General features: G+C 39.5%; 12 protein-coding genes, 2 long non-coding RNA genes and 1 other non-coding gene across 31 annotated transcripts; 8 read left to right on the top strand and 7 right to left on the bottom strand.

The window, feature by feature from the left end:
* The first annotated feature begins 19,221 nt into the window (after positions 1-19,221).
* Positions 19,222-29,846, top strand: lrpap1 (low density lipoprotein receptor-related protein associated protein 1). The gene is made up of 8 exons (XM_077571547.1): positions 19,222-19,526; positions 19,821-19,965; positions 22,165-22,295; positions 23,903-24,023; positions 27,360-27,515; positions 27,704-27,786; positions 28,428-28,604; positions 29,542-29,846. The coding sequence occupies exons 1-8, from the start codon at positions 19,371-19,373 to the stop codon at positions 29,602-29,604; spliced, it is 1,032 nt and encodes a 343-aa protein (XP_077427673.1). The 5' UTR covers positions 19,222-19,370; the 3' UTR covers positions 29,605-29,846.
* An 82-nt stretch (positions 29,847-29,928) lies between these two features.
* dok7b (docking protein 7b) lies at positions 29,929-47,958 on the bottom strand. Of its 3 annotated transcripts, none has more exons than XM_077571544.1 (12): positions 47,526-47,958; positions 47,372-47,417; positions 46,707-46,774; positions 46,279-46,429; positions 44,345-44,545; positions 39,910-40,029; positions 38,494-38,607; positions 36,602-37,392; positions 34,120-34,194; positions 33,913-33,958; positions 33,711-33,842; positions 29,929-31,207 (listed from the first exon to the last, which is right to left on the bottom strand). In XM_077571544.1, exons 1-12 carry the CDS (start codon positions 47,664-47,666, stop codon positions 31,068-31,070), a joined length of 2,025 nt encoding a protein of 674 aa, XP_077427670.1. In that variant the 5' UTR covers positions 47,667-47,958; the 3' UTR covers positions 29,929-31,067. The 3 variants fall into 3 exon arrangements, with proteins under 3 accessions (XP_077427670.1, XP_077427672.1, XP_077427671.1); XM_077571546.1 differs by having other exon boundaries at positions 29,929-31,204; XM_077571545.1 differs by having other exon boundaries at positions 38,494-38,604.
* Positions 47,959-53,127: 5,169 nt separating this feature from the next.
* On the bottom strand, positions 53,128-108,682 carry rgs12b (regulator of G protein signaling 12b). 2 transcript variants are annotated; one of them, XM_077571417.1, is made up of 19 exons: positions 108,559-108,682; positions 103,578-104,820; positions 103,219-103,452; positions 100,496-101,437; positions 94,521-94,640; positions 70,383-70,404; positions 64,084-64,253; positions 63,654-63,746; positions 63,418-63,561; positions 61,865-62,047; positions 61,619-61,769; positions 61,265-61,359; positions 60,925-61,128; positions 59,179-59,252; positions 58,966-59,092; positions 58,788-58,884; positions 58,640-58,692; positions 56,126-56,279; positions 53,128-55,895 (listed from the first exon to the last, which is right to left on the bottom strand). In XM_077571417.1, exons 2-19 carry the CDS (start codon positions 104,607-104,609, stop codon positions 55,330-55,332), a joined length of 4,461 nt encoding a protein of 1,486 aa, XP_077427543.1. In that variant the 5' UTR covers positions 104,610-104,820; positions 108,559-108,682; the 3' UTR covers positions 53,128-55,329. The 2 variants fall into 2 exon arrangements, with proteins under 2 accessions (XP_077427543.1, XP_077427544.1); XM_077571418.1 differs by lacking the exon at positions 56,126-56,279 and having other exon boundaries at positions 55,678-55,895.
* Positions 108,683-110,521: 1,839 nt separating this feature from the next.
* htt (huntingtin) lies at positions 110,522-142,968 on the bottom strand. 7 transcript variants are annotated; one of them, XM_077570643.1, is made up of 67 exons: positions 142,593-142,968; positions 140,824-140,907; positions 140,567-140,687; positions 140,024-140,083; positions 139,819-139,898; positions 139,539-139,677; positions 139,214-139,355; positions 138,954-139,132; positions 138,684-138,888; positions 138,382-138,426; positions 137,030-137,107; positions 136,412-136,815; positions 134,937-135,057; positions 134,736-134,851; positions 134,538-134,649; positions 134,135-134,272; positions 133,715-133,873; positions 132,681-132,778; positions 132,468-132,607; positions 131,777-131,840; positions 131,564-131,661; positions 131,246-131,392; positions 131,014-131,134; positions 130,784-130,929; positions 130,537-130,706; positions 130,140-130,363; positions 129,942-130,068; positions 129,026-129,150; positions 128,846-128,956; positions 128,681-128,758; positions 128,218-128,441; positions 128,019-128,097; positions 127,760-127,921; positions 127,631-127,686; positions 127,366-127,514; positions 127,144-127,280; positions 126,943-127,059; positions 126,660-126,782; positions 126,334-126,593; positions 125,371-125,513; positions 125,061-125,289; positions 124,764-124,905; positions 124,479-124,658; positions 124,156-124,332; positions 123,950-124,026; positions 122,936-123,071; positions 122,700-122,822; positions 122,377-122,584; positions 122,116-122,261; positions 121,863-122,040; positions 121,668-121,766; positions 121,369-121,553; positions 121,172-121,298; positions 120,975-121,078; positions 119,835-119,989; positions 119,634-119,773; positions 119,476-119,561; positions 119,259-119,389; positions 118,149-118,281; positions 117,879-118,034; positions 117,613-117,803; positions 117,416-117,530; positions 117,018-117,231; positions 114,878-115,097; positions 114,314-114,476; positions 114,045-114,205; positions 110,522-112,185 (listed from the first exon to the last, which is right to left on the bottom strand). In XM_077570643.1, exons 1-67 carry the CDS (start codon positions 142,688-142,690, stop codon positions 111,972-111,974), a joined length of 9,570 nt encoding a protein of 3,189 aa, XP_077426769.1. In that variant the 5' UTR covers positions 142,691-142,968; the 3' UTR covers positions 110,522-111,971. The 7 variants fall into 7 exon arrangements, with proteins under 7 accessions (XP_077426769.1, XP_077426775.1, XP_077426772.1 ...); XM_077570649.1 differs by having other exon boundaries at positions 114,878-114,986; XM_077570646.1 differs by having other exon boundaries at positions 119,476-119,558.
* LOC144055843 (small Cajal body-specific RNA 14) lies at positions 128,518-128,647 on the bottom strand. The gene has a single exon (XR_013294945.1).
* Positions 142,969-145,163: 2,195 nt separating the features above from the next.
* Positions 145,164-199,049, bottom strand: grk4 (G protein-coupled receptor kinase 4). Of its 2 annotated transcripts, none has more exons than XM_077570567.1 (16): positions 198,679-199,049; positions 175,611-175,706; positions 167,262-167,374; positions 163,885-163,962; positions 163,673-163,773; positions 160,659-160,751; positions 159,716-159,779; positions 159,369-159,509; positions 155,354-155,544; positions 152,971-153,008; positions 152,573-152,662; positions 152,280-152,488; positions 149,242-149,379; positions 148,611-148,748; positions 146,881-147,058; positions 145,164-146,522 (listed from the first exon to the last, which is right to left on the bottom strand). In XM_077570567.1, the coding sequence occupies exons 1-15, from the start codon at positions 198,728-198,730 to the stop codon at positions 146,897-146,899; spliced, it is 1,704 nt and encodes a 567-aa protein (XP_077426693.1). In that variant the 5' UTR covers positions 198,731-199,049; the 3' UTR covers positions 145,164-146,522; positions 146,881-146,896. The 2 variants fall into 2 exon arrangements, with proteins under 2 accessions (XP_077426693.1, XP_077426692.1); XM_077570566.1 differs by having other exon boundaries at positions 146,927-147,058.
* LOC144054593 (uncharacterized) lies at positions 181,265-181,904 on the top strand. Its single transcript, XR_013294677.1, has 3 exons — positions 181,265-181,493; positions 181,568-181,598; positions 181,718-181,904. It is a non-coding gene; the product is annotated as an uncharacterized LOC144054593 (long non-coding RNA).
* Positions 199,050-202,191: 3,142 nt separating the features above from the next.
* Positions 202,192-211,788, top strand: LOC144055659 (target of Myb1 membrane trafficking protein). Of its 2 annotated transcripts, none has more exons than XM_077571837.1 (15): positions 202,192-202,595; positions 205,076-205,160; positions 206,618-206,696; positions 206,881-207,030; positions 207,260-207,394; positions 207,545-207,688; positions 208,977-209,093; positions 209,239-209,372; positions 209,447-209,489; positions 209,574-209,706; positions 209,962-210,025; positions 210,430-210,505; positions 211,237-211,296; positions 211,393-211,432; positions 211,547-211,788. In XM_077571837.1, exons 1-15 carry the CDS (start codon positions 202,523-202,525, stop codon positions 211,690-211,692), a joined length of 1,479 nt encoding a protein of 492 aa, XP_077427963.1. In that variant the 5' UTR covers positions 202,192-202,522; the 3' UTR covers positions 211,693-211,788. The 2 variants fall into 2 exon arrangements, with proteins under 2 accessions (XP_077427963.1, XP_077427962.1); XM_077571836.1 differs by having other exon boundaries at positions 202,193-202,595; positions 209,959-210,025.
* Positions 211,789-211,948: 160 nt separating this feature from the next.
* LOC144055660 (noggin-3-like) lies at positions 211,949-214,150 on the top strand. Its single transcript, XM_077571838.1, has one exon. The coding sequence runs from the start codon at positions 212,884-212,886 to the stop codon at positions 213,940-213,942; it is 1,059 nt and encodes a 352-aa protein (XP_077427964.1). The 5' UTR covers positions 211,949-212,883; the 3' UTR covers positions 213,943-214,150.
* Positions 214,151-215,268: 1,118 nt separating this feature from the next.
* get3 (guided entry of tail-anchored proteins factor 3, ATPase) lies at positions 215,269-219,700 on the top strand. Its single transcript, XM_077569855.1, has 7 exons — positions 215,269-215,439; positions 216,351-216,498; positions 216,729-216,877; positions 217,102-217,252; positions 217,333-217,440; positions 218,319-218,516; positions 218,650-219,700. The coding sequence occupies exons 1-7, from the start codon at positions 215,300-215,302 to the stop codon at positions 218,776-218,778; spliced, it is 1,023 nt and encodes a 340-aa protein (XP_077425981.1). The 5' UTR covers positions 215,269-215,299; the 3' UTR covers positions 218,779-219,700.
* Positions 219,701-219,853: 153 nt separating this feature from the next.
* On the top strand, positions 219,854-229,162 carry best2 (bestrophin 2). Of its 2 annotated transcripts, XM_077569853.1 has the most exons (10): positions 219,854-220,313; positions 221,464-221,680; positions 221,746-221,840; positions 222,902-223,135; positions 223,251-223,405; positions 223,502-223,579; positions 224,451-224,603; positions 224,688-224,768; positions 225,344-225,498; positions 227,797-229,162. In XM_077569853.1, the coding sequence occupies exons 2-10, from the start codon at positions 221,517-221,519 to the stop codon at positions 228,539-228,541; spliced, it is 1,860 nt and encodes a 619-aa protein (XP_077425979.1). In that variant the 5' UTR covers positions 219,854-220,313; positions 221,464-221,516; the 3' UTR covers positions 228,542-229,162. The 2 variants fall into 2 exon arrangements, with proteins under 2 accessions (XP_077425979.1, XP_077425980.1); XM_077569854.1 differs by lacking the exons at positions 219,854-220,313; positions 221,464-221,680; positions 221,746-221,840 and adding an exon at positions 222,671-222,810.
* Positions 229,163-229,281: 119 nt separating this feature from the next.
* On the bottom strand, positions 229,282-265,564 carry LOC144054668 (uncharacterized). 3 transcript variants are annotated; one of them, XR_013294692.1, is made up of 8 exons: positions 265,375-265,564; positions 246,894-247,042; positions 246,646-246,786; positions 238,208-238,824; positions 237,120-237,270; positions 230,730-230,992; positions 230,586-230,660; positions 229,282-229,615 (listed from the first exon to the last, which is right to left on the bottom strand). It is a non-coding gene; the product is annotated as an uncharacterized LOC144054668 (long non-coding RNA). The 3 variants fall into 3 exon arrangements; XR_013294694.1 differs by lacking the exons at positions 246,646-246,786; positions 246,894-247,042; positions 265,375-265,564 and adding an exon at positions 245,116-245,545 and having other exon boundaries at positions 238,208-238,562; positions 238,765-238,824; XR_013294693.1 differs by lacking the exons at positions 238,208-238,824; positions 246,646-246,786; positions 246,894-247,042; positions 265,375-265,564 and having other exon boundaries at positions 237,120-237,629.
* A 42-nt stretch (positions 265,565-265,606) lies between these two features.
* junba (JunB proto-oncogene, AP-1 transcription factor subunit a) lies at positions 265,607-267,442 on the top strand. 2 transcript variants are annotated; one of them, XM_077569857.1, is made up of 2 exons: positions 265,608-266,001; positions 266,219-267,442. In XM_077569857.1, the coding sequence occupies exon 2, from the start codon at positions 266,257-266,259 to the stop codon at positions 267,175-267,177; it is 921 nt and encodes a 306-aa protein (XP_077425983.1). In that variant the 5' UTR covers positions 265,608-266,001; positions 266,219-266,256; the 3' UTR covers positions 267,178-267,442. The 2 variants fall into 2 exon arrangements, with proteins under 2 accessions (XP_077425982.1, XP_077425983.1); XM_077569856.1 differs by having other exon boundaries at positions 265,607-267,442.
* Positions 267,443-268,555: 1,113 nt separating this feature from the next.
* On the bottom strand, positions 268,556-272,695 carry prdx2 (peroxiredoxin 2). The gene is made up of 6 exons (XM_077569858.1): positions 272,558-272,695; positions 271,599-271,717; positions 271,371-271,524; positions 269,417-269,539; positions 269,078-269,208; positions 268,556-268,909 (listed from the first exon to the last, which is right to left on the bottom strand). The coding sequence occupies exons 2-6, from the start codon at positions 271,699-271,701 to the stop codon at positions 268,827-268,829; spliced, it is 594 nt and encodes a 197-aa protein (XP_077425984.1). The 5' UTR covers positions 271,702-271,717; positions 272,558-272,695; the 3' UTR covers positions 268,556-268,826.
* Positions 272,696-273,179: 484 nt separating this feature from the next.
* LOC144054663 (protein Wiz-like) lies at positions 273,180-277,938 on the top strand. 2 transcript variants are annotated; one of them, XM_077569851.1, is made up of 8 exons: positions 273,180-273,264; positions 273,703-273,963; positions 274,046-274,843; positions 274,927-275,265; positions 276,341-276,555; positions 276,662-276,842; positions 276,914-277,067; positions 277,342-277,938. In XM_077569851.1, exons 2-8 carry the CDS (start codon positions 273,780-273,782, stop codon positions 277,496-277,498), a joined length of 2,028 nt encoding a protein of 675 aa, XP_077425977.1. In that variant the 5' UTR covers positions 273,180-273,264; positions 273,703-273,779; the 3' UTR covers positions 277,499-277,938. The 2 variants fall into 2 exon arrangements, with proteins under 2 accessions (XP_077425977.1, XP_077425978.1); XM_077569852.1 differs by having other exon boundaries at positions 273,205-273,264; positions 273,869-273,963.
* Positions 277,939-288,358: the final 10,420 nt, after the last annotated feature.

Below are 288,358 nucleotides of genomic sequence, written 5' to 3'. Positions count from 1 at the left end.
ATTTTATGTGTGTGTGTGTCCTTGTTCACATGACATTACTTATTAATTGTGACCTCAGTCTGTCATGTGCAGAAGAAGAGACAACGTCACCACATTGTGTTGATGGAAGTAAATATGTATGATCTAACTTGTCAGGATCAGTGATGGTCTTTTATAGGTCCGTCATCGGTGCTCATCTTTTTATCATCTCATAGCCATATTTCTGCATGGCTAAATGACTAATATCACCACAAATGTCAACTTTATGCTTCATGTTTCAAGTAAGGTTAAATTAAAGTTAAATATAAAGTCACAATTGTTACTCAAAACAGCTTTGCAAATTCATATATTCGACCTGGCCATTCAGACTCAGGTCGTTTTGCAAAATGTATCCAGTCTAGAACCACATATAAAAGTGACCCAGGTCGGATCTGAAAAAAATTTAATTGAGTAGTTCAGATTGACATGAAAAAAGTCAGATACAGGTCGCATTAAGGCAAAAAAAAAAAAAAATCTGATTTGGATCACATTTGCCTGCAGTGTGAACGTAGCCTAAGTGCAACTTGTTTATTGTGCTCCCAACTGTGATGAGCGATCTTTTCAACACAGTGGAGGACTAATGAACAATCTGCATGTTGATAACAGTAAAGCAGAGCGAGAATTCCCTTCACTTAATGCACTAATAATTTAATGAGCAGCGGCAGTGACCCACCAATGACCCTCCTTTTTATAATCTCCTTCATTTGCCTCCCAGCTTCCTTTTCCTCTTCCTCCCTCTTTTGCGAACACATTCAAAGCACAAGTGGCCTTGGCTATCAATTGTCAGGAGATGTTTGTTTGAGGGTGAATATTTAAAAGTGTGCAGTTAGCCTGCCTTTCCTTTTTCCTTACCTTTTAAGACTTGCGGGCTTTATGGCTTCTGATGAAATTGGTTCATGGGAAACAAAAGCATTGTGACAGGCAAAGGCAATACACTTAAGTATTGCCTCACACTCATCTAAACATTTAGCGCTAACGGCCTAAAAAGGGGATTACGTTGGACAAGAGGCAAATAACTTCTCAAACTGAATCTAGACTTATGTGGTACGTTTTCAAATTGACAATGATTTGATAGATTCTTTTCTTAATGATGTCTTTATTGCGGTCCATTATTCACCCATGCGATGTAACTCCCTGAAGATCCTTCCTCTGCAAGTCTCTGATGCATATAATTGCTTCATCTTTTTGGAGAGTGCACGCCTAATAGAATATACAATTGAGCTGTGCAGTTTGCTGCGCTCGCACATTCACTTTCCGAGTCACGCTCTCACACAGAAGCAAATAAGATTGCAGGATTTCAATGAGGTAACAAAGGACAGCAGGTAATAAAGGGGAGAGGCATGAATATGTGATCTCACTTGGGATATACACATGCAGGAGCGCATAGCAAATGAATTAGTGGCGAATTCAGCAGAGAGTTCACTAAGCAAGAGAGGGTTGATTGCAGTAAATGAAATGAGAATGAAACACAGTTAATTAGTTTGCGCCACACCTACCTAGCTATAATTGAATGTTGAATTAGGGCTCAGAAATCTATCTAACAATTCTCGACTGCTTTTTTATTCTTTGCTTTTTGAGTCAACATTTCAGATTTGATCCCTTAACTCATTCACTGCCATTGATGGCTAATGACGTCAAAAAGTCATTTGATCTATTTCTATTAGTTTAACATTTTTTCCACTTTTGCTAACAAGAGTATGAAAACCTAGGAAAAAAATTATTCCACATTTAGAACAGAAATATAAAATTTATGATTAATCGTGAGTTAACTATTGAAGTCATGTGATTAATTACAATAAAAAAATGTGATTTTAAAAAAGAAAAGATTATTAAAAATTAGGAGCGTCAGGCGATAATTTTTTTTAATCATAATTAATTGCATAACTTCACAAGTTAACTCAGGATTAATCAAAAATGTCATATCTGTTCTAAATGCACAATAAAAAAATCTAGGTTTTCATACTCTTGTTAACAAAAGGGGAAAAAAATGTTAAACAGAAATAGTTCAAATTAATATTTGACGTCAATAACCGTCAATGGCAGTGAATGAGTTAATTTCTATCGCTCCATTCTTTCACATCAAAAATCGTTCCATGGTTTTTACTTAGTGTTAATTTTGTCAACAAAGACAAAAATAATTTCGTCAACACACATTTTTCAACCGGATTTAAAACTAGACTAGACTAGACTAAAACCCACATTAATAAACAATAACTACGCATCAGTACGCATTTTCGCCAACTAATGAAGACAAGACAAAAATGTACTTCACTCAATAAAAAAACGGACTAAAATCTATGGACATTTTTGTTCATGTACAAAAACGAGACCAAAATTATATAATTTTGTTAAATCTTGCCTCTTCTAATCTGTCACTGTGACACTGTCATGTGACACACCCTTTCAAATCTGCAGCTAGCAAGTGCTAAATGCACAAATACATGGGACAGAAAGGAGGTGGATTTACTGTGAAAGGTAGAAAAAAAAAAGGAAATTATAGTTAGAAAGTAACATTAATCCAACTGCTATAACGTTCCAATAAAGATGTTAATCCGACTGCTAACTAATGTTGGCTAATTTACTCGCTCACAGCATGGAGCCATATTAGCCACTTATTGATATACTGTAATTGTGTGTCAATTTGTTTTTCATCAAAAAGATGAGAGAAAATTTTATGTGAAATAGTTTTAGATCCGAAATGTTCAACATTACCTGCTGACAAAAAATATACACGGATAAAATGATTGTCCTGACTAAAACTAGACCAAAAGGTTGACCGTTTTTGTTGACTAAAACTAGACGGATATAATTATGTTTTCTTGGACTAAAATAAAGACTGAAATGCTAGATTTATAATCAACTAAAAATTGACTAAATAAAAAACGGTTGATAAAATAAACACTAGTTTTCACATGAAACTAATTTAGACCCAATTAAATTAAAAATAATTGTAGTGAAGTGCCAATTCAGCACAAGAAGTTCAATATTGTTTGGTATAGAAAAGTGAAGGCCCGTGTCAAGCATCACTTGTGACAGGAGGTTTATGCATTTGGTGATGTGTGACTAATTGAGTCTCACTTACCTTTAGATATGCTCATATATGATGGTTACACATGTGCAGTTATATATCTATTTTATGGAAGAGGGAAACAGCAAAAAATACAAATAAATCTTTCATAATTCCATGAGAGGACACTCAAGGAAGCCAACAGTCAGCTGGCTGCTCCACAACCTGTTTGACTGCAAGGCAAACCCTGGCTGGCATCAGCAAATCCCAACTGAGCCTCTTGACAAGTCAATGAGGGGTGCAAATCAGACCATCAGACCATTACACGGTGCATCTTAAGTATTTACACAATTCCTTTTTAGATCAATACTACAATTCCCTGAGAAAAAGGTGGTTGATATCATGCGCACATGCCCAAGGAGCAGCATCGCTCTTACCAGACTTGGGGAGCAATGGAATACATGTACCGCCGTTACGTAATCAGATTGCAAAAAAAATGTAACTGTATTCCATTACAGTTACAGGAAAAAACATGTAATCAGATAATAGGTACATTTATTAAAAATGGGGATATCTTTGAGGGATTACAATTTCTACGATGAGAGAGAGTGCGAAAGAGGGTGAAAGAAAGAGAGACAGAGCGAGAGCGAGCCCGTGCACGCCTGCGCGAGTGGGACCGTTGCTACATGTCGGGGAGGTGGGAACGAACGAACGAACTGACTAGTCGTATCCTCCACACGCGGGAAGTTTGGAAAAACTTCACGGACGGGAGGAGGAAATGGCGACCGGTATTTACTGGAACTTACTCAGAGCGAAAGTTTGAGCTGAGAGTCCAGCGGCATGCTACGCGCTGTAGCTTCTTGCTAGCTAGCCCGCTAGCCTACAACCATAATGGGAGTTACACCTTCCAAATAAATCTTCCTCCCTCCAATTCACTATTTAAACATCATACACAACATATACACTGCTAAACTCGTGACTGGGATAAAAGTTCATTTTGCAGTTGATGTCACATATCATCATCTGTCATCCGTCCATCTATCTATCTATCTATCTATCTATCTATCTATCTATCTATCTATCTATCTATCTATCTATCTATCTATCTATCTATCTATCTATCTATCTAACTCTGAGGTGTGGTTGCTTTCAGTGACAGTTTGAAAACGTTGTATGGCCTTCAATCAATCAATCAATCAATCAATAGCCTACATGCTTTTTATTTACACTAGGATTTTTGATATTTGTAGGCTGCCGGGGTCCGTATCACCCGCAAATAGCAGGGGCAAATTGGATAGAATATATGTTGTGGTGATATTTATTTTTATTTTGTCTTCATGAGCATTCTCAATAATGGAGTAATCCCAAAGTAATCCAAATACATTACTTTAATATTATAGTACTTGGATTACGTTATTAACTACATGTAACTTGTAACTGTAATGGATTACATTTTAAAAGTAACCTTCCCAACCCTGGCTCTGACATTCAATATATAACGGCAATCCAGTTGGACTCGGTATATTGGTAATTCCTTGACATCATTGTCACATGACTTTCTTTCGGTTTGGACTGAAACAAGTAAAAGCTTCATCCTTCTAAACAAGCAGTCAATTCTTTTTGATTCTTCTTTCTTTCTGATTTTGCAGCAGAAGTAATCATGTTAGGTAGGTTGGGTGACGGACTAATCTTTATGGCTGCTAGATATGTTCGACCTGTATGGGGGCTGGGAACAACAAGTACAGATGGCCAGTGGGAGTATAGATGGCTCCATGCTGCAAAGCAAAACACACACGCACAAGCAATGAAGGGCCTCGGTGCCACATGGTCATTTATTCCCACTAATGCTCAAATCACAGCACCAAATGAGCATAGCGATGCGTGGAACTGAAAGTAATAAATGTACTCAATCAATAACCAACAACATTTGGCACACCTGCACTCTATGTTCTAAACCGGTTCTCAAATGAGACGTGTTTAATTAACTATTTAAAAAGTAGCATCCATGCAAAAATCCTTTAAACATAATTATTCAATCATGTACATATTTCAGGAAAATATATTGGTAATATAAAATAATATAAAAAAAAAATATATATATATATATATATATATGAATTTAAAAAATTATAATGAATTAATTAATTAATTTTATTGTGATTTTGGTTAATTAATTATTTTGTTTAATTTTTATTATGTTTTTGGTTATATACTTTCATTTCCAAATAGTTCAAGAGAGACCACAATACAAATGAAGTTGCATTTATGCTGCATTCAAGGAAAGTGGGAAGTCTGACTTTTCCGACTTCATACCAAGAATTGTGTACGGGAACACCCCCTTGAAGTCGGAAATCCCACTTGCGTAGTCGGGGGGGAAACAGTACCCCAACTTAACCGACGGACTTTGATGAGACGTCACTACAATGGCGACCAGCCGACCACACTGGAAACACATACCGTGAATAATAAAACACGATTTACTCAAGTATAAAATTAGATAGCTTTCTTCATTCATAAATATTCGACATGACTTCACGTAACACAACGTACGTGACAGTATGCCGCTATCTCCTTGCATGAAATTATACGGTGAACTACTGAAGTGTGTTATAAAACATTTGCAAGTCTATTGTGTCCATTACCATCTTAATCCCTTAATTACTACTTTTCCCCCGCGACCATTTGGTCGTGTAATTAAAGAGTGAGCTGTGAATTCACTCTATAAATTAACTCAATTAATGACTCTATGGTGATATTCGATGAATTCATTTGACTCAGCTGTTTGCGACGAAAGAACCCATTGGATTTTTTTCATTGAAGTTTGCCTTGTTAAGAAATGAGTCGTGTCCTCAAGTGTCAGACTGCCGTATGTTTGGAGCTCATTCGCATCCAAAGCTCATCTGGAAATAATCATCATCATCATCATCATCATCATTTAATGTGGGTATTTTTCACTTTGTTGTAGTGAATAGAATACACCATTATATATGTTATTGCTGTATATACAAAGAAAATGAAGACATTTAATGTCTTTCCTACCTCCTTTTTCATCAGCTCATTTGTTGCCATTTCCAAATAAAGCAAAAAATAATAATAATAATTACATTTTGGCCATAGTCTAACAAGAAACGAAAATGTTTCACTAGTCATGCGACAAACACACTAATTTATTTAATTTGTTCACTTAGCTTTATTTCTTCTTGTTCCTTTGTTCAATGTTTCTGGTGCAATTCAAATCTTTTGCGTTTCGATTTGCTTTTTTGGATGATGACCAAGAATGTATTTGCAAATAAATGAAACTCATAAATCATTGGCAGTGCTGCGTCATAGCAATCTACTTGATGTTATATTTATTGGCATGGAATCGTTTCTGGTACTAGTCGAGAACAATGAGGATCTTGGGGTGGCACAAATGCAGTAATTGCAGCTGTTTTATAGCCCCTGTCTTACTGTCTGAAACAACACAAAATATTCCTATCCTGAGTGTGCATTTTAAACATCACATAAAAAAAAAAGACTCATGGAGGTGTAACGGTGTTATTTTGGTACTGGAGTGATTCCACTTGTTCAGATGTCATGGATCAACAGCCCCCCCCCCCCCTTTTTTTTTCATGGGTATACAGTACTCCAATTAATCTAACGGGTTTCGATGTGGTCTGTGCACACCTACACACGAAACACTCTTAGTCTGAACTCTTTTCCACCAAAACTTTCTAACACCAAAATCCTTTCAATCAGGTTAATGGAGACTTAGGTTTGGTACTACAGCTGGGACTCTTTGACTGTCTCACGATTCGATTCCGATTTTTGGGTCTGCGATTCGGAATCAATTATCGATTCAGAACAATTTTATATTAAAAATTATTTGATTGACAATGATTTCTGCTTGAATTTATAGATATGCAAAAAATTGTCATGATCTACTCCAGTCTGACTCGCTAAGCGCGCTACTCGTGGCACTTTTATCACTCAAAAGAACGACTATTCATACAAAAAGCTTCAGGAATGTATACAGAGAAGCATCTTAACATCCTACACTGCAAAAAAAAAAAACTTTTATTGGAATAACTTGATCATGATTTTTTGCTTCCATGTGGCTACAACTTAACAGTGTATCAGAATGAGTGGAACCACACTGCCCCTAAGTGGCCAAATCGTGTACAATGTGAACAGTGCTCCCAATAAAGGCACACAAGGGCAAGACAGTATAAAATAATTGAAATAAAATTGATTTGGGGACATTTAAAATTGATTCTGAATCATACTAAATGAGAATCGCGATTCTTATGAGAATAGATTTTTTGGCACACCCCTATTTGGTACCCATGCCAAAATAATTGGGATGTTTTTGTTCCGATTTTGTGTTTTCCCCATCCAATTGTCCGATTATTTTTGTTTTATCCTGTAAAATTTGAACAATTTGCCAGAAGAGACATAAAAGGTAACACAATTGGCGTCCTACCTTTACCCTAATAAGGTCATTTAAATAAGTTGTCATGTGTCATGTGCCTCAGACTACGTAAATCTCATGACAGTGCGTTGTTTAAAGGTAATATGAGAGACTGTGATGGAGGAGCATCATTGTTTTAGGTCTTGAGCCAAATTAGATAGGGATGGTACTGTCCAAGTAATAAGGTCAGATGAAAGGCCAAGTGCCTGTGCCAATTAGGCAAGATGACAACGATGGGGTGAAGCTCACAGTCAATTCTGATCCGAAGGTGAGGTTCAGATTGCCTCAGGAGTCCGTTTTTATCTGAAGGAGCAAAGGGCCATCTAAACTTCAGGTGGACACCGGCGTCAACCGGCTGCATCAGGGCTTTTAGTTGGCTACGAGAGCTTCATTTTGGAGGCTTTATTTTGAGACATGAAAGGCAGAATATGTGTAAAGGCAAGTCATTTGAATATCGGCACAGATGGATTAATAGCCTTTAAGGCTCACACCATCACACCGTCCTTTTGTGACTAACGTAAGACAGTTAGAAGGGGATAGAGAAGTCACACATTATAAGTGGACTTCACATGAAATAAGTCAATGTTAATGGTAACTTTGAAAACTTTTTTGCCTCAGTGAAGGGCAGAAATTGTGCGCTGGCTCCGTTTGATTGGTTAAGTAGACGCCTCTAGTAGTTATGTTGGATCAGTGAAAGAGAGCCACGTGGTAAGTTCTCTGATTATTTAAACAAATCGCACAAGTGATGATAAATAGCCTTAAATGTTTATCGACGGTTATTTCTAAGTTAATTATCCTCTCATTGATCTTGATGAGTCTAATTTCAGTTGAGTCACTGGCGATAGAACAGTACAAGATTTTATTACTTTTCTCATTAGTGCAGCTTTTGCTTTCAACAATTTCATTTACTTGAACTGAATTGTTAGTATAGTTAACTAAGTACATGAAAAATGGTAAAGGGCAACCAGTTTGATACACAATTATGAAATGACAAAATTGCTCAATTGTGAAGACACAAAGATCATGTACATTTTTCACAATCAACAAGGATTTAATAAGGTATAAAAAGCGATAAATATCAATATTCAACATCAGTACATAGTATATTCTACAACAGTATCTTTCACTCACTTATTTTGATCAAATAATTATATTTTAAAAGGTTTATTTTATCATATTTTATGTATGAAAGTTAAATTACCCATCAGTACTTATATGAACTTTCTTTTGAACCAACACAATACTTTTTTTTTTCCTTTGGGACTATGTATAACAAAGGCACAAGGACAATATTGCAGAATATTCCCCACTGCTCCACAAAGTGAAAGGCTACGTCTGCTGCTCAGCATGCAGCTGATCAATATTTGGCGGAAGCTGTGGCACAACGCTGAGCAGATTAGCTGGATTTTCATCAGCTCAGAAACGTCGCCTCCTGGTCCGAGACACACAGCAGACTGACTGATGGATCTGTTTGCTGCAGTAAGCCATACAAAAGTTAATCAAGTCATTTCACAACTGCATTCAGATAAATGCTTTCAGTGCGGCTCTTTTATTTGTATCGTATCATGCATAGCATGCAGTTTTCCTTTCCTGTATCGGAATGCTAATAGCTGAATGCTAATATTTTAATTTGTGTGGAATGCTTGTGAATAAATTGAAAGATAAATTACGTGACAATTACAAATTATTAATTGTAGTTGAATGATAAATGAAAACAATAAAACTGGTGTCTAGTCGGTGCTGGATTTCACTTTCCTTTCTTTTCTTTGGTCCTTCCTCGGGTCTCCTGACGGCCTCACGGCTCTGGCTGGGTTCTGAAGTGTTCGGTTTAGGTGAACGGTATGGGATTTTTTAATAGGTTTTAGGTGAACTAATGAATACACACTCACACGCACATGCACATACACATACACATACACATACACATACACATACACATACTCATACTCACCCACACACAAAATAAAAAATAATTAAAAATATATATATATTAAAAAAAGAGAGAGAGAGAGAGCAATGATGATGCCATGTCAAATCGGTAAAATTACCGAATGAACAATACTGAGCTCTCCAGAAAAAAAAAATTAAAATTGAGAAAAAAGATAAATGCTTTCAGCGCGGCTCATTAATTTTTATCGTATCATGCATAGCATGCAGTTTTCCTTTCCTGTATCGGAATGCTAATAGCTAAATGCTAATATTTGAATTTGTGTGGAATGCTTGTGAATAAATTGAAAGATAAATTACGTGAAAATTACTAATTACTAATTGTAGTTAAATGATAAATGAAAACAATAAAACTGGTGTCTGGTCGGTGCTGGATTTCACTTTCCTTTCTTTTCTTTGGTCATTCCTCGGGTCTCCTGACGGCCTCACGGCTCTGGCTGGGTTCTGAAGTGTTCGGTTTAGGTGAACGGTATGGGATTTTTTAATAGGTTTTAGGTGAACTAATGAATACACACTCACACGCACATGCACATACACATACACATACACATACACATACTCACCCACATACAAAATAAAAATTAATTAAAAATATATATATTAAAAAAAAAAGAGAGAGAGAGAGAGCAATGATGATGTCATGTCAAATCGGTAAAATTACCGAATGAACAATACTGAGCTCTCCAAAAAAAAAAATTAAAAATTGAGAAAAAAAGATAAATGCTTTCAGCGCGGCTCATTAATTTTTATCGTATCATGCATAGCATGCAGTTTTCCTTTCCTGTATCGGAATGCTAATAGCTAAATGCTAATATTTGAATTTGTGTGGAATGCTTGTGAATAAATTGAAAGATAAATTACGTGAAAATTACTAATTATTAATTGTAGTTGAATGATAAATGAAAACAATAAAACTTCAACCCTAACCAGTCCAATGTGGAATTCAAACCCTTGCCTCCTGTTTACTGCTCCATTATCCACTGCAATAGCAACTGAGCCACAGCGGACTTTGTGACAGTTATCATTGAAGTGTTGTGAAATGGTACTGAAGGATGTCAGCATTCCCACAATTATGTGTTGAATATTTTCCACCATTATCCTGGCTGATAATCTGTACAAGTCAACTGAAAAAGAAGTTGGAATCTTTTTAAGAGAAGAGGTAAAAAATAAACAACTGAGACATGGTTGCACAAGTGTGTACACCCTGTCATAATTGGGGATGTTCAGAATTGACCAATCACATTCAAATTCATGTCAAGGGAATCAGCCAACACCTGCCAAATACAGTTCAGATGTTCTAGTAGGCTTTTCCTGACATGTGTTGCTTTCTAGCAGACGGCTGAGGGTTTTGTCCTACTACTGACTCGCATTTGGAACTACCCCCCCCCCCCCCCCCAGCTGAATAGAAACAACCTCAAAAGTATGATTTTGCCACAAATATGCAACCCTGTATGCATGATGATTTTGATGATGTGTGGTGTTGCGTTTGCACAAAACTTAGCTTTTAATGTCCAAAAAGTTCAGTCATAGTTTCATTGGACTATAATAACATATTTTCCCTCATGTGTTTGGGAGATTTAAAGTTTGGCTTGGATATTTTTTTGAAAGATAAGCGCACGTCTTGCTACCAGACGCTTGCCTACCTACATGCCTGTTGGCTAGCATTCAACACAAGCAGATGGCTACGCCAGTTAACAAGCAAAAACACCTTTTTACTGTTGAGTTCAGACAGTCAGCCAGCGGGCAACAGCTGGCCTTTTTAAAATTTGAGCTTTTGTTAAAAAAGATGATCTTTAGAAAGGACCCTGCTGTGATGTCTCTCTCTCTGGTTTTGCTTTTCGGCAGCTCTAAATTGATCTCGCTCCTGGCTGCACTGCCGAAGATTTTGATCTGTGTTAATTTCGAGATGACCAAAACGAACAAAAAATTGTGCACACGACTCACAGATCTTAATTTCTCTTCCTTTAATAGAAGTTTAAAAAAACATGACATTAACATGTGACATGAATATTTCATTGAGTTGCATTTGAGTAATGCATTCCTATGTGTATCATTTTACCTATCCTATCTTAACATGATTATGACCAGTCAAAAAAAACGAGGCCAATCTTCTTTTCCCTCTCTCCCAACCATTATTACTATTAATGTTTAACAGAATATAATTCATTAACAATTGTTAATTGTTGTTCTTATAGTCACAGATAAAATTAAACTTGTCCTGTAACTCTTTTTATATGCTTTGCCAATTGCCAACTTGCAGCCTATAAAATTTAATGTGGTCCTAAATGAATGAAAACGACAAACCATTTAAGCCCACCATATACACAACCGAGCTATTCGGTGATGTCATGCGGTGTTGTGTGGCTCAGCAACTAGTTTTCATTAGTTAGTATATTCCATATCAGTCTGTGCTACAGCGTTGTTCATGGGCAGTGAAAGTGTGAGATTATTTATAGATGGTCTAAACACAAATTGTGATGGAAATATCACTATGGAGTCTGGTTGTCCACATTTTCTTTGACAATCGCAGTATTTTGCTTGTAGATCGATGAAATAATAATTGGCAATCTCAAAACGTTTCAAGATAGAGCAAGGGGGAGTGTTTATTTATTTTGCAATTCTTCATTTGAAGGATGTGTTAATCTCCTTCCAACTTGATCACATGGTATCGTCAAACCATCGGCTGTGTCAGATAGAAGTTTCCCATGGATAGTTGTGCTTCTAATTCAATTTCAGGATCATCCAATGGTTCGGAGTCTCATATTTGCCTTTGTCATACATAACCTGGAAGAATATGACTCTTAATAAAAAACTGGTATAGCTTTTTTTTTTTCCTTTGTTTGTCTTATAAGTGAAAAGCATAACCCAAACTGTAATATGATGGTCCTCCTCTGACCTCTTCCACTTTCTGGATCTTAACTTTAGAACAATTACTAACATAATTACACACATGTTCCCAAGTAAGGATGTTGCCATTTCACTGTTAGAATGATTTGAGGAATAGGATATGATCCCCTGTGAGAAAATGACTGGTGAACCTAATTTATTTTTTATGTTTTGCACACACACAAAAAAACACACACACACACACACATTTTCCATATTGGTCTCATCTTTACGATTGATCTTCATGGTCTCCTGGCTCCTTTCTTTTCTCCCAACAATAACCTCAAGGAATACATTTGCAAATAAAAGTTTGTTTTGTGAATTAGTATCCCTTATTGAATCAAATTAGTTATGGGCTCATGGAGGGAGAAAGGAAAAGGTCAGCAGACTGTGAGCATTTAATAAATATTGAATCCGCTGCTACTTTCACATAAACTCACAAACGGCAATGAAACAAAACACAAATGTCCCACAAGACAGTATAATCTAAGTGTTTTTATTTCTTTCCATGGAGAGAGTGTAGCAATTGTAATGAAACATTTTGCAGTGCATTCGGGTGAACTTTTGAATATTTACGTTTTGTTTTTTGTTTTGTTTTTAACATTATTTCTAAGTGTTCTAGCTGTGATGGATGTGAGCAGTTTTTGCTCAACAAGCCTGTGCTGTGATATATTTGTAATTTACAGTATAAGGCTATATCCGTCAGATTTTTGTTAACCATGAGGAGGGTACATTTACATCCACGCATCAGTGAACGCTCAACAGGGTGCTGTTTTCCACCTTTTGAAAACTGTTTGAAAACTTTGTCATAAAAATATTGTTCACACAACCAGCAGAAATAAATATTCCGTATCAAGTTGCCTCATTCCTTAGATACGTGTGGTCACCATTTTATATGTCATGCCAAATCTCCCCTGTAAATGTATGGATAAATTGATTGATGGTTGCCCGTATTTAAATTTCCAATGCCTATCTGTTTCCAAAATATACTGGTGTTATATAAATATATTAGCTTGGGTGTGAGTATATTTGGGATGCAGCTAAGCACCAAAGCTAACATTTCAAGAGTACTTGCGGCTACCAGAATATTTCAAGGTTTTAAAAATGGTTCACAACTGCTTGCCATCATAATATGTAATTATGTGAAGTAGTGAAAGTAAAATTACTTCTTCTTTTTTTTACCAAAAATGTTTTAAACATTGTACTAATGCATATGTTCTTTGTACATAAATGTAAGATACAATATGTCATTATTTTTCCCATATTTTTGTTAGACTTGAGAGCTTAAGCATTATGACCTGAAATTCATATCTTGGTGTTTATTGACTGCATTCACGGCAATGGTGAGTGTAAATGTGCAAAACAATAAATACATTTGGAAGTATTTTTGAATGTGTTATTTAAATCTGAAATGTAAATATTTCTGGTTAAAATGGTCAAAAAGTATCATATTTATTCTCCTCACTGCTTCTTTACACTGAATTTTTTTTTGTTTATTAATATGCTGTGAGCTAGGGTGTGGTTTAAATAAGACAATTAGTGAGCAAACTCAGTTTTTCCAAGCCACTAGGAACCATCATTAAGCACTGACATTTAAAATGCACAATAGCAAGGCAGCCTGACAGCGGAAGCCTGCATAGGAGCTTTGAGGGCTTGGAAGGCAATTGTATTGACCACAATGAATAAGATGGTGACGGCTGCAACTCAAGTAGGGGAGACAAGGGCTAGTTGAATCACGGGTAAGTTGTCACATTGCAATTTTCTTCTCCACCAGAAGGCGCAACGAAAAAGTGGAATACCAGGTTTCTTCGCATAAAAGGTCAGGGGTAGTGTACTGTCTGAGAAGAGAATAGCTTATTGTGAGCTGACATGAGTGTCGGTTATCTGTTTTGCACAACCCAAAGTAACATTTTTCAACCTCATATACCGGTATTTTGAAACAGGCATCGTACATAGACAAATTCTAGCAGCAAATCATGTGCACTTGTTAGAGGAGAGATTAAGGCATCTTGTCATGCCTCAGTCACTGCTCTGTTTTTAGCTAACTTTAAACTAGAGCAAGTATTAGCCAACGTGGTCGTTTGGGGCAAATTGTCTCAGTCATTTGGGGGTTTGTTGTCACATATGCAAAGAATGGGCCAATGAAAAATGCACCTCTGGCAAATTGGTTTACGTATGCCAGAATTGCCCTTCAGATGTTGAGTCTGAAGAGTGAGGAAATTAATTTTCCAGGTTTTGTTTCATTGTTTAAAAATGGATGTTCCAGTTGTTGGAACTACAGTATGCTCACATCAGCACTGGTTTAAGTTTCATGATGAACCATCTATCCATTAACTGAAATGCTTAATTTTTTTAAATTCAATACATTCTCAAATTTTTCAGTTAAGGGAAGCAAAACAGGCATTTGAGGCTGAGAGCTATGACCTACATGCCACCCTAAGGACTTTAATCTGTTTCATAATGTTTTATGTTAAAGTTTGCTCAATGACTGTGATAATTTTTCAAGATCAATGATAAACAATTGTCTTTGCTGTAAAAACAAAAACAAAATAAAACAGGAGAAAAAAATAATAATTTTGTCCTTGTATATTAGTTGCAAAATCCAGTGTGACATCTTACCCGATATAGTGTGACAACCTACTCAATGGTGGGGCAACATGTCACATGTTCACTCCCTCTATTTGATGGCTTATAACTCTGCACTGACACGAGGTATGAAAATGACATGAATACAAAAAATATTCCTTAGACTTTGATCTTTCATCTAGTATTCATTTTGTTTATATATGATGTATTGACTCCAAGAAATATACAAGAATATAAAAAGTGAAACAACTAGCCCCGGTCTCCCCTAACTCAGAAGTGCAAAGCTACAACACTGAAGCCTTGGCAGAGGAATACAACAGCATCAACAAGCCACAGGCGAGTAATTAGTTCAGCCAGAAACAAAGAATTTCAAAAATCTTCATTTTGGCAGGAAGTGGAGCGAGGAGGACTGCAAGCTGAATGAATGCAACGATGAAATTCTTGGTTCCAGCTCAATCGTTGTGCTTCTACTGCTGTGCTCTTTCTTACATGTCGCTGGCTATGTCATTTTTTTCCACAAATCTATACTGTTAATCACTATGGGTGTTATTTTTACAAATTACTGACCAATCTTTGAAAATGGCTTGTTGTCTTTGACGATGGAATGTTATTGGTTGAACAATCATGCTGTTTTGGGGTTTCCTGAAAAGTGATGTTTTTGGAGGTACAAGAATTCCACCCTAGGCCAGGTATGTTCACAATTTAGTAGAAAAGTAGGCTACTATAGAGTTATGCAGCTTACATTTACACCGTGGCAGAAGTAGCTTGAGCTGTTGCCCGTCGTGGGGGAAGAACAGGGATTACAAAAAAATACATACACTTGTACTCGAAAACGCAACTGAAATTGTACAAAAACTAAACATTGCTTAATCTCTGCTCATGTCAACTTCAACCTCTGGTATAAAATATCAAAACAATTGGCACAGTATTTTGGATTTTATGGGCATTAAAGCGTTTTTCTCATCATAAAATGTGCTCATTCAAGCACAACTTTATAAGGCTTGAAATATTTTTGGGGGTTATGGTATTAATTTGTTAACTGGCCATTAATAAATAAAAAAAGGAATGATAATATCAGTACTTTGATTTGACTTTGAAAAATTATGGTTTCTAAATGACAAACAGGAACATTTAAAAAATATTTTATATTGTGTGGTAAGATCGACAGAGAAACGCAGTTAAAATTCAACATGTCAAGTTAAAGGCTTTTAGGATTGGAGAACTCTTCTATTAAATCATGTTTCCCTGGTCACATTTCACCTGGAGTGGCAAAGGTGAAACATCTTTCCTCTCGGAAACAAAAGAGGAAACTGTGCTTCTGTTTATATATTGTTCAGTTCTTGTTTTTGAGCATTTACACTGTTAACCCGAATAATTTAGCAGAACTAAAAATAAAAAATAAAAGTGAGGTAATCGGTTGGCTCACTTTTATTGAGTTGTTGCCTTAATTTTTTGGAGTTGATCAACTCTAAATTTAAAGTTTTACTGAACTTGAATGGTTTGATTACACCAAATATTTTTTGGGATACATAGTTAATTAGAAGCTTTCTGTTACAGCAACTCAATTATTCTCAGTTACTAATTTACAAATGTTATAAAATCACTGGATTAAGTTTACATAAATCCAAACCATAAATACACGGTGTTCTCACGATAATCCCGCAAATGCTGGAGCCTATCCCAGTGGTCTTCAGGAAGTAGGCGGGGTACACCCTGAACTGGTTGCCAGCCAATCACAGGGTACACACAGACAATCATGTGTCCAATTAACATACCATGCATATTTTTTGGAATGCGGGAGGAAACTGGAGTACCCGGAAAAACCCCACACAGGAACGTAGAGAACATGCAACCTGCAGCCAGGAAGGCCAGAGGGCCGGATTCGATCTCACAACCTCTGGACTAAGAGGCAGACATGTTAACCACCATGTTGGCCACCATCCCGCTTGCTATCAGCATATGTTTATAATCGAACATAAATTATTATTAATGTATTTAAACCAGATAGGAAACTGAGAACAAATTATCATTTACAATGTCAACTATAGGGCCCAAAAAAATTACAAATTAATAAATAAATTAAATTATGACACATCAGCTAATTTTGTTTTTAAATTACCCAAAAACGAGTATAGTTCAATTTAATCACATTTGTTTAGTACAAATGACTAATAAAAGCATACAAAGTTACACCAGCTTAAAAAAGTTAAGTTAGTAGTCGTTTTCATAAAACTTTGAGTATTGTGTACTTAATCTATTTGATTATTTTGAACGTTCGGGTTTACAGTGTGCCTACGTAATACAGCTTATGTTTGTTGATTTTTATTGTGTTGAAGATTTTGACCAAAAAAAGGAAACAAACATTGCTTTTTCTTCCAAAGAACACATCAAGTGACAAGTAAAGCAGATGATATCATTAAACATCGCGAGCAAAAGAAAGTTAAAGCTATATAAAGTCATTCAATGTACATTACACATTCAAAATGTATGCAATGTGCTCTAGCAACAAGTGAGTGAAGAAGGCTATTGGTACCTTGTGGAAAAGTATCATGAATAAACTATTAAAAGTTTTGGAAAGTTAAAAAGCTCATTTGAGACGAGCTAAACTCAAAGTAAATGTGACGTCTGCCTCTGTTGTTCCCTGCAGTAGAATTAGCACAGATGATCAAAGCTAATTTATTGCAATCACTTGGTCTTAATGACTGTGTTTGTTCAAGGCTTGTGATTGAATATGTCCTTTATTGTATTATGGCTGTCTCTCGCGTAACACAGCTTGCTAATAAAACACAAGCTGGTTGGGTGTCTGCCTTGCATTGTTTGTTTTCCCATGTTCTTGTCCTCTTTTTAGTCCGTCTTTGCCTTCAGTCTCAGTGCTCCCATCGACCACCTAAGTTGAATTCTTGCCAGCAAAATGTTTCTCTCTGCACAGTTTTTCTGGCATGCTATACAATAATTGTGTAAGCACCCAAGCAGTCAGTTGCAAAATACCAACCAAATCACTCTGTCGATGTTTCCTTTGTGAGAAGTGACATGATTAATGAGTCCTGTCGACTTAGTCGACAAAGATTTGATAGAGAGTAGAACAACAATTATGCCGACATCAAAACTAACAGTATTTTGGTGCGTGGTCTTGTGGAGTCCTGTGGGGATGAACGTCAACGTTCCTTTATTACTTTCCTGTACATGACAATCTAATCATGGCTTTGTTTAAATCACATTGCCTGGAAATATATGCTCACTGGTCACATTACGCACAATCTAAGAAGATCAAAGACAGGAGCCACTGTAACAAACATTTTGCCTTTGCAGGGATGGTAAACTCATTTTTGATATATGAATTTGACACTATGTCTATTATTATTGTAGTTTGATGCAAAGAAATGTGGTCATGTTTTCATATTCTAATATATACAATAATCAAAACTGTTAGTAAGAATTGTGGGTAAATGAAGATCAATGTTTGGTTATAACCTGTGTTCTCCGACATGCTTACATGGATTTTGTAGACATGTCAGAAAGCAAGAGATTGCATTTCAAAGGCAGCATTTGACCTTTCAATTCCAGGTAGCAGTCCTTAAAGGCAGACTTCTTCAAACTGTATTTTGAGCTTGATTAAAACATATATTTCAATTCAAGTCAAAATAGAAATACAGGCTAATCTTCTATTTTGGTTTCATATATTTCTATCAGACTCCACAAGAATAGTGTCATGAACTTCACCACACATCACTGAATACATATGGGATAGTCTTAGACTTACAATAATAATAATAATAATAATTTAAAAAAAAAAAGGAAAAAAGTCACACTTAATATTTAACAAGGCTGCAAGGTACAGTGTGATGTATGTTGTCATGTTGAAGTGCTTTCATTTTTATAGTTTGATTATTGGCACTAATTATTAAGTATTTAAGTATCAATAAGTAACGATTTGCCTATTTTTTTTATAGTTGTTTGATCTGGATTTTTTTTGTCAAAGCACCTTGTAAACACTTGTTTTTAATTAAAAGCGCTATACAAATCAAGTTTATTATTATTATTATTATTATTATTATTATTATTATTATTATTATTATTATTATTATTATTATTATTATTATTATTATTATGAGGATAAACAGTTCAGAAGGATGGATGGATGGATGTAAGCTGCCTCCAGACGCGAGAATGCGTGGAGGCTTTCGATTTGCTCTCAGTTTGGCAGTCTCCGCTGCCTAGCAACGAAACCTTGATGCATTTTAGGACTTGTAGTTTAAAAAGGCCGTGTTCGCAGTTCTGTCAATAGCTGTTTCCTAGTAAATAAACTACCAAACCCACAATGCAACTAACGCGGAACTGACTGTCCTTTTGATCACGTGTCCTACGGTACTCGGGCACAATATCAATAATAGTCTACTTGACTGTTTTGACTAGTTAGTGCGTTTTTTTTCGTGTGTTTAGTTGTGTTTTCCACACCCGTGGTGCTTCATATTTAGAATGAAAGAATTGTATTCATTAGTTATTGTTTCTCTCGGTGTATGTGTACTGGCCGGGAAATACTCTCGAGAGTTGAACGAGCCGAGCAAAGCTGACGGCGGTGATGTCGAATTTAGGATATCGAAGTTGAACCAAGTGTGGAACAAGGCCTTGCGGGTATGTATGATCAATTCAATAAAATACATGGGATGTGTTCTGGATCAGAAGGAGATGCATTGCGACATCTGACCAATGTGGGGGAGCGCTCCAAAATTCCGTCTGTCGAATGCAGATTTAGCAAGTCAGCAGCTTTTAATGAACGCACGAGCAGGCTGAATAAACAGCAAGAAAATCAACCCATTTCAATGAGTATATATGTTGTTGTTGTTGTTTTTTTTTGAAAATAATGAAAGTGAGTATATGAGTGAGATATTCAGTATTCAAGTACTCAAGTCGAATATGTTTCGACAGATGCAGTTGTCCCCTGTCAAGCAAGCCGAGTTACACAGTGACCTGAAAATCCAGGAGAAGGCTGAGCTGCAATGGAAAAAATGGAAGGTTGAGGGTCTGGATGAAAATGGAGAGAAAGAAGCTCAGATCCGCCGTAACTTCAATGGTGAGGCTTTCTCTGTGTCCATTTTGTATCATGCGGATCCTCACCAGACGTCCTGGTTAGCTGGAGTCTTCCTCTGTATTCAGTACTTTGGGGAGTGACTGTTGCCATCTAAACAAGGGACATTTACTATTAACACTAAAATTCACACCTCCGGACAATTTAGAGTCTTCAATTAACCCATGTATGAACATCAGCAGAAACCCACCTAATAACATGCCAACTAACGGACAAAATGGCCTGAGCCATTGAAATACTCATCTTGGTGTGTTATTTAAAAAGTCCTTTCCCTCATGCTGTTCACATTTTTGACATTATGAGACAAAGATGACTCCACTAACAATTGATCAACAGTACCTGGCAATTGTGAGGCATCAAACAGGATGTTCTCAGAAGGAAAAGACCACCGAGCTTCGAGTGTCATCAGCAGATTTGCAACAGCGCTAAAGAGACGACTAGGGAGTCATAGAAAGGCATAAAACGGACGTCTTTGGACATTTATTAAGTCATTTTATGGATCAAACACCTGTTGCGCATTTTGCCATTCAGTGCCTTGTTAGAGAACAGCAAGCTGTGCAAAAAGAACACTTGGGCATCTGCATTTAAAAGACTAGAGAAGATCAAATTAAGTTGACTTGAAAAGGTCATCATAAAGTTTCACCTGGATGGCAAACATTAATGTTCATTTTAAAAACTGTTATTTTGAGCTTTTTCCTCCCTCACTCTGTTGTTCATTATTATGTGAGAGAAGTGTCAGAAGTTTATGATATGACATGTGACGTGAATAATTCATGAACAGCTGCATCAGTGGACCACAGAGGCCATCTGGACTTTCCTTCATTCTCACTTTTGGACCGCATTGTGGCTGTTGGAAAAAGAAAGAGTCAGTGCAACCTGTGTTAGCTAAATTAGCAATGTTGAAGGCGCAAGACCACAAGTGACCTTCATCACATTTATGTAGTGGGTGGGGGGGGGGGGGGTATGCATATGTATCCATAAAAGGTTACAACATAAATGAGTGGATCATTGTGAGTTTTTGGATCACGATTATGACAGGTGCAGGCATCGTGCGTGTGCAACTTAACCAGTTAATGATAAGTGAAGTGGTGCTGAATCAGCTGCCGCAGTAACAGTTTACTGGAGCAGCACAATGAGGACAGAGCCAAGTCCAAGATTGTCGTTCTTTCTAAATACTCCATAGTAAGATGACTTGACACTTGTTTTTTTTTGTTTTTTTTGCCAACTATGAGCCATGTCATTTTTTTTAAGCCCTCCTACAAAGAGTCACCCATTGAGTCATCTTGAATTAGCTTCAAAGCTCAATTTTAATCTTTATTTGACATCCTGACAATATAGAGATTGAAAGAGAACTTCATTCGGACCTTTACCATCAGTATGTGTTTGTATTTCTTAACAAATCTTCAAACAATTTTTAATAGAGGTGGGAGTCTTTCCGATTTTAGGGTGCGCGATTCGATTCAGAATCGATTTTCGATTAAGAACAGTTTTGATTGACAATGATTTTTGCTTTAATTTATAGATGTTCAAGGAATCGGAATGATCCACATCAGTCTGACTCACTAATGCTAATTAGTGCTCTACTCGCGGCACTTTTATCACTCAAAAGAACGGCTCCACGCTGCAAAAAAACATTTATTGGAATAACTTATAATAATATAATAATCGTGACTTTTTCCTTCTACTCTCTAATGTGGCTACAACTTAACAGTGTATCAGACTGCGTGGAACCACACTGCACCTAAGTGGCCAAATCCGGTACAACATGAAGCACTCCCAATAAAGGCACACACAAACAAAGGGAAGACAGTATAAAATAATTTAAATAAAATTGATTTTGGGACATTTAACATCGATTCTGAATCGTACTAAATGAGAATCGCGATTCTTATGAGAATAAAAAAAAATTTGGGAGGGGGAGGGGGCACACCCATAGTTTTTAAGCAGCAATATGATAATCACACGATTGTTATATGCCTAATTGAGGAAAATCTGGCAATACATCGCTCTAATCCGCTTGGGTCTTCCTGACAAGACCAACGCCATACACCATTTTTTTTATACTTTTCCTTGCTCTATGATTAATGGCCCCGTGGCCATACTTTTTTTCGGCACAGGAGTGTAGATCTGTTTGTCCTCCCATTTAGCGTCTGATGTGTTTTTCTTTTCCTAAATGTTTGGTAGTGATCCTGGCCAAGCTCGGGATGGATGGCAAAAGAGACACAAGACCTTTGGAGAACAACTCTCTGAAGGATCACGACATTAAAGATGGCGACATATTTGAAGACCCCAAGTTGGATAAACTGTGGAACAAGGTGTGTGTCCTTGTGTGCGTTTGTGTGCGTGCACGCTCTCGTTAGCAATCTGCAGGCAGTGTGAACACCATCTGGATTTGCTATTCTTTGTGTCACGGCTGGTATCAGTTAGTCTGATATTCTCACACGTCGTGACAGTAGATGCAGTCGCACCATAACATTATATGTGTCAGACTTTGCATCCACTTACTATTTTTATATTGTTGCTACCAAGTTTCAAATGTTTGTTCTCATCAAACCCAGCAGCCGCTGTGCTTATGAAATGAAACTTCTATAGTGCACAGATATTGTCTTTGTATTGCTGCCCCAAACGCAGTGTCTTCCAGTTATCCAATCATTTAAATACGTTAAATTGTTTTATAATCCGTTTAATCTGTTGAATATTTTCTCTTTATAAAAAACAACAACAAAACAAAAACAGGCCATTATTTCATTGCAGATATTTCTCACGCATATAGTAATTTGGTTATGATTCAGTTACTGGTTCGGCTCACAACATGTCAGAAAGTAGAAAAAAAATGTTGATTGTTTTCCAAAGTGAAGGCAGATTTTTCAAGTGTCTTATTTTGATTGTCTGCTTTAATGAAGGACTACAGAAATCTGAGAATATTTACTGTTGAGTGGATTAGGACCAATGTCTCTAAACAATTAATTAATAGTGGTCAATTAATGATTAATTAGTTGTCATTAGGGGTGTGAATTGCCTAGTACCTGGCGATTCGATTCGTATCACGATTCATAGGTCTCGATTCGATACCGATTAATCCTGATACGAATCTATAAATTGATTATTGCGATTTTTTTTTTTAGCTGAAATTTTTAAAATACTCATCAGTAAACTTGTACATGTACACTGTAAGATTTGTATGAAAATGTATTTATCTGAAAATTCAGGTTGCAGTCTGTTTCATGTTTGAACAGCACTGAAATCAAATATTAAGGCTTAACGTTCCATTAATATAACATTCTTCCATGCTTAACGTGTGAATCCTAACCCTAAGTAAGACGTTTGTTGAACATTCCCATATGTATGTTTAAAAATTGATTCGGCCGCATATTGAATTGATTCAAGAATTGTAATATCGCGATATATTGCCGAATCGATTTTTTCTAACACCCCTAGTTGTCATCGAGTAATCTATTAATTGTTGAGCCGTTAGGTAAAACACACAAATATATTACAACCATAAGTGCTCTTTGACTATGTTAATTTATTGCAATACTGGAGTGTCATTCATTTCATCACAGGCCACATCTGAGTCGCGGTTGCCTTCAGAAGCCTAATTTTGAAACCAAAGAAATGTAATATATTATCACAAAATTGTCCTGTGGTCTGTTATTGCCAATTTTCCCAGCAAAGTGATGGAAATTTGAATTTGATTTATTAATCATATTTTTCTACAGTGTAGCGCCAATTCACAACAAGTTACGTCAAATCACTTTCCATTTTGAGCAGTCCTGGGCCGCACTCGTCACTCGCTAAATTAAAACAAGCAATGAAAAACTCCTTGAACAGGCAGAAATCTAGTGATGGGAAAAATGAAGCTTCATGAAAAACTCATGATCTATTTTTTGACTGTTGGTTCCATTTGTGTTTCCTTGGGCAGGCAAAAAGCTCCGGGAAGTTCACCGAAGACGAGCTGCTGAACCTGAAGAGAGAGTTCCAGCACCACAAAGACAAGATCCACGAGTACAACATCCTCATGGATACCGTGAGCAGGACCGAGGGTGAGCGTTGAACCTTTATCGTCTGGATGTCAGCATCCACTAAGCATTCGTTTTTCCCACAGAATGTTTTTATTCTAAACTACTGCCCTATACTACAACATGAGTAGGCCGAATATTTTTTGGGTGGAAAAACATGGAACTTCATTAATATCAACATTTTAAGGGAGTTGATTTTTTTGTGAGGATGGGGGGGTTTAATTAATATAACATTAATATATTGCTGTGCTGTTTGGCAGTTTTGTGCCATCCTTAAATGGTCAATTTTATGCACAAGAGCATTTGCACTGGAGTTAAAAAAATCCAAAAATCACAGTCAATGTTTTTTTTTTTGTTCAAACCCTTTGTTGTTGAAGGTTGGATCTCTTAAACACGCATTGAGAAATGTTTTATGAAAAATGAATTATATTAAGAGCTCATATTTAACACACATGCACATATATTTTGTCCATATTTAAAATGCATTTACATTAAGTACATTTGGTTAGGAAGTAGGGGTGTGAATTTCCTCGTACCTGGCGATTCGATCCGTATCACGATTCATAGGTCACGATTCAATCCGATATGATTAATCCCGATATGGATCTATAAGTTGATTAATGCAATGTTTTTTTTAACTCAAATGTAGAAAATACTAATCAGTAAACTTGTACATGTACACAGTAAGATTTTTATGAAAATGTATTTATTCATCGGAAACTTCAGGCTTATAACTGTGAGCCACTGCATTTAACAAACAGGTCTGTTTCATGTTTGAACAGCACTGAAATCAAATATTAAGGCTTAACGTTCCATTAATATAACATTCTTCCATGCTTAACGTGTGAACCCTAACCCTAAAAGACGTTTTGTTGAATATTTCCATTAAAAAAAATTATGTTTAAACATCGATTCGACTGCATATCGAATCGATTTGACCGCATATCGAATCGATTCGAGAATTGCGCGCTGTAATATCGCAAAACATTGCCAAATTGATTTTTTTTTAACACCCCTATTGAAGTGTGTGGTCCTTTGTGACCCCCCCCCCCCAGTAGCACTAATGTGGGCCCCTCATTCAAGTTGCCAACCCCAGTAGCAGTAGCATAAATTGAAAATGTAAAGAAATGTCACCAAAAAAGACATCTTGTATAAGAGTTAGTTTTAGTGTGGATCGATTGGTTATGCCTTCACCCGACTGCAGACATAAAAGTAATCCAATCCACCCATGCTTAATCCAACTGGGATTTAAAACGTCGCTGAAATGTGCATGTGCAAAACATAATATGGCTCGAGCATTTTCATCAAGTGACCAAATTGCATCTATCATTTCATTTTGGCAACTTTTGATTGGTGGTGTTTCTCAAATTGCCTTTGTCACTAAGACGTGCACAGCAGAGGGTGCAGCGGCACACGCGACTGAAGGGAAGGAAGAATTGTGGCAATCTTGACACATAGAGTCAAACGATGTGTAGGGCCGGAGCTGGCCCGCAGGCCTTGCGTTTGACACTTGTGACTAAAGACGGTATCAGGCGCCGCACGTGGCCACCCACCAGCTCGCACTCCATTGCCTTGACATCACATCAGGCTGCCAGCCAGAAGCCAGTTGACGCATGGCATTGTGTTTAGCGCCCGTCTCCTCCGGCGGAGACCAGACGGGCACTTCCCACCTGTTTTGTGACACATGCTTTGTGTCGGCGCTCGCCACCGCAACAAGCCTCTTGAACTTGCCGCCGGTACTTTTGTGCTTGTCGGATGCACTTAAATGCTCAGCCAATCACAGGCTGCCTAGGAGGGAGTCTCCATCAGCCGACGTGCCGCCGACGTGCCGCCGACGTGCCGCCGACGTGCCGCCGACGTGCCGCCGACGTGCCGCCGACGTGCCGCCTCCACCTCTGGCTCCAGCTCCATCACTGTCTGTCTTGCTTCATTTCCGCTCTGCTTTCACTTGCCTTCATACTTATTGGATTTCAAGATGGATTGATCAGAAATGTTGCGAGGCATACTGAAGGCATGGTGAGGCATTTGTTCAAAGAGGCATGCCCATTTAAGGATTTTTTTTTATGAGCATTTATTTGAGATAAAACTGATGCAAATTGTCATAAGATGGTGTAATGTGTGAAGTCTCAGAGAGGGAGTGGCAGGGGGAAAAAAACAACATGCACTCTAAGGAAGACACTAAAGAACTTTCAGTTTGTTGATTATGGCGGCACCATATGGACAAAAGCGGTAATGTTATGTCTGAAGGAAGACCACATTTCCCATGAGGACAAGCGCACTGCGTCGTTTTTGTGCCCACGCCCTCGACTGTCCTTTTATCCAGGTAGTTTAAATTTTTCTTTTTGTCTCCTCAAAAAAAAAAAAAACGGTTTCAGTTGTTTTGCAGCTTCTGCCACGAAAGCAGTAATCATGCGTCGACATTCAAATTGACTTCCGTCTTTGTAAGGAATGGATAAAGTGACGCCATAAAGCAGGCAGTACATGTGTAGTTTTTTGTGGCATGGCAAAGCTACCATTCAACAATTTTTTTAGTCATGAAAATATTTTATTTAAGTTAAAAAGTTCCTTAGTGTTACTTTAAAACCCTTGACGTATATGATCTGACACATGCATTGCACGGATCATCCATTAGAGGGCAGTATCACCCAACTGATGGCTTTTCCGGCGACCTTGCAAGATCGCGCCAGTTGAGAAAAGAAAGACTTATTAATAGTGGGAAATGTTCTTTCTGATTTTTGTAAATACTAATATGTTTGATATGTCTGATTGTTGTTATCTTTTTGACACTTATACAGTAAATGTACTAATTTAAAGCATTGTGACCGGATGTATCAAAAAATGGGACCCATTGCCGCTCAGCTTGACACTCAGCAGTAAGGGTTGGAATTGGGAGGTTAGATCACCATATGATTCCCGAGCGCGGCTGCTGCTGCTGCTCACCGCTTCCTCAGGGGATGGGTCAAATGCAGAGAACGAATTTCGCTCCACTTACAGTAGGTGGGTGTGACAATCAGTGGATCTTATCTTATAGGGTTAGTTGGTCTTAAGAATAATGATCAACAACACTAACAATATGTTTATTATTGTGGTGCTAGATTGACGTGGTGCAAAAAAAATCACATCAGCATAATCCCAGAATAAATTTACCAGTACCCATAATGCAATGTAATGATGGTGGCTCCTTTGTGCCCTTTAGTCCGAAAAAATGCTACATAAAGAGAAAGCCAAGTTGTTAAATGTTAATAACATCTCTGAGACCCTCGTCATTGCTTTCATCACCCTTCTTCCTCTTCACATCATCATTTAAGACAAATCATCCTCCCACGCGCGCTCCCCTGACTCCCGACCTCTGATTCCCAGAGATCCACAAGAATGTCATCTCCCCCCTGGAGGGCGACGGCAAAGAGCAGCAGGTGCAGCAGAAGCACACGGAACTGAAACGGAAGATGAGAGACCTCAACCAAGGCTTTGCGCGCCTCCGTCAGCTCAGCCACGAGGGCTTCGTCGAGGACAGCGGTGAGGGGGGGGGTGGGGGGGCGGAGGGTGGGTGAACCACCCACGTGCACTCTGCATATCAATAGAAGAAATCCCATTTCATTATGTTCACATCTCAAATTTCTTCCCGCCGTTGCATCTCCGCAAGCTTTTGTATTCAGCGCGGCAGCTCAGAGCGGTTTTCATATGTCCCATTTTTTGCTGTGCAGAATTCCGGGAGCCTCGTGTGATCGAACTGTGGGAGGCTGCCAAGAGAGCCAACCTCAGCAACGATGAGCTGGACTCTCTCAAGGTCGGCTTTACATCTCCTCTGACATCTAACAGTGCAACCTCCCAATATTTTTCATGTGGGCCAACTGAAGGCATTTTTAATCCTTTTCGTCAAACTGTCACTGTCATAAAATCTTTGCTCACAAACTTTACAGGTAAGGTTAAAATCACATTTGAACTCTTAATTATGTAGGACAGCCTTGTGGCTGATTTGCATGCAAGCACCAGCAGGGCAGGCCGTTATGTAAAAATGGCCGCTTGTCATACCAGATTAAATGTAGCTCAGTCTGGTGTTATTATCAGCAATACAGTATCATACTTAGTGGCCGGATCAGCCAAGGCTTTTCCAAGTCACATCCATTTACTGCTCTATAGTCTGCATCGTATTTTTCCCTCTTTGCTATTTCTGGTGCACTTCTGTGCGGGCATCACAAAAAAAGTCAAATGTGGCCTTAATCGTTTGGATGCTCGCTGAAGTCTCCGTGGATTAGTCAAAGTCGTCAACTTAAATTTGGCGCAAGCGATTGTGTGAATGATATGTTTTAGGGTGACTTCAGAGCGATCTATTTTTGAAAACCATAACCATGATGTGGCCTATGACAAAAATGATTTGGCATGTCGGCTTCAGGGGACGAAGTAAAAGCGGCAACTTTGTCCATTTAGGAGGAGCTGCATCATTTTGAGACCAAGGTCGAGAAGCACAGCCACTATCAGGAGCAGCTGGAGCTTTCCCACCAGAAGCTGCAACACGTGGAGGCTTTGGGAGACAAACAGCACATCGAGAGGAACCAGGAGAAGTACCAGACCTTGGCTGAGAAGACCAGGGAGATGGGCTACAAGGTATTCAAGTGCATTCACGCTTAACATCATCAACCTTATAAAGCCAAACGTAGAATTTTTTAACCTAATTCTGGTTACTTAATTCTGTCTGTTAGCGAGAGCCACTACATCGTGATAACTTACATTGATGTTTCTGCATTTGGCAATTTATTATTATATTATATTATTAGTATGGGATTTTTTTTTAATGGGCTTTAGGTGAACTGATGAATACACACACGCACGCACACGCACGCACATGCACATGCTCACCCACATACAAAAAAAATATATATATATGTGTGTATATATATGTATATATATTTTTAAAAAAAAAGAGAGAAAGAAAAAAATATATATATTTTTTTAAAAAAGGAGAGCAATGATGATGTCAAATCGAATGAACAATACTGAGCTCTCCTGGAAAAAATAATAATAATAAAAATAAAAATAAAGCCAAACGTATTTTATTCAATACAAGACAGTTTGAGCCGTTTATTTCTTGAGTAGAATATTTTTTTTCCCATTAAAACCCTGACGTATATGATCTGACACATGCATTGCAAGGATAATCCATTAGAGGGCAGTATCACCCATCTGATGGCTTTTCCAGCAACCTTGCAAGATTGAGAACGAGAGATTTATTAATAGTGGGAAATATTCTTTCTGATTTTTGGAAATACTAATATGTTTGATATGTCTGTTTATTATTATATTTTTGACAGTTATAAATGTACTAATTTAAAGCATTGGGACCAGATGTACCAAACATGACACAAATCAAAAGTCATATGTGGAAGTTGATTTTCAAAAACAAATGTGTTTGTTTGTTCAAAAGAACCGATAAATACTCTATTTACAAAGAATCTGAATTTTCTCTCATATATTTCATGGTTCAGGCTTTATAGGGTAAAGTAAGACTTCAAAACCAACAAAGTTTGTTTTTTTTGTCTTGCAGATGAAGAAACACATGCAGGACTTGCACAACAAGATCTCTGGTCAGGCTCACAATGAGCTGTGAGACCCTCGCTTGTGACAACGCCGGTGAAGGATCAATCAGTTGGACTAAAAGTCCTGCTTCCTATCTCACATGAACTCAGTTGAGCCACTGTCAAATAATCTGTTCCCCCCCCCTACCTTAGCTTTTGTTGTCTTTTTTTTGTACATAATATGAAAAAAAATTGTTTACAAATCAGCACGTTTTTTGTAATAAATAATCAGATTTGTTGTTGTACGAAATCAATAAAGTTGAAACAAGTATCACGTGCTTAGCAGCAGCATGTAAGAAACAAATTACATCGACTAAAAAAAGATGTGAAAACAACTGGTGTGAGGAGGCAAAACATTTCACCAATCTATCATTTTTAATAAAACGTGGCAACAACATACAAAGAATATATTTGAAAAATATAGTTTCATAATTGTGTTAACTTGGCATAAATAAAACCATTGGCTATTTACAAGCATTGTCAGGGAAATCCGTCCCTGCGGTGAAACGAGCGGACGACCGCTGAGAAAATAGCAACTTCTTGTGACTCAGCATCAATAAGCTTTCCTCTTCAGACACACAAGTCTCATAAAAGTAAATTGCCGTCAAATATTAGCCTATTTGTCATGATGACATCAAGCGGGGGGTGGCAAATTGGATCACACACGCACAGCTTTACCATTCATCAGTTTGTGCCCTCGCCCGGACCACCAGCATAAGCATTGATTACTGTGATGAATAATGGCACGGGCTAACTGATCACTCTCTCCATTCTCTCGGGATTCTTCAACTGCACAGCTGAGAAATAAACTGAAGCTGCTTTTTCAATCGAACGCACTTAAGCTCTGATGTGGAATGATGGCCAAGTGCGCTGGGCCTCCAAACAGTCAAATATATGATAGGAGGTCCCGAGTTTGTCATATGATCATATATAGTGTGCCCGCTTGTGATAAGATGCAATTTTATATCACGTCAGCTGGGGATGAGGCTTTAAGCATCAGCACTTGCCCTCCAAGTTGGAAAAATAACCAATTTATTAAAAGGTGACATTTCAGATTTAAGTACCATGCAGGTGGAAAAAAAAAACACCTTTGTATAAATCAAATATAAATCAATCTTCTGCATGAAAAAGCATCACACCACAAATTAATGAACTCTCAACAAATAGCATAACCCCCCACTATTCAGACTTTGATAGAGATAATAGCAAGAAAATGCAAGTCATCGCTTACATTAAAAGGTCAACCATAAATAATCTTAAAATGTTTTAAAGGTCATGAAAATTGAAAACAGATCCACAAATATGCAGGGGATTACTGTCCATCAATATACATCCAACACAACAGACTTCCCAGGCATTTACTATACTGGATATTCATTTTCTAAGTGGAATGGATTAATGAGCAGCAAACGTGGACGTTGTACGGAGATGTTGAGTTTATAGGCAGACTCCAGCGGACAAGCGCAGAACGTCATCCACTCGGGTGGTAACAAAGTCAGCGCGGGGGCCCTCGCCGCCTGTTGTCCATCTGAGTCAGTCGACCCTCCCTGGCCAGTGCGCGCTCCGCACCCACTCGCTCAGCTGTTTCCATGGCGCCGTTGTTTCGGTGGCTGTGCCTGACAACGGAGCCCTCTTCTGGATAGGAACGCGGTGACAGTGGGAGAGCAAACAGAAGAATGACATGTTCTTTTATTACATTCTCTTAATGAAAGTTTTATTATGATGATGGTTTTATTATGTAGCTTTTGTACTTGTTCTGTACTGTAATTAAAAATGTAGCTTGACATTGAATATTTACTAACTATAGTGTTGTCTTTCTAAATAAAGCAGGCACTTTTGCTGTGCCCGAATTGGACAATATTTCACATTGTCGAAAATTTACTCGTGAGTCATAAGAATGAAAAGACCTAAAAATGACGGCCCTCTAACGAGTATACAACAACAGAAGCAATGTTAACTTTCTTTTCATTTTTTAAATATTTAATACTTGTATCGATATTACGACGGTGTATTAGCGCCACATAGAAATATATGTATTTTTTGTGAGAACTTGCGAGTTTATAAAGTGACAGATTTCCGAGAAAAGAACTTACGATAAATAAACGTAGCGTACTACTCGGATGCTTGTGCCAATACTTTTCAGTCGGGTTTTCGAATAAGGAAAACAGGACGTCCCAATCAAATTCGTCTATTTACGTCACGTCGTCTTTGTGAGCAGCGTCACTCTTCAGTCATCAAGTTTTTCCCTCAACAACGACATCATTCACTACTGTCTCTCTTCGGCTAGTAACCATGTTGGATTTTTACTCCGTCTCCACAAAAAGAAAAGAAAAGAAAGAAAGACTTCAACGAGTCGCTTTTCTGACATCACGTCCGCTCTTCGCTCATTGGTTCAGTCTACTGTCTGTTAGCTCAGGTTTGCCCCGCCTCAGAAATGCGACTGATAAGGTGGTCGCTGGATTTCCAGGCTAGCAAAAAACGCCTCGCTTGGCGAAGGTTCACACCCAGAGGATCAAGCATTTAAGTTGATTTGTTAAAATAAATATTTACTTGTACAGAATTTTTATTTACACATTCCTACATTTTTATTTTTATTTTTTTGTACAAGTAGTTAAGTTAAAGTGTCAAATCTGCTTGCAATTACCTAAAGTATGCTAGCTTCTGATTGGTTAGTGTTAGTCAGCTGATAGGGGGTCAGGAAGTGTTGTTGCTCTAGTTGCTGTGTATGAAGAGTAAAGTTTAAATTAAGAATGAATCAGTCCATCCTGCCTTTTCATTTTATAAACAGTGTCCCATTAACCACCAACGAATCCTCACATTAGACTATCGCTACGCTCCGTATTTTTCTAGTACGTTTGAGGGTTTTTTTTCTCACAAATTTGCCACTTTATAAACTCACAAATTTACGAGTGTTTTCTTGCAAAGTTAGTTTATAAAGTGGCAAATTTGCAAGTTTTTTTCTCAGAATATTGTCACTAAAAACAATATATACGTGGCCCTACTAGCCGTTGTACAATTTAACTAAACAGCGGCTCATAAAGAAGATATGCATATTTGAAATTGAAAGTTATCATTTGTTTATACCGTACTACATAAACAGATTTGCATTTTCAAGCTGGAAATACAGTTTCTATTTTGAGTTTGTGTCCGCTTAAAATAAAAATGAACATTTGTTGCACACTCTTTGCTGTCGACAGTGTTATCTAGCGTCAATTACAGCAAACAAAAAACAAAAAAACTAATCACAGTGCAGTATGCATTCAACAGTTTGTGAGACTGCAGGAGGTCCACAAATGAAATCAACATTTACAAGCAATGTACTTTGTGCATTAAATAATGTTGAATTTTGGCATTACAACATGAATAGTTAAATATAAAAGACTGTTTTTTTAATAAATGTATTTGTGAAGCAAAGTCTAGAAAGTATAGATGCATTTTTTTAAATTATATATAAACAAGCAAAATCAATGGTTTTTTTTAAATAAAAATAATTATGGTAAGTCAAAAAGGTTATCTATATTATTTTTAATAAAAGCTTAAGCAAACTTTATTCTCAAATGTCACTGTTAAAAAACTTGGTGTCATTTTTATCTGCTAACTTGTAATCTAACTTAATATCCATCCATCCATCCATCCATTTTCTTGGCCGCTTTTTCCTCACAAGGGTCGCGGGGGTGCTGGAGCCTATCCCAGCTGGCTTCGGGCAGTAGGCGGGGTACACCCTGAACTGGTTGCCAGCCAATCGCAGGGCACACAGAGACGAACAACCACACTCACATTCACACCTAGGGACAATTTGGAGTGTTCAATTAACCTGCCATGCATGTTTTTGGAATGTGGGAGGAAACCGGAGTACCCGGTGAAAACCCACGCAAGCACGGGGAGAACATGCAAACTCCACCCAGGAAGGCCGAAGCCCGGACTCGATCTCACGTCCTCTGCACTGGGAGGCGGACGTGCTAACCAGTCAGCCACCGTGCTGCCCCTCTAACTTAATAGTTACTTTTAAAATTAAGCAATCAGTAGTGACAAATCTACTTTTTCACGGTAACTATGGCAACACTGCCTGTAAGGTAATGACTTTTGACGCCATGGTAACATACTTTGACCTTTTTTTGGGGGGCAATTTAAAACTTACCAGAGGCGGACTGTGGCCTGGCTGTGCCCAGTGTGATCGGCTGCAGCGGGTTGGAGGGCGGCGCAGGGGACAGCATCCTAATCAGATCATCATCCTGATGATCATGGTGATCCTCTCTCACACACAGCTGGTCTGCATGTGGACACATCCAAGTTTATGACACCGTTTGACAACGCCGAGAATACTGTTGAACGTAACACACCTGGTGAATCCGCAGAAGGCTTTGGAACCCATGAGGAGTTGCCAACCTAGAGCAGAAGTGCATGAATCATTCAGTTGGAAAATCTGGGCCTTTAAGTTAAATGGTACTTGGAAAATATGAAATAATTACTCCTTAAATATTAGCGATTTTTTCCCTCTACAATATTTTTAAAACTATCCTTACGTCCACTAATCAATCAAATCTTACCTGCATCAGGAAACTTCTGCTCTTTGCAGCGCGCCACTGCTCTGGTGTGATGTAGTTATCAAAACCGTAACAGCACTGTGCAAAGAGGGACATGTTTGTTTGTTTAACACAATATATAGAAACCAAAACAAAGCGTTTTCATTTTCAGCACACTGAGCTGATGATGCTTGAAGACATTTGTCATTCAGTCAACCGTCTCACAGTCTTTCTGCTAGTTTCATCACTACTCAGAAAGTCGACGGGCCCAATTTTGCTGGAAATGTAGTGTACGCACGCACACACGCACACACAAACGAGCTATTAGATATCACAAGCCGCTCTGATGTTGACGTGCTCCTGACAAGAGAGATGAACTCAGAAGCCATCAGAGGATTAATTAAACACAAGGTCATAGGTCCTTTCTAAGAGCCTTTGAGTTATCAGACAAATATATCAGAAGGAAAACAAGCTCCCGGCAAGATTTGACAGAAACCCACGCAGTATTTCTTTTCTACAGAAAAGTGTCCAGTATAGTGGACCCTGCTAATAAATGTCCCCGAGGCCATACGATTTGTAGCCAGGGTTAAATGTTTTGGGGACAACGTTAAAAAGAGCAGACTTAAGCCTTGACGGTCACTTTTCCATTACACCTTTTCGGGGCAGCGTGGTTACAATGGAACCACTTTTCAGAACCGCCGAGTCCTCAAAATGCAGGCCAAGCAGGGCTGTGTCATCGCTGGCTGACAGATGGAGGACTTAAAGGGGAAGTCAAGCCCAATTATTTTTGGGGGGGGGACAATAATATGTTCTATGCAGCCCCACAAGTCTAAGTATAGTATTCTGGTCAGAATTGTGTTAGTGTGAATATGAGTTAAGCAGCAAAATCCAGCAGTTTTGATCCATCTCATAGGGCGGCCATTTTACCACTTACTGTCGACTGAAGATGACATCAATGTTGCTCTGGTAACAACCAATCCCAGCGCAGCTTAAAAAAAACAGGTGAGCTCTGAGTGGTTGCTGCCTGAACCCTGAGCAACTGTGACAAAATGGCTGACCCCTGAGATGGGTAAAAACGGCTGGATTTTGCTTCATTACTCATATTCCACAAATTGAATATTAATCAGAATGTCATCTTCAGACTAGTTTGGTCACATTTAAAAGGAACCCCAACTGTCATGACAAATTTGCTCTTTAGTATGTATTTGGTTGTTACTAACTATGAGCTTCATTTTTCAAAAATCATTTCCAGTTTAACACATTTTGTAGCAACTTTATTTGGACATACATGGCCGCCATTGTTATTTACGTTGCGACGCATTGAGTGCGTAATGACATAGAATGGCGGCGATTCTCTGCCGAGCAATGTGAAATGCCTTTTAAGAAACCAAGGTAAGCCTCCGTAGCATTCCTAAAGAAACAACATGCGATCGGTAGAGTCACCCTCCCTCACGCCGTGCTCTCGTTCATTAACCGGACGCATTCAAGAGTTTTGATCGTCCCTTTAAGAACGCTACAGAGACTTACCTTGCTTTCTTTAAAGGTGTTTCACATTGCTCGGCAGAGAGTCGCCGCCATTCTACGTTACTGCGCACTCAATGCGTTGCGACGTAAATAACAATGGCGGCGTCCGTCCAAATAAAGTTTCTACAAAATGTATTAAACTGGAAATGATTTTTGAAAAATTAATCCCATAGATATGTTGGTAACAACCAAATAAATAATATAGAGCAAACTTGTCATTACAGTCGGGGTTCCTTTTAAGATATGAAATGTTTAAGTTTGACTTGCACTTTAAGCGATGCAACAAAGAACTCCACTGAACACGCCAACAGAACAAGCCTTCTGTATGCTCTAGCATAAAAAACAACATTTAAAACATTTAAAATAGAACGTATTTATACGTTTTTTTGGGGGGGGGGGTGAGTTAACAATTTCATATGTATCAATATATGAATTGTGGTTTAGATTTTAGCAAACCTCTCTCCACGCCACAAGCGTCATTATTTCATCCATTGGTACAAATTATATTGTAAATATGGTTAAGTTTTGTTGTCAAACTAAATATGTCAACTGTATGTACTGTATTATTATGTCTTGTCTCGCTTGCTTGAACCCGGAATTTTATTTATTTTTTCTTGTGTGTGAATTGTGAAAGCTTCTGTGCATTTGATGGGCTGTGATTTTTGACGTCGCCACGTCAGGCAACAGCTGAATGGCGGCGAGTGTACACTGTAGACTCTTGCTCAGTTCAGTTGATCCCGCCTCAATCCTGCCAATTGATTGGCGCCTTTTGTAATAGCAAAGCAACGTATATACAGAAATCATGGCTTCCGGTGAGTATATCAGCATTTTGGCCCAGATTTCATACTTGACAAGTACAGTACAGTTAATTTGCGAGGGATCATTATGATTTCAGTATATTTTTGTGACATTTATGTTTAATGGTGGAATTTCTCTCATTTAAAATATATGCCTTGGTTCAAAAAGGTTGCGAATCACTGACCTTGTCTACTGAATAGTACTGTTGCTGGGGGATGGACTTGTCCTCCATGTCCATAGGGGGCGACCTCTCACTTGCCCAGGAGAGCGAGCACGGCATCAAAGCTTGCCGCCGAGGTTCGGATCCCGGAAGGCCGTCTGTAAGTCCTTGGTCCTGACTTGCAAGCCGACCCCTGCACATAGTGCCGTCCCTGTCTGTTTCAGACTGGACTGCTGAGGGGTCCCTCAGGGCTCTGTTGGGAATCAGACTTCTGGGCGTATCATAGTGAGGTGTGAGCAGGCACTCATCACCAAGCGGCTGAGAGATGCACCGCTCCTGCTGAGGTGTGGATTGGGAAGGTGAAGGCGGAGGATTGGGAGGAGGAGGAGGAGGAGGAGGAGGAGGAGGTGCAGGTAGACTGACCAAGGAGCCAAATTCCTCCCCTGCACCCTGAGTGACCATGTCCACACTCCCCGTACAGGAGGAGAAGCTGCCCGAGCTCCCGGTCGCGATCCCAATGCCGCTGTCCAAGGAGCTCTGGCGCCCGCTGTCATGGAGACCACGAGGATGGGGCTGTGCGGAAGATGGAGCGCAGCCGGCCATCACGGCAGCGTAGAGGAGGTCATCCGAAGAGGTCAAGGCCTTCAGCGTGGACGAGCTGGACGCCGTTTCGCTGGGGATGTGCAACTTGGCTAGCGGCTCAGCCCAGAAAGGACGTCGGCTCCCGTAGCTGGTGTCTGATTGGCTGGAGGAGGAGCTGGAGATGCTGCTGCGGTCGTCCCCGGCAACAGATGTGCTGCAGCTGTAAGTGGAGGCTGAGAAGAAAGTCAAGTTAATTGACTCTTTTAACACTTCGTCATTAACTTGTGCAGAAAGCAGGAAAGCGTTCATCCAGAACAGAACAATCAGCATGGATGACTTGCGGCCTGCAGTCAATATACTGTACACATTATTACTATTATTATTATGACTGTAATTAAGACTTACAACAATTTGATTCCCCATCATAGAGGACATCTAAATGGTCTTCAAACCGGGGCCTGGGGCCCTACGGAGGTCTGCAAGCGGTGGTTTGGAGGCCCACAAAATAATGAATGAAAAATGATGTTCTATCTTTGTTGTTCTAAAATTATGTTCTATCCTATCCCAGAAAAAAAGAATAGACACTTTTGGGCCGATGTAATATAAAAAAAGACTCCTTCCTACCTTAGATTTAGGCCACTTAAAAGTGGATATAATGGTGACATAGCATCACATGAATCTGAGATCTATGCATTAAGTATTTTTTTTAAATCCAGGATTAAAGATCTAAGGGTTTTTTTGGACAACAAAAGTAATGTTTTTTATTCTTCAAAAATAGAGTACAGTATTGTGTGTAAAATGTTGACTTATTTTCTAGAAAAAAGGTTAAACTTTGATAATAATAATAATAAATACCATTTAGTTCCTGTTTGATTTGTTTTGACCTCTAACCACTAGGGGGCAATGTGTTTTTGTTTGTTTACCTGAGCCATGGGCAGGTGGCCACTAGCGGACAGGTGTTACTGATTAGGGAAGCAAACAATTTCCAAGGGGTGTTATCTTGTATTTTTAGCGTTTATATTACTTTGAGAGTTGTGATTTTGCGTATTACAAATTAAATGTCAACGATCAATCCAATAAAGAGAGAATTCTGTGAGTTTCTTTTTTTCTTTGCCTTTTTTACAAGAAGTCAAAATTAAACCAGTTAGTGTCCACAAGTGTAGCGGACAAGCGATGGTGGACAATCCCCTACAGCTCCCATGGCATTTAGAAGTACATACTATTATTACTGTATGATGCCATGTCTAATTTGTGTTAGGTCTATGAGAGAGCCTTTGGAACCATTTCTCCAACCTTAGTGGTTCCCTAGCTAGACCCTAAAAGTTTGACTTTACCTGTGCTGCTCGCAAGACTGCAAGTGGACAGCATGCTGAGTCTTTTCTCCAGCTCTGAGGCTTCCTGGTTGATCCGTTCTTCAACTGATACCGGATCAGCATTGAGGTTCTCTGCTTTAGCATTAATAGCAGAAAAAATATATTGCGGTAAAACTCTATGCAGAGGAATGTATCAATATTTGTACCAATGGGGAGGATGCATACAAAGCCAAAAACAGCAGCCATGAGCTACAGTCAACCATGTGATCTGAAAGCCAAAGGTCAACCATACTAAATTAACTCATTCACTGCCATTGACGGCTATAGACGTCAAAAATTCTTTTAACTATTTCTATTAGTTTAACATCTTTTTCCACTTTTGTTAAGAGTATGTAAACCTAGATTTTTTTTTATTGTACATTTAGAACAGATATAAAATTTGTGAACTTGTGAAGTCATGCGATTCATTACGATTAAAAATTGTAATTACCTGACACCCCTAATTTTTAATAATTTTTTTTATCGCATCAGTTAACTCACAATTAATCACAAATTTGATATCTGTCCTAACTGTACAATAAAAAAAATCCTAGGTTTTCATACTCTTGTTAACAAAAGTGGAAACAATTTAACTAATAGAAATAGTTCAAATGAATTTTTGACGTCTATAGCCGTCAATGGCAGTGAATGAGTTAAAATGTGTGTGCTGGATATAAAAAGAGCAATTTATTGTAACTCCCTGCAAAAACAAAAACGAAAAAAACAACAACTCCTGTTTCATTTCTCTCCATAATGGCAGAGAAGGATGTGAGCGTGAGCATGTGTTAGTGTGTGCACATTGCAGTGTGCGATGTTGTGCACGTACTGTAGGTGACAACAACCCAACCCCTGTGTGTGCGCCTCGGGTCTTTAACAACTAATCCTTTAACGTGCCCATGCCAAGTTTCTTCACAACAATTTGTGAGGCGTCAACTGACATCCCTCCAGCATGGCTAGGCTAGGCTAATTTTAACAGCAGTGAATGTCGCCCGGCCCCACAGCAGGCGGCCTTTACATTTTTTACTAAAGCTGCGGTATGGGCAACAAAAAGGGAGAAACATCACAATGTTTAACTCCTGTTCTGACTTGGCATTGTGTGAATATAATTTGAAATAGTTTTGTGGAAAATAAGGAGGTCTCTTCCGGTGGCGTGCTTGTTTCTATAAAAAGATATCGTCAGATCTTTGGTTCACATCCCGTGTCTCTCCTCAGATGTCACTACAATGCCTTGTCTTAGAAATGCATGTGAACTTAGCAACACATTTCGCACAAGTCATGTGCAAAGGCTTGACCCACTAATCGTAAGCTGACCTTTAGGGCTGCGAGTATGTGGCATTTCCGTCCTGAAACAAATGCTGGAGTCTTGACGGGCAGCAAAGCACGCATGTGTGTGTTCACCTGGCAGGGAAGGTCGCAGCCCATGTGGCACCCTGCTGGGGTTGATGCCCCTCACAATGCAGTCAAACAGAAAACTGATCTGCTCCCCATCTGAGCAGGACAAGAAGAAAACTCCGGCCCCTGCAGCAGACATGAAAAATAGGAAACAAAAATTAGAAAGAGAAATGGATGAAATATATATTACATATCATTACATTTTATATTATATCTAACAAAGAATTTTTTTTTTAATGACCTTAGTTCTTCTTCTTTTTAACTCATTCACTGCCATTGACGGCTATAGACGTCAAAAATTAATTTGAAAACTATTTCTATTAGTTTAACATCTTTCCCACTTTTGTTGACAAGAGTATGAAAACCGAGAAAAAAATTCATTCACTGCCATTGACAGCTATAGATGTCAAAAATTCATTAGAACTATTTCTATTAGTTTAACTTTTTTTTCTCACTTTTGTTAATTTTTTTTGTTGTTGAGTATGAAAACCTTAGAAGAAAAATTGTACATTTAGAACAGATATAAAATGTGTGATTAATTGTCAGTTAACTAGTGAAGTCATGCAATTAATTATGATTTTTTTTAATTAATCGCTTGATGCCCCTAATTTTTTAATAATGTTTTCTTTACCTAAAGAAAAGATTATTAAAAAATAAAAATAAAATAATTAAAATTACTTAAAAAAAGAAGAAGAAATGATTATTAAAAAATTAGGGGCGTCAGGCGATTAAAATCTTTCGTAATTAATGGCATGACATCACTAGTTAACTCACGATTAATCATAAATTTTATATCTGTTCTAAATGTACAATTTTTCTTCTTCTAGGTTTTCAATTTCAACAAAAAAAAACTTGTTTAACATTTTTAAAAATGTTAAACTAATAGAAATAGTTCTAATGAATTGTTGACATCTATAGCCATCAATGGCAGTGAATGAGTTAATATAAACTATTTACTTGAACAAGTTAAAAAAAATAATAATAATTGTGTACTTTGAACTAGTTCATGTAGGGCTACTTTTTCTCCCCAGTCCACCCCTGGCTGTAAGCTATAATTGTCCAAATTGTAATTAAATATGTAAATATAGTGTTCCCTGCATACTCCCAGTTAGGCACCTGCAGATTTGCATATACATTGATTTTTTTCTCCAATATATACTGTCTATATTTGTTTCTTTTGGGTGTGAATTTTCCCCCAATTTCCCTCCAGATTTGCATGAAAAACGCATATTGAATCTTTATCAGCGTTTTATTTCAAGACTTTTTTGGGGGTTAAACTCTCCTCCAATGCATTCTTATGGGCATCAATTATACGGGGATGTTTTGCTCTTCGGTGTGTGTGTGTGTGTGTGTGTGTGTGTGTGTGTGCGTGCGTGCGTGCGTGCGTGCGTGCGTGCGTGCGTGCGTGCGTGCGTGCGTGCGTGCGTGCGTGTGTGTGTGTGTGTGTATGTGTGTGTGTGTGCACTGAAGGACATGGAAAAATTGCTGCCATAGCACGCTGGGCTTTGAATTACTTTCACCTATCACACATTTGACAGCTTTCCAAACTCTGCAGCAGATCATTTATTGCTGCCTGTGGATGTATTTGTGTGTCTGTCTGCGTGTGTGTGTGTGTTCATTACAGAGGCAACATGAACACATGTGAACTGATAGGCCAGACACGGGCTCCGCTCCAAACATCGATTAGAGGGTCCTGCCCGCACGTTACAACAGCTCGCCTAGCAACGTTGGCGTGTTGGCTTTCACAGGGAGGAAGTCTGCAACAACTTGGTCGTCACATTTATGAAGTCCCCAAATCATTATTTCCTTTACTATCCGTTAAAAGCGCTTTGCACAGCAAGACTGTGCACAGCTGTGTGTGAATGCGTGTCACAAAGTTTGCCATGCCACTTTTGGTTGTCAACTGTACAGCCAGGGGTATTAGTTAGCATCTGAGTGCTGACTGTGAAAGTGCACCAGAGTGTGCACGGTGCCATTCTAGGACAAATTATCGCTCCACAGCAGCATTAGATGACCAAGAGACACGCACAATGATCCTCACACACACACAAGTTGAAGCGTAAAGGCTCCTGGGAAATGAGGGTTATTTGCTCAATGATTAGTTCCGAGTGCACTTCTCCAATCATAACTATTTGTAATTAATGCAACTCATTATTCTGCACCATTTGTCACTGATGAGGATTTAACAGTCAGCAAAAGTAATTGTAACTTGCCAAAAGCTAGATGACATAAACAAATGATACAATGAAACGGCAAATGTCTCTCATGCAAGAACTCCTCAGAAAGTTATTTAACTTTGAGTGTGTTTGCTTTTAAGTCAGGTCACACTCAAAGCTGTAAGACTTTTGTCCAGCATAACCATGCGCACCTTTATGCACTTTTTACACTCCGGTGATGAAAAAAAAAATCCTTTTTACTTAAAACATCAAGAACATAAGTCTAAAGAACTCACAGGCTGACCCTGCAAAAACCATTTCTTTGGGTATTATTTATGTGTTGATGAAGTTTTTACTAAGCCTCAGAACTTCTGATCCATTTGGACCTGCAGGAGAGCTAAACTGATTCCTGCCTTGAGATGATTTACTGAACTGGGTGTTCAAATGTTGACATTTCTTAGCTCAGTGAAAAGTAATAAAACTAATGGCTGCCTGGAGGGAACAAATAAACCTGAGTGAACGTGTTTGCAGAAATGCTCAATATTTCAGTGTTTGCCAAACTTTCAATTCAGGTGAATTTGGAAACATTCCATCATAATACACTTTATGACAGGCCTAAATAAACTATTAAATAAAACATGACTTACTATTACTTTTCAATATTTCATTTGTCAACAAAGCTCAAAATAAAATGAGCACAAGCACATACCTGGGCTTTTACATAATTAATAGTTAATATTTTTGTGGTTTGTGCGTTATTAGAAACACCTCTCAGTAGCTATAATGCAGTGCAGTGCCACATCACTGCAAACTAAAACCACAATAATATCAAATCAAACTTTATTTATATAGCACTTTTCATAAATAAAAATGGACATGGTGGGACACAGAGAAACCATGTGAGGAAAATAACAAACTTGTATTATATTTGAGTATTGCAAAACTAACATTTCTCTGTCAAACAAAATTTTTGCAATATTGCATTTGTAAATATTAATTTTTGATGCAGCTTTTAATTTCCATACATTTGATGAGTGGATGTAGCTGAAAAAATTCCGCTCGCCCTTTTTTCTTAATTATGTACATATAATTAACACTGAGGTTATGTAGTAAAAAACAAAAACAAAAAAGCTTTTGGGTGCTTTTATTTTGTCGCACTTCCGGCAGTCCACTATTCATTAGAGTATTTTACACCCAACAAAAAGACGCTAAAAAAAAAAAAAAAAAAGGTCCGTGATTCAACATGTTGCTGACTGGAACGCCGATTTATGTTGTTGCTGTCTAAGCACCTAGCTGGAATGGGGACAAGGTATTTGTGTTGATTTATTTGTTTTATTGTGATTTTTTTTATGACGTGAAAAAAAGGACTTTTTGTATTTTCCGTAGAAGTGAAGCTAATGATAGCTTCTTATAAGTGGTTACTTAATGCTACTTACTAGCTTCCTGCTTTAGCAAATTTTTCATATGTACAATTGTCTTGAAGGTGTATTTGACAATTTGAAGGACTGTTATTTATGTTTATTATGTGTTTGTTTACGGTATAGCTCTTACGTACGCACTCAACAAATGGAACAAAGAATAAAAAACTTCATGGAACACCAGTACGCCTCACCATTGTCTGGCTGGGTTTGCTACAGCAAAATGTGTTTGTTTTTTCTGTGATTCACTTACTCGATGGCTTATCTCGACTATCGCTGAGATTGCTGGGTAATATATCTCTGAGGCCAATAAGAAGACAAGAAAAGTCTGTCGGGACACCAGGAAGAATGTAATTGGCTGACAAGGCCAACAAGGATGCCTAGTATTAATAGCAGTTGGTCATCGGAGCACGGAAACAAGAGCCTGTGGACCTCATGGCTAGTCGGGTAGGAGCCACGAGTCGACGCGTACATACTGTACACACAAAGCAATTTCTGGTGGGAAGTAATGCAGTCTGACATGGATTAGTTACTTTACATTGTAGAAAGTGGGTCTATTCATTACAGCTATTTGATTTAGTCCCCAGTGGGCAGTCCCCCCCCCAAAAAAAAGTCCGCCTTAAATATACTCAACAGTCACAATATAAGGAACACCTGCAGAATATAATAAAATACCATACAAGAGTTGACTCCCATATTCTGCCACTACAAAAAGAACCAACTGTGTTGTTCCCATAGAAAAAAAAATGGAAGTTGTATAATCATTCTTTCCATTCCAGGCTCATACTGTCACCATCATATGGGGGGGGGGGGACTTCCTCCCGGAGAGGATTGTGTTCCACTGTACGTATATCAAGTCTTACTCACAGAATCCACAGCGAGTCCCGCCCTCAAACACGAAGCCATTGGGCACGGCGCCATATCGGCGTAAATTGGACAGCTTCCAGTGGCCAATGATGACGGGAGGGAGGCCCCTGGTGAGGGCCAAGAGGTTGTTGCACAGGTGGAGAGAGGCGGGGCCAATCTCCAGTTTGGTACCAGGCTCCACGTTGACACCAAATCTGTGGACTGCAGGGCCAAAACAGAGAGCGATAAAAGTGAGTCAGACAGAATTGTGCCTGTGAATATTCTCGTTCAGCCAATTTAATCTAACGCAACTGGATTACCAGAACAGTCCAGATGCGATTCATTCAATGGCGTCCTGAATAATACATAATAATTTGAATGAAAGTAGCTTTTGTGAAATCACGCTGTCATTTTAGAATGTCAATTCATCCCTGGCGTTCATGTAAGTAATGTGTTCCAGGCCTCATGTTGATAAAACCGAAATAACTTATTTTATGATTTAAACTAAGGGAATGGGTTTGAAACCTTATCTCACTGCAAACGCAGTTTCTAAAAGATGACAAAGCCTTTCATTCAAATTCACAATGCTTATTTTCAAAATGTGATACATCATCTTGGTGAAAGTCAAAATCAATAGCCCAGGAAAACAAAGCAACAGATGACTTACATCTGTCAAATTCAGGTTATATTCTTACCACATTAAACAGTTGTACTGGCTTCAGCATGACTATAAATCTGAATATAATTACAGAATACAAACTAATCAAATATCCTTGAAATATATATATTTTTTTAAATAGGTAGGACTCTGACACGTCGTCCCTACAACTGGCCGGTCACACAAGAACAAAGTTATGGTCACCTCAAGTCATTTTCAGAAAGGCGTTCAATACATTTGAAGATTTACACCATTCACAGATTGTTTGCGTGGAGTAAACATTTTTGGCTGGCAAATACATTCGAACGCATTTGTCAATACGTTCATCAAACTTATTTGCAAGTACATTCGAACATGCTTGTAGTCTAAATGCTAAAACTTCACATTTTCCACATAATACCACGAGGTATTGAGGTGCACATGCGCATGTAAAAACAAAACAAACAAAATTTAGCATTTGACCTACATTACCAATACGGTCGAAAATTAAGTAATTCAATATGTTTATTAGTCGTTTTTATGATTTATTATTATGCCTGGAGTGCACGATTTCCGTTCGGCATTTCTCCCATAATGTCACATGTGCAACTCAATACCCCATGGCATTATGGAATTTTTTTTAAAATTAAACATATTTGCAAGTACGTACTTGCAAACACGTTTAAATGTACTTAAATACATTCGAATGTACTTGAAAATACTTTTTACTGTATTGGCTAGACAAAAATGTACTCCACATTGACAGTTCTCCGCCTTTGTAATTTGGACTTCAGGCGAAATTTGAATTTGAAAATGCACTATAAAGTTGTATTATTTTTTTTACGTATTTGATCTTGGACCAGTACAACTCCTGGTTCAATTTGAATTTGTATTAAGCAGCCCTCTTCCTTCTTCCGTTCACATTTTGACATCATGGGACCAAGACAAACTGATCAACAGTCACCTCGCCAATGCGAGGCTTGAAACAGATGTTCTCAGAGGGACGTGGCCACTGGCTGAGCTGAGTGTCACAGAATGTCATCAGCCAGTTGCAACAAAAAGACTGAAAAAGTCGTAGGAAAGCATGCCGGCGTAAAAGTTGACTAGCTTGGAAATGTACAACCTGCTGAAAAGTTTGCCATAAAGCTTCTTGTTCGACAACAGCAAGATCTGCAAAAAGTAATGAATCTTTCGAGTAGGTCAACAACAAAAAAAAAATTCACCTGAAATCTAAATATTACCATGAAACTAATCTCCTAAAAAACGCATTTATGCTTTCAAGGCTATCGTCTTATCAGCAGAAGACTCTGCGACCGACCTTCTCCCAGGCTGTAGCGTACACGGGCGTCCCAGGCCAGGAGAGCTTCTCGACTGTGGAAGCCCAGCACCAGCGTGTGCGTCAGGCAGAGGATGGAGAGGGTGTAGCTGACGCCATCATAACCTGACCCTGGCTCCACACCATAGATGCCCTGAGAAAAGCATCCAAATATGGTATTTTTTGAATAGAGCAAAGTATAAGTCATAACATGGATGTAGTCCAGCTTTCCATATCTGATGTGTTATCGTTGTTCTGTTCTTCTTTAGAACATAACTGTTGCATTATAGCAGAATCTACAGTACATCTCCAGGTTGTATGGAATTGAGAAAAAAAACTAAATTTTACTTTAGCTAATATTGTGGGTGATTGTAGCGGCATTCCACTTGAGTTGTACAAAAAAAAAATCTGCATAAAAACAAGCTGTGTACCTCAAGTGTCACACCGAGACGCTCCTTGGTTTTCTTCTTGTCTTTGTAGGCCAGCACAGACAGGCAGTCTGCAGGACACACACACACACACACACACACACAGCGTGACACGAGCTTTACACATTGGCAGTCGCTTTGTGCTTAATAACATCACACAGAGTAGCTTTGTGTCATTTGTGGCGTGTGTCTGTCTATGCAACAGCTGCCATAGCAAACCCTAAAACAATGAGCTGATCCACTGGCACAGCTGAGAATGACAATCACTGAACACCCGCAAACACACACGTGCACACACACTTACTCACACGCACACACATCATTCCAACCATGTTTGCCTATTTCCATATATTTTACCTTATAAATAATGATGTTCTAAACACAAGGATTTCTTCCAAACTCACAGCCTATGAACTGTTTTACTATATGCTTATCTCTCAGTTGATGTTCAGATTGTAGACTTTCCAAGTTTAAAACGACATGAAATTGACCCAAGTGGTGATTTTTGCGCAACGTCCACGTGTTGACGAGCAAAATAGAGCTTCTGGGAAGCACACTGCGCATGCCCAAATGACGGTTTATGGTTATATGAGAATATGCAAATAAGACCACTGAAAGTATCAAATTAAGTGAATAACTGCAAGTTTAAAAGAAGAAAATGAAAATACCTGCGACCGGAGAAGGCTTCCGAACGACGACCCAGCGAGTTTTCCACTGTGATTGAGGAGACAAATAAAAACAATTTAAGAAAAAAAAAACATCCTCATAGGCTCTAGAAACATTGTTAAAGTTGACAGCCAAATAAAAAGTTGAGAAATTCACCTTTTTCCCATCTCTAAACTTGACTTGTCCCTCCGCGACAACTGTATCCGTCATCTTCTGACATGGTTCCGAGCAGCTGAGCTGTGTGTGCGCGTGTGCAAGAGCGTACGCGCGCGCTTGTGCGTTGGGAGGGGGTAACATCAAAATAGCATCAGCCCGGCAAACTGCACTTTCTCCCCGTCAGTCGGACCACCACTGCGTGGGCGTTAAGGCCCCCGATCGCCGGGCCCCAGCCAAGTTAGTACAGTTGTCGTCTGAACTTCACATTGTTTCGATAAGAGATAATTAGATTAAAACGGCATTACTCGCATAAATTTCAATTATCTCCTAAATCTGACCTCCAGTAGTGTTAGGCCAGGATTTAAAGAGGGTGGGCCTCATTTAAATAACGAAATCTGTTCTCAGTAGAACTTCCACAAAGGCTACGGACTGGGGGGGGGGGGGGGTGGGGGGGGGGGGGGGGGGTTTAGTTCCTGTTTATTAGCTATGCTACTTCCGGGTCTATGGATGATGATGGCGTAGTAGACTACAGATGGTGCCAGTTTGTAAGTGGGGGTTGTATATTTTATTTAAAAAAATAAAATAAATAATAATATATATGTTTATATATATATATAACCATACTATATATATATATATAAATAACTTACCTGAGATATTGTGATTCGCACATGGCAGATGTTAATACAGTAATATTATTCTCCAGTAAAATACTTTATGCATATTTATTGGATTTGTTAGGGTAATGAAATAGTTTCGACCAAACTAGTTTCAATAATCAGCCCCAACTGGACAGTCTTAAAACACTTAATGTAAAAAAAAACTTGCAATGTCGGAAAACCGTGATCAATCATCACCAAAATGTATGCGCACATCTCTTATTATAGACCTCTATGTTATTAGAATGATTGCCTCACTTAGTTGGATGTTATGGACACCGATACATCTTAATGAGAAAAATTCATTAAATAAAAAATAAATAAATGAGGCAATCGTTCTAATAATTGTGATGTCCACATACATTTCTGTAATCATTGAGTGCAGTTTTCTGACATTAAGTAACATTAAGCTTTTTAACACGTACGTAAAGTTTTACACTGGCATCCACAAAAGGGACTGAGACCATCCATCAGTGGTCTTTACAAGGGTACTAGATTCAGAATCAATTAATTAGAGCTGATGGTTTATAAAATGAGCTCCTGAGTCCTTAGTCTAGATGTCATTTTCAGTCAATAGCAAGGAGCAATACAAGGCAAAATGGCCACCCCTGAGATGGATCAATACAAGTGGATTTTTTTTTTTAAATTCATGTTCATTCAAACGCAATATTAATTGGAATACTGTTAAGACTAGTCGGGGCACATTATTGTCAAAAAATGTTTGACTTACTCTAAGTCTAAAAATGTAATTGTTGGTTGAAGACCCATGACATCTAGTTTCACAACATGAGTGGAAATCATGCTGATTAAATAGCTTAGTCTTAATTATGTTCCCATTTAGATTTTTTTTTCTCCCTGCACACCAACTTGCTGAGTTTTATTTGTATGGTCAAACATTGTGCATGCAGTGTACAGAGTGGAAGTGGGACAGATCACATGATTAATCTGCTCCTCAGTTGTTGACCGTAGACTCTTCACCTCCACTTTAGCAAGCCGCTTCAGAGGCAAAGCTTCAGTCAGGTCAGACATTGAGTAGGTGGGCTCTTCATACAAATGTTGCTTTCAGTTTATTACGCTCTATTGGACCTTTGCCCTCATTCTGCGCCAACTGTCTGTTGGCTTTCACCATAGAGGGAAGGTCCGAGGTCTGATACACGGCTGACCTCATCCTGCTACCACGACAACGCAGCTCCGAGGCCACATCCTCCCACTTCATGTCCAGTTCACGACCTCGAGGGCCCCGCCGGTCTCGCGAGCTCGCGCGGGCTTTCCCGGCATTGACAGAATCGTGACTCACGGCGACATTGTCCACATCCAAGGCTTGTTTGCTAACTTTGCGGATGGAGCGGGACGAAGGCGATTTGGATTTGCGGCGCGAGCGGGGAGGAGGCCGATGGGGGGCGGGAGGAGGAGATGGAGAGGGAGGTGCATGATTGGATGTTGTTCTGCTCACAATTTTGAGACTCTCTCTTCTTTCCCTCCCTCTCCATCTGTCTCTGTTGTTACCTGAGGACAAAGAGGCTGCAGTAAAAAAACAAAATACATTAAAAAGGTGAATAGGGAAAATATGCAAAACACAGCAAACATGCTTGGAAAACTTATTTGAACTCACCTGTCACAATGACAACACGACAGGTGCACATGAACATTATCCAATACAAGAGCTGTATCCAGATAACAATTTTTTCACCAGGATGATAATGCATGTTTTTTTTTAAATATATATTAATGCTTACAATATTTGTTGCCTCTGCCAAAGGTATCATTTTACGTTTATGTATACTAGCAGCATAATGTAAAAATTCAAAAATAAAATCACGGAGTTGCACATTTATCACTCCAATCTAATACTTTCCCATGCTCTGCCCCTAACAGAGCCGTTTGTAATATCAACTTATTTACCTACATGAGAGGAGCAAAACCATTTGTTATGATGTAGTGCATTTGTACAGCTTTTATTAAGTACCCCACAAAGACACCGCAGTGTGTGTGTATAGTATATGTGCTGGTTTGAGTGGCTATAAAACAACATGGAGCGTGAAGTAGGCCTACTCGACATACAGTGTATGTACCTGATGACTTAGTGTAAATGAAATAAAGAATTTAAGATGGCCAGCCTGATCCATTGGCTTGGGTCCATGAATCCTCAGCTCCGCTCACCCAAGATAACCCAGAGAGAGAGAGAGAGAGAAACACGCACACACACAGGAATGTAGTGGGTATGACAAGTTATGACAGTTTAAGAAAGAGCTTCCTGCTCTACTGATGCCATCCAGTGGCTGACAGGAAAAATGGCTGCCTCTCTTTCTTTATATAGCGTTCTATTTAAAACCCAACAGAATTGACTTACAAAAAGTCAAAATGTCTTTCAGTTTCAAAGTATTAAGTATGGTTATTCTAAGAAACAGTCGGCAACTAAGCCAGGGAACCAGTATTTCTGTCTGTCTATCAGTCTGTCCATCCATCCATCTTACCGTTGACTACAAATTTCCGTGTGTTTCCGATCGCCAGCAGATGGCGCCCTTTGAGATAAACAAGCTAAACTCACAGTTTAAATGTAGGAATTTCACAGCTAACTGTAGTCTCCAGATATCCATGTCTTTGTATATTTCCCCTGACAAAGTCATCAGAAGAAGAAAAAACATTTGATTGAACTTGACACTTGCAAGTTACAGCCTAATATGACAAAGCTTGGCTAACAAGGCACTGGGCTGAAGGGAACCCATGCATATCTGTAGCCCAGTTCCCCCGAAAAAGCCTCTGTACCCGGAAAACAAAAGCTGTACCCCCCTTTTTCCCTCCCTCAATTATCTCTACCTCACACGTAATGAGAACTAAACAGAATAGGCACAAGCAAGAGGAGACGAATATCAAGGGAAACAACGAGGGAAGTTTGTAAGGATTCAGGACCTGAATTAAAAGAAGTTGGGAAAAAACACTGATAGTATACTAGATTGACTATGGGCTAATTTTAGAGCAATGTACATTCAGCGGACACAACTTTGGGACATTCATGGGTTTACCAGACACTATCAGAGATGTATTCATTTATATATATATATATATATATATATATATGTGTGTGTGTGTGTATTACGTTGTGCTTTTACTTTGATGTGGGGCAGGCGGATCTGCACTGCGTAAAACAGAGCTATTTATTTATTTTACTTAATGTTTGATGTATGCCAGCAAATGGGAAATACTTATGACAAGATTCAGTCAATTAATTTATCAATTAAAAATGCACCTAAATTAAATATTCACCTATTAGTGGATTATTATTATTATATAAACATTCTTTGTTTTTTATTTTATTTCTGTTTGTTTTGGGAGAGTCAACCCCTGCTTTTTAGGATAAATGCATATTGGAAGTTTTTTAGTGTTTTTTTTTATTTTGTGATGATCTTTGTTTTGTTGATTAGGTTGTGTCGAGATTTTTAAAAGACGTGTTCCTTGTGTTATTGTCTCGTCAAGTTTGATCATGTCCACTCGTCATCCAATCATCTCCGTCAGCCTCGTGTGTCTTGTTTAAGGTGTCTCTCATTGCCTGCGTCCAAATTCACAAGGCTGGGTCCTCCGAAGGCCGAATTTGTCGGCTGCATGACGTCACTCCTGGCGCGACTTGACAACACGCGCAGATCTACCGTCAAGCAGCACTGATAATCCATTTATATGCAAGTCCCTGACACCGTGCGTGCTGTCTAGTTGCGCCGGAAATGACGTCATGCAGCCGACAAATTCTGCCTTCGGAGGACATAGCCTTGTGAATTTGGACACAAGAAATCTTCAAGACAGTCTGTTGTTGCTGTCTTGAGTTTAGTTCTCATTTCCCCGTATTTGTTTACAACTTTAAACCTTGTTTTGGACTTTAATGTGTTTTTGGGTAACTAGTAGCCTACCTTTTTTTGCCTTTTTATTTGTAATTAAATTACCTTTTCAAGCATACCTGCCTCACCTCCGTGCTTCCCTGCGTTTGGGTCGTCAACCTCCATACAAAAACATTTTGGGGATTTAAAAAAAAAATCATCCAATGGATTTCACTGGGTGTAAATTATACATGCATTTTTGCTATTTGTGGGCAGGGCAGCTGTTGCCCGCTATTTGCGGGGTTCCACTATAAAAAATGTATGAAACCCAGTGTTTTTCCATAGTTTGAAGCCTACGAGCCCCTTATGGTGACATTCAAAGAGAAAAAAAAAACTGTGTTCCCTCACTAAGTATTTTTGCGAGGGTACTTTCTTCCATAGGAACCTGGAAGCAACCTGAGGAAAAATAAAAACCTAAACCAGCATCATTGGTTCAATACATTAAAATATCACAGAAAAGTTATTTCAGTAGTTCAATTTAAAATTCAATACTAAAATGGATTAATCAAAGGAACTGTACTTACTACTATTGTATCACAATACCTTAGTTTAAAAAAAAAAAAAAAACTATACGAGCACACCAAGTTCCATGTTTAACACTCCAAACATGCGTGAAATGAATGCTGTTTTTTTTTTAAACTATATTACTTTTGAAACCTGTTTTTAATGTCAGGTTGCTAATTTAATGGCAAAAACGCTGCTCTGTTTGGATCATAAATCTGTAAAATCTCACGGCACAACACAGCTGTTTCACTTTTTCAATTGAAATGCTGAAAGTTACAATGTTCAAATTAATGTGATGCACCTGTATATTATGTTGATGTTAATAACGGTTTGCTGACATCATCCCAATCATCTTTGCAACGGGATCACCCTGCCATGCATTCATTCAGTCACGACTCACGACCACCTTTAGAATGTCAACATCTGCATGAAAGTAGCCATATTCTCATCTTTGCACTAAAGATGAAATTCTATGAAATAGTGCAGCATTGTCATGGGTTAGCTGCTTTGACATGTGGCATGTCACAGGACTTGGATAAAAGTTGAAGGACAGAGAAAAGAACTAGAGGCTGCTTTAGTAAGACAAAGAGAGACTTGAAGCTCTTAACATTTATTGTATCTATTTACAGACACTTGGAAAGAGAGCAGATAAAGATGGATGTTGACTGCAACGTAGCTGCAGTTGCAGTTGAACAATAGCAACATTCTGTTTGGGGATTTCACTAGTGTGTCTATATACAAAATAATTAACACTTTTTGTTTTACTGACAAGGTAGACAATATATCATAGGTGGAATGTGAACCATTTAGCCATAATAATGTAAGTCAAGAAGTATTGAGCTTTTGTGACTTGCCTTTTTTAATTATCTAAAGAGGAAGTCAACCCAAAATATTTTTTCGACATCAATATGTTCTATGCAGCCCCACTAGTCTAAATATGGCATTCTGATTAATATTTGCATTCCATCCAATCCAGCTATTTGTATCCATCTCAGGGGGCGGCCATTTTGCCACTTGCTGTCAACTGAAGATGACATCAATCACCTGTTTTTTTGAAGCGGTGCTGTGATTGGTTGTTACCTGAGACCTGAGCAACTGTGATGTCATCTTCAGTCGACAGCAAGTGGCAAAATGGCCGCCCCCAAAGATGGATAAAAACAGCTGGATTTTGCTTCATAACTCATGTTACACAAATGTAATATTAATCAGAATGTCATGTTTAGACTAGTGAGGTCACATATAACATATTGTCAAGAAATGGTTAAGGTTGACTTCCACTTTAAAATCAAATGTGGCGAAATATAAAGGCAAAATGACAAACTCTGTCCCATTCCAAATACTCGTGCAACAACCTGCACAATTAGAGTCACTTCAGGAATCTGCTCTGTGAAAACCTTCTGAGAATAACATAACATAACTTTGTGATGTTGTGCAAAGAAGAATTGAAAAATTTAAAGGTTGGTGCAAAACTTTCGGTGTCTTTTCTGGTCTGCAAGCAGTGCTGGCGTGCACAATAGTCAGGTTTCCATCCAATTGTTTCGATTTTTTTAAGCGAATTTGCTGAAAATGTGCAAAACGGACATGCGACTTATGCCCCTTTACATCTGTTCTTTTGCAAATATTGAGGGGGGACGTGATCCACCAGTAATTTAAAAGAAGAAGACCAGAAAGCGAGTTTGCTTTTGTAATTCTTGATAAACCGTAGCATTTCTTTGCTGTTTTCCATCTAAAATAGCATTAATATTCACTTCTTTAATTTATTCCAAAAATATTTCAGTTTCATTGTCTCCCCCAAACATAACTTACTTTACCATCCGACATTTCTTTGTGACTACAAACGTACGTGTGACGTAATATCCGGTCAAAACGTGTCTTGCCAGCGGTTATTCGCTAATCCTGTTTCCATAGCCAAAATTCACAATTTCCTTTTTTTTGATAGGCTTCAAAATCCACCACCTTTAAGCGTAAAAAATAAATAAATCGTGGGCCCTTTTTTCGAATTCAGTTTTATTTTCGCATTTCTTGACAATTAATAAACTAATAATAAATTAATAAAAATGGGTGGATGGAAACCTAACTAAAGACTGTGGTCTGCGTTTGAGGTGAGAATGGTGAAAACACACGATATACTGTACTCGAGTTGGAACAAAGACCAGCTGAGCAAATGTGTTCGGTCATGCTACTATAGCATGGAATCTGCATTTGGATGGTCAAATGTAAATAATACCCTCACACCAACCATATCATATAACTTAAATTCCATTCTTTTAGCGTGAATATACTTGAACTGTCAAGGTAAACGAGCAATTGTGTACGAATGTGTAATCTTGTTCGTAAAGGGCTAAAGTGCATCATTATGTTCTTTTGGTGAAGGGAGCTGGCACTCACCCTCACTCTTACATCTGTGGGAAAGAAAAATGAAAATCCACAGCAAGCCTGCTGAAAACGTCACACAGATACACACCACGCAGGAAAATTCCAGGGACAACTTGTGACCTTTCATAATGCATCCATTTATCCTCGCTTCAGCTTCCTGTCCTATGTCCGACCAACTTAGGTCACAGTGCATACATGACTATTAGAATACAAAGCACATTTGTAGTGTAAGCTGTTGTACAGTTACACCGGAACTGAATGCTACTGTACCAGGGGGAGTGTTTTTATTGTCCCACACGTTAGGACTAAGCTGACTAAAGGAAGGGAGGAGACGTGGATGCATTCAGTCTCAGCTGAAGAGGGGGCGAGAGGGCACGTCAAACACTCGAAGTTGAAAGGTCAAGCGGGCGATGTACCTGAGCGAACGTCCTGCTGTTGGGTTTGGGGGTGGGGTTTAGACGACAGGTTGGAGGGGGTGACGTAGTTGAGGCTGGTGCTATTGATGTCCCCCTCGCCCACTAGCGTCAGATCCGACAAGGCGTCCTCTTCCAGCATCTGGACCGACGCCCCCCTGCCAGTGTCCTTGAATGCACCACGCTGGGCCTCCTGGGTCGGGTGGATGGGAGAGAATGTGGCGGGAAATGGCGAGGAAGGCGGTCTGGCGTTCCCCCACCCGCCAATGTCAGAGCCCAACGCAGAGTCCAAACTTTGAGACTGATGGTGAGCGTTGAGAAAATGGCTGCCGCTTGCCCTGTCGTGGCTGGCCTTGTTTCCCAGGCGAGCGCCGCCGTTGCCAGGGTTACGGGAGTGAGGGGTGGAGCAACCGGGGTCGTAGGGCAAAGGCCCGGCGCGGCCGGTTGGGGACAGGCGCAGGAAGTCTGGGAGCTGCAGGTCGCTTTTGTTCAGCAGGCCTCGCTGGTCGTCAGCTCTGTTGCTCTGAGCTTTGGATATGAGGTCGAAGAACTCTGTACACACACACACGTGAATAAACCTCCCGAATGGCGGGTGAAAACAGCGCTCGTTGTTGGAGTTGAGGTGGCATGCAAGCGGAGGGAGTCAGTTTGGCAAGTCAAAGCTACATTTAGTGTGCTACATATAGCTAGCTAGTTACATGCTAGCGAGTTAGTGTCATTACAGCAACACAGCTTCAAGAACAAGAATTGAAGAAAGAAGAAGGAGGTCTTTGTATCTTTACCTTCAGCTTCGTCTATATTAATCTTTTTCTGCTTTCGTTTCTCCGGAGCCTTATGAAGAGAGACAGAGTGGTTGGGTAAGGGCTGGCTCCCGGCCTTGCCGTTTTCCCCATGGGGGTGGGTGGAAGCGGCTTTCCTTGACTGCCTGTCCTCCCCCTGGGAGCCACAAGGAGAGCGAGCGCAGAGGTGTCAACGTACAGCAGGACGAGAGCTACTGATGGAGACGGACGGGCGTGATGGCATTTTCATGGCGCGTGGGGGCGACTTTTGTGAAGAAGGGGCTATTAAAATTAATCTTAATGGTGCAGTTGTGGGCTTGATGGGATTAATAGACAATGGCGTTCATGGACTCTTAATAATAACGAGTTAGGTTGGACCTTCATTATGAAGCAATAAAAGTGCTTGATTTCGCCCAGTCGGTCAGCTAAAAAAAAAAAAAACGTTGGAAAGAAAACGTACCATATTTTTCAGACCATAAGGCACAGTCGGCATTTTAGTTCGTCGTCTTCAATTCAAATTTATTTAGATTATGTTTGCGTTCTCATTTGTATCTAATCGCTAGCAGGTGTCTAATGTCTTCGTCATATCTGAACCAGAACTACTTCCTGTTTCCGTGTCGTGGGAAACGTAGTCCCCTTAGTCTAATGCTATACCTCTTAGAGTAGACCCTGAACTTTTCTAGCGACATATTTCAAGTAATACAATGCAGGACCAGACCGGTTCAAGGTAAATGACAACTTCCAATAGCTGCCGGGAACAAGCAAAAAAGGTTAAATAATAGTGAGTGCATTGTGTGGTTTACAGCTGTTGAACTGTCAACCAAGATAGCATTTAGCATTAGCCAAAGTAATAACACAACCACCAGTCACCTGATTGATTAGAGATGTTCAAGCATTCTTTTCATCTGCCGGAGGATCCTGTCCTCCGCTCAAAGCAATTCACGTGGGACATGCGGCGCTACCCGATATAACTTAGTATAATAGTTAATAGCGTATAGGTAAAGCACCTTATGTAATAAAATATTATATTATAAAAATAATAGACCTGTTCATTAACATTGCGTCAAATAGTACGGTGCACCCAATGGTCCGAAAAATACGGTTTATCATACGATATTATAACTAACTGTTGAGTATATAAAAATAAAAAAAACATAAAATATAATTAATACAAATCATCATTGCAATGCAGGCTACTTAAATAACCATTGTGGGCTGAAATATTGGATTTGCAAGTATTTCAAAATGTGCCAAATACTTTGTAAATCAGCGGCCTCCAACCATTTGTTTTCATGGACCAGACCAGAAAATGACTGAGAGATACAAGTCTCATATTGCAAAATCAGTGAAAGTCAATTGTACTGAGCTAAGCTGACATAGAAGAAAAAAAGAAAAAAAATGTGAAGGTCTTTATTCTCTTCCAAGTCACCTTAGGGCTCAGTGCAATTGATATACATACAGTGCTAAACAAAATCATTTAGACCATTTTTTTTCCTGTTTCTGTAATGGCAAATTTTGTATTAGTTATAATGAAAAATATATATAATTGCATTGGTGACAAGTGAAAATCATTTTAGTGGTTGAATGCTATACTGTACTTGAATAATGAGTTAAGACTAGTGAGAGAAAAAAACTCATTCCTATTCAAAATGGTAATGTTGAGAGCACATTGAAAATGAAGGCATCCAATCCATATCAAAACACTTTGTGCTGCTTGATAGTCTCGTGTTCTAATAGATCTGTTCAACACTGTGAATTTAGTCTTTTACTTTAATTGTAGGCTTCTTTTTGTTGGTAGTACTAAAGTCTTCAGAATATTTTGTCAAAGAACCTCTGCATTGTTATTGAATAAAAAAATATATATATATATATATATATATATACAAAACGAGTCAAATTAAGGTCTGGTATTAAATGATCCATGGCCCAATGGTTGGGGAAGGCTGCTATTTGTTTTCAATATATACAATGGACACCACAGATACGAACTCTGTGTACAATGCACCACCAACACTGTGACACACACCACAACATCTACCAACTACAGAAGCAAATCAACCAAAACTAGCCAAACAAATAACCACTGCACATTGACATCAACTCGATAAAAGCATCTACAATCGAGCGCTATAGTGCTCCCACCACCAACTAATTCTCTTTGTGAAGCTGTAAAAAGCCAACAGTGGATTGATTGGTCAGAGAAAGAAATAACAAAGCAGATGGAAAAGTTGCCGATGCATTGGACCACAGACAGACAACAAAAATAGAGCAAGACAGAATCTTGCCCAACATAAAAAACAAACACACACACACACGCGCGAGTCGGATGCTGCCATAGACACGCGTCATACACCTGTGCACAATTATAATACATTGCAAACAAACAGACATGGGTCACTGAAGACAGCGGGGGAGACACTTAGTAGCGTGATATCATCATCAGGAAGAGGAGACATTCAGTGGGTTATGAAACATTCCAGAGTCAGGAGATTATATAAAAGCTGGAAGGCATCTTACGCTTGTTGATTGGTTTCTGCTCGTAGAAGGCCCGATGTGACTTTTCGACGGCGCTGGAGGACAGAAAGTGAAGGGGAAGTGCAGTAAACTTGATTTAAAATGTACTGTTTTCTGTCAATACAAACTGAACGTGCAACTTTTTCATTACCTTTTCCTGGCATGTGATCTGCTGAATCCAACACCACTCTCAGTCCATCCAGATTGGATATGGGAAGACCGAGATCTAATGGCTCAGATTCACCACTCTTGAAACACACAAATGGAATTCAGACGGACCGATGATACGACATCATGCAAACGTTGCCGCCTTCAAGAGCTGGACTTACAATGCGTGCCACCAAATTTGACAGGTGCAGACCATATTTGGCCACCACCGGCCTGAGAACCTCCGTCACTGGCTTGGTGGGCTTCGCTTTCAGGCCCACTGAGCGGTTAATAGGGACCAAATCTAGCCTGGAACAAGAGGAAACACAATTCCCAGCTTGAAAAGTTACATCAATATGCTACAAGTTATAATCAAAGGATTGAACGTTTCTGACCTAAAGAGAGTGCGCTTTTCAAGTCTGAGGTCCCGAGAACACAATGTCATACAGTCTTGATCCAAAACAAGTGGCTGGGAAAAAAAATTAAAATCATAAAGTTATAAAATGCTTTGGTCACGTCATGAAAACAGATACAAAATAAAGACTATTTCCAATCTTTTTAATTATCATACAATAAGAGGAGCAGGGAGCAACTTCAACTTCACCCTGACATCAAACAAGCGAGAATTTGAACAACAAGCAGATAATTATATTCAAGCTGTGATGTCCACAATACAATATGTTACAATATGCAACACTTGTTGTCATTAAGCTATTTGTGTGTTTACAATCAATCATTTGTAAAAGAAAAAAGACAATATAAGGCAATATTCAAATTCAAAGTAAAGTAAAAGAAATGAAAGGGGACAGAAAGAAGTCAAACTTGTTTTGTGTTCCCCTGATCAACACAAAAAAAAAAACACAAAATCAATGACAGCGAGCGGTCAAGACGCTTTCAGTTAACAATGATACAAAATAATTCAAATTAGTTCAACTGCGTGTCTTTGTGCTATATATATTTTTGCAGTAATTGTGCATTTACACATTAAAAAAAAACACACAAATAGACTGAGAAGATTTAGTTTTACAATCCAGATTGTTCAACAGACTGACACCTTGAGTTGAAAGACATCTTTCTTTTTGTTTTGTTCTATATTTAGGTTTGGAAAAAATTCATGATGGGCTTTATACAATATTTTAAGGCGGTTAAACTCCATCAATTCATTACATTTTTACAAGTTTTTAGTTGTATAAATAATGGATTAGTGTGGTCTCTGTATCCACAACCGCAAACAACACTAATAGCACATTTCTGTAAAAGAAAGATGGATTCAGTGTAGGTTTTGGCTGCACACCCCCACACTAGGTCAGCTATGGAACAATCAATGAATTATATGACAATAATAAATCGTTCTTGTTCAATGATTCTTTAACCTTGTGTAACACGCCTACGGTTTGTGACACATTAGATTTGACATATTCTATATGCCTTTTCCATGTTAATTGTTCATCAATAATGATACCGAGAAACTTAATTTCAGTGTTGCTTCAAGGTTAACTTCTTTTTAGACTTATATTATGCGTTCATCATTAAAGTTACCAGGGTGTTTTTGTTTCTTATATTTAATAGCCATGAATTACTTTTTGCACTGGAAAAAAAAATAAAAATACATTCAAATAGGCTGAGCAGTTCATGAAGCTTGGTTCTGTTTCTAGTACGGCATTTCCAATGGGAATAACTAGAGGCTGACCAGCACCGGCAAGGTTCTAAAAACGGTCACGTAAACTGATTAAAAAGCATCTTTGTCATCAGTTCACCCACAGCAAAATCGAAAGAAAAGTGTAAATTTAACACTACAATGTGTTTATAATGCTCCACACTAAATGTAGTTAAAACAATATATTTGAAAGTATTACATTTTTCACACTGAGATGGAGTTAAAACAACTCTCACTAATCACTAATCAACACTGGCCAGTGTTGATTTTACACCATATCGTGTTGTATTGTTTAACATTCAAAACAAGTTGCTTTCATTAACACTACAAGTGTTAATATTAACTAATGAATGTGTTAAATTAACATTGTCAGAGTTAAAACTACCAAACTTTAACACTCCCATTTTGGCTTTTCTATAGACAACCACACATGACTACTTTGGACAAAAACATTTACTTGACTTGAAATACTTTTGCGTTGTACCTTCTCCCCTCCGACCAGGAAGAGGTCGATAGCAGCCAGGTTGATGCAGAGCTTCTCACAAAGCCCCAGCAACAAATCCCTGATGGAAACGCCAGCCCTCAGCGGCACGGAGCAACAAGACCCATCTGGCAAGTTTATGTTACACTGCCTCAGGGGGGCGCTGCCTCCTCCACGCTCTGATACCGCCACACGGGAAACATCTCCCTGAAGAACAGAAGCAGACAAGAGAGGAGGCGTGGGAATCAAAAGTGAAGAACAATGAGGGGGTAAAGTTACATTTTCTCATGAAAGTAACTGTTATTAAATATAACATAACGTTTTTCAGTCTTTCCAGACTCACCTCATTCTTCCCAGAAGCAGATGTCCCAAGCTCCAGACTGGCGCCGGACGACAGCGAACCTTGGGACTCACGCCGACCATTGCTACCAGAGAAATCTGAAAAATAATTCATTCAGCAAATTCAAGAAAGACACAGATGGTTTTTGGTGGTCCAACAAAAAAAGCATTCCAGTCATGTTTGCACAATGAAATATATTCTAATAGAACTGCCACAAAGTTTGGAAATGTGTTGTTATTGTGGCAGAAATAAATACGTTCCATTGCATGTGACCGGGTCAGTCATCTTGCTAATTTTGCACATGAGTAACAATATGATGGAATATTGTAGAAAATATTAGTATGAAGATGAACTGACTGTAATTAAAGTCGGTCAGTTCTCGCTTCTTTGGACCTTTGCCAAAGCTCCTGTTGCGGGACCAAGAGAAGAACATTCCCTTCTTCCTGTCTCCTGAATCATCCCGGCTGTCGTCATTCAACGAGCGGCCTGACTTGCTCCTTTTGTCCTCCTGTAGGATCCAAACAGGAAGAAAGGAAATGGGCAGACAGCACTTGTTTTGACACGCTGCAGAGTGGAGGCCAGCGCACATGTGTTTTTGCTTACCTTCTTGGGCGTGGACAGGTTGGAGCGGTCCGAGCCCGTGGTGCTGTGTTTGGAGGTGGGGCTGCTGGGGATGTGGTAAGGGTCAGGCAGGGGTCGGCCCTCCACCTCGGCTAACATGCATGCTTGGTAGAGCAGAGACTTGAGGAAACGTGTGTAACTATCAAACTTCATCAGGTTGAAAATCTAAAAATGGAAGAAGCAAATAGAGAGAGAATTAAGTAATCAAAACTGAAAACACAAATGGAGATTAAGAAATTTTCACAGGATTAGAGAGGGGAATAGATTAAAACTATATATAGCATCTAGAGCTGTGCATTAATCGGTGGTGATTTAAATTAGTAGTGGATTGGTTGTTGTAAATGAACGCCGATTCAGAATGTTCCCACTCGAGTCATAATGTGCCAATGCATACCGTCATAGAGGAACATATGAATGGAATCTCCCGTCTCCCTTTATGTGGGGCTTGCACACACGCGGAAACGACGAACGACGCGTAACCCGGAAATAGTTTTTGTGTGACACTGTTATACGGAATAATTGGCTGCTTTAATGTCTACACACAACAAATGAAAGGGACTTTGCAAACGTGGCTGCTGGCCGCTAATCACACCTTCTTAGCTTAGATGAAATAGCTTAGCATTAGCGAGGACAAAGATACTAGTATAGCATTAGCGAGCATTGCATTAGGAAGGACAAGGGAACTAGCGTAGCATTAGCGAGCTTAGCATTAGCGAGGTCGATGATACTAGCGTAGCATTAGCAAGCTTAGCATTAGCGAGGACGAAGCTACAAGCGTAGCATTAGTGATCTTAACATTAACGAGGACAAAGCTATTAGCATAGCATTAGCGAGCTTAGCATTAACGAGGACGAAGCTACAAAAAACTAGTACACATGACGCAGATGGATTTAAAATGGGACAAAACAACATCCTTAGTTCTCCCGTCAGCCAGGGAAAACAGCACGGGATCCTTAAAGTAAGTTTATTTAAGTTATTTCCATTGGGGTTGGTACACTGCGTCAACGGCTAATGTAGGCTTCGGCAACTTAATGTTTAAATGAGATAGTGAATATGGCTTAGTAAACGTATGAAGACAAAGCGCTATTCAAGTGCACTCCATGTACCATTTAATATTTGGATTTCATATGTTGAACGTTGACGCGAAGGTAAACCAGAAACCAGTGGTACTTGTACACAGTTGTTTGCGGTTCCATGACCGACTTCTTTATGTGGCCGTCAAAATTGCAATAGGAGCATCACAAGATAACAGGCTTAGGGGTGTTTTGGAAAAACGCATTTGAGGTTCAGTATCAAGAGTTAATGTTAAATGAGTTAAAAGATGATGTTAAGGATAACCTTCTCGACTTGTGACTCTTGATATTAGTAACATTTCCGATGAAATCAATCGAGCTAATGTTTCCTTTTACACAACAAGCCTTGCTAATGTGTTATTTAATCAGCCACCACTCAACAATTAATACACTGTCAAGAAAGTATTTTCATATTTTTTTTCCTAAACATTCCTTTAAGTGCCATCTTGTTGTCCAGCCAACCTGTAACTGTTGCTCCTTGAACATGTCAGGTCGGGGCGCATTGAGGATGTCGTCAGCGAGCTGAGCTTGACTGTCAATGTTGACCGGCGTGGTGGCTTTGCTGGACAAGAAACTGTTGTAGATTTCTCTGGCTCGCTGAGACAACTGGGAGCAAGACGGGAGGAGCAAGTTATAGCATCTAAAATATATTGCACCAAAAGGATGGAAATAAGAAGCACGCATAGTGTATGCTGTACCTGCTTTTTGTCATTTTCAGAGACGTGGCTGAAGAACTCGCATGCCTGCCAGAACAAAATATTCTCCTCACTGAACTCTTTCTTCAGGAATTCCTGCAGTGACAAAAATGTGGATTACAAATAAAACAACACTTTGACAAGCAAGGTCATGATTGCTTTAATAACATGACATAACACTGTTTTGTACACGTTTGTGAAATAACAGCCAAGTAGGTCTAAAGTCCATTTCTGCCACTCACGGTACAATCAATAATATTGATCCCTCCCTAATTATTTAAGAATCTCTCCCAGGATGGAAATGGTGAAATTAGTAGATAAAAGTCACCAGTGCGATTAGTAACAGTTTCTTTCCGAGGAACACTTATCAGGAAAAGTCAATAGGTTCAAGTCAACATGTCTCTGCTGCAGAAGAGCAGCTACAGTTGGTTACCGAGAAGTATCGGACTCCCACGGGGTCCTGCAGCAGCCTCTCGAAGCACACGGCCCAGCTGGCCACTCGTCTCTCGGTGTGGCGCCGGTGACTCTGCACGCTGGGGAGGCTGGCATTACTGTTCAGACTGTTGTCACTGCTGCAGCCCTGCAGCTCCACGCTGTTCAGTTCTAGACAACACACGCAGATAGGACGTAAGGATAACGGCAATATCGTGATTATTATATAAATGCCACAATATCGCCCTCGTCATGTCACGATATTAACTCTTTCACTGCCACTGACGTTTAAAGACGTCAAGTAAAAACCTACGGAGCACTGCCAATGACGTCAAAAGACGTCATCCAATTTTTTATTTTTATTTTTAAACGGGTGGGGGGAAGCCCTCCGCATCTCTGGTGAAAGTTTCAATTAGGTCTCTTGTGCCTAAGGACTATTTTTGGCCCCTAGAGGGCAGCGATGACTGTCTTTTGACAAGATCGGGTGGGCGTCAGTAGAGGCGGAGCTAGAGCGTCGAGCAGGAGATCAGAATGGAAAACAAAGGAAAAATGGCGACCGTTTGCGAGGAGTTCACGCCCGACCCGTTTTATTGCAAAGACAAAAGCATCGACCAAAGCTAAAAGAGCACATTGATGACAACGATGATCATCATCGATGATGATGATGAAGGTGATGACCGTGGATGGAAAGCATTGACGCGGCAGTAGAAGACGTGGGGGGGGAAGCTAGATGGCTGAGGAGGAGGTGGTGCCCGTTTGGAAAGCAGCTCTCTACACTTACAAGACGAAAGGGATCGACCAACGCTAAAAGAGCACTTTGATGACGACGATGATCATCATCGATGATGATGAAGGTGAATCCGAGCTTGACGGCGAAATTGGAACCGCTGACGCGGCGGCTATGACAGCATCATAAACGCGGAGCACAATCGAGCACGCACAGGCGGACGTTCGATCGGACGACGGAGAGTGCCCCGAGTCCAATGCATATTCATCGGAGGAGTGTACAGTCTGCTACTTGCTATTTATTCCCCGAAAAAAAGGAAAGTGTAACGTGTAACGTTTGCACGCGAAACGGACAAAGTGAAAGTAAACTGTTGTGCGAGTCCAGCGGCGTCTCCTTGCACGCAGGAGAGCATTATAAAAAGAAAAACTGTATTTAAAACATCCACTTAATTGTAAGTAGTACCACAGTTGCACACATTTGTAAATAGTTTGCGAAATTGTTTTGTCAAATTGTTACACTGTTGAATGGAAATAAACGTATTTTGCAATCAAAAAACACTTTTTCATTGTTGGTGAAAGCGTTTTACAGAAGTAAAACACTATTTAGGTGTTTGCGGCATCATTCATGGACAAAAAGAAGTGTACAATTCACTAGAGTGCATGAAATAACATAGTTTCACAAAAAGCCCTTTTTCTCCGTTTTTTGTTTCAAAACAGAGAATTTCGGTGAAAGTAACCATTTTCTATTGTTGATTACTGAAGAACGGAATAAGGTAGAAACAAACTTTTTTTTTCTGATGAAAGATGAGAGTCCAATCTTTCATTTGGTAGTATGTGTGTTTCCATAGTCCAAACACAACATTTTCTGTGGACCTTGAAAGATCAGTCAAAATGCTTAAATCGGCTGGCACTGGCGACATCCCGTTTCTAAAAACGTCTGGCAGTGAAAGAGTTAAATAGCAGCACATCTAATACACAGGTGAGGTTGAATTCCATTTGGGCAGTTCTAGCACCCTCTGGTGGTGATATGTTTTGGCCACTGCGGCGGTTATCTCTCCTATAAATGAATCGTACCAGCAGATATTTCAACATCTCCATAAAAAAAAAAAAAAACGACTTTTTTTTTTTTTTTTTTACAACGCTACTTTGCGGAAATTGGGTGTTACGTTCCACTCCCACCCGCGAAAGATGAGGGAACCCTGTGTAAAAAAAAGAAATCATGCAATCACTGCATGGATTTTTTGGATTGTTATGTAATTGTCCTATATTGCTGTGTATCCCCAGTGTTAAAATAGACTTATACAACAAGATCAGGAGATCAGAAAAAAATAATAAAAATAAATGAGAGAAGGCTGCATGAAGTGAACATGGCCTGTGCAGTAAAAAAAAAAGCAGTGCTTTGGGGAATCACTAGTCAAGTGGCCAAGATGATGCAAAGCTGCTGAATGAACAAGAAGATTTAAATCCGGCCCCCCCAAAAAAGACCGCGTGATTGCTGTGTGATTTCTACAATTGCGTACGTCAACCTTTTCGTTCACACTACTCGGTTGTGATTCTTTTCGTTCATGAAGAATTCCTGGGATGATTTGCATTTTGTGTAAATGTTCTCCGTCAATTTAATGCGATTAGCGATATGTAGTCAAACAATTGAATATGGAAGTCCCACACAGAAAATACACGTTTAAATACATAAAATTGATCATTTTAGTACTTATCCATCCATATAAGTTAATTCACAAGACCACTGAATATTATTTAACAGTTAACAAAGACACATTATATCCTAAAAATGTTATGGAATCATCTTCCAAACTCCATTACATTAACTATTGCCTCATTAATGGCTAAAAACAGGCCACAATACAAAAATGCTGCCTTTACAAAAGGTAATAATGATTTGCTTTGATTGAAAGTGACACTGTCATGGAGATATTAATATTAATCTCTACCTGAATAATTCGATAAATAATGCAATTTAGTGAAAAATAGCCGATGACTTCATATACATCAGATGACAATAAAAAGCAAGCAGTAAAAATTGACTGCAGGTTCCAAACCAAACTGAATTTGGATAATAGCTTGATAAATGTTGCTATGGTTTTAGCATTCAATAAACAAACCAATTCAAAAACAATACAATGTTGAAATCATCATATCGAGCAAGCATCGTCAGACAACGATTCATCAAAGGAACAATTCTTTCACTACTGACTCACTCGCGACAATGTACACTTTTTAAACTAATTAGCCACTCTTTTGTGTTGCACAATTAGTCGAGTGGAAAATGTTTGATCACCATGCCATTGACATTAGCAAGAGATTTTTTTTTTATCAATACGCCCAAACACACTTGATCCAATAAACCGGTTCCACCTCATTTCATTCCGATCCACAAGCTATCTGTAACAATCATCAGAACTTTTTTGCCATGTCCCAACCTTGGAATACAGAAGTGGTTTTGTTTTTGGCTTGCATTTACGTAGATGTCTGTTGGTGCGTTAGTACCTAACCCTAACCCAACGCCAGCTGTCTCCTCACCTGGGTAGAGCTGGTAGGAACCAGTGTGGTGCCAGCAGTCGCGAATCCTAAGTGGCAGCCAAGCACCTCCATCCATACTCACGCTAACAGGGCCCCTCACAGGGTTACGCACACGCATTGTGACGCCATCACAAGGAGGACGCGATAGAAAGGAAGAGGAAGAATGGAAGGAGGCAAAGAGGTAGTGAATCGGCCCGACAACCCGAGAGACTCGGGTCACGACGCGCACGCGGCCACATGCGTGTATAATTGTGTGCGTCCACCAACCCACTGCTCGGTGGGTAAGTGATACATGCCCACACGGGTCTTTGACATGATCAATAATTCAGAGCTGAGGGAGGAGGGAAGGAAAAAGGACAGGTCGTGCACGCGCATGCACTGCAGTATTCATTAGGTGCTAGTTAAGAGACGGACAGTGGACACTGCTGTGACTTAAGATGGCCGTACATATGTCAGCCTAATCTTATATTGACCATTCTGACATAGTATTAAATAAATAATCCAACAATACTAATAAAACAACATAATTGAGCTAAATGTCCTACTACGCTATAGTATATTAAGCTAGTTTAGCGTGTATGTTAGGGGTGTGAATTGCCTAGTACCTGGCGATTCAATTTGTATCACGATTCGATATCGATTAATCCCGATACCAATCTATAAATTGTTTATTGCGATTTTTTTTTGTACTCACATTTAGAAAATACTAATCAGTAAACTTGTACATGTTCACTGTAAGATTTGTATGTAAATGTAATTATTTATCTAAAAATTCAGGCTTATAACTGAGCCACTGCATTTAACAAACATGTTTCATGTTTGAACAGCACTGAAATAAAATATTAAGGCTTAATGTTCCATAAATATAACATTCTTCCATGCTTAATGTGTGAATCCTAACCCAAAGTAAGACGTTCTGTTGAATAATCCCATAAAAATAATTGATGTTTAAAAATCGATTCGGCCGCATATCGAATCGATTCGAGAATTGCGCGCTGTAATATCGCAATATAATGTTGAATCGATTATTTCTAACAGCCCTAATGTTTAGCATATCTCCTGCCAGTAGATTACAGCTTCTTGACAGACAGGATGTCGATGGGGGACAACGTGATCAACGCGCACCATCAGCACCGGGGCTCCGCAAGGATGTGTCGTCTGTCCACTGCTTTTCTGCCGCTACACAAACGACTGCACCTCAACGCACCCGGCTGTCAAACGACGACAACATAGACTACGTTTACATGCAGGCAATAACACTTTTAAAACCCGAATATTGGCAATATTTGGGATTATTATTGAATATGCTCTTATTTTTTTTTGGGGGGGGGGGGGGGTTAACTCTGTCAACTTGCGCATGTAAACGTGTTACTCCGATCAATGGCATCGGATTCCCGTGCGTAAACACGACATTTGTCCATTTTGGACTCGTTTCAAGCTATTGTGCTATAAAAATAATAATTTAGATGTCACTTGTAACCATCTCGGGTTTCATATTCTTTCAAAAAAGAAAAAAAAGAAGACATTAATCGCGGAAGTGACAAATGCTGTGGAAATAGTTAACGACCAACCACGGCTCACCTGTTTTCTGCGTTTGGTCAGCAAACTGCACCATGATTGGTCGTTACCTGTTTCCTCAGCACACGTGATGAGTTGTCAACAAGAAGCAAAATGAGCTTTTAAAGGTATTAATTGTTCGTGAAAAAGTAATGAAGTTGTCATATTAATTGCAGACAAAATATTATCTTCTTACTGCTGAAAATGGATCAATGAGTTAAATATCCCTAGTGTCACACAAACATTGACATCAGCAAGGATGATATATTTTCGTAATTCTAATTCAATAATTGTAAACATACATTTAAAAGATTCTGAATTGTCTTAAAGTGCAATAAGTCAGGTATTTCCTGAATGTAAGAAAATACAATCAATTTCAAGAAAACGGTGAGAAACAAAAAGTGGCCTTTAAAATTGTATTTTCTTCTAAATTTATGGTAAAAAGATATTCAAATAATTCATCAGGCTCGAAAAGGAATATCATTTTTTTTAAACACAGCCCTACCTATAAAGAAATACTTGTAAACATAGTTTACTCTTCACAAGCATAAAACATTTTTTTTAATGTAGAAAATGTATCAAATAAACACAAAAAGAGACTCTTTATTGTACTGCTAAGCATTTGAATGTTTGTCGACTTAAAACCTCAGCGTTTCACTATCCTGCTACATTTACATTATGACTGAGCGAGTGCGATGTGGACACCAAAAGCTATCGGGATATTGATCCTAAAACTTTTGTTGAGGTGTGCCTAATGAAGTGACTAATTGGTGCATCCTGACCTGTGCTGCACATCCTCCTTTCTGTGTGAGTGACAAGTGAGCAGTCGCCCTCCCTTTTGTCTCTTTTCTCACCTCCAGCTCCTCCTTTTATCTCCCATCTGCCGTGGCAGCAAGGTGCCAAAGCATTAGCATCATCCACAATCAATGCCTTTTGTTTATCTAGCCACATAGCGAGCAACGACAGTGTGGCAGACACAGAAAATCCATTTAACACATGTTGACGAACCACACCACGTGTGTGTGTGTGTGTGTGGGGGGGGGGGGGGGGGGGGGTTAGTAGAGAAGGCTAATTTTACCGCAAATGAACATGTCCTCGTGTTGACAAAAAAGAAGATTTGGCCTCGTGCTATGTCATTTGCTAACACATATCCTCAGTGTGTGTGTGTGTGTTGTGGCAAGCTTGTTTTTAAACTAACTCAAGACAAAACATTCAAACCACTTTTGGCGTTTATATAATTCATGTGTGAAAGTATTCAGATTTCTGTGGCGCTCAAATTCAAACCTCAATACTCCTGTCATGCCGCTTTTCATTTAGAGGAACAAAAATAGACCGAGAGAAGGCAGCCAATTTGACACTGTGCCCAGTGTCAAATTAGCAAAAGTGTGCCAATTACCATTACCTGGTAGAGCACAAGCAGATTATGAGAATGCAACAATAGTGACAATCATTGTTAAGAGGAAAAAAATAGCAACTCACCTCCGTCGGAGACTGCGGTAGACTGTAAAAAAACACAAAGAGACATGGATTACAATCTCTCCTCATCACAGATAAGATGCTACGCGCTCAAAACACATGCTCGTACAAGTGATGTGAAGGCCAACAGGCATCTGGCCTGAGCACACACACACACTCGTGACGGCATGAAGGAACACTTTCCACGGGATATGACACACACACACACATCATGATAGACTCAAGTCCTCAGTGGGTGGAATCGTCGGTGAACTGGATGTGCCTGCTCTGCAAGAACACCTCCCGTCTAGGGAGGTGCTTACTGGCTATGAGCGATGATCAGACGACAGCACTTCACACTCAAGTGTGATTTCGTGTATGCATCACCAAGATAAGAACACCAAAATCCACTTGAATCCGAATTCTAACCCAGAAAAAGACAGACATCCACACAAAACTAATTTAAAAACATTTTTTTTTAAAACCTCACTAGGCAGCCATAACATTACTGTTGCGCAATCTAATGAGATCCAGAGCTATGACGTTACACCTTTACCCAAAGAAATAACATTGAGTTGACTTAAGATAGCAATAATAAAATGAAATTTTCAAAATATGCTCTCTTTCAGAAATATCAGGCAAACTGCTATAAAAGGTACTGCATTTTTCCCACTACTCTGCCCTGCAATCGCAATAAAATGTGGCTTGTCCCCAATTGGGTTCGCCGGTAAGATGCAAGGTTACTTCAGTTAACGAAAGCTAAAGAAATAACTAAACTAAAACAAAAAAAAAGAAAAGAAAAGTTTGTTTTCATCAAATAGACTAAAAGACAAAAATTAACAAATTATACGTTTACAGAAACTCAAACTATAATTATAGTGACATTTTCCTTGTCAATTAATTTAACACATGAGCCTTTGGTGTTGAATTTAAATGGGATATAAGCAAGTAAATAACTAGTTCCCTAAAGTTTTCTACTGTAAGTAGTTTTCCAAAGTTTCAACATAATTTCTTAATTTTATTTATTTATTGTAATTAAAAAGTGAGTTCCCAGTGTCAGCATCATGTTTTATACGGTAGAAGATTTAAACAAATCCATAAATGAAAAGTTCCCTGTCTTTCACTGAGTGAAAAATGCATGCTAATTAGGGGTGTGCCCAAAAAATCGATTCTCATAAGAATCGCGATTCTCATTTAGTACGATTCAGAATCGATTTAAAATTTCCCAAAATCGATTTTATTTAAATTATTTTAAACTGTCTTGCTTTTGTCTGTGTGTGCCTTTATTTGGAGCGCTGTTCATGTTGTACCCGGTTTGGCCACTTAGGGGCAGTGTGGTTCCACACGGTCTAGTACAAGTTGTAGCCACATTAGAGAGTAGAAGGAAAAAGTCACGATCAAGTTATTCCAATAAAAGTTGGGGGGGGGGGGGGGTTCAGCGTGGAGCCGTTCTTTTGAGTGACAAAAGTGCCGCGAGTAGCGTGCTAATTGGCATTAGCGAGTCAGACTGGAGTAGATCATTACAATTCCTTGCACATCTATTGATTGAAGCAAAAATCATTGTCAATCACATCATTTTGAATAAAAAAATTGTTCTTAATCGAAAATCGATAAATCGATTCTGCATCGAAACGCAGGCCCAAAAATCTGAATCGAATCGTGAGACATTCAAAAAGTCCCACCCCTAATGCTAATGTAGCTAATTTGGGGATTTCGTCAGGGTTCGTAAAAGGTTTCAAAATATCTTCGCAGATGGTGAAAAATGGTCTGAATATGTTAGAAATGTCTTTAGGACAAGTAAAAACTGTGTGAACATCTTACAAATCCTGATGAAAAGTCAAAATTCGCAACATTGGCAAGCGTTTCCCGCTCAGTGAGATAACAGCTTTATCGACCTTTAGATTTGTAAAAAGGCAGATGCCGGAAAAAGAAGGTCAAACAGTTGCCTGGAAGTTGAAGTCCTAATTTACTACGCGTCACGTGGACTGACGTCATTGAGCGGCAGCCAATTAAAAAAGTGCCACCAGATGACGCCGCTCATAGGCGACAATCGTGCTTCTAAAGCGAAGAAGAAGATGAAGGAGACAAAGAAGGAGAGAGGCAGACAGAGAGACATCACTTACCAAAGTGACATTTTAAGAATGAACTGAAATATAAGTGAGAACCCCTCATTCATTTTTATTAAATGGAGGGCATCCTGCAGGGCATCCTGCTAAATCCCATAAATGTTGCTATGAGGTACAGTATTTTCGACCTCAATCTGCCATCTCGAAGCAGCCCATCACATGTTATTGCACTCTGGATAAATGTTCAGCTCGTAAAGCCTCCAAATTGACTGCAGGCTCATCTTGAATTCATTGCTCAACCTCTGAAATGTAAGACCTCCCACCTACTATCATGTGCTAATGTTTTCATTGTGAGTCGGCTCTGTGTGGTGTAACATTTACAATACAAACTCTCCACAAAGGAAAGTAGCACATAAAGCCAGAAACTGATGTGATGGTAAAAGTCAGTTTTTTGTTTGTTTGTTTAGAATAGTGGAAAATATATATTTTTTAATGATCACAAGGTAGATGCTGAGAAGGGAAAACTACTGTGTGGAGAATATTTTCTGCATGAGGATGAAACCCATTTTTTTCTTTCTTCCAGAAAGTCATATGATGTGTAATGGATGCTTACAGTAAGCTTACGTAGCTCCACAGGGGAGTGGCTACTTTCTACGTCATCCTAGTGATTGTGGCTGGACAAAATTAAACTAAATCTTCCTTGTGACCTTAATTAGTCACTAGCCTTTTCATCAAAATATTCAAGAAAGACCTCATTGTCTGCCGTGGTCATCTTGTGAGAGATTCAAAATCCGTTTGGCTGCAAAGAAAAAATGGCCCTTGTCATTGACCTTTTTTTGACAGGCCTCCTGACAAATTTTGCCTCATCAGTTCTGACATTAAGCAACCAACGCCAACAACAAGAAAAACAGGCTCAAATCATAACCTTGACTCCTCATGTAAAGATTAGTGGTGGTTACTTCCCTCATATGATTTACATGAACTAAGTTTGCCATCCGTTGATTTATACGCTAACCTGAGTATATGGGAAAGGCCTTGAGGAAAATCCCTCCATTCCACCCGAAGAAGACAATAACACCTAACACTGAACACTGACACTCGGATCCATACCAGTCTAGGGTATTCTCTCTTTTTTTTTTCTCTCTCTTGGAGAGCTCAGTATTGTTCATTCGATTTGACATGTCATCATTGCTCTCCTTTTTTATTTTTTATTTAAATGTTGTTGTTTTTTATATATATATATATATATATATATATATATATATATATATATATATATATATATTTTTTTTTTTTTGGGATGTGGGTGAGTATGTGTATGTGCGGGTGTGTGTGCGTGCGTGCGAGCGTGTGTGTATTCATCAGTTCACCTAAAACCTATTAAAAAAAATCCCATACTAATAATATAATATAATAATAAATTGCCAAATGCAGAAACATCAATGTAAGTTTTCACAATGTGGTGGCTCTCGCTAACAGGCAGAATTAAGTAACCAGAATTAGGTTAAAAAATTCTATATACGTAGACCATGTTTCTATAAATTTAGATATTTGTTTTTTATTTGAGGCAGATATTTTTTCCATTAAAATGTGATTTATGAGGAGGTTAGACCATTGGTCGATATTCAGAGTTTGTTTATTTTTCCAGTTAACAAGAATTGTTTTTTTAGCGATAGTAAGGGCTACAAGTGTAGATTGAAATTGTTTATGTGGTAAGTCAGTTGCTGTTAGGTCACCTAGCAAACACAAGTTTGGAGATAAAGGTATCCTACAGTCCAAAATAGCGGAAAGTTTTTCTAAGACTTTAGTCCAGAAATACATAACCGGAGTACATAACCATAAAGCATGAACATAGTCTACGGTATTCTAGACAAATCAATGATTTCAACTCTGGAACTCTGTGTTCCAGCCTACCATCGACGACTATAGCCGTCAATGGCAGCGAATGAGCTAACTGTGCACTAAGTGAGGCCGATAGACGCATGCTTGGTCGAGTTTGGCATGGACCAATCAATAACAACAACAAATCCCGCTGGGCTTGCTCACCCTGAACAAATCTCATAAGCTACAACGGCGTAGCATACGATATATGCCGGTGACTTCCTGTTGCAACTTGTCCGTGGACTTCCCTGGCCACACTCCATGAAATGTCTGAATTTCAAATATCGTCTGGAAGAGCAAAAGTAATTTCCCTGAAGTCAAAAGATATTTGATATGACTTGTTGGTAGTTTACTGTGGTCAAAAAAGCACGGAGGGCAACAAAGGGCAGAGGGCCAAACCCTGTCACGGATACTTGCCATAGATACTACGTACTCCCTTTGCTGATCTGAACTTCTTGTAAACATTTCAGTGGCATGTGCTTTGTTTCTGGTGTGTGTGTGTGTGCGTTTAATATATAGGGTGCGTTCGTCTTCACTCCCACCCTCTTAATGTGATCACTTCCAGACGTTCCCTGCGGTGGGGTGGTTTGGCCCCTAGTAAAGGCCCCAAATCTCTTCCTCTTTTCCTTACCTCACTCTCCCACAAACTTTTTTTTGTGCTCCCCTTTCACTCGATCCAGACTTACTTACTAACACTAATTAGAAACCTTCAAGTCATTCTAGTCAGTACTTTATTACTTCTTCTATCTTTTCACGGGCTCCAGTTTTGCTGCCTTGTGCCAGCCATTCCTGATAGCAGGAGTGAGAAATACAGAGTTTTTTTTTAACTTTCCCACACATTGAAGAGGTTTATGTCGCTGGAAAATTTACCTTTGAGAATATACTAATTTGTTGGAATTTAGATGTTTCTGGGGTTGGTGTCTGGTCGGTGCTGGATTTCACTTTCCTTTCTTTGATCCTTCCTCGGGTCTCCTCACAACCTCACGACTCTAGCTGGATTCTGAAGTATTCGGTTTAGGTGAACGGTATGGAATTTTTAATAGGTTTTAGGTGAATTAATGAGTACACGCTCACACACACACACACATGCACAGTAAAAAAATAAAAATAAAAAAGAGAATATAGAATGACATAATCCCGACAAAGGTTTTCAGGTTTTGTTTATGCTTACTTTCAATGAATGACATAAAGGAATAAAAATGAAGGTGAATCTATTGTAAAATCAAAGGGAAAGACTTTACCACAATAGAAAACTGAATTATCGCAGTTGTTCTTGGACCTACAACTCAGTTTGCAGGTACTGCCTCCCTCATCGCGAGAATGCTCTGACGTCACTACGCACTCTTAGTCAGAGAGACGCTATGGAACTGCCCTGGATCTGATTTCTCTGCATTACATCGCAATTCAAATGAGTACGTTCACATTAAAGCAACATGTTAAGGTGTGTTGGTTTAGTAAGAATGCAGTTATGACAAACCAGCTTGGCCAATAAGTAACCACGGTGGTTTACATCAGCCACATTGTATCACACGTCAACAATTATGTAACTTTACATGCAGTCATAACCCTTTCAAAACCCACGTTGGAAATATTCTGGGTTTTGAAGAGGAATAAATTTATTTGTCCTCTTTGCGTGTTCCAAAAATATGAAGACAGATTTAATGTAAGAAAAAACACCTTTGCAAAAATGATTTAATAAAAAAAACAGAGATCTCTGGACATCGTGACAGACTCCAAACATCACGTAACAGGTGGAATTTCAGAGTCCCGAATGTGTCTTCCGCGGGGAAAAATGGCTTCTTATAGTTAAACCGACCGCCTCTCTTTCATTTGTAGACAAAACATACTCTCTGGGTACTTTTCCCTGAGCGATGGCGCTAACAGAGTCAGGGGTGTGTGTGTTCGAAGCAGATTCTGTTCTCAAGGACCAAACGTGTGTTTTCGCACAGAACACTGAGAAGGAATTTTTTAGACCAAACAATATGTTCCAGCTTAGTTCATTTCGACGTGGTTAATATAAAGAATTAAAATGTTAACAATGTATAACAATGGTTAATATATGAAATAAAGTATTAAAATGTTAATAATATCTAACAGTTTGAAAGGCCATGTAAACAACACGCAAAAACCTTAACGTGAAAAACCGAATAAGACACCCGGGTTACCCGTTTTCTAACCCAAATTGTTGGTCATATAAACACACATCGGGGTGCCTCCTTCGAACAGAACTTTGGTTTGTGTCCTGTGCGGCGGCCATCTTACGTTGCCACTCGCTTAACTAACCTACCTTGAAAACATTGATTTCTCTGTGCCGTTTTCACGTTCTTTTCTGTCTCGACAGCGAAAATCCCAAAGTGTGTATAGATATACACACATACCTGTATATGCGTGTATATAAGTCTGTAGCAGAGGGAAACAAAAATGGCGAAGCATGGCAGAACCCGACTACTGGAGCGAGGAGGAAACCAACTCTTTTATTAGTGTGGTGAGTTATATGAATATAATATCTTTTATTGAGTGTTGATATTTAATATTATTTTGTGTAATGATGTTAGATGTTAGTATGTGGGAGTAACTTTGTCCGCTCACGCATGTAAGCGGATTACAGTATCCCGAAATGTTTCAGAAGCCGAACCTTCACCCGAATATTGACTGCATGTAAACGTAGTCGATGCTGTGATCATCCACAGGACTTTCAAAAGCCTACCGGGACCAAATCCTATGCATGTGGCTGTCCTCCATCTTCACAGACGATTCTGTTCATTGTCTCGAACGTGTCCTTGCCAATTTTGCGGTTTCTCCACAACATCATGCAAGGGAAAAAGGGACGCCCAAAAAACGACATTGTTGTAATGGCGCACACATTACAGTAGCAAAAGACACATGAGAGATGTCAGGATGGTCCATTTAAATCAGTCGAGTGGATCTATTGGGCTACGATCAGTCATCTGGCGTTTACCTGCTTATTCCGCCATGTAGCCATGCCCGTTGCTGTTTCTGTTGGGCTTCTGTGTATTTGTGGATGCAGGGAGTGGCGAAGTCACCTTACGTGTTACTCTCAAGTGATTTATTAGCTGTGAGTCAGGTAAAAGAGAGGCTTACATCATCTGCTACGAACCCAGGACGTTGGGTTAAACAGCACAATTTATAGCCATCCGCTCCAACTGTTTTTACAATAGTTTTACTTGAACCGCTATAAAACTTCCTTTAAACAAACATTCCCTGTGTGCACATGGGCTTCAAGATAGGACAAGGGGGGAAAAAAATGGATCTGTTTTAGAGGACAAGACACAACGCAGGTTGTGACACTTCACTTGGCGAATAAAACATGACAACGTGTGAGAGAAACTATGACGGATCACATATGCACTGAACCAAACACAAAGACAACACTGTTTGCAACACAGCAAACTATTCCTGGCTCCGTCCCTTTGCAAGAAATGAGATCCACGCGCATGTGTGAGAGCACATCAATGATTTTAGAGAAGACTTAAAAACGCTATAAACACTGATTTGTTGCGGTGGCAGAGAGAGCACTAAATATAAAAATCAGCAACTGACATTCTGATTTTGGAAAACACTCCATCCCAGACACACACTCAAACTCACTTCCAGCTTAAGAGGAAGCTGTTACAGCAACAGTCTGAACGTGTGCGTGCCGGAGTGTTTACTTTTGAATATGAGGTGAATAGTGGCGGCCATTGAGAGGACCCGAGACACCCTGCCAGGTCTTACAACGGCTTGGTCTGAATGGAGGAGAGGCGATATGGAAACAGGCCTTTTGGCTTTTAATGACCCAAAAGGAACTCACTGGTGGCTGCTCACATGTGAGCATGAACGGGGAAACCGGCGTGATCCTTGCATGTGGTTTCACAAATCACAGAGCTAAGTTCAATTCTGGGGGAAAAAAAGACTAACTAAGTCTGAATCACTAGATCTGCTGAAATTCCGGAGAATCACTTTGTAATCAATATCCGCAATCTATCTAAAGGAAGGAATGCAGCTGATGTTTGTTTCCCAACAAGTGAGTCACACAGGGTGATAAAAAGTCTATTTGACTTGGCTGGTTGCCTTGAACGCACCACTGGCACGTAATACGCAGGGGGGGAAACAATAACAGTCCAAATACAATTGAATCAAATACATCTGTTTGAACTAAATACAAATACTGTAGCAACCAGTCACAACATTAAATTCAAAATTTGGAGAAGAACTGAAGGAGTAGAACCAGTTGGCACATCTTTCTGCAGACGTACGTCTTGGGTGTGTATAAATGATGCATCATGACTAATAGTGACCAGATTTTTTTTTTTTTGGTCTTAGTGTCCATTTGTCCTAATTTCTGTCTTGGACTGTTTCTCCTGCTCAGAATACACATCTACAGACTACAGCTTGTTAGTCTTCAGTGTCACTTTACCTCACCTTCTGCTTCCATTTATCTTTTTCTTATTTTTTACTTTCTCACAGGCTCAAACAAGGGGTGTTGGAAAAAATCGATTCGGCAATATATCGCGATATTACAGCACGCAATTCTCGAATCAATTCAATATGCGTCCGAATCGATTTTTAAACATCAATTTTTTTATGGGAATATTCAACAAAACGTCTTACTTAGGGTTAGGATCCACACATTAAGCATGGAAGAATGTTATATTAATGGAACAGTAAGCCTTAATATTTGATTTCAGTGCTGTTCAAACATGAAACAGACTGCAACCTGAATTTTCAGATAAATAAATACATTTTCATACAAATCTTACAGTGTACATGTACAAGTTTACTGATTAGTATTTTCTAAATTTGAGTTTAAAAAAAATAGCAATAATCAATTTATAGATTCGTATCGGGATTAATCGAATCGAATCGTGATCTATGAATCGTGATACGAATCGAATCGCTAGGTACTAGACAATTCACACCCCTACCACAAACCCTCTTCTTTCACTATTTGTTATATACAGCTCATATCATTATGGTTTTCTATTTCATGTGTCGTCATGGACAGTACTTGTTATGAAAGTAAGGAGTTAATCCAACAACAGCACAAAAACACTATGGGCCGAATTTACCCAGATCCCAAACAGGCAACAGGTGTAAAAGTGGTGGGGAGTCGGGACAGGAATATTTAAAAAGTAAGTAGGGCTGGGGGAAAATGTTTTTGTGGGAGGGTCAATATTGCAATCCACAGACATTTCCAGTCCACATGAACATCCATTCTACTATATCTAAACTACACCTGACCTTTTCACAGTCTCTTAGTACCCTTGGCAGGGGTCACCACAGCGGCACAGTTTTTACATCAGATGCCCTGGGACGATGGCGGTGAGGGGGACAACAGGATAATCGATTCTAAAAAGATTTGATACTGACAGCCCTAAAAGAGGTTTTCACAAAAGTACTGCTTATGGTTTCCACCATGGAACATTTGGGAAATAACTGCAAGCGCAAGGTGATGGAATTGGAAGTGTTAGTGGAAGACAGTTATATTACGCAGTTGAAGTTAAAAGGAGTTTTGTCACAGTTGACTAGCTGCAAGTTAGCCTTTCAGAAGTCAACAATTGCGATAGATGATATGCTACAGTGAGTTTTGTAGACATCTCAAAAATGTTTAAAGTGGGAAATTTCCCCTCGCCGCAATTCAATTTGCATGCGCTAAGCCAGGATGAGTTTGCGTGCTGGTTTGCACCTGCCTTTCTGACAGCCGCAAAATCAGCCACCGCAATTCATCTCAGATTTGATAAATTTATTTATTTGCATATACTCCTCCCAAAATGTCTAAAATGAACTGGCGACAATTTAGCGCTGTTTGGCAGACGCAATGCTGGCTGCACCTCGTTAGTAGATCAACACATACAATATGTTTTTGTTGTTGATAGGCCCCGCCCATTTAAGGCACACATGTAACACTACAGATGTTGTGACTTTCTGCTTGTCCCAATGTACAGTAATCGAAAACAGTGTAATTCTTTACAATTATATTTTTTTATTCCGTTTTTATACAATATGCAGCAGTGCTAATTTTGTCTTCATTTAAATAAAAATAAAATAAATAAAAATGGTGCTGGTTTATATAGATAATGGCATTTAATTTAATTATAATTGACCCAAAAAAATTAATAAATTGTTTTGATAGAGAAATAAATGAAGTTACCGGTATGCTGTGCTAGTCTGTGCCTTTTGTCCTGCAACTTAACCTTAAGCTAGTTTTTAACACATTTTTTTTAAGGAAAATAATAAATACATTGGAAGATGAGTAATATGTGTAATCTAGTATGTGAAAGGGAGTGAGAGAGTATGCACTACTCACTGTATTGAAGTTCCAGACCCGCTTAAAGGAGAGCCTCTTCCTCAGGCTCATCCTGCTGACTACTGACAACTTCATCTACATGTTGCTTACAAAAACACACTCACGCACATGCACTGGGACACCCACTGAGCTTCTTCTAGAGGTATTTAGAACAGGAAACCCATGTAGACGTCTAACATGGACGAAACCGGGGCTTTGCGCATCTGTCACACACATGGACACGCACACAACAAACACACGGTGAATTACAAGCAAAATCCGCAAGTAAGCCAACACATGCTAACACACAAGTTTCCTCTTATTGCGTCCCAAGGCTGACACGCTCTCACAGTCACACACGTTTAACCGACACACTCACAAGGAAGTTCCATTCTCTTGCAGTCTCTCTCGAACACGCGCGCGCACACACAAATGTCTTGTTTCCATAGAGACACGCCCCCATCAGGCAGTGTGAGCTGAGGAGGGGGAGGGAACAAAGATCAGTCTGCCAATCATGTTACAGCACAGCCCTCATCATTCCAGCCTCTTCCTCTGACCTCCCTTTTCAGTTGATTTTTTGTTCATTTATTTAGATTATTATTTTTCCTTTAACGGCACAAATTTTTTGAACGCACAATTCATGACCGCCCTTCACTTGGAAAGCCTGTACTGGGGAAATTCCAGTCACAACGTAGCAGACACATCCACGTCAAAATGTAGCAGTAGTAAATTTAATAATAATGCATATATTTGTGAAGACTGGGGTGAAGTTGTATTTCCCAATTTAAAAAAATTGCAGAATTCCACAAGTTACTCCATGTTAAAGATTAGATAGCTCTTAATATGAAAATAAAACTGAGCTGTCACTAATGTCTTACAAATGCAATCATGCCTAATTAAATCAATATCACACTCGGTTTTTTTTACAGTACAGTGCATCATTTTAATTTGAACATTTTATGAATTCTTCTGAAATTACTGTATCAATGACTAAAAGCTACAGCCATATTTTAATTTTTTTTATTTTTATTTTTTATGCTAAAAATATGAAAACTGAGGAAAAAAACTTTTAATGTACTTTTAGAACAGTTACTTTAAAAAAAAAATCACCTCACACACACACACACACACACACATATATATATATATATATATATATATATATATATATATACCTTTTAAAATGGCAATTGCTAATGAGCTAGACTGCTGCACAATTGCAAAGCGTCCATATATTTTTGGGAGGGTTCAAAATATTCAGATGCTCATCATTAAATGTGTATTTCTGAAATAAATGAAATGTCTGAGACACACGCAGAAGGTCAATCCAAGACACCCGCCACTAACTTTCACTCATACAGAAACAGACTGCAATTCAATATGTGCATGTGGCCTTTAAGCCTACATCTCACTCCCCTAATTTCCTGTTATGGCTTACTGGGTGTTGAGTGGGGGTATAAAATGAATGCATAGTTATGCCAGACATTAAAATGACAACTCAATATTTACATTCATATATCACTCGCTTCATTTTCTTTTGCTGGCAGGGAATCCCAAAAGCATCTAAAAGATGATTCTCTATGTTCTTTTTTTCCATCGCTGGCCTTTCACTTCTTAGTCCACAATGCTGTGGTATGCTGTCGATGAAGTTAACGTTCCACATCCCTGTCTCATAGCAACATCAGGAATGGTTCCAGCACGCGGCGCCCACCACAACCACCACATATGTTACAGCACATTGCCACAGCCTTAATGACACGGGCTTCAAGCGATACACACAATGCCACCCGCAACCCTCCTCCCAGCCACAGTAATTGCATGCCCAGACATACAGTATGGAGCATGGCACAGTTCAAACTGGTTAAAATGATGCTCTGCAGAGAAAAGGAGGGGAAAAGAAGAGGTAGTGTTTTGCAGTACAACTATATTGGTGAGCATACGGAGACGAACCACAATGTATGACTTTTGTTGGGCAATCATCAGGTTGTATAGGAGAGATTGTCAGAGGATGAAACAATTGGTTACTCATAAGTCATGATAATGTTAAATCGGTAAAATTACCGAATGAACAATACTGAGCTCTCCAGAAAAATAAAATAAAATAAGTCATGATAATGTCATAGAAAAATACAAATCAAGTGGACAATCATCTGTCCAAAGGAAGAAAAAAAACGTCAAGTGTTGCCTGAGTGGGCATGAGGATTTATGTTACAGCATTCACAGGCTGCAAAAGTTGCTTTATTTGTGAAAATTAAAGAGTCATCAATCTTGCTTATCTTTTCTAGCAACAGCCTCAATTATACCTCTTAATATTTTTTCCCCATTAACTTGCGCACAAGTTCACCAGGAAAAAAAAACTTCAACATTGCCCTCTGCTGTTATAATTAAAGTATTGCAGGGTACAGCGGGACAGCAAGCAAACTGAGATCACTGAGAGCTGTGAGATCATTTTTTAAATGTAAAAAAATTTGTTTTTACCTCATTAGATATTCAGCTTTGTCAATAATCCTACAGAAAGCATCAATGGTCTTGCAGGAGTGGCGAGTAGCAGAACTTATCAATCATGTCAATCTTTACAGAGCTAATTTAGAGATTGGACTATAATGGGGAAGTCAAGCAAAAAAAATTCTTTACAATAATATGCTGCATTGTATGTCCCACTAGTCTAAACACAGCATTCTGATATTATTATTATGATATTGTGTTTGTGAAATATGAATTAAGCAGCTAAATCCACCTGTTCTAGCCATCTCAGGGGCCGGCCATTTTGCTACTTGTAGTTGACAGCATCAAAAATGACATCACGGTTGCCAAGGGCTCAGGTAACTACCAACCGTGGCTCACCTGTTTTCTGAGTTTGGTCATGTGACATTCGCAAGCTAAGCCGTGATTGGTCGTTGCCTGAGCAACTGTGACGTCATTTTCAGTCAAAAGCAAATGACAAAATGGCCGCCACCTGCGATGGATAAAAACAGGTGGATTTTGCAGTTTTATTCATATTTGACAAACTGTGTTTTAAACTAGTAGGGCTGCCTAGAACATATTATTGTAAAAAAAAAAAAAGGTTGTCTTGACTGAGATTTTTTGGGTCAAAATATGACTTGATTATGATTATGCAACTGTCTATCAACTGCATTTCATTTCTATTAAAGCTTACAAAATTCTACTTGGTATATATTACATTCGAATAGACGCGTGTGTGGCTATGCATGCATGTCATTGTAATTAAATGCGGCTGCTGGCTAAAGGCTGCTTCGTCAGTCACAAGCGCAGCAAAATGAACACACACGGCAGCGAGTGACTTATCACATGGCGACGTTTGATTGTGCTCTTGAGGTGAACTGCGGCCATCTGGCACTTGGTGAAGGGGGGGCACTTGAAAAGTGGAGCTTCCATCTGACGTTGCGCCCGCCATCCTGAGGTGTTTCATGTACAGGAGCAGTGTTGACTCATCATCTGATTTGCCTTCCCTACAAACATTTGTGGTCCCAGGGGAAATCACGAGGAACACACACAGAAGTAATGTGTGTGCGGGTCACTTATCTTTGGGCATCGTATTGTGTGATTGTTCATTTTTGGTAGGCTATGAAGTGGGTGTTTTATGTCTGGTGTATTGATGGTTGGGGGGGGGGGGGGGGGGGGTTCTGGCCTGTTGCATAAGCCCGCTGGGTCAGATGAACTGCAAATGACTGTTTGGTGAAATTAAAATAGGTTCTGCGCTGGTTTCTACCCTCGGGCAGAGAATGACTAACTGGCATCTTTGTACTTGATGTGAACACATCCAGTGCATAACTGAGCGTGTTCTCTCTTGTTGCTTTTATAGACTAAAGCAAGAAATCAACAGGTTTCCCTTTGATGAAATGTTGTCAAAAACTGGCCTGTGATTGGCTTGCGCTGGTCACATGACCTGTCATTCCAGAGCTGGGCAGTGCAAGTAAAGTTTCAGGACGTTGAAATGCATTTAAATAAACATGCAGTTGACCTAAAATAAAAAATAAAAATAAAAAGATAAAATTGACAGATTTAAGAAGACCATAAAGACAAGGTTGCGTATCACTGGCAAGATCACACACACACACACACACACACACACACACACACACACACACACGCACACAATTACTCACTGGTTGCGAGGTCGTTTCCGAGTCCCCACTCAAAGTTTGCTGCTCCATGAAGAAAGACGCGAGTAATTCCCAACACTACATGTGACAGCTCCTCAAGGTGCTCGTTGCAATCAGCCAAATAGGCGTGCGTGCGTGCGCGCTACAGCTTGACGCCGTCTACGAGTCCAACCCGCTCCAGAACGCGGCTGTTGCTGCTCGATCCCCCTTCCAACTTGCTCGCTCTTTCTCATCTCCCCTCCTCCTCTTCCTCCAAGCTCGATCGTCTCCGCCGGCCTGCCTCTCCGCTCTCACCCTCCTCTTTCTCTGCATTGCCACCCACCCTTGTGTCATTCCTATTCCACCCACACTGTTGTGCTGTGAGAGGCATGCACATACACACTAATCAGATGCAGAATGCGAGGTACGGCTGAAGAGGGAGACCCCCGCCTTGACGGACCCACCACCACCGTATCCTCCTACATATTTATGCTAGGCTCTGAGTGAATGCGTTACCCTCATTGCCCTCGTCTGTCATCTCATTAGTATGCCTCATGCCCGAGTGATATTCGTGACAGAGGGAGGAAATGGAGGGAGAATTTGATGGACTGGGTTTGATCCGAGTTGGAGGACCAAGAGATGACAGGGCAACCAGTGGAGTGGATGGCACGGGTCAGAATGATCATAGTGTACAAAAGAGTTGAGAAGTGGGTGCATTCCACAACATGCCTTGACACACAGTGGTGATACACACTCTCACACCCCCACTTACAACCCTGCCCTTCCCCTACATGGCCTAGCAAGAGCCCTGAGGTCGGGAAAGTGGGTGCAGCAACACTTCACTAAGTGAAAGCTTTTTTTTTTTAAATAGAAAGAAAGAAAACCACCAACAATCAATCAAATCCCCAACATTAGAGTTATTCAATTAACAGTTACACTAACAGTTAAATTAAAGTAAAACACACACAATACTTGGTTGAAATAGTTCAGTTTAAATGTTACATGAGACTTTCAAAAGATCATGAATTATTATTATTGTGATGCAAATTTGAAACAGAATAATATTATTTTGGGAAAAATGTATATTTTTTGCAGTGACTGCATTAGGTACAATGGTACAGTGATCATCATTGGTTGGTGAGTAGGATTATGCAATAGAAATGCATTTAGATTACAACAAATGAATGAAATAAGGGACCACTCAGTCCAGGGGTCAGCAGCCTTTACTGTCAAAAGAGGCATTTTAGTCCAAATAAATAACAAACAAAAAATCTGTCTGGAGCCACAAAATATTTGACCGAAACACAGTTGAAAAACAGAGTTGTCATTTTTCATACTTTATTTTTCATACATTATTAGACTTTTCTGCCTTTCTGTAAAATTTTGGGCAATTCTTTGGACATAATATTACGGTAATTTTCTGCCACCTTTTTTTGTTGTTGACTTTTGTTGTTGATTTTTTCTGCCTTTTGTGATATCAATTTTCTGACATTTTTGGCCAATTTGTGGACATTTTATGGTCATTTTCAAAATGTCTTCTTTTGTTTTTTTCATTTTATAATTACTTTGTGAATGTTGTCTTTTTTGCCATTAAAAAACCCCAAAACAAAATAATTTTCTGCCTTTGTTTTTTGGGCAGTTCCAAAGATATTTTAAGGTAATTTTCTGCCTTTCTTCCTTTGTTTTTGGACATTTTATGGTTATTTATTTGTTTATTTTAACATTTTCTTTTCAGACTTTTTTATTTAATTCTATGACATTTTTGGCAATTACATGGACATTTTAGCCATTTTCTGCCTTTCCTCTTCCTTTTTGGACATTATGTGGTCACTTTTTGGAAATTTTAAGGACATTTTTAATACGTGCATACCTTTCATCTCTCTTTTCCGACAACTTAAAATGTGGACTTTTTTTTGAATATCTAATTTTTCTCTCTTTTTTTTTAAATCATTAATTAATTTAAATAATAGTTTACCTAAAAAAAAACAATCATTTTCACTTTTTTCTTTTCTTTTTCTTTTTTTCTTTTTTTTAGGGATCCACAAGGAGCGCCAGGAGAGGTACTAAAAAGCCGGAGCCGCAGGTTGCAGACCCCTGACTTAGTCAAATCAGTTCCTACAAAATGGTTGTACAATGGCCATTAAACTGGGATATACTGGTCTTGTTTGGGGGAGTTTTCAGCAATGAGTGCGACAAGAGTGCACAAAAGTTGCACACATTTAAATGAGCAATTTTACAATTAATATTTAAACATAAAATTATAACATAAAATTAGTTTTTAATTATTATTAAAACATTTTGTTAGTTTACCAACATATCAATTAACAGGTGAACATCATGAAAGCAATGACATCAAAATAAAAATAACATTGTGCTTGAAACGCTTCTTGCTTTTACTACTCAAGAGTGTGCTGAGGCCACATAACCGTAAACTGCAGGAGAAACTTTAGTCAAAGTTCGAACAGATCTGAAAAGAGAGTCCAAGAGACATCCTGCATTTGTCTCCAAAATAGTGACGCTTTAGGCAAAAGCCATGTCTACAATCACATAAAAAGCACAAAAAACATCACGTACATAAATATTTTCGGATACAGATTTAAGATAATGAAGAAGAATCGGTCGCCATGCACACGTAAGGAGTTCTCAAAGCCAGTCAACATGTGATTCGCTCCTTCTCTTTTGCTTGTGTGCAACACAAACGACAACCGCACAAGCCAGCCCAGAAGAGTCACACGCTACTGTTTCCACTTTCCACTTTGGAGTAGAGTGGAAGCTCGACTCACGAACGAATCATCTTCACAATGTCATCCAATGCATTATAATGAATCTATCAGAATGACTTAACACTACGTTCAGGTTAAACCAGAGAATCATAATGACTCATGTCAATGAATGACATTAATGTCAAATATTTTCAAAGTTAAAGCACAGAATATAGAGGCTAGATTAATTTTAATTTGAAAAATTGTAATTGTAAAAATATCCCAACAACCACAGCGACCACATCGGATTTGTCTTCATTTCTACGTTTGTCCATTACCGAGCGCTCGTCCACGTTGTTTATCCCCACCAACTCAATAATAGAACAACATTGCAGAGTGTGAATGAAATATTAGCAATCAGCCTTGCAATCAGCCAATTGTCTGTATTGCAGGGCACTTAAATTTGTGCATTCAACCCTTAAATTTTTTTTTTTTTTTTTGCCCTGCTTTCATTGGTGAGTCTTTCTGGTAAACAGCTTATAGAGAAGTGAACAATTGTAGCCACAATCACCTTGCCATTTCGTGTTCAGCCATCAAGGACTACTCGAGAATTGTTTGTGTTGGTCGGTGGCCTTTCAAGTGATTAATTCCATTTGATGCACAAAAATAGCAACTCTGAAGCACTTCTTGGAATAATATCCAGGTTCATTAATTGCGAGTGAGTGAAATACACTCACCCAAGTGTTTCATTGGGTACATCTGCACATACACAAACATGAGATTCAATACAAGAACTGTATCAAAAATTCTGCCTTAGCAAAGAAAATCAAGCTTAACTCACTACAATTCACTACCATTACGGACGTCAAAAATCCATTTGAACTGGGCTGGCGGTGAATGAGTTCATTTTGAGTGATACTGCTGGAGACGTACTCATCACATTTTTGTGGTTACAGATTGCAACGGTGTACAATTGGATGCAATTGTAATGACAACATAGTGAGAAAGGTGTTTCTAAAAGTGTGTCCATCTATTCCAGCAACATAAGCTAACTCAAATATAAGAAACGGCTGTCAGTATGATGTAGTGCAGTTTTACACCACAATCATCAAGCACAATAATGAATATATCTGACAGTTTCAATCAAATAATAATTTGTAGTTAAACTCTGTGCATAGTGCAGGTGTACCTAATGATGTGGCCGCTGAGTGCAGGTACTGTGTGTCATAAATGTGGAGTTGGTCTTTTAAAAATTTATTTCTCCCTATATTAGAGTGGGATTAAAATTAGTTCCATTAGGTATGACTGCAAGAAGCTGATTGCGCTATATTTACCTTAAGATAGAATACCTGTGACAATCCATTAAACACAAGGGCCATATAGAGGTATTTCCCCCATCCCCCAAAAAGTTTGTTTTTTTCCCCCTCAATAACCGCTAATACTGTCTGTCACCTTAATGAGCTTGTTGAAGTTAAATGCCGTCAGTTAAGCTTTGTAGGTGCCAGCGTGTACGAGTAACAACTGTGGTCTGTTCTAAAATTAGCTCACCAGTGATGGGACACTGACTTGTTAAGAATTAAAAGAATATATATTTTTTCAACTTATTATGGTACACGTTTCTTAATTTAAGAGATTACATCACGGGAATTTTAAGCCCTTCCACAATTAACTATAGGCATATCATGATTCAATCTTACCTTTGACACCATATTTTTAATCAAATATTAGGTATTTTGCTGGCTCTTTTTCTAGTGCGGAACTAAAACGCCCGGTTCAGTAAAACCCCGCCTCTCCCCGTGTGGTTGCCACACCCCTCTCGTCCGAGCCGGCTGCTGCCAAAAAGCGCTGTGTGGCCACGCAAGACCGGCCGTTGTGGTACAAACGCGTCTTCTTTACATTTTTCTTATTTTTTTTAAATTGAACGGATGTTCAATTTTTCAGTAAACATTAGAAACAAAATGGCTCCTTGCCGCAAGAAATCATAGTGGAGGAGGTGAGAAGAGGAAAGGAAGAAAGAAAAGAAGGGGGAAAAAAAGACAACCCTGTGGGTCGCGAACCGTAGACCTACCTGTTGCTTACAGGGAGAGCGTGCTAACCACTCCACCATCCGTGTATTAGATTTAATTGTCTTTGCACTTTGGCATTACAAATGTGAAGAAAAATGTATTGCTTTGAATTCCTTTGGACAGAATGTTTACTAATAAAGGCTACTTTTGTCACTATCCCATGGAGGTCTCAGAGAAAGTGGGTGTGTGTTTAGTCCGCAGAGGCGGTACAGGGGTGGGGCCGCATCTAATGACGTCAAAAAGTTCCAACAGCTTGTTTTCTCAGGTTGGGAGGGGCTGTTGCTTGGAGAGCAGAATGACCTAGAATTTCTCATAGAGGAGCGAATGGAGGACAACACCACTTCGGTGATGTTTTTGGTGAGGAATTAGCATTTTAACATAGCTAAAAGCTCCAAAAAGTTGATTTTTCACATTGCTGTTCCTTTAATTGACCAAATATTCAATATTTTATCAAAAAAAAAAATAGATTGTGTTGAATGAAAGGAGCTGTTTTTTATTACAAAAAAAGGACAAAAACAGCAACATAAATGGAGCCAAATAAATAAAAGTACTACAGATTGTCACACCTACCTAAGTGGGGCAAAATTTGTTCTCAGTATTTGACTCATCCTCTGAGGTAGCGGTGAGCAGCAGCAGGGGCCGCACTCGGGAATTATTTTGGTGATCTAAACCCCCAATTCCAACCCATAATGTTGAGTGTTGTTAGATATTTTTAACATTTAAATTCTTTATTTTCATATATTAACCATTGTTATATATTATTAACATCTTAATTCTTTATATTAACCATGTTGAAAGGTTTTATAGACGTGTAAAGCAAGTAGTGTTGAACTCGGTATAATTTGACCTTAAGCTGGGACATATTATTTAGTCTAAAAAATTCCTTCTCAGCGTTTTGTGCGAAAACACATTTAGTCCTTGAACAGAATCTGTCTCGAACATACGCCCACACCTGACTCTGTTTTCGCCATCGCTCATGGAAAAGTACCCAGAGAGTATGTTTTGTCTACAAATGAAAGAGAGGCGGTTGGTTTTAACTATAAGAAGCCATTTTACACGCGGAAGAGACACATTCGGCACTCTGAATTCCACCTGTTAAGTGATGAATTGGAGACTGTCACGATGTCCAGAGATCTCTGTTAGATAAAATCATTTTTGCAAAGGTGTTTTTTCTTACATTAAATCTGTCTTCAAGTTTTGGAACACGCAAAGAGGACAAATAATTTTATTCCTCTTTCAGTGTCAAGCAGGGAGGCAAATGCGTCCCATTTTTATAGTCTTTGGTATGACCCGGCCAGGGATTGAACCCACAACCTCCCAGTCCCAGGATAGACACTACCACTAGGCCACTGAGCTGGTACAGTGGTGCTTCTATTAAAAACAGACAGACAGTTTTAATTTTAATGGGTGTAAGGAGGAAGTCCGATAAATGTACCCTAACCATAACCCTATATCTAACCCTAAGCTTGACACGATCAAATGGTGAGAAAGAATTTGCAGGAAACTAAAAGGAAGGTTTTTCACTGGCATATACAGCACAGTACTGATCATACTGTGATGATGTAATACTCACTCACACACATTTCCAACTACATCACAAACTGAACTTTCAAAGAGGAATGGGTTCGTGTGTATGTACAGTATGTAAACAACGTATGTAGCTTGCTTATTTGCAATGACGTGTTTCAGACAGGAATTCATTATCTTTTGTACATGCATTGTGTGTGTATGCGTGTGTGTGTATTTGCACAGTGCCCAAGGGGTTTTGTGTTGAAACCATTCTAAGGACCAGCTAGTTGCTCATCAGAGCTCATTACGAGTGCCAAAAATGTTTGAGCTAACCCCGCTACAAAACACAAGCGCGAACACACGCACACACACACACACACAACCCCCATGGTCAACACAAACACAAAGCCGTCTCTGTTTGTGACGAGCACAAAGAGAAAAAGGCCTAATGACCGGAAGAAAAAGGTAAGATAACGAGGGAGGCGGGAACAGAGGGCAGAGGAAAGAATACTGAATGTAATGATAACATAATCATAATATTGTATGCAAATAGTGGGAATAACACAGTGGTGACTTCAAGACAAACAAATGTCACGTCATGGGGAAAATATTTTAATTGGAAGGTCATTTATTACTGATGGCATCCCACTGCCTTGCCTACACTTCATTTAAAATTCTACAATGAAGACCAACCATGGAAAAGGGAAGAATTCCACAGTGCCCAAAACAGCCAGCAAACAGCGGAAATGTTTAACTTTCCTCTGATCTTTATCTTCGGAGGACAGACAAGCAAAACTGTTGTGAATTATGCTCACCAGCACAAACCAGTCGAGGTAAACAGTGTTCATGATGTTTACCTCGGTTGGACTACAATGCGCAGCATTAGCCTGGAAATTAAGATACAAATAACAGCTAATGCCTGAATTCTTGTCAACAGATGCGTATTAGGTCCACAATGAGATGCAATACACGATCCATCCATCCATCCATCCATTTTCTTGACCGCTTTTCCTCACAAGGGTCGCGGGGGTGCTGGAGCCTATCCCAGCTGGCTTCGGGCAGTAGGCAGGGTACACCCTGAACTGGTTGCCAGCCAATCGCAGGGCACACAGAGACAAACAACCATACTCACAATCACACCTATGGACAATTTGGAGTGTTCGATTAACCTGCCATGCATGTCTTTGGAATGTGGGAGGAAACCGGAGTACCCGGTGAAAACCCACGCAAGCACGGGGAGAACATGCAAACTCCACCCAGGAAGGCCGAAGCCTGGACTCGATCTCACGTCCTCAGCACTGGGAGGCGGACGTGCTAACCAGTCAGCCACCGTGCTGCCCGCAATACACGATCAATATCATAAATGATGTCTGTACAGCTCCTCAGGGGTGGCTTGAATGCAGAAAGCTATTCTTGCTGATCATAAAATAATGTGTTGATTTTCAGTGAGGTATTGATTTAAAAAGATGTTTAATATTGTAGTTGTAGTTGGCAGGTTTGAGGTGCATCATAATAAGGGTCACAAAAAAAACATAATGAAGTCATCAAATCTTGGCTGATGGCAACCTACCTCACTGGAGCTTGTGTTTTGCTTTTGTAAAATTGATTGGTGTCTCTTTTTATATTTGCTTGACATTAAAAATGTTGAAAACCTATGCAGCTTTTAACATACCATAAAACTTAGCATTGATCATTTCCAAATTATTACGGGGAATTTTTGTTTTGAAATATGAACAAATTACTTTGCTCGGCTTTTACACGAAGCTAGGATTCCACTGTCAGCCATGTTATTTTATGCTTTGAGGTCAGACCTCATAGGCCCCAGGTGCGATTGTTTCTGTGTGCCGAAAAAATAATTATGTATATCATTTAAAAACAAAAACAAATACAAACTCTAATTGCAATGAAGTTGGAATGTTGTGTAAATTAAAATGATAAATAAAAACAAAAAATGATTGGCAAATCATTTTCAACATATATTCAATTGAGTAAACTACAAAGTCAAGATATTTAACTCATTTACTGCCAATGACAGCTATAAACGTCAAAAAAACAAAAACTTTTTTTTTTTCATATTCCATTTATTTTAATGATTTCTATTAGTTTAACATTTTTGTCCCCACTTTTGTTAATATGAAAACCTAGAATTGTTTTATTGTACATTTAGAACAGATATGAAATTTGTGATTAATCGCGAGTTAACTAGTGAAGTCATGAGATAAATTACAATTAAAAACTTAATCGCCTGACGCCCCGAATTTTGAATAACATTTTCTTGCTTTTTTTTTTTTAATTAATTCACTGCCGTTGACTGCTATAAACGTCAACAATTAATTTGAACTATTTCTTTTAATTTAACTTTTTTTTCCACTTTTGTTAACAAGAGTATGAAAACCTAGAATTTTTTTATTGTACATTTAGAACAGATATAAAATGTGTGATTAATCGTGAGTTAACTAGTGAAGTCGTGCGATTAATTATAATTTGAAAAATGAACCGCCTCTTGCCCCTAATTTTTAGTAATCTTTTTTTTAAATGAATTTATAGCAGTGAATTAGTTAATCTTCAAACTGATGAATTTATTTATTCATTGATTGATTTTTCTTCCAAAAAAGCGATGATAGAGGAAAATACTGTAGTTTGTGGCAGCCCTAGTGGTTTCATAGTAAAAGAGTGTGAGTACTAGACTGGCATGCCAGCAGTCCAGACATGTCTCCCATTGAAAAGGGAGATCCCAGACTGTTGAGCAACTGAAGTTAAAGTTAAGGTTAAAGTTAAAGTACCACTGATTGTCACACCCATCTAAGTGGGGCAAAATTCTTTCTGCGCATTTGACGTCATCAAGCAGCAATGGGAAAGAATTCCACCTACACAGCTTCAATGATGACTAAATACGTACTTATTAGTGTTAAAAGGAAAGGTGACCTAACATAGTGGCAAACATGCCCCTGACCCAGCTTTTTTGGAATATGTTTAGATGCATGAAATTCAAATTGAGAAAATATTTGGAGAAATAAAAAGAAAAACAAATAATAATCAGTTTGAACAATCAAATATCTTGTTTTTGTGGTGCACTCAACTGATTTCTTTACACTTTACACAAAGTCCCAACTTCATTGGAATTGGGGTTTGCTATCAAAAATGATCAGCAGAAGTTTCTTCCACAAAGCTACACAGATAAAAGTACGATTATGACGTCAGTAACTTTAACTTTAAACAGTAAAAACAGTCAGCCATTGTATGATCTAAATGCCAGTATATAGTATATAGAAAGTGTACAGTACATGGTGTCTCGTTATAGGCTGGCTTGTGCGCTACTGTGTGTATGTTGCTATGGTGATATGAGGAGAGGGCTTGAGGTGTCATGTGATGATGCGCATGAGCTGCTATTATTAGAAAGAGCTGGCGCACGTGTGGCTCAAATGTGACGATAACACTCAGACGAGGCTCGAGTGTTGCAATAACACGCGCCACTTGTCTGCAGATGGAGCGGGCGAGAGGGCGAGAGAGAGAGAGAGAGAGAGAAAGAGAGAGATCATGTGCTCCTACCTCCAGGTCATCCAGTGAGCGGGCCAGGCTGAGACGTTTGGAACGTCCGAAGGAGCGTCTGGCTGAGGAGCGCTGGGGAAGAGGCGGGAAGCCCATTGTCAGACCTCGGAATCGACCGCCCTGAGGAGCAAAAAGACACGGGTTTCACATGCAGGTGGGGACAGCAGTGAACATCTGGGAAGCAAGATGAAGTCGCTGAGCTTGACATCTGTCTGTTATGGAGGAAGGATTTTCAAAAAGCATCCCAAAAACAAACTGAGGAGTGAACATGTGAACAAACTTGCCCTGGTCAGAAGATGAACGTTACATACTTTTTGTGCTCATTTCCACATGTTGTCTTGTAATGTCAAAATGTAAATGTCTTGAAATTTAGGTTCTATTAAAACCATTAATCCCAATTATTTGATCACTTTGAACCCTGACCTCTGTCTCTACAAAAGAGACAGACATGGGGAAAACAGTCATTTCGGTCCCATTTCTAAAAATACACATAGGATTCACATCCAATCCATTCATATGCAACCTTTTAAATTGTATGCACACACAGCCAACATCACGCAGACATTTTACTAGCCATCTGGAAATGTACGCGGTGAGGTCTGCTTCTACATACCTCCATCGTTTTTAGAAATGCATATACCTCCCCTTCAATCTGGTCAAAAACTCAACAGGCATAACATCAGGACCAACTGCCTTTCCTAAACATTGCTACTTCCTGGTCCATGTCAATCCCCTCTTCTACACTTCCTTCTCTGTCATTTTCCTCATTCATCAACATTCATCAACTCCTCAAAGATTTCCCATTTATTCGCCACACTTTTGGCATCAGTCATAAAATTCCCATCACCCTAACTAACCTGCTGCGTAAATTCACATTCTCTATAATTGTGACTAGTCAACCTGTATAAATGTTTCTTTTCCTCTTTACAATTTGGCATACAAGTCATCATATGCCTCTACCCTGACTGTACTGAGAAAATTATTCAAAGGTTTGCACTCAAAATTGGATCTGTCGATTGTTTGTACTGAGAGTGGGTTCTTGCACCGGTAAATGTCAATTCACCTGCTGCAGAATAGTCAAGTGTCATCTGTTGTTTGGAATTTGTAGGACTTTGCTCTGGTGCGGAGGCAAGTTCAGTTACGTAAGCAGTTTCCCCTTTTTTCTCCCAATAAAATGTTAAATTTCACATTAGACACAGGCATGTGCAGTCCTGTGTTATTGCATGTGCAACCAGTTGGATTCAAGTCAAATGGTAACACGCATTCACGTATTCTGGATGGACTATACCAGGGGTCAGCAACCTTTCCTGTCAAAAGAGCCATATTAGGCCAAATAAATAAATAAAAAATCTGTGTGGAGCCGCAAAAGATTTGAACTTTTGAAGATTGTGATGAAGGAAGCAGTGTGTTAGTGTTAGTTTATTGTACGGAGGGCCTAAGAGCTAATTAGAGCTGCACCACAACACAAATATAGGACAGCAGCATCCAATACGTTGACATTCATTTTTTTGTCTTCCATTTTTGGATTGTTTTGGATTGTTTTGGTCATTTTTGGTCATTTTTGGTATTTCATTTTTATTTAAAAAATTGTTGCTTCTTTTCTTCCTTTTTTGGACATTTTATGTCTATTTTTTTTAAACGTTTTTTCTGGGGGGGTTTGCTATCAATTCTTTGACATTTTTTGCAATTTTGTGTCATTTTCTGTATTTTTTATTTTGATTTTGGAAATGTTATGGTTATTCTTTGAACCTTTTCGTCTCTGCGTTTTTTTATTCAATTATCTGAAATTTTTTGCAATTTCATGTACATTTTATGGTAATTTTCTGCTTTGCCTCTTCCCTTTTGGACATTTACGGTAGGTATTTTTCAAAAACTTTGTCATCATCCTTTCATCTCTTTTTATCTAACACCCTAAAAATTTGACATTTTTTTAATATTTAATTATTCTTTTTTTTATCATGCATTCATATAAAGAATATTTTATCTAAAAATTAAGATAAATATGTAAAAATATATATATTAACCCTGGAAAACCCAAGAACCCTTTTCTTCTTTGGAAAATTATGAATTATACATTAAATGACTGCTATTAGTTCACTGAACACCAAAATCTGTTTTTTCAATTTGAACCCTTTTTTTTTAAAACTAGCTCAGAGTTGCTAATTTATCAAAATATAAATATAAAACATACTCCTAGGCATTCTGCAACATGATATGAAATAGGTTAACAAAAAAAAAACACAATTTTACCATCTGATGGTTTGCTGAGAAGATGGTTTTGTTTGGATTGATTTCCAGCTGAACAAAACAGCACGTTGCCAGCCATCTTGTCACCACCACTCTGGCTCATGTAAATGCAATATTCATCCACTAGATGGCCCCATGCAGGGGTCAGAAGTGGCACTCTGGACTTTTGAAGTTAAATTTGTAAATAAAATAAAAAAGGTCTTTGTTTTTTGAGTAGCAGAATTTATAGGGGCCAAATTTGACCCAGTGGGTTCTAAAGGGCCACATGTGGCTCCAGAGCCAAAGGTTGCAGACCCCTGGACTATACCATGCGCTTAATTAGTAATTTGGTTGAATTACTTTGGATCTTCTATTTGTAATAATTATACTCTTGACCCTATGGATTTTGTCCAGGGTGTAGACTCAATATCAACTGAACAGAGATGATCCATCACAATGGTATACATACACTACAGTAGATGATGGATGGATGGATATATTGATGGATTTACTACCGCTGTAGCAAACCATTAACTCGCAACCAAAACCTGGCCAGCTGGGCCATTTAGTCATAAACTGCAGCCTAAAATGTGCATGAGATTAGTCACCGGGTCATCAAGATTTACTGTTCAAAGCCATCAAACGATGATGTAACCCATAAACCAAACAGAAGTCTTTCGTTGCCCTCACATTTCCAAATGACACTCTTAATATTGTATGTCCTTTTGTGTTTGGGGAATTGAACTTTCTTCTCATAAATGTTATCAAGCTGATTTGCCCATTCTGCAGCAGAGAGTGTGTAATGATAGACTCATGCTTAATTAATTCCCCCTGTTAAATAAATCAATGAACACCAAGATTTAACTGACACTAATTAGTAGCAGGATTACAGAACGTGTCAGTGATTACAACAAACACTTTGGATCCATATTTGTGTAAATGGATCTGTTAATCTCAGTTAAAGCTATCACATTTTTTGTGGGGTGTGGTTCAGTCTGATTCTTTGCTAAGAAGCATCTAAAAACATGTGGCTTGTATCCATGCAACTGCTCTCGTCCGCTCAAACACACACACACACACACACACACACACAACAAACACGCACACACAACAAAAGGGATGCGAAAAGAAGCATTCCCTCAAGTCAAAACAAAGATTCAGTCAGCAGTTCAGTCATCACTGCAAACTGAAAGCACAATGATGACTATTTTGGTCACTGTATTTTTATTACAATTGTTCTTCTTATTATTACTATTATTATTATGGGGCTGTGGTGGATGACTGGTTAGCAAATCCACCTCACAGTTCAGAGGTCCTGGGTTCATATCCGGGCTCCGGCCTTCCTGTCTGGACTTTGCATGTTCTCCCCGTGTCTGAGTGGGTTTCCCCCGGGTACTCTGCTCTCCTCCCACATTCCACAAACACGCATGGTAGGTTAATTGAAGACTTTAAATCGTGTGTAGGTGTGAATGATCAACAGGTACTAACGATAACTAATGATGCAGCATGAAATGAAGTGTAAATTGAAGTGCAAAATAATATTTAAAATGTTTGAATATGAGAGATAAGGAAGCAGTGCCACCATGTGGTATTGTCATGTAAATTGCAGCCATTTGCATTATGTTGGGTTCAAATGAAAACCCACATAAGATTAAAAAGATTTTTTTTTAAGGAAAAAAAGGGCTACAGTACAACAATAGCACACAGGAAAACCATCTTGACCACAGCAATCATGACAACAGCAGCCTCAATAGCTGTGCGTCTCCACCTTCCTGTAACTGTTAGGACTTCTCATGTCCCCCCCTGCTCTTGAAACACTTCCTCTGATTGTGGCCAGGGGACCCTGGGACCAGGAAGAAGCAACATTGTGGTTCAATATGGAGGAAGTATCCATCTACAGCGGGGATGGGCAACTTAAATGCTGGAGGAGGCCACAATTTTTCATCAGTTCTGCTGCCAGATTTTAAATATGGACAAAACATGCATATGTGCAAAATACTTGCTCTTAATACATTTTATTTTTCATAATATATTCCTCAGTGCTTGTATAAAAATATCCGCTATCCAGGGGTAGGCAACCCTGGTCATAGAACGTCGCAGTCCTGTGTGTTTTAGATGTCTGCCTCCTCCAACACAGGTGATTCAAATGATCAGCTCATTAGCAAACTCTGGAGAAGCCTGATAATAATCCTCACCTGTGTTGGAGGTGGGACCCATCTAAAACACGCAGGAATCCGTCCCCTGCACTATCCTAACCCAACAACAAAGGGTTTAAAGCAAACAACACAATAATCCCATACTGTATTTTTTTTTTTTTAAGACACAGGGCTCTCGCATAAAAATTATCGGCACAAAACTGCTGGACAAGAAACAAGAGAGCAAGAACTTTTTTTGTGCAATCAACTCACCCAAAATTTTAAATGTTTGACCTGCATATCGTTCAAAATTTGCCCCAAAAAATCAGCCTACTCGCACTGTAGAATAGGGCAGTAAACGACCCAGTGTAAGCTCAACTAATTTGCCGTCTAGTGGTGAATGGTGATATTACATCTTAAAACTACAGTTGAGCCCTGCATACTCGCAGTTTGGCACCCATGGATTTACATATTCATAAGCTGTGCTTTTTGGGGGTATTTTTTCAAATGTCTTATTTTTCACATTTACTTCTGGAATTGTATTCCTCATTTCTTCCTGTTTTTCACAGAAAAGGTATATTGTATGTTTATTACCGTCTTTTGAAGAATTTTCTGGGATGTAAAAAAAACACTACAATTTTCAGATTTTTTTTTTTTCCGAATGTTGTTTTCTTTCTTTTTTTTTTATTAATTAATGGGTCACTCAGTGTGATTGGCCCGCGGGCTGCCAGTTGCCCATCCCTGATCAACAACTGCAGTAGGTCTTAATAATTACTATGAAAAAATTTAAATGTCTTGATTACAGAACAATATGTACTTGCGTGCCACCAAATTAGGTATACTTTAAGATCCAATACAAGATCAACTCAACTTTATTTATATCGAAAAGTTACTGCCTTTTACAAAGACAATGCTCCATATTGATCAGCAATGTCAGAGGTATTGCTTTTACTCTTACTATATATTATGTGTTTAGCATACATACATCTAAAGTACATATATACACAGTATATACACATCCTGGACTTTTTATGTGACACTAGTCTGAAACCCACTCAAGTCTAACTCATTGGTGTGTGAAACAGGTGGTTTTCAGGTCAAGACATATGTCTGGCTGGTGCATAATGTATGATTTGATACTGGAGGAGTGGGATAAATAACTTATCAATCTAGTTGATGGGTAGAAGGCCGAGTTGTGTGCTCGCATTACTCAATAGTGGTACAGGGGTGTTTGGTGGGGGTTCGCAGAAGGTCAGGAAACTTTCACACGGATGAAAAGTTTCACATGTCAGTGAGAGAAGCATTTCAGTCAGAGCGCACTGGAGTTAAATAGGAGGCTTTCAGACAGAAGGAGCGACGGGGAGCATTGGCATGAACACAGACAGATTTATAACTTCAATAAAGTGCACTTGGACAGACTCAAGTCGAGTAAATTTCCACATCAGCGCCATGTGACGGAGGAAGCTACCTGCTGTCCAGGCTTCTCATTGCGTGGTTAGTTTTAACGTAAGTCTTCCAAAATCCTTCAACAGCACGGTGACACATCACGTTGTGGAAAGACACAGAATGCATTCGGATGAGATATAAAAACAAACGGCAAAGTAACCATCATACCTTTTTCTCCGCATCTTTGGCAGGCGCGCGCTTCTTGTCGCTTTCGCTCCTCTCTCGGTCCCCGGCGCCAAACAACTTCCTGGCCCACTCATCTTTCAGCCGCTGGGTGTTGGCTTGTAAAGCAGGTGGAGGCTGGCTTCCTCCAGGTGGCGGCAGGTGGTCTGCAGGGACCAGCGGGGCCCGGTAACGGTCAGCGGGGATCTTATTCATGGGTGGCGGCAGTGTGCTGCAATTGGCCGACGACCACCCGTCCGTGGATTCGGCGTACGACTCTTGATCGCTGCTCAAGCCGTGGAGGTGGTGGTGCTGCTGATGCCAGTCTCTCAGCACGTGGACTGGTAGCCAACGCTGAGGCTCCGCCCCTCCTCCAGTTCCTCTTTTGTCCCCGCCTCCGACAGCTCCTCCCCACTTTCCCTGCGAGTAGTGGTGCGGGTGGATCCCTCGAGCGTGTCTAGCTGCTACGTCGGTGTGCGCCAGCGGGAGGGGATGAGGGAGGTCGGCCAGGTATGCTTCATGGCGGTAGTGGCTATTCCTTATAGCGGGCGGGGGCGGAGGTGGGTGAGAGGCGGCGACTCCGAGGGTGGGGCTCCAAGCCTGCTGGGAGGAAGGCGGGCTGTCCCAGTGGCGCGGCCCCGAGACGTGATTGTGGTTAACAGGCCCTCCCAGGTCAACCAACAGCACCCTGTTGCTCTTCTCCTCGGGTAAAAAATTACCAATCCCGCTATCACTATTACTGCTGGTGCTGTGGTTCTGCTGGGCGTCGTTATCGGGATCGTGAAAGGCTCTGGCCCGGACGCCCTCGATGTTGTCTCCCATGTCCCGGTAAAGTACCGACACAAAGTGGAGGAGAGACTGAGACGTGGGTGGGAATTCCAGGCAGCCTCCCGTGTCTGGGTCTGGGGTACATTCGAAGCCAAACCTCCTGGCCACTCCCAAATGCACCTGAGGAAGACAAAGAATCACGTGAAAGACACTTCTCGACTGTAGAGTGTACATTAACCCTATAAAGCCTGAGCCCTGAACCATGAAATATATGAGAGAACATTTGGATTCTTTGTAGATAAATACAGTATTTATTGGTCCTTTTGAACAACTAATTAAAAAAAAAAAAATGAAAATCAACTTCCACATCTGACTTTTGATTTGTGTCATATTTGATACATCCGGTCACAACTGTCAAAAATACAATAATAAACAGACATATCAAACATATTAGTATTTCCAAAAAATCACAAAGAACATTTCCCACTATTAATAAGTATAGGCGTCTCTTCTTTCTCAATTGGGGCAATCTTGTAACGTCAATGGAAAAGTCATTGGCTGGGTGATACTGCCCTCTAATGGATTATCTGTGCAATGCATGTGTCAGATCATATTCGTCAGGGTTTTAATGGGCAAAAAATATTATACTCGTGAAATAGAGGACTCAAAATGTCTTATAATTAATATGTTACTTTTGGTGTTATAGGGCTAATTAATGGGGCTTTATTTATGGATATGCAAAATACAGAATTCTACTTTATATTTAACGATAATATCACTTACATCACAACATTCAGTTATAAGTAATAAGTTGCCATCAGAAGTGAAGTCAGCCCCAAGTATAAATGATTTTAAATCCAGGTTAAAACCTTGCCTTTTTTTCCCCTTACCTTTGATTAAGGTTTTTTTTAAATCACTTATGTATGGCCTTTTAATATATTTATTTCCTTTGCTTATAAATCTGTTTGTAAAGGTATTTAAATGTTGCCAATGCACGTTATTAATAGTTGTTAGTAATTTTAATGAGCTAATTTTGTTCCTTTTGCTTTGCGAATGTGTTCAGCTCTTCTGTTGAAAATGTTTTTAGGTGCTGTGCTTTTGGGGGGGTTTTTAAGCGCATTGAGTTTCCTTGTGTATGTAATGTGCGATATTAAGTATTTATAGTTGCCTTGCCTTCTCCCCACAATCATGCATCCGTGTGTGATGACCCCACTCCCACCCATAGTTGACCTGCGGTCAGGGGAGGTGCTTTTAAAAATATATTTAAAGTGACAGTGTGTAATCTTTAGCGCCATCTAGGGGTGAACTAATAATTCATTCAATTTAAAAAACACTATTGATTTCAATAATAAGCACCAAAAAAAAAGTTATATCACATCAGCGTACATTTTTTTTTAAATATAATTGTACTTTTTTTTTTTTATATATAATCGTAGGTTAATCATTACTAATTATATTACATACATGGGTGTAGTCTCTCCCCCCATCTTCCTGCTAAGGACGCCCAAAAGACACATTTCGCAGTTAATTTTAACTAGCTACTCCCGCTAGCCACTCCAGTCTATGGTGCAGACTAACTCCTGCGAGCCGCTCTTGTTAGCTGCTCCGGCTAAATCCGGCTGCTTTGTCTTTTGGCGTGAGTCGCCGGGCTTCACGGCGGCTGCTAAGTCGTCGCCATTTGCCGAGATTTTCGTTTGCTCACGCGAAATAAGGATTGGTGGTAGGCTTGTGAAGTGTGGTCTCTCTCAGCCACCGTAGTGTGGCTACATTCGATGATATAGCGACATCTAGTGGTCAACCCCTGTCACTTTAAGATGATCATAATAATATAATTTGATTTTAATAATTTGATTTCTACAATGATATGGTACTAGTCATAGAAAAAGTAATTACAGCCATCTAACTGAATATAGCAAGCCTCCCAATTCATCAAATTCCACGTGGATACCGTTGGTAAATACCTGGTGGTGACACAAGTCCGGGTCCACAATGAACACGTGGCAAGAAGTCCTCAAACCTCCTTCTTCGTATCGTCCTCTGCTCAGATGACAGTCTTCGTCTGTGGCCTGCATCGTGACCAGTCCAAAGAACCGCCGGTCGTCGGGACAGCAGGCGCTGAACGCTAGCTTTTCTGCCGGATACGTGGCAAGGATCTGGCCTTTGTCGCTGCACAGGCGCACACTGTCATGCATGACCTGCCAGGAATTGGAAGAACATGAATTACAAATTGACACAAGAGAAACTAGTCAACTACCATGAGCAGTTGCAATATAATAATTCTAGCTGCTGACAATATATTATTGGAAATATTGAAGCTAACCTTCATGAGGACCAGGGAATGGATCTTTTGCTCTGCCCTGAGGCGCCTCATGCATCCTCTGATGGCTTGCAGGCTGTCACTCTCCAGGCTGGTGCCGGCGGACGCCAGCTCAATCGAGCCCAGGTAGCCCACAATCATGCCCACGTTGACAATGTCCTGATTTGGATCCAGCACCAAGTCCCGCCCTTCGCCAACATCCAGTTCCTCATGGAGGTGGAGATGTCGAAAACCAGAGTCCAAGAAAACCGAGTCGTCATTTAGAACTTGGGCCATCTCCTCCTCAGAGAGCAGGACCGGGTTGCTCTGCGAGCGGGAGGAGTTTCGACAAGGAGGGAACTCTGGATCAGACGTCGGGCGCGGTTTGGATGACGAGCTGTGTCCGGGTCGGTCCTTGTCGGAGCTGCTGGACGAGTGGCTGGAATTCTCAAAGATCATGTTGAAAATCCCTCCGGACTGCAACTCGGCCACGACCCGCTCAGCTCGGTTGATGCCGAGCTGCTTCGAATCCGCTTTGGGTCTCAACCAGCCCCCGCGAGCTCCGCCGCAGGTCCTGCTGTTATTGTTGTTGTTGACGCTGTTGTCGTACAGGCCGTCCAACTCGTCGTCGCTGGAGCACGAGTCCAGATAAGATGCGGACGTAGCGTTGCTGCTATGGTGACGGGCGCCGCGTTGCTGGTGTCGCCTGTGACGCTCCACTTCGCCGATGACCAGCTTTAAGACACCGGTGCAGCGTCCGATCAGCTTGACGACATCTTCATGGGATGCTTTGGAGACGTTGATGTCGTTGACTGAGAGGATGTGGTCTCCTGAACGCAAACCCACATAATCGGCGGGGCTGCTTTTCAGGATGCAGCTGAGGACACAGGGGTTTTGTCCCGAGAGCGTAAAACCGTACCCCGTCCTCCCTCTGGCCACCTCGACAGCCCGCATTCGCCTCTGTTGGAGGGAGGGCGGTGGAGGAGACTGGGGCCGGGTGGCCTCATTGCCACCATGAGGACGTCTTCTTGATGACGCATCCGCTTGCTTGTACATCGTGCCCGAGGATTTTCTCTCATCTATTTGTTTAGAACATTCCGGTCGCTGCCAAGCTGGAGCGGACAGCCTCCGTCTTCTAGTCAGAAAGCTCTGCCATCGAGTGACAAATACAGCAAAGGGGTGAAAGTTTGGACTCAGCTCGGGCACAGCCTTCCCAAAGTACAGCCAACCATCTTGATGTCATTTTCCAATTGACAGGTTTAGTTACCTGCAGAAAAGACCAGATGATAAGATGACATAGGCTGACACTCTTATCTCAACTAAGAACTTGAAAACTCAATATCGTTAACTAGACATGGGCCCATATTAGATTCTAGGGGTGTTAAAGACAAATCGATTCGGCAATATATCGCAATATTACAGCGCACAATTCTTGAATCGATTCGATATGCGGCCAAATCGATATTTAAACATACATTTTTTATGGAAATATTCGACAAAACGTCTTACTCAGGGTTAGGATTCACACATTAAGCATGGAAGAATGTTATAATAATGAAACAATAAGCCTTAATATTTTATTCCAATGCTGTTCAAGCATGAAACAGATTGCAACAGATTGTTTGTTAGATACAGTGACACAGTTATAAGCCTGAAGTTTCAGATAAATAAATACATTTTCATACAAATCTTACAATGTACATGTGCAAGTTTACTGATTAGTATTTTCTAAATTTGAGCAATTTTTGGGGGCAATAATCAACTTATAGATTCGTATCAGGATTAATCGTATTGAATCGAATCGTGACCTTTGAATCGTGATACGAATCGAATCGCCAGGTACGAGGCAATTCACACCCCTATTAGATTCTGACTGTTACTTGAAAAAAACTAGTCAATTTTCTCACTCAGAAATTTAAAGTACATTTTGGAATACGTTGTACCAGTTTATTAAAAATTAAAAAAAAAAGGAAAAGAAAAAGCTACCCACAACCTTCAGGTTGAGAGACAGCCACTCTACCACCTGAGCCATGCCGCTTCCTCTGTGTGTTAGTATATTGATGGTGTCAGGCGGAATGCTTGTACCTCCAAGAGACCTGGTTTTGGTCTCATTTTGGACACACCAACAATGCAGTATAGTGGTAAACAGCAAGAGTGGCATGGATGGTGGTAGAGTCTCTCAAGGTCATTAGTTAATTCCTCAATTCTTGAGTAACTTTTTTTTTAATTAACTGGTAAAAAAATGTACTCCAAACTCTCCTTGTAAAATTTACTTAGAATTTCTGAGTGAAAAAAACTTGACTCTATGCAAAAATTTGAAATCACCCTCCAGACTGGAAAATGAAATACACTCCGCCGTTGCATTCTCATGTAGACAGCCAAAATCTCAAAACTCCACTCAGATCTGCTCATGTTGTGTATGTGTTTACATGGAACCGTGGGTTGCAGACCCCTGTTCTAAAGTCACACAAAAACCCAGAATTTGAACTGATGTGCATGAGGCCATGACAAGACAAAATCGGGCCCGCAGTCCACAGACAGCCTTTGTTCTCTGTTTTTAATCAGGCAGTCAATGCATTTGCTCTGCCTTACCAAATCCTGTAACATTACTTGCAATCATTTAGCCGTTTTTCCACTTAAGTCAGTTAATTAAAATATTTTTATTCCTTTATCTCGTGGTCCATATGTCCATTCTGAATATCAAATGTGGCCCTTGAGCCCAATAGTTTCCCAACCCCATACCCTTTTTTTTTTTTTTGCTTTGTCAGTCTTGTCATGTTTCTTTTTTTCTTTTCTATTTTGTGACACCACCCACAGAAGTGATTGGAAACGGGAATTGAACTTTTTGTGATTTAGATGCAACTATCCTAGCTACTCAGTACAACACGACTAAAACCATATTAATAACAAAAGAGAAACGGGATGTGTACCACAAAGTCAGCTGCGTTTTGTCAACATGAAGCGACCAACATTGGGCGCGCAAGCAGTTGTGGCATAAAGCAAATTGTTTTATGTACTAGTAACAACAGATAACTTATGTTTATACTTGGATGACAGTTGCCGTTAAAATGTTGGCTATACAAGATTTACGATGGCGACAGCTGGATTGTTTTAGTAACCGAACCAACTAGAAGTCTGTTGGCTTTTAGGAATGGATTTTGTAACAACAGTTACTGAACATTATAATCTATATAAGGAAGGAAAAGTGGTGGCACATTCTTCATCTGGGAAATTAATGTGTTCATAATTTAGGATTGTGTACAAACTAATCACAACCATCATTTAATGAGCCTGACAGATATATAGGCCGAAGAGTGAACAATTTGCAAGCGCATTGGTCCGTGTAATATTCAAACTGCTGTCAATGGCACAATCATGCAACACACAGATTTTGACAATTCAACTTCTGATTCAGAATAATTCTCTAATAAAACATCACAAACAAAAGAGACAATTTTAAATTTGACTTCTCCTGATGTTAACGGTGAGTGGATTTACGCCAAAATGTCACAGCTCAGCTTCCAAGCGTCACATGACCAAACTCAGATAACAGTTGAGTTCTGATTGGCCGTTACCTAAGCCCTGGGTAACTGTGATGTCATTTTCAATCGACAGAAAATGGCAAAATGCCCGCCACCTGAGATATTAAAATTTAGAATTACTTGACTCCCCTTTAAGTAAATGAGTAAAATCAATATTTCTACTTTAACCAGTGTTTTTTTTGTTTATTTGTTTGTTTGTTTTTTTACACATGTAGCCTATCTACTGTTTATTTCTACTTAATTAAGCACAGGGTGTGAGTACTTTTGCTACATCTTTTGACTTATCATTACAACGGTAATACTATTACTGGTTATATCCGATGCATTTATTCCTTATCCACTTTACAGTGATATTGTTTGTGAGAGTGATATTGTAGAGAGGTATTGTGAGTTTTCCAATTGTTGTAATGCTGTTTGAATGCGTCGTGAGTACAGTTTATCCCCTTAACCGTGCCCTCAATGTATCCAAAATTCATCTTGAAAAGTGGTGACTAACCACTGGTCGCTTCCATCATACAGTATAATAGTTGCATAATAGCAAAGTCATAAAGTGTTGTTTTGTATGATTTAAAAAAAAAAAAGAAGGTATTTTACTGATGAGTAAATTATATAGTTCACTCTATATAGCCTCACCTCACCTCACCTGGATGGGATGACGTCACATCACGTTTGTCCAATGGAAATCATGTTTTTAGACAGGTTTCTTTGCATGTGAACTACACCCACTACTACTACATCCATACAGATTCGTAAACGCTACTACAACTTTACCTTGTAGACTGGACTAGTTACAGTTCTATTATTTTCAACACGGCGTCCCTTCATTCCCTGTCACATTAATTACATTAGTTTAGGCGTTGTCAAGTTATCATAATAATAACAAATGGTAAAACTTGTGCTTGTTCAGCGATATTAACTATCGCATAGTCATATGTAGTGATCTTGTGCTGAAAATAATGCGTTTTTTCTTGTATTTACAACAGTTTTAAAGTTTTCTACAGTCGATTACGCTCCAAAAGTGCAACCACCCTTGCTTACATTTGAGCTCCGCCCTTCTCATCCACAACTTTCCCTAATGGCTGTAACGTTGACAACGGCAGCGTACACATACTTTTCTTGAATACCATTGGTTTACACGGATGTCAATCTAGCAGCCAACAGTTATGTGGAGAACTTGACTCAGGTTCGAGTGAGAAGTCACAAATAAAAGTATCATCGTTCTGTGTCAAACTTTTGCAGGAAGGGTGTGAAAACAGTTGCTCTTTAATTATATGTACGCAGAGAACATCGTGCATGTCACAAGATAACTTTAGGCAGGAAGGCTAAGCGGGGGCGAACAAGTCAAATTTATGAAGCTAAGTCAGCTAAGTCAAAGGTAGATTACTTTTTCTTTTTTTTCTTTTTTTTTTAAATGACGCAAAAGCAACAAACGGCCTGCGGGTGGCCAAGAGCGAATGACTTACTTGACGAATGACGGCTCCCAGATAGCATCCATAGTTTCGTAGCTAGGGACAGTTGGGTCAACTCATGGCCGATGGGTAAACAAAAGAAAAGGCTGCACCATCTGGCCAAGTCGCCTTACGAGGAGGAGGACTGGAGGAGGGGGGCAAGTTTAGAGTGGGCTGCTATGAGGAGGGACTGCATGTGGAAGGAAACATCCAAGTGGTCCAATAACGCTTAAAGTTGCTTCCCTTGTTGGCCCTATTAATGTACAGCGGATAGAAAAAGTCTACACACCACTGTCCAAATATGCCACGTTTTTGTGATTAAAAAATAATTATATAAATTAGACAAAGATAAATAATTTTATATATTTTTCAACCGTTGTCATTTATACTATTTATTGTGATCTGTCCAACACAATAGAAAAAAATATTTTTTTTCAAGAAGGGGAGTAAATAAATTGAAAATGTGGTTACAATAGTGTACACACCTTCTTATTCAGATACATTCAAACTTATGTTAAATGGGAGTCGGCAGCACACACCTGTCACCATTTAAAGGGCTTCTGACTAACCCCAACTAAACTTCAGCTGTTCTAGTAGGCTTTTTCAAACTTTTTTTTTTCTTGCTTGGAACTGTTCATAATCACCTCCACCTTGACTTGGGCCTAGGTTATATCTCAAGAAAAAAAGCCCCAAAACGTGATGCTGCCACTACCATGTTACACTGCATGTGTGATGTTCTTTAGTTAAAGGTAATTGCCATGGATTGTTGCTCAGTATCTGGATTGTCCCGTCATGATCTTGGCTCGGTGCCCAATAAAGCATATGGAAGCTGCCTGGTAATCCCCTCCACTTAATGCCTTTTAATCATCAGCACATTAATTAATAGGTGCTGCAAACTGTAGTCACACTTGCCAACGACATTAGGTACACCTGTACATTATAATAAGGGCGATTTTTAAACATAATATTCTTTGATTGGCACTTTTAGAGGCGTTTATTATAGTAGTTGTCATCATACTAGTTATCAGTTTGAATACACTCCACCCTACTGAGAAGTGTGTCTAATATTTTGGTTTACCAATGGCTTCTTGACCGGGGCCAAATTGTGCCCACTGCCCAGTGAGTGACTGTACGTCATAATGTATGCAGCATCATGCATATTAATGCTCCATAAATGTTTGTTTTATTGTTTGCCCAGCTTAACAATTAATTTCCTGTTTACCAAAAGCTCGTCCTTCTAATAGAACGGATGATGGTGTCACTTTACAATGGTTCAGTTTGAAACCAACACCCTGGAATGGAGTTATGACATCACAAATGTCATGCTTTCAAACATCTGTAAATAATTCGTCATTGACAGACTTAATGTGATCAAAATTGTAATTTGTTGAAAATAACTAGAAATCTTCCTGGATTTTTTTTGTAAGGGATTCCCAGCAGTGTGAAAGGAATCACAACTTTTGATTCATAATCAATAACGTCAATGTTTTTCTAAACTTTATGCATAGTCTTCACGGAAATATGATTTCAATGTGGTAGCGTGTTAGTCATAAAGACAATGATGTCATGTGGTTTAGGAGGATGTGAATAATTATTTTTTCGGGTAGGAAAAAATACCATAAGGATTGCGCATTGTGGAATTGGAAGGCGTTTAAAACTCAAGTAAATGCACCAAATCAAGCCAGTTTAACATCTTATTTTTTGTTGCTAACTTGTTCCCCAAATCACCACGTTTCTAGGTAATCGCATTACCTCCTGCAGGGTTCCCCAGTCACTCAGGCTTTTGCTCCTCTTACACCAAAGCAGACGCAATCACATAAAACATTTAAATCCTGTTTGGGAATAATTTCCTTTGACATTTTAAGCAGTACACGGTCACCTGAATGAGAATAAGATGACCTTTCAAGTGAAGAAAAGGAGGCTTATTTAATCTGCTTTAGGGGAGCGGTGGCACCTAAAACGTGAATTTCAATAACGGTCACATGACTTATTCATTTATTGTGTTAATACACGAGTTGACATTGGTCACACTTGAATTTGGAACATAACAATTAAGCATACAGTTTTCTTACTGTAGATGTTTATTACTTTTATGCTGCAGAATTCGCCCAACATCAAGAACAGGAGCTAGATAAATTTATATTCTGCAAGAATAATAATTAAAAAAAAAACCTCAACACAAGAAGAAGGAAACCACCTGCTGCGCTGTAACATTACCGACAATTCTTTTGATTTGTCAACGCTGCCGTTTGTTACCATGGTTACATGGCTGCCTTTGGATTGTGTTGCGTCCGATGCCACGCAACAGTGGTGGCAACCGTCGCCATAGAAATGGACGAAGGGCAATAATGCAAGAAGGTAGCAGTTAAGCATGCTTTCAAGCGTTCAGTGTACAGGACAGAATCCTTATCTAAGGCAAGTGTATGTACACAGTATGAAAGCCCAGCACAATGCCAGGCAACTCTTCATTGGACATTGTGCATTCTGTGGTCACATATCTTTCATATTCTGATCATATACATTTAAAAAATGAAAAGGAAAAAAAAAACACAACAACATACTGGTACTTTAAAACTCTTATCTTTGTACAATTCTATCATGCACAATGGCTTTCATATTAACTTTTTACAAGGTACAAGGGCAACATTTAAAGATGACCACATCATTTCCAGTCTTATTTAAACAATCACATTTTACATCCTGAGTGTTATAAAGAACAAGAGAAGGACACATGGAATCATGTCGGTGTACAGTTGGGGACCATCAGATTCTTTGATACAACTTAAAAAACAAAATGCAGTGTCATCAAAATGATAAAGAAAAACAATTTGGTATTTTTTTTGTCATTTAGTCTCTAATGTCTCAAAGATAACATAATTGTAGAAGCACTACAATTCTGTAATTCTATGTCACAAAACGTGTTTGTTTTTAACAGTGACAAGGTTTTTTTATTTTATTTTTTTTTTAATCTGTGTGCTTAGTAAAGTGACCACACAAGTTCATAGTTTTTTTGTTTTGTTTTTTAAATCTTTTAAAGAGAAGAAGTAGAGTTCTGCTATTACCACTTCCATGAAACAGGTGTGTGTGTGTGGGGGGGATACTGAAAAATAGATACGATACTTAAAATATAGTAAATACTTTGTTGTTTCCATGACTTCAACAACACTATTAAAGAAAGTGTAAGAGGGAAAATTTTGATAAATCATCTTATCTCATTATGCTTTAATCAAGGTGCTATTTTGGTAGGCCTGTCAAGGAAAGGCTTGTGGGCGCGTCTCATTCTTACACTTAAAATATTTTCTCTAACTTAAGAGGTTTGCGCCACCAGTAGATTATTTCCTTCCATCACACCCTCCCAGTGCCCTGACCACGTTTCTCCAAGAAACCCACTGGTCACCACTCGTGGGAGCCTCCGAGCCAAATCGGACTCAAAGTGTCGTATCCTGATGGATTGATTGCAGTGATCCCAGCAGCTGGTAGTAAGGACTTCCAGGTGAGGCCACGGTCTCAAAGACAGACTGGAAGGCCCTGCGGTCCAACTCCTCGTCAATTTGGTGCCGGTAGAAGTCCATGGCCACCAAGCAGAACAGGTTGACGTCAACCACTTCACTGGAACCCATTCTGCTGATGACGTGAGGAAGTCTGGTGTAGAAGGGGGTTAAAGACAACTAGACAAAATATCCATAGACTTTGAAGTGGCCTGCAGCAAACAGCACAAGTTCACTAGTAATTGAAACCCATCAACATATTTCCTTTGCGCCAAGATGCCTCAAGATTGCGCCAAGATGCCTCAAGATTACGCCAAACTAACTGTTTGGCCTGAGCACAAAAAAAAGCCACAACGTAAGTTTTTCTGAAAAACAAAACTTCAAAGATGACTCCCAAACCGCAGGGGTTCACTGCACACCAATATATTTGCTTGAAGACCTTGAGTTGCCGTTGGAACCAAAAACGTCAATTGACGTTAAGGACACACCCACTGTATACCGCCAATAACGTCAATTGACGTCAACTACGTTTTTTTTCCCCCCTCAATTGGCAGTGCAACGTCTTGTGCAGCGCTGCTTTGTGAATGGGGTTGGAAAATCCAAAAACACGCACTAACTATGGCCAGGATATGGCATCATTGTATCTCTTTCCAATGGGCTCCCGGGTATCAAATTACATGAAAACATGGTGGATTTTAGAAACTAGAATGTTACAAGGATGACGTGAATGATCAAAGCATTTGTCACATTAAATCTCATTCACAGAGCGTCACTAAACAAAAAATATTAGTGTCAAAGTCAATTGTTACGCAGAAAATGTATCTTTTCACAAAAAGTTAGTTTTCTCCTTATTTTTTCCATTTTCTTTTGGTGTCACTCAAATTACCTATTTTCAAATAGTGATTACTAAAGCACGGAATAAGGTAGAAACATACTTTTTTTTTTTTTTTTTTAAATGTTACTATGTTTATGTAGTCATAGCACACAATATTCTGTTTGCCTTGTAAGATGAGTGAAAATGCTCAAAATCGGCTGGCACTGTAGGGGTTGTTTTTGGGATAACAGAATGAGCTAATGACTGCAGTGAGAGAGCACTAATAATCATACATTTTATATTGCAAAAATGTAAATACCGAAGTCTAGTAAATATTTCCTTTTGTTGGAGAAAAAAAAACATCTTAGGTGGCGGCCATTTGCTGTCAACTGAAAATTAAATCCCAGTTGTTCAGAGCTCAGGTAACAACCAAAGACGACTAACCTGTTTCTAAAGCTGAGCCATGATCGGTCGTCAACTGAGAAACTGTGAAATCATTTTCAGTCGACAGCATGTGGCAAAACGGCCGCCCACTGAGATGGATAAAAACGGGTGGATTTTGTTCCTCAACTCATATTCCAAAAATGCAATAATGATCAGAAGTATTTAGACTAGTGGGGCTGCATAGAACATATTATTGTAAATAGATTTCGGGTTGACTTCTCCTTTAAAAGCAATGGTTAAAAGGCTTTAAATTTAAAAGCTGGTTAATGGTGAACCCCTGCATATTTATGGGCGAACATTCCCAAATTCAGATTTTTGAACCTATCCTCCATTATTTGCTGAAAAACTCACCTGTTCACTGAGTTTGTGCTCAGGCCAAAGCAATACAAGTATTACTTTGGCGCCTTCATGTGGCAGCTTCATGAATGAATGAACAATGTTAAGCTGAGTTGGAAACGAGACGCCATTCTGTGTTGAAAACTGCTTAATATTTGCGAAATGTAGTTGTTAACAATTACATGCACAATGGTACTTTTTATCTTTGAATGACAACGAATGAACAACTTCACACAAATAAGGGTTCAAAAACGTACTCAACATTTTATGTACAGTACCATCAATCCAACGGTTACTTTTAACTTTCCATCGTTGTTTTATAGAAGTGTTTTTCCCCTTTGTACCCTAATAATGGAATGCCTTCAAGATTGGGTGTTACTTCCAAAACCTACAATTTGCTCGGCCGTTAACAAGGATACAAGGCTGAGATCCACTGCGAGGTGGAAGCGGAGACAAAGAAGCAGGAGAGGCTCCACATAGCCATGGCCACCGGCGTTCTCTGCGTGAAGTTGGACAAGGACAGCAGCACCCAGTCTCTCACCATCGATGACTGGCCTGTAGCATGAAGTGTCTGGAAAACCTGCAAGAGAAGGATTTCATTTAAAGTAATTACAGCTATTCTCGCTCCCATTTGGCTCAAATGCATTGAATATTGATGAGATAAACGTTTGCCGATGATTCTACCAACCTTGTAAACAACTGTGGCCATGAACTGCGGATAGGGTTGCTGGTTGGACAGGAACTCTCCGATGACCTTGTTCATGACGTCTTGAGGCGGAAAGAAATCATCGAGGAACTGTGGAAGAATCCTTGACACTACCCGAGCCTCACTTGGCAAACCTTTTCGGATCCTGCAAACACGGCAATCCACATGAAGCGACGACAGACGGCAACCAATTAAATGTGTTGTTAAGCAAGCAGCACCCACTGAAAGACAAAACCAAGGACATCGAATGGTTCTAGTATACGGGTGTCAAACTTGTGGGCCAGGGCCCAGATCTGGCCCATCACATCATTACCTGGCCCAAATATTCTGTTCATGATTCTTGCCAAAAGCTGGTCCAAAATTGCAAACTGTCTTCACCTTTTAATAATAATAATAACTAACACACTTAGATTGTTTCATAGTCAAAACAGTCATTGCTAAAAGTGAGCTTGACACGCCTCCCTGTTCAGGTGGAATTTGAGATTCATCACATAAATGTGGTGTGTGTGTGTGTGTGTGTGTGTGTGAGAGAGAGAGCGTGTTTACCTGTCAAAGAGCACAGAGACCCTCTCCATGGCAACAATGATGGACTCGCTGTCCGGGGCCTGAGGGTCCGTCTGTGCGGGGCGACCGGCGGGGCTGGCTTTCTCCTTGCCTGAGGAGAAACCAACATGACCCGCCGTGACCCCCACCACATCCGCTACAGCAGAGCCAGAGTCAACCTGACCTCTAACCCCTGTGACTCCTGAACCGGACGCAAGCACCGCTGAGAGGACGACAGGGGAGGGTGGCACCAGTTAAACCAGTATGGCAAAAGGTTAGAGTAGGGACAGGGGGGGTTTCAGTGTAAATTTACTTGATATCAAAAAGACAAAAAAAATGGTGAAATTGTGGGAGGTGCTTTCATGGATTGAGAGATATTCAATTTCCTGAGAATTCTAGATTAGCACATTGTGAGCTGTATACACTTCAGCTTACTTTAACTGTAAAGCATAGTTAGATTGCACCTCCTAGGCAACTATTTGCGACAATGTGTTACTTGGCCAGTCAGTGCAAGGAGAACAAATGTAAGTATTGAGAGTTAGTAGGTGACGAAGTAGGGGTTAGAGGTAGGCTACAATAAAAGCTACCTTTTTTGGACACAAATCACATGCAGGAAGCAAACAGGAGTTTTCATTTTATAAACCATTGAAGCTATCCCGCCTGTCATGCAACAACTAATGCGACGGTGACAACAGGGGAGAAGTCATAAAAGTCATAAGTCATAAAAATGAAATGATCTCACAGCACAAGTACACAACCTGCATGCAATCAAAAAAGGCTAAGATCTTTAAGTTTAGATATGCATGCTTTAAAGTACCACTCTATGCAGACTGGACTATTAAACCAAAATTACTGAATGTAGGAGAGTGAATTTATAATGGCTTTTGAAGGTGAGAGTAGCCACAGTACCAAGTATCGAGTTTGTATTTTGTGCAAGAGATGTACATTTGGCTGGATTTACACTACAGGTTCAATTTAGTGACAATTCAGATATTTTGGCTGCCAAGTGTTTGGAAATGCGTGAAGTAGCGTATAAAATTATTTTCTAAATACAAAGTGGATTAGAAGTCAAGGAGACTGATATTTGAAGCGGACATTCATTTTCAGTAAAAAAAAAGGGGGGGGGGGTTTAATATTGGCGTAAATAAAAAAAATACAAATGCTAGTCTTGATTTTGTTAAATTTTTTCACTTTTCAAAATGTAGTTTAGACTATAGACTTCATTTTAAATTTCTAAAAAATAAAATGTTCAGGGAGCTCCAAGGTTATCAGTACGTCTTAAAAAATTAAATGGAAACTTCAACAAGGAAATTACTCTATAGCTGTATAGTTTTCAATAATAAATATTTTTTTGTCGAATTTTTAAAATACCTGAAATCTTAAAACTTCCACATTCCTTTGTTTTAATGTCAAACAAAAACAAAAGGTTCCAAATGTTCCCAGGGTCAGCAGCATCTCTTATAGAAATTTTAAATAAATAATTCCTTGAGATTAAAATGGTTTGAGATTTACCTATTGTCGGCCGTCGTTTTTAAAAAAAAAGAAAAGAAAAACTATACCGATATTTGTCAAAATGCCCAATATCAGCAATATTAGGTCTATCCCTGATACCTGCCAATACAGCCTACACAGACAAATCATATCTACGCTGCCAATGCCAGCCTGACATCAACAAAACACGTCTGTCGCTGACATATTCACACCTGTGTCTGCCCAATCGCAAACACACGCGCTGTAAATCCAAAAGATAAAATAGTACGTCATATGTAATGGTCTAAATAAGGTACATTAGATTTGCATATTCTAAAATAATAGCAGATGACGGGTGTCGGAGTCTTGCCAGGGGTAACTTCATTTAAATCATTTAGGGGGAGCGTCAGTCCAGGCCAACTAAATGGTATGTAAAGGTTCATATTTTTCATCATCTACATCTATGTTGTTGCTGACCAGTGCTGACACTTGTGTAGTTATTGGCATCCAATTTGGATGTCTCCATATGCAGTGAATATAAACAGTCATATTGAATGAGTCACTTGAAAAGTACAGTACATTCAAATATGGCTTACGAAGAATAAAAAAAACACTATATCGAAATTGGGCACTGAATCTGTAGTTAAAAATCCAGCCCTCAAGTCATGCTTACCGGTGTACATGCAGGTGAGCATGAGGCCCAGGGCAGCCATGGCTCGGTGAGGTGACGGCATGTTGACTCTGTCGACACTCAGTTTGACAAGTGCCTCTCCATCCACACGAGACAGCTGCTCAGACAGCAAGAGACGCTCCAGACCCCGCAGCACACAGTGATAGATCACTGAGGGGGTGGAGTCCTCGCTGGCTGACACCATCACACCGCACACCTTGAAACACACAAATGCAGGAAAAGCACAGGATTAAAGCTTGAGGCACAATATCAGACACAGGAAAGCATTCATCGGCAAATCCAATCTGTGGGGAATGTCTCAGTTAAATCACAACTCATGTTATGTCAATGCAATCATATGGAACAGTCTTCGGGACCATAATACAACGGCTTACATCTACCTGTATAATTGCAGCAATGAACTCAGATCCTACATCTAGAGGGTAGTTCTCCATCATGTAGAAGGCCACGGCACACATCACCAGGACATGCTGCTGGTTATGCAGGTTCACACAGCTGCAAAACGCAGAGGAGTTCTCTTGCTGTAAATAATGGATTCACATGGAACATGCCACCAACTGATAAACGTAACACTAACTGCGCAATAGCCCTTAGGTTGGACAGCAGGTACTCAGAGATGGTCGGGATCAGCTGCTTTGCCGTGTCATCGAGAAGGTCACACTCCAGGACGTACAGCACCCCGTGAAGAGCACCCATGCGGCTGGGCAGGTGTGTGCTGCGCAGGGTTGTCTCTAACAAGCGACAAACTGGTTCTGCGATCACTTTGTCCTGAAGGAACATGATTTTTATTTTTTGAGTTCCTTCTACTCGGTATTTATAACTAATCGGAGTGACGATGCTCACCATGCCCAGCACGGCAGCTGCCTTGCAGATAGCAGGCACCAAGTACTGATTAAGGATCTCATCCTCTGGTGGGTGAAGCTTCTGCAGCTCCATGAGGGTGGAGAACATCATGTCAAACTGGTTCCTCTCTGTGAAGAGGTCTGACACCGCCAGCAGCTGCCAAGAACAGAACGATAGGAGTAGATGGCAGTAGTCATTAGGCCTATAATTTGAGTTATTGGATTGACAATAAGATTGTAGTCATATCCGTGTGTGTGCATTATGGCTTACCGATCGGACCACTTCGCTGACGAGTATGGTTGGTGTTTTCCGGTTACTTGGAGAGCTTGGGATAAGCCACTGGCTGTAGAGCTCCAGAAGAAACTGGGAACAAGAGTGAATGTCCACCCCTGCGCGATGTTTTCTGAAAGCGCATGCAGATGGAGGTCAGGGCTGTTTTCATCAACGATGACAAAAGGATTTTGTTGACGCCAATGCGGTGGTGAGGAACTAAACATGACACTTGGATGACAAAATCATGATAATGCGAAATGCAAATGGTCATAGATGTTCTGTTAGATCTCATCTCATTGTTTTGTGTCAAGTTAAATGTATTGAGTAACAGGTGAGGGCTACCATAGCCAACTAATGTTCTTTCCTCTTAACATATTTTACACACATTAGCTGATAATCAGTTTGTGATCAATTTCATGGTATTCAATATTCTGCATAACACCTGGTGCAAATGGGTTGTTAGCTAGCTTCAGGCTGATTTTAGTTTTGTTGTTCTAATATCAATACATGAGTTTATGTGTGTTAGCTACTGTTAAGTGTAGAACATGCAAGGATTTTGACTCGGCAGCAAGTGTAAGGCGTCAAAATTGTCAGACTGACCCTAGTTTGAGTGACTGTCTAAATCGCGAAGTAGCAATTTAGACGTATTAAGGCATTTTAGACCTTTTGTTGACCCCACACAAAAAACAAGCAAACCCAAGTACAAGTACAGATATTTTAAGTTTTTGGTCATTTGTTGAGACAAAGATAAAAAAATCTTAAGTGAAGGGTGGATGCTAGTCATGTGATTATAAGACGTCATATTTTTTGTTTTGCTTATTAAGGCCATTTTATTTTTCTAATGTACTATTATTAAAATTCTGAAATGATAAACTCATTAATTATTTAAAAATATTAAAAAAAAGTGGCTAAAACTTAACTCAGACCTTGAAGTTTATTGACTAAAACCTCTGAGTTTTTGTTGACTTATCTCATAAAGATGACTAAAACGTGACTAATAACCATTTTCGTGCAAACTAAAATGGCTGCCAAAAACAAAACGTTTGATAGATGCATGTTTTCAGTGTAAATAGATCAACTGCGTGCATCTAAAATGATTCATAATACCGAGAGTTAACTGGCGATAAAGGTGGGGAGGTGGGTGCTGGCGTATCTGCTTCATCTTCCTCGTCTTCGCCCCATTCTTCCTCCCGCAATGGGGTGATATTATTTCCTAACCACACTGAATGAATGGACACCTGTAGAGAAGTGACCAACAAAATAAAATACCTCAAATCTATTTAAAAAATTCATAAGAAGAAGATTGAATAAAGAGGCCTGTAACCTGTCCCAGTTTGTAGTCCATGTTTCCCATCTCACGCTCTGTGTTGATCTGAAGCAGCAACTTTTCATGACTGATCAACATCCCTGCTGAAAGAGAATACAGTCAATTATTTTTAATGTAACGAAAAAAAGTAACCTGCATGCAGTATTGTTGTCTACCTGCTGAGGCGGCAGACAAAGAGGGGACAGGGTCCCAAGCATGGTAAGGGTGATGTGTGTGAATGTTGTCCCTCTTGGAAACAAGCGCTTGTATTTCTCTCTCAACCTCACCCCGGATCACTGCCAGCTTCCTTCCAAACCTGGCCACAAAGTCAAACAATTAAACCGAATGACGCTGGAAAAAGAAAAAAACTAATGTACCGTGTCTCCAGGGCCTTGAGGCTCTTATTGCGAGGCTGCTGTTCCAGACAGCTGACAGCAGGGTTGCCTGCAGTGGGCAGCATCATGGCACCCAGCACCAGGCTGGTGATGGCCTGCACTGCCAACACATTCAACTGTGTACGCTCTAAATCCTCCTACAATGCCAATCAGATGCAGAAAAGCTGATGATCATCAAGCATATAAAGCTACATGTACAAGGGAGTGCTAAGACTTTAAAGAATGAACATCTTTCTGTACTACATTGAATTCTAATATCAATTAACATTAGCACTAGTGTTAATTTTGTGAACAAAAACTAAGCAAAAATAATTTCGGCAACACATTTTTCTGACTAAAAGACAAGACAAAAATGTACTTCACTTAATCAAAGTTGGAAAAACGAGACAAAAATTATATGATTTTGTAAAATCTTGTCTCTGCCAATCTGTCATGTGACACACAGTGACACACCCCCTTTCAAATCTGCAGTTAGCGAGTGCAACATGCACACGGGACAGACAGGGGGTGGATACATGGTGAAAGGTTAAAAATAAATTAATAAATTATAGTTATAATGTAACATTAATCCAACGGCTATAATGTTCCAACAATAATGTTAATCCGACCGCTAACTAATGCTGGCTAACTTACTAGCTCATAGCATGGAGCCATAGTAGCCACTTGTTGATATACTTTAATTGTGTGTGAAAAAGATGAGCGTAAATTTTATGTGAAATAGTTTTAGATCTGAAATGTTCAACATTATCTGCTGATAGTTTTTTGTTGACTAAAACTAGATTAATAAAATAGTTTTCTTGGACTAAAATAAAGACTAAAATGCTAGGTTTTTAGGTGATTAAAAATGTACTAAATAAAAACGGGATGAGGTAGACCAACTGGAAATATTCAACAAAACGTCTTACTTACGGTTAGGATTTGCACATAAAGCATGGAAAAATGTTATATTAATGAAACATTAAGCCTTAATATTTTATTTCAGTGCTGTTCAAACATGAAAACGACTGCAACCTGGTACTAGGCAATTCACACCCCTACCAATTATGATACAAACTAACAAGTATGATTGAAACTGGACTAAAACTGAGACTAATGGCTGATAAAATGAACACTAATTAGCACCTCTTGCTGTGTGTCCTCCTCCTGATCCATTGTGATTGGTTGGGTGACCAGCACGCCCAGCAAAGTGGCCCAGGTCTCCTCAAACTGAGTCCTGCTACTCCAGCCTAAGACAGTCACAAAATGTTCATTAAAAAAAAAAAATAGACATGAGGGCTAATGTAATAAGATGCAGAAGCCAATTGTCAATTTTTAGATACCAAGTATGTTTATGCGGTACAGGAACTCTCTGAAGACATCCTTTTCTTGTAGAAAGTCTACAGGAATCTCAGGCAATGCTGTACCAAACTCCCCCTCAGGCTGTGGGGACCATCCTAGTTTCCAAACCTGTGGAGTTTTGACAAAGGATTGTAACACACTTCTCCACTGCACAAACACAAATGTATAAAACACTGACCAGTGGAGGAACCCGAGTGAAGCTGTTCACCAGTGGCAGTCGGGCAATGCTGATCACAATGTTGCGCAAGGTTGGCGTCAGAAAAGCAGGGATTGCACTGTTTTTGTGATGCCCTAAGGAAAGAACGCTCTGTAGGCCTTCCACCAGCTCTGCCATGATCTCACATGCTTGCCATTCACAATTATCTGCAAACAAAAAAGATGATCATATTTCCTCACAGCTTTGTTCAGTAAAGCAAAGCCATTGTTTCAATTAATATGGATTTGCTTGACAACTTAATTAGAACAGTAAATCCTCACATTTTGTGTGTACGGAATCCATTTCATCTCCTTCAGCATCTTTGGCTAACTTTTTCTTCTTCTCTGGGAGCAGAAGTTGGTCTCCAGGGCTCACAGCCACTTAAATGCAAAAACATAAGGAACCATTAAAAAGAGATGTACCAGCAATAAGTCAAGAGAAATCCACACACACAAAAATACCGCCGCTTTCCTTACCGGCGACAAGAATGAGACGCAAGCAGTAGATGAGGGAACACGTGCGTGTCGTGTATTCCGGGGTGGACAGTTTGTTCCAAATGCAAGTTTGCTGCAGAGCCAGGCACAGACAAGCCAGAGCCCACTGCAGGTCCACACTCAGAGGTAACTGATCCTGGAGCAGGCGCCAAACTAGCACCTGGATCACGGAAAAGAAATCAGTGCTGGCCCCAAGTGAAAACCAAACAAATAGGATGCAGATTTGAATTTTTACCTCAGTGGCAGTGCAAGTGAAAGTAGTTATGAGGTCTTCTTTGTCACAAAGAATGCGGAATGAGGATGGTAGCTGGTTGACACAGAGGAGGTACTGGGAGAGAGCTCTACAGAGGGCTAAAACCTTGGGGTAAAAACCTGGCTCATCTGAAAGCATAGCAAGACATGACAATCTGAAAAAGCATATATTAGAAATACTTTATCAAACATTTGAAAGGTAATCAAGCGCTACAAAACATGCTCACGTCACTCAGTTTCTTACCATAGACATCAGCCAGTTGGGTCCAGTAAGACTGTGGCTCGGAAGTTGGTAAAAAGGAGCGGTGTGGGGCGGGAAGTGACTGTATAACTCCAGCAAGTTGCTCTAAGGTCACCTGCAACGCCGTCTCCAACAAGAGTGGGCCCTGACCTCGTGTTAGCCGCTGAACACCCATGCTCAGGCATGGACACAGCAGACTCCGGTTGAATGTCTGTCATTGTAAAGGGAATACGTGTTTTTTTAAATATTGGCAGGAAAAAATAGCCAACAATGGAAATTATGAAAAATATAAAATAGAATATCTGCTTAATGCACATGCTACTTACTTCACATCTCATAATGCTGAAAAGATCAGGGGCAGGCAGCTTGGTAAGGAGTTCAGTTGTCTCCAACAGAGACATATCTCCACGAAGACAACACTGAGACTTCACCAGGGTCACATACCACTCCTAGCAAAAATGCATTTAAAAAAAAACACATATTTTCCATTTACAGTATTTTTTTTTTTTTTATGTGAAGTTAATGTATTTAAAAAAATATATTCGGATTCCACAATCCACACCTTATCTGCATTGACCAGTTCAGGGGCAGGGGGTGGATGTCCATCTAAGGGGTGTGATGTCACTGGAGGTGCTGGGCTACTAGTTTTAGCAACAGTGGCTCGAAACCTGTCCAGCAGGGAGTAAAACCTCTGGTGCCTGTGATGAGAAAAAAAAAAAAAAAAGAGCATTGTGAAATTGTGTGTAGATGCTTATGACTCACAACCTAGAGAGAAAATCAGTCAATGATTGTAATTAAATGTAATGCATTCTTCTATCAAGTAAATACTGTGTGTGCACTGTGCAGTGAACCCTACATATTCGCTTTGCTATTCACGAATTATTATTTTTTTAAATATGCATGGCATTTATTTTTTGTAGAACCTATCCAAAGCTATTTGCTGAACTCAGTCATGTTTTTTGGGGCTCTGAAGATTGATCTTAAGATGCCACCAAAACCTTGTCTTAAGGCCTCTCTATACCAATCCGACGTCGGAAGTCCGGAAGTGACTGGGTGTCTGTATATATACGTATCTGATCATCATGTCAGAGCCGGAACATCTAGGTGGTGTTTTCGGCCAATTCAACATATTGAATCAGCATCGGGCGGTCGTGATATTTGCTCACTCTGATTGGCTGTTAGCTAGCGATTCAGCGCACTTGACAAGAACAGGAAATTACAAATGCGGATAAATGGTGACCTTTACAATTTCATTCATTTTCACATATCACCTTTTGCTTTTGGGTGTACACTACAGTGTCTGGAAATTACACAATACTCTGAAAAGATGAGAGCGCATCGTAAAAAAGAAAAAAGAAAAAAAGAAGTATGCTTTGTTTAGGTTTTTACAATATATCCTGCCCCGTAGAGTTTTTCAGTTGCATTTTTCCAACAATGAGGAACAGTCTTTCTTCTTTAAATTATTACCTTCACATGTAATGTTGAAAGATGAGTTCATTATCAATTATTTGCACTTTTCCCACTAGTTGCAGCAGAGTTCCTATCCAAGACTTACTGTACTGCAAAAGCGCATTACCTCTGAGCCAGGCTACTGATTTGGAGGTATTCCTGGATTCTGTCTAGTTCCTCCACAGGCAGCTGGGCTATACTGTTCTGAAGAGCAGAAAATTGGATTATTTGAAACTACATCATCAAAATAACTTGTAGGTAATACAATCTGTGTGCCACAAAAAAAACCTTCAGTTTTTATTTCTAACAATAACAAAAAAACTTTGTAACAACCTGTAACGTTTCTGCCAACAGCATCTCCACCCTACGACAAGCCAACGTGTCCACCATTCGGGCCAAAACCCTGAAGGGCGTGCTCAGCATCTTGTCCACATAGAGCATCAGCAGGGAACCAGACTGGCTCAGGTGGATGCCTTCTAAACATTGCAGTGTCTTCTTCAACATGGTAGGCTGCAAAGAAAGATGTAGGGGAAAGATTTTTAATAAGACAAAAAATAGATAACAATTGAGGGGTAAATGTTTACAGTGCTGATTAAATATGCATATTTTTGTACCATTGTCAGAGTAAGACTGAAACGATGACTATTACTCCTTACATTAGTCAGGTTGTAGCAGCGGGACTGAATAGCTTGGATGAAGAGACCGCTGGCAGCTGAATTTCGGTGCACGGCGCTGATGAAATCCTGCACGGGGGGCTCGTGGGAAAGGCTGATGAGGTCACTCACATGGTTAACTACCAGCCAAGTTAGATGCTCTGAGTCATGGAGGTTCTGACACTGCAAAAAAAAGTTGTAAATGTTATTATGCAGGAGTAAATCATTTCTATTGTGAATTGAGACAAATTGCCATGTAAGCATTCTGTTGTAATCAAACAGGCTCACCACATAATCACAGAAAAGGATGAGGGCTCCTCTGCGGACAATCTCTCTGTTGATCATGGCAAACAGGGACACAGGATTCTCATCATCACCTTCACCTGAAGAGTGAGGGCTGAGCAGTTTCGTGCATGATCTGCTGTTTCTCCTGATGGAAAAAAATCAGCAGGGGTGGGAGCGTTAAGTTCATGTCAATTTCAAAATAAAATTATTGATTTGTCTACCTCCCTGATTATAACTTAGCCAACATACTGCATGTGACATTTATTATGTGCTTGGGCACATAATTAAGACTGTTCTTACCTTGGTGTCTGGTGAACCGCAGCCCACCAGGAGTAGTTTGTGTAGTTGATGAGGAGGAGAACTTGGCACCAGAGCAGCACCAGGGAGGGGTGGGTGGTGATCAGGCCCTGCACCATGCTATTAAGGGTCTCTAAATGGTAGTAAAGGCCAGCCTCCGAATCATTCTGGCCACTGGCACCCTCATCTTTTAGGAGGAGGCTGGCTGCAGCTGTGATCCTACGAAACATTCCTGTATAGAAGGAAAAAAACGGACAAGGCTAAAAGACGCGGTTCATAGTCATAAATAGATTCAAATTTGATAAACACGTACCACTTTTGAAGATGTGTATTAAACACATGAGCAGTGTACCCAGCTGCTGGCAATAGAAAGTGTGTTGCTGCTCCGTAATGTCCACTTTAATTTGTTTGCAGGAAATTTCATCCAGCAGCACTCCAACCATTTGGAGCAAGAATCTAAGGCAAAGACAACACCAAAATATAGCTAAAAGTCAACAGGTAAAAACACAAAAAACAACTACGTCCAGAAGGCTGTATACTCTAAGGTCAATAATTAGAGTTGGGTTAAAAAAAAAAATTGAATAATCTATATCGAATCGATTTTCTTTTTTGAGCTTGATATTGATTTATAAAACCCCTGAATCAATTATTTTAATATCTCGTTTTCTCTTACATTCGTAAGACAATAACATTTTAAAGGCCTTTTTTTTGGTATCTTACCGTTTTGTTCACATGAATTTAAAAGTATTTTCTTACATTTATGAAAGACCTGACTTATTGCACTTTATGACAATTCAGAATCTTCAGAAACAATTATAAAATTTGAATTGTAAAAATATTTCCTTCTCATTCTTGCTGATGTCAATATTTGTGTAGCACTTAAGTGATTATAACAGGTTACTTTGCTTAATAAACTAAATCATTTAATCAGTTACTGCCTCTACAAAATTGTATTTGTAATTTAATGTTTGTGGAGTTTTTATCATGTCATTGATATTCAAGAAGAATTGATGTTTCATAATCAATCAATATTGAATTGAATCAAATCGGGAAAAAATCTAATCAAATTGAACTCTTGTGAATCGAATGAGGAAATTAGAATTGATACCCAGCCAGATCAATAATCACATATTACCTAAATTAAAAAATGTAATTGCAGCTCTCAACACAAACTATGCATACGTTACCAAGTCACAGTCAATAACTTTATCCCCCAAAAAGTTGTTCATATTTCAAGGAGCCCAAAACATTGGCATGCATCTATTTTCACACAAACCTGGCAAATGTTTCCTCGGGTAGAACTTTCTCTGAATCACCATTAGGTTCTTGACTAGCAAAGGAATCCAAAGAGGGTGGGCCAGTTGGAGAGGGGCTCTGTTGATAAAGGCGACGGACAGTGTTGCAGGAAAGAAGATGTGGGGAAAGGGAGAGCTCGTGGACTCGTGATAAAACAATGTCCTCAGTTGACTGAGAGACAAGAACCCTGAGCACTGCCAGGATACCAGAAACCCAAAGTTGGACTGTAGTCACTGACGCCTGAAGGAAAGGTGCATGGATTAAAGTTAATAACTGGAAAGTACTGATCAAATTGTGATTTCTCACCATGGTACCCGGAACAACGAACATGCTTTTGAGTAGCATATCCACAGGCCTGAGAGAAGAAGGTGCTACACTCTCAAAAAGAGTGTTCAAAACACCCAAAGCTTCAGGAGAATCCAAATGCATCTATTGGAATTAAACACGCAATTTGTGAAAATGGCAACAGATGGGACCAAAATATATCGTCAGTTCCATAAATATTGGGACAGCTACACGTGTTGTAAGCCAAAAAAGATTTTGTATTAATGTCCCAATATTTATTTAATTTGTGCCGCCCATGTGTTACCTGCTGCTTGGCAATCATGGGAAGTATGACATCTGCAATCTGCCTAGACAACCTCTTCCACTTGTCCTCATTTTCTTTGTGACACTGCTGCAGAACAAGGATGAACATCTCCAAAACCTACATTACAAATGACAAAAATACATGTAGTCAAGCCTGGATAGCTTGAGATGACATTGCCGAGCCTTCTTGAAAACCGAATACCTGGTGGTACTGAACAAGTCTGAGCAGCATCGAGACCACCACTTCTTTCTGCGTATCCAACTCTTTGCCTGCATCTGCCTTGTTGGAGCCCCTCAAGACAAACAGGTCATGAACTATCGGCTGCAGGGCAGGGATAGCTTCACAGGAAACGGGAAATCATGTATCGGAATTATTTATCAGAGATCAATTTTCATTGTACTTGCAAACGTGTGTAACTCTTACCGTGTGTAACAGCTTTCCTACCACTGGCCATTATGCCATCACACAGCTGGATGATTTTGGGGATACTGATTATTTGCTTGGAATGGTAACGTTCGTAAGACAGCAGCACCAGGAAGAAAAAGATGTTTGGTATGACTGCCTCTGAATCTCTTTAAAAGAAAAAAATCATAAAACAAACAGGTAAATAGCTTTGTCATATATTATAAAGTTTTGTACATCAAAATACAAATGGATATATTTGTTTGTGATACTTTGGCAAACTTACCTAAATTGTCCCACTTCAATATATTCAAACTGCTTCAGGACAAACCCTATGAACACCTACATCAGAAAAAAAAAAAGGTTGTTGAGAGAGAATAACCCACGGCGCTAAATTGAGATTTGTCTGTTGAACCTGATCAGAGTCCAGCAGGCAGTAGTTGACTCTGAGCTGCACAAGTTGTGCCAAAAGGTCCAGAACTTGTCTCTGCAGAGCCACAGAGGTGCTGGTTGTGTACTGCTTTAAAGCTTTAATCACAAGCGGCTCAAAGAGACGGATGTGGTTGTGGATGGCATTCTGCGAAGACAATTTCAGAACAGCAGGATATTAAAAAAAAAAAATACAACTAGACAGTGTCTCAGGGTAATTTTAACGATATATGATCAAGTACTACCTTGTCACCTCTGTGGCGTGTTGCATTTGCAATGTTCGACCGTAGTTGATTTGATGCTTTCTGCATCACATCAAACCATCTGGAAGTGGACAAAGAAGCCACAAATTCATGAGGCATCCTTGATGCTACAGATTTGAGCCCACAGACACAAAAAAATACAATTCATTTTCCTGCATCAGGTCTGTATGTTTCAACCCACCCCGAGGCATCCTGCTCTTGCTCAGCCTGCACCATGTTACGGAGACTGGCATCAGCCAGAGCCTGCGTGAAGTGTGTGTATGGTGCCATGAAACAGTAGTGGTACAGGCCTGGCCTCAGGCTAGACGAGCCAAGCCGGAGCACCTTGCCTTGGGCACGGCTGGGTCCGCTCAGGACGCCTTCATATTGGGATGCCAAGTTGGTTCCAAACAGTGTCTTTAACAACTGAAGGAGAACAGATTACATGAAGTAAGCAATGGAATGCTTTTGTCCAATTATGTCATTTTAAAGTAGATTATAGAATGTATGGAACCATCGCACAGGGAAGCCAACGTCTTTACAGGCCCTGTCGGCAGGATCCAGCCTTACTCTATGTGGAGTCTCTGGTGGCAACACACTGCTCAGTGGTGCAACCATATGACGACATCCACACACAATCGAGTATAGCTACACCGCAAACTGACCTGCTGAACACAAACTGTAGCCATGGTAGGTTCTCGCGAGAAGCAGGACTTGAGATAGCCTAAAATTTCCTCCACACACTACATATGGGGGGAGAAAAAGTAAATCTGAAATGGATTCCAAAGAGTTCAGTAATGTAAAAATCAGGTCAGCTTCAAGAAAAATACTTTGCTGATGTCATGAAGTGTGGCCAGTTCAAGCAGTTGAGAAAGAACATCCAAGGCAGCACGAAGGAAGCCGCCAAACTTCTCGTGGCTACTGTGAAGGTCCAACGTCACCTAAGAGAAACGGTGCAAATAACAATCACGTTTCTGTTATGTCAGTGAGTAATTTTAAAAGTTATATACCTTATAGTTGGCATGAGTTGCTTTGAGGACATCGTAGAGCTTGAGGTAGGGTGGCAAGTTGTAGAAGTTGCCAAGAGTATTAGACTTGTTGACTGTTGTTCCACTTGTGCTGTCAGCAGTTCTGCCTGCTCCCCCAAACACACACCAAAAAACCCACAACTTTAGTGTTTGCGAGAGATAGACCGATTATCAGCCGGGCCGATTATCAGCCTTTTTTATGAATCTGAAAGCCGATAAAGCTGGCATCTCACTGAGCGGTGAATGCTTGCGAACGTAGCAAATTTGGGGTTTTCATCAGGATTTGTAAGATGTTCACTGACAGTTTACTTGTTGCAAAGAAATTTTGAACATGTTCAGACACATTTTCACTGTCCGCGAATATCTTTTGAAATCTTTTACAAACCCTGACTAAACCCCCAAATTAGCTACATTCGCATGCATTTGTCGCTTAGTGAGATTAATTCAGATTTATGTATTATTTAAATTTCCACTTTACTTTATAAAAGATGATACTGACACTGGAAACCCCCAAACACTTTTTTTTTATTTTTAAAAATGAAAGATTTTTGTTAAAATGAAGAAATTATGTTCAAATTTTGGAAAACTTTATTTACAGTAGAACATTTTAGGGAACTATTTACTTGCTTAGTTTTTAATTGAGTTTAACACATGGTGATGACCTGGGAAGCTCCCTGCAATTTTTTAAAATATTTTTTAAACAAAGCTGTCTATTCTTTATATATTTAAAATTAAAAGAAAAACCTTAAAATAATTTAAAATTAGAAAAGCTGTTTTAACAAACATACTTAATGGCATTTCAACAAAGTTATTTTTTTTTAATTTAAAAAAACATATCGGTCTATCTACTAGTGTTTACAGTGCATGAAGGAGGATTGTTTTCTTATGTGTTGCGTACCTGCGTTGATTTCATTGCTTTTCTTTGGGCTCAAAGGCACAGCACTGGGATCAGCAGCCTCCTTCTCTTTGCCCTTCCTGCGAATGGGACTGAGTGAGGGTGTGTTGGTCAGGGAAGGCAGTGTGGCCTGCAGGAAGAGGAAGTATAAAACAATTCAGTCACTTGAAAGGAAGTTATCTCCAGAGACGAAATTCGAACCTTAACTGCTGGTCCTGGGGGAGTGTCATCCAGCACATGGGCACAGATGTTGAGAACTTTCAGAAGGTGGAAAAAAAGCTGGTCCACCATTGTCACCATGGAGCGCTCTGACAATGCTGCCCAGGGTTCTTCCATCTTATTTGGACCTCCACTAGGATAAGAACTGCCACTGCTTCCTTCTTCCTCTCCAGCCCAGGGGTTGCGCATGCATTTAGGAGCCACCGCTTAAATTAAGAAGGTGATGTGTAAATGATTTAATACTACCCATTAATGTACACTAGCTGCGACGCACATGCACAAATACAGGTGACATTTGTGTTTGCACAACGAATATGCATTTTTGGAAGAAATTTGAAGTCATATAATATAATCTTTGTGATTTGAATGCATTACTGACCAGCAAGCAGGTTGCCAGCTAGCAACAAGGCATCCTGGTGTGCAGAGAGGTCAAGTGGGAACCAGGCAGATGACAACAAGGAAAGCACCATGTTGGCCATACCCACTGTTAGGGTTCTTTGCTCCACATCAGGTGCGGAGGAGTTTGGAGTATTGCTGGCCTGGGACAGACTAAATCAGAAAAATAAAATAAAATCATCAGAAACATATAAGAGGAAAATGCTTTGTGGACATGCATGTTCACAAACCTTAAGGCCCGGCCCCTGCTGCGGTTCAGAGTGGCTCGAGATGAAGCCGAACTGATGGAGTTAACGTAGCCACAGTGCCAGCCTGTGCTCCACGTGCACACTGGAAAATTGGACGCCAGGAGACACAGTGCCTCACAGCAGCCAAACTTAAAAGAAAAATATATATGACAAATGACATTTTGAGTTGTTAAAATATTTAAGAGTATCTATCTACGCATGTGAAAGCTTACAGTCAGGGCCTTCGAGGTAGAGGAGGTGAAAGCATGGGAGATAGCGGTCACTACTCGAGACAAGTTGTTTTCCACTGTGACGTCAGACACCGTGTTTGATAGATTAAAACCCCGATAAGTCCTGTTAGACAGAAAATAGCTGGATTTTGTAATAAGCTACAGGTTACAATGGATACAAATTAATACGATGGACTTCAGCAAAACATCGCTTGCATCTATGTGGCAGATCTACCTTGTAATGGTGCTCACTGTGAATTGTGAGGGGGGTTGTGCCTCGTGCATCAGCAGCTGCAGGTAAACTGTACTCTGGTCTCGGGCAATAGCGACAACAGGGTCCGTTTGGCCCTGGTCACAGTCATAAAACAATCTCGATACGAGCCTGATGGATGAAGCGGGGACATGATGAAGGGAAACATTTAATCAAATCCTCTATCTTGCGTATACAGCCAGCAACAAGGATTGTGGAACATTCAAATAGCATTGAATTAAGGCAAGTGACACCATTTAGAGAGAAAATATTAATGAGTCAATAGTACAAGTAAAAGCATACCTGCTGACAGCAGAAGCTGCCACATGGCGGACTCTCGGGTCATCATCACCCAACAGACGAATGACTACATTTAGAACCCGCTCCTGCAGTCGAAGACGCTAACATGAAGACAAAAATAAAGACGCATTAGAGGACTACTTGCAACTTATAAATCTACGAAGAAAAACAACTTTTCTAACAACTAAAGCAGAAAAAGGAATGTCTCAAAAATACCCCAGTATAGTGATGATCGCCTTTGTGCAAAGTTTCAGTCTTCCTCTCTAGGAAATTGACTAACCTAGAAGGACAGTGGGGAAAAGAATATTTCAGGTTATTTTCCTCTTTAACTCTTTTACTGCCAAAAACGTTAAATGACGTTTAGTAAAAACCTACGGAGGGCCGCCAAGGACGTTCTCCAATTATTATTTTTTTTGGGGGGGGGAAACGGGTGGAGGAAAGCCTTGCCCAGCTGTGGTGAAAGTTTCAAGCAGATCTAGTTAGCCTAATGACTATTTTTGGCCCCTAGATGGCAGCGATGACTCTCTTTTGACAAGATTGGGTAGGCGTCAGTAAAAGACGTGAGGCGGAGCTAGAGGGGACAATGGCTGGGGAAGGGAAGCGAAAATGGCGACCGGTTGCAAGCAGCTCACGCTTGAGCATTTGTTGATTACTGAAAAACGGAATAAGGTAGAAACAAAAAAAAAATTCCTGATGAAAGATGAGAGAGTTCAATCTTTCATTTGGTAGTATGTGTGTTTCTATAGTCCAAACACAACATTTTCTGTGGACCTTGAAAGATCAGTCAAAATGCTTAAATCGGCTGGCACTGGCGGCCTCCCTTTTCTGAAAACGTCTGGCAGTCAAAGAGTTAAAATACTTATTTTAATTGAGACCACACAAAAAAAAAAAAATCGAAAACACTTGCCGAAAATCCATCTCCGCCAGGGTCTCCAACAGTTCAGTGCGGACAAGCCAGTAGGATGAGTCTGTCAGGGCCAGCAGGTCGATCACCAACTGCAGGCCCAGATCGCTTAGCGTACTACTGCATACGGTCATGAGGCAGTGCTGAAAAACACATGTGTTTAAAAAATAAATAAATAAGGTTCAGCACTACACACATGGACACACAAAAACTTACCCTGACTGCAAAGCAAGCCATCTTGCAGGTTACTGAAGATTCATCTTTTAGAGAGTTTCTCAGCAACGGCACTAAGTCCACCAGGGACAAAGGGTTACCTGAAAAGGATTAGCTGACTAGTGATGACAAATTCTAAACGGTTCTCTGGGTGCCATCTTACATCAGCACCAAGGAATAACACCGGAATCTGACTTTTGGATTCAAGTTTGTGAAAACGCATTTAAAATGACAAAACACACAAATTTACAACTTATCCAATATAAAATTATTCATAGAACATACATTACTCAATATATGATGAAGAAAATGGGACTCTCAGACTCCGACATTTGTCTCCAATGTTTACAAAACACTACAGACACTTATGTTCATGCGTTATGGTTATGTACTCCGGTTATGTATTTCTGGACTAAAGTCTTAGAAAAACTTTCCGCTATCTTGGACTGTAGGATACCTTTATCTCCAAACTTGTGTTTGCTAGGTGACCTAACAACAACTGACTTACCACATAAACAATTTCAATCTACACTTGTAGCCCTTACTATCGCTAAAAAAACAATTCTTGTTAACTGGAAAAATAAACAAACTCTGAATATCGACCAATGGTCTAACCTCCTCATAAATCACATTTTAATGGAAAAAATATCTGCCTCAAATAAAAACCAAATATCTAAATTTATAGAAACATGCTCTACGTATATAGAATTTTTTAACCTAATTCTGGTTACTTAATTCTGCCTGTTAGCGAGCGCCACCACATCGTGATAACTTACATTGATGTTTCTGCATTTGGCAATTTATTATTATATTATATTATTAGTATGGGATTTTTTTAAATAGGTTTTAGGTGAACTAATGAATACAAACACACTCGCACGCACGCACATGCACATGCAAAAAAAAAAAAAAATATATATATATAAATATATATAAAAAAAAAAAAGGGAGAGCAATGATGACATGTCAAATCGAATGAACAATACTGAGCTCTCCAGTAAAAAAAAAAAGGAATAACAATGCAAAAACACACTGACCTGTTGCGCTCTGCACACTGGCCAGCCAGGTGTGTATGTTGTAACGAGTTTTCGTGAGTGCAGCCTGAATAATGGCTGCACAGACGATGGCTGTGGCACCTCGAATCTGTGGGTCTCCGTGATGAATTAGGCCCAGCACGTCACTGACATACTGCTGCTCTGGAAAGACATCGTAAGGGAGGAGGCTCAAAGGCTAATCTTGGCAACAACTTGGTGCTTGTGGATATTCTCATTCGTTCAGGTCTTTGTCTGCAATTGACTGCTCTGTCTTAGATGACATTTCATTCTCATCCAATAAGGCTTCATCAATTCATGCAACAAGGTTTGGTTAGGACAGACCAAGCTGAGTTGGTGTGGAAAACGCAACTATTTATGGGATTCAAACTCTGTGAAAAATACTTATTCAATATACTTCTTTACCTTCCACTGGAATGCCGTCCAGCGGCTCCAGGTAGAGGGAATTAAAGAAGGCTTCAGGAAGCAGTGCCCCAGCTGCTCCAATGCAACTCACCGCCAGAGCCTTTACACTCACTCGTACCTCCTTGTCAGGGATCACACCTAGCGATACAAACGCAAACAAAATCTATTGAGGAGAGGAGGAGTGTTAGGTGGGTTCTTCTTCTTCCTTAACCATAGGTCTGCCGAGAGCTCTTTTGAGCACGGTATGGACATAATCAGGCAATGTGCCTTAATTGGCCAAGACACACGGAGCACTGTGCTTGCATTGAACATTTGCATTTCGGGTCCACGTGACGCAGATTTTGTATCCCGGACCTTTCCAGAGTGCATCGATTATTTTTTTTTAACTTCACTTCATACTCACCATTCTTTTGTCCTGTCAATAGGAAAGAAGCTGCAAGAAGCCTGACACAGTGCATGAGGGGCTCCGCACCCTGGTCTGTATAATGTCCAATCGGACCATTTATACTTGATGGCTGATGAGGCATAAAGTACATGTAATATTATTTTACTTTCACTTACATTGTGAAAGACAAACGTGACATGAACAGTGTCAAGTTACCTTGATGTCAGCTTCGATTTCTGTGGGTTCCTCCTTTGGGATGAAGCGGTCCACACTGCTGTCAGAACTCTGCCGATTGTGACCTTTTTGGCCGAAGAGGTGTGGTTTGCTCAAAGCTGCGCACAAACACCCACAGTGACAAATATCCTTGAATCATTTCTTTAGGTATCTATGTGTGTGCGCGCTTATAATATAACATACCCAGTGCCGATGGGAGAAAAGAGATTTCCTCTTGGGATGAAGGTGCTGGTGCTTCATCATCTTCATCCTGCAGAGTTCCGATCTGCATCCCAGAGTACTGGCTCTCGCTGCCGTCCAGCACCTTTTGAAGTAAAACCTTTTCAGTAAATGACACTATGAAATGCAACCAATCACACCAGAAGAATAACTGCAGCCATTCGGAATGTGAGCAATTTGACCAACAAGAAACCCTCCAACAGAGCTAGTAACGATTGGACAGCCGTCTCTCTGTTGCAACTGTAAAGTAGCATTCAGGCTGGGCAGAAATAGAATCAGAATCATTTTTACTGACATATATTGATTAATCCATGCCTCACAAAATTCCCCTCCCAATTCAGTATCAATTCTGCAAGTACTCTGAATTGTTTCACCACTTGGCTCAGCACATTGTGCAGAAAATCAACGTGAAACAGGGAGGAATGCACGACCTTGAGACCCCTCGTCAACTTTGGCTACCACAATAAACTAAAGGAAGACCCAGCTTTTGGTCCCCAAGCTGTTTGACTTTTAAATAAATGCCAGCTACATTTAACATGGCTTTCCAAAACATCAACATGTTTTTTTGCGCCACATGAACTTAAGAACAATGCAGGAAGATTTTCCTATTAAAATGATGAGTCGGGTACAATCAATAATGGCTTTTGTTGGTGTATTTGGTTTCTGATTGAACGTTAGCCTGTAGGCACCTCTTGGATATTCATGGGTAAACATTAAGGGTGTGCCCAAAAAATTGATTCTCATAAGAATTGCGATTTTCATTAAGTACGATTCAGAATCGATTTTAGATGTCCCAAAATCAATTTATTTAAATTATTTTATATTGTCTTGCCTTTGTCTGTGTGTGCCTTTATTTAGAGCGCTGTTCATGTTGTACCCAGTTTAGCCACTGAGGGGCATTGTGGTTCGACGCGGTCTAATACACTGTTAAGTTGTAGCCACATTAGAGAGTAGAAGGAAAAAGTCTCGATCAAGTTATTCCAATAAAAGTTGTTGTTTTTGCAGTGTGGAGCCGTTATTTTGAGTAATAAAAGTGCCGCGAGTAGCGCGCTATCTAGTATTAGCGAGTCAGAGTGGAGTAGATCATTACAATTCCTTGCACATCTATAGATTGAAGCAAAAATCATTGTCAATCAAATCATTTTGAATCAAAAATCGTTCTTAATCGAAAATCGATTCTGAATCGAATAGCAGACCCAAAAATCGGAATCGAATTGTGAGACATTCAAAGATTCCCACCCCTAGTAAACAAATCTGGAGGGGAAAAGATGATGACTTTAAAGTCAATTAATTTAAGTTAAATAAAAAATGTAAGTTAAAAATTTTAAACAGCTAGTCAGCCTAGAGAAAATCTCAACAATGACAAAGGACATGTTCGCTTGCAAAGAATTAGTCTCAGAATCCCGCATGTAGTACAAATACACATCAATCAGACTGACCAGCTCTGCAACATCTGAGGGGGTGACAGCTGAATCCGGCCCTTCCGTGGTTGTCTGAGAGGAGTCACTGGGCGGGAGTGAGCCATCATTGGTACTTAGGAGTGACCCGCCTTCAATTAAGGGCCCGCCATCTGGTGTGGCGTTCTCTGGTGTAGTGTAGTCAGCCGTCTCGGGTGTAACATTAGCCCCACCGCTTGAGCTCCGACTCAACATCTCCTCCTCATTTTCGTTGGGTGAATCAGGAGTATCTGAGGCAGATGTCCCGCCTCCACCCCCGCCTTGGTCCGAGGAGGCGCTCAAGTCCACAGAGTCACCGGGCTGTAACGTATGCTGGGAGGAGCGCGGCTGTTCGGTGATGATGTCCACCTGGGCTGCCGTGGAGACATCAGCACCAACAACAGATGCTGGAAAAAATAAAGACATCAAATAATCATGCTACTGTTAAGGTGCATAATGCTTTAGTGGCATAAGCTTATTAACATGTCTAAGGACATGGCTAGCTAGTAAAAAGATACATTCTGTAGCATTGGCTCTCTGCAAAAAGGTCTGTACAGTAAATATTCAAAGATAATGCACAATAAAGCAAAAGCAGGTTACAAAGTAACAGGATGACCGCACCTGTGAAAGTGCCAGTAGTAACGTCAGTCTTTTCAGAATCATCTTCCAATCCCTCCTCCTCCCCTGAAAGCATTTTGCCTGGAAACAACAGATGGAAGGTCACGAAGAAAAACAATCAAATATTAAAAATTTTGATATTGGAGAGAGAGTGAGTGTTGAAATTCAGATCCTGTGTCTTCTGCCCTCTGGTGGACTTATGTGTGCATTGTGGGAATTATGAAAACACAAATTCATCTTGTTGGATTTTTTGGAGGCAATTTTTAGCAAATGCCGAAGAAAAAAACAATGTACAGCAAGTACTACAATATATGAGCTACCGCATTGTTTAGACAAAAAGTTCCTTCATTAAAGAAGAAGTCTTAACCCCAAAAATGTCTTTACCACAATATGTTCAATGCACCCCCCACTAGCCTAAACATGGTATTCTGATTAATATTGCATTTGAGGAATATGAATTTGCTGCTTGCTGTTGACTGAAAATGAAATCACAGTTCGCTCGCTTCCTGCTGTTTTACTGGATTTTGACTGATTTTGCAAGGCCCACAGAATATTGTGTTCTATTGCGATAAAAACATGGAACCTACCAAAAGAAAGATTAGAGTCTTTTCTTTCATCAGGATAAAAAAGTATATTTCTATCTGTTTCCTTTTTGCAGCAATTAGCATTAATTAGAATATAGCTAAGTTTTATCATTATTTACAAATCTGCTTTGAACTGTGGGTAAAACAGCTTGTTTTCAACATGGCCCTGGTTGATCTCTTCTACTCTTCTGCCACCTGCTGGCCATTTGTGTAATAACTACCATTGCTTCAACCGTTTTGTGCAGTTGAGAGGCTGCATCAAAGCCTTCTGTACAGTATGCTCTAGCACAGGGGTGGCCAAGTTCGGTCCTCAAGAGCCCCTAATCTAGCCTGTTTTCAATGTTTCTCTCCACAAACACACCTGATTCATGATCAAGATTGTCATCAGGCTTCTGCACAGCTTGCTGATGAGCTGATAATTACATTTGGCTGCGCTGAAAGAGGGTGACATGGAAAACAGGCTGGATAGTGGCTCTCGAGGACCAAACCAGCCCTGCTCTAGCATTAAAAAAAAAAAAAAAACATATAAATACGTCTTTGGGATACTTAAAACATTTGAAAAAGAACGTTATTTATACGTTTTTAGGAGCAAATGAGTTCATCAGAATGCCATGGTTAGACTAGTGAAGGCGCATAGAACATATCAGAATGAATATGTTTGTGTTGACTTCCCTTTTATGATGCAATAAAATTCCTATTTCACACAAATTTGCCCCACACTTGCAACATTCAGAAGGAAAAGGATAGCAGGACAAAAAGTAGACCAGTCACCTCTCTGTTTCCTAAGAAGGAGTGGACTGCAGGAAGACCCTCCTGCTGAAATGGAAAGGAAACAGGAGGCACAAACAGGAGGTGAAGAGGAGAAAAGCAATAGAGGCTCCAAAGACTTATAGAAGAAACCACAGAATGGATGAGGAGGAAACAAAAGGAAAAAGCTGGCGCCCAGTAATTAAGAACAAACGACTCTTAGTATGGCTTAGTGAATGACAGACTACCAGAATCAAATGTGAGTCCAATGTTAAACAGTTCTCGAGGGAAATGTGTGTCTTTGCAGTCCAGACAGGTGTATTTACCAATGAACTCCAGGATGCTGCCAGAGCGCGCACGACTTTCGGTATCCTGACGAAACACGGTGGCATGTGGAATGGCGCCGACATTTATGAGCATGTGCAAAAGCTCTGGTGGCGGAGTCCTTAACATTTGTTGCAAAAGCTCCAGAGATGCCGTCACCACATTGTGGTCCCAGTGCTGCGTGTAGTGTAAAGTCAGCTCATACACCTGCCGGCGCACAGAAATTCAAACATGAAATTATAAAGTAAAACGCATTGAGATCGAATTTGTACCTGTAGCAGCTGCTCTGGTGTCGGTTGCACATCAGCCTCCTTCTTCGTGACTCCAAAGCTTCCTTTGAGACTTGTAGTGTTGACCTGCTGCTGCAGCAGAGGCATCAGGTAGCGCAGGGTTAAAAGCACCCCGAGGATGAGATGGCTGAGATGTTCCTCATCAACTGGTACCACCAATCCTGAAGGTCACCATTAGTAGATCATGTCATTGCATGTGGATGTCGCCTGTATAGATGAGTGTATGTAGTATGTTGTCCTACCCAGCAGCACGTTAAGGAGCCATGTGTAAAAGTAAGTGGCGCGCCTCGAGTGTTGGCACACAGTAACGGCCGAGCTGGCAGCTGTCCTTCTGATGGTGGGGGAGCTGGACTTCAGGTTGGCAACAAATGACTTCAACAGGACCTGAGACAACATCGATCGAGTATTGGCAATTTATTATTAGCGAGTGAAGAGATGATCATATTAGTTCAATCAGAAGCTGAGGCAGAGAAAAAACAAACAAAGAGGGAAAGGCAAGACCAACCAAATTCCCACAAAAGGAAAAACAAACAGTTCAAGTCAACTATCAGATTTCTGAGAAGACACCTTGATCTCGCCATCATTGGCAAAGTGTCCCAAGGCGGCCATGATCTTAGGCATGGCTGAAGCCAGGGTCTCCTGCACAGTTTCCTCCTGCCGCTTGGTGATTCTGGTCAGGCACGGCAAAAGGTTGACCAAATAGGGTCTGCGTTTCAAGGGAAAAGAATGAGAGGACTCGTTAGATGGTTAGCCCAAGAATCGAAAAATGCTTTTTTTTAAAGCCTAATTCATGACTAAGCCCTGTTATGAGTCAATAAATTACTATCCAAAGTAATATTGTGTCTACCTGCATTTCTGAGGTCTAATGAGGTGGGCAAGCTCAGCAAACCTCCACAAAGCTGCTCTCAAACTCCGAGAGGCACCATTCTACAGGAAGACAAGTGCATCATCATCACCACCACCACCACCACCTCAACAATCAGACAAATAACTTTGTGACAACAAACCTGTCATGTGGTTTTCATCAGCAAAAGTAATGAAAAGAAAATTACCTTTTTAATTTCTTTATACAGCTCAAGCTGCAGCCGAGGCAGATTAGAGTCCATCAGTGCCTAAAGGAGTGCAACACATTTATTTAAATCCTCAAAACTACAATGTAAAAAGTCAGGTTATATTAGGGCCTATTGTAATCGTCACAAGATAATATAGCATGAAGACAAAATGCAAATGAGGATGAAAATGTATAAATAATCAAAAACTGTACATTACAAATCAAACTAGAATTTCATGTGCTGCAGGCACATTCTGTATTTTTTCAATTATATTTTTATACACAAATCGACAAAAGTGACATATTTACAAAACTTAAAAGTATGTCAATATTGCTTTTAGAGTTATAAGTGCACAAAATGGAAATAAATATATTCCCCACAAAACTCTGTGTCCCTGTATGTTTATGTTGCTAATTTCATAATTAACTGGTTGGTTGATATAATTGTTTGCAAATGACAATTGACTGATTTCACCAACTGAGTAAAGTGTTTTAATTCTAAAATATGAGTAGGAAGAATAAGGACGACTACTTTTTCACTCACTTTGATTATTTTGTTGAGGCACTCATCGGCTACCATTCGGACATCTGATTCGCTGTCGTCACTGCAGAGCAGGAACATTTCCATGGCGATTCCCAGCAATTTCTGGAACTCCGGAGATGTTCTGCTCCAAGCAGAAAGACAGAGGGGAAACGTTACTATATACACAGATGCAGACACAAAATAATTTCTGAAATACTATTCAAATGATGAGAATTAATGGCCCAAAGTTTCATAATCGATACTGTAGCGAGACCCACCTGAGTGATTGTGCCACTATGTTTTCACATATTGTCAAGCAGTGTGTAACTCTGTCTTTTTTTGTTGTGGCCTGCTCCTTTTTCCTGTGATGGGAGATAAGAAGAATTATGTATAATGTGATTATAAAAATAAATAAAAAAATCAACAGACTTTACAGATGTAAAAATACACAGGAAACTCATCTCAAATCATCTAAGTTATATCAAATGCATTACAATTACAGCTGAAAGACTTTGAAAGACCACGTCTTTACCGTCCCAATTTTATTGCAAAATAGCTCAGTCTGATTAGATAGAGAGCATCTGACAGCAGCAATTCTCAAGTCCTCCCACAAATTTTAAGTGGAGTTTAGGTCTGGATTTAGACTGGCCTATTCCATCACATGAATATACTTTGATCCAAATCATTCCATTTTAGCTCTGGCTTTATGTTTAGGGTCGGTGTGTCGCCAGATAGTGAGCCTCTACCCTATGCTCAACAGGTTTACCCTATATTTGGCTCCATCCAGCTTCCCATCAACTCAAGAAGACCAACGTTATTTCCCTGTCCCGGCTGAAGGAAATCAACCCCAATGTATGATGCAGCCACCCGATGTATTACAGTGGGGAATGGAGATGGTGTATTCACTGCGATGTATATAGTTACATTTCCACCACACATGGCATGTACTGGCCAAACACTTAAATTTTGCTTTTCTTTCTTCCACATTTCCTGTCTCCAACTTGGCTTTTGACAAACTACAAATGGGACTTTTCTTCTTGCAACTCTTCCATAAAAAAGGACAAATTTGTTGCATGCACAACAAATGGGTCTCCTGTGGACCGATTCCTCACGAGCTGATCTACGCAGCTCCTCCAGTGTTACCATTATAAACCTCTTGGATGCTTCTCACTCGAATGCTTTCTCTGCCCGGACAGTCAGTCTGAATGGACGGATAGTTCATAAAAGGTTTGCAGTTTTACCTTACTCTTCCTATTTCCTGATGGAGTTTAGGATATTTTTTGGTAAATCTTAAGCCTGTTTTAAACATCACACTATATTCCTGACCTGTCTGATGTTCTCCATTTGCTTTGTGGTGCTGTTGGTTCACTAATGTTCTCTAACAAACCTTTGAGACATTCACAGAACATCTGCATTTATAGTCATTTTATTACACACTACTTATGTGACATCATCTGATGGCATTTGGTTGCACAGCATTTTACTTTGGGGCAGCGGAGTAAATAATGGAGGCTGTATGACTATTTTTTTTTTTTTTAAAAAAACATGCATCATTTTCTTTCCACCTCGCAATTACATGCCGCTGTGTGTTGGTCTACCACATGACATCCCAATAAAATGTATTTACGTTCCTGGCTGTACCATGACAAAATGTCTAAATGGGCTATTAATACTTTTTGCAAGGCACTGTTAAGTCGATCAATCCACAGTCATTCAGCCAACTCGTTAACCCGTCCCCAGACCAATCAGATTGCTACTATGACAAAAGTACAGTCCATTAGTCTGTGGCAATAGCATGCAGTACTGTACTGCAGGATTTCCACTTGAGGGCGATTACAATGGGGTATAATTAAATAATGTTACAACTCCATAGGTGCAAACTGGTTAAGATCTGTCAACATGCGCATCAACAGAAAATTGTGTATATTTAGTATGACTGCAATTTCCATTTCCAGGACTCGTGCACTAGCTAAACTGTCTAGTTTGGTTGTTAGCTTGCTAAGCTAACAAGGTTGGCTTAAAAAAAACAAAAACAAAAAACACTTACTGTCTCTGGACAAGCTCCTCGGCGGTCGGTGGTCCCTGCTGCTGCTGGAATGACTTCAGCGATTCAAATGCCTTCATTAGTTTCTCCATCGTTGCCATTTTTGCAGAACACAGAAAGAAATCTGGCCTGGCTTGCTAATATTTACAATTACGAGCTAACTAGCTTTAGCACACGGAGAGCAAGCGGTGCGTAGTGCAGCAGCGCGCCACCAACGCAGCTTGCTACAACGACCGCAAGGCTCTCTGCTCTCAACCTACGGTCCGAAATGTCTATGATCACGTTACAATAACGTACCTTACCAAGGAAAATATTACTTGAATTGCCATATTTTAAGCAGCTATGCGTACCCACAGAAATCAGACCAGGAAGTGGCAAATGTGACAGCTTGCTAACAATAGGACGATTGCAGACTCACCGACCAATCAAATTACAGTTGTGTGGCCATTAACCAATCACAAATAGCTAGGATCCTTCGGTCACGGGACGGCGCTATGCATATCGATTACGGTTTGCAGCAATTTCAATTCAAAATTAAATATTTTAACTAAAAAGCTCAACCAAAGAAAACGATGATATTTTGCTAAAACAAAACCATGTGGGCTTTAAGTTCGAGAGCAGTGGGAGTCAAACGCATGACCGTCACGTTTACGCCTTTTCTTTCTGTCATTGTTGGACCCTCAACAAACAACAAAACTACAGCATAACCACCCCCAAGCAGAAATATTTTTTTGAATTCTGAATCAGACCTTAATATGTAGTATTGGCCTATGGCAGAATTACATTATTTCATAGGATATCTGAGACTGCTTGGTTCTGATTTACCCAATTTGTTCAATTCAAGGCCATTTTATTCCAAGCCAAACAAATGACTACTGATAACATGCCCCTCTCACACGGTCACAGCACTTTAATAATGGAAAATAACACACAAGGCAGGACACAGGTGAATTTTATACAAATGGCAGTGTATTGTTTCATAATTACAAATGTAAGGTATGATACAACAACCAGTGATACAACTTGTACAAGAATTAACAATGACTGCAGTGGTTGAACAACATGACTGTACAGGTACAAAAGGGAAAAAAGGAAAAACAAAAACGTCTCAGGCCCTGTTGCAATACAAGTAAAGCGTTCCTTTAAATACCTTTACACTAACAGAATGAGAAACCACCCAAGTGGTTCTCCAGGCTTATATTGACTAGACCCAAGTGACACCAAATAATTGAGGATCTCTCTCTCAGGTGTTACCTGCTGAGGCTGATCCTAGTTTGGAAGGGCTTAATCCCAATCATAGAAGGAATGCATTCAACATACTCAAACAAGGCCGACTCTATGGGTCACCTTGTCATTTTAAACTGTTCTCAGATACCAGTGATATGTTGGCACTAAAAAGTCATCATTTACATATACAAGGAACCTGATGTATTACAAACCAATACATGCGTGTGTAATAAAACATATGTATTTCTTTAAAACAGGCATTACAATGCACTTAGTGCGGACATTCAAAACCTTTGAGCAGTTTAAAGTTTCTGTATGTGAAGGAATTTATCTCACAATGGACGGAAGGATGCATGAAAAGGGTTTAAAAAAAAAGATTTAGTATCACTAATTGAATTCTTGTGATTGGCACATACTATGAAGACAGTCTGTCCTCACTTAATTTTTCAGATAATACACATTTCATTTGATTCATTTTTTCTTTTGGTCTAACTGAAAAAAAAAAAAACATTCTAGTGCAAAGAATGTTGGGTGGAGGACTGGAGGCGTACTGACCATGGCAGGTGGACACTGTAGGTGCAGCCATTAGTTTCTCTATGAGAGCAAGTGACAGTTTTACAGCTTTGTTCTAAATGTACAAAGTTTTTGAGGCTAGAAGTACTAAAAAGGCTAAAATGTACAAAGAAAGGCAAGAAAGTCAGCTTCAGAGCATGCCTGAGTGCAACAAAGACAAAACAAAATGACTCAAAACAGCAAACGATACATGGCACGTTTGAATCGTCACAACGGAATGTGCAATGGTGGACTTATTTTATAGCGCAAGAAAATACCAAAATAGAAGGGGTAATATACGTACACAGTCACATATATTATGTAATTTGAGAAATTCTGTGCACATACAAAAAAGTCCCTCCATGGTTACTAACTATAAATTTAGAAAGAACATACAATTGATTTTTAGTAAATTGGTGAGAAATGAGGGGGGTAAATGCAGAAACAAAATGAACTTAAACTGATTTGAGCTCCTCATCAATTCAGATCAAATTTGATTCATTGCATTGAACTTAAAAGCTGAATTTTTATACGACGCAATATACACACAGTAAGCTAATGTGTAAAAACGGAGTATTCACAGCATTAAATACAGATGGTTGTAAATTACACTGACCATCTCTTAAGGACCTCTCCAAACTTCAAATGCTTTTGAGAGCAACCACATGCACCAAAACTGAGTCCTAAATACAACAAAATCAGCAGACCCCTATATTGTTTTTTTTTTCTTTTTTTAACTGGGAAGAGTTCAATTCCTGCATTTTCTGCCTTTAGCCACACAAGAAAGCACCTCAGTCATTTGTAAAAGAGAACATACTACTGTATGTCTTTAATGGAAGAGTAAACATTGTCCGCTATTACAACACAGTTCCCTTGAACTACAGAATACAGATGTTTGTTCTCTACTAGTAGGATATATGGCCATCTATTTATGATTTAGTGCACAGAAGCTCTATTCTTGACTCGGTGCCGAGGCTAATAGCTACTGACAGACAGGTGGTTCATTTCATTCAACAGAGGTGTTTTACCAAGATGTAGTAACTGTCAGGTGCAGGTCAGAGTTTTCACATTACGCCATCATTATTCTAGGTCTCTAAAATGAATTCACCCAGGCAGCAACACAAAGAGTAAGAGTTTTGAGAGGCAGATTATAATAAGAAGAAAGGTTAGCAATTGGTCAGTGGAAGGAATGAAGCATAAAAAGGTTGTGCTCCAGAGGGGAAACAAGGCCTCATATCTGTTATTAATATTGAGAGCCTTTGAATTTGCCGTTTTTAGACTGTAGAGGACCTTTTGTTGCACATTCTGACCAAAAATTGTTAGGGGGAAAAAAACATCAATGTCATCTTTGCTTGATACAAGTTGGCACAGGCACATGGAACTACTATACTGGCCAAATACCAAAACATACTGTCAACGGCCTGCACAATTTGAGAAGAGGTATACATGGGCCAGACTTAACCATTAATCAAGAGGAGCGGGAGGGACTTTTTGGGGGCAAACTGTTGAGCAACATAGCAATTATGAACAGATTTGTTCTCAATTGCTGACAGAATTCATTCCGATGTACCTGAGCCATGAGGGTGAATGAGGCAATGGGGATATGGTGTGCTAAAAACATGCCATTGGCAAAATCAATGCTAAACATACAGCACATTTTAAAACAAAAATAAATGCCTTATGCTACATTGAGAAAACTAAAGACAAATTGTACTGTGCTTCTTAAAAAATATATATAACTACCCCAAGAAACAATATCCATATTCATTCCCAAAGACAATAAAATGAAAATGTCATGTATGCATTCAAGTGGTACTTTTATGGCTTTTTGTACAATACAACCTTTAGTGAAAATATACATCTAGACATAAATTCAAGTACAAAGGTACAAAATCTTTAAACTCATACTTTTTTCTTTAATTATAATACACTTTTAATACAGCTCATAAATACAGGTCAACATTCACTGAGTTCCTAAGATTTGCACTCTGTTGGAGTTTATGGTGAAGATCAGCGGCAAATGGGGGAGGGGGAAAAAGGGGTTAGGGTTGTTGTTTTGTTTTTGTTAGGTTTTTTGGGGGAGGGGGGGGGAGTGGTTTAAAGTCGAGAGGGCTCCTCGAACTCGTCGTCACTGTAACCGCTCTTAAAACAGACCTGAAGGAGAGGAGGTATGTGATGATGGGATATATTACATAAATATGAACATCTTTAATCTCCACAGGTAAGCAATAACAAATGCATTTTGAAAGATATCAGAAACAGAAACTATGTTGCCAAAACGGAATTCAGGAAATGGCATATTCCATGCAAATGAACCATGAAGGAAATTTTCTGAAGCATAACAGCCAAACAGAAAAGTGTCAAATTCAACCCAGAGGGGGAAAAAATGAGGAAAATGGAAGCCTGGAAATGATACTGAAAGTTTAACCTAAAAAAAATGCTGAGATCACACGAGTCACATTTAATTGATTTTTGACAGAGTAAGAAAGGAAAGAAGGAAAAGAGGAAGTACCTTAGCCCCCACCCCCTCAAAGAGTTGCCGGAGCACTAGCACTTGCCTCTCTTCTAAACAGGCGGTAGAAGAAGCCTCTCTTTGGTGGAGGGTTAGGCCGGTTCATGTCCAGGTCCGAACATAATGTCCCATCAGTCTCATAGACATTGATTTCTTTGAAGCACTCCATTTCTATCATCTATACAAGGAGAGGGGATGCAATATGAATGAAGCACACTTGATGAGCACAAGTTTCGCCAAAAAATACAATTCCGGCTTGTACACCATTGTTATTTTTCACGTCCCACTGTACTAATATGAGCAATCTGTGCATTATCACTTTCTGGCATCTTTTGTGGGAGTGCCAACAGTGGTGGAAGAGGTCCGCTGACTGCATGATGGAATGGAAGTTTTTTTTCCCCAGCCATCATTTTACCTACTCTGATTTGTTTACAATTTTACATACATCTTTTCATTCATGGGATGGGAACAACACAAAATGCGCCATTTTTCGCACAAATGTTGTCTTCGTGTTTAGAAGAAAGAATGCACAATTGTTATGTTCCTTATCTTCATTTATATTAATTCAAGTCAAATAACGATTACACTACATTCAGGGATAAAAAAAAAAATATACTGCTAAACATTGATTGATCTAATGTCTTCTTTTGTGGAGCTGATCAATGACTCAATCAGTGATCAATCAGGCAAATTGAGACATTACAGCTGATCATCGATTTTGCATGAAATCTCTCCTGATCCAACCGATGAGATCGATGTAAAGTCTAGTTCTGAAATAAAACATTTTCTCGTTACCTTTAATAAACATTATTGTTATTAATAATTAATGATTCATGTGAAGATCATGTTACTGATTCCTCACAATAATAAGGACACAATTAACTCATTCACTGCCATTGACGGCTATAGACGTCAAAAATTATTTTGAACTATTTCTATTAGTTTAACATTTTTCACACTTTTGTTAACAAGAGTATGAAAACCTAGATTTTTTTTATTGTATTAGAACAATTATTAAATTTGTGATTAATCGTGAGTTAACTAGTGAAGTCATGCGATTAATTCCGATTAAAGATTGTAATATAATCTTTTTTTTTTTAAATAAAATTAAAAAAAAGTGATTATTTTTTTTTTTTAATAATATTTTTAAGAAAAGATTAATAAAAATCAGGGGCGTCAAAAAAAATTACATTTTTAACCGTAATTAATCGCATGACTAGTTAACTCACGATTAATTACAACATTTATATCTGTTCTAAATGAACAAAAAAAAACACATTTGTAGGTTATCATACTCTTGTTAACAAAAGTGGGAAAAATGTTAAACTAATAGAAATAGTTCAAATGAATTTTTGACGTCTATAGCCGTCGATGGCAGTGAATGAGTTAATATAAAAACTCTCTATTTCTATAAATCTCTGCCAGTATTCACATTTTCTAATGATCACTTCTACAACATTCCTATAAAATCACAATGTCCCATCACTTGTGAGCTATTTTAAGAACAGCCTTGTGAGCTACCTATTGTCCGTGGGCACCATCTTAGTACATTGGTACAATGCTTACTATCCTTATAGTATTGTGCAAGTGGTCATAATGTCATGGCAGGTCGGCGTAAATCTAACATTCTAACCTTCACTGACGCAAGGATAGGCGTGTACTGTACTGCATGCACTGAGAAAGCTGGGGGGGGGCAATGACATCATCTCAGTGTCCAATCCTGCAGTTACCTCATTCTGCCACGGGATGGAGACACTCCCTGTGACAAACTTGTGGTAGAAGTCGTCATCGGTGGGGTCAAGGTTCACACCTTTGACAGTGGAGAACTGCTCAATGTCGAGGACATCTTTGCAGTATACGGCCCGAGGCTAAGAGAGAAATGCAGGCGAGACGTGGTCAAATAAAAGACTATGGTAGGTTAAAACCCATGCTAAACGAAAATGACTCTGATAATGTTAATAAGTTCAAAATCATCAATGCGGAATATGATTCCAGTGTCAATATGGGCTACTAACCAGCAACAGATGACAAGTGTGTACTGGCAAATATTGTTTTAGTCTCTCAGAACAGTTACGTTCTTTCTGTCAGTCTATTTATAAAACTGCAAAAAATAAAATAATATTCTGTGTGAACAGCTTCTCGGTGGAGAATAGCACAAGTTCACATGCAAGTGAGTTTCAACTTTGGATTTCAAATAAAAACATATCCTAGGCTTGTTTCTCACCACCCAGGATTGGAAGATATGCTAAATAGCTGGTAACTGAAGTGCAGTAGTCACAAGATGGAGGATGATTTGTAGCTTTTAGAGGGCCTTATAGTTTCTTTCTTGGGTTTTTGTGTGTGCATGTAGGTTGCTCTTACATCAGGGCTGAAAGGCGGTTCCAGCATGTTAGCCTCCAATCGTTTGAAGTTGATGTTCCTGAAGATAGAGTTCTGCTTGACCTCTATGGCACCGCGACCCTGACAACCGAGACGATTCTTGGGGTCTTTAGCCAGCAGCTAGGAGGGAGACAAACAAACACTTAAAATTAAAATGCATACATGTATGATAAATGGCTTACATGTAATTCACGTATCTGACTGTCCATCATTTAATAAAGTCCACCAGTAATGCATAGTAATTCATGTAGACACAATCATGACTCGAATTAGAACGCACTGCTACTGTTTCTTTGAGAGCTTGCGGGTAATATTCCCTCCACACCACCTACAGCAGAGTGAGGGCCTTGTGAAGTGGATGAGTGCAGTTTAGCGGCGTGCTCACTTTTTCACCACATCTCTCCAGTTCACCTTTGTTTTAGTTGTCAGTGCACTACTCTCACCCAGTTTCCCCATCGCTTTCTGCTCTTAACTCACGTCACCTGACTATTTCAAGATGGCTGTTTCCAGAATATCTTTTTCGCCTATGACAACATTTCAAAGCAACAAATCGCGTAGTCATTCAAAAAGGAGTGAGAAAAAGCTCATCTCTTCCATGATTACTTTCCCATCCCCCAGCGTTCAACGCCACTTTTTTTTTTTTTTTTTTTGCAGAAACCTTTCTTCTTCTCGCTCTCCCCACACTCATCCTCCCCCTGGGGAGTCTTCTAATCTGTTGAACCTCAGGTCAGAATGTTCCACAGCAGGACGCAAATAAACGTCTCATCCGCTCTGGCTCCCAAACAGATAAGCTCACTAGCTCCCTCTTGGTGCACAGATGAGCGGATTTGCATTAAAAATGTAGTTCCTAGTTATCATCAACTGAAATTCACACCAGCAGTTAAAATTCAGCTCACCTTCTCACGGTCTCGTTCGTAATGCCAAACTCTAATGTAAAATATGTTTACACCGCATGATCTGTATGTGGTGGTGTGACAATGTGACATCATACAAAAGGGTCAGGTGGACTGAATTCAGCAGTCTACAAAGGGCAACAATGAAGGTTATCTGGCTATTTTGTGTTCTTTTTTTGTGTGTGTGGCAGTTTATTAAAAGACCACAGGCTTTGTTCAAATTACATTCAGCGTTCTATCCATTTCACTCTATTGTGCAATCAATCTTCTGTTAACTAATCAAACTACTGCAATGTGTGTAGCTCCTTTCTTTAGATAGCCTGTTGTACATACCATAAGAATGATGAAAGGATGCCAAAAAGTGACAGTATGCTATTTTGGTGGACTCCATGATTTTCTTTAGTTTGTACTATACCTGTGTGATAGTAGTGTATATATTGACACTATATATACATATATACTGATACAATGTGAATACTCACTAATTATAATGAATGTGGGTTAATGAATGAAATCACCCCATTATTCTTTTTTGATGTCATTAAAAGCGATATTGCCACAAGCTTGTTGAAAATTTGCTGCAAATAAGGCAAAAGCTTAGCTAACATAGCATTATTATTTCATTGACCCTAAAATAAATACCATGCATTACACCACATTCGTCACTACCCCCAAGGTGAGAATTCCTTTTATTTTTAAAGGAGACGTTAACCCCAAAATTTTCTTTACAAAGATATGTTGGACGTGCCCGAGTCAAAACACGACATTCTGATTACAGTAATTTCTGGACTACAAGCCGCTACCTTTTTCACTTGCATTCGACCCTGCGGCTAAAATGAAGGATTACAACGGGGTGCACTATAAAGGAAGCGCAAGAGTGTCAGGCAGCGCAAAACAAACCAAGTGAGCCCAAATGCAGAACGAGAGACAGAACGAGAGCGAGACAATTTGCGCCCTCATAAGTAGCGGGAACCCCAGTGCGGTAACATTAAAACACCTGCGGCTAACAGCCAAGTGTGGCTTATATGTGTAACAAACTCGAGTATTCCCCAAATTTAGGTAGCGCGGCTTATAGTCAGGTGCGCCTTGTAGTCCAGAAATGACTGTAATATTGGTATTGTGGAATATGAATTAAGCAGCAAAATCCACCCGTTTTAAGCTATCTCAGGGGACAACCATTTTGCCACTTGCTATTGACTGAAAATAACATCAGGGAACGACAAATTTTGGTTCAACTTCAGAAAACAACAGGTTATCTGTAATTGGTTGTTACCTGAGCAATTGTGAAGTCATTTTCAGTCGACAGTAATTGACAAAATGGCTGCACCCTGATATCACGGACTTATATATGAATGGACTGTCTATGGACTATATGCCACGGAGGAGGCGGGACTTCCGACTTCCGGATTTTCACCCATCAACTTTGTTTCCGTTTCCGGCTTGCGACGTGTGGGCCGGGTCCCAGTATTTGCGCTTCCGTCTTTGTGCCCCTCGGTTGCGCGTTCCCGTCGACGGGTGCGAGGCTGCGAGTGTGTAGTGTCTGTCTCAGTGTCCGAAGCATTTCAGATAGCCGAGACGCCTTCCCGCCAATGAGCGGGAGCGCACGGTTGGGGGGAGCAGGGGTGGGGGTGCGAGTGTTGGAACGCGGCCAGCAGTGGCAGGAGACGGCGCTGATGTGTAAAACCCAGAAGTCGGAAGTCCGTGGCGTCTACCCCAGAAGACCCACGTGGCTGAAACTTGAGGGCAACCATCTTACGTTGCCACTTTTATTGACATGTTGTGTTATTTTTTTCACTGAAAACACTTATCAGTGCGTACTTTACGCTAGGATCCCTGTACAGAGTAATCAATGTATTACAGTTAGGCAGCCTCAGGGAGTGGCAACGTAAGATGGCTGCCAGTGACGTCACTTCTCCCAATGGAGAGTAAGCTACATGACAATCCCTTCATATGTATCCATGCCCGAGATGGATAAAAATGGGTGTATTTAGCTGTTTACCTCATAATACACAAATGTAATATTATTCAGAATAGTGTGTTTAGACTAGTGGGGCCTGGATGGATCATTTTATTGTAAAGAAATCTTTTGGTTTGACTTTCCCTTTAACCCAAAACAACTGCCCTCACCTGTCGGCAGATATCTTTTGCTTCTTCAGAGAACTTATCAGAGTACTCCTCCTGATCCTCCCGCACTCGTCGATCCACCTCCTCCCGCTTGACACGTTCCTTGCGCTTGCGAAAGGGCGACTGGCCTTGAATCATCTCAAAGATAAGGCAGCCTAGACCCCACCAGTCTGGACTGAAGGTGTAGCTCTCGTTCTGGATGACCTCAGGAGCTGAGGAAGGAGGGACGAAGAATGGACTTGATTGGGGTAGGGTCATGCTTTTTGACGGGGCACCACAAAAAGTCCACTTCATACCCATGTATCCAACAGTGCCTACTCTCCCTCGTATCGTCTCTCCTTCAGGAATTTGCACAGCAAGACCCAAGTCTGAAATGCGGATGTGCCCTGAGGAAGATGTAGACATTTACAGTTTAGGCTTTCACAAAACGGGGTCTATAAATGACCATCTTTACAGTTGAACAGATTTTTTACAAGGTAAGCACTAAGAAAGAGCAAATTATTCAGATTTGCAGTACATGATTGGAGACATTATGCTGCAGTATTTGCACAAAATACACTGAACTCAGTGACTGATGATTTACTCAGTCCCTCTTACTGGCTCATTCTACACAACGATGGTATGCAAATTAGTCTCTCTTGCCAAGCAGCGTTCCAACAAACAGGTCTGATGTGAAGAATAAATATGGACATACCACGATCATCCAAAAGGATGTTTTCAGGTTTTAAATCCCTGAAAAAAGACAAGAATCAAAGAATTATCATACTTTTCATTTAAGTAGGCAAAACTAACAACACAACACAATACAATAAATACACTGGAAACCTGACTTAAAAGACCAATGTATCTATGTATGTAGCTCCTGTACATATACATACATATCTATATTAAAACACCCAAACAGTATACAGTATATGTATACATACACATACTGTACATACATACACACATATACATTTAACATTTCGCCCCATTGAGTCAGACACAAAATGGTGAACGACAAACCATGATACTTTGTGCCGCAGAGGCAAAAAGAACACACTGCGTACAGTTTACAGAGTAATTCAAGATGGCGGAGAGTGGCGAACCTGCTGGCATGTAATTAGCTCTCTATTACTGCTGTTGTGTGTTATGTACAGAAAAATAATATTGTGCTTTTTTGAGATTAATTTTATTTTTTACAATATCTTGAGTTCTTATACAGTATTGTGAATATTATTTTTAAAATATTGCAAACCTCCCCAGCCCACATAATGATAATTATTATAGTATTGTGCGGTTCATATTAGGGATGCACGATAACTATCGGACGGATATTGGGAAAAATCTGTATTATTATGCATTTGTATTGGTCCCATATTGCAAAATTAGACCAGTATTGAAAGCTGCTTCAAAAACACCAACATTGGACACCATGGTTACTGTCACTTGAGTTCAAGCTGCTGCTTGCTGCGTGACGTAGGAGGGCTGCTTTGCAATTTGAGGTAAAAAAATTTGCGAGTGGCCTCATTCACGAGGCTCCGTCAGCGATCGCACGATGCCCGTGGCACTGCCTCGGGGACGGCCTGCTTCGGGCAGCAGCCAGAGTGCTCATACGATGGGGAGTGATGGTAACCGGGCCGTACTTTTTAACTGCCACTTCTACCAAACTTTCACCATCTTGTACGAGATGGTGCGACCATCGGGAGCTCCATGGATTTAAGAAGAAAGGTTGAATATCATATTACACAAGCAATAGAGACTTCCAGAGAGCAATTAAGTGTATGGAGAAAGACTGAACAAAAATGATTTTAAGTGGATCAAAGGTGTGGTGTGTAAATCAGCTAGTAAAGCATTTTAGCTGCGGATGATAAACTACTGGGTTTTTTTTGCTGCTTATTTAGGATGTTCACCTACAACAGTGAGGAGCGATCCCACTTCAACCATTCTCAGCATTAAAAGACAAGCCTTTGGAGTTTTGAAATAGAAAAAAAAATACCCCAAGGCTTATTGAAGACAAACAAGCGCAGGGCTCACACTAATTACAACTATACATCTTTTTAGAGTTGTTTATTTTTTAATATATATCAGTCCATCATAATAGGTCAACGTGAAACAACATCTTCTAAGGTGTAGCCAGAGCCGTTTGTATGTCCCCACTGGCTGACTACATATTCGTTACATAAATCAAGTTCACATTTAAAGTGTGATCTATCTTTTTAATGGATTTCAATGACATCCAGAAGTCTAAGGGGAGTTCCGCTTTCCATAATTTGAAGCCGGCCTCAGCTGTTAGTGAATCACACCTCTTGAGTTTCCGCGTTCATTCTTAGTTTTTGCACGGTGGGTTATGTCAGGAGTTTGGATGGGGGAATCCGCAGACATGAAAAGGGACTGACAAGCGAATGGGAGAATATTGCCCTAAATATTTTATTCAAAATAGTTAATAAAATACTATTTTTAAACAACATATTCATCACACATTAGAATATACAGTTTGTTAAGTGCAGCTCAGATATTCAATAGCATTAGTTTTGGGTAAAGTGTAGCAAATGCACTTGCTTTAAATTCCTGTGCATTCTTGTAAAATTGCTGACACAATATTACTAATTTCCGATGTGTAAAATGTTCCTGTGAAAAGATTTCGCTGCTTTGACAGCCAACATTCTCGTTTTGGAACAAATGTGTTAATATGTCAAATCTGAGATAACGCTCATCGTATCATTATGTCAACATAGTTTTGCATGCACCCATTTTTAAATTGAGGTTAATGAATAATCAGACCACAGATTAAGAGGACATATTTCAAAAAACGGATTTCAGTGCTTGTGTCCAACTAGTTGGGTTTTTCTCTACAGTGCCTGTGCAACCACCAGCCCCGCCCAAATCAGGTAACAGCATTATCGGTGTTAACGTTTCATAATCGACACATATGCAAATGTTCACAGAAGCTGTCAATGTGTGGGCGGGGCAAATTTTGTGATTTATTTAACTTTTTACATTATCATTACTTTGAATAGTACAACGGCAGTGTATTGTCTGAAGCAATTAATCATGAAATAGACACAGTTTTAACTGCCAAGCCAATCTTTGCTAACCTGTAGACTATTCTCTCACGATGCAGGTCCTCAAGGCCACAGCAGATCTCAGCAGCGTAAAAGATGGCCCTCTGCTCATCAAAGCCAGAGTTGCCCATGTTGTAGATGTGGAATTTTAAGTCACCACCATTCATTATCGTCAACACCAGGCACAGGGCATCCTTGGTCTCATAGGCGTATGCTAAACTAACCTGAGAAAGGGGCAGATTGAGATAGAAGCAGCAAGGAGGATGAGAAGTTGTAAAAGGGACAAATGGGGGTGGAAGAGATAGAAAGAAGAGGTCAGAGACCAGGGGCAGAATGGTTACATACCATTCACATGTCAACATGCAGTAGAGTATATGACTCACAATAGGTAATGTAGACATTTCAAGATGTTTTTATTGTCAGAACAACAACACATACTGAGCTACTTCAAACTCCCACACGTGAACAGCACAGCCTTTATGCAGGGTACGTAATTCATTCTGTAATCAAAACAGATCAAGCCCAACCCGATTGCGCTGTCTGTATATATTTGTCAATAAAGTTTAAACATCAAGACCAAGATTGAGTTACCAAGAAGCTTCTCCTCAGTATGTTAATATCCTTCCTTCCTTCTTGAGCTCCATTTCCCCCCCGATATTCCCACCAACCGTCTCTTCTCTCCCTTGAGGGTCAATGACACGCAGGGTATTGTGTATGTGTGTGAGTATCACTGCTCTACAAGCAGGAAGTTACTGCCATCAGGAGGAATCCCATCTGCTTTAAAATACGTAGAAAGTAACTGTCCAAAAGAGGGTGTGGGAAAATTCCTGTGTGATATCATGTGCACCCCCAACACACAAAGCATTATGGGGGAAAGCTAAATAAACATACGGCACTACCAGTCAGCAGCATAAAACACATTATGTCCTTAGAGATAACATATTTTATTTTCCAAGCTCTCTTTAGAGCTCTATTGGATATTAGCATCTGATTTAAAAGACCCTAGTTCTGAAGCTGATGGCAAACGAATCAGTGAAGTGAGTGGCTCTTTGCTTAGCTGCAGGCAATGTTAGCCAAAGCTAACAACCGTCGCACACCACAACATGTGGCAACATGAGTTAAAACGTGAAAACAGAAGGTAACAATATCTATTGACTAATAGAGAGCACTGATCAAAAAGACAAAGAACAGGAGAGAGCGATGAGGGGTTTCAGAGAGCACTTGACTTCTCCTTGCTACTGCTGTTTGGTCAGTGTTGCTAGGCAACAGAGCAGCTCTTGTAGATAGAGAGGTAACATGACGAGTCATCAGTTCTGCCTGCAGCACAGAGAATGAACACACACACACACACACACACACACACACACACGTGCGTGGATACACAGCCGCACACACAAACGCGCGAAAGAACCATGTCAATCCCAGGTGACACTAGCTTGAAGTGTAAGGTTCGGCAACAAGCCCACTCCATTTTCCTTGCGTGTGCGTGAGTGAGTGAGCGCCGTGACTCACTCAAGCAAGACACTCAACATAGCTCATCCATCATCACAATATAACAACTCAAACTATTATTTTCAAATGGAGAACATGGAGAGGCTCGTTTTTGGGGTGTTTTTGATCCAATTTGGAAGCCTAGCTATGTTTCAACAGAAATAAAGACACACTTGGTGAAATGATCTCGTCAGTGGAACAATCATTTTAACAAGAATAGCACTGTCAAAAGCTTCGTCTCCAGCCTGTGCACCTGAGATGTCGAGAAATGCCAAGAACCACACAAGCCTGGTTTGACAACAAATGCAAATGAACAGATTGAAATGTGATTCATGTTTACCTACAGTACATTAAACATTTTAACAGAGTAGAGAAAAGAGAAAAACAATTAAATCCACAAATGGCATGCATATCACATTACAGGCGTAAGCTCAACATACTGCAAAATGATAATGATAAAAGGACACCTGACATTGAAAAATTGAGGTAAAAAAGATTAAGACTACATATCCCCTACTTCATTCGAGAACCAAAACCATTACTTACATCTGCCTTTAAAGGAGAAATCAAACCCCATTTAATATGTGCTTTGCAGCACCACTGGTTTAAACATGGCATTCTGATTAATACAGTGGAACCTCGAGCGACGCTTTTTTCTGAACATTTTAAATTACAAACAAAATTTCAAAATATGCCTTTAGTTACGTACAGTACATGTTTTGTTATGCGAACCGTCTCAGCATGGGTGAGCAGACAGCATCATACTGTGCTATTTAACAATCATTGGCTCTGTGCATAACTCATTGCCGTAGTTGTACTGATTTTTTTTTATATTAAACCTAAGACTAATTAAAGGTTGTAAATGTCCAAAAACAACAGAGGCTGCTTTATTGTCATTGAAGTGTCAAAAAAGACAAACTTCCCTCGATCGTTTTATTAAGACCACCCCAAAAAAGAAACTAGACAGACAAAAGCAAATTGTGAATAAGATTAATATGTTACTTATTTTGTAAGGAGACTTATTCAGTGGAGGAGCTGTTGTCCTCCCCTCCTCACGTAAAGTTAAAGTACAATAAGCACTTGTTTGTTTAGTGTGTGATTTCTTCATAGTAATAAAATATATTTTCACTTATATTTATGTAATGTAAATGTTCTGTAATTCTTTTCAACCACACACCAATTAAAATTACAGGAAAATGGAACAGATTAATGGAATTTCCATTCATTTCAATGTGAAAAGTGGATTTAAGAACGTTTCAACTTACAAATGAGGTCACGGAACCAATTAAGTTCATAAGTTGAGATATTGTGTTTGTGGAATATGAATTCATCAGCCAAATTCACCTGTCTTTAATCCATCTCAGGGTTGGCCATTGAGCCGCGTTTGGTCGTTACCTAAGCTTGAGCAACTGTGATGTCATTTTCAGTCGACAGCAAGTGGGAAAATTGCTGCCCCTTGAGATGGATAAAAACGGGTGGATTTTGCTGCTTATTTGATATTCCACGAATGCAATATTAATAAGAATACCATGTTTAGAATAGTGGGGCCACATAGAACATATTATTGTAAAGAAATTGTTTGGGTTGACGTCTTTCCAGATGTTCCCTTATGTTAAGGACTGCCAGCTTCACATTCCTGTCGCTCTGTGCTTTGGCCCAGCACACAAGAAACGCAAAGCTTGGTGATTCTCGAAAAGTGTGTTCAAACTTGCTATTCAAGTGGCAGCCAAAAAAAATCACCACTCGCTAATGACTATGGCTCAGTTTATAGAATTCCTCCGTAGGAAAATCAGCCAAGTGCAACAACACCATTAAAGAGCATTAGGCATGGTGGTACTGTGGCAGGTTAATGATTTTTAGGAAGGGGTGGTGGAGGTTCTGGCGCACATACGCAAAAGGACACTGGACTGCTTTCTTCTCTACATGCTGCTTGCAGTTTGTTGTGTGCCGCCAAATTTCATTACAGACTCAATGTCAGTGCAACAAGGCACGCAACTCCTTTCTTACAAAAGTAAGCATGTAGCGCTGTTGTGGCCCCGCTGACATTGTTACTTAGAATCTCATAAATTCATTGTTAGGTAATCTAAGAAATGCCTCAGGAAGCCTTTAAGAGTGTACGTTTTCCCCTCAGACTAAAGTAATGGACTGCTTGGCACTTCAAGTGAAATCAGTACCAATGTCATTCCCACCAAGAAGCAAGATGTCACATTAAATGACCATTGCATAAGCATTCCCATATGATTAAAGCAGAGTGCTTCAAATGAAATAAACATACACATTTGCAAAATGATTGTCAGCACAAGTACACATACAGTCAAAATTACTATGTGGCATGTGATTTGATTTCACATGCTCATTTTAGTCGCTTTAGCAGCACTTTAGAAGCACACTGAAGGGTGTGTACAACAAAATCCAAACATTTCTGTCTTTGATAGCTGACTGGTCATTTTTTGCAAACACGCCATTTGTTTAATTTGGAGCCACAAATGATGGTCGCACACACAACACACACACACAATTTGTTTGAAAGGTTGAATAAGAAAAAGGTAGTACTTACTACAAAACTACTGTTAACTTTTTCTAAAATTCGTTTTTCGTTTAGTGCCATTGCTTCACCTTTTCTTTTCTTCACTCGTTTCTTTTCCAGCTTTTTACAGGCGTACATCTTACCGGTGGCGCGTACTTGGCAGGCACAAACCTGGGAAAAAAAAAGTAGCAAGAACACATGAACAAACATAATTTTGTGTCAGAGAGAAAGTTAACATCAAACTGAAGGATTTTTCAATATTCAATTGCATAAGCTCATAAAAGGTGTCACGTTAACCCTTAAGTTTACATCAAATCAATTAAATTTCAAGAAGTACCTCAGCATCACTATTAATAAGTTATCTTGAAGAAACTCACCTCGCCAAATCCACCTTTTCCTAGTACTCTGTAATGTCTGAAGGTATTTTTGGTTACTGGTTGCCTGGAATTGAAAGAAAGGAAGAATGACAGCTAAGTTCAAATGCCATGTGAAGCTGGAGACTGAATAATGCTCTAATTTAATATTAATAATTCATACAATTTCAGTTCCCTGCCATTATGCAAATTATCAGTCATTATTAAGCATTCAGACAATATCAGCCACACTTGTGTTTGGGTACAAGAACCTGTCCAAAAAAAACAACATTTTATGTTTGTGTGATTTAAATACTTTTACATTATATTTATTGTGAGAATGCTGAGGGATGAGCATTTCATACTAGTGCAACACTGCATCACAAATGGATGAAAGCTGAGTTAATTTAGTAGCTTGTTACTTCAATTTGCTTAATAGGACTCCATCCCTGGCAAAGTTATTGGCCAGTGAAGTTTTTAGCTTCTCAGGCTTAGCTGCTAGCTAGCAAGATAGCCACCAACTGTTTTTAGCTGCTTGTTACTTGGAAATAAAAGCTAGAGGTTATGTATGTGTTTTTGATCGTTTTTTTTATTTACTGGTGTGACAGTTAAATACTTAAATAAATGATACTCAAAGTTTATTCAAAGGTGCCATACAATCATACATTATAACTATTTTAACGTATGCCTCCTTAATGCCAATCAGAATTAAAGAAGGAGGTTCAACCTGACAATATGAGCATATTGAGTGGTATTATCTGACAGCATTTAAATGCAGTTCATGAAGGACTTGACATTTCTGGTTAAAACTGTTAAAATGTGTGACATACTTTAGCTTAGTCTGGGCAGGATATCAACGTTTTTTTTTCGCGTATCTTAAATGCATTAACTAACAGTTCAGATGAAACAATATTGCAACATCCTACATTATCTAAGTGAATGCTACACAACAAGACTAACTTCTCACCTCTCCAACCATTTCCACTGCAGGAAGCGAGAGAAGTACATGGACTCCTGGTAGGAGGAAAATGGTGTGCCACTTAGATAATCACGAACTATTCTGGGGAGACATAAAAATGTATTGATCAAATAAAACAGCAAGACCATTTTTTTGGACAAATAGATTTGATAGCAAAAGGCAATGTTTTACGAAAAAAAAACATTTTATTTTTTTTTAAATCAACACATCCATTGAAACCATCAACTGTTTCAGAATGGATTGACATTATACATGAAATTTGTGTAACAATCCACACTGAAATCTGAACAATTTTAGAAGACATGGAAATGTTTTATTGAGATGTAATCACATTCTCAACCAAAAGTCCAGTGAATTGTATTAACGTGTTTGCAAGATGGCTTCCTTTTCTATGTTATGTTAGTCCTTTAGCTTTGTTTGTTAATACATAAAAATAAAAATAAAAGAATCACTACATAATGTTGCATGTACTTTAAATGATTTGGTAAATTAACTTTATGCTGCATATTAACACAGAACTTTCTTGAAGGTGTCAACTTGTCACTAAAAGTTGACTTGACCCTGGACAACTTGCATGTGTGTGATGTCTTCAACTGCTTTGACTACATGGTGATTAAAATACCAACAGGGTCAAGTGAACCCTAATGTTTCCCATTCCAAAAGTGTTGTTATTGCATGGCGGCCCACACACACAATTTTTAACATAATTTTATTATCCTTCTAGAAACATAATAAATGAAAAGTGAATGAAAGAGCTCTAGAAAAATAAAATCTCACTGTATTTATTCAAACCACCTTAAGTGCCTGCTGTTTTCCGATTCTGGAAAATATATTAAAAACATGCTCTCATGTGCCAAGGAGACTTTCCCTTGCACATTTTGACAGTGTTTCATAAGTAAAAATGATGAGAACTGGCTGATCTTGGCTAAAGACAAAATAGGGATAGAGTTTCCACAAAAGTGACACCATGACTGCTTTGTAACAGCAAACAATTATGTCATCACAGATCCCAGTAACATGACATAAATGTTTACACTTTTGTGAGATATAGTCATCTATTATTGCACGCATTAAAACTTTTGTCTCTTAACCGAGCAAAGATTGATATTGGTAATTGGAAGCTATTGTTTGATACATTGAGTGGTGATCTGCCTCGTAACCCCAAATATATAATGCATTGTGTTCATTACACAAACAGCAAATGTGGGGCATACCGGTTGCAACTGTCTCCCTGCAAATTAAACTTGTATTGTCCAAGCTTAGTTATCAGGTCAATAGACGTGACTTTGTCTTAGTGGTTAAAAATGTCCACAGACACTTAGTGAGGGAGGAGTCCAGCAGGAGCTGGCTGTGTGCCCAGCCCGACAGACACTGCTGGGAGCAGAAATAAACATAGCTACAATATGGCTATTGTTTAGGGAAGGCCAAGCAAGAGGAAAAGAAGAGAGGCACAAAAAAAAAAAACTGCAGACATGTTAATATGGGCGATATGGGCAAGCATACCCGTTTGAACTTGGTATGACAAAATACCACAGCAATGCAGGAAAACCCATGAGTGAACCAATATTTTCTGGTCTGCAACCGGCTGTGAAAATGTCATGTTTCCACGTGCAGCACCATGCTTTCCTTTGGGCTTTCCCTCAGGAAAAAAAAAGCGGAGATGAACTGAGAAAGAATTACATATTAAATTCCTAGTTCCACAAGGGACTATAAATAGAAATTGTGGCGCACTAGTAGAATTTTGCTAACACTAACAAGTACATGTGTTGTTCATGTTTCCACGCAGTGCTGTTTTGCCAGTCACTTTCAATTGATTAATTCAACCTTTATTAATGCCGGTAAGGCAATTGAGAACAGATTTTTTTTTTTGCAATTTGCGGATGCCTGGGGAAAATATTTTAAACAGTTTTTTTAGGTCTGATTGTTTTTAAGAGTATATGTTTATTTTATACAGTTTTAAGTTGATGCGGATTTTTTATTTTTCAGGTTATAAAATTTGATGGAGATGTGCATATTGTGCAGGATTATAGACAAATGATGACATTAGTCATGTAATCAACAGAACTGGGAGGACATTACCAACATCAGAAATGTTACTATGGGCTCTTTTATGGCTAGTTTAAACTAATGTCATACATAGCTGAATTTAGCTGTAATTCTGGAAGATTGAAGAGACACATTGCTTCCTTCTAAAGCAAGGAAATGTTCAACCTCAATTTTCTGGTAAATTTGACAATACAGTGAAATAGCATCAAGAATGGATGGAAATAGCAGAGTAATACTCCCTACACAATAATTGATTGATTTCAAAAGTGTAATTAAAAAAAACATTTCACTGATTATGGATGATGGCAAAATGAGAATGTGCATGCTAAAATACAATTTACCAGTATAAACATAATCATTAAAAAAGTCCCCGAGTACTGGAGTCGTCATGGTATACAAATGGGAGGAAATTTTAGTAAGTGAAAAAAAAAGGGTGGTTAATTCCAAATACAAGCCATGTGATGAGAAGCAAGTTCAGTCATATAATCCCTGGTCTGTTTGCTCCTCCTGACTTGCAACGCCAGCAGCTGAAACACCTGCAAGTGTGTGTGTGTGTGTGAGTGTGTGTGAGGGTGCATGTATATGAACACTGAGGCTGCAGTTGTTTTCATGCCAGCCATCCGGATGATCTCTTTGCCCAATGAACTTTTTCCCCCCTTTTCAATCACTTTTGGTCTGCAAGCCTTTGTGGGTGTCTATGTGTAAAACTGCACAGCAGGTGCCAGCTGCCTCATCGTCACTCGTGACAGGATGCACACAACACAGTGTGCAAACACAAACAGTGAACGAGAGCGGTTATGCTGGTGCCACTAAGCTGTGACGGCCCAGACTCGTCATAAATAAAGCCTCTGACAAACATTCCTTTCATTTCAAGAGCAGATCCATTCTAAAAGAGGACGTTCGGTTAGAGCCTTCAAAAAAAAAGTCATCCAACGTGTGGAGAAGATGAGACTTACTTGGTGCAGTCATTGAAGAGCTCCTTACAAGGACTCTGTTCAAGTCTCTCCCGGCACCCGGCGACCACATCTTGGGGTATGCCTGGCAGATGGGCTGCCGACTTGAAGGGGTAACAGAAAGAATGGACGGTGATAAAGGGCAAAACACAGGGGCCAGGTATACACCTGCAATCTGTCATCCATGCAGCATGGTTGCTATAAACATATATTACCCCATTATTGAAGTAAGTGTCTAAAACATTCAATCCGCAGTCCCTCCGCTTCTCATCAGGCGCTAGCTGATACATGGCCTGCCAAGAGAACACAAGCATTAGCACGCTCATCACAAGAATCCCCGCTAACGCTGACATCTTGAATATCTCTACAGATAGGGCAAAGGAATACATTAAAGGCCGGAGGACAGAGGAGAGACAGAAAGGGGAAAGAGGGAGGATGAGAGGTTCATAGGAAATGAAAGAGAAGCCACACTGAGTGGGCACATATCGGCGGGACCGGCCACTGTGGTTATACAAGTGGAGGTCAACTGGCACGGCTTTTAATTCTTTTTCCGACACAGGATGTACATGAGTAATGGTGAGTCCTGCGTCATCCACGTCAATACTGTAGTGTTGACATTATAAATGCACAAGAAAATGAAGCTGAGCCTAAAAGGCACAATTTTATTGAAGATGTTTTTAAAGTAACTTCGTCAACCCAAAAACTTTCTTTACCACACACAATATGTTCTATTTGCCCTTAAAAATGTAAACACAGCATTCTGATCAATATTGTGTTTGTGGAATATAAGTTAAACAACAAAATCCACCTTAATGCCAAGGGGCGGCCATTTTGCCACTTGCTGTTGACAAGTGCCTAAGGGTACAGGTAATGACCAATCATGGCTCAACTGTTTTCTGAAGCTGCGCCATGATTGGTTGTTACCTGAGCCCAGCGCAACTGTGATGTCATTTTCAGTAAACAGCATGTGGTAAAATGGCCACTTGCCTGAGCTGGAGAAAGACGGGTGTATTTCGCTGCTTAACTCATATTCCGCCAACACAAAATTTCCCAGAATGCCATCTTTAGACTAGAGGGGCTGCATAAAACACATTGAGGAAGAAAGTTTGAGCGTTGACTTCCCCTTTAAATCAAAATGAACACGACACAAGTCAGAGAACTGCGATGGAAAGTCAAACATGGTTTAAGTCTGACAACCATGACTTTCAGTGACCCACTGTAATTACTATTTTATATTGAATACTGATCAGTAATTTACTTGCAAAATTATTGGGAAGAAAGAAAGTGCTTTAAATCAGCAACACTGGAGGGTTTATTTTTATAGCATGAGCTGCTTTTTTTTTCTTTTCTTTTTTTAAATCATGCCACGGGATTCAAGTCCTGACTTTGACTAGGCCACTTCAATTTTGTTCTTTAAGCCATTCAGAAGATGACGAGCTTGTGTGTTTTGGATCGTTGTTGTGCAGCAGAATATGAGTGCGCTTCAGTTTGATGTCACAAAATAATGCCTGAACACGCACCTTCAGGATTTTCCGGTAAAGAGGAAAATTAAGGCCCTTAATTAGGGCCCTTATAAGCAAAGCAGACCCAGACCATCACACTACCATCACCATATCCTACTAGTGATAGGATATTCTTTGTCTGAAATGCTATGTCACATATGGGCCAGATCTAACGAGACATATTACTTCCCTCCATCCCAACAACCCACCCACCCATCGAACTCACCCACCGAACTCACTCACTCACACACATTAACTTTAAGGCTCCTTTCCAGACTGATTGATGTCAATAAACTTATTTGTCATTTGTTGTTGATCGTGGTATTTTGTTGCAGCTATTGGAGAAGTTTCGGTCAACTCACTTTGTCAAACAGGTTCGATTTACGAAGTGTTTTCTTGGCTGAAAAGGTCTGTGGGTAATCAGACTTGATGTGGTCGGTGAAAATAAACTCGGATATCCTGAAAAACGTGATAAGCCACAGCCTATTCATGTGTTAACGGTGGGGGGAGGACCAGCTAGCTTCAAATATTTTTGTTTTTCCCTAAAAAATAAAACCACCATTTAAAAACTGCATTTTAGGGCTCAAATTATGTCTACACATATTTTGTGTAGAAACTGGAGGCCAAGCAAATAAATGTGTTCCGTGACCAGGAAAAGCATTTCTAATCTACCAGAAAGTTTGCTAAGAGGTTATACCAATATTAATGATTCTACATACCTGGCAAGATGACATCCTATTTTGCACATTCAAAGAGAAAAAAATTATTTGGCTTAATGCTGTGGTCAGGGTCAGCAAGGTCTTTTTGAGGGGGGCCTAAACTCTATCAGAACCACTTAGTGTTGTCACGATACTAAAATTTCAAGCGTGATATCAATACTCGATACTCTACCATTTTCGCAGGGATTTAAAAAAAAGAAAGAAAAGAAAAAAGAAAAGAGAAATACTTTATAAAGGCATAAAAAGTATTTTTATTAAAATGAAACAACAGAACGGCAGGTCACATTGCATGCTCTCCTGACTGCTGAGCAAGCTGCGCTGTTTGCAGAGTGCACACGGCGGACGCTGCGGGTATGCGCACTTCTTATCGATACCATGACAAACTAGTATTGTATACTGATACGGTGTGTAAATTTTGTAACTTACAAAAGTCACAAACAAGTAACTTTTGACAACACCTACCCCTGACCTGTACAACATTTACAGGTTAGATTATCATCATTTGTAATGAAAGTATAAAATCATATTTCTTCATTCTCAACAGTCCATTTTGCTCATTTCATAGTGTTGTCCTTGGCTGCACTAATTCCAGCAAGTGTATGAGGAAGATTTTTGTCCAAGCAAATTTCGCTTTTTGAGCTCCCATGTTATCTAATCTACCCAGGGCCTTCAAAATCAGCAGTACTGTCCAATATTATGTGTTTTTGTAAAGTATTGATGGTTTCCATAATTGCGGCAGGATAGTGATGGAATTGAGAGGCGGGATCATGTCAAATAAATTGCCACTTAAGGCCCCGACGAATGCGCGACATGCCGCTGGTTTCATGCTGGGGCCCACTGTAGAATGTTTCGATCTGTAAGTTTTGTTCAAAAACAAGCTCAGTCGAACAGCTAAACATCATGCAAATGACACCAAGTCCTTATTCACGCTAATCATAACAAAATGTCTTCATGGAGCGCATGTGCGCCAAACGTAAAAATGACTAATGTGTGTTCTTTTTAAATAAGCATGATTTGCTCCTGTTTTTATTTGCCGCATACCTCCGGGGGCGGAGACTTGACAGTCTTGGGCCTGTGTCTGCCTGCTCCCCAGGCTGACGTGGGCCTGACCTCACTCACGGATGAGTGAGTGCATGGAGGAAGAGGATCAGGGTCTGCTCTCTGACAGCCTGTCTCTGTCACTAATTACCTCCTTCGTTGACCCCCCCAACCAACACCCAATATTATTGCCAAGATCAGGGAAAGAACAGGGGGCACCCCTCTTTGATCCCACAGGGAACACAGGAATGTTGAAGCCAACAAACAAACAGGGATAGATATTAAAAAAAAGACCGTGTGAAAAAAATGACAGAAAAAATATTTTGTCCTTACCACGGTGTCCATGAATTCGATGCAGCGCTTCAGTTCCGGCCTGGTGTCACAGTACTGACGAAATAGAAGCCGACCAATGGGCTGCTTCTCACATAGACTGGTATAGTCCCTCTCTGACAGGTAGAGACAAGTACACAAAGCGAGAATTGATCATCTACGTGCGTTTGTAGCATTACACAAAACATTCAGATAACAAATAAAGACAAAAGAAAAAGGAAAAAAAAATATTATTAAAAAAAAAAGGAAGTCATTTTGTGGTTATATGAGGACAAAAGAGAATTTTGCATATTTTTTCTGTCTGATGGTTGAGCTTTTCCTCTCCTCCTGCTGTGTATGGTTTTCAGGTTGAAAACAAATATTGTTAAATTAATATAAAAGAGCCAGTCACATGTCAACTTCCAAATAATTCAGAAATCCTTTTGAATTCCATTCATTTAATCCAATTTTGTTGGTCCTGCTGAGGGATTTTTTTAATTATTTTTTTAAATCCCACATAAAAGAAAGCAGACAGTTAAAAAACATAGATTTATTGTAAAAACGCAAGCAATCTGTCCAGCAGGGCCCAATAGGACCAAACTTATGTCCATTTGAGCTGTATACCCACCAGTACTAAATGAGGACGAATCCAAGACTTTTAATGTCACAAGCTGAAAATCACATTCAATTCATAAAGACAAAGTAAGACCATACATACAAATGAAAACATTCACACGTGTTTCCAGAGGATTGAAAAGGAAGCAGATGATGAAGATGTCTGAGGGGTGACACCTACAAAACAACCTGCAATCGTAAATCAAATATTTGTGACTGCTCTCCCAGCTGCAGTTTATTACCCAGCATTCCCTCCGCTCTGCAGCTTATTATTATAACTCATTCACATGATCACAAGGCCTAGGTAACCCGGGAAAGCAAATCAAAGATTGTAAAGACAGCACTTTTATTGCCTCTCTGCACTGGCTGATGTTTTTTTTTTTACATGTCATGTGCAAACGTTCACGGAGCAAATCTCCTGTTCTTAAGTACATTGTGCTATCCCTCGGGTATTGCCTTACATCATTGATCCCCAAACATCTTTGGTGTTTCCCTGTCAGCTGGAAATAGCTGTCAAATGTGATGCTCATGAAGACAAATTTAGAGAAGCTGCGCAATAAAAATGTTTAAAGCATTTGTCTGCTAAGGTGAGAATAAATGAAATAGAGTAAGCTGAATTAAGTTTATGCACAATGTGAACACACAATCATTATGAAAAGACATGACAAGCTGCTTGCACCAGATTTAGCACAAAGCTCATTTCCATCTGTAGTAATGAATGGATGAAGAATAAACAAATAAAAATGTTTTGTTTAATTTTATGCAGTGGCGTTTGTATGTTCTCTCCATGCTTGCATGGAAGAAAATGTTTTTTATGTGAATTTCAGACTAAGAATTTTTTGTAGGTGTGAATGGCTGGTTGTTTATATGTGCCCTGTAGTTGACTGGCAAGCAGTTCAAGGTGTAACCCACCTATCACCCAACTTGGATAGGATAGGTTCTAGTTCACCTGCCACCCGAATAGACGGTTGAATGTGTGTGTGTGTGTGTGTGTGTGTGTGTGTGTGTGTGTGTGTGTGTATATATATATATATTAGGGGTGTTGAAAAAAATCGATTCGGCAATATATCGCGAAATTACAGCGCGCAATTCTCGAATCGATTCGATATGATATGATGTTTAAACATAATTTTTTTTAATGGGACTGTTCAACAAACGTCTTACTTAGGGTTTACACGTTAAGCATGGAAAAAATGTTATATTAATGGAACATTAAGCCTTAATATTCCATTTTTAATGCTGTTCAAACATAAAAAAAATTGCAACAGATTGTTAAATAAAGTGGCTCACAGTTATAAGCTTAAAGTTTCAGATAAATAAATACATTTTTGTACAAATCTTACAGTGTACATGTACAAGTTTACAGATTAGTATGTTCTAAATTTGAGTTTAAAAAAAATCACAGTAATCAACTTATAGATTTGTATCGGGACTAATCGGTATCAAATCGAATCGTGACCTATGAATTGTGATACGAATCGAAAGGTACTAGGCAATTCACACCCCTAATATATATATATATACACACACACACACACACACACACACACACACACACATATACATGTTTTTTTCTCTCTGTCGTCGTTTAAGGTCAGTCACAAAAAATATTTAATCAAAACTTGCTGTTGGAATCTCAGAAAAACGGTCCAACTCCAAAGTGTATAATTTTTGGGCTGTTTGGATGAGCACGTGCAGATGACTGTATTAGAGTGCAATTGGCAGTACAGTGAACCGGCCATTGCTCACTGCTGCCATGCAACAATAGCTGTTCAGCTCCATTAAAATACTGGCGGTTGCAGGTGTGTGCAGAACAAGATAACATGGCCACACACTGCACATATTTGGATGGATATCAGGGACCGGGACTTTCACACTGGTTTAACAGACTGGGTCGTTAAGCCATCTTGGGGATAATTAAGGGTATGTAAAGATCTAGTAAAACATGAAAGTATACACCTTCTTTTACTGATCCAAATCTAACAGAGCAACCAAGCAAATCTAGAATCTAGAAATGAAAAGTTTTATTATTATAGTGAACAAATTTACTGTTAGTTACTGGTACCGTAATACATTTTCTAAAGGTCATGTGCAAAAAACAAAAACAAAAACGAAGTATGATCAAATGCAATTTTATTGTGAATACTACATGTGCATGGAAATCGATGGTGCTTCAAATGCATTCAGTCCTCAGGGTGCCAATTTAACAAAAGCCGGACTCGCTATTGGTTCAGCAGTATGGGGGGACGAGATGAGGGCTAGCATACAGCATGACCCGGATCTACCCCAAAAACGAGCCAAATTTGTAATGGCAAGAAATATGTTGTAAAAGCGCGTCTATAATTCTTGTTAAAAAAAAATGGATGTCTCTTTTCATCATAGAAACAGAGATGGTAACAAATACCATTTTAATTTGCCCATTAGAATGTCCCAAAATTGTTTTGGGGGAAAAAGCTGCGCTCCCTCCTCTTGCCGCTGTTCCTTTGGCCATTGTGAGTATCCACACACACAAAAACAGCCAATTTGGAGAATATTTAAAGGTGCCGCAAAAAAAGTCAAAGACCAGGGAAAATTTGCATCTGGCTCGAACAAAACTGGGAAACTGGGCACAAAATGAAAACGAAAGTTATATTTCTCACCCAATCGCGGTCTAACACACAAAACTGAACACAGATATTAAAACAAAACACAGTGAGAATGAACCAAAAATTGAATTGAGCCGGCTGACGGCCACCATCCTCAGTCAGGTCATCACAGCATTTAACACCATCAGGCACCATCATTCTCTCCCCAACTCTCCAGGTGGTGGGCACAGTCCTCAGTTATGGTATCCAATACCATCTAAAAGGCCAGCATCCTCTACCCAAGTCTCTGCCTCTGGCTGAAGGGCACAGATGAACAGAAAACAGAGCTTGGAGGCTGGAATGTCAACTCAAAGTCAACGCTTGAGGAATAGGAAACTCCTTGTGGTGTTTGGAAACTAGGAGCAGCAGGCAATATGCATTTCCTCATTTTGGGTGAGACGCCGCACTCCTTGAAGGCAACGTAAGTCCGGTTCGCTGGCCATAGGCTTGGTTCCGTCCGCAGAAGGTCGCCCGCGCCTCTTCCTGGCCGTTTTGCGAAAGGAGATCAAAGAGTCTCATCAAACGGCAGCTGACGAATGACTTGTGGGGGGCATGGTGGTCCAAGGTGCTGTCCACCAACCGCTTGAGCGACTTCGCGGCAGCAGGGGGTTGTTTGAGGTTTGCGACCACGCAGGCCTTGGTGTCCGACACCCAGTCGTCAAAGAGGGCAACAGTTACGAGCTGGTCCGAGAGGAACCACAGCTCAGTGGTCTAGTGGTAGCGTGTCCGCCCTGAGACTGGTAGGTTGTGGGTTCAGTCTCTGGCCTGGTCATACCAAAGACTATAAAAATGGGACCCGTTGCCGCCCTACTTGACACTCAGCTATAAGGGTTGGAATTGGAGTGGGGCTGTTGCGATAATAAAAAAATTAGCTCGATAACTTTGCTGGACGCGAGAATTCTCAGCCATGTACGTGGGTGTTTGTTTACATATGTCATCAAAATTCGCGCTGGTCCGTTGCTTCACTCTGTCAGTCAGGTTTTTTTTTCCTTCTTTCTATTCACGCACACACAAACCCGAACATGGTCTCCAAGGGGGGCCCATAAAGTGTAAACATGTTGGTTTGCATGTGTCCCATCGGGTCTTCTCATTTGTGAGCCGCGGCAGTCGCACTGCTAATAGCCATGTAGCATTATTGCTAGCAGTGCACCACAGCTATCGGTGTTGTTCTTATTCATTGCATGTGCTTCGAAGCCTGCCGAAAAAGCAACACTCGCTACGTGCACACACCCTTGCAATCTTGTGCTGCCCAGTGAGATACGGGCTTTACCAAAGACACTGGGTGGGTATTAAGTTAACTTTCCTGTCACGGCTGACTCAAGGAGTGAATCATCTTGACAAAGTTGACACTCACTCTTGGTGGTGGTGCTGTGCTAAAGTAGTTAGTTATCCCCGAAAAGATGTTGCATCCCACGCCACGGGTACGCATGTTTTTCAATAAACGCATGAAGAAGACACATGTGTTTTTGAGTTTTAGAAACAAGGTTTTGTAACAAGAAAAATAATAAACAAATGGAGCTGGTATCAAAGCCGAACACAACTGCTCATGTGTGGGAATTCTTTGGACTTATTCATTATACCATTATCATTATATTAGTTAAAAAATTATATGAACACCGCAATATTATCGTCTATTGCAATAATTTATCGCCAAGCAAAATTTCTTATCGTGACAGGTCTCATTGGGGGGTTAGATCACCAAATGATGCCCGAGCGCAGCCCATGCTATTGCTGCTCACTGCTCCCTCGGGGCATGGGTCAAATACGGAGAACGAATTTCGCCCCACTTAGGTGGGTGTGACAATCAATCAGTGGTTCTTTAACTTTACTTTAAGGTGCTGTCGAAAAGCCTTGTTTGTGGCATCTTGGATTCCTTTATTAGGGTACACGTCGATGAGCTGCAGGAAGCCAAGTGCGCTCGGGTAACGGTGACCCGTGCCAGAAGCTGACGTAAAAGACCGACACGAAGACCGTAACACGGATGGGACCCTTCTTTTCGCGGACTGTCAGACGGAAATGGTTCTGGAAGAGGACCATCAGGATGCTGTAGATGGCCTATGCATAGCACTGGGATGGCGGAAGGGAGGGGCGTGTGACGCACCACTCAGGACGGCGAGGGAGAGCTCCAGCAACTCACGGTAGTCCTCCCTGACTTGGTGCTGGTTGACGGCTTCCAGGAAGAAGCTCCTGACCTCCGTGCATATCTCGGCGAGGGGACCGGGGAACATGTCGTCTTCTGCCGCAGAGGAACTGGTCTTGTTGATAAGCTCCCAATCCTTCTGGAATCTTCTGAAGAGGGCCACATTCGGGCTGTCTGAGTGTCAATACGAAACACGAACTAACTCGTCTGAAGCTAAAAGTCGACTTTTTGCGACACCTATAAACGTCGTTCATTCGGATTCTTCTTTCGTATACTTACTCCTATGATGAAAAGAAACACGGGCAAAGGCAGGGAGCGCAACCTTTTGAACTTTTTTCCCACCCATTGGGCATGGGCCACCCACACATAAGGCACATAGTCACAAAGTAAGTAAAAAAAACACAGAAATAGGTAAAGTTAATAAACAATTGGTAAATTGATCAAATCAGACCTCTGAATCATTATTTGACTCAAACTGGAAGGTGGCTAGGGAGTGAGTCCCATACACCTCACCCCAACACAAATGTAGAGACTGAACCCTGTGATATTATTTAAGAATATTGAGCTACAGAAGTGTGCCTTGTACTGGTGTTCACAATCCTAAAAACAAAAGTTAACAGGCGTCAAAATTTAGCAGAAAAAAACTAGCTCCTAACTGAGAGCATGTTTATATGATGTAATATGCGCGAGACAAAAGCTGCTGCTGATGGTTCGATAATTGAGCATTAGCGCAAAAAAATCAGTGAGTAACTGAAAGAGCGCAGGCAAGTGTCTCCAACTCATTTACTGTATCACCGCAACTTAACAGGAGAAAGTCAAGAGTTGAATGACTAAAGTGCCAATGAGCAGGTTTGCTCCAAGCCACGGTGCAATAAACTCTACCAAATAACTTCTAGAATGATGTGAATCTGAAACTGAAAATAATTTGAGTCTTAACTGAGAGAGACCAAATGAAAAAAGCACAAGACGATGGATGGAGAGCGAGGGCTGCGAATGGCTAGCCGACACAACGGTTGCAGCCCACATAATGCAATCTAGGATTCCTAGAAGTGACCTACTTGTCAAGGCTAAGGTCAAATGCCTGACATTATCAAGACACAACAAAGACACTGCTATCACTGTCTATACTGTATCTTTTCACCCCTACAAAAGCACGAGGAATGGCGTGTGTGTGTGTGTATGGCTACACGGTCAGTGTGTTTAAGTACGCAAAGGGGATTATTTTGATCCTGCGCTGTGTGTGATAGGGAAATTACGCAATAGCCTCCATGTAACAGTGACGTATGAAACCCTTAACAGCTGCTGAGTGCAGACACACAGACACAAAACATATTTTTTCTTTACGCTTCTTTACGCATATACTGTGTTCTTTTTTAACTAACTCATGAGCGATATTTTTGTTTCATTATGGTCATGACCACATCCACATCTTCAACTTGTCTTCCTTGCTTTTCTCTTGCCGTTTCTTTCGCTAACTTCTTGGCGATGTTGACAATCCTCTTTTCCCATCGTAAAAGGCACATTTTTAATTGCCATTTTGTTGTCATGATTCTCCTCAGAAAGCCAGATAGCAGGAGGGGGAGGCAGATAGAAAGTAGGGAGAGGTGCAAATGTGGGGGAGGGGAGTGTGGTTAGAGATGCAACAAACAGAAGAGAAAGCCGTGATCCACTGTTACATGTGATTGCAAACTACTTCGGCAGATTTGTGGAAAAAAATTTCATTTGATGATAAAACCATGAAATTTGGTGTAAACATAGAACAAGCCCTATAGAAAACATTCAGCTATAGGGCCGTCGCAGACTTGACCATTGTCCCATATGGCAGCCATTTTCCAAAATGGCCACCATAAATTGAATACTTCTTAATATCTGAACGTTTACTTCATCTGCAATGCTGATAAAGGTGTGTAAATGTATGCTTTTAAGGAAACTTAATCCAACAGAACCATGTATTTTATTGTATCTGCCACAAAAAAATGTTTTTGTGATTCATCTTGCATTTAGGGGTGACATGGCCATTTCCGCAAACATATACAGTGGAACCTCGAAGTTCGAACGTTTCGGAACTCGTACAAATCGGACTTTGACCAAAAAATCGGAGTAAAAAAATGTCTCGGAGTTTAACCTCATTCTCGGAGTTTGAACACCCACCAAAGCAAGCAAAGCCGAAGGTACGGGTAGCCGAGTGAAGCGAGCAATACCGAATGCTCACGTCGCGGTAGTCGAGACGAAGCGTTGCTCAGTTCCAGTCAGAGCGTGAATACTCCCGGAGGTGCTCCGTACATTTGCGAGTGCATTTAGATTTTTCCACGACAGTTTTCTTTGACATGGGCCCAAAGAAAGACAGCGTTGCTAGTGGCAGCAAAAAAATAAAAAATACAGTGCTACGAACCACAGTGGTTTTAGGAAGGAGATTATCGCACCGTTGTAACTACTGTGACTCCTTCCGTAAATACTGGCACAAGGACTCACCTCAGCTGTTCAACAATGTGCCTGATGCTAAACAGCGCGCAAGGACCCCTTAGTAGTCTAACAATATTTCCAATGTAAAATACACCAACTCAGCAATGAACTTTATAAAGCATGCATTAACATAGCATTTTTCATCCACTGATGCCATCACACCACAACAACAAAAAGGTAAAACACAGATTTGCAGATGTGTTGTGCAGGCCTCAAACACTTGCTTATCATCGAGGTCTACTAATGACTCTAAAGCTAATCCTCAATGTAGGAGGCAAGTTGGAGTGGAGATGTTATGATTTGGTATATGAACAGACAGAAAACACAGTTGAAGAAATGACTGAGCAGACAATTCCTTGAGTCAGACACATACACAAATAGTTTCCTGTGCCCCGCCTGAGGGTGGGTGGTGATGCCAAAGAGGAAGGAAGTCCGATCTGAGCTTCCTCCTGCAGTCCGACCCAACCCTTTGACATAGCATGCCATGATGCCACAGTATCCTTCGGTCTCACACGCAAACCAATTTCTTACCAATAATGCGACGCAGCTCCTCACACTGGCTGATATGGGGTAGTTTTAGCATCTCTTTCCATTTCTTACTGCGACCGTTCCTCTTCCCGCCTCCACCTGAGAGTTAGAGACAGAGACGATCAATAGTGACATAGCAACATCGCAGGTCTTTCCTCACGTATATGTGAGCATGCTTGCTACCTTGGTGTTACCAGAGGTCCAGGTTCTAGTGTATCATACCACTAGTCACCTCCATACACAAGTACCGCACGCGGTGAACAACCGATATTTTACATGCACGCAAACTGTGTTATTGACAGACTTCTCTGTGAAGACTGGCTTTACATGTGTTAGGGGTTATTCGATCTTTGGACAAATTATGTCTGCCTCTGCAACAAAATTTAAGAAAAACCCTCAGTACCTGGTGAAAACCCACGTAAGCATGGGGAGAACATCCAAACTCCAATCAGGAAGGCCTGAGCTGAGATTCTAACCCAGAACTAGAGCCCGACCAATATGGATTTTTGGGGGGGGCTGATGTCCATTTTTGGCAAGAAAATAATCCTGATTACCTATTTATCGTCTTATTTATTTGAAAAAATAGTCCCACTATTCCCCATTATTCCACGCGGCAATGTTCTATTATCCATTTTCCATTTGTTCATAATATTGTGCATGTATTTTGTAATGAACACACTATAAATAATAGGGCCGGGGGGAAAAGTCCACCAAGTTGGATAAATCAACTTTAAAAATAGGATAGACTCAAATTTTTTGCCTCAAAGCTCCGCTGGAACCATGTTTGTGCCGTCCATGTTTTATACACTGGCTTTTTTTTGCAAACGCACACAGTATGTCTGTGATCTGAACTTTATTTCTTCTCGCATGATTTAGGAAGAAGAAGAAGAAAAGGCACAAAAGAAGAAATCTGACACCATGTTGAATACTGTAGCGCTGCATGTTGAGCTTTAAATAATGTCAATGAAAAAGAAATACAAGACTAATTTAATTGCCCATTGAGAAAACTCTTTGCGGCAATCGAAGGCTTTCACCTTTGGTGATAGGTAACGGAACACGTTAGATGCTAATGTGAACACTAGTGACTTACTTTCTATCACTCAACAAGCTCATTTCTCAACCTGGTAAATGGTTCGAGTACATAAAGGTAAAAACGATAACAAAGACTGACAATAGCCGTTGTCTGAAGGGCCATAATCGACCGATCGCCCGGCCGCTAAATCGACCAGGCCCTAGCCAGAAACTCTCAATTGCTAACCACAACTCCACTCCAAGGCATCTATCTCACCAAAGCAAAAATGCTCCAACTCTGTATCAGAAGGGGTCGCCGCCCAGCGTGTCGATGTCCAAGTCGCACAAATACAAAGATAGAAATCAAAAGTGGTGAGGCAACTGTGTTGGGCAACCATGTATTGACAGAGGCTTCCCCTACTGGGACAGTACTTGTTGACTGGAAAGCAAATCTAACAAGGAAAGGATCGCATTGGTCTCATGTTGAAAATATTGACAGACCTATTTGGAGGCTGCAGTGCAGCGCATAATAAATAATAAAGTACATGCGCACGCATGCAGTACAAAATGCAAAAAGTTAAACATAGCGTTGGCTAATTAATTGACTGTGTTTGACAGCAGGAGAAATCCTTGGAGACATTTGAGCCAAAAAACAAGAATGATTGATGAAGACAAAATGTCCCATTACCAAAAACATCAGAGCTCAAATTCCTTGATGCCAGAGGTGTGAGAAGTGTTTTGTTATGCGTTTACAATAAGGAAAGGAAAAGAGAAGCTGTTATCTAATTTTGAAGTCAGGTGGAAAGGAACAGAGAAAACAGTGGGGGAAGGAGTGTAATTAAGTGTGTGTGTGTGTGCGCGCGTGCATGTGCCTGTCAGAGCTCGTTGGGCAACCCCACCCTGTTTAATGTCACTCTGACGTCAAAGCCATGTGTGCAAGCCTTTAATGCAGAACGGATGGAGGGTGTATTTATTTAACTTTGGTTCTCCTTTCCGACAGAACGGGGGCGCTCCATAAACACCAACATCAGGCCAGTTGGCATCAGTCAACTCTGAGATCATCACGTAGGATCTCAGCGACAGGTCTAAGCATGTGCATAGTCACATGACTCAAGTTCAAGAAGACACATAGCAGCTGAACTGCCCTTACTTTCAAGAAACCCTCTAATCGTACAGCAAAATAGTTGATAATGTTAGCCACAACATCCCAGCCCCCACCTCATTTAATAACCGGAACCACATGGGGGATGGTTATAGTTCCTGCTACATTCCGCCACCAGCTTTTCAAGAAAAGCATTAGCCACAAATATGACCTGACAAATGAATGGGTGACCTCATGGTGCAATGAGCTTTTACTTTCTTTTCAACTACAGTCCTTCTATTCCTTGCTGACAAAAACTTTGCTGTGATGCTTCACGGTAAGACACAGAGTGGCTTTAGGGCAAAATATCTCATTAGCCTCCCATCACTTGCCGCAGCATGGGACAGTCTAAAACGAGTAATGTAATAAAGCGGAATGTTGGAATGTCAGAAAAACGTGATCAATTGTCACCAAAATTCATGTGCACATCACTACTCATGCCCACTTCACTCTGAATATATTAATATGATCGCCCCAATATCTTGAGTTTTGTGGCTGTTAAGTGTTATCCTCTCCATAGAAAAAGCTTAAAGGGGAATTCAAGTACAAAATGTTCCTTACAATTTTCTATACACCCCCACTAGTCCGCCCTGCATACTTTACCATCCAATCACATAGTAATAGCTTTTGCGTAGTTTTGTGATCGGTGTGGTAAAAAAAAAATTAAAAATAGCTACAATATGTCTGTTATTTACCGTAAAATCCCGTGAATAAGACATTTTTTCCCATACATGTAAAAAATGATCCAAAATCGTCCCACCATTCGATTGACAATTCCAAACAACCGGGCACTTCTGATATTACTGCAGGGCAACGCAATGCAAATGCTCCCTTTACAAGATGAAAACAAACAGGGTGGCTTTTGCCTGTGACTAGCATACAAACCATGCAGGCAGATTGTTATAGTAGTCAACAACATTTCATCACATTTTGAAATCCAAATAATCCTCACATATCAAATTACAATGATCCAAAGTCCAATGCTTTTCAGTGGACGGGGAGGGTCATTTCACCGAGTCCTGTTTTCGTCACAGCTGCATATCACGCCCCAAACACAATGTTGCTCTGTGATTGGTCAGTGGAAATCAACAGGCTCTGTACAAGATGTATTCTCAGGAGTTTGTGAACTCACAAATACCGCAAGAAATCATCTTGCAGAGCAAGGTTAGAGTCACTGAGGTTGTGGTGTCTTGCAAACTTTTGCCACCGACGTCAACAACACAACGCCATCCTGAAATCAAGTTCAATTACTAATTCAGGACGCTAAAAAAACACTGACATTGTATTATACGGCACCTGTTGCCAGTATTCAGCACCGGCTCCAGCGTTAGCATCTCCAGCATTAGCGACTAGTTGCTAGCTAGCCGCTAAGCAAACAAGACAGTGAGAGACTAGAGCAGGGGTGGGCACACTCAGTCCTTGAGGGCCATAGTCCTGCGGGTTTTGGAGGTTTGCCTTCTCCAACACAGCTGATATATGATCAGCTCATCAGCAAGCTCTGCATAAGCTTGGTAATGATCCTGTTGATTGGAATCAGCTTGTGTTGCAGCAGGAAAACTTCCAAAACCTGTAGGATGCCGGCCCTTTAGGACCGAGTTTGCCCGCCACTGGGCTAGAGCCATCAGTTACTTTTCAAAGGCAATTTAATAAGACAAAAATGACTCTGCACACATTGATACAGACAGCCTGACACAATTAATGTTCCTACTGATCACTTTTTAACAAACCAGGCTCGCTCAAGTGTGCTGTTTAAGCCGGCACACTGACGTCACTTTGTTTCATGAAACAAAATCTATGGGGGGAGATTTAACTAAAATCTCAGAAAAAAAATCTAGAATTCTGAGAATTAGGCAATATTAGCAGTTAACAACAAGCTTGTTTTATTAGAGAATAAACGACAAGCCTTTTCAATATCCCCAAATGAATTAACAATTAATTGTCAAAAAAAATCAATCTCTGTAAAAATAGAGCAAATTCAACAAAGTGGATGTCATTTTTGGTCTCAGCAGCCCAGAATTACTCAAATCATAAAAATGTCCTCGGCACTCAGAAAAAGAAAAAAAAATGTTGGCCAGTATAAGAGGATGCCAGCAACAACAAAAAACACTTAAGGGTCCTTTTTGGGGGACGTATTATACACACACATGGCACATAGACACGCCATTCTGTGCAGGTATACTAGTAAGTATGTATTCATAACCATTGTTTTAGGTGGTTGCTCTTTATTAGACTGGCAAAAAAAATGAGAACGTGCTATTTCAAATTGACAGTGAAGAAAATGCACAAACATATATTATGATTCAGTTATTGAATGTTAAAAAGTTAATACGAAAACCAATGCCATACCAGAGAGAAGTCTCAAGGAGCTTTTGAGCAGCATTACTGGCAAAGTCCTCAGAGTCACAGCATAGTTAGCGCCACTATCTTCACAGCTCGCTTTTATTTTGCACTGCCATGTGGTAGAAGTCACTTACCCATCTGATGAACACATGTCACACGCTGATGCTCAGCCACAAGTCCAGCCAATCTAGACCGAGCATGGCAGCATGCAGTCAGTATTTACATCTTCACACAATATGTTTGGGGTCGATTGAGCTCCACATTTGAGACTTTGACAAGACAGTTTCTTTCCCTAATTCATAATGTTACCTAACAAGCAGCATTCAAAGATGAATAAGAAAAGTGAGGATCAGATCATACACACATTTAAAAATTCCACCACATTTAGGCACAGACATAATTTCTCAAAACACAGGTAACAACAAGGTAGTTTTTGGCGAGGGCAATTCTACAGTATATATAGTTGTCGGAAATCAGGGCTGGACTCGACATTTTCAGCTCATCAATATCAGGTGAAAAAGATCTGTTTGCTTTTATTTTTGCAACGTCCTGCATTAAGCCTTTTATTTAAAAAGAAAAAAGACATTGTGTCAAATTGACAATGCAGAAAAGGTACAGACAATTGTGATTCGATTACTGGTTTGGTCAGAAAATTGGCAAAAATGTTAATCGTTGTTTTCCAAAGTAAAAGCTGATGCAAATGTCTTGTTTTGAAAAATATGTAAAATGAAACCGTTTAATTTTTTCAGGTTTTATTTTTCATGTCTCTTTTGCAAGTAATACATGTTTGACTAATGTACTTAATGTCTTAATCATTGTAGTAAATGCTCGAAATAAATACATAAATAATCTAGCTAACTAAACACAAAGATAATCAGTCTGCTAGACTAGACTAGACTACAGCATTTACTATCTGATCTCATAAAATACTGCTGAGAAGCTGAAATTCCAAGGATTGTGGCCATTTTAAATTAAACAGTTTCTAAACTTTTGTTATGTTTTGTTTTCAATGTATTGCCAAGGTATCAGATCGGGACTATTTGGCAGATATTCAAATCACGTGACTTGGAATAGAGTACAGAAAAACGTGATCGCGCCAAGTCTAACTAAATATTAGATAACAGCCCGTGCCTTGTCGCCATTGTCCCACACCCTGCGGCACTGGAGGTGCAGAGAGGACGACGGCTTCAGCGCTCCCAAAAAACAAAACTTAAATGGTAGGAAATGAGAACGGGTCACACATAGTTTAGGGCCATTGTAATGTGAGCAAGCTCACGCACGCAGGCACAATGGAGCCTGGCCGTGATAAACGAATGGCCTGTTGCTTTTCCAGTGGCTCTCACATAACAGCGTTTGATTGGCTGGAGTAGCCCCAGATAAGGAAAACATTAGCTGTGAGTATCTGTTGCCTATTCAAAGTAAAGACCCGGTGTTTGCTTAAAGTAATGCGCGTGTATATTCACAATAGAAGTCAGCGAGTGAGAGGAAGACAGAAACATGTGAGTATCAGGCAACACCGCTCCTGCTAATCCTCACCTCTCTCTCCCTTTTTGCCTCTTCTCAGCTTCGGGCTCCCCTCCCCCATATAAACAACTTTTTGCTCTTGTTATGCCTTCAGCAATTCTGTGTGGCCAGGCTTTTCCTCCACTTCATATGGCCCTGACGGAAGGTGTGTGCTGAATGCAGAAATGTGAATACATTACGAGTCAACGTGACAATGGTGTTCAAACTATTGCAAACCAGACTGAAAAGTGAATAGAAAGGAGTCTGCAAGTTAGCTCATCAATCCCAACAACCAATTTAAGATGCTGGTTAGACATATAATGCTTATGTTCCACAACAAGAACCAGGAATTTCCACTCATTTCCTTTTGTTTAATTTAGGCTGTATACTTAATATGAAGATGTTTACTTGCCATTAACAAAGTTAAGTTGCAGTGGTGTCCAATGTTTTTTTTTTAAATTTGTTTTAAACAAAGGCGATAATGTTAAGACAATAGACCCTTTTCATGGTGGCGTCAGGCCACTTCCGTTCAGTCACTCCAGGATGTCTGTTCGCTCTCACTACCTGTATTTGCCAGTTGAGTAACAGGTAAACAAATCGACAATCAAACTGAAGTATGAGTAATTATGTTTTGTATCAAAGGTGAAAGCATGCTTCATTATGCCATTTTTTTTAATCCCCCATTTATCTATCTGTACTTGGACACATCAAAGTAAAATTAATAAAATTCTATACTCTAACAATTTAGAAATCTGCCCATAGTGATTAAACTGGATCAAAAAACAGATTGGACAGACATCTGAAGACAGGTAGAAGAGTAGCTAGCAAAGCTAAATTGTATACATACTAATCACGTGTATGCGCAATTCCAAGCTTGCGTCCAAAAAAGTCAAAATGGCGGTATTATTCCGTGAAAGGACGCTCTCCACTCATTGAAAAACATTGGACTTCCGATCATTGTAATTTCATTTGTGTTTATTATTTTGATTTCAAACAATCTGCCTGGTTTGTATGCTAATCACAGGCAACAATGCCCGTTTTCATCATGTAAGGTTCGTTGCAATGCGGAAATATCAGAAACGTCTGAATGTTCGGAATTGTCCATACTGTAGATTGTTTTCTCATGATGTCACACACTGCTGGACATGCCATGTTGGGTTGACGTATTGTTGTGTTCCGATGCTGTGGTTGTGTGGGTGTGTGCGTACGTGCGCACAGAAATGTAATTGAGAGACAATCTCAACTAATGGTGAATTACTGTGCTGTGTTGTACTGCAATTACACACATGGGAGGGACAAAGTGGACAAAGTATCATTTCACTGTTCATCAAACAGGAATATACGGTATACACACAGTTCTTGGTGTATCATTCATTGTACAATAGTTCCAAAATGAAAATACGAAAATAATGATTAAAACAACAATTGCTGGAGTGATTTTCCCCAGGTTAACTACACACGACGCACACCATTTTGTTTTTCCTCTCCTTACAAAATTCCTTAACATGTTAAACTAGGCTTGCACTGGCACGGAAATCAAGCTGTGGCAGTTTTTACACCCAAATACAGTGTTGGGGTTAGGTTCCAAAAAATACCCACAATAAATGAAATCCGTGAAGTGGTTAGCTTTATGTTTTACAGCTCTAAAACCCCTCACCACACAGTTTATACACTTTTCTCATCTCACATTTCTCAATGTTCAAGCCTTCATAAATTTTATAAAATAGGTACATTACAGTAAAACAAAAAAGGATGCAAAATAGGGATGCACGATAACTGTTTCTTTCCACCGGTACCGATAACCGATAACTTTTTTTTCTTAGGAAACTACAAATATATTTGTTGTTGCAGCTTAAAAGAATAAAGGGTAAGTTTGTCCGATGATGCCCATTTTATGAATTATGTGGTATGACCAAAATGAAAGAATCAATTTGGGACTACATTTCAAGATAGGAGTTTGTATTATCCACAAGACAGCAAATAACCCACTTGCAACTATGCAAAAAGTTACCCTCTAGGAACTGGTACGTAGTGGTCATATTTTGCTTGTTATTTTGGGGGCGTTTGTTTTGTTTAGATGGCTAATTGTTAAGTCGTTTTGTTGCGACTCCTGCTAGTATTTTTTTTGTGGGGGGGGGGCTCCTGCTAGTATTTATTAATGCTTCAACAACATCAGTCACAGAATTATTTACGTAGCACTAGTGACGTTTCAAAAATGCACATTGAACACACATATTTTGGAGCCTATCCCAGCTGTCTTTGGGCAGTAGGCGGGGTACCCCCTGAACTGGTTGCCAGCCAATCCAGGATAAACATAGCAATAAAAACAAAAGATTAAAAATATGACCCACCATACAGTAGCTGAACTTCAACGAGTCGTAGCCATTTGTATTAAATGCTGTCGTAGCGTTTACTATCATCCATACATTTTCTGAGCCACTTATCCTGACTAGCATTAGCTATTTAGCTAAGCGAATGCTCGGTATACGTTGCCTCGTACGGTGCCCGTCAGACATGACATGCCGACAGCCACCCATGGTCTCGCTGGCTGCGCCTTTCGCCATCTCGTCTGAAAGTGCGGCCGGTGGAAGTTGCTGGAATTCGTCAATTTGTACTGTACTCCAATGTTGATTCAGTCCATACGATTATAGTATGCAGCAACGAAGGTAAAATCAGTTTAAAACGGAAAAGGCACGGCGTGACCACTACGGCTTCTGAGCATTCCCGGCTGCCAAAACTGGCAAAGTGAACCTCAGCCGTGGCTTTCATTCCATTCAGGAGAATGGAAGTCTCTGCAAGCGTACGCTGGAAAAAACTTTTACTTTGGTTTCAATATTTATAATAAATATTGTTTTTTAGAGTCAAGCTGACTTCGGCTGGTGTGTGCACAAGCTATATATTGTTTTTCCCAGTCGCCAAGCTTGACCAATGGCTAACTGTTTACTTCTTTTTATTTTTATTATTTTTTTTACGGACACACACTCAAACTCACAAACGCATTCTCTCAATCGGTAAGCGATCCGGCGGGGCCTGCCCTCCACGAAGGCAGGCGACCACACCACCTTGCCAACCAGAGCCCGTGCTCACGTTTACAGTGTTCCCTCGCTATAACCCGGTTCACTTTACGCGGCCTCGCTGTTTCGCAGATTTGTTTTAGTGCAACTTTGCATGCTTTTTTTTTTTTTTACAGTAATGTACCTATTTTATAAAATGTATGAAGGTTTGAATATTGAGAAGGTTTAAACAAGAGAGAAATGTGAGAAAATGTAAATGCCTCCAAGAGAATAGTGTATAAACTGTGTAAAACATTTATAATAAATGGTAAAAATGAAGCTAACTACTTGGCGGATTTTATTTATTGTGGCTATATAAGTCCCGCGCAACAACACAATTTTGCCTCCGACATCATGCAGCGGAGGCTTTGACTCTTAACCCCTAGGCGTTATTGTGACCCGTTTTTGGCTTTTTGTTGGTTCTGACCAAGCCATTTCAAAATAAAATACTGCCCACGGGTTAAAGTGACAGCAACCAGAGCAACGCTGGTGTATTTCAGGCGACTTTCAATATATTTTCAATATAATTCCGAGCTACCAGACCAATAAAAATCACTTCATTTTTTCCCCCAATATCGATATTTAGCGGTCCGATAATTATTGTGCATTACTAATGCAAAATCTACAATACAGCGAGGCCGCGAAAAGTGAACCGCAAGGGAACACTGTATATACTTGTGCATCCCGATCTAAACCCCAACACACGGACAATGTCATTACGCAAACACACGTCATTTAACTATATAAAAGACATTATAGCCATTTGTCAATATGCCTTCTTGTTTGTTTTTTACATCTTTGTGGTATCGTAAAACGTCATTAGTCGCTGCCCAAATACTGTTGCAATTGAAAACATGCATAAAGCAAGAACGCACAGAATACACAGATGTTGTTCTTATCAGTTAGCTTAACCCCTGGGCGTTATTTTATTTTGAAATGGCTTGGTCAGAACCAACAAAAAGCCAAAAAAATGGTCAAATAACGCCCAGGGGTGAAACACTAGCACTTGTTTTTTTAACATGAGAGAATTAATTAATTAATTATATTACAAGATACAAAATTGTTCACACTCCATCACTGTTTTTATTACTTTGGAATTTTCCATGGAACTTACAACTGGAAATAATACAACAAAAGTGTGACTATTACCAGAAAATATTGCTAATACCTGTATTCAGGTTTTGAAAGAGTTATTGACTGCATGCCGACATAGTCACTAATTGACCAATATAATCTGGGGGCCAGGTGATGAAGCGCTGTCCTCATGAATGAAAACCCAGGTGATGTGTTTACTTCCTCCTTATGGGGTCTGACTTTCTTGTTCAAACACTGGGTTGCTTGAGAACAATTGCCACTCGCTTTTTTGCAAAACCCTAGCTTCGCCCCGTTCGCCCAGCTCCCGAATGCTGTACTCTGAAACGACCCACCCCCCTCTATGGGTTGCTGGGTGAGCAAAGGGCTCATTTGCATGAGACACGGTCAGCCCTTTAAAATGGACAAACGTCAGGTGAATTGAACCAGTTTAATATAATGTCTCCTTTAATTGCAAAGGATTCACCAGAAATGGTTTGAGTAGGCCTCATGTTAATTTAGTACATGGAGTTTTTCATTTGAGCGCAAAAGAGAGAGCATACAGGGCAGGCCATGCACATGGCAAGACACACACTTGCTCACTACAGCTGCTGTGGCCTGCAATACTGTACCTTTCTTTTGCTGAGCTTCATCTCCCAGTTTGACATAATCCATTAAATCCAAAACTGACCCTTGTTTTTAAAGTGTCTAAGGGGAGATAGCAGAGGCTTAAGACTAGAGAATACTGTGAAATTCCACTTGAACAAGCTGGGGCTGGACTAGAACAGACCAATAGGTTAATCATCAATATGTTGTGTACAGTTGTCTAGGAGCCAAAATGGCTGAATTCATGGGCGCTCTATCTCTAGCACGGAGCCCTTCAATGTGAAATATAAAGCACATAGACGCCTTGAGTATTATCTTCGATGTTTATAGTATAATGAACAGAGGTGGGCATCATCATTGACTGGAATTGATGATTGATAGAAGTGCCCACCTTTTGGAGTGTGCTTCAGCACTTTCAGCGAATGCTTGATAATGCAAAGCCTCACAAAAATTGATTGCGAAGGACCGTGTGTACTCACCGCAATCGACAGAAGTAATCCTGCTTCACTCGGTGCTCAGTCTGTGCATTTTTTCAAGCATTCGCTGAAAGTGCTGAAGAACACGCCAAAAGGTGGGCACTTCCATCAATCATCAATTCCAGTCAATGCCCACCTATGATATTGAAGGACTGACATAAAAAATGGCAAGTGCAGTTGTAATAATGTCATACAGTTCATTTAGGTAATGGGGGGCATTAATGACAGTTGTAATAAATCATAAATTATACCAATAACATCCTAACAGGGGAAATGTGTGTTGAACTGGTTAAGATTGTGCCCTGTGAGTGACTTAATTCTACCAGCAAACATAAAGGACTTTGGTGTGGGGAAGTGAAAAAGCATAATTTATGCCCCTGAGCAAGGCACTTCCCTCCCCAACTGTTTTGAAGAAAGCTCCCCACTGCTCCAATGTTAAAATGTGTGCTGACTGTAGTCACTATGATGGGTCAAATACTTAGCGATGCATATTTAACGTATGTAAATGCCATGCCAATAGCCTTTAAAGTCAGCCACACACCAACCGACGCGACTGAACTAGATAGACAGAACTGGACAATTGCAACCAAATTACAGTCACCGGCTGATGCTTTACCACATCTACCAACAATGCCAAACTCCCTCTGCCATAAAAAAGTGCCCCTTGGCATTCTTGTCAGGAATCATTTTGAAGTGCCACCAAGGGTTGATTTTTTTTCTTCTTGTGAAGAGAAATTTAGTAATTTTGACAAGCATGTTTTTTCCAGATTAAACAATAAAAATACAACAATATAATGGGGAGGTTAAATGTCAAATATTTATGTATTTGAGTATTCCATTGAAAACTCAATAGAATAATCATGTATTTGGATAAACTATATTTTTTATATAATCAACCGTTTTTATCTCTCAAATTCACTTTGTGCATAACAGCAAACTATATTATTACCTAGACACATTTTCAGTGGGGCAATTTCAAACAAATATAAATTTATAAATATATATTTAATTTAACTCTTTGACTGCCAGACGTTTTCAGAAAAGGGATGCTTCTAGTGCCAGCTGATTTAAGCATTTTGACTGATCTTTCAAGGTCCACAGAAAATGTTGTGTTTGGACTATGGAAACACACATACTACCAAATGAAAGAGTGAACTCTCATCTTTCATCAGAAAAAAAAGTTTGTTTCTACCTTATTCCGTTTTTCAGTAATCAACAATAGAAAATGGTTAGTTTCACCGAAATGCTCTATTTTGAAACAAAAAAACGGAGAAAACAAGCTTTTTGTGAAACGATGTTATTTCATGCACTCTAGTGAATTGTACACTTCTTTTTGTCCATGAATGATGCCACAAACACCTAAACAGTGCTTTACTTCTGTAAAACACTACCACCAACAATGAAAAAGTGTTTTTTCATAGCAAAATACGTTTATTTCCATTCAACAGTGTAACAATTTGACAAAACAATTTCGCAAACTATTTACAAATGTGTGCAACTGCGGTACTATTTACAATTATGTGGATGTTTCAAATACAGTTTTTCTTTTTGTAACGCTCCCATGCGTGCAAGGAGACGCAGCAGGATTTGCACAACAGATTAGTTTCACTGCAATTGCCCCTTTCGCGTGCAGACGTTACACTTTCTTGACGGCCTTTTTTCATCGTCATCAATGTGCTCTTTAGCACTGGTCGATGCTTTTCGTCTTTGAAAAAAATGCTCAAGCGTGAGCTGCTTGCAACCGGTCGCCATTTTCGCTTCCCATCCCCAGCCATTGTCCCCTCTAGCTCCGCCTCACGTCTTCTACTGACGCCTACCCAATCTTGTCAAAAGAGAGTCATCGCTGCCATCTAGGGGCCAAAAATAGTCATTAGGCTAACTAGATCTGCTTGAAACTTTCACCACAGCTGGCCAAGGCTTTCCTCCACCCGTTTCCCAAAAAAATAAAAAATAAATTGGAGAACGTCTTTTAACGTCCTTGGCGGCCCTCCGTAGGTTTTTACTAAACGTCATTTAACGTCCTTGGCAGTAAAAGAGTTAATACATTTGATTTATATATTAAAATAGTTTACAAATACATATTTAATAGGAGAATTCGTTTTTAAATTCACTTTTTTTAGATGATGGGAACATGATAACATCAAAATAAAAAAATCTTTGGTGGGCGCGTTGGTTGTGTTTACCTTGGGCCCAAAATGACTAGCGACGGTCCTGCGCTGAGCCAGTGACGTCGCAAGCCAGCTGACGTGCCCAGAGTGTGATTAGCGGCTTTCGCATAGATGCAGAAGGCAGCTAGTGGCTGCGATGACTAATCTGAATTTCCCAACATATTGACCATCCACACTACATACGTAGATTGCGCTCATATGCTCTAATTCGGCGCAAAGACAAGCTCTCACACGAGCAGATTGCTCTTCCTCAATCAGCTATGAGGGACACGCCGGGGCTGCTGCACTTCTCGCCTTAGGATGGTGATCACGCATCCTTTGCAAATCTCTCCACAGTGTATCCAGATAACTTTAACAGATGGTTAGCCCCTTTTTTTTGACTGCATGGACAAAAAGTTCTGGTGAGATAACCTGGCATTTTGATTGGCCCTAACATTGGCAATTTTGAATTGTCACGTTACTCTTTACCACTGCGCATCAGCTCCTACAAGATACCAACCGGTGCTATTTCCAGTGCTCAGCCACTATTTTATCAATGATGTAAACCTCAGCTGTGTCACTGCAACGTTTGTAAATGCACAGCTACAAATGACAGAAATAACCACACATGAACATTAACTTAGTTTATTGCTGTGCCTTAGAAAATTGCAGATCTCGACAGTCACCCAAAATCCCATTCTTTCAAAGCGGCGTATGCAACAAACTCATTCTATAAACAGTATATTTGTGACGTAATGACTGCTAAATGAGCCTCACATGAAGCTAAAGTCACAAAGCAATGGGCTTTGTGACCCTCAGCTGGAGGAAACACCCCAGAGTTGACAACAAATGTTAGTCTGGCTTTCACCACAAAACTAATAAAGCTACACTGGCCAACGTCACGGGAAAACCCTTCCAAGTGATGAGGGGGAGACCTGCTGGTGGTGGCGGACAGAGAAATGTTCGCCACACAAACAGTATTTTTTGGACTATAAACATTTTTTTCCCCCAATTTGCCTTGTCTGCGACTTATACTCAGGTGTGATTTATATATATTAAAAAATTAGAACTCCGCACCCAAAATCACAATTTCCATCGGCTGTTAGCAAACACATTTGCTGCATTACAACCGGCGGCTAGAAGATCGTGGTAATGCGCCAAAAGTATTTGCCAACTGACAAAAGAAAGATGATTTAAAAAGAAGAAGGAGAATAAGCAAAATAAGATGAAGATGAAGAGAAACAAGAAGAAGAAGTTAAGCATTCCTCATGATTCTTTTTTTTTTTTTTTACTTGAACGACTTGTAGTCCAAAAAAATTCAGTACATCTATTCCTAATCTGGTGCGATTTTGCTTGGTTTGGAAGATAAACAAGTCGCAATTTCGGAATTTCAATACAAATTGATGTCAATTGGTTAATCATCTAATGAGTTTGACATACTTGGAACAGATCTCATATTCTTGGATAGACAAAAAGCTAAACAGACCAGAGGAATGCATTGCAACCACCTGCTGTATTTTGACTAAGAGGTCCAACTGGAAGGAGCAGTCATTCTTGGACTATGTCATCACCACTGGTTTCTACACCTGCTATTTTTACAACACACAGCTGAGTGTAACAAATAAACACCAGCATTCAAAAGAGATTTTGCAGAATTTGGCTAACCACTAAAACAGAAAAGGTAAATTCTATAAAATTAGTAAATGTTGAGCTGTAGCTCACCACCCCAGCCTTCTGCCTAAAATGCAGGAATGTTATAAATAAATCTGTCATCGTATCTCTTTTCAAAATCAGCATAAAAATAGTAGTGGAGTTGCGGTTTATGACTTGTATCCAGAGAAAGTGTAGATCTCTGAAAAATACTGTCGTGTAAATAAAAATGTGATCTGTAATTTGGATTTGTCTATAAAAATTCCATATATGACAATTCCTTTCAATTTCTGCCATAATTTGTCAGATTTAACCAAAAACTACATGGGGTTGCTGATTTTTGCAATCAAAATAAAACATGGTTTATTTTAGCAATACTTACTGATAATCACGACAATTTTGGTCATTACAATCATGATATGACATTTTCACACATTGCCATGTATACTGTATAGAATTACTATTGATCTTATCATTGCTATTAAGATTGAAGACTATCAGCAAGCTTTGGTGCCTGTGAAAGGTTCTGAGCAATGGCCTCACTAACGAAAGGCTGGTCACGACTCACACTCATTTTTTGGTTCAGCAAACGTTTTTTCATGAGAGGTGCCAAAATTAATTAATTAATGGACAACTAATCGATTATTAAATTAATCAACAACTACATAAATAACAGAGTAATCATTTAGAGCCATTGTTAACTTGAAATTGGCCAAAACGCTCTAATTTCAGCTTCTTAACGCTAATTAATCGCTGATTTCTGTAGTCTATGAAAGCATCTTTTTTGTTTTAATAAAAATAAGACATTTCCACACATCTGCTCTTACTTTTACCAGTAACTGAAATCAGTTTCAAAAAGGTTGGTCAGTACAACATCAATCCCTCTATTTATTTATTATCTCCAAACAATACCATATAAAAAAACTGCAATTGGTTAATAAACAGTTACCGGGAAAATGGTTTTGTACTTAACTTTAATGCAAAATAAAATTGTATTCCATTACTCAAGGGAATGAACGATAGAATAATCAATTCTAAAAAGCAGTCAATAGTGACATATCCCTACTTTGCATGTATTTAAAAGTAGCCCCATAAAAGTTAGTCTCACAGCAGCAACTTGTATTGTAAAGGTACTGTATGTTAAAACCGTTGTTGCAGTAAAGAATGAGACAATCGGTCTCATCATCAAACAAGAGGAAATCCATCCATCCATTTTGCGAACCGCTTATTTCTCACAAAGATGTGCAATATATTAAACTTAATTATGCTTATTGTGTTAATACGATTTTTTTTCTAGTCGACTAATCACCAACAGTAGTCGCGATGAGTCGCCTAATCGGATCATATGTAAATTGCAGCATATTGAACCAGCAAGCAGTTGCTCTTATAAAAAACATTTTAGCTTAAATTCTTGAATTATTTCAGGTATGTACAAATAATAATGAAGACAATTAGGATTATAGTACATTCAACTTTCATATTAAACTTTGCAGCATCCCTGTGTATAAATGATTGAGTAACTTAAATTGAAGGCGATATTGTGGCCTGTACATTCGTATCTGTAAATGTTTTGTGCATTTTAGGCCTTGTTCAGACTGCCAGCCCAAATCCGATTTTCAGCACATCCAGATTGAAAGTGGATGGCTCTTTTGTAGTCTGAACAGTCACAAAGCACATGAAATCCGATTTTTGCGGGATTGGTTGAAACCACATGCGGTTTAGTAGTAGTTTCATATCTGATTTGGACATTTGCGTCTCAGTCTGATCAGCTTGAAACACTCAGAACGGATTTGACTTTCCGTGACGTCACTTTACGTGTGCAAAAACCCAAAGCGCCCGCGCTGTCAATATCCAATCAATTCGCTGCCCGGCTGGTTCCTTGCATGGTCGGCAATCAAACGCCTTGACGGCTCCGCTGCCCCGTCGGCTCCTCTCATGCTCAACCGGAAATACAGTGACAGCTTACGTGAGAAAGAGGAAAGAAAACCGCTTAACGCGCTTGCGAGGAACGAGAGGTGCAGAGCGGTAAACAGCGTCACAATGACGTCAAACACTACACGCGCCGAGCGCCGCCTCCGTTCACCGTCGTTGCTACAGCAACCTGTCAGATGGGCTTATATCATGGCTCAGTCTGAACAGGTTCCAGATCTGATTTGGACACGTGCGGATTTGAGGAGGAATCCGACTGGAATCAGATATGCCTGCAGTCTGAACGCAGCCTTTAAACAGACCAAAAACTAGACACCAGAGAGAGTTGCAATAATACTATAAAACTATCTATAAATGACAAAGAAACACTTGTAAACATATTTCAATCTTCTTGGGCACCAAGCCCCTAATAAACACTTTTATTGGTTTTGAATTTTTTATTTAACCTTTTTGCTTCAATAGTGTGCATAATTTCGTAAACAGATCAAAATGAGGTATGCGCCTAAAAAAAACAACTTTAAAGATTAGGAGGAAGTTAGTAACTTTTTTTTTTTTTGCACTATAACCATTTGGAAACGAGCTCGTTTACCTGCCAGTTGAGTAGAAGAACCTGTTACTAAAGCGTCAACCTGTGGCAGGGTTTTTACTTTCTGAAACTGGATTCGTCAAACCTGACCATAACATAGTATACAATATTTGTAACAAACTGGGTTATGTGTTGCTGTTGAGGGCTTGTGGCAAACATGTCATGTTCTGTTACTTTGAGTGTTCCTATTCATGAGTTCATAAATGCTACACTGTTCGTGGTTGCAAGTGCGAATGGAGACCATGAGGCAGCACGTGTGCTGTTCCTGTTTTTATGTCAACCACGGGCATGCAAAAACAATGTTTTGCCTTTTAATAAACCAGTTCACTGCCTAATGCCTCCATAATCCAAAGAAGATGCTGTATCAAATATTATTGTGTTATTAGCTAATGTTGCTTAGTCGCTGCATCTGACAGACAGCGGGTGATTTATTTATTTATTTTTCTTGCAAATAGGATACGATCTAAATAGGAAGTTAACAGGAAATAATACAAACTTAGAAAAATTATAACTTAAAGCTGCTCTTTGTAACAATTTTCCTGAAAAATATCTTTACAATAACCTTTTTATTTGACCATTTATGACTGGAACCTCTTCTAATTAGTAGATTAACACCTTAGCTGTTCACAATGTGTACTCCTGCAAGCCTCCCACCAATAGTTTTCAGACTGAATTTGGGTCGAATTTCCCACCCAATATCTTACGGATGTGACGACGTGCGCATTGTAAATGTGAAGAAGGGTGTGTGCAGTTTTATTTTTCAGCCACAAGTGGCAGTAGCGATTCAAAATGGAATTTTATGCGTTCAGCAGCTTTAGTGACTCTGCAATGCCATATTGACTGGAGAATGAAGAGAAAACGGTGTAAATTTCTCAAAGCTGGAGCAATCAAAACCTCTTCATTCCTGTAAACCGGTTACTTTGGGGAAAATGTTTTCAACTGAGAGACTGTTGCTAAACTGCGTTCACGTCTTTACTCTAACCGTGTTGACATGCTTTTATTTCCACACAACAATCTAGCCATAACTTATTTTTGGGTTAATTTGTCAAAGTGGGATTTAATCCTACATTCAAACATGAACAGAATAATTCTTAAATATTTAACTCATTCACTCTCAGCCATTTTCACTGAAGCAACCCCCTTCGCTCCGGCTGTTTTACTGGATTTTGAATGATTTTGCAAGGCCCCACAGAATATTGTGTTCTATTGCTATAAAAACATGGAACCTAAAAAAGAAAGATTAGAGTCGCTTCTTTCATCAGGAATAAAAGTATATTTGTATCTGTTTCCGTTTTGCAGCAATTAACATTAGAATATAGCTTAGTTTCACAAATCTGTTTAGAACTGTGGGGAAATCAGCTTGTGTCCCAGCTTGCCCTAGTTGATCTCTTATACTCTGCTGCCACCTGCTGGGCGTTTTTGTAATTACTACCATTGCTTCACCCGTTCTCTTCAGTTAGGAGGCTGCATCAAAGCCTTCTGTATACTTTAGCATAAATTTATTTATTTTTTTACGTATATATGTCTTTTGAAATAGAACGTATTTTTATGTTATTGGGAGCAAATGAATTAAACATTAAAAAAATATTATTTTTTTTATTAACTCCTTGCAGGAAGGGTTGCTGACACTGACTTGATGTGACACAACGACCAAGAGAACTTTCCATCACCTACCACTAGTTTGCAACAAGTATTTTTGTTGGGTTCCACACTGGGGGTTTGTCTCGTCATTCCCCACTCCACAGCGAGATCAGGGAGTTAAAGAGCAGACTTAATGACATGACACTTTAGCAGGACAAAATTTTGCAGACTCATGGGATGTATCACAGCTACTGCAGTTGAGACCAACTTCACACGCTCCATTGGTGTATACATACTGTACATGTATGCATTAGGGGGACCAAAGCAGACGACCTCTTTGGGATATTTAAGAGTCAAGTTTTGACTCACTCCTGGATAGGCGAATTACAATACATGATTGATATAAACACTGAACTACCGTATCCACATCGCTATCCGTTTGTAATTGTTATGCCATTCACCCAAGACCTCATGTTGCAGCATGACATTGCCCTGCCCGATGTGGCAAGGATCTACACAAAATTCTGCATTGTCAGCATATACTCACTGACCTTGTCCATTGAGCATGTTTGGGATGCTCTAGGCTCAGTGTATAAGGGCCGCCGCACACTGAGTGATGTGTGCACCCCCAGCGACAAAGATGATTTGACGAGGGGGCTGGGGGTGTTCGTCGTCTGCACCCCCTTACCACCCATCTTAGCAATTTTTTCGGGGGAAACCTGGTGTTTAACGGCATAAGGTCACCGCAGTTACTGACTGGTTTTCTAGGTTACCAAATTGTTCTGTTCCGTTTGTTCTGTCTGTCACACAGTGAAATAGCTTGGCTCTGCCGATGTGTTACTTCGAGCAAAACACACAAGCATCTAAACAAATCTCACAAACATTCCCTTTATTATGACACAAGAATTATTTAAATAGACCTTGTGGTTGCAAAGATATCCTCTTTTTATTTTGGATATGTAATTTTCGAGCAAAAGCCTAAAAAATAGCCTAGAGCTTAAAGCGTTAAACTGCAAACTATAAGTTACGCGTTTGTATATAGAGGCACGAGGGAATTCCACATTGGTGGAATAAGCAAAAAAAACGAACTCTGAGTTTGACATCATTCCAGGAGGATTAACGAAGGAACTCCAAGTCTCCAGCCACTGGACAATGGCGAAAACTGGATGAGAGACAGCGAACACACCTTCACCAAACTAGAAGGCAGCGTTGGGCGAGTACGCCACCGCATGTGAATGGATTGTGGACACCTGGGAGAACGTGTCTGCTGGCACTGTTGTTCGAGCTTTCGCGAAAGCCGGCATCATTGCTAAACAGCCGCACGGCAACGAGACTGACTCCAATAATGATGAGGGGGAACCTGGCATGTTTGATGGAGAAATTGCAGCTGTTCAATTCGGATATAGAAGATGAGGACTTTGATCGATTTGTGGATGAAGACTGATCAAAAAATAACGCGAGTACTAGGGAAGTTCGATACCACTTTTTTTTTTTTAAGACCGATACCGATACTCAAATCTTCAGTACTCACCGATACCAAGTGCCGATATCATTAGTACTTATGATACATAAAATTTCCCCCCAAAAAACAATGACAGATTTTTTAAATACCTATATATCCCAATTATAGAAAATTCCCTTAAAATGTATTTAAATTAATGCCAATTATATTATTTCAATTTGCGCATAAGTCATTTTGCATAGAGCACACAATAACATAATAGCCAGGGGGAAAAAGTTCCAATCAAAATATGTGGTTGTACAACTTCCTTTTAAAGAATAGAGCAACTATGGAGTATTTTAGTATTTGAATACTTGACTGAAAATTCTATCAAGTAGGCTAGTAAAATACTCGGATAAAATATATTTTTGCTTGGATAAGGAGTAATTTAAAGAACACAACAAAAACATTTTGACCTTTTCACTTAATAATGAAAACCAAGATGGTTCCGTGGTTTCCCCTTTTTTTTTAATAAACAGTTTATTTATTATTTATTATATACACACACACACACACACACACACTATTGTTGCCCTACAGGTCACATCTTAAATCGGGAACCAGTTGAAACGTAACGTGGCAGCTTTCATTCACATCACGCTAAAATAACATATACAACATATTCATGTATCATGTCGTTCACTCCATTCATGGCGCCTTGGGCGCAAATGCGAAAACTTACCCCACGGCCTGGTCGAGGCCTGGACGAGGTTGAGTGGACGTGGGGCGTGAGCGATTTCTCTTTAATTCCTTCGTTCCCACTGCTTGAATCAAATAAGTAACATCTACTTTTTCCTTCCTTCCCTTGCGTTGGTGACGTGAGTTGCTAAATTAAAAGTAGCCCGTGCTAAGCTAAAGCCTTAAATAAACGAGTACTCGAGCAAGGAAAAAGTTCTCGGATTTTCTGTACTTGAGGTGCCTGTGGCGATCAATAAATGCAAAATAACCATTTCAGCCTTTGGTTCCTGACCACAAGAGCGGGACCAATACCAGTATCGATTCCCATCGCGAGGACCGATACCATAAAATATGATACTGATGCCTGGTATCTGTATTTACCTATCCTTAGTGAGTACATTGTTAAATTGTTGAATAAAGTACAACCGAACTCACTGTTTTGCTCCTGTTGTGCTGCAGAAAATTTGGGGGTGGACTTCCCCTTTAAGTGTATATCCGCAAAGGGATTTTAATAGGTTTTTACAATTCATTGACACAGAACCGGCATTTTGTGATTCTACATTTGATCCTTTCTGTGTCCCAGGGTGAATACATTCTAAATTGCAGCCCTCAAGTTTCAGTGTGTACAAGACATACGCATCTTCCCTGTAATGACGCGGTAGACCCCGTTCTTGTGTGACCGTGCAGCATCTGAGTGGACACGCACGTTACTTGAAACAATTCTGTGTTTAAGTGAAACATTTAAAAACTGATACCAGCTTTTTGTGCCATTCTTGTCAAGGAGTGTGCCGTGCCATTTCTCTCATGTAAAATACAAGTCTTCGCTCAATAAAGGTCAGGAAACCTTGCTGTAGGTTATATTACTATAGTGTACTGTATATTAACATGCTTCACAGTTATCTAGAGGCCATCTGAGGTTTCAGGTGGAGACCAAAGTATCCGACGGGTATAGAAATGCAACATGCAGAGCATCCTTCTAGAAATGTACACATCGCAAAGTGCAGTGTGGATCGAAAGCAATGAGCCAGTGCTATTAAATCAAAGTGATCAACTCGTCCATTATCTTCACAGACACTCTGATTGGATGACAAGTACATCAGTGCAATAATAATACACCCCCTCCCGACCTCCTCCTGTGCTGCACACCCACTCAGCGCCCTTTCTCTCTCTGCCATCTTCTGGAAACCGATGCACCCTCGCCTGTGATCCACCACCTCCAGGTGAGACCCTGCAGGGGGGTCGCCGGCCCACGGAGAACGGTGCAAGCAGCCCTCTGTAGCCCCCAGATGCTTTCAAAGCCGCATTTCAGGCAGTCAATTGAAGTGGCATACCTCTGCGTCAAATAGCACCAATCAGCTAATAAGCGTCACATAAGCAGGTATGCGGAGAGCTTGGTTAGAGCCCCCTGATGGGTATGTCATCACTCGTGTAACATATCATTAAATATGTGCACAGTCAGATGTAAATAGGCCTTTAAAAAAAAGCCACTGGTGCTTGTGTGGAAAAATGCGCTCGGGCCGCTGCAGTGCACCGATGCTGCAAACACTCCCTGCCTTGTTCACCCCCAGTCAACAGGCCCTAAACCTGCCCGCTTAATATGGATCTTGATAAAGATGACAACAAGCAATAATTGCGAGGACAGCATGCATCTACCAGGTGTGGATATCAAAACACAAAGCCCACAAAAGGAACATAGAAGAGGACCAGAGGGAACCCGGCGGGCTTGTACTCGATGACAAGGCTCAGCTGGGAAAAAAAAAAAAGAAAAAGAAAAAAATACCATTACTGTCGCGCTTACCTTCTCTCGCCTTGAGAAGAACCGTGTTGGCCACGATATTTTCAATCTCCATTGTCACAGTGTGGTCCCCCAGCAGTCGCGATACATTTCACTCAGCGGGGGAAAAGACGTTTGGTTTTTGTTTTGTTTTACTCGTTAGATTAAACGTGCGGATGGCTGCGAGGCAGCGGCACGCGCACGGGGAGGAGACCGAGGCGCTCGTGCATAGTAGCTAGCTTAATGGTGTTTGTCCTTTCTCTCCATTACAGCATGTTTGGGAAGCTGTGGACGATTACCACGGGCTTGTTAGCATTCGCAGCCTGCCTCTCTTTCCTTCTCTCCGCCTGCCTTCCTTCCTGCTTCGGCGCTCTCTCTCCTCCCTCGCCTTCTTCCTCCTCCCTCCTCCCTCCTCCTTTTCGCCCCTCCCCTCTCAGTTTAACAAGCTGACAAGAACAGACGGTTTCAGTTTCATCTCGACAGGTCACTTCATGTTGGGTACACTTGTCACATTGGTAGCACACGTTGTCAATTAATTACTCATGTATCAAATAAATTTCCCCCATTTTCGTTTTAAAAGAAAAAAATGCTGTAATATAAAACGTAAATATAAAAACAAAATAAGAGATTTTTTTAAAATTAACTGTTTCTTTTTAAGTATAAACTTAAAGTCACACTGTGGTATTTGTATGTTAGGATGTGGCTTAAAGGGGCGTGGCCTCAAGTCATTGGCATCAGGAGCTCTGTCACCAGCTGGCTGGGACTCATTTTCTGCCCTGGAGTTTCATGGCTCAGACCGGCCCACTTTAGTTTACAGTGTTTTAATGAAGATGTATATTTCATATGTATTAATGTATCAATCTAAAATAGGTTAAAACTAACCCTAACCCTAACCCTAACCCATTTGAATAAGTAACAACGTCAATAGTTATATATATATATATATATATATATATATATATACATATGATGAAAAATAAAATAAAAATACTAGATCACAATCAGTATATCTGAACAATCATGAAAACATAAATAAAGTCAAGAGTGCTAAAGAAATTGATTTGACCACCTGTCATATTCTCTAAACATAAAGCCTAAATAAGGAGATGATAAGGCAAGGTACAAGACCAATGTTCTATTTTTTGAGAGTTCAAATAATGAGCTGCAATCACACTTTAACTTTCTTGTGCTAGAATGTGCTTGAGTTACTATTAGCAAGGGCAGGGTTTACAATATTGGGTAAAAAAATGCGAGTTAGTTTCAGTCACATTTAAAAACTAGTCATTTCTATATATGTTTTCAATGTAAACAATATTTTTTTTTCAATCCCAAAAAGCAGAGCAAGCCCAGCTATTTATCTCTTCCTTCTAGTGGGGCAGCATAGGGTTTATTCCCCTTAATGTAAAACCTATTGTTCCCAAATACCACAACATTAAATTACTAGTAGAAAAATGATCAGCCAAACATGATTTAGTTTGTTTTTGTGTTGCACTTGGTGTTGCTTACTCTGGTGTTACTTCGTCTTCTCCAGGCCCATGCACTTCAGGGCTATACATTTGAGTTTGGGCGCATTTGGCGCGTCAGCTGCGCACCTTTTCTTAAATATAGCCTTTCTGCTATCTGACTTTGCTTCTTTTTTTCTTTTTCTTTTTTTTTTACATGAGTGTCTTGTTTGGTTGTAGTGTCCGCCAGCGGCCGCTGGCGAGGGTGGGGGAGGGGAGATAGCGCATCACCTCATAAGGAGAGGGACAGAGAAAGAGCAAGAGACAAAGTGACGCTTTTCTACACCAGACTTTTCTGCTATCTGACTTTCTTTACATTTGAGTGTATTGTTTAATTTGTTTGGCTATGTGAACGGCCAGCAGCCCTGCTAGTGTGGGGGAGGGGTAACAGAGTGAGCAGAGAGCTCACGGCCTACACGGGAGATAGAGAGAGCGAGAAAGAGCGTGAGGCTTGCTTCAAAAATGCATATGATACATTCTGCACAAAATAGCGGCCAAATGGTTCATAACTGAGACCGACCAAGCGGGAAAATGCAGGCCACTCCGAGTTAGTCACTCTAGATTTGGCTACGTCTCTACCAAAAGCACTTTAATTGCTGCCTTTGAAACAAACTTGCAACCAGAAATAAAAACAGCGCTCCCTGGCGGCCAACCGGGAAAAATCCCGGTGCTTCCGCCGTATCAGTCCGGGCCTCCCAGCTGGAGTTGGCCATTTGCTACGCTGTAAATTGAACGCCAGCCACTTGTCCATGCTCCTCTTTAGCATTTTTTTTTTATTTATTTTTTTTATCAGCATGTTGACTGTTTTACTGTTTAATACTGTGGACGCCCGGGTAAGGCCCGCGCATAGCGAAAATCGACTACGCTTAAGGGAGGTTTGACCGAAGAATTTATAAATAAATATAAAATAAAATGACGGAAGAGTTCAACTGGGGCTACATAGACTTCTGATGGGGCTATAGCACCCGGTGTAGTGCCATCCATGCAACAGTGCCTCATTGGCACCCCTGGTTATTCTAATAAATTAAATTTCCCCCCTCTAAATAATATAATGGAAGGGGGGGTCCCACATTAAGAAATTATTCTTTTAAATCAAATCACGTGTGCCACAGTTACTTATATTAGCACAATATTGCACAGCCCCCTTTTGCCAACAAAACGGCATCTAATCTTCTCCTATATAATGTTTCACAAGATGGGGGAATACAGAAAGAAGGATCATTGAAATTTCTTCTTTGCACAATATCTCACAATATATTTAATAAATAAAAGTGACGGCAGCAACATGGAGGTATATGAATCAGGGAGCATTAACGATAGGGTGACCAGACATCCCGTTTGGCCAGGACAGTGCCATTTTTTTTGCATTGGGTCCTACGTCATCCCGGCAGATTTAGCCAACCTTATTGTTTTGTTTTATTATGCAGGTCCCATCCCATGTCTCATTTTTTGCCATTTGTATGTCAAACACACAGTTGCCATAGCGATTCATATGTTAAACCCATTAAACGGGAATTTAACTATTTGATTCCATCCTATGACTTCCAAATTCACATTTGTGTTATTATTCACATCGGCATCTAATTGTTGCAGATAATAGGCATTGACCACAACTAGAACTACTTCTTGCTTTTCCTGCTTTCTTGTCTGAAAAACATGGGAAATATAGTCCTACTATACTATCTACGGTAATTGCTACTCGCCGGTCAGACAACTCAAGCTGAGCTTTTTTTTTAGTGGTATAGGCCTACTGTCTTTCCAATGTGTCTCTGGCCCAGCCAGCTGTGGGGACAGAGCAAAGAAGCTTGAATGTCAGCATTGACTTGTTTAATTGTTTAATTAGATTTGGATCGCTACTAGATCTGCTTTAAGCATGTTCCGTTCTAAGGGATTTTTCCACCTTTTTTTTTTGCAAACATTTTAAAAGCAATAACAAGATAAACTACAGTACTGTCCATAGAAAGCGCCAGCCTGTGATATTCAAAGCTGGCACTAGATGGTGCTACAGACTAATACATGCTGTTTAGGGCTTACGTGGTCTTACTTAAGTGCAGTACTGTATTAAAACAGCTTTGCCTTACAGACAAAGGCGGTAGTTTTTCCTCCTCTAAAATACCGTATCGTGTGTGTATTACTGCATTGATTCTATCATTTACTTCCGCATTTACAGAGGATTAGAGTTGTTTGCACACTTCCTGTGTGTGTGCCTGTGTTTTCGTGTGAGCGTGTATCGTGGGTGTGTGTATATATTCGTTCACGTGACATTCAGCAAGCCTCTGACTCGAGGTAAGTTGCAGAGAAGAAAACAACAGAGAAGCTTTCCAAACGCACTTGGGCGTCGAACCAAACGTTGCCAACCAAACAGGATGTTTTCTCTCGGGGAGAAGATGGAATTTCTCATATCAAACCCCTTTTCGACGCCTGTTGGACAGAGAATCGGTGAGTGGCACAAAGATAGAGCAGTCAGTTCCCACATTGTTTTGTTCGTATGTTTCACGTTACATTTCGGTTGTTCTAAGGTGTCATCCAAATTCGGAAGCTAACATCAAGTTACAGGAAGCTAATCACGCGACAGAGGCAGGCGTTAGTTTCTTTAATCTTCCAATTGATTGGCTGCTTAGTTTTAAGTGGCGACTCAATCTACCAATGAATGTAGAAAAAAACGCTAATGTTTTCATCCAGGTGTTCTGACGACCGTTACAATTTACTTATACTGTTTCATAGACCGTACTGTGTAAAACAACAACAACAACAAAAAGGTTTGCAACAGTTGACAATCTGTTGAATATTGCAATGCAGATGTGTCATCACCTGCATTATTTGCTGTGGCCAAAAGGGGGAGTCATATCTATTAATCCCCCAAAAAGAAAAAAAAGAAGCATAACCCCCATCACGTACTACTGTACTTGATTTAGCTTTCTCGTGCGCCGTTGTTTGACCTTTTACTACTCCGAAATTAATTTGCATACGAGGCGTTTAGGGGAGCAGTTTTACAGCGAGTGACCCATCTCTGACCAGGGGTGCTGTGATGGTGATGGGAGGGTTGCACATCACTCAGCTCGAAGTAGACATTGCTTCAGGACAAAATGCTTGTGATGATTTCCAATTGCTATTTATATTAAATTTGCAATTCAGCTGTGATGTAGCTTAAGTTATGTGGTTAAAATACTCCTACTGGCTGTTGCAACTCAACTTTGTGTACTGATTGAATCAATCAATCAATCAATCAATCAATCATCTTCAATCAAAACAAAGTTTTCAGAAAAAATAAGTCAACCGAAAAAGCTTAGTTTATCAAGCCTAGGCTTTTTTTTTAAGACAAACACATTGAATCACTAACACAAAATTCCTCACCTCACAGAGTGAAATTAAGTCCCGAACAGAAAAGAAAAACACTTTTTAAACAAAAATAAACTTGTTACACGAAATGCTCCACCCTGTCAAGCCCACAAAGATTTACCATATTTATACACTTTGTTTTACCCTTGGTTTATATCTTTTAAAAGTACTTTGAGATCCCCACTCTCTCATCGTCAATTACCTACGGGATGAACTAGAACAGGGAGTGGACCATCGGACCTTAGAATTGGAGAATGGGCAAATATTCCTGCAGACATATGCCACCACCTTTTGGAAAGGCTTTTAAGTCAAGTCCCTGTGTCCAGATACTTACGCCCAAATAGTGTACAAAGTACAGATCATTGATATTGTTGCTTGTAAAGTTTCTTAAGTTTTTAATGTAATTGTTAAACCCAGATGCAAATTAAAATGTTTACAATGAAAAATGTGTGTTAGCATATATACAAGCATTGTCCACTCACTTAATGCAAGCAATGTGTGCTTTTGACTGTCTCCAACAAACAGTAGAATGTCCTTTAAATGATTGTGTCTTTTGTAAAACAATGTAGCATCCAGTAATTAACAATTAGTGACAGAATGTTGCTCTCAACTCTTCCCACCTCTTATGTCATTCACTCATTTTCTAACACATAAATGTTAGTGTGGCTTCAGCTCCTTCGGAGGCAACCACAAGCAGCTGACAGTCACATGAAGTGCACAGAAAGGAAAGTGGAAGGGGGAGTACACGCAACAGAGTAAATGGATCGAGAAGCATAGGAGGTGAAAGGAATGAAGGAGATTTAAAACGGTTTAGGAGGAACACGTGAGGGAGAAAGTTGGCTGTGGTTACTTAATAGTTTGAGTTCAAAATGCAACATGTTTGCTCACAAAAAAAATATGTTGAATTATGTTGTCATTGATGAATTTGATGTAAAGGTAAAGCTTAAAGGGAAGTCGGGTAAAAATGTGCCCCGTCTATTCTAAACACTCATTCTGATTAATAATGCGTTTGTAGAATATGAATTAAGTGGTAAAATCCACTTGTTTGTATCCATCTCAGACGGCGGCCATTGTGCCACTTGCTATTGACTGAAGATAACATCACAGTTGCTCAGGGCTCAGCTAACAACTCACGACCAATCGCGGCTCACCTGTTTTCTGAGTTGTACAATCGCAAACTGAACCGTGATTGGTCGTTGCCTGAGCAACTGTGATGTCATCTCACTGATCTGAATATATGATTTGGTTAGCCCTCGCGACTTCAAAAATCTTGGCTTAATGGCGGCTTTCCAGTCATTTATTCAGATCAGTGTGTCATCGTCAGTCGACAGCAAGTGGCAAAATGGCCGCCCCCCTAAGATGGATGAGAAAATGTGTGGATTTTGCTGCTTAATTCATATTCACCAATTGCAATATTAATCAGAATGCCATGTTTAGACTAGTGTGGGTGTACATAATTTTATTAATTTTTTTACTTGACTTCCCCTTTCACAATTTCAGGAAGATACAGTTGAATTATCTATTCATATTCTTCCAGGAGTTCTCTACATTCACCTTGGTTTCTTTTCTTTTTTCAACAGAACAAGCAACCAGCGGCTCTCGCCAGTCAGAAGACTGGGGACTGAACATGGAGATATGTGACATCATCAATGAGACAGATGAGGGGTATGGAAAATTTGTCTTTATTTTTGCTCAGTTGTATGTTTTGTATTTGGTCTGTAGAAAAATAAACAGCTTTTTCAAAACTTCATAAACTACACTCCTCTGCTACATTTTTTGACAGTTGCAATATGATTTCAACTTTAACTAACAGTTGTTAACTAATTGTTGCCAATTGTTTTGGGTTCAAATTTGGCCTCAGGCCTTCCTGCGTGAAAACTTATGACCTCCCGTGCTTGCAGGGTTTTCTCTGGGTAGTCCTGCTCTCCAAAAATATGCATGTTAGGTTAAGAGAGGACTGTAAACTGTCAGTAGGTGTGCATATGAGTGTGAATGGCTCCGTCTATATGTGAATGATGACTGGCTGGCAGTGTACCTCATCACTCGCAGTCACCTCATCTGGCATTGGGCCCAGACTATCGGCGACCCTATTGAGGACAAACGCTATATAAAATAAATAAATATATATATATATATTCATTCTACTGTACCTAATTGAAGAAATATAATTTTTGAAGATACTTTCAATTTATTTTGTCTTTCAACGGTCTTCTCCCATCACTGTATGTCATCTTCTGTGACAGGAAATGCCCTGCTTAACTAAGGACAGGAAAAAAAGATTTTCTGTTGTTACTGTAAATGTAACCTTGGAATGTAATTGCCCTGACATTGTACTATAGTTTAAGCGCGCTTTGGTGTGCCATAGTCACCAATTTATATTTGTTTAAATGCATTGGGGGTTTTTTTGCTTTAATTTCACATCTGTTCTAAGTAGGGGTGTCAGGTGATTACATTTTTTAATCATAATTTATCGCATGACTTCAATAGTTAACTCACGATTAATCGCAAATTTGATATCTGTTCTGAATTTACAATAAAATGTTTTAATACTCTTGTTAACATAAAAGTGGCAAAATTTTAAACTAATAGAAGTATGTCTTACATAATGTATCTTTTAATATATATTTTAGTCATTGATACAGTAATTTCATAATAATTCATAAAATTTAGTTAAAATTAAAAATATGTACTGTACTGTAAAAAACGAGTGTGATATTGATTTGTGTTGAGGTTATTTTTCTGCCACTAGATGGCATAATTGCATTTGTAAGACGTTGGTGACAGCCACTGACAGACAAAAAAAATCAGCCCTGGCATTTTGACTTAAGCCTGCCGGCCCAGCCCGGCCTGACTCCTGACCACCCCTGCCTAACATAGTTCTGCCACTGAGATTGACTGATGTCTGACTGTTGGTTGAGTTTGCTGTCTATATTACACATGGATGAATGGACTAGTCCCTCTAAATTGTGGGCCAGTCTAAAATGAAGGAAAATAATAAGCTCAGTGCATTTTCTTTTCTTTTCTAATATTTAGCAGGAAGTAACACTAATTTTGACACCCCTAATCTAGACAACTAACTCAACTTAATGCCTTTAATAAATATGATACATTTGTTTTTACAGGCCAAGAGATGCAATCAAAGCCATTAAGAAGAGGATTGTGGGTAACAAGAACTTCAGCGAAATCATGTTGGCCCTGACTGTGAGTATTCAACTGTTCAGTTGTTTTAATGTTCTGTTTTATATATATATTTTTTTTATTTATTTATTTGTAATTATCTTGTGCTAAGTGTATAGTCTGCTTACAAAAGCAGTAAATACATAGATGTGTTTTTCTATGTATGTATGTTCTTCAGGACAATATTCAATTGCTCACTGTCACACAGGTTCTTGAGACATGCGTAAAGAATTGTGGCCATCGCTTCCACGTTTTTGTGGCATCACAGGAGTTTATTGAAGGAGTTTTGGTACGAGCCATTTTGCCCAAATATAACCCACCCACTGCTCTCCATGACCGGGTGCTCAGTCTAATACAGGTAAGTAAAATACTTTATTTTCTTTCTTTTTTTCGCTAAGCTTTTGTGTTTCTTTTTTCATAAATGAGTTTGACATTTAATGCTCTTGTGAAGTCATAGGTCAATTAATCAAGTTTCTCTTGACTAATGGCTGTTGGACACTTGCTTTACCTTTCTTCTACTTATTTCTGAGTGCAGGTTTTGTTATGTCTCATGGCGTTATACTGAGGGTTCTCTGTACTTTTCTCAGTCATGGGCTGATGCGTTCCGTACTTCCCCCTCCCTTGCGGGCGTGGTATATGTTTACGATGACCTGAGGAGACGAGGGTTGGAGTTTCCCATGACAGACCTAGATGCACTATCTCCCATTCATACTCCCAGCAGGGTGAGAACATTGAGAAAATAACTCACACAATTTGCATCGAAAGTACACCATGTCTGTATGGTATATTAGACGACTCCTGTGTCATTTCATGACCAGCAGCTGCATATTGTGTGTATTCTGTTTGTCTGAGTCTACATTCCTTGCCTTCAGACTGTGCCGGAAAACGAAAGCCAACAGTCCACGGATACTCCTCCCCGTCAGTCACAGCCACAAACTCCCTCCAGTTGTCCTACTCCAAATTCTTCACCTGCATCCCAGCCCAGTGAGGGACCGGCTGTCCTTTCTGCAGTGCAGGTATCACCTCTAAAATTAGGAATTAGGAACACCCCATGTCTAAGTTACTTTCATATACTGATAAAATGTCTTTACCCATCTCGAAATGGGAGACAGACTTGTCTATAGCACCGGAATCTGACTTTTGGATTCAAGTTTGTGAAAACGCATTTAAAATGACAAAACACACAAATTTACAACTTATCCAATATAAAATTATTCACAGAACATACATTACTCAATATATGATGAAAAAAATGGGACTCTCAGACTCCGACATTTGTCTCCAATGTTTACAAAACACTACAGACACTTATGTTCATGCTTTATGGTTATGTACGCCGGTTATGTATTTCTGGACTAAAGTCTTAGAAAAACTTTCCGCTATTTTGGACTGTAGGACACCTTTATCTCCAAACTTGTGTTTGCTAGGTGACCTAACAACAACTGACTTACCACATAAACAATTTCAATCTACACTTGTAGCCCTTACTATCGCTAAAAAAACAATCCTTGTTAACTGGAAAAATAAACAAACGAATATCAACCAATGGTCTAACCTCCTCATAAATCACATTTTAATGGAAAAAATATCTGCCTCAAATAAAAACCAAATATCAAAATTTATAGAAACATGGTCTACGTATATAGAATTTTTTAACCTAATTCTGGTTACTTAATTCTGCCTGTTAGCGAGAGCCACCACATTGTGATAACTTACATTGATGTTTCTGCATTTGGCAATTTATTATTATATTATATTATTAGTATGGGATTTTTTTTAATGGGCTTTAGGTGAACTAATGAATACACACACACTCGCACGCATGCACACACACACGCACATACACACACTTCTTTTTATATATATATATATATATATATATAAAAAGAAGAGCAATGATGACATGTCAAATCGAATGAACATTACTGAGCTCTCCAAAAAAAGAAGAAGAAGAAGAAGAAAAAAAAAAGGAATCACACCCCATTGAGACGAAAAGCAGGACTCCATTCTGGGTGGACAGATCTCTGATCCAGTATTTATTTGTGATGTATGCTGTATAGTTAATAAGTGGATTTGTTTTCATTCCAACTACCATTACAGTATATATTCCAAGTACAAATCCAAGAGTAGTCGAATCCAAAGCTTTAGAAACGTGAGGCAGGCCTCATTAGCTACCATGCTGTCCGCTATCAGTCAGCGAATAGTTAATTACAGCCAAGTAGTAAAAACAGCAAAAAATATAATGTTGCATTGTCATGTGTGCCATTTTATATTCAATTTCCTTCTCTTCTTTTTCCTCTTTAGAAAGACAAGCTGCAGCGAGAACTTGCACTGGTAAAGGGAAACCTTACTGTAATGGCAGAAATGCTGAATGAACTTAAGCCTGGACAGAGCACGCAAGATGATACAGAACTGCTGCAGGTGTGTTCATTTTTGTAAAATGTTTACTGATATGAAGGTGAACAATTGCTGTAATTATTTGCATTCTGGCTCTTCTAGTCCCTGTTATCGTTTAGTCAAGGCCTTCTATAAAACGTGTGAAATTTGCTCTCCTCTGTCAAAGCAGCAAATCTACTCGGTGTGCAAGAACATGCAGACTCGAGTGGTGGAGCTCATCCCCCAGTTGCTGGACGAAGGTCTCATTGAGGAGCTTCTTGTGGTTAATGATGACCTCAACAATGCTTTCATCCGTTATGAGAGGTATGCAGGAGCTTTTCTAAACAAGTACCGAACAAGTGCTCATACTTTATCTTAAACTTACTCTGCCATTTTAGGTTTGACAGGTTGAACAAGGCACAAATTACAAATACAGAACAGGTACGATTTTTACTACATTGCATTTGTCTCTGTTGCACTGTTTTGCTTGGTATTTAAGCTTTAAGCATAAAATCTTCCCACCAGAGTTCTGTCAGCCGCCCGAACCTCATCGATCTTAACCCAGAGTCCTCAATACTGAGCCAGCCCGCTGTCATCACAACGAACAATCAACCCGAAGTCAACACCTGGACCAATAAGAAGCAGTCGGCCAACCACAGTGAGCATCAAGTTCTTCTCGTGTCTCCTTTTCACAACACAAAATCACGATGTACAGCATGCTTGAGTCTGAGGTGGAAGATGTATTTCTGTCAGAAAGCAGGGAGTGATCATTTGGGCATATTTTTTCCATCTAAAACAAACAGATTTTACATCGGGTCATACTACATTTGCAACTTCCAATAATAATCAAATAGGTGAAATGTTTGGTTTATACTAGTATAATTGCTTTCAACATTTCTTTGTCTTCTAGAAGATGAGGAAGAGTTTGATATGTTTGCGCAAACCCGAGGAAGCTCCTTAGCAGAGCTGAGAAAGAGGTGAGTGGTAATAGCAGACACATCATGCACTTGTTTGTTGCATACAGAATGTGGTCCTAAATCATATCAGTATTCAAAATTCTAGTACCAACAGTAATATTAGCAGATGCAGGGAAATTTCTATGGTCAAACACAATTTGTTCTGGGGTGTCAGTTGTAATTCTTCCCATTGAAAACAATGAAAATAAAAAATAATCATTCATGTGTTTAAACTGCTGTCATCATAAAACATTCATTAATTATACAAGTAAGTGTTGTTTTAAGATTAACATTTAAACAGTGTTTTTTTCCAAACTGTGCGTTAGGTTGCTCCAATTTCGAAGTTCCCATTTATATATGATATGGATATTTCATGAGGATGTTTTTTATGGATTAAAAAGAGAATCTTTTTCACGTGTTTGCAGTGTTAAGTATGAGGACCCTGGAGCTGTAGAGGGTCTTGCTGGGGCTCTAGACTCAAGGCTGCAAGTCACAGGAAATGTATGTACAAAACACTAATAATAATTACCAGTTTTTTTTTTAAACAGAATCACATGCTAATTTTTATCTTAATGAGACAGTGTGTAGAATTTACTGCCATCTAATGGTGAACTAATAGAATGCAACAGCCAAAGTTCAAAATGTGTGCATTTTGAAGCACATGCACGAAACGGTGCCTCAGAGAGACCGCACTTCGCATTGCCTACCACCAATTACTTCATTAGCAAAGTTCTTCTCCTTTGGGTATCCGTAGCAGAAAGATGGCGGCGATGTCAGCCCCCTGTAAAGTGCGGTGCGATCTATGTAATATAATTAACGATTTCTAGAACTATGATTATACACAAAAAAATGTACATTGATGTGATGGAACATATTTTTTGCATATTATTGAAATTAATAGTGAGTTTTCAAGATGAATAAACATTGAAAAATCAAATTCTACTCACTGTACCAAAATGATAGCCTTAAATTATTGGTGGCGCTGCCTTGGACACCACCCATGTTGTGTGTTTGCACTACAGTACTTATTATAATGTTTTAGAAAAGTGTAAAATAGCATCTACATTAATTATATTGTCACCTTTGCTTTCTGTCTGTCAGTTTTCAAATGGATAATGTGTTTGTCGTTTGTAATCGTGGCTTTAATATACATTATGCTTCAACTCAAAAACATTTCCTCTTCAGTGAGTAAAATGTCAACTTCACTCTTTTTGTATTGCTTTTCCGTATAGATTGGGAATGTAAAAAACACTCTACAGAAAGATGTGGACAAATGGTTGTCTTGTGATATGGTGAGATAATTTAGTCCTTCACACCAATACCGTGACAAATATGTGCAATATTATATCATTAGAATTTTGTATTTCTCTTTTGTCTAAAAAATGCAGCAAGACCAGTCTGCGGTCAGTGAGGGAGTCTCCAGTGAAGGTGTGTCACTTTTGTTCCAAATAGATGCATTGTTTCAGTATTCTATTCTCACTTCTCTTGTATATTTATGTGGGTGAAACAGTGCTAATGTTACTCTTTGATTGTTGTTTTCAGAGTTTGATAAGTTTTTGGACGATCGGGCAAAGGAATCTGACCAGAGTAACCATACGACCTGTGGCACACTGCCTTCCACCTCCAGACTGCCGCCACAGTCGACAAAGCAACAGGACAGTTCACATGACCAGCTTTTCTCCCTCTAGGCATGGGAGCCATGGAACAAGATCAAAGAAATGTCATGTTTTTTTGTTTGTTTAATAAACAAGCACGTTATCGCTGAAATATTAGCACAACTATAACATGGCCTTGACAGTCATGTTTCCACTAAGTAGAACATTTCAGTTGAGATCATTGTGATGCTGTTTAAAACAAAAGATACTTTATTCATCCCATGAGGCTAATTATTTTGCCCAGTAGTATTAACTCTTATATGCTTGTATCACTGGTAAAGAAACAAACCAATTAAGTAAAACTAAAAAAACAGAAGCTTAGGATGGTTCCTTTTTTTTTATTTTTATTCTTCTTATTATTTTTTGGGGGATCCATTGTTTTTGTACCCCCTCACATTGTTTGACTGTAGAAGTGGAAAGGAAAAAAAAATCAACATGATGCTGAAGTGAACCAAACAGTACTGCTTGGGGGAAGTTATGTATATAAAAAAAAAAAACCTGCACTACACCGCTGTTGCCTAAGACACTGCGTAAATGCAGTGATGAATCTGATGTTTGTGACCTTTTCGTGCATCAAGAATAATGTACATGATGATATTTATGAAATGAATCATAATGTTGATTTAATCTTTCAAATCTCAGTTTAAAAAAGTGTCCATATATATATATATATTTAAAAAAAAAAAAAAAAAAAGAAGTCATGTTTGCCTTAATTTCTCCCAAACAGCTTTTGTGTTGGGAAAAATAAATGGATTGTATTTCTCCTTTTGGAAAAAAAAACAACCCATCTTTTATTTTTATTTTAGTTTCCTAGCTTGGAAAAATGTGTTTTGTCTGACATAAGGAGGACAAGTCAAAATCACCCAAAAGCCAATTCTTATTCTCCGTGGCTTGGATAGGAATATAGTAAACGCAAGGCAGTTTTATTTCTATAGCACATTTCATACACAAGACAACTCAATGTGCTTTACACAAGGAAAGACAACAAAGCATCAACAAACACAACAGTTAATGACATTCACAAGCAAAGCAGAGGAAAAACAAAAGCATCTTATAAAAATGACTAAGAAAATACATGTTACAACAAATAAAATGAAGTTTCTCAGGTGTATCCCGTATTTTTGCCGATGGAAAGATAGTCTAAACATCAGATCCTTGCTCGGGCGTACTGACCATGCTCAACGATACGCCAACTGCTTGTGTGAGAAGCCCTCATTTCTGTGAATGTTATTGTTGAGGAACTCAAGGATGTCTGGCGCTTGGTACATGACCTCCCTACGGCACTCAATAATAGGAGGGCAGAGGAGCAGGCATAACTCAAAAAGAGGAAAGGACGCGAACAAGAAAGAATTCATTCTCCTGTTGAAGACCGCTCAGACGAAAGCAATGCTCAACTGGGATGTTTATCTCTGCTGCTGCATGTGTGCTGTATGTGCACTCCTCCATGCACCTGCAGCAGCTTCCCTCTCCAGCATACCCGCCAAGGATCAGCTTCCAAATGGTGTTCAGGATCAGCAACAGACTGATAGGGATTCACCATTTCTTCAGTTAAGAGCTAGTCTGCCTTCTTATTCGCAGCCACTTCGTCCATACACCATGCTGGCCACTGCAGAGGACTTCACCTACATGCCCAAACCCAGGCATTACCGACCCGCACGCCTACTTCGCATTCTCGGATCCTCTTTTGACCCATTCTGGATGTCGATTGATCAGCCATCTGAAGGGTCTGCTGTCTGCACAGACAAAGATAACTGTGATGTGGCAAGAGGTGACTCCCTACCTGTCAAAGTCAACTTCACCACTTCCAGTGAGGACTTCAACCTCAGTGCTTCTGCAGTGCTGTGGAAGGCTCGAGTAAACCAGAAGCAGGGGTTGGCGAGGGAAGCAGCAGATGTGGATCTCAGCTCTCTGCCTCCAGATGTTGCCAACTCGGTCCGAGTCTGGCTGGTGCACTCAGCCGCATGTGGATTGCGTTCCCAGTGGGTGGATCTGGGACCGGCGTTCTGGCCACGCTGGCTGCGGCAGACTGACTGTGAAAAGTCAGACGGCGTGCAAAGTTGCTCCTTTCCCAAAGGCATGGCGTGCGTGAGAGCCCAGACAACACATATTAAGATTCTGGCCTGGCATTGCTTGAAAGTGAGGGATGATGAGTCCAAGCAGATCAAGAGTAGTGGCATATCTGATATCAGCATGTTGCTGGGGATTAGTGAAGAAATGAGGAAGTGTTTATGGAGGCCGGTGCCTTATCCTGTGGTCACAGCTTGTACATGTAAATGTAAATGATTGCTTTACACACTGGTGCTTAAGGAATTCCTCTTAGAAATGTAATGTCAACTATGTGTGCTTTTTTTTCATGCAGCTGAATCTAAATCAATTTTGAGGGGAGTTGTTTCACATTAAGCAATTGCTGATTATTATTTGCTAGCATTGCAGTACGTTCCAATAACAATGCAGTACTGATGCCATCATTCCACTGCATTATGTTGTTTATTAGCTTTACAAAAGCAGTTCATTGACTTTAAAATACAGATTAAATCAAATGTTGTGCCTCTTGATAATGATTCACTAACGACACTCTAAACACTCTTATTCTTGATGCTCCCCCCCCCCCCCCCATCACTTTGACATGAAATAAATGTCTGGAAATGGAATGAAGTGATTATTTGTGGCAATGTCCCCCCCCCATTTGAATTAAATGAAAATATGTTTTACAGTTCCTTTGTCTCCTTTTATTTACCATCTGTGATGTGTACAGTACTTACAATGCCAACAAATCTATCAAATGAATTTAATGTCTGAAGGTTTGTGGAGACTCTTACTAATTAGGACAATTCAAATTCAGACCTACCAAGCTTTGTGTACTGATGACTTTAAAAAAAAGCCTTTATATGCGTTGATGATTATTTATTTGAATTCAACCTTTTGAACAAAGTAAATGTTTTCTAAAACAAATAAACTCAATTTACATTTCGTCATCCTGTTAAGATAAAGCCAAGTCATATTTTGACAAAAAAGAAAATAATCCTCGTTTATCGCTGGGGTTACGTTCCAAAACATACCCGCCATAAGTGAAGTTTAGTCAGCTTTATTTATTAGATTTACTATAGTCTGTAAAACCCTTCACAACACACACTTTTCTCATAGAGGCATTTACATTTTATATTTTTTTCTCGTTTAAATACTCTCAATCTTCAAAGTAACCTTTTTTTCTTTTTCTTTTTTATTAGGAACACTACTGTACAAAGAAAACCATCCAAAATTGCACAAAAAAATCCGCGAAACGGCGAGGCAGCAAAAAGTGTACCGCATTAATATAATATAATATAATATAATATAATATAATATAATATAATATAATATAATATAATATAATATAATATAATATAATATAATATAATATAATAGGTTCAGTTCTTCGCGTTTTCTTGTAAAACTGAAAAAGTGTCTCTGGCCATTATTTTAGGAAGGTGACGATTTTTAAGTGGGACTTCGACCACTTAATTCGCCCCCTGTTGATCATTATGTAGAATGCGAGTAGTAGTCGTTGAAACTCCAAATTCCAACGAGTCATGAATGTTGCACATTGGGTTGATCCCACCCACCCAATCCGAGCTTTACGACGATTGCAAACACACACAAGATGGCAGCGGTGGAAGACGAATATGAAGATGCGCCTGATGTAGAGCCTTTAGAACCAACATTAAAGAACATTATCGAGCAGAAATCTTTGAAATGGATATTTGTTGGTGGAAAGGGTGGTGTCGGTAAAACGACGTGTAGGTAAGTGGGGAAAAATCTGCTCATTAGCCCTAAGATACTAAGTCACCGTGTGGGTTGATAACTGACATACCAGCTTTTCAATCAGCTTTTGTTGACGTGGTTTGTGGCCATCTGATCATTTCATATCTTCAATAGTAGAGTGTCATGTGTGCACTTAACACCACATTCAAATCGTGTCTTTTTCTGTAAGGGTCACAAACTGTCAAAATGCCGGCTAGCAAGCTATGAAGCTAACCTGCGACAGCCAACGGATACATGACTCACGTCTTTTACAGCTGTTTTCTAATGGAGGATTACATCAAATCGTTTTTGTTTATTATGAAAGACAACGCTGCCTATAATGTTTTAAGACAATATTTTACGGCCGACGTTATCTCGCACTTGTGGTTATATTGCGCCTGCTCTTTCAACCGGTGTTTTGAAAACACTGGACGGTTAATGAAACGACACACAGAAATGATGTACAGAAAAATCATGTCTCAACAAATACATTATCTTTGATGTACACTGTCATAATAGGTAAATTAACAAAATGAGTTTTTAATGTAATTGTAGCTAAAATTGATAAATTCTGAAAAAAGTTAAGGGGAAGTCAAACCAAAAATTAAATATATAATTTGCATGTGCCTCGTCTAGTTTAAACATGGCATTCTGGTTAATATTGTGTTTGTGGAATATGAATTACGCAGCAAAATCCAGGGGGGCGACCATTTGTCTGTTGACTGAAAATGACATGATAGTTGCTCAGGTAACTACCAATCACGGCTCACCTGTCTACTGTGTTTGGTCATGTGATGTTCGCAAGCTTAGCTGTGATTGGTTGTTACCTGCAGAACAATTGTGATGTTGTCCATGTTTTTAATTTATCTTGCATAAGTTAATGTTAACCTTTTCTTGAATAACTTTTCCAGTTGCAGTTTGGCTGTCCAGCTAGCTGCCGTCAGAGAGAGTGTCCTTATCATCTCGACTGATCCCGCTCATAACATCTCCGATGCTTTTGACCAGAAGTTCTCAAAGGTGCCTACAAAGGTCAAGGGCTATGACAACCTGTTTGCTATGGTAAGTGTGCAGTTTGGTGAACGATGTGAGTACACATACGGGTAAATCAGTCAGAGTGTTCTAAGAAGCTAGGGGGGGAAAAAGTCTGTATCAAATTTCATTTTCAGTCATATGACAATTTGACATTCTCAAAGCACAAGCCATCATTCTGCAAAATGAATACCCGGAGGGTGGTTAAATCAACTACTGCTACTTTTTTTAATTCCACAAATGTGTTTGTGTGAGTGTAGGAAATTGATCCAAGCTTGGGGGTAGCAGAACTACCCGATGAGTTCTTTGAAGAAGACAACATGCTCAGCATGGGCAAGAAGATGATGCAGGAGGCCATGAGCGCCTTTCCTGGCATTGATGAAGCTATGAGCTACGCAGAGGTCATGAGGTGAGATGCCCACGTTCATGTCAAAACATTGCTCATCACGAGTCATGGCGTTGCTAGTGTGAAGGGTTGTAATATCTAACACATACTGGGTAAGACCTGACTGTGATGTTATCAAGTAAGAGGATCCAAAGCCATGTTTGAAAATTACTCCAGTGAACTGTACTGATTGTTGGAAATATAATGTGTACAGTATGATTTCATGTTGCTTCTCCCTTATATCTCAGGTTAGTGAAAGGAATGAACTTCTCGGTGGTTGTCTTCGACACTGCGCCTACCGGCCACACGCTACGCCTGCTGAACTTCCCCACCATAGTGGAACGCGGCTTGGGCCGACTCATGCAGATCAAGAACCAGATCAGTCCGTTCATCTCCCAGGTGAGGACGGGTGCCGAACCTCAAAGAGACTTCTTTGAAGACATCCACAAAATGAAGCTCACTGTTTCCATTTTTTGTAGATGTGCAACATGCTGGGCCTGGGTGACATGAACGCAGACCAGCTGGCGTCCAAGCTGGAAGAGACTCTGCCTGTCATCCGCTCAGTTAGTGAGCAGTTCAAAGACCCTGTAAGTCGCTTTTTCTTCACTGTGGTCTGCAAAATAATTAGCAAGAAATTGTTGTATCGCCTAAAAAGAAAAAGTGTACAACTTGTTGATGAATAACTGCTTTTGTAACATCTAATTGGACATCATGTCTTTGGCGATGTCCAGCAAAATTGAGTCCATTGCTGCCTTGTGGTTCGGCTTACGTTGTGAGTTTCTTACCTGGAACTAAAGTTGCCTTTTGAACAGAGGGCTTGCAATTGCATATTTAACTGAAATAATTAGACTAAAAAAGAAACCCCTCCAAAACTATTAAAGAAAACTATTAAAGAAAAAATTCAATGGCATTTAGGGGTATACATGACAGTTAAGTTTAATTGGCGTTGAGATTAATTTTGAGAACCCCTGTTATAAGTCAAACATAATAATCATCATTTTTAACTCAACCAAGCAAATAATGTTTTTTGTTTGTTTAAAGTGAATCTCTATTTCTATAGGACAACTTTTGAATTGTTTAGCACATAGGTAGGCCTGGTGTGTAAGGCCACGTGGGAAAAGGTTAAGTTTGGCAATCAGAATTTTTTTTCACAGTTTCTACGTTGGTGGAGTTTTTTGCTTTCAGTAATATTTTTCTTATTATATAATTAATAAGATTCCTGTTTTTCATAAAAGAAAAAATCCACTATAGAATCTTAATGCAAAATATTATACTTTGTCAGTGTTATATGTTGTTGAATAATCAATCAGAACGACATCTTGGCATGTGACATTTTTTCCCGTCTTTGCTTGTATAAAATTGTTAAATGTCACGCTGACAGGTGACTTGTTATGTTAACCTAGTCAAATTCCACCATTTTCTGACTCTCCATTGAACTTTGCTCACTCATTCTTGCCCACCACAGGAGCAGACCACCTTTATTTGCGTGTGTATCGCCGAGTTCCTGTCCCTGTATGAGACCGAGCGGCTAATTCAAGAGCTGGCCAAGTGCCGCATTGATACCCACAACATCATCGTCAACCAGCTTGTTTTCCCCGATACCGAGAGGCCGTGTAAAATGTGCGAAGCACGACACAAGATTCAGTCCAAGTATCTGGACCAGGTATGCGTTTCTGCTATGATATAATGCTGGTCAAGACAGTAGAGACACCTACACAAATATTTAACATGTTTCCAGCAGTGGCTCCTGACACCAAAATACGAACTTGCTTTGTGTATGTGTTTGTTTCTGACAGATGGAGGACCTTTACGAAGATTTCCACATAGTCAAATTGCCTCTGTTGCCCCATGAAGTCCGAGGTGCCGATAAGGTCAATATGTTCTCGAAGCAGCTTCTGGAGCCCTATAAACCACCAAACAAGTAATTCCCGTCATTACGGGATCAGAAGCCCCCCCCCCCCGACCACTTTGCTCGCTCAAAGACCACGCCCCCCTCTGAGTTCCCCCAGCCGGCCTCTCATCCGTCAGTACTCGACCCCTCATGCAAAGCGGAGCATACAAACCAGGCACGCTTCAAGTGCAGCTGATGACAACTCGCATCGACATACGTCACCCAGTTACAAAGCTGGGACATTATACATCGGTGCTGCCTTACTCTCCTCATCATGCATCATATCCGTAGCAGTAATAGACCTACTTTTAAACATTTAACTAGCTTCCTTTCCTCCATACTGAGCATTGTTCTGCTTACAACAGGGAAGTACATTATACTTCAACTCGTAACCGTATAGCTTACCTGTGGAATCTTTGTTATTTACTCAATCAAGACCATCTATGAAATTACAAGAAAGATAACCAGAGCAGTCTTGGGTTCATTTGCTGTTCAACACGATATCATATTATAGAAATACTATATAGAATTATACTGAAGGCTCCTGGGCAGTTTTAATGATAATAATAATTCAATCAGTGACTTCTTTTGTTGTGGTCTATGGCAGCATCCTGAGATTCAAAAGCAGTATATGATCCAAATCATGATTTGAGCCCGGCCGAGCTTCCGGCATGAGGTTGGCGCTCATAACTGGCAAATAGATTGTCTGAACTTTAAAGACACTATAGAAAAAACATGTCTAGCATCATGAAGTGCATTGTTGATCATGAATTAGTGAATGTCGCCCAACATGAACTGTGAGCTGAACTTTTAGGTGGATATGGATACAGATTGACTCTAATGCTGCAAGTAAATCCTATCAGTGAATGCATACAAGTAAAAAAAACAACTTTTTTTTCTATGTGAATTTCTTGCAATGATGTTGCGAGTGTTAATTAAACTTAATTCAACAGAGAGCTTTTTTGTGGGCATTCATTAGCGAGCACTTCACCTCAAGGCAAGCACTCCAACTGGGCAATGGATTGACTTTGACAAAGCATGAAGCTGCAGTTAACCTTTCACATTTGGGCTCTGCAACAATACACAAAAACACTGAAGAGTAAAACTTACAAATGGATTGTTGTTAATATTTTTTAAGATGGCCATAATTCCAGTTTACAATCACTTGTTTCATATAATCAGAATGTTTCCATTGTTTTTGTTGTCGTCGCTACTATTCAACACAAATGTTTGTCAAGTTACACATGCTGGGCTTTCATCATTTCCTCCAGTCCAATTCGGTAGTTACGGCCTGTCGCTTGTGCTCCATCATCCAGCGGCTCCCTCCCCGTCGGGAACCGCGCTAACGAGCTGCTCGTCGTCCTCCATTTGGGGATTTACCCCGGGGCGCACTGACCACTGGACGCACCAAGGAGGATCCGAGGATTAGCGCCATGCAGGTGCCGGGGGCCTCGGTGCTCTTGAAGCTCATTCACACTCAGGACTTTTAACCATATTGTGAAAAGAAGCCACTTCTCCGTGGACCAATAAGCACCGAAATGAGCAATTAGCACTTCTAGACTATAACAGGTAAGATCTTTCTGTTTAAAAGTCATAAGTAAATATTTAGTGGAAATATAATTCATTAAAACTAATCTGAAATGGTCACAAATGTGTTTGATGTTTTTGTCAAGGAACCATATTTGGTAACCAAAGTGATGTTAAAGATCGAAATCCCAGACACTAAAGATTACTACTGTAATGGTACAATTTTTAATGCAAAATAAACACTAAAAAGTGTATCAAGTATATATGATAAATGTTTAATTTGTTTATGGTTGAAGGGTAAGTGCGAACCGTTTCTAGCTTGTAATTTGATGACCTTATTTAGCTAAGAGACTCACATTTCTCACTGAAATGTGATGAACTTGTAGAACACTAAACTAAAAAAATAAATGATCCATCCATCGATTTTCTATTTAGTGCTCAGTTGGGTCCTGAGTGAGGTGGAGCAGCAGAGCATATCCTTGCCGACTTTGAGAGTGAGGCATTTTTCACTCTGGACTGGTCACCAGTCAATGTGAGATGAACACATTAATTTGAGTAATTATCAAGCAGTTAAAAATTCAGATTTTTAAAATGGATGTTTCAATAAGTGTCTCATTCACAATGTCAATAAAAGCATCATTAACTTTCTCAGTATGATACAAGTACCACTATCAGAATGTGGCCTCCCTCTAGTGGTAGATGAAAGCATCACTGTATTAAAAACAAATAATTGTACATTTACAATCAAATATATTACGAAGCAAAAATTGGAGTGTTAAAATTTCAGAGGTAAATTTTTGGGAGTTGATTTTAAATTTCGTAAGTGAGTTAATTGGTGTTGATCACCCACTGTTAGATTAACTGAAGAGATGTAACTATTTTCAGACTTCACACCTATCAATGAACAGTAATTGACACACACTAGAGTAAAATCAACACTGACCAGTATTAAATTTCAACTACCGTCACATTTGTTTTAACCCCATCTCAGTGTAAAAAAAAATAATAATAATTTCAAAAGTCTTGATTTAACTATATTTAGTGTGACCAATATAGACACTTTTGAGGTGTCAAATTTAACTCTGTAGGTGTGGAAGTAACACTGCCAATTTTGCTGTGTAGAATGAAGCTTGCATCTACCCAGCCTGAGTAAGAATCACACTTTTATATTTTGTTTGTGTTCTACATGCAGGTATTAGTGAGTTGACTCAAACCTACAGCGTATTGTTTCTCCTGGGCCGGTGCATGCTGGCAACAATGACTGTCACCTACACGGCCAGAGTTGCAAACGCTCGCTTCTGCGGATTCTCCAAGCTGCTTTTGGCTTGGAAGGGAAGTATCTACAAGGTGTTGTATAAGGAGTTCCTGGCTTTTTTTGCCATGTACACAGCCATTAGTATCTCATACAGGTAACAACGCTTTCAATTAGCAACAGCTAACAATAAGCGTTCTAATGGTAATGATTTTCTTTTAGATTTTTGCTGCCTGATGTTCAGAAGAGGTATTTTGAGAAGCTGGCAATTTACTGCAACCACTATGCCAGCCTCATCCCAATGTCCTTTGTACTGGGTAAGCGGAGATGCCATCAGCAATCCACACCCATAGTTAATTTTTCGAGTCCCCATAAGGGTTAGTTTTTAAATTTTTATTTTTGTTAGTTTTTATTTCGTTTTGAGTTTTGTTTTTTAAATTTAGTTAGTTTTAATTTGTTTTCAGGGTTGTTCTGTTAGTTTTCATTAGTTTTAGTTATTTTAAAAAATGCTTGATTTTAGTTACTTTTAATATAATTTTTGTAATTATTATTATTATTTTTTAAGTTTATTCAAGTAAAAAAGTAGCTAATTTCTTACCTAGCGTTGCATTTCGCCTGAGCAGGCGAGCCAAGCCAAGCCAAAAGTCAAGCACGCAAAATTGTCGCTTGGCACCTACGTCATCTGGAGGTGATTTTGTATTGGCTGTTGCTAGAGGACGTCACTTTTATGTGACACATTTTCAAATCTCCTTATTCCGGTTAATATGCTTAAAATCATTACCAAAAGCTCATGCATTAAATTGATTACCAAAGACTAAAACGAAGAACATTTTCGCTATAATTATAGTTAGTTTTAGTTAGTTTTGTAAACATAAACTGTAGTTTCAGTTATTTTTCGTTTAAAAAAAAAAGCATTTTCGTTTTTATTTTATTTCGTTGAAATTGTTTTTTGAATTTAATTTTAGTTTTGTTGTTAGTTTTCGTTAACTAAAATAACCTTGGTCCTCATTGGAACGTGAACGAAAGCCACACCGTAAGGCTTTAGCCATGCTTCAAACGCAGAACCTTTCTACTGTGAAGCAAATCGAACGTGCTGAACAGAGTTGCATTATGATATGAGACCATAAAAAGCTTCACAACCTCCAAATTGGCATTATGATGAACTACTAACATCTGTCACTCTAATATCAGATGTTTTTTTCCTTCATTTACCCCCCATTTTTGGGTAATTCAAAAGTTTTCATTCAACATAGAATTCAGCCAAATGATTGAAATGACCCCTCTAGCGTAAGTAAAGCTTCGTTTTGCGCTTTAAAACAACCCTCCCAGCAGCACAGTTGACCCTTGGCTTGTGTTCTCTCTGGAACGCCATGAGCAGGTTTCTACGTGACCCTGGTGGTGAACCGCTGGTGGAACCAGTACACAAGCATCCCGCTTCCCGATCGGCTCATGTGCGTCCTGTCGGGGGGCCTGCAGGGCAGTGACGAGCGAGGCCGTCTTCTCAGACGCACTATGATGCGCTACGCCAGTCTGTCGGCCCTGCTCATCCTCAGATCTGTCAGCACAGCCGTCTTCAAGCGTTTCCCCACCATGGACCATGTGGTGGAGGCTGGTGAGTATCATTATACTTTATTCAAATATAATCTGAAAGAACTGATCGAAATAATTGTCACGTCTCTGACTTACTATTTTAAGACACTTCACTTTAGCATTTTACCACTGTGCAGGATTCATGACCAGAGAAGAGCGCAAGAAATTTGAAGGCCTTCACTCTCCCTACAACAAATATTGGATCCCTTGCGTGTGGTTCACCAACCTGGCGGCTGTGGCCCGCTGTGAGGGCCGCATCAAAGATGATCACATGCTCAAGCTGCTGCTGGAGGTGTGTCAATCATACAGTCGTACGCATGCACGCACACGCGGGCACGGTTCATGTTGGAATGTGATCTCACCAAGAATTGTGACCCTTTCCAAGCAGGAGCTGAATGTGTTCAGGGGGAAATGCGGCATGCTGTTTCATTATGACATGATCAGTGTTCCACTGGTTTATACCCAGGTAAACAGACAGATACGTCTGCTCTGCATCGTCACTTTGTACACAAAAAATATATAATCTCTCTTCACAGTTTAAACCCGCCTTGTGGGGGCCGATAAAGTTGAATAAGACAAGTAAAATTCATTATCTAAAAAGTATTGTTGTTTTTTTTGTCTGACTATCAAAACACTGATTCTGTTTGCTATTTTAGATACAGATAGCAAATACATACTGGATAGACGTCCAGGCTAAAGTAAAGACGTTTTGACTCGTCTGCCATTTTGTCCCCAGTGTTTAGGCTACGCTAGAGCTAGCGCTTTTTTTCCCTTCCCATCCACCTCTAAGCAGTAATAGTAAGTTCAGAATCTTATTTTAATTTTAATGTATTTTAGTTTTTTTATCCTAAGTATTTTGATGTACCATAAATTTGGACTTTAACGGTGAAATCTGACTTGTGCGGAAATTCGGGTTACATCGCCAGCGTAGGAACGAAACTCGTTCGTAACTCGAGGGCCCGCTGTACTATATTTTGACAATGAAGTGTGTATTTAGTCCAGAATGTATCATTTTTTGTTAGATAATGAAAGTGTATTTTCAAGAGTAAAAGGCATAATTTTATAAGAACAAACTTTTTGAAATTTACTAAACGTGACTTTCTTCACGCATGAAGTTTCTACATTAATAGTACAACTATATTCTTATATAGTATCTACATGTATCTTCTGCTTTGGTAAGGCGGGTCAGAAATAACCGTAGGACAAGGGGAGTAAATCGAATGTTAAGAACAGAGGTGACGCATTTGCCTCTGACATGTCACATGACCCAATTGTTTAATCAGTAAAAAAAAAAAAAAAAAAGTCAAGTGTAACCTGTTCCCCTGTCTGTCCTGCAGGTAGTGACTTTAGCCGTGTACAGTTTTTTCCTGGTATGTCTGATCGGTCGCCAGTTCCTAGATCCAAGTCAAGGTTATCCAGGTCATGACCTTGACCTCTACGTGCCCATCTTCACCCTGCTGCAGTTTTTCTTTTACGCCGGGTGGCTCAAGGTCAGTGGCCGTTTACTTTAAAAACATGAAATAAAATACCTTCAAATGTCTCAGTAAGTTTGTCAAACGTTTCTTTTGCTAAAGGTTGCAGAACAGCTGATCAACCCTTTTGGAGAAGACGACGATGACTTTGAGACCAATTGGTTGATTGATAGAAATTTCCAGGTTGGCTGATTTTTGTCTTATTGGTCATTTCATCTTCGGGCTGCTGGGGCTCCAGGTGGCGGAGTGGAACCGTTACGATGCAAGTTGGCGTGGGTTCGCATCCCCGCCTGGGAGGCTATGTTTGTATGAGAGGGTGCAAAAAAACAAAAAACTAATCTTCAGGCTGCTGTGTTTACATTCTTGCCACTATATTGAAACTGCATCTATTTGATACAAGATTGTGCCATTTTTATGCTTTTTTTAAGAGAAGTATTATTCAAAGCATGAAGTCGTCAAAGCTTGTGGTGGGGTAAAAGCACTGCACTGCGTCATACTAAAGTCTATATTTCTTTAAACAAAGGTTGTCGAATTTGAAATCACAAGTCATGGGAAATAATAATGACAACCAAATATTTTAAGTACGCTAGTTTTCAATTTAGGATTAAGAAAGGATCTGGTGGAGGGAAAATGCTTGTAATATCACGGTGAAGATTCAATGATGTCATAAATGAGGTACACGACATCCACTACAAATGTCTATGGAGCGCAAATTCATTCATTCATTTACGATATGCATTTTCCTTTCACCCTTGCAGGTGTCAATGATGGCAGTGGATGAGATGTATGGAGATCTGCCGATGATGGAACGAGATCGCTACTGGAACGACTCCAACCCGAGACCACCTTATACGGCCGCGACTCTTTTTGTCCTGCGCAAACCCTCATTCCAAGGGTCGACCTTTGACATGGCGTGAGTCTCGGGATTTCCTTTTCTCATTGTGTGTGTGCAGTATTCAACTTGTGACTTTTACATTCATGTTGTTGTTTTTTTACATTTATATATTTTATTTTGAGGTCAAAATATGGTCATGATAGTTACAGGAGGGATTTAGCGATAACATTGTCTTCTCTTCAGAAAATACTTTTTTCAAGTTGCTGAATTTTTTTTGTTACTGTACTGGAGTTTATGTCAGTCAGGTGTCTGTATTTATTTATTTTTTTACTTGAGTTTTATTTCTGATGACTTTTTGCTACCTATTTGAAAAGCAATACTTTCTACTCCTTACTTTGTCAAGATAGGCTTGTTGTCGGGAATATATTGTTTTGATAGCATAAAAATCAAGCTAGCTTTACTCAACTTTCAACTTTACTTTACTCAACTTTAAGATAAGATAAGATTTACATTTATATATTTTATTTTGAGGTCAAAACATGGTCATGATAGTTACAGGAGGGATTTAGCGATAACATTGTCTTCTCTTCGGAAAATACTTTTTTCAAGTTGCTGAAATTTTTTGTTACTGTACTGGAGTTTATGTCAGTCAGATGTCTGTATTTATTTTTTTACTTGAGTTTTATTTCTGATGACTTTTTGCTACCTATTTGAAAAGCAATACTTTCTACTCCTTACTTTGTCAAGATAGGCTTGTTGTCAGCATATTGTGTTGTCGGAAATATATTGTTTTGATAGCATAAAAATCAAGCTAGCTTTACTCAACTTTCAACTTTACTTTACTCAACTTTAAGATAAGATAAGATACATCTTTATTTATTCCACAGTGGAGAAATTCACAGCGTCACCAGCAGCAATACACATCATCACACATCATATATAAATAACATGTATCACAAAAAATACTTATGTAGCCTACAGTTAATTAAAAACTGAGAAACACAGTAGTGCAAATAGATGGCATCATCATCACATTTGTTAAATTTGAAATTAAAACATTACATTACAGTACATCACACCACATCAATGGTCTTCCGAGAGTACAGTTGATTATAAAGTTTAACAGCAGCGGGTAGGAAGGACCTTTGGTACCTTTCCTTGTTACAGCATGGGTGAAGAAGCCTAGCATGGCTCGAACAGTCCCGCACAGGGGGTGGGATGCGTTACCCCGGATAGATGACAGCTTTGTCACCATTCTCCTTTTTAAAACATTTAAAATATATATTTTTTTTATTTTTATTTTTCTCTCGAGAGCTCAGTATTTAGTATTCATTCGGCAATCTTACCGATTTGACATGTCATCATCATCGCTCTCTCTCTTTTTTTTGTTTTTGTATGTGCATGTGCGTGCGTGTGAGTGTGTACTCATTAATTCACCTAAAACCTATTAAAAATCCCATACCGTTCACCTAAACCGAATACTTCACAATCCAGCTAGTCGTGAGGTTGTCAGGAGACCCGAGGAAGGATCAAAGAAAAGAAAGGGAAGTGAAATCCAGCACCGACCAGACATCACCTACTAACTAACTAAAATAACAATAAAACAAAAGAGGTTAATGTCATAATTGCGTCAAAAACATATAACAAAGGAGACATTTAAGTTATTCCACATAACAAGGATAACATTTTACTGTTTTCGTTCTCAATGAATAATAGTAATGACTTCCAAAGAAATTCATTTACAAAAAAAATACTTCATCCTATTCCATTTTGAACAGTAAGTCTTTTCTTTTGTCAATGAATTTCTTTTGCCGTCTCTTTGCGGCTCTTTGCCGTCTGGGCAGGACACGACACCCACAGCACAGTGTGCAGTTTCAGGGAGGAGAGCTAGCTAACTAGCTAGCGAGCTATAGTTAGCTAGCTCTTGGATAAAAAATTTAAAAAAACGCATAATGAAACATGTTTAAAATACAAAAATATATTATATAATAAAAAAAGGTGATAAATTATGTGTTTTTCATTGTGCCAAGTTATTAAAACACGGGTTGTGTATAAATGAGGATAAAAAAAGTTTTTTACTGCTGAATTTAATTACAGCACAATTCAGTCTCTGTTTTCTTACTTTTAATTACATTAAGTAGAGAAGTTAAATTAGTCAATTTTAATGTAACTAGTCTTTTTTTTTTAAGTTATCTCTAGTTTATCTGTTCTTCTTACTGTAAGTACACATTATAAGTCCTTTCACCACTTAAGAAGGTGTGTAAAAAGCATTATCAACCCCTGATAAATATAGAAGGTCAATAATAACAATAACAACATCAGTGTTATGTATGATTATCAAAGAACTGACAGAACTGCCCGTGTGCTATCTGGCAGAATTCCCAAAGAGGAGATGCACTTCCAGCCTCTGGAGGAGATAGCAGAAAACATGGAGGAGACCGTCAGCCGTCACCCCAACATGGCTCTCTTCAACCGGCTCCTGAACGCGGGCCCCTCACACACCGGCTTCATGAGCGGAGCCCTGCGACGCACCTCGGCCCAGCTCCAGAGACTCTATCATTCCCCCAGCATCGACCAGTGCATCAGCGACGACGACGACAGTGAAAGTTGCAAAATCGGGAAAGGGGGCTCTTTGCCGTCTGGGCTTGGGCAGGACCCCCAGAGCACCGTGTGTAGTTTCAGGGAGGAGAAGGGCGCCAGGGTGCCTCTGCTCGAGATTCAGTTTGGGGCCGAGAATGACAAGTCACACAGGCACTCTGATGTCAGCCACAGGTACGAGGATACTGGGACAAATGAGAGTGGAGTTGAAGGTGTCCACCAAAGACAGGAAGAAGAAGAGAAAGCAGAGATCCCATCTCCTGCGTTGCAGCTTCTCCCTCCACTCCAGGACTCGCAAGTTCCCCTCAACTTCCATCATCCCTTCCCTTTCCCGTTTCCCGCCACTTCCCACTATGGTCTGGAGCACTGCAGCTCGCAGCCTGACATCAACCACCACAAAGCTGCGGCCTCTATTCTTCATCCTTCTTTAGGTCAACAGAAACTATCCTTTCTCCCCGTGTCATGTTTTGAGTCCCAGCGCTTCCGGAGTGTCAGTATGGGATCAGAGCTGACCGGGACTTAGCCGCGCACTAGTTTGTCGTTTTAACTTTGAAACTATAATGCTGAATTCATCCATCTGTCTTTTTTTAGACAATCACATTCACACATAAGGACAATATATTGTTTTTGATGAAATAAAATATCCGCTGGTAAAGCTGTCTGTCTTCTGGACTGCAACACATTATGGATGTTTAAAAAAAAAAATAATTTTAACTTAGACTGAATGATGATTGAAATTGTAAATACTGTATGACATCTTTAACATATAATTTACAATAATCATATAGTATACAAATGTTTCCATATTTAGATGGTCAAATTGGCGTCTACTGAAAAAAGCGTTTGACATTTATGTGTTACTATAACATTTGCTTAACACTGTCATTTGCATGTTTTATATGTCATGATGTGTTACTCGTATGATATGATGCAAAAGAAGCCTGTTTTTGGTGCAATGACACGAAACATGTCAGCATGTATCTCTTTCGATCAATGTTTGCACCAGTGTGACAGCTTGTTTCTTGTTAAACAACAGGAACGACAATAAGATAAGGCTGATGTGAATAAGCACTTTTTGTACAAAACATTGTCAAAGAACTACCTCTGTACGGTATTGCAATTAGAGCCTCTTTTTTTTTTTACTTTGAAAAAGGCATGTTAGTATTTCAATAGTGTGTTTTTACATATTTCAACTTGGAATGAATAAAGTGAATCAATCTGTATTGTCATGACATGGCATATTGCATCGTTTCCTACAACACATTTAAGAGCAGCCTTTTATTTCAAGTCAAAAGCGTACTTACATTACAGTACAGACAGGAAGATAAATTACATCATTTGCCACCAGAGGGCGATAACACTACAGTATAAAGGGGGAAAAAAAGACCGTCCTTGATTTCTACAGTGTCCATGATGAGGACACACATGTTCATTCTCCTCACCCACGCTACTAAGAGGAAGAAGAAGGCTTCTTCTACCTGGGTTGCCAAACCCTCCTGCTGCGTGAGGATTGCCTCTGTCTGGAAAGGAAGGACTGGGGCGGGCCTGGAGGTTTGGGGTCCTCACACAAAGGCTGTTGCTGCTCCAGAGCAGAGGACTGCAAGCGAAAGCACGAGTAGAAACGTTGCATCATTTTTAGGGGGTCATAATAATCGTCATTCAGAGAAGCAAGATACTCACCCGTGGCCTTATTCAAAATAAATGTTTCTCCCGTTGTTCATTCTACACTTATTATCATGATTATTATTGTACCTTAACCAGTGCAAGAGTTTGATTTAGTCCTCTTTTTACAGACATATCCGTACTCAAGTACAGATTGTGTGTACTTTTGCCACCTCTGTTTATTACTGAGGGAAGATCTGTACTAGAAATGTTGCCTTTATTCAATACAGTGCGGTACACCACGTTTAAAAGTTATTGGAAAACACCTCTAAATTAATGAATTACTAAGACTCTTCACTGATTGTGGTAGACCTCTCAATTAGCACGGAATCTTAATTATAGCCAGCATTACTATCAGTGCATAGTGTACTACTAATACACCGATACCACTTAACCAGCCACACATTTCTCTTCTGTGTGTGTCCTTCAAAACATTGCACTTGTGCTTGCTTCAAGATGATTATGACTTTGCCCAGTTTAATGTAAAAGGAGCACAAAATAGATAAAGAGAATGAAACACATGGCTTCCCCGTATAAAAAGTGCATCTTAATGCTAACACAAAATGCAAAACCCTATAGACGGGCTAACGAATTAGCGTCGAGGTTGAACCTCCAAATAGTGAATATTCAAACACAAATGGAGCCGGTTAAATAATCACAAGCATATTCTTTCTACTTTACTCTTCTTTCTACTCTGCGAAAACAAGTTATAATACAGCAGTCTTTTCATCTAATCTAATGTCAATATTAGCTACTGTATCGATTAAATATTGATACTTAGTATTGCAGAGTGCTTAATTGTAAATGCTTGTATTTGTACTCAGTTTGGGAAAAAATGGATCAGTGCATCCCTCCCCAAAAAAAAAAAAAGTCACCAGATATGATGAAAGTGTTCTTGTACCCACCATGCTTTTCCAGGCAGTAAGGAGAAGTTCCTCCTCCCGCTCCCGCTGTGTCTTTGATTGTTGTCCCTGATAGTCCTGTCCAATCAGAATCTTTCACTTAATAGGACAAATAGTTTAGAGAGGCCGCAATAGGTCTAACCTCACCTCTACCATCCTGGCATCACACTGATCAGCTTTCTTCCTGGTTGTCATCACGTCACAATACAATATGATGATGAATGATAAAAAGTGAGACTTATTCCTCGTTGATTGTTTTTTTTTTTTCACAGCAGCTTTGTTGTTGGCAGAGACAATCAAATGTGAAGTCAGTGCAGGCTTTGGTGGTCTGGCTCAGCTCAGAGATGCCAGCCTGCTGACTCGGACATTTTCACTCTTGGCCAGCCATTCATTGGCCTGCGGATTAGTGGCTACAAACACCATAACACAATGCAATTAGCACAATGGTGTCATGTTAAAATAAAGTAATGATATTAAAGTGTCCTTAAAACAGTATTAGCAATTATACTCTTTATAAATAAATAATGTTGATAAATGCATTTTCTTTTGGAATGAATAAAACTTAAAAAATGACAAAACCTCATCAAGTCAGTGAATCATTTCAGAACAGTTAAATTAGTCAAAGCTGGAGGGCAAAAAAAAAATACTACACTTTTATGTTTAACCTTTCTTTAATGGTATGCAGGACTAAAACACAAAAAAGAAGCGTGATATTCAACTTTTAATTATTATTATTATTATTATTATTAATAATAATAATAATATTAACATTTGTAACACTGTTTTTTTCTATTGGGAAATTTCTCTGTGATTATTGTACAGATTGGCATGTATATTTAGAAGGAGCCTTGACAGGATAAAAAAATAATAATAATAATGACATGCTACACTATTGTACATTATTGTTACTATTATTATTATTATTATGTATTGCTTTCTTGGTTTGAAAAGAAAATTGTTTTTTGTCATCTCTTCTGCCTACTCTATCATTTCGTGCTTTTGGGTTACTGCAAACATCAACAGTATGTTTGCTTTTCTGAGTCATAACTATACAGTCAGTAAATAGAAACAAATAAATTACAGATGCCCTTTAATCAGTGGTGTCGTGGTCCCTGGAAAAGTGGGTATACTCTCAATTTTTACCTTCTTTTTTTTTTAAATAGTCCAGAAAGACGTCCTCTTTTAGAAACGGTGACATGTAAGAATTAAAAATCCGTCATTTGTACTTGCTCACAATAATAAAATTATCATGACTTGTTAAAAACAGTTTGGTAACACAAGCAGCTTGAAATAATGTAAAATGTATTTATCACGTGGCAAACAAAGCATATGTCATAAAACAAATCGCAATATTTGATGAACAATGAACAAAAATAGTGAATGGCTGAATGGGGTGTATCTGGGCGGATTTCGAAGTGGGTATACTCAATACTGACTGAAAAAGAAGTGGGTATACTCCGTATACCCTGGACTACACAAGTCCCCTTAATATCAGTTGACATAATCAAAAGAGTGAGAAATACAGAACTTCTGGCCAGCAGTTGCAAGTTGAGATTTCTCAATTTCCTGTCCCTGAGATGCATTTCTAGCAAGGTCAACCCATTCCAGTCTTTGAGCTGATTTGAGAAATGTGGTTTTGTCTTTCCCATTAAGTGCGTAAACACAAATGTGGAGGAGGATTTCAAAGAATAGGTTGAGTGTGTGTGTGTGTGTGTGTGTGTGAGTGTGTTTCTCCAGAATCTAGAGCACTGAAGTCAGCAAGTCACACTGAATCTCATTTTTAGGGTTCAAATCAACCATGTGGCTTTGAGTCTCCCTTAACCCATGCATGCGCACGTGTGTGTTGTGTTGTGTGTGTGTGTGTGTGGGGGGTTGCACATTCCACTTTTTCTACACGTGCCTCTGAGTTGCTGTGGCTGTTGTTATTGTTGCTGCAGCAAAAAGAGAGCCAAGTGTGAAGAAGATAAACATTTCTCGGAATGTGCATCACGTCGAATCTGCGACTATTACTGGACATAGTTACTGTACATACTAGAATGAGAGGCCACAACAGACACGCAAAGCCATGCAGTTCCTGTTATAAACTGCTCAGGGTAACAGCCTTGTAATTTAAAAACAATTATTCTAATTGTTTGAATAATAGCAATATGATTAACTCATTGACTGCCATTGACGGCTTTAGACGTCAAAAATTAATTGTAACTATTTCTGTTAGTTTAACATTTTTTCCACTTTTAACAAGAGTATGAAAACCTAGAAAAAAGTTATTGTACATTTAGAACAGATATAAAATTTGTGATTAATCGTGAGTTAACTATTGAAGTCATGTGATTAATTACAATTAAAAAAATGTAATCGCCTGACGACCTAATTTCTAATAATCTTTTCTTTTCGTTTTTAAAATGATCTTTTTTCCAAAAAAGAAAAGATTATTAAAATTAGGGCGACAGGCGATTAATTTTTTTTAATTGTAATTAATCGCATGAGTTCAATAGTTAACTCATGATTAATCACACATTTTATATCTGGTCTGAATGTACAATATTTTTTTTCTTACTCTTGTTAACAAAAGTGGGAAAAAATGTTAAACTAATAGAAATAGTTAAAATTTGTTTGTTTCTGAGTGCCCTGCTATTGGCTGGCAACCAGTTCAGGGTGTACCCCGCCTACTGCCCGAAGCCAGCTGGGATAGGCTCCAGTGCCCCCCGCGACCCTTGTGAGGACAAGCGGTTAAGAAAATGGACGCAAATAGTTCAAAGGAATTTTTGACGTCTATAGCCGTCAATGGCAGTGAATGAGTTCATATGACACTATACACCAATTTGACTTGACAACGTTAAAACATACAGACTCTGAAATGTACCAAAATGTCAATGTCAATTATAGACAATACCTGCTTTGCCCCCAGGTAGATAAAAACATATGCAAAATATTAGAAACAATGCTGCAGAGTTAAAAGAAGTCAAGATAAGTCATATCAAGCATATTTTAGTCAGAAGTAAAAGACTTACTATTATTGGAATTACTATCCATTCATCCATTTTTTTTCTTGTCCTCATAAGGTTGCAGGTCAAATGAAAGCTAACCGTGAAGACTTTTGGCTGAGAGATGGTTTGCACCCTGGACTGGGTGCCAGTCAGTCACAGGGCATATGTATTAAATTAGTCAGAGATTAAAAAATGAATCACAAGTTCCAAACGAACGGTGAGCAAATTGTGGTTATTGTCAATTAAAGCCTTGAACTGCAGTCAGGGTTTCAATTATAATTTTGGGGGGAGTTTGTTTTCAAATTTAGTTATTTTAATTCATTTTCAGGGTGCTTTTGTTAGTTTTACTAGGTTTAAATTAGTTTTTGTTACTTTTAGTCTTAGTTTTCACTTTTTAAAATGTATTTTGTGTATTACTTTTGTGCAACATTAAAAAAAAAATTGGGGGAAAAAACATTCACCCAAAATTAAATACATGTACTAGAATCCACAGACTTAAAATTACAATGAGTTTAGTGCATAATATCGCTTCTAAAGTTAGATTCATCACGCGCCAAATTAAATAAAGCTCAGATGCCTTGTTTGCCTATTTTTGTGGATTGAATTCCTGTTAAGAATTATTAAAACCAATTGTACTTTTTTGTTTTTAAAATAACAGTATCTCTTTTTATGAACCAAAAAAGGCAAGTAGTTGTTCCCCGCTGAACACTTTATTGAACATTAATATTAACAAACACTGCTAGAAGATAATACAATTTGGTAACAATATGTAAACTACATTGAATATATCAAATTTAAAAAAAGGGGATTCATACATAAAAACGTGTCTTTTACTATCATATACAAAGGAGAGTAAACAATGAGTGAAAATCAAAACGATAAATACTGAACACTATTAACACTTAATTTTCTTGTACCGGTATTCTTAAGACATTCTTAACTTCTTAAAACATTAAAAAAATATATTTTTTAATCTTCAATAAATCCTTGGAAAGAGGGTTTACAGTTCTTCCACTTAGCACAATTGATAATTGCACTTCTTAGCGTTGCCGTTTCAGGCTGACTTAAATGACAAAAGTTATTCGAACCAAAAGTCCAACACAAAAACGAATGGCCTTGGAACCATGTCATCTGGTGGCGTTTTTTTTGTGGCTGGATAAACGACTGTTCGAATGTTCTTAGGTTTAAAATCAAGGTATTAAATTAATTGCCAAATATGAAAGTGAAGAGTTAATTTTTGTTAGTTTTGAAAATGTAAAATGTAGTTTAAGTTATTATTAAAAATATATATATATTTCATTATATTTTGTTCACAAAGCTTTTTTTTTTTTCAATGTTAGTTTTCATGAACTAAAATAACCTTAACTACAATACGATTGGAATATTTGCCACTAGTCTGGTGAAAGACACACGCACGCACACACAAAAGGTTGCCCTCCCTGCTGTGTGCTTGAGTGTTATAAACGTGCACTTTCAACTAAATAAACACGTGACGCGGCAAGTCGGTGTTTACGACGGTACACTGATTGAAAGCCTTTCGCGTGTATTTATTCAGTGACTGTTTGTCGTGTGTGCGATCGTGTGTTACGTACGGCCACTCCCTGTCTTGCGCAACTTGAAGTTAGGAAGAAGTTCTCCGTGTATGTAAGGACTCGTGCGTCTGGTTCTTTGTGTCTCTCTACTGCTCGTTGAACAAGGTCATTTTATCAGTACGAATGAAAGGGTGTGTTTTAGTGGTCTGTCTGAGGGTGAAATGATCAAACGAGATTGTGAGTTACGTCTAACGGTGCAACATTTCCTTGAATTTTAATTTTGATGTGATTGCACTCATAGCATCATCTGTGGTGTTTATGTACACGATGTTCCACATAGATTCATCCTCATGATGAGTTGGCACCAACCCTTGATTATATAATTATGTACCCAGTTATATTTATCAACAAAACTCTCTTCTCATTTTCAAATCTAATTACACCCCCCCGGTGCCTAATGGGGCTTTACTTTTTGGCCAGGCTAAGCTGGGGGTGGAGGTGAAGAGTCTTTGAAATTGTCACGGACACGCTTGAATTTATATTTGTTGAAAGGATATTTTCTGGCAATAAATGACACCAGCGTGCCAACGCTAGGTACTTTATTGATGATCCAGGACATTCTATAAAAAACTTTAGTAATGATAGACTGCTATTTTCACTCTCCTCAATAATAGTAACTACAAAACCAAAGGAAATCATTCGCCAAATAAACTTGTTAAGAAGCTTGATTGCACTATTTGTGCGTTTTTGTGTGGCCATTAGCAGCAAAACATGTTTGTTCCAATTTGCAAAACTTGCAGACAACTTGGACACATAGCAAGTTATTATCCAACCTGGGCATGTAATTTGCACGGAGGCCAAGGTGGAGCGCACTTTAAATACAGGAGACATCTCTGCCACTGTAATAATGTCAATGTAATAACTGCCTCTCAATTCAGGGACGTGGCATCAAAGTGGACTTTTTCACATTTGGACCAAAAACAAAAGCAAGTTTGGATGCCAAACGAAGCCTTTTAAAATATACTTTACAATTATATATATATTAATATACTTAATGTGTTAATCACATTTACTTTACAGGGGAAGATACTAGGGGTGTGCCAAAAAAAAGCGATTCTCCTAAGAATCGCGATACTCATTTAGTACGATTCAGAAACTATTTTAAATGTCTCAAAATCGATTTTATTCTATCTTGCCTTTGTCTGTGTGTGCCTTTATTTGGAGCGCTGTTCATATTGTACCCGGTTTGGCCACTAAGGGGCAGTGTGGTTCCACGCGGTCTGATACACTGTTAAGTTGTAGCCACATTAGAGAGTAGAAGGAAAAAGTCACGATCAAGTTATTCCAATAAAAGTTGTTTTTTTGCAGCGTGGAGCCGTTCTTTTGAGTGCTAATTAGCATTAGCGAGTCAGACTGGAGTAGATCATTACAATTCCTTGCACATCTATAGATTGAAGCAAAAATCATTGCCAATCAAATCGTTTTAACTGTGATGTCATCTTCAGTCGACAGCAAGTGGCAAAATGGCTGCCCCGTGAGATGGATAAAAACGGATGGATTTTCCTTCATAACTCATATTCCACAAATGTAATATAAATGAGAATGTCATGTTTAGACTAGTGAGGTCACATATAACATATTATTTATTGTCAAGGGGAATGTGTAGACTGTTAAGCAGATAAAGTTTTCAATGTAGTGCTAATGGATCTTTTGGTTGTCCAAAGCTGTCGTGTCTTAGACAAATCCAAATGAATAAATCCCTGCACATCTGTGAATGTGGTGGGGGGTGAAGAAGCGTGCTGGAGGGCTGACTAGTTAAGCGCTGACTCCTGGCCATAACCTCTCGTCCCATTATTCTTACTTTCTTGCCTGTTTCCATGTCACTGTGGGGGCTCCCTGATGGAGGCTGACAGTACCGTCTGTCCAGCGTCCTCCGGCCCATTGCCCCGCCTCCTCCGTCGCCCCCCCTCATGTCTCCTCCCCCCTCCTCCCTTTGCTCTTGCCCATGCAGCACTGACCTGGGTGACCTTGCTTTGGAGGTTGCCAGCTTGGCTCTGAGCTTCTTAAGGGGGCAAAACGTGCGGTTGGCTGTCAAAAGCACATCTGGGATGACATCGAGCATCCATCCATGACTAATTAATCTCTGGTGGGTCGTTGTTCATCTTGACACTGTGGACAAAAATAAATTACAGCTGTGTACAGAATCATTCCCTATCCACTATAGGGTCAGAAACCTTTACCGTCAAAGGAGCCATTTTCGCCCAAATAAATAACAATTGGAGCCGCAAAACATTTTATGACAATTTTCCGCTTTTTCTCTCCCTTTCTGGGCATTTTACGGTCATTTAAAAAAAAAAAATCTACCTTTTGTCTGTTTTTATGACTTTAAAATGTGGACTTTTACGTTATTTTAATATTTAATTATTCATTCTTTTTTACCTATCAATCAATCAATCAATCAATCAATCAATCAATCAATCAATCAACCAATCAATAAATCGCTCTATCTATCTATTTAATTCATTTCTAAAAGAAAAAAGACAATATAAAGCAATATTCAAATTCAAAGTAAAGCAAAAGAAATGAAAAGGGACATAAAGAAGTAAAACTTGTTTTGTCTGCCCCTGATCAACTATGTATAAAAAAAAAAAAAATATGGAAAAAAAAAATGTAAATCATTAATTCATTTAAATAATATTTGATGTAAAAGCTAGAAATACATTTGTAAAAAAAAACTAATTGTTTGCCATTTTATAGTGCTGTTGGAATGTGCACTGACTATAGGTTATAGTGCCCTCACTGTATCCCAATATTCACTTTGAATTGTAGCGAAGAACATCCCCATGATATACATCCCATGATGACGTTATTAATCGTCCACCCAAGTAGTGCTCAAAAAACAATTCTTCATTTTGACCGAAAAGTGAAATATATAGTCCAGTGCTACCTTAGCTGAACCAAGGCACATATTGTACATTTGAAAAAATGTCACAGGTTTATTGAGATTTTTGGACTGGTTACGTGAAATTGGTTAATTTTCCGTGCCACACTAGTTAGAAAACAATGATATGGTCCACTATACTATCATTTTTGGGGGGGGACTTACCTTCATGTGTAGGAAATGAGTGAATGAGCCTACTTGCTGACGTGGAGATTTCCGGCATGTCTCATTATTGTGAAAGTGAAAACGTGAAAATATTTGTGCGAATGAGTCATTGAAGAGCCATTTACTATGGCGACACTAAAACAGGTTAGAATGATCAGTGCATGTTAATTGCTTTTGTGAATCCAGGCGTGACATGTTATGTGAAACGCGCGCACACTCCTTCCCACTTCCTGTTGCGCAATTCCAGAACTGATAGAAAAGACAAACTTGTTGAACTGGATACAAAGTGGCAGGCGATGACGCCCGCAGATGAATACACTGGATGGCTTGGGCCAGTAATGGTGAAGAAAACTTTCTAAAGTAGCCGATGAGAGAGAGAGAGAGAGAGAGCGAGAGAGAGAGAGAGAGAGAGAGAGAGAGAGAGAGAGAGAGGACAAAGTGGAGGATGTCATGTTTTGGCGGGGACATGTATTATTCATGCTGTCGGTGGAGACATGGCTGAAGTCACGAGAGTGTAAGTAATGGCGTGTGTCACGTAAATCAGCGGCGATGATGACCTCATTTTACTGCATAAGTCCCACCGCCCACACGCTTTAAGGATCTCCAGCTGCACGTGGCTGCACACACACACACACACACAAACATATAAGCTTTGTGTGAACTCACAATAAACCAACCAATAAAAAAATAGATGGTGATAATTAAATCCTGTTTATCGTCAGTTTGTCTCTTTGCCATGCAAACTGCAGACACGGAGTAACCGAATCGATAACAGCATGATATCGTATCATTGCATCAATATAAAAATGAGCTCTCGGTTTCATAGCTGCAAAGCGGGGATCTCACAATTGTATTTGTGTTGATCTCATTCTGTGGGAGAAAGATGACAGATGATGTCATATGTTCCCACCCAAATGTAAAGACGCTTAACGTTTAAGATGAAAGTGATGTATATTATTTAGGTTAAATTCAGCATTCATGCTGGCCTCTCTCATTATGTGTCCAATTTATTGTTTATGGAATATTATGATCATCACTTGCAGTTTCACAGTTGAAGGATTCCATTACAACATTGCATCAAGAGCAAGCAGTAAATTTAAATTTTGTAATGAGTACAAAAAAGTCTGACATAAAGGCAAAGGCAAGGCAGCTTTATTTGCATTTCAATGTGCTTCAAATAATTAATGAACATTTTAAAGCATTCACAAATAAAATAAATAAACAAATGAAGCTTACTAAAATGACTAAAAAAATGTACAGGATTTTATAAAACGAGTTTATTCCATTTGTGTGCAGCATAACGGCTAAATGCTGCTTCACCATGTTTGCTTTGAACTCTGTGCTCCACAGATTGACCCAAATCTGTAGACTTGACTTGTATTCTGTCAGACACTTCTTTAATGTATTCAGGATTTCAACCTTTCAGCTATTTGTAGACCAGCTGCAGAACTTTAAATTATATTCCACAGCTGACTGGGAGCCATGTAAACCCTTTAGGACTGGTCTCTTTGTTCTCGTCAGATTCTCTCTGAAGGGAGACCCTTACAATAATCAAGTCTACCGGAGACAAAATCATTGATAAGCTTGCAGCATGCAACCCTTCACTCCGGATATGTATAAACAATTCTGCCATCACACAAATAGTATTGCTCAATTTTGATCGTGTTATCAAGGGCACAATCCATCCATCCATTTTCTATACTGAGTGTCCTCATTAGGATCGCAACTAAGCTGGATCCTATCCCAGCTGATTTTGGACATAGACAAACAACCGCTCACACGCGCACGATGAGCCTAAGGACAATTTAGAGTCTTAAATGAACCTCGCATGCATGTTAATGCAAAATCCACACAGGAAGGCCGGAGCGCGGATTAAACTCAGCCAAACTCAGAACCGTGAGGCAGAGATTCGACTAAAAAATGTAGGAATGGAACAGCTCCTCATAATTAGCAGAGCACAATCGACAAATAATTCACGTATGGACGACTGGAGGAATGAATTTGCCTATTATCCTAAACGCAACTCTTGTTATTGTGGTAAGAATGTATATATGTTGTGTAGTATGTACGTAATCTCTCGTCTCTCTCCTCAACTGCTACTTCGACAGCCTGGCTTCATTTGTTAAAATGTATTAAGTGGTATATTTGAAAAAATATAATGAAGACGTTTGGAAGTCCCTGGTAAAACTGCGCTACTAAATCAGGGGTAGGCAGGGGCCAAACAATCTACTTGATTATCTTACTAATGCTTGCAGCTGTTTCATCTTATATCTATTCAGACTCTTAAAGTTACATTTTTATTTTTAATAGGCTCATACATGACACCAAGATTTAAAAAAGAAAAGAAAAGAAAGGGTGGAGGGAGGGAGTTGGCTTCAGGCAAGCCTATGACCAAGTAAATAATAGAAGCAACTGACTCAATTCTTCTTCTTTTTTTAAACAGACGTACGCAACTTTTTGCTTTTAGGCTTATTGCAATTTTACAGTGAATCGATGATGGTGATTCTCCGCTCATCTGAACTCAGATTTCCTTTAACTGCATACACTGGCTCCTTATTGTGTGGCATTGGGAAGCTTACCCCCAAAATATATATATATTTTTTTACTGGCCCCGACTTAGAAGGGAGAAAAATAGCTAAAAAAAAAAAAAAAAAAAAGGTAAACCTGCGATACATAAAGTTATGGTCACAAATGAAAATCCTTAAAACAGCGAGGGCAGGAGAGGTGAACCGTGATATAGCGAGGGAATACTGTATATCCGGATCGGTTCAGTCCACTCCGTCTATATTTAAGATGGACCATCAATATATATCAATAAAATATATCACTTTTCAGAAGCAGTGTATGAGAAAGTGTACCATTTGTTGACAGATGTCATTAAAATGCTCTTTCTAAAATACATTCTCCACTCGTACTGAGGAGCTTGCCCGGGACTATAAAACTTCTGCTGCCAAATTGTGGGAATGTGTCATCGTTTATGGCCCACAGAAAAGGAATCATGGGTGGTAGGGCGGTTTCCATTATGTGTGTTGTAGTGCAATACTTGGATCCTGATACTGATACTTAGAACCAATCATAGGAGGCAATTCCGTTTAGATGTAACCCACCTAAAATGGGGTTCACGATTATTCTTTATTCATTTCCAATTGCTATTGGTTCATATTTCACTGTTGAGTAATATGTATTTTATTGTGAAAACTTGTAGTTTATTTTGTAAAGAAACTGGAAGTAGTGCTCCGAACTATGTGCTCTGGTTTAACATCGCAAAAACAAGCGAGCACTGGCTTCTGATTTCTCCCGCGTGGATGTAAAACAAGGGAAAACGACGTTCGAGAACTCACAAGGAGGCATTTTGCTGCCCAGGCTTTTGGGGTGGATAACCGCCTTCCTTGTTTAGGTTTTTTTGTGATGCAAGAAAGATTGATGAACCTCCAGTCTTCCTACAAGGTGGATCAGTGATCCGTTTGATGATGAGCCACCCACCACGAACAAGGAACGATTACCACACCTCCTAACCAGCGGCCTTGTGGTAGGATCGTGCTAATCTTGTTGACCAACAATAAGATCACCTTTTTGGATGTGTCCCTTGACTTTGACTTGGACTAAATTGGATCCTCACAATTTCCACGAGGAACATTTTAAAAAGGGCATTTTGTTTGTATTTTTTTTCTACTTAAGTTATTGGGCCCTAGGATTGCGCACATGTTGTAAAATGTTGCATAATTTGTTCACACTAAAAGTTACATTTTTGCAACATTAAACCTGGGTCACTCCGATATTGCTTCAACTCTCAGCTCCTACGAATCTAGCAGTACACATTCTGAAGTGGGTTACACAAATAATACAATCAGTTTTGGACATGTCAAAACCGTAAAAACTTATACACAATCTGGAGCAGGCCTACTACAAAGTATTTTAATTGGCTTGATACACACATACTGCAAATCAGGCCTAATTTTATGGAGGACCAAAACTGCCAACATTCAAAATAAATAAATGACTAAAAGTGAAAATATATTTAAAAAATATATATAATTCAAAAAATTTAATCCCCAAAAATACAAATGGAAAAAAAATTATAATATCGCTCTCTATCTATCTATCTATCTATCTATCCCCTAAAGTAGATGTGAAAGACTGATAAGTGTTTGGATGAAGTTCTCATTGCAAAAGGAGGTGCCATGTTTGATTAAGGTTCACATACTTTTGCACCCATGAAATCCGAGTTTTTCTTAAATCAACAACTTTTTTTCAATAATGAATGACAATATTATCATTTTTTGTTGTTCAAGTCCATTATTTTCAATGTCAGCATTGTAGATTTGGGTATGCCTAAACATTTAATAAGGTTATTTTAATATTTTATACAAAACAAATCTGACCATGCCTGCAGGGTTCACAAAACGTTTGAGCAGCACTGTATATATATATTGTTGTTTTTATTTCCATTTTTATTTGTTATTTTTTATTAAATTTTGGAATTATATTTTTTGTTTTTTGTTTTTGTTTTCCCGTTTTATAATATAATATAATATAATAATATAATAATATAATTTGAGCCCAATTGGCCACTTCCACTTCAAAGGCCCAATTCTCAGCGAAGCAATTATCCTGTGACATGGGGGTTTGTTAGTTTGATTTGAAGTGATTTTTCATCCGCAATTTGCTTGGAAAAGGCTAAGGGCCAACAATTGCAAATGACCGCCATTTCTTTTGAGTGTGGTCGACATCAAGTAGGTCCAAGCTCCGGACTTGTAATGTGAGAACGATAACCAAGGAGGGGAAGAAACCCGAAGCTTGTGCTTGCTGAACAAAAATCAAAGAGCAAATAATTGTGAGTGTTTGTATAGCGTGTCTCACAAAACAGTCACCACAATAAAAATGGCCACAGAAGCAACAGTTATGTATTTACTAGATAAACTAAAAGTTAGCCTAGCATGTTCCATTTCTTTGACCTACTACTTTCCCTTCTTCTTTATATTTTGTGGCTGACTGGAAGCCCTGTGGCACCATACTGCCTCTCAAAGGTCTGTCTTGGTAGTACAGCCGGCATCTGGTTTGGAGGAGGAGAATCGCTATTGTCAGTGGAAGTAATGCGTTTGATCATCATGACTACGCCTCACACTATAAGAGCAGTAAAAACACACACAGCACTCCAGATTTTTGTACTCATCATGTGTGAGTGGGTTGTCTCACTTCTAAAAATGTGCTAAGATGTTAAAAATGGATAAGTGTGTAAACAGCACCAGAACAATTAAATATGCCTCTTTCTGTCAGGTCTGTGAGTCCTTGAAGGTCAAAGTCTATTTCCGAGACTATTTGATTTTCCTTAGGTCAGTGTCTCTATGCTAGCTAGCATCAGATTTCATGGATGGAAATATGACATCACTTTTCTCCCACAAACTGAGACTTCATTGTGTGTTATTGTGGAGTGTGTGTCAAATCTTGATCAAACTGAAACCTTTAACACCCCTCTGAAATGTAGACGGTTGAACAGAAGCATTACTGTATTTATTGCTGACTGTGAAGGGCACAGTGCATGCTGTGTTGGGCTGCTGTTGTCTAGTGTCCATGCAGGTGTTGAGGCTGGCAACAGCCACACCTGGCCGGGACCGCAGACAACAGCCACCTCTTGAACGCTACACAGACACAAAGACAGACAGACGCATGAGTGTGCATCGCACACCCACGCGCACGCCCAGCGCATCAGATAAGCACCTTTGCCCATGTCAAAACAAAGAAGCGCATGCAGTGCAGATGTTTCTGTCCTCATCCCAAACGCCTCTCAAGTCATGAGCTCTGTTCTCCCATGTCCTCATCCACATTCAAGACTGATCATGGCACATATTTCCCTCTTTTCAGTTGGCAAGTCGACAAATATTACTTCACTGGAGAAATATGTTTTCAAATATCTGAGACGCTGCGGGACAGGTTCTCTCCCGATCCTTTGCCCCCCGGGCCAGCGTGAAGCCGGGGAAGCGTGTCAATTTCCCAAACCATCATTTTCTGCCTGAACTCATTGGCATTTCTTGTCTTGTCTTGCTGCCTTATTTTGCTGCTCAGGAACCTTGAGAGGTGATCTCATCGGTGCCTCGCGGCTCAGTCCCGACTCCCAAAACAACATTGTATTTATCGGACGAAAATAGGTACTTCAGCCTGGAAAAACCCACCATGGAAAAAACAGAAATACGGCAAGAGTTTCCAAGGAAGCCAGTCTGGACTGAAGAGGGCGGCTGCAATTAAATTAGTGAATATGTTGCTGTACTGCAATGTAACGTGATCATTAATCACCTGTAACCTGTTTGCATGGTGCTGGAATCTGTGATTAAACAAAATATTTCACTTTGTTGTTGATGAATATGGTGACAGACAGATGAAGTTTATAACGCCCCATACTGTAGGTACCTGTTCTCAGAAGAATGCAACTGAACGGTAAAATAATGTGTTGCCAAATCAATGTAATCTGCCCAGACTCAAGAGTGCAGATGTAAGACACAACACACTTTTTTAAACCAATCAGATTTCATACATAGTGAGACTGTGGCCAAAGTTAAAACCAGTTCCCAAATTAAACCCAGACACAAAATGGCACAGCACTGTTTTGTTTTGATCATCCAAAATGCTTTGCGCTGTTTGGGGGTACTAAGCTGAAAAAATATTTTTTATTATTGCAGGGTGTACATCACTAAAAAAAAGGTTGAGAACCACTGCCCTACATGATCCTAATCTAGCTAGTTTAGGGTTGAATTGCTAACTATAGGATAACGTTACATTTCATAACATTAGCCTAGCCGAAACGCACAGTTTAACTATAATGTATTGGCGACAAAAAAACGTCTCTGTACAGTGATATTGCCAGTAGTTTAAAAGTTACCAATGATTTATTTGGAAACAACTTTCAAACTTACCTGTGAATGTTGTTTTCATTGTATGTACAGTATGTTTGGATAGCCTGCATGCCGTCACTCACTGGAAAGACGTTTATTTATTTCTGTCTCACTCACATTTACGATCATCGCGCAGGAGACGGAGCGACCTGTCAATCAACTAAAGTGGCGTTGGCACCTTAGGTGTTAGCAATAGATTCCTCGTCATGACCCGCCCTACTCATTCTCTGATAGGCGCATCAGTTCTCATGCCTTTCATTAACCAATAAGACAGCGAGTGCAGGCCAGCCAGTTAGGGGCAGCGGAGGGTGGGTCATGGAAACTGATCTATATATTACTGGATAGCCGATAGCCGAGCCCGGCTCTGGTAGAGCCGATCCTGTAATATATACAGATCGGTGGTCATGGCTTAATGGTGCGCAAAAACTGCGCCTCCAGGAGGATTCAAAATTGGGTAGACGCAAAATTGGGGATTCAGAAGTGGGTAGACGCAAAACTGACTGAAAAAGTGGGTATACGCCTGGACTACACCACTGGATTAGATCAATTAAAACCCCACTGGGCCACAGCTGCAGGATAGTATGTCTATATTGTCACAATCCCCCACCCGTCTCCTTTTCCCCCTCCTACACGTGCAAGTCTTCGAAGTTTCTATGTTAGCATTGTGTTGCTATGCGTTATATGTTATATTATATGTGTTATATACTATGTGTTGCTCCTTGCAACCCCACCCGCCACCCCAACTTCTTATGTTTCCTTTTTTCTGTCTAAGAAATTTGGTGTACTAACTAGCGAACCGTCATCAAACAGGCTTATTTAGGTTATTGTGTATTCTCTTTTTTCTTGTTAAAAGATAATGCTAAAAAGCCTTGCAGTTCAACTGTAGGGAAATTCCATCACATCACATCAGGAACAGCCTGTAGTTCCGTATGTTCTTATTTTCTTGATGTCAGGAGGCTGCTTGGCCCCACTGTAGCTCAGTTTCATCCGTCTAGACTTCTGCTAGACCACTTGTCCTCATTAGTGTCCCCGGTGAGTTGCATGGAGCCTATCCCAGCTAACGTTGGGCGAGATGTAGGATACATGGTTGCCAGTCAATCGCAGGGCGCAAACAACCATTCACACTCACATTTACACCTCCAAACAATTTTGAGTCTTTTTATTTTTATCACAGTTTTAAAACGTACCACTTGTTGGGGTCCTGTTGCCTGGCAACTGGTTCAAACGTGTGTAAATCCCTGCCCTAGGCCAATATACATTATGATCAAAAACATTATCCTTCTTCAGAACATGTATCTTGACATATTTTTGGGCTATCGTGGATTAAATTAATGAGATGTTAATTTAGTGTGAGGGTTGCTGGTAGGCATTTTGACATGTGACATGTTCCCTTAAAGTTAGATTGTTAACATACTAATTAGTGTTCGTCTTCTATAACTCATCCAAGTAACAGAAGTAAAACACTTTACATATTAAATTAAGCTGCCTGTGTTTTAATTAGACTACGTATACCAAGTTTTTGTCTCTTTCATATTCAAGTTTCAGACTTACATGTTGAAGTTGTCCTTTCAACCTTCCTGCCTGTGGTTCATTTAGTCTAGCAGTCTTGAGGAAAGACTTCAGACGCATGAAAACCAACATTCTCACAGACGGACAAACATTAACCCGCTGTCTGACCTTCCTCTGCTCCACCTAAAGAGGACGAGAAGGAGAAGGAGGAGGAGGAGGAGGGGAAAAAACAGAAGAATTGGAAACACATTCCATTTCCCGTAAAGCTGTGAGAAGGAGCGGTGAGTCACCGGGGCAGTTTGAGACGGGCTCTTTGGAATCGCAGACGCTCTGTTTTTGATGGTCTCCACGCTGTGATTTTAGTCCTCTCGGGATTAGTTAAATGTTGTTGATGTTGTTGCTCACCTCCCCCATCATACGTCCATCACTCGTGCAGACTCTGAAAAAAAACAAATGTGACCAATTGTATGAAATTGAGCACCGCCTCAAACGACTCCAAAATTAATTGGATTGTTTTTTTGCCATTTAAAAGTCACACAATAACAACGTGAGAATGGCACTTATGTCTTTAGCAAAAGCATTTCACAACAGACCTCCACCAAGGAGTCAAATTGCGAAACACTGCGGAATAATGCGCTCCTGTCTGCTGCTTCACACCACTCCAGACAACGTGCGTGACCAGACAGACCCCCCAAAAACAGGCAAACCCAAGAAAATGATGCTGGTTTTCCGTCTAGTTCCGACGCAGCGTCCTGAGTCACAGGCGGAACTCCAAATCGCTTTCATGCTGACAACTTAATTGACTTCACTCAAGGAGCAAAGGCCACAATATGTACTCTTGTCCACATTCAGTACTGACGCTACATGCTAGCATTCTCCCTGGAATACAGGTGGACCATAAAACTATTACATGAATCTGTTAACATGCTCGAGGCCCCAAGTTTCTCTCTTATTCACCGAGTAGTATCATGTTAAGATAACAAACTGGTTCAATAATTAGCTTTAACTCATTCACTGCCATTGACGGCTATAAACGTCAAAAATTCATTTAAACTTTTTCGATTAGTTTAACTTTTTTTTCCACACTTGTTAACAAGAGTATGAAAACCTAGATTATTTTTAATTTTACATTTCAAACAGACATAAAATTTGTGATTAATCGTGAGTTAACTAGTGAAGTCATGTGATTAAAATTTTCAACCGCCTGCCAACCCTAATTTTTAATAATCTTTTTTTTTTTCAGGAATTTATGGCAGTGAATGAGTTAACATTTATCAGGTAGGAATAGAGGGTTGAAAAAGGAAAACACCACTTAATTATATTCCTATCAATTGCGTCACTGTCTAATAAATGTCCATTTATTATTTTCTTAATTCAAGTCAGTTATTGGTTACGTAACAGTTTCTACCCAATGGGGCTACCGTTGCAAACATGTGGAAAGCAGTCTCTTAGTCTCAGAAGATCACCCCCCCACCAAAAAAAAAAACCTCTCTACACAAACATATTCACATAAATTAATTTTCATTGCCCTAGTGTGTTCTGGAGGCACAATAATGACTCAAGTTGAGTCACACACACACGCACACACACACACACACATGCAAGTACACATGCATACTCTCGTCTAAAACTCTCTCGCACACACACGAATACTTGCCAGAAATGCATTGGTTGATGTTTGTTATATTAAAGAACAGTTTAAAAGACGGTTTGCATAGAAATGAAGAATGAGCACCAACTGTTATTAGCTGCTTATTAAATGAGCATTTTTGTTTGCCATTTAAATATGTAATATGTAAAATAATACAATAATATAATAACATACAGCACCAGTTCAAATTTAAAGACTCTTTTTTAAAAGTCATTTTTTCCAAAACACTGTAAATCCACAAATTCATTGCTTCAGGGTGATCATTTTGAACAAAAGGTTAGAGTCTATACACAATGAATGGGATAGCATTTTTTTTTTCATCATTCATCTTGTTTTGGCAAAGAGCTTTTCATTTTGAGAATAATGTGCACACGTTTGCAAATGTCTTATTTTGATTAAACACACAGATTATAAGTCTGCTTTTCTATCTATCTATCTGACATGGAGAGAAGATTTTGGCAGATTTTCATCCTCCCCCCATCTACAATCATTAATCAGAGACAAAATGATGTCACAGCTCCCTCCTGGGATTTTCCTGCATGTGGAAATAACTACACTACATGGCTCATGAGTACTTTTACTAACAATATGTCACGAATAAAGAACCTTTGGCAGCGCATGTCCACACTTTTGAGACTTTCAAGTATCGGATAAATACTAGAAGTCGATCTGTGAGTGTGATCCAGGCAAAGGCTCATATTTTCCACATAAATACAATGAAGCGAGGCGAAAAGAGGACAGATGGGTGTATGTTGTAACAGAATGGGGTGGTGAAAGAGGGGAGATCACTGGCATGCTGTTTGCGAACAAATATATGCGTCAGCGTCACGTCCAAGATTCACAAATGCTCGCTCCATCGCTCCCTTTCCACACACATACTGTATAACATTTTCAGAGGCTGCTTCAGTGCTGGCAGTGTGTGTATTTATATCATCTTAATGTATATGCAGATTTGCAAAATGAATTGATTTATGTATACTAACTAACTTACCACATTTGTCATATTGACGTCTTCTAGTCTACACAACATGTTGGCCTTATTTGAATATTTTGACATTATTTGAAGGGAACGTTTATTTAAAGGAGTTAAGTTTAAAGTTTTTGCAAATCTGCAAAATGTGTTCAAAGATCTGAAAAATTCATTGACATAATTGGGGTTCATGTCAAGAACATTTTGAAATGTTCCTTTCCTTTTGGTCATTCAACTTGTAATCATGATGGCTTGGGCTTGCCATGTTAGTAAATCTAATTCAAATAATCTCACTTTTAAGGTGAAGGATCAAGTATATCCTCAGAAACACGCAAACATTCATGCTTCACACTAACTATTGGTGGCAGGAAATTTGTGGACGTGTCTACTGAATGTGCTGAAGCCACGCCCCGTTAACTGTTAATGAAATACCTGTACTTGAAAAAATGGATGCCACTTTATCTAGCATCTTTCATATGTTCATACGTTACTACATGAGCCACGAAAATGTATCTACTTAAAGCCACTGGTGGCTTTTCCAGTCTACAACAACGAGGCGCTCTAAAGCGGCCATGCCAGCCTAAATCCCTGATCCGCATCCTCACTGTCAAGTCAGACATATTTTTTCCACTCCTGGCACTTCCGCCTTTGTTACTGTGTGACGTGCATGCACTCATGGTTGACAATGAGGCGCTCTAGAGTGGCCGTGCCAGAGCACGATCTGAAAGGAAGATGCATTTTTGGAGTTTAGGTGCAGGGTTATTATAGTTTGGGAATTTTTCATTTTAGTTAGTTTTTATTTCGTTTTGTTTTTTAAATGTAGTTAGTTTTTATTTCGTTTTGTTTTTTAAATGTAGTTAGTTTTAATTAGATTTCAGAGTGGTTCTGTTAGTTTTAGTTATTTCATAAATGCTTAGTTTTTGTTTAGTTTTAATTAGTTTCAATATTGGTTTTAGTTCTTTTTTTTTTTTCAAAAAGTGTGTTTTATGCGGAATATTTAAAAAAACACCGGGGATCAACAGCATCTGAAGGTGCTTTTCTATTGGCTGCTGCTAGATAATGTCACTTTTGTCCCCAAAGGCTCATGTGTTAAATGAATTACCAAAGACTAAAACGAAGGACATTTTTGCTATAATTATAGTTAATTTTAGTTAATTTTGTAAATATAAAATGTAGTTTCAGTTAGTTTTCGTTTTTTAAAAACATTTTTATTCTTTATTTTATTTCGTTAACGAAACTGTTTGCTTAATTTTAGTTTTAGTATTTTTTGTTAGTTTTAGTTAACTAAAATAACCTTGTTTAGGTGTAACTAGCAAGATAACAGCACATTACAAATTAGGGCATAACTCTACGTAAAACGCTCTACGCTAAAAGTTTTTATATAATGGGGGAGGGGCAACTCATGCCAGGGGCCTAATTGGATCACTGGCCCCAGTTTTAGCCACACCCCCACTTCCTAAAAAGCTTAACACTAAGTCTCTTAATAATTCCCTATATTTTCTGACTACCATTTTCAGCATTTATTTTAAAGCAAAGAAATTATATTGCACACTCCAAAAGAGGAAGAAAAAGAAGAGAAAATGCAGAACTGATAGCAGAGGAGAAAGATGAAGAGATAGTTAAGGTGAGATCAAGGGACAAAAGAAGTCTGTTTCGCGTGAACAAAGTCAAGCGCTGACGTTTCCTGACGTTAAGTATCTGGTTCAGTATTAACAACCTCCACCTCATTTATTTGCCACAGGACTCCACCAAGCAGCCAGGAGGGGGAAAAGAAAAAGTTTAACCGTTTCACTGCCGGACAGAATTGAGTCGACTGTGGTTGAGTGACTCAAAGCTTTGAGCGCCCCGTCTTCATATATTAGTGGTCACACTACAAAGCGTGCTGAAGAAAGTGTGACAGGGCTTCTCCCAGTCACGCCCGTCTGCACCGCGACCTGACAAAAAGCAGCACACCCTGAGCGTACACTCGGATCAATGTGCTGCATTTGTCATTTTCACCTGAAAACAAAACATATCTTTGCCGTACTCTTGAAGTGACGAGAAAGGAGTGTTGACTAACGATTTCAAGAATTTCAAGAATGTCTGCATTTCCCCCCACACAATTTCTTACCTTTTGCACTCATGGGAATGCTAGCTCATTTTAATATGATGTTCATACAGTTACACTGCCAACCACATTTCACTTGAGACATGTAAAAACATGTTGTTGTTTTTTAAAGTTTTCTGTTAATTTGTTTTAATGTTACGTATGCTTTCTCTGCTTTTTTCCTGAATGTTGTCAACTGTAAGGTGTTGTGTCTTTGCCCGTGTGAAGCACTTTGAGTTGCCTTGTGTAGGAAATGTACTACACAAATAAAACTGCCTTTCCTTGCCTATAAATCACTGATTGTTTGGGTCCTGAATACATTAAAGAAACGTTAATTGAATGTAAACCAAGTACAGTGGTACCTTGGCCACGAACTTAATTGGTTCCCACAGAGAGTATGTGAGCCGAAAAGTTTGTCTTCCAAACAAGTATTTCCCATAGGAAACCATTGAAATGAGAATAATCCGTTCCCAGGTCCCCATAAAACACAATTTTCTACTAAAAAAGCCTTAAAACTACACAAAATATACCTTATTTTATGTATAATAAATGTGCTATTGTATTGTAATTAAAGAAATACACTGTACTGTATAATAAAGTGTTTTTATTTGCAAAACTTGCAACTTGCCTTTGTGATGGTACAGTAGTTGAAGGCTTGATGGAATGGAGTGGGAGGAGGAGGGAGGGAGGGAGTTACTGTTTGGAAGGAGAGTCCTCCGGTGTGGCTTCTCTTCTTTGCTTCTTAGGAGACTCTTTATCCTTGTTGCTGACTAAAAACCTCTTAATTGACACCTGTTGCTTTCTGAGTTGTAAGGTCTTACGAAACTGAGGCATCACATTATCATTCATCATGTTGATGATTCTCATAGCCACAGTCTTTTCTGAATGGTACTGTTCGATAAAAGCCTGCACATCACTCCACTTAGTTAACATGGTCTTGATGCTCTCACTTGATGCTGCAGCCATCTCCTCCTCCTCGTCCTCACATGACAACTCCTGAATGGCTTCCTTCTGCTTGTCCTCTTGAAGGCGAACCAAATCCTCTGTGTTGAGGACCTCATTATGAACTTCCAGGTTGCCTCTTGATGATATCCGAGTGAAGTTGCCGTGCTTTCTCGGCGATAATACCCGGGACGCTAAGTCACACAAACGCACACCTCGTTCGTGTTTTTCGATGATCTCCTTCTTCTGCTCGACCGTAATTTTCTTTAATGTCTTCTTAGGCTTAACACTAGCCTGTGGTGGGGTCTTTTTCGGTCCCATGATAGCAAAAGTACACTCCAAAATGGTCCAAAATGTCTACCAAACACAAACCACGTCCGCACTCAAAGAAAGGGGGTGACGAACTGGGACGCCGTGAGCGTGCGTCAGCTTCTCGTGATTTCTCGTGTCGCGTGATTTGGTTCGTCCGCCGAAAACTAGTTCGTCAGCTGAGACTATATGCTTGCGAATTTAATGTTCGTGAGGCGAAAAGTTCGTGAGCTGAAGCGTTCGTGAGCCGAGGTACCACTGTAGGTCAAAAAACACGGGTCAATTAGTAGAGACCGGAGTTCAAAGCAAACATGGTGAATCAGCATTTAGCTGTTATGCTGCATGCTAATCGAAGCTGCCCAGAGAATTGAAATCAGCCTCAAGTGTTAATCTGTTTGAATCCAAGTTCAAAATTATGCTTTTCCCCTCACCAATGATGAAGTTTAAAAAAAAAAAAAAAAAGCTTTTCCAACTTCTTGTTTTTGTGCTGTGTTTGAGAAGTGAAATGCAATCCCACAGCAGTGTGAGACCATGCAAACTGACAACCAGGAACAGGCGTGAGTGCTGCCCAAATATGCAATTGCAAAGTTCTTCTCACAAATGAACGTTCCCTACAAACGGGGCTTTGTTTAAAAGGGAACCAAACAGGCTTTGCAACTGTGCAACATTTTTGAAGAAGCATCGTAAGACGAAAGAAGCATTGTTACGAAAGAACACTTTATGTGGTGAAAGGGCCTAATTTGTTGTGGATGACGCAGCCAGTGACTAATTGATGCCCATGGATGGATGATGGCATGTTGACACAAACTTACAACCTAATTAACTCAAACTTATTTTGATTGCATTGATATTCATTGATTCATTGGTTACTCTGCATGTTAATCAATATATGACGCATAGTGGATTACAACATCCCCCCACATGTTTACAATAGCTGAGGAATTTGATTGTATTTTTTTTTTTAAATGGGTTATTCAAGCAAAAGGTTGTCATTTTTTGTTAGTTTTTTTTTTCCGATTGAAAGTGAAATTTGATATGAATCTGCAAATGCTGTACTTCTCTTGCATAACGCTTGCTGCCAACAAGCTGTTGAAATGATCCGACTTTCACAAAATGGTGTTTCTTAATACAAGTAGCATTTCCCAGCAATTTAAAATGTCCTGTTCAAACATGAATGGGACATTTTAATGCATTAAGACTAATGTGGCTGTTAATGGCAACTCCACTCCTCTATTCATAACAAACACGCCTAATGACTTTGCAGATGTGAACAATAAAAGAATTAAAGTCTAAATTCCCACCAGGCGTGCGCGGCTTAGGGTTAGAGAAGGTCATGTCACAGACAAGCCTCTTCCACAAACTTTATGGACACGTAAATAAACATGATATAAATGCGTTTCACTATGTTCTGTCCTCGCATTTACACATTTCAGAGATCTTCAATCTACACTCAGAACTCTCTTCAGTTAAGATGCTTTATCAACTTTGCCCTGCAAGAGGAATTCTCGCAGTATTTGTGAGTTCACAAACTCCCGAGAATACATCTTGTACCGAGCCCGTTGATTTCCACCGATCTGAACCACTGGTGGTTCCGACCAATCACAGAGCGACATTGTGTGGGGGCGTGATATGCAGCTGTGACGAAACCAGGAGGGCAGCGCCGACGCCGGGGCAAACAAACAAACCTAACATGGACTATTGGACGCTGAATTCTGTTCTTGTAGAATTACTCACCGATACCTTGTAGAATGTTAAACAGCGAGAGGCGCTTGGTGCATTTGTAGGCTGCTAAATCGTCCAATCAGCTCCAAGTATTGTACAGAATGTCGCGCCTTTCCTGAGTGAATAACGGTGGAGAACTCCCTTGAGTGAATCACAATTATCAACCTGGCTATTGCCAGGTTCATGCTTTATGACAACACCATTAAAAGCCTTGAAACTTCAACGCGTGATAAATTTAAGGAATGCTTTTTGTTAAAACTGAAAGCCAAGTAGAACAGTAAAAGAACATCCCCCAACCACACTCTGCATGGCTCCTTGATAAGGTCTCCACAAAACAAATTGTAAAATTATGTATTTATGTTTGCAAAAAAAAAACTCTGATAAATATCCTATATATATATATATATATATATATATATATATATACTTTATGAAAAACTGTGGGTAAATGTGGAAAAAATCCCAGGTGAAAAAAATGTGGTGGGGTGGGGGCGACCCTGCCGATATGCAAATTCACAAACTTTAAATATGCTTCGACTGTAGTTTTAAGTGGTAATGTCACCATGCACCACTAGATGGCAGACATTTCTTAGTTGCACTTACACCAGGTCCTATACTGCTCTACACTACAACATGAATAGGCCTAATATTTATATACTGTATATATATATATATATATATATATATATATATTAGAGCTGTCAAACGATTCAATTTTTTTATCAGATTAATCACATCACAATTTTGATTAATCACGATTAATCGCTTAATAAAAAGTTTTTTTATCATCATTTTTTGCCCGCCAAGTTTAAAGAGCACCTTTTTTCAACATTTAATGTTATGAGGACATTGTCAAAAAATTATATCCACTGCACACGCTCATCCTCCTCTTTTTCTAATCAGTTAATTACTTGCATAATTTAAAATGGGGAAAAAAGTTGACCCCAATTGCTTGACATACAACAAATGTTCTGAATGTTATACGCAAACATTTATTAAATGCTTTTATTTAATGCATGTAGCTATGTTTATTGCTCAAACACAACCTGTGCTACCTTTAATGTAAACATCCTCTGTCGAGCTAAAAGATCATCCACGGTCAAAATTAATAGTGCGATTAATCTGTGTGAATACATGATTAATGCGATACTTTTTTTTGATTAATTAATTAGTTAACTCTTTAACTTTGACAGCATTTTTATACTACAATTGATCTCCATTCTCATCTATCGAACATGGGCCAAATTAAGGATGAAGTGTCTTGTTTTGATTGGTAAATTCCTTAGAGCGCCATTTCTGGTAATAGAAGTGAAGACCATGGGCCGGTGTCATCTCAACACTAAAGTGAAAGACAACAATGAGATCTAAGGAAATAAGCCTGATTGCAGGGGAAAGTTTAGGGGGATAGATTGACTAATTAGGGGTTTGTGTTATGACTGTAATACTCCAGGCAATTTGATACTGAGTTGAGTGATAAGAACGACCAAACTTGAAAAGAGATGAAAACATAAACAGTGACATCATCCGCTGAATAATAAGCTTGTAGGTAAAATGATCCTACTTCTTTTGCCCGTCAGCCCACATGCAGAAAATAAGCGTCTGCACTCTTCCAAGCAGCAAAGGCGGCCAGTGGCGCTGAGTGTTTGTGTCAGCGAGAACATCAGCGAGCGCCCACACAGTTTCAACCCCACTCACACCATTTGATCTCGCCATCAAGTTACCACGTTGTCCTTCCCCTCCATCTGATTTGTGGCTCTTTGCTAAATATGTCTCCTTAACGCAGGTGTCCTCATTCGCAGGCAAGGACGCACAAAGAGGGGATGCACACAAGCTGATGTGATGTTCTGATGTATGGTAAGGCTTCACATTTACAAGCGTGAAAATGAGATACGACAACTCATAAAACGATTTTTCCAGATATCTAGTATGATTTCGTTTTTGCATAAAAAATTATTAAATACAATACAGTATAAATCCCAGCCAAGATGATTTGATTTGATTATTTTTCATGAATTTTCAAGGATTTGCCAACAAACCATTCAAATGCTAAGATAAATCAGTAACGTTAAGTTACCATGCCTTCTCCTTGCGCTTACATGCAAGTTCAGTTAAGTTGAGGGGAAAAAACGCAGAAATGTCAAGCATGAGGTTGAGACCTTCACGCAAGGTTAGACTGTGTGAAGATCTTTTTCAAGGAAAGCTTCATGGCTGAATTAAGTGGTAATGAAATGCACCGGTGTGCTGAAAAATGGTTGAAATTCCAGAAAAATATGCAACTATTTTGATGCTGTATGAAACTTTAGGCCAACCTTTATTGTGTATAAAGCACATATTTCACATAATAATAATAATAATAATAATAATAATAATGATATATATAATAATAAACAATAACAACAACAATAATAATAATAATAAACAACAACAACAACAATAATAATAATAATAATAATAATAATAATAAACAATAGTAATGATAATAAATATAATAATAAACAATAATAATAATTATTATTATTATTAGTATTATTATTATATACTGGACTGCTTTTTATATACAAACCAATTATGTGAAATTGGACTAAGCAAAAAAATAAAATTAAAACTTACAGAAAAATTAAAACATGCTTGTGGGGTTTAATCCTTTAAAAGCCTCTGTGTTGAAGCTTTGTTAGAGTAGCTGTAGTCTTGGTTAATATTTTGACCTTTGCGTGACATCCCACATAATGACGGTTCATACTTGAAGTTCTTGTTTGACTATTGAAGCACAGTTTTGCTGAAAATTTGTCTTGAACCTCACATTACACATAAAAGAAAGTCAAACACAGTACCTCAAACACAGACTTCAACTGTAAACACGCATTAGAATTAGTAGACACAAAGTATAAAAAGAATTGCCTGAAATTGAAACAGTATCCATTTCACAATTTATTAAAACAACAGAACAAAAGTTATTTACACGGAGCAACAAGACACTCAGGAATACAATTTAAATATTGAATTCTTTGCTCCTTCCTGACCCCATTCTGGAACCTGCCGCTGACGTACCAGTGCCACATCTGCCCCAACAACTGACTGCAACTTATTGGGGAAACGAAAACGCGGTGTACCGAAATCCTCCCCACCCTGGACGCACATTCACTTCTCTTATTTTCACGCAAAGAGGAACTCCCTGGCAGTTCAGCAGGTCCACAGCACATCTCACCAGAAACAAACTCAAGAGTTCTTCAGTAACTGTGGTTAAAGCAATAGTATACAATATGTAATGAACAGTCTTTTACTTAAAACTTGATCCGATCTATTTTAGTGACCTATAATGCAACATTGGTGGGCCAGGGACATTTGTGTGCAAGCATTTTTCTGTTAGACCAATTGATTAATTAGAGTTGCGTCATAACAGGAAAAATATGCAGCATCCAGATTCATTTTCTTCTACCTTTTGTCTTCCATTTTTGTTTTTTTCAGACTTTGTTTTCATGCATTTTAAGAATTTTACTGCCTTTCTATCAAATTTCTGACATTTTTGGCAATGTTATGGACATGTTACGGACATTGTCTGCCTCTTTAGTTTGTTTGTTGGGACATTTTATTTATTTATTTTTTATTTACTTTTGCATGTTTTCTGCCTTTTTTTCAAATATTAATTTTCTTAAAATTTGGGCAATTTTTTTGGGGACATTTTATGATAATTTTTAGGATTTTTTTCTCTTTGGACATTTTATGGCTACTTTTTGAACATTTTCTGTCTATTTAATATAAATATTTGGATTTTTTTTTATTTTCTCATGTACATTTTATGGTATTTTTTGTGTTTTCTTCTTTTGGTTTTGGACATATTATAGTTACCTTTTGAATGTTTTTTTCTGCCTTTTTTATTTATTTAATTATCTCACATTTTGGGCAAATTCATGGTCATTTATGGAATTTTTTTGATTTTCCTATTCCCTTTCGGACATTTTATGGTAACTTTTTGGACATTTTTAGGTATTTTTTTAAAACTTTTTCATGTACCTTTCATCTCTCTTTTTCTGACAATTTACAAATGTTGACTTTTTTCTAAAAACTAAAAAAAAAATCAATTAATTTAAAGAATATTTTCTGTACAGTACATGAAAATGTAAATATATGTTATAAAAATTAATTTCTATTTTTTATTTTTTTTTAAGATCCAAAAGGAGCCACAGGAGAGGGACTGAAGAGCCAAATGTGGCTCCAGAGTGGTTAGTTGCAGACCCTGTGTTAGACATTACACACATGACAGCCAGTGATGGGACGTTTTTCAGGTATCTGTATTTTACTTGAGTATTCATTTCTCTGATGATGTTTTTCCCTTTTGGTCCATATTTGAAAACCAACATCTGTACGTTCTACTTCTTTGTCAAATTAGACTTGTTATCTTTCTCAACAAAGGGAAAATCAACAACAGCTTCAACAAAATCTTCATTGATTGTGATCTTGGGTTATATTAGGTGCAAAAAAGGGACATCAACAATATGGAGGACATGAACATTACTGACGACAGCAAATGGTTGTGTTATGCTGGTTTGAAAATCACCAGCTTCTGCCATTCAAATTCCCCATCTAATCAGAAAAAAAAAAACTAAAAACATGCAAGTTGGGGAATTCTTTTAGTTGCCAATGATTAGCATTTTTTGTTACTCGGTTCACCATGTTAGCAAAGATAAGGCAATAATCAAAACTACACTTACAACTCTTTACAGTAATTAAAAATATATATATATTCCTCAAACAACAATGTCAGGTACACAAAAACAATAGAAAGTAATACCAAAAGTCGAGATCCAAATAAATGATTAGAAACACAAATTAATAATGTATAGAGGGCGATGTCATCACATCATGAGTAAGAGTGTAGTCACTTACAGTATATGAGGATTCACGCAACGTTATGACGTGTTCTTTAAATGTGCGTCTGAAGAAATGGGAGTGTTTGGCTTCTTACTCAACTCTGTCACTTTTCTACCATGCTTGCCTGTCTGGGCTTCTACTGTTTGTTTGAAGTAGAGCTCATGCACGCTGAACCACGTCTGTAGCCAAGGTCATACCGGTTCATTCCTTTTTTTTTCTTTAAAAAAAAAATAAATAAATATATAGTCAGCAATGATCTTACACTTTAAAAATAGTTGGTTCAAAAGTAACCCAATTATGAATAAAAAAAATTGTAGAGGATCGGTCCATTTTTTACCTATAGTTGGGTTACTTTAGACCAACTGTTTTTAGAGTGTACATTATTTTTGTAAGACCTTTTTTTGATACAGCTCGTTTATTTATTTGTCTTTATTTATTTGTCTTCGATTACATTTTTTGACATGAGTGCCCATGTGCCCACAACTCAGCAGTGAACACAATGTGATCCTCATAAAATATTCACCCCCTTTTCTCTCAGTGCAGCCAACCGACTCAAGAAGTTCCCTGATGATTTTTGAATGATCCAATGTTGACCTAAATGATTGATAACGATAAATAGAGTCCACCTGTGTGCAGTCTCGTCTCACTATATGCAACACAAATTGACGCCAACGTTGAGGGTTAATTTTGGTTAGTGCCGAATTGCATTAATTATTGTTACATCTTATGTTTACAAAATTAACTCATTCCCTGCCATCGACGGCTATAGACGTCAAAAATTAATTTGAACTATTTCTATTAGTTTAACATTTTTCCCACTTTTGTTAACAAGAGTATGAAAACCTAGAAAAATAATAATTGTACATTTAGAACAGATATACAATTTGTGATTAATCGTGAGTTAACTATTGAAGTCATGCGATTAATTACAATTTTTTTTAAATAATCGCCTGACGCCCCTAATTTTTTTTTTCTTTAAAAAAAAATAAATAAATAAAAATGTCTTGGTTTTCATACTCTTGTTAACAAAAGTGGGGGGGGGGGAGTTAAACTAATAGAAATAGTTCAAATGATTTTTTTATGTTTATAGGCGGCAATGGCAGTAAATTAGTTAATGAAAAGAAACCCATCTATCCATCCATCCATTTTCTTAATCGCTTGTCCTCCAAAGGGGCGCCGAAGGCCATCCCAGCTGGCTTCGGGCAGTGGGCAGGGTACACCCTGAACTGGTTGCCAGCCAATCCAGGGCATGAAACGGAACCCTTGATCATTTTGCATGGTAAGATGGAAAAAACAGGATGATGAACATTGTAAAGGAAATCCAAATTTCTCAACCTCACAGTCGAACCGTTCCAACATAGTTCATTAGAACAGTGTCACGCTCCCCGACGACGTTGGCAGAATCATGTCACGCTGCCTCTCTTCAATGTCAACCATAGGGTTGCATTGTCACCATTTAAAAACCACCTCACTTGAATCGTAACAAACGAGTATGCAGCACAAAACTCTGCCCTTCCCGCTGTTTGCCTTTTTCTCACATTGGCGCAGTGACAGTGAGTTTAAGCATCCGTGTGGATGGAGGGGAAGTAGGAAGGACAGCTCCATATGTGATGTGTCAGCCCCAGGGAAGCGCTGGATCCGACTGCCTTTTCCCGCCACACTCATTTGGCCCCAGCAATCGGCCCGTCTTGTGCTAAAGGTCTCCCATGGCTACGAGGCTCCTTGGCACTATCTGCGAGCTACAGACCGCAAACATGCTGATTAAACGGGCCTTCATTAAAGCGATTACATGCACAAGGGGGCTCGATTTCCCACAGGCGGCCAAATAACAAAGATGGAGGGGGGGGGCTGTTTTTGGGAGGGGGAGGAGAGCGGGGCCGAGTGACAATGTGGTTTTGTCAACATTAAATGAAAGAACCCAGGCCTACTTGAAGGAGTGACTAAGAGTGTGACTTCATACACTCGCCGTGTGTTGGACTGACTTGTTCTCACCTCGCGGGGACAGCCATCTTGTTGCCGTGACGATCGGCCGTACCTGACTCACCACACCTACAGGCCGCTTCCAGGTCAGCAAGCTTCCAGCGAGGAAGACCTTGCCCAAGACTCCGAGAAACGTTACTTCTGGTTCATTTCATAAAGTCGCTGCATAAACAGTGGGGGTTGTTTGTGGGAATTAAAGTCACCAGATGACAGCGTTTTGTCCTTTCCTGACACAAACTTTTGGATTTGAAATCAGATGAGCAACTCAGATGCATTCTGCTGCCTCCTATGAAATAGATTACTTTCGGTAACATTTACATAATAACTCGATGAATGCTTCAAATGCTATTTCACTGTCATCCAATCTAAGATTTGTTTTAATCATTTTAGCATAATAACATCTCATTCAAGTAGAAGTCAACCCCCCAAATATTATTGACAGTAATATGTTCTTTGCAGCCCCACATTCTAGTTAATATTTCGTTATTGAAATATGAGTTAAGCAGCAAAATCCAGCAGTTTTTATTAATATCAGAAGGCAACCATTTTGTCACTTGATTGAAAATGACATCGCAGTTGCTCAGGTCTCAGGTAACAACCAATCACAGCTCAGCTTCAGAAAACAGCTGAGCTGTTATTGGCCGTTGCCTGAGCCCTGAGCAACTGTGATGTCATCTTCAGATGACAGCAGGTGGCAAAATGGCCGCCCCTGAAATGTATTAAAAACTGCTGGATTTTGCTGCATAACTCATATTCCACAAATATAATATTTATCAGAATGTCATGTTTAGACTCGTGAGGTTTCATATAATTTATTATTGTCAAGAAATGTTTAAGGTTGACTTCACCTTTAAGTCATTTGCTCCCAAAAACGTATAAATATGTTCTATTTTAAATGTTTTAAGTGTCCCAAAGACGTATTCATACGTATTCATCTTATATGTTGTTGTTTCATTGTTATCAATAAACGGTGATTTGAAATTTTGTATGAAAAGTCATTGCATTACTCCCTCACAGTGAGGTGATGTGGTCCTTTTTGGAAAAACTACTGAAGTTGGTCAAAGTGCCAACATATATAGTGTGAAAAGTAGTTTTCGTAGGTGTCAACGTGAATCACCGCAGCACTCAACGGCAGCAACAAAATTGGATGTATGAGGTGTTCGAGCTCTGCTCCAGTACATCTCACATAATAAGCACGTGTGTGAGGACAAAGAATTGTTCAAAGCCTCTGGGTCAATGATGAATTTAAAAGACGTACAATACATTAAAAACTGCAAAGAATCCTCACCATGCCAAGGAACAATTATTTTATTACACTCACCAGTACTGATAGGAAACCTGAGTGCAGCATCACACACTCTTTCAGCTCAAACAAGTAGAAGAAGGTAATTAATGATGGCAAATATTGCATCAACTATGCATTAAACATTCCCAAACACCTCCATGATTTCGTCTCCAACAAACAACAGAAACACATTCACCAATGACAAACAGAGGCTTCTCTGCCAGGCAACGACGCTTAACGACGCTTGTTTGCATCCTAAAAGAATGACACGTGCCTCCAACTTGAAGCATCAATAGTCTGGTCTGTCCTAACCAAGCCTTGTTGCATGAACTGAGGAAGACTTCGAAATGTCTTCTAAAACAAATGAACGGCCCTGTTGCGATCAGTCCATTAATGAGATTGTTACATTTAAAAGAAACATGACACATTAGTAACTCATTCACTGCCATTGACGGTTATAGACGTAAAAAATTCCTTTGAACTATTTCTAGTTAAAAAAAAATCCCATTTTTGTTTACAAAAATATGAAAACCTAGAATTTTTTTGTTGTATTAGAACAGATATAAGATTTGATTAATCGGGAGTTAACTAGTGCAGTCATGCGATTAATTACGTTTAAAAATTGTAATCGCCCGATGCCCCTAATTTAAAAAAAATTAATCTTAAAAAAATAAACATGATTAAAAAAAAAAATAATAATAATAATATATATATATATATATATATATTAAGAAAAGGTTATTAAAAATTAGGGGCATCCGGCGATTAAAATTTGTAATCGTAATTAATCGCATGATTTCACTAGTTAACTCATGATTAATCACAAATTTTATATCTGTTCTAAATGTACAAAATAAATCTAGGTTTTCATACTCTTGTTAACAAAAAATGAGAAAAAAATGTTAAACTAATAAAAAATAGTTCAAATGAATTTTTGACGTCTTTAGCTGTCAATGGCAGTAAATTAGTTGAAGTTGTACTTTTTTCCCCCCCAATAAATTCAATATTTGCCAGCACAACGCCCATTAGTTTGTATTGGACACCCGTGGATGTATTCTTTTATGCTGATGTGCAGTACGTGAAGCTGGAAGTACAGATGCTTGTTCCTGCTTTCCTATTGTGCTTATCATATATTGAGCTCTGATTTGAAGCAATTACAGTGATGGTCCAAAAGTCCAGTCCAGTAATCAACTTCTTATCATATTGTCTTTCTCGGGTAATGCAACCAATCAGTAATTACTTTCAAACTAAACAAACTTCAAAATTAACTATTAAACCGAGTTCCGGTTAAAAGGTAAAATAATAAATTCCTCATTTAATAAATGTTTCCATAATATATACAGTGTAAATTTGGCCACATGCTGTAATCCACAGATTTCGTTCCCAGCTGTGCATACACTTTCCTTCTGTCAAAAATGAGTATGAACAAATAAGGTTGTGTCATATGCCTCCACATAAGAGAACACTTGCAAGGTGAGCCCAAATGTGGGAACGTGCTTGGGCACATCCACGGGTGCGAGGCCCACTTGGATATGATTCAGAGGCCTTCATCAAGCAGGTGTTCATCTCAGGTGACGTGCCTACTGCCTTCTTTGACATACCTTGGAGATTTGTTTACAGCAACATCAGCCCTTCTATCTCACGCATTGTCACATACGCAGATACAATACAATCTAACATTACAGAGCTAAATATTACAGGTGACGGTTTTTATCCTTTTCCAGGGCCAGAAAGTCACAATTAAAGTGTATGAAAGATGTAGAGTGCACTGTAGATATCAGCCCAGTAGCATGCCATGGTAGGTACTGTACAGTTTGACTTGGACAATTTTGTCTAAACGTCCATCTTGCTTCGCAACTAGTGTAATAAAGTGTTGTTAGAAACAGAGTCCAAAATAGATGAACTATTTGCAATATGCTATAAAAAGTATTTGAACTGGTAAACAATTGAAGAAGGAAACAAGTTTGGTCTTTATTAATAAGTGGATAAAAAGAGCATATATGACCAAGTCAAAAACTTTCTGTACAATGTTGCCCCCCTTGTCTAAACACGGCATTCCAATTAATATTGTGTTTGTGAAATATGAGCAGCAAAATCCATCTCACGGTGCAGCCATTTTGTCTTGCTCTCTCAGTCTTGCTGCCAACAAAAATGACATCACAATTGCTCGGTCATTTAACAACCCATCACCGATCAGCTTGCAAATGTCACATGACCAAACCCAGAAAACAAGGGAGCCATGATTGGTCGCTGCTCGTGTCCTTTGGCACTGTGATGTCATTTTCAGTCAATATCAAGTGGCAAAATGTCCTCCCATTAAGATGGATAAAAACAGGTGGATTTTGCTGCTTAATTCAAATTCCACAAATGCAATATTAGTCCGAATGTCGTGTTTGTACTAAACATCACTGGTGTATGAATGTGAATGTGAATGGGTGAATGTAACGCATTGCTGTAGAAAGCGCTATAAGCTCAGTCCATTTACCATTCATAGAAATGTTTTTACTTGACTTCCCTTTTAATTTTGTCTCCTTCCACACCCCTACATCAAATTTTGGCTAAACTTGTTAAGTAGTTTAACACTATATTATTATTATTATTATTATTATTATTATTATTATTATTATTATTATTATTATTATTATTTAAGCATTCGCAGAGCTTTCTACTGCTCTCTATTTGTCTTAATACCTGATTATCCTTTTTCTGGACTGATTTAAAAGAAAAAATACAACGTCAAGCCAATACAAATGGAAGCTGTAAGTAAACAAATTTGTTGACATAAAATAGGTAAAATGTATATAAAATAGATTGATGGAGTTCAAATAAATTTGATTAAAAACTACTGTTTTAGTTCACAATTTTGAAATAAGACTGTCTATTGTCCCCAAACAGCCACAATGCTTCATACAATTTTTTAAGCAGTCACGCCCACAGTTTACACACCCTCTCCTCACCTCATGTGTTGTGCCTGAGGCAAGAAGGAGGGCAGCCTCCCACGTCCCGTCCAGCTGGAAGCGCGCCAGAAGGGGATCGGCTTCCCGCTTGTGTCAGGGAGGAACCGGCGGGCCAGGATACCCAAATATGGACTAACCGATATCAGTTTGGATCCATGACTCAGCGTACGCGTATTGATTACATATAAAGGCAGAGTCTGTGAGCGGAGTCGCCTGTAGTCTTCTCTACTGGACTCAATTGGACCCGTGAAGCTCGCTGACAAGAAGCTGTGTTTGTAAAAACGCATTAGTAGCGTTTCATATTTACCTTTTTGAATTTTTCCTCCGGGCGAAAGGCCTCGCCGTGTTTACAGTGGTGGTTACTGGCAACGTGCGTCATTACGCGCGTCTGACATCCTGGGGGCGGGCACAAGGAGACAGCGGCCAATCAGGACATCGGATTTGGTGTCGCTCCGGACTTCTGTGCTCTCGCGACCAGAACGCATAAATAGAGTGAAACTGGTCGGCAGCTTATCATAAAAGAGGAAACGAGTGACAGATTTTCAAAAAATTAAAGACTCACCAACACACGAGTGGAATAAAAACATCTGAATTAGTCACTGGACTGCGCTTTGATTCCAACTAAAGGTACAAATCGACGACTTGGTATAGTAGAGTTCTTCTATTTTGGAAGTTTTACTGTTTTTTTTTTTAAAATAGTGCTCTTCAAAATAATAATACATCGGGACTTGCTGGAGATTGAGTTGGGACACCTTTTGCTTGTCTGATTTTAAAGCGAATATGTCCACAATAATGGAACAGCCTTTTTATGACGACTCGTTTCTCTCTGCTTATGGCCATCCAGGCGCAGCCCCGCCAGACTACAAGTTACTAAAGCAGAACATGAACTTGAACTTGTCTGATCCTTATCGGAGCTCCAACTTCAAGTCTCACCACCTGCGCGCCGACTCCGAGTTGTATTCGGCGGCCATTACGGACTCGGGCTCGCTCAAGCTCGCCTCCCCGGATTTGGAGCGACTCATCATCCAGAACAGCAACGGGCTCATCACAACCACGCCAACACCGAGCCAGTACCTGTACAACCGCGGGATCACAGAAGAGCAGGAAGGCTTTGCTGACGGTTTCGTGAAGGCGCTGGACGACTTGCACAAGATGAACCAGATGGCACCGCCCAACGTGTCCATCGGAACCGGGGGAGTAGCCTGTTCGGCGCCCGGTTCGGTCTTCGGGTCACCCATGCAGCCGGAGCCGCTCGAGTACACTAACCTGAGCAGTTGCTCCACGAACCCCGGCCTGTCGTCGGCTGTCAGCTACCCGTCCGCTACCATCAGCTACCTGCCGCACCATCCCTACCACCACCACCACCACCACCACCCGCAGTCGCATCACCCCCAAGGCGCTGCGCACGCCCCCCACTCCTTCCAACACTCGTTAGCCGGCGCCGGGCTGCACGCACCGCGCTTTGGCGTCCTCAAGGAGGAGCCGCAGACCGTCCCGGACATGCAGAGCAGCGACAACAGCTCGCCGCCCATGTCCCCCATCGACCTGGAGAACCAGGAGCGAATCAAGGCGGAGCGCAAGCGGCTCCGGAACCGGCAGGCGGCGTCCAAGTGCCGGCGGCGCAAACTGGAGCGCATCTCCCGTTTGGAGGACAGGGTAAAGGTTCTGAAAACAGACAACGCGGGGCTGTCCAACACGGCCTCCCTCCTGCGTGAGCAGGTGAACCAACTCAAACAGAAAGTCATGACACATGTGAACAGCGGCTGCCAGCTCATTTTGTCTCCCAAAGTCAAATCCTACTGAGGAAGCCGAAATTAGCACTTTGAAAACACTGGACTGGAACTGCACTGACACGAGGAACTGGATTGTTGTGGCTGAAATTATACAGAAATCAGTGAAAATTAACACATTTTGGGCATTTTGGAACACAAAGTTGTCTTGTTTACATTTGACTTTGTACATTGTTGATGAAATCTGATGTAACTTATTTCTGTTATCAGGTTGACCCTGACATTTTTTTTGTACCTGTACAGCATATTTAAGTAAAAGAAATATTGCAATTGAGAAATGTGTTGTTTTCTTCATGTCGTTTTCAGCATTTTGAAATGTCACCTCTTTGGAATTATTGAGGCATTTCTCGAGAACACTGACGGGCTGTTGTCAGAATCATCTGCTCTATCAGCAATTCAGTTTCCTGACCTTTAACGCCCCAGATAGGATTGTTTTCCCATTGACGTACCAACACTCCTTGTATGGTGACATTTTCTCACATACGTCATAACTTTGATAGGTTTCCGGGAACTCCCTCATACAATGCTGGTCAGACAGGCCGCAGCACCACAAGTATGGTGGCGTGAGTGTGAGATGGCTTGTCAATGAGCTGTGGGAGTTCCCCACTTCTGCTTTCAGTTTCCCCAAACAAGCTGTGAAAACAGTTGAGCCGCTTAAGCTAAAGTTCCAGACAAACGAAGTTTTGGTTGTTTAGGAATTTACGAGAAGTGGTGCAGATTTCATAACTAGGTCACAAGAGGAAAATAGAGGCTGTATTAAAAGTTGATCTTCTCGGAGTTGGTGGAAAGTAAACACGTAGTTGGACTGTCAATCAGACATTTACCGTCAACTTCTAAACAAACTGTTAGCATGAACTTGTGTAGTGGTTCACTTCCCCACTTATTGCTATTCAAATTCAACACGTGATTGACTGGCGGTTTATAGTTCATTTTGATATAATACGCTAGTTTTAAGGGATAATCAAATACTTTAGTATTACTGCCATTTTATATGCGGCATGTCTAAACTTGACATGAAACCACAGCAAACAGGCTCTGCAAGTGCTCACGTAACTCATTCACAAATACTGCGCCGTGACTTATCAGTTCTTCACAGGAAAACAGTCAAGTCACGTCGTTGGACAGGACATTTACGACAATAATGTTAATGTTTCCACCATAGGATCAGAAAGTCGTGTATTCACCTGCTGCCATCCATATAACATATGGCAATAGCTCTGTGTGTTTAACTCACCCAGATTCCACATCATTTTGTACCATTTGTTTGGTCGTGTGATAAATCTCACGTAAAACGATCCTCGACGCTACTGTTAGAAACATGTCACAAGCAAGTGGCACCCTCTTGAGGTGACAAGTGGTATGACGCTCAGAACCATAAAAGACGAACACACTTCTTTCTCATTCGTGTTTTAATCAATGGCAACATGTTTTAGGAAACAGGAAAACTAAGTATTTTTCTGAAAAACAAAAAACTTAACTTTTCAGTGCTTAAGACTTGGAGGTCGTCATCCCACCAGTTTGATAATGTACGTACAAAGATAAGTAACTGGGAACAGGTTTGGCTTTGAACAAGCTGGAAGTCACTTATAACAGCTCCACAAAAACATATTTCACCGGAGGGCAAGTGCTACTGTTCAGGAACTGGTAAGGTGACCTTCATGTTTACTGCTTGGAGAAGAATGCTTTACTCTTCTCAACATCGGGGATGATGGTGTCGCTGCCTGGTTTCCAGCCCGCAGGACACACTGCAAGAGAGGACAAAGTGCTTGTTCACGTATAAGTCATTGACATAGCAGTATAAATGCACAAAGTACAAATTTCAACATCCTGTGGGGTCACCTGACAGTTCAATGGGGAATTACTGGGGTTGCATTATGACAAAAATGCACTTAAAAATAAATAAAATACTTTACCTTCACCATATTTGTCAGTGTGCTTGAAGGCCTGGACCAGTCGCAGGGTCTCGTCCACAGAGCGACCCACCGGCAAGTCGTTGATGGTGATCTGCCTCAAAATGCCTTTGTCGTCAACCACAAACAGACCTCTAAAAGAGACAAGACATCATTTAACAATTTTCCCCACGCTTCAAAAAGAAAGTAATTGCCGAGTTACAGTCTCAACTCAAGGGCTGCATTTGAAGGCTAATGATGTCATAACGCAACAGAAATAATGTCCCATTTAAAATGTATACAGAAAAGCCCCTCAATTGGTGACAGTGTAACAGGGCCTCCTTGTATCCCCAGTCTCAACACCTGTATGAAATGCCGTCATCCTCCTTCAGCACACCGTAGTCCCTGGAAATGCTCTTTGTGAGGTCTGCCAGCAGGGGGATTTTCATGTTACCCAGACCTCCCTGATTCCGAGGTGTGTTGATCCTAGAAGGGGGAGGCATGTCCATCAAAACAGCACAAACTCAATTGGCGCTCAGTGAAAAATGACACTGGATCACAATCATTACAAACTAAATCTTTCAAAAGTGCAATTTCATCATGAACTCCAAGCGCCATGTGTGGCTCTTTAGTCACTCTCCTGTGGGTGTCTAAAAATAATTGCAGAATTTTTTTTATTTTATTTTATTTACATTTACATAAACTATACTTTAAATTAATTATGATTTAGATGTTTTTTAAAGTGTCAGAAAAAGAGGTGAAAGGTAGATGAAAAAAAGTTTTAAAAATTATCTAAACATGTCCAAAAAATGTCCAAGGAAGAGGGAAAGCAGAAAATGACCATGAAATTGCCCAAAATGTCAGAGAATTGGCAGAAGAAGAAAAAAAAAAACATTCAAAAGTCTAAACGCAAACGAATAAATTCTCCAAATGACCATAAAATGTACACAAAAATTGCCCAAAAAAGTCAGAAAATCTATTTGAAAAAGAAACAAAATGTCAAAAAAACAAAAAAAAGAAATCCTAATTTTTTTTTTTTAAAGTCCCCAAAAAATACCACAAATGTCAGAAAATTATTATTTTTGGGTTGTGGGGGACGTGGGCAGACAGAACAAAATGTCAAAAAAAAAAGCCATAAAATGTCCAAAAAGGAGCAAGAAGGCAGCAAATGACCAAAACATTGTCAAAAATTTGACAAAGTCTCAGTTATGAAAGCAAAGCCTGAAAAATAATTTACAAAAAACAAAGACTAAAGGTAGAAGAAAATGAATCTCAAAAGTAGGAGTGTTAGAAAAAAATCGATTCGGCAAGATATCGCGATATTACAGCGCGCAATTCTCGAATCGATTCAATATGCTGCCGAATCGATTCAATATGCTGCCGAATCGATTTTTAAACATCATTTTTTTACGGGAATATTCAACAAAACGTCTTACTTAGGGTTAGGATTCACACATTAAACATGGAAGAATTTTATATTAATGGAACATTAAGCCTTAATATTTTATTTCAGTGCTGTTCAAACATGAAACAGACTGCAACCTATTTTGTAAAATGCAGTGTCTCAGTTATAGGCCTGAATTTTTAGATAAATAAATTTTTATACAAATCTTACAGTGTACATGTACAAGTTTACTGATTAGTATTTTCTACATTTGAGTAAAAAAATAAAATAAATCGCAATAATCAAGCTATAGATTTGTATCGTGATCGAATCGAATCGTGACCTATGAATTGAAAGGTACTAGGCAATTCACACCCCTACTCAAAAGTATTGGATGCTGCATATTTTTCCTGTTAGGGTGCAGGTCTAATTAGCTGCTTGGGCCCTCATTAAACACTAACACACTGTTTTGTTTCGTTCATCACAATGTTCAAATGTTGTGTGGCTCCAGACAAATTTTTTGAAATTTATTTTGGCCTAAAAAGGCTATTTTGATAGTAAAGGTTGCCGACCCTGCTCTAGAACCTTCTATGAAGGAATTTGAGTTTGACAAGAGACTTTGTGACTTCACTGGGACCTTATCTGGTGCACACAGAGAAGCCGAGTGACTGTAGATAACCTGACCTGATGGGGCGGTGCTTATTCTAGCCAGCGTGCTGACAAGAACGCAATGACACCATATATTGAAATAAACTCCCATTTGAATCAAACAGCAACACTAGAATTAGCAGTACAGGTATGGTTAACCTGGAAAGTAATCTGTGAAAACTTTTGATCCACACCCTAATGTAGGCTGCAAGGACAATTTTTCAACAGAGACATGAATGGTAGTAGACAACCCTAATCCCAGTCTTTTTTCGGAGGATTCCTCACCAGGCCAAGTGACTGAAGTGAGAGTCCACGGAGCAGCCCAGCACCTCGCAGCCAATTTTGCGGAATTCCTCCGCTCTGTCGCTGAACGCCACAATCTCAGTAGGGCAGACAAATGTGAAGTCCAGAGGGTAGAAGAAGAACACCACATACTTTCCTGGAGGGCAGAGGGAAACTATGTTTTTAAAAAGTAACAGAAAAGAAAATCTGGTATACAAAATGTAGAATGACCTTTATAGTCAGACAACTGGATGTCCTTGAACTGTCCATCCACAACAGCTGTGGCTTTAAAGGCTGGGGCAGGCTTGCCGATGTTGGCGTTTCCAGAGGACATTGTGGTACCAAAATGACTGCAAAAGACAAAGTGATGTCAAACAGGCGATTACACTTAAAGTGCTTTGGGACTAGTAGGGGATTTTTTTTAAGACTATTTTTCAGCCTTTTGGGGATCAGTGCAGTGCTTTTACGCTCACTGAGCTAAACCACAGAGTCACATGCAAGTCATGTTCAACCAGCAGGGAACAAAGGCCTGTTAGCAAACTTGTATAACCTTGACAAACTAAAAGAGAAGGGAAAGGGGGTTGGGGGAGTTGGTTTGGGGGTTAAGGGAAAAATATAAATCAAGTGGCAGCGTTTGGATGTGTGCAAACCTCTTTTAAAGAGAAGTGCCTACTTCTAAATTATTTTTTTTATTAAAAAAAAAAAAGTCTACAACATAAACATCATTACATTGACAAAGTCTTGTTAACCGTAAAGTGGCCACTTATATTTATTGCAAAAGGAAGCTATGCATAAAATACTTTATTTGAAATATTTACACTCACTGACAAAGTTCATTTTACACGTGCGGTGGTTATTGTTGAAGTTGCGCTTATCTTTAAACTGGACGAAACACTCATTATGTTGCACAAAGTTATCAGCAGCTATGATATGACAAGAAGATCGTGTGAGTCGTAGTAGGAACAAAGAAAAAAAATATTAGACCCCCACCCTCCCCCTCAGCCTACACACACTGCAGGATAGAACCAAGAGACCCGCACTGCCTAGCTCCCCGTTAGCTTACTTATCCTCAATCAACCACATTTAAGCTTTTATTGCTTCCAAAATAAACAGCAGTTACTTCCAGTCACGTATTGGTTGCATAGTGGCAGTTTGCAAAAGTAAAGTTGGGGAAAACGTCAAGTTCTCACCTGTTTTTTACAAACGGGATGAAGTTGTCGGCGACGTAATGCTGCACGATAATCAATGGAAGCTTGACGCGATCTACTGAGGCTGCGCGGATTAAGTAGGCGGTGTCACAGTGAAGGCCGGAAGTGACGTTTCCTACAAAATAAACTTCCAGCCGCCACTGGTTGAAGTTTTATGTTGCGTAATCACGCTCAGGGGCGTAGCTCGTCATTTGGGGTTAAGGTAAACTCCGATGTGGGACCCCAGTCATCCGTGTACTGCACAAACAAAATAATTATGTTCACCTCAACTCAAGGTTATATTTGGAATATTGTCTATCAACTAAAAAGCATGAATCCGAAGAAATGAGCTACCGAATTTCTTTTACTACTTAAGACAACTAAAAATTCTAAAAATTTACACTAACTGATTTGCAGCCAAAACTTAAAGTTGCAAAACTTCAGAAAAACAATCACACAAAACCAACATATATATATATATATACACACAATAGTCTTGTTTGCAAATCTTTTTTTAATACATATTATTCCAATTTGATTACAAATATTTTTTGTTTGCAAATATTTGGGATTTCAAATCGAATTTTTGTTTACTGTAGCATTGAGATTTTACATTGAAGGGAAAGGCGTAGCCCATGGCTGCTAGTTCCGGTTAGCAGAACTAAGGTTTGGCGATGTTGACACTGCGTTTAGTCATTTATGGCTCAAAGGTAAATTAATTTGTTTTCAACCACTAATCGATTAGTTTGTGTTCATACCGGGCCACTGGCTACGATATTGGGTTTTCTTTTCTTCCGAACTGTTTTTGTTCAAAACTTAATTTCATGTGGCGTTAGCTTTCACGCATAGCAAAACAAAAGGTGGATCGCAGTAAACCCCTATTGTTGTTGTTTTGCGGTGGTGGTGAGGGGATTGTTCATCAGTTCAAAACGGTTTTCTGCAACATTCCAAAAGGTTAGATGATTGAGACAAAGTTGTCCATCACTGTTCATGTGAGTGTGGCGACCAGTCCAGGGTTTACCCTGTCTCTCGCCCAGTCTGCTGGAATTTGCTTCAGCTCATCGAGGAAGTGATATAGAAATTGGATGAATGGATTACAAAGAAGTTTGCAATCTTATATATTGTTCATCCTCTGCTTGGTTTGACAGTCACCTGCTCCGCTACCTAAGAGAAAAGAGATATTGCAGGACTGCTGATTGACAGCTAATTCAAAGATTCTAGAATCATGGCGACTCCGAAAGAGATGGATCAACAACTTTCTCCAGCTCAAACATCAGCAGTTTTGCTTCCTGACATATTTAATTCACCTTTTAGACAACAGGAGGGCAGAGCTTTATCTTCCTTGCTGCACCCAGCAGCAGCAAAGCCACTATGGGCACCTCTTGAAACGGATGCCCCGGTCTCATTGGGTAGGAATGTTATGTTATTAGTTATGCATGCATCCATTTGTTCCTATTTAATAATCAGCCCCTCCCCATCTCCATTTTACAGCTTCAAACAACAACAACGAAGAAGACGCTCATGTTTGCCAGCTTTGTAGCTGCTGGTTCGAGAACCGTAAAGGTCTGTCCAGTCATGCTCGCACACATCTGCAACAGATGGGAATCCCTGACACAGACATCAAGGGAAGCCCCATTGACTTTCTTTACCAGCTCATGAAGGACGAGGATTTCAAGTCCACCAGCAAGAAGCAACAGGAGCCTATCGCCACCAACAGTCTGCACGGGGCTCCCACCAAACGTCCATCAGGGATGTCCTCGCCACCCTCGTCTCCCCCCTGTAAGCAACCAAAGCCCCCCGAGGAGTTCACTTGTATTCTTTGCGGAGAGATCTGTAAAAATCGGAAAGGCTTGGCGAGCCACTCGCGGTCTCATCTGCGGCAGATTGGGGTTCTTGGCCTTCTGGGCAAAGATGAGTCCGCTATCGACACTGTACAGGATTTGGTGAGCAGCGGCGTGATAGAAGTTCCCCAACCCCCAAAAATGAACAGCCCCAGCAGCTCCCTCGCAGCGCCAACCTCTCCGCCTCGGTCCCCTGTCACAGGGCAATCCAGATCCCCTTTTCCCTCCACTTTACCAAGCCCTGCAAAGTCGTCTCAGAGCCCAGTGAATCGGGCCCCAAAGGCTAAGAAAGGATTTCGTCTGGCGGTGGACCCCCTCCTCAGAAAGCCCAAGCCTGAGCCTTTGGAGGTTGATGTGTCTCTTGTGAGTTGTGCCAGCTCAAGCAGCAGAACTGCTCCCCCACAGAGCCTATCTGCTCCTGTAACTCCTTCCAAGGCTCCCAGTGCCGGTAACACTGTCAACAGTCAACACATTCATTTTTATGATATCATTTCTCTTCATAATGTCTTCTCTTCCCCGCATGCCCCACAGATGAACTCACGCCACCGACGGTCCTTTGTGACTACTGCGGTCAGCTTTTCGAGACTCGCAAAGCGCTGTCGTGCCACGCCCGCGCCCACCTGCGCCAGCTGGGCCTCACCTGGTCCATCAAGACGTCGCCGATTGATCTCCTCAATAACGTCATGATGCGCAGCGAAGACAAGTTTTTGTCCGGCGAGGTGTCATCATCTGGGAAAATCCAGTTGAGTCCTCAAGGCTCCAAAAGGACATCGGCGAGCAACCGCACAGTCTCCAACGTGTGCTCCTCACCTTTGGATTACTCCATGAAAGACAAATCGCCATTGAGCAAGAGTGGGGCTTTTACCTGGGGTGAGAAATCAGTGATACTTTTTACTCGAGTTGCAGGAATGAAAAGTGTCTCTAAATAAGTTGTATGCTACTTTATGATTCCCTTTAGACTACTTAAATGAGAGGTTTCTAATTATTTAATTTTGGGATTCAATGAACTAATCCATCCATCCATCCAATTTCGGAACCGCTTATTCCTCGCAAGGGTCGCGGGGGTGCTGGAGCCTATCCCAGCTGTCTTCAGGCAGTAGGCGGGGCACACCTGAACTGGTTGCCAGCTAATCGCAAGCAACAAACTAATATTTAAATCAATTAATTTGTTGATTTTTTGGGGGGGACAAAAAACTCCTCCTCCTCCCAGGGCATACTTTTAAATTATACAGTTTAATTGAATGGACAACCCATTCTGAGATTGTTGTCAATCTCTGATTTGTTCAAATTTGTTCAAAAACACTTTTTCTGTTCCTGGTTCGTGATGACAATGAGGAAAATCGGGAGCACTCTCAAACGGCCTTTATATTCCAGGCTGAAAATGTTATGCGTAAGGGCCAGTTCCTTTTATATCCTAACCTTGCTTTAAACTTCGCCACAACTTTATCCCGGACCTGCCTTTTGTGGTCCTTGGTCTTCATAATGCTGTTTGCTCCCCAATATAAATTTGTTTTAACAGAGACCATCACAAGGCAGGTGATTTTTTACTGAGACTAGATTACACACAGGTGGACTTTATCATCAGTCATTTAGGTCAACTCATTGGATCATTCAGAAATCATCAGGGAATTTCTGGAGTCAATTGGCTGCACTGAGAGAAAAGGGGGTGAATAATTTTACGCACCCTTACTGCAGGTATTTATTTGTAAAAAAACGCTTAAAATATCATACAAAATGTCATTCCACTTTATGATTGTGTCCCCCTTGGTGTTGATTATTCACACACACCCCAAAATTTTATTGTTTAAAAAATTTTTTTTGAAGCCTTAAATGTGTCAAAAAGTTCACGGGGCGCTAATACTTTCGCAAGGCACTTTATCCTTCCATGCAGTTGTCACCACTGAGCGTAACGGTTTCACCTTGTTTTCATCTTGTTGGTTTGTAGGCAAATCCTGTGAGCTTTGTGGCTTGAGCTTTGAAAACCGCAAGGCGCTAGCCAGTCACGCGCGGGCCCACCTTCGACAACTGGGCGCGCTCGAATGGAAATCGGAAGGGACCGGTTCGCCCATCGAACACCTAAGGGAGTTGATGCGGAAGGACCCGGTCAAAGTGGCTGCTGTCACCCGTCGCTATCGTGAGGGAGACGTGCACCTCAAGAAGGTGAGCTGTTTTTCATTCATTTAAGCCGAGTGTATTGGGACGCATGACAAGGCCATCTACAACAGTGTGAATTAAAACGATGCCTTCATTTTCTCTTTATCCCCAGAAAACTGTTTCGCTGTCCTCTTTGTCAGATTCTGAATCGTTGCCTGGCAGCAACCTAAAGTTCTCAGGCTATAAATTAAGCAAAGACGACCAGAGTGTCTCTGCTGGTTCGGCCCAAAAAACACAAGGCCATCTTTACTCTGCGGCTGCGTATGGCGGTGCTGGTGTGCGCCCTCCAAGAGGTGAGTAAACGACAGAAAGATTGCCAGTGTAGGCTTACTGTAGATCGTAACACCATTTCTCTGTTTCCCAGCAATTCCAAAACAAATTCCACCATCGGGAGAAGAAAATCAAGACACCAACTCGCAACAACCTTCACGGTCTGGGAGCATCCCGGCTCTGCTGCCCAAACCACCGTTAACTCCTTTGGTCAAACTGGTCGGAAAAGTTTACTCTCTTCAGTGCAGGTTAGAGAATTAACATTTTCACGCTTTAATTGCAAAAATGCCTCATAGAATTGCTTTCTAAATCTGCTGCAATGGAATTGAAAATGTTTTGTTAGTAAAGGTGATAGCATTTTACTGTTGTAGTTTTGTTCAACTGCCTCTAGATGGCGACACATTCATTGCAGGGTTGTAGAGGTAGAAGCTGCAAAACATCGCTTCCACTACAGTTGCATTTTCATACCTCTACGTACACTTTTTTGATCAGCTTTTCTTGTGTGTCTTGACTGCTTTACAGGTTCTGTGAAAAAGTGTTTCAAGGGCCTCTGTCTGTTCAAGAGCAGTGGATCACACACCTGCAAAAGCACATCCTGTCGCTGGGCTACAAAGGTCAAGAGTCTCCCCCTGCTGCCCCAGTGACTCCTCCTGGTCTCATTCATCCTGTGGCTGTGTAGTTTGAATTAATCTAACTCGGAAACATATGCATGTATTGATGAATGGATTGATGCAGTCTTTAATTTAATCTCTGGGAGTTTATGCTACTATCATTTCCTTCTATATAGCCTTTTAAGTGATCTGTCTTGTTCTAAATGGGGCAGAAAAAAATGAATTGCGCATTCCAACTTCATTAGGGACCAAACTTGATTTAAGCTTTCACATGCCCATAAACTGCACCTTTAAGTGTTGTGTAAACACATTTTACTTTATTTTAAACACCATTTTTACTGTTTAAAAAAAATTGAATTTTAAGTGTTTTACCGAAATATAGCAGAAAACATAAACATTTATTATCAGATGACTTTTTTGGAGTCTCTCAGAAACTGTCCTTGAGGTTGTCAATCTTTTTTTTGTTGTTGTTGCTATTTGTAATGTCAAATAAATTCTGCTTTGTTTACACGGTGTGATTTCATCATTATTTTATTGAAAGCTTTAAGAACACAAGGCATATTTTGATACCTAAACATACCTGCTAGAGCAGGTGAATTTTTACTGAGACTAGATTACACACAGGTGGACTTTATCATCAGTCATGGCCAGTCGTTTCCATTCACAACATTAGCACATGGCTACCATCACCGAAATCACTGCCTCTTCGAGAGAGAAGGGTACGGCATAGGCGTGGCTTGGTGCAGCTATTTACATAAAAGTGTCACACTCCTAAAACAGTCTGTTTTTTGGGCTGATTTAGGGACAGCAAAATTATTAGATCCAAAGTCAATTTTCATGAGTCTTTAACACATTTGAGAACTATTTTAGTATGTCGAATAATTTGAGACCTTTAACAAAGAAAATCAATTTTACTGGCCATTTTCGTTTCAGAAGAAGCCATGTAGAAAACTACACTTGTTCAAGGCTATTTGTCAAGCGCACGTAATTGAGCCTATTGGTCTTTGGCTACCTTATTGACTGCATGAGAGAACACAGAAATAAATGCTACTATTTGCTCATTCACATCCTTTGCTACAGAGCACCAAGCTCACAAAGGTTATGAATTACTTAACTTCCTGTTGATTGTTGACACACTCAGGATTTTGACTGGTTTAATGGCCTGTTTACTGATGTTAATATCTTAAATTGTGGTTCACAGAATCAGTGAATGCTAGACTGACTTAACAAAGGGAATTCCAGAAAAAAGGTGCAGTGCCGTTTGGGTGCTGGGGGGGTGTAATGCTTCAGCCCCGCTCACTTGTCAACACTGCAACAAGGGTGATTGGCGAGTCAGCAGTCGCCTGATTGCAGCAGCACTCAACTTGTCAGAAAAGGTACAAACTCAAAAGATTCAACTTGATTGGTAAATCAAATGTTATGAGGAATGACCCTTCAGATGTTTGTTCTGTAACCTCTGATTCCATAAGTGTTAATAACGCATGACTCACGTCATGTGTTAAGCGGGAACAGTGAACGTATACATTTTTGTTTTTGTACATCATACAGGGACTTTTAAAGTGTCACATAAACACACGACACCTCCACAGAACCGTGATGCTTAGCAGGTTTGTGCACGTTCCTAATATGGAAATATAAGCACTGGGAAGCAATCGAAATGTTAAAAAAGCACACTGTAGGATTTTGTTTTCACCAGATTTGTTTATATTGATGCTTCAGGCTATTCAGGCAGCTGCTGGACTTGCTTATTAATCTGCCTGACGCCAAGCTGAGTTTGGCTGTTGAACAGAGAAGGACCAACCTTGATCAATAAGAGACTGTTTGTGGATTTGTCGCCATGCTTCATCTACACATACTGTGATGAGCCTTCACAAACAAAACAAGTGCAGGAAATACAGTGAAGCAATCAAGAAAGAACTGCAATAAACTTGAAAATACACTCACTAACAAACTCTGAATGTGTTGATTTTTTCCATTTAGAATTTTTTAATGATACTGTCAAATGGATGAATAGCACGCAGTAGAGCACATACCTCTGCCAAGGCTAAACAGTAGAATGTGTACAACCCTTGTTGCATTCAAGTCCTGCAGTGAAGTCGAAGAAGATGTCTCCCGTTTTGGTGAAAATCTAATACAAGCTGTGTTTGGAATATTTGCCATTTGGCTGAAGCTGAATTTTGTCACTACTTGCATTATGTCACAGTTTATATTAGTGTTAGTAATTATAGTATTTTCTTATTTAAAAAAAAAAACTTTTTGGAGGGGGGGGGGGCTTAATTCATTTTCAATAAGGATGTTTTGAGTTACAAGTGTAGTCACAGAAAAAAATTAAAGTCATATCTCAAGACGGAAGTATGTATTGTGTGAATAATTACAAAGAAAAGCTCCACTGATATACGAACAAACCCAGCATTCGGGATTTCATGTTCAATACAGAGCAGCCATTCGTCCAACAGCTCCAAAAAATTATGTATACACAAAGATATTCATCATCGGTGGTTAGGTACACTACCTATGTCTATACTTAGACAAAATTCCAGCAAAAAAAAACAAACAAAAATCGACCAAATTATTATAACCAAATTGTAAATTTTAGACAGATAGCCAAGCAGGCCCACTTGGGCTTGTTTTTAGCCCCAACCCAAAAATCTATATAACTGAGATGTGACACAACGTGGCAGTTTTAGAACCCAGACGCAGAGATAGAGGTTGAGGCAGCTTTTATTAAACAAAACAAAAGTTCCTCGTTGAGAGGGAGAAAACAAAAGCTATTCAAAGTTAAACTAAAGGCGCTCCAAAAGGGAGGAAGTCTAATCTACAATCAAAACAATAATCAGTCCTTAACTAAAACAATACTGTGGCTATTCAAAGTTACAAACCAAAGTTCTCTCAAGGGACAAGGCAACAAGGTAACAAGGCAACAAGGCAACAAGGCAACAAGGCAACAAGGCAACAAGGCAACAAGGCAACAAGGCAACAAGGCAACAAGGCAACAAGGCAACAAGGCAACAAGGCAACAAGGCAACAAGGCAACAAGGCAACAAGGCTGTGGACGGCAACAAGGCTGTGGACGGCAACAAGGCTGTGGACGGCAACAAGGCTGTGGACGGCAACAAGGCTGTGGACGGCAACAAGGCTGTGGACGGCAACAAGGCTTTAGTGGCTCTGACGAAAACACTTAGGCACAAGGCAGGGGAGACGCAGACCATTTAACACATGAGGGTAATGGGAAACAGGTGGACACAATCAGGAATCAGGGTTGACACTGACACCACACGAGGAAAGGCAAGTGACCTGAAACGAGAGGAGTCAGAATTTTCTAAATAAAACAGGAAACGACAAGACAAACTCACCGCGGTGTGACAAGATGGTCAAAAAGATTGGATTTTTTTTTCTCTCAACAATATCGTACGAAACTGATCTCGTTTTTGCACATGTTTTCAGCACTTATCTTTAAACCTATTTAATGTATTTAGAAACAAATCTTGAAGATGCCTTTACAGGGTGTTGAAAGCCTAATTGGCTAATTAAAGTTTTGGAATTCTGCCTAGCAACAAGCAAGTGGGGGGTAATCAGAGCGATTGTGATTATTTATTTTGTGTGCGTAAAATTATGGATGGATAATTTGGTGGGTAGTGATTCTTCAACATTTTTCAATATAAAAATGCTTCAGGATCAACACACACACAATCCAAAATATTCCCTGTTTGATTTAAAAAAAAAATATATATATATATATATAATAATAATCAACTATTTGCCTTGGGCATCCATGACAGTGTAAACCTTGACCACACACAGACACTACAATTCATGTCCTGCTCCGTCATCATAGACAATATGAGAAGACCGACACAAATGACCTTCTTCATGATAAATCTTGTTTACTCCTCAAAGGTTATTGGCAACTCAGTCGCTACGGTCTAATTCATGACATGCTTCAGGAGCAGCTGGTGAAAAATTGACTGATCAGAAGAAAGATAATTCTGTATTCATTAACAACTACCAGATCTGTCCGTGACTCGTGTGACTCTCTGCGGGAAGAGTCTATGATACATCTTCAACTGCTATATTTCAACTCTCGGGTTTAGACAGTGGGGAGGCAGTCATCCAGCTGACTCCGCCTACTCACTGACTGTCTGGATGTCTCCTCTGTATCCACACAAGGTCAGAAATAGCAACAAGTGATTTTTTTTTTTTTTTACATCATCATCATAGCTCTTCATGGAGGCATTTCCAGCCAGTAAGAGAGAACGGTTTAGTAGCTTCTCAATTTCCATGTAAAACCTCCAACAGATACACAACATGATCCAGAATAATCTCACTGCAGGTCTCACATGGAAAACTTTGAAACAAAGTGTGCAGCCAAGTTGTTGGACAAAGTGCCAAAAATACTCCTTGCATACATCCAGCTTGGCGTTTAAGCTTCATTACAGTTTTTTCCCCCTGTTTTTATTTCACCCTTCACCTCTAGCTTCATTTCTTCTCTCTCCCCTCTGCTGGGATCAGATTGTTGGCTTCAAGCATCACTGAGGCCCAAGGAAAAATGCACCGCAGTGCAGTGCTGCATTGCTGCTCTTTTTCTCACCACAATGGATTGAAATTAAGACGAAGAGGATGGCAGAATTCCAGGTTACATGAACATCAATCATATTACACGTCCTGTATAATAAATAAACTAGACGTTTACAACTTTTTTCACAAACATGTCAAAAAATGGGCCCTTGCATAGACCAAAATTATTTATTAGGTGCACCTAATGAGATGAAGTAAAGTAAGTAAAGTAATCTAAGGCGCCGTAGATAGTTGTAAAGTTCCAATGGGAACTTTCACCGGTTCTTTTATCATGAATGCTCGCTATACTAACAATAATAACAACCAGTAGACTGCATATTCTCAGTTGAACTATTGACTGGATGCCAGAAAGATCGAGTACACTGCTGTGGAGCCTTATCTGCTGAATGCGGAAGAAGGTCTGCTCTATTCAAAATGGTTTCTACTCTTATACTAGCCCTTATGAAAATGCGTGACCTTAACTGGTTTCAACTGGATAAGTGTGCCAGAGTGCAGATAGATAGGAAGACGCCACGCCAGGATAGGACACAGCAACACAACGGCCTAGCTCAAGTCACCTATCTAATCATTAAGAGACTTAATCTAACATGTTGGTGAATTTATTCTCCGGAATTTATATAAAACACACAAAATTCAGGAAAATCCTTAGAGTTAGAAGGCGTTCCAACTTATTTCCTCCATTCTCGTCATATCATTGCTTCTCACCCCTCAATTACTTTAGAATCATATTTTTTTTTCTATACATGAGTAGAAGAGAGATATTTAACATTTAAGCATCTTCAGTAGCACAATACTACTACTACTACTAAACTATTACTACTACTACTACTACTACTACTATAATAATAATACAAATCTCAACAATACATTCATAACAGTCCTGATCTGGACTTATGTTACTTACCTAAATAAGTAATACATTTATTCCTTAAAAGTGCACAACTGCCATTGTGTTAACTTAAAACGTAATGATAGTGAAGCATAATTCTAAATAATTGAATGCCCTGTAGCAAAAAGAAAAAGAAACCAGTGAAACATTGTTTTATTGTACACAAAATGTAAAGAAAGGAAGGGTTTTGAACAATACTTTAAATATAATTTTAAAAAGTCCAAATCCTTAGACTTTCAGTCAGATGTGAATATTTTCTGATTTCTATCATCCTTCATGATAGAAACCAAATGATCTTTGTGACAAGACAAAAATAGAGAATTGACTTTGGTTATAGGTAGATAGGGAATAATATCATCTTGCGATTCGGGCCCTGAAATGACTTAATGACACAGTATATTAAAATGCTTTTAACTTTTGATCTGAAATGGATGGAGCACCCGGTCAGACGTCTCTTTGTCTGGCTTTTCACAATAATGGACGACTCACTTCACATTATCCCTTAAAGCTGCTCCATGGAGGAGTTTGCCCAAAAATATCTTTACAATAGCCTTTTAATTTGATCGTTAATGACTCAAACATCTTCTAATTTCTGAAAAAGGTCGGCTCGAGTTCACACATGACCCTGATAAATACCAAGTGGCATACGGATGGACAGATGGATGACTGACCGCACAGTAGTAGTTTTTTGTTGCCCTTAAATAAAACACTGTCATTTTGGAATAGTGATAAGCTCCTAAAAAGATTATGATAAAAATGACTCAAAGAGAGCCAATCCTCCGTGGCTCTGTCTTTGAAGGAGATCACCCTGGACAAATTATCCGTTGAAGGAAAACATCCTTGTATAAAAGGTCAAAGTTCGCTGTGTCACCCAAAGCGTTAAGCTATCATGCTGCTGCATCATCGCAGTGCACTAAGTTGTCCGGGAAAGATTCTGCTCAGCAAGTTTACAGGAAGCCCAAAGTTTGAAGGTAGAATGACTTACAGAACCTGCTTGTGCTCTTGCAATGTCACAGCTGTGTGCGGCCTCCACTAAATCTGTCCCGCATTATTGCACTCTTCCCAACATCTCAGCAAGCAGGCAAGGATCCAGATTCTTACATAAACTCCCTCCCACTCATTAACCCTTATGGATTAATTATGGCTAAATGAAAAGCCTTAAGGACCCCAAAAAGCTTGTTGTCATGGATCCGATGAGGTTGCAGCAATAATGTCACTCATGTTTCATCACGGCTCTGAGACGGACAATGACACTGGAGCGAATTACAGGGAGGGTCCTGTTGAATAAATCACTATGTGTGCAGCATTCAATCTTAGTGACACTGATATGCTGCGTAACAGGGGTTCTCGCTCCCTCGCTTGCTAAATTTATAAGTCGATCAATAACCGTCTGCAGCTCTCAATATATATCTGTGCACAGTCAGACTATCCTCGGGACGCAGCAAACGTTATCTTTGACCCCCATTAGGGAAGCAAAGTCAAAATGACATCTGCGTCCACTGTATCAAAACTCTACAAACATTAAATTGCTTTGATTGACCATTCACGTCATTCGTTTTCAGCCCCTTGTCGTTATTTTCAGCCCAATTATTGTACACTTTAAAAGCCTATTTTCGCTGAACCAATGGCAAGTCCAGCTTTTGTTACCATGACGACTGAGTTTAACTACCAGGGAGGCTTTATTTATTCTTTGTTTAACCAGGTAATACAATTAAGAGCATTTTCATTTACAATGCCAACCCGGAGGCAATTTAAGGTTCAATGCCTTGCCCAAGGACACAGCGAGCAAGCGCCAGGATTTGAACCACTGTGCCTCAACTGTCTGAGCCACAAGATGCTTCTCATCAATTTAGCGTACCTCGCCATCATGCCCCTTTAGTCAAGTGTGTGCTACTAATCAGAAGCTAATAAAGTTAGCATATGCTAATCTGTGCATTCAACAAAACTCACAGCTGTTCTGCTTAAAAAAATAAATCTGAACTTGAAGTTAAACCTGTATTTATTATGTGTGAAAGAAGGAATATGGGAGAGCGTCCAAGTAGGGGTGTGGCTTTCTGCCACATTCGACAATTTATAACATCTCTGCACACTTCATTGGCAGACTTGGGGTCTTAAATCTGTCCTCGATGTATGGAGATCCACTTAGCATTTCCTTGTTCATTCATGCTAGCAGCAGCGCTCATCAATCACTACATGGACACGCCTGCACTTTCATTATCAGTCACATCAGCAAAAAAATAAAAGTGCAGCACGTGGCTCAGGTTGCCCCATGACGTTGCTTTTGGCATTGATGTCGACGTCTCCCCATTCTCATCTCTGGATTGACGCTGTCTTCTGATTGAATCCAATCTGAAGTCTGAAAACGAATGAATACATTGATGTATTCAGCAGAGGCGGAAATGGAAGCAGTCTTTGAAGCTGTGATGGTTTCTTCATGTGGTTTACAGGGGGAAAAATGTAGATGGGGGGAATGTTATATAATCTTAAATTTCAGCCAAGAAAAAAACTCTTTGTGCAACATTTTAGATCCCCAAAGACCACAGTGCACAGATTTTATTACACGTAACGGAAATACTGAATCAATATGGAATTTAGTCTGACAATAGACACCATATTAATATTAGATGGCCCTGATACAGGCAGAATTTGCATTGATTTTTGTTTGTGAACATTAAGCTTCTATAGCCTATTCTACATTACATGCTGGAAATGGTACATGGAGAATTTTTTTTTCAGATAGCTAAAATATTCAGCTACATTAGTGTTTCATTATTAGAAGAAATAGGGAATTTCATCACCTTCTGAATTATATCATTAATTCAAGAAAGCAAAGGAATTAGTTATGCATTTTTGCTAATTTTTGTACTTGAAAAACTCTTTTACAGCAACAAAATGAAAACTGAATTCTAAAAACCTTTGACTGATGTTTAGACCAATTTCATTAGCGCAAGTTTAAAGGAATACTTGACTCATTGAGCCATTTTTAGCAGTAAGAAGATAATATTTTGTCTATTATTAAGGTGATAACTTCATTACTTTTCATGAACAACTAATTTTGCCACTAGCTGTCAACTGAAGATGACATCACGTGTGCTCAGGAAACAACCAATCCTGGCTCAGTTTGCTGACCAAACCCAGACAAAAAGGTGAGCCGTGATCCGTCGTTACCGATTTCCTGAGCACCTGTGATGTCATTTTCAGTCGACAGCAAGTGGGAAAAAAAGCTTTTAAAGGTGTTGATTGTACATGAAAAATAATGAAGTCATTAAATTAATTCTGGACAAAATATGAACTGTTTACTGCTGAAAGTGACTAAAAGAGTCAAGTATGTTTTTTTAATCAACTTATTGTATTGCATTTCAATATATGGCATTTATCTTATATCCTCTTCTTGTTAATCGGTCGCCATGGATATTCCCTGCTATTGTCCACATGGGATTTTTGGAAGAAAGAGACAGACAGACAGACAGACAGACAGACAGACAGACTTTCCACTCCTAGCAGCCAACATCTCTTTAAAATGTCATTGTGGAATATATCTTGTTACATGTTTTACTGATATGTTTGAAGATCAAAATTCCTGTGGTTACTGAATAAATATATTTCCAAGAAATTAATGTGCAATTACTGGCACGTCAAACTTGGGCCTCACAAGTACTTCAGTAAGTATTAGCCTCTCAGAAAGGTCCTGGCTCTGCAGACAGTGTTGGCCAACTGAGAAGAATTGATGAATAGATTTTGAAAGGGACTTGAGCTGCAACGCTAATATTGAACACACACTTACACAGGTTTGTTTTACTATCTTTGTGGGGCCATCTCATTGACATAACGCATTTCCCAGCCCCTTTCCCAAACCCAACCATCAAAAATGATTGCCTACTCCTATTCCTTACTCTAACCTCAACCATAACCCAATTCAAACCTAAACTCTAAAACCAAGTCTTGACCGTCAAAAAGAGGTCTAAACTTGGGGGGCCCAGCAAAATGGCCCTACATGGACGAGTGGGCCCCACAACTCTGTGAAATCCCGGAATGTTGTCCCCACTATGTAACAAAAACAAGACCACACACACACACCCACACACACACCCACACACACACTTGAACTTATATAATTGTGAGGACATCCATAGACATAATGCATTTCCTAGCCCCTTCCCCTAACCCCAACCATCAAAAATGATTGCCTACCCCCATTCCTTACCCTAACCTCAACCATAACCCAATTCAAACCTAAACTCTAAAACCAAGTCTTGACCCTCAAAAAGAGGTCTTGAGTTGTGAGGACCGACCAAAATGTCCTCACTTCACAAAAATGTCCTCAATTTGTTGGTTTGGTCCTCACAATGTAGTATGTACAAGTACACACACACACACACACACACACAAGAAGTTCCAACTTTAAGAAAACATGTTTTTATATTTTGTGTACTTTTGGAGTCCCGTAAGAAACTTGGCTCTCGGTTTGTGGTCAGTGGGGAAAAGAATGAAATCGAACCTCAAATCTGCAAAGCATGAATGGAAGCAACCATATCACATTGCAGTAATTTATTCATGGCAGACAAGGCTGGAGTAATTAGGTCAAAGTAATTTAAGGATTATTCCAAGATCAAATCATTGGTTTTTTTCTGTTTATTGATTTGTATTGGCCATCATTTTTTTGTTGCTAATTGAACTTGAGTTGTTTCTTCCTACAATGAACCAATGTTTCCATTCTTTAGTTTGTAGTCCAAGTCTTGGAATCTTCTATTACCGACATTTACTAGCATTTAGCAAAAGTGCTAGTTGCATGTTGGATGTGGTCAAAAAGTCACATCTCACACTCTTTTCAAAGTTCACTACGTAAGCAAATGTTTGGGGAAATCTGACTATGATTTGACCAAAATCGGGAAAAGTTGAGTTGGCCACATTTGTTGCTATAAAAGCTTCATCCCAAAGGTGTTTGATGGGTTTTAGGTCGAGGTTCATGTCCTTCCGCACCAAACTCATTGAAGCATTAATTTATGGACCCTCATGCACATGCAGGCATCAATCGCCCGAACCAAACTATTCACATGAATCACACAAAATATCTTCAGAATAATGTTGAAATGAAATGATCTACTGTTGCCCTACGACATAAAACGTCACTCCATATCACAACATTTGAAAAAGGAAGTCAAAAATGTTCCTGTTTAATATGTTCTATTTACGAGTCTAAACACAGCATTCTGATTAATACTGTGTTTGTGGAATAAACAACTCAGGGACGGCCATTTTGACACTTGCTGTTGACTGAAAATGACATCACAGTGGCTAAAGGCTTGGCTAGGCTTGTGAACGTCACATGACAAAACCCAGAAAACAGTTCTTCTAGGGGTGCCCAAACATTTTCCTTCAAAGGCCGCATAGAGAGGAATCGAAGGATGCGAGAGCCACTTTGACACTGTCCGATTTTATTAAACACGCTAAAACCAATCAAGCA

The sequence above is a fragment of the Vanacampus margaritifer genome, chromosome 7 (genome assembly GCF_051991255.1).
Source record: "Vanacampus margaritifer isolate UIUO_Vmar chromosome 7, RoL_Vmar_1.0, whole genome shotgun sequence".
In the NCBI taxonomy this organism is placed as follows: domain Eukaryota; kingdom Metazoa; phylum Chordata; class Actinopteri; order Syngnathiformes; family Syngnathidae; genus Vanacampus; species Vanacampus margaritifer.
Note: the sequence above shows the minus strand (reverse complement) of the source record. Positions and strands in the feature narration are given on the sequence as shown.

What these genes read in the sequence shown, in the direction of transcription:
- lrpap1 (XM_077571547.1), top strand. Translation starts at nt 19,371, where the DNA reads ATGAAAGAATTGTATTCATTAGTTATTGTTTCTCTCGGTGTATGTGTA. An exon ending in TACCGTGAGCAGGACCGAGG is followed by an intron (nt 24,024 to 27,359) that starts GTGAGCGTTGAA and finishes TCTGATTCCCAG; the next exon opens with AGATCCACAAGAATGTCATC. An exon ending in GGGCTTCGTCGAGGACAGCG is followed by an intron (nt 27,516 to 27,703) that starts GTGAGGGGGGGG and finishes TTTGCTGTGCAG; the next exon opens with AATTCCGGGAGCCTCGTGTG.
- dok7b (XM_077571544.1), bottom strand. Translation starts at nt 47,666, where the DNA reads ATGTTACCCCCTCCCAACGCACAAGCGCGCGCGTACGCTCTTGCACAC. An exon ending in ACGCTACAGCCTGGGAGAAG is followed by an intron (nt 44,546 to 46,278) that starts GTCGGTCGCAGA and finishes TTGGCCCTGCAG; the next exon opens with TCCACAGATTTGGTGTCAAC. An exon ending in GCAGAAGTTTCCTGATGCAG is followed by an intron (nt 33,959 to 34,119) that starts GTAAGATTTGAT and finishes CTTCTGCTCTAG; the next exon opens with GTTGGCAACTCCTCATGGGT.
- rgs12b (XM_077571417.1), bottom strand. Translation starts at nt 104,609, where the DNA reads ATGTACAAGCAAGCGGATGCGTCATCAAGAAGACGTCCTCATGGTGGC. An exon ending in CTGCTTCTGGGAAGAATGAG is followed by an intron (nt 61,129 to 61,264) that starts GTGAGTCTGGAA and finishes TCTGTTCTTCAG; the next exon opens with GGAGATGTTTCCCGTGTGGC. An exon ending in AGATCACATGCCAGGAAAAG is followed by an intron (nt 58,693 to 58,787) that starts GTAATGAAAAAG and finishes TCTGTCCTCCAG; the next exon opens with CGCCGTCGAAAAGTCACATC.
- htt (XM_077570643.1), bottom strand. Translation starts at nt 142,690, where the DNA reads ATGGCAACGATGGAGAAACTAATGAAGGCATTTGAATCGCTGAAGTCA. An exon ending in CAGCATCCTGGAGTTCATTG is followed by an intron (nt 138,427 to 138,683) that starts GTAAATACACCT and finishes TTTCCATTTCAG; the next exon opens with CAGGAGGGTCTTCCTGCAGT. An exon ending in CCTCAGATGTTGCAGAGCTG is followed by an intron (nt 135,058 to 136,411) that starts GTCAGTCTGATT and finishes TTACTTCAAAAG; the next exon opens with GTGCTGGACGGCAGCGAGAG.
- grk4 (XM_077570566.1), bottom strand. Translation starts at nt 198,730, where the DNA reads ATGGAGATTGAAAATATCGTGGCCAACACGGTTCTTCTCAAGGCGAGA. An exon ending in CGTGAGAGAATAGTCTACAG is followed by an intron (nt 153,009 to 155,353) that starts GTTAGCAAAGAT and finishes GTCTTTTTTCAG; the next exon opens with GGATTTAAAACCTGAAAACA. An exon ending in CAAAAGATATCTGCCGACAG is followed by an intron (nt 149,380 to 152,279) that starts GTGAGGGCAGTT and finishes TCTCCCTCCTAG; the next exon opens with CTGCTGGCTAAAGACCCCAA.
- LOC144055659 (XM_077571836.1), top strand. Translation starts at nt 202,523, where the DNA reads ATGTTTTCTCTCGGGGAGAAGATGGAATTTCTCATATCAAACCCCTTT. An exon ending in CTGTCCTTTCTGCAGTGCAG is followed by an intron (nt 207,689 to 208,976) that starts GTATCACCTCTA and finishes TTTCCTCTTTAG; the next exon opens with AAAGACAAGCTGCAGCGAGA. An exon ending in TTAGCAGAGCTGAGAAAGAG is followed by an intron (nt 210,026 to 210,429) that starts GTGAGTGGTAAT and finishes ACGTGTTTGCAG; the next exon opens with TGTTAAGTATGAGGACCCTG.
- LOC144055660 (XM_077571838.1), top strand. Translation starts at nt 212,884, where the DNA reads ATGTTATTGTTGAGGAACTCAAGGATGTCTGGCGCTTGGTACATGACC.
- get3 (XM_077569855.1), top strand. Translation starts at nt 215,300, where the DNA reads ATGGCAGCGGTGGAAGACGAATATGAAGATGCGCCTGATGTAGAGCCT. An exon ending in GTCGGTAAAACGACGTGTAG is followed by an intron (nt 215,440 to 216,350) that starts GTAAGTGGGGAA and finishes TAACTTTTCCAG; the next exon opens with TTGCAGTTTGGCTGTCCAGC. An exon ending in GTGAGCAGTTCAAAGACCCT is followed by an intron (nt 217,441 to 218,318) that starts GTAAGTCGCTTT and finishes TGCCCACCACAG; the next exon opens with GAGCAGACCACCTTTATTTG.
- best2 (XM_077569853.1), top strand. Translation starts at nt 221,517, where the DNA reads ATGCTGGCAACAATGACTGTCACCTACACGGCCAGAGTTGCAAACGCT. An exon ending in CCCAATGTCCTTTGTACTGG is followed by an intron (nt 221,841 to 222,901) that starts GTAAGCGGAGAT and finishes CGCCATGAGCAG; the next exon opens with GTTTCTACGTGACCCTGGTG. An exon ending in GGACCATGTGGTGGAGGCTG is followed by an intron (nt 223,136 to 223,250) that starts GTGAGTATCATT and finishes ACCACTGTGCAG; the next exon opens with GATTCATGACCAGAGAAGAG.
- junba (XM_077569856.1), top strand. Translation starts at nt 266,155, where the DNA reads ATGTCCACAATAATGGAACAGCCTTTTTATGACGACTCGTTTCTCTCT.
- prdx2 (XM_077569858.1), bottom strand. Translation starts at nt 271,701, where the DNA reads ATGTCCTCTGGAAACGCCAACATCGGCAAGCCTGCCCCAGCCTTTAAA. An exon ending in CCAGTTGTCTGACTATAAAG is followed by an intron (nt 271,525 to 271,598) that starts GTCATTCTACAT and finishes TCTGCCCTCCAG; the next exon opens with GAAAGTATGTGGTGTTCTTC. An exon ending in CACTGACAAATATGGTGAAG is followed by an intron (nt 268,910 to 269,077) that starts GTAAAGTATTTT and finishes CCTCTCTTGCAG; the next exon opens with TGTGTCCTGCGGGCTGGAAA.
- LOC144054663 (XM_077569851.1), top strand. Translation starts at nt 273,780, where the DNA reads ATGGCGACTCCGAAAGAGATGGATCAACAACTTTCTCCAGCTCAAACA. An exon ending in GAGACGTGCACCTCAAGAAG is followed by an intron (nt 276,556 to 276,661) that starts GTGAGCTGTTTT and finishes CTTTATCCCCAG; the next exon opens with AAAACTGTTTCGCTGTCCTC. An exon ending in TGGTGTGCGCCCTCCAAGAG is followed by an intron (nt 276,843 to 276,913) that starts GTGAGTAAACGA and finishes TCTGTTTCCCAG; the next exon opens with CAATTCCAAAACAAATTCCA.